General features: G+C 50.2%; 2 protein-coding genes and 3 non-coding genes across 5 annotated transcripts; all 5 read right to left on the bottom strand.

Annotated features, from left to right (window-relative positions):
* Positions 1-18,500: 18,500 nt before the first annotated feature.
* CSPG5 (chondroitin sulfate proteoglycan 5) lies at positions 18,501-71,772 on the bottom strand. The gene is made up of 8 exons (XM_060248244.1): positions 71,703-71,772; positions 59,487-59,859; positions 58,234-58,321; positions 55,068-55,623; positions 52,522-54,100; positions 41,283-41,471; positions 26,774-26,927; positions 18,501-18,948 (listed from the first exon to the last, which is right to left on the bottom strand). The coding sequence occupies exons 1-8, from the start codon at positions 71,770-71,772 to the stop codon at positions 18,787-18,789; spliced, it is 3,171 nt and encodes a 1,056-aa protein (XP_060104227.1). The 3' UTR covers positions 18,501-18,786.
* Positions 71,773-72,149: 377 nt separating this feature from the next.
* SMARCC1 (SWI/SNF related, matrix associated, actin dependent regulator of chromatin subfamily c member 1) lies at positions 72,150-237,583 on the bottom strand. The gene is made up of 29 exons (XM_060248243.1): positions 237,493-237,583; positions 236,891-237,084; positions 229,408-229,527; positions 222,631-222,716; positions 219,084-219,165; positions 217,980-218,072; positions 214,834-214,903; positions 206,597-206,666; positions 205,518-205,593; positions 200,944-201,069; positions 199,372-199,496; positions 193,056-193,180; positions 189,421-189,480; positions 185,965-186,002; positions 182,168-182,289; positions 172,933-173,004; positions 158,935-159,048; positions 157,422-157,575; positions 155,750-155,863; positions 154,036-154,095; positions 141,906-142,164; positions 139,125-139,286; positions 125,383-125,444; positions 122,699-122,810; positions 118,724-118,878; positions 112,952-113,086; positions 105,806-106,064; positions 73,094-73,264; positions 72,150-72,308 (listed from the first exon to the last, which is right to left on the bottom strand). The coding sequence occupies exons 1-29, from the start codon at positions 237,581-237,583 to the stop codon at positions 72,217-72,219; spliced, it is 3,399 nt and encodes a 1,132-aa protein (XP_060104226.1). The 3' UTR covers positions 72,150-72,216.
* Positions 77,415-77,485, bottom strand: TRNAP-AGG (transfer RNA proline (anticodon AGG)). The gene has a single exon. It is a non-coding gene; the product is annotated as a tRNA-Pro (tRNA).
* TRNAP-AGG (transfer RNA proline (anticodon AGG)) lies at positions 77,893-77,963 on the bottom strand. Its single transcript has one exon. It is a non-coding gene; the product is annotated as a tRNA-Pro (tRNA).
* Positions 143,200-143,274, bottom strand: TRNAS-GCU (transfer RNA serine (anticodon GCU)). The gene has a single exon. It is a non-coding gene; the product is annotated as a tRNA-Ser (tRNA).
* Positions 237,584-245,043: the final 7,460 nt, after the last annotated feature.

The raw sequence follows: 245,043 nt of genomic DNA, 5'->3' as shown, positions 1-245,043 counted from the left end.
AAGCCCTCCCACTGTGCCCCCCTCCCCAAACACCAAGAATACAGAGCATCACTTGCACCAGACAGAGAGTTCCAACAATATGCTGTGGCTAATAGCCACTGATGGACCTCTGCTCCATATGCTTATCCAATCCCCTCTTGAAGCTGGCTATGCTTGTAGCCGCCACCACCTCCTGTGGCAGAACACTGAGCTTCTATTCTGTGAAATGTACCAGCCGCAGTTTAGCAAAACAATTGCCACAATCGCAGATTGTATGACCACGGTACAATTTCTGCCAAGTCTATTTAGTGACCTATTCGAGTTCTAGAACAAGCAATTAGTGAATCCCGCCAGTCATTAACTTTTGTCCACTTCCTGTACTTCTGGGTTTGTGTAAAAATACTTGTGGTATTTCCTGGATGTACCCTTTACATTATGCTTAATTAACCCATGTAACTCAGTGCTACAATAAATAGTGAAAGCAGGTAGCTTAGATTAGACATATTAAGAACATAAGAGAAGCCATACTGGATCAAGCCAATAGTCCAACCAGTCCAACACTCTGTGTCACATAGTGACCAAAACCCAGGTGCCATCAGGAAGTCCACCAGCAAGGCCAGAACTCCAGAAGCCCCCCCTCTGTTGTCCTCCAAGCACCAAGAAGACAGAGCATCACTGCCCCAGACAAAGCGTTCCATCTATACCTTGTGGCTAGTAGCCACTGATAGATCTCTGAGCCATGTTTATCCAAGCCCCTCTTGAAGTGGTCTATGCTTGTAGCTGCCACCACCTCCTGTGGCAGTGAGTTCCACGTGTTAATGACTCTTTGGGTGAAAAAGTACTCCCTTTTATCTGTTCTAAGCCTCCTGCTTTTTCATTTCATGAAGTGCCCATGAGTTCTTGTATTGTGAGAAATGGAGAAAAGTACATAGACTCACAGAGCTGGAAGGACCAGGGTCGTCTAGTCCAGCCCCCTGTACAATACAGGAACTTCACAAATACACGCCCCCTTTCCTAATCAGACATGGTGACCCTTACACCACATTGGGCCTCAACCTTATCTTTGGTCCAGTAATAAGCAACCCAGTCTGGGACCAGAAACTGCCTTGATGTGGCACCCCCAAACCCCTCCCCACATACCTCTCCAACCACTAGAGGTGGGCTTGAGTCCCCTTTGTGTGACCACAGGACAGGTGAGCCAGAAAGAAGAAGGAAGAAGAAGATGATGATATTGGATTTATATCCCCTGTCCTCGGAATCAGAGTCTCAGAGTGGCTCACAATCTCCTTTATCTCCTCCCCCCACAACAGACACCCTGTGAGGTGGGTGGGGTTGAGAGAGCTCTCCCAGAAGCTGCCCTTTCAAGGACAACCTCTGCCAGAGCTATGGCTGACCCAAGGCCATTCCAGCAGCTGCAAGTGGAGGAGTGGGAAATCAAACCCGGTTCTCTCAGATAAGAGTCCGCACACTCAACCACTAGAGAAGATGACTGCAGATTTATACCCCGCCCTTCTCTCTGAATCAGACTCAGAGTGGCTCACGATCTCCTATATCTTCCTCCCCCACAACAGGCACCCTGTGAGGTGGGTGGGGCTGAGAGGGTTCTCACAGCAGCTGCTGTTTCAAGGACAACCTCTGTGAGAGCAATGGCTGACCAAAGGCCATTCCAGCAGCTGCAACTGGAGGAGTGGAGAATCAAACCCAGTTCTCCCAGATAAGAGTCCACACACTTCAGCACTAGAAGAAGATGACTGCAGATTTATACCCCGCCCTTCTCTCTGAATCAGAGACTCAGAGCAGCTCACAATCTCCTATATCTTCCTCCCCCACAACAGACACCCTGTGAGGTGGGTGGGGCTGAGAGGGCTCTCCCATAAGCTGCCTTTCAAGGACAACTCTGCGAGAGCAATGGCAGCCCCACGGCCATTCCAGCAGCTGTAAATGGCGGAATGGGGAATCAAATCCACTCAAATGTCAAATCAAACGTCGACTGTGGGGTGACATGATAGAGGTTTACAAGATTATGCATGGGATGGAGAAAGCAGAGAAAGAAGTACTTTTCTCCCTGTCTCACAATACAAGAACTCGTGGGCATTCGATGAAATTGCTGAGCAGACAGGTTAAAACAGATAAAAGGAAGTACTTCTTCACCCAAAGGGTGATTAACATGTGGAATTCACTGCCACAGGAGGTGGTGGCGGCCACAAGCATAGCCACCTTCAAAAGGGGTTTAGATAAAAATATGGAGCAGAGGTCCATCAGTGGCTATTAGCCACAATTTGTGTGTGTGTGTGTGTGTGTGTATATATATATATATATATATTTTTGCCACTGTGTGATACAGAGTGTTGGACTGGATGGGCCATTGACCTGATCTAACATGGCTTCTCTTATGTTCTTATGTTCTTAAACCCGGTTCTCCCAGATAAGATTCCGTGCACTTAACCACTACACCAGACAGGCTCTCTACACCAAAATGTAGGTAGTCAATGAACTGTTGCACTGCTATGAGAAATCTCTTGTCTTTCACCCCATGTCACAAGCCTGCTATTGCTTATGTGCATGGTGGGGGGTTAAACTCCAGCAATCCCCAGGAATCCCGTGGGAAGCCCCCTCTCAGATTGCCTGTCATAGAGATGGAAACCAGATTAACACCCCCTCGACTCTGCCCAGAAAGGAGGCTGCCGATCTGAAGGCTTTGAGAAAATGGGCAGGGGGGGGGCGCCGATTGTCTTTGTTCACACCCCCTCCGACCTGCACATCCCAGGGTTATTTGAGAGGAAATCCCTGCGAGTTAAACCAATTGCTTCCAATTTGCTGTCTAGAATGTGCCCTACATTCTATTTTTAAACTCCGTGCTCCCGCTTAACTGGCCACTGACTCTGGCTGGAAGATTTATTATTCTAATAATGGCTTCTATAAAGCAGCAAAAAGGACTCCTTTCTGGGGCTTCCTGGTGTCAGAACCACCAGCGAAGCAGTCAGAGGAAGCAGGTGCTGGAGATCTCAAGGGCAGATCTCCTTTCTCTGAACTGCAATCGATCCTGATCTCCCAGTTTTTATGGTGACTGCTCCCGATGTCCCTCTGGATTTCAAGAGAGCCAGTTTGGTGCAGTGGTTAAGTACGCAGACTCTTATCTGGGAGAACCGGGTTTGATCCCCCCCTCCTCCACTTGCAACTGCTGGAATTGCTTTGGGGCAGCCATCGCTCTCATAGGAGTTGTCCTTGAAAGGGCAGCTTCTGGGAGAGCTCTCTCAGCCCCGTTCGCCTCACAGGGTGTCTGTTGTGGGGGAGGAAGGGAAAGGAGACTGTGGCCGCTCTGAGACTCTGTCCTTGAAAGGGCAGCTTCTGGAAGAGCGCTCTCAGCCCCACCGGCCTCACAAGGTGTCTGTAGTGGGAGAGGAAGATATAGGAGATTGTGAGCTGCTATGAGTCTCCGAAGGGTGGGGTATAAATCTGCAGTCTTCCTCTTCACCCAGTCTGATTTGCCTTTCTGGTGCAAGGAAGCTGGTTCTCCCAGCAGAGGAGGAGGAGGAGGAGGAGGAGGAGGAGGAGGAGGAGGAGGAGAAGAAGAAGAAGGAGAAGGAGAAGAAGAAGAAGAAGAAGAAGAAGAAGAAGAAGAAGAAGAAGAAGAAGAAGAAGAAGAAGAAGAATGTAATGTAAAATTTTATTTGTATCCCACCCTCCCCCGCCGAAGCAGGCTCAGGGCGGCTAACAACATTTAAGGTGAACAACACAATAATAAAACAATAAATTCATATTAAATTCACATTAAAACCAATAAATTATTAAAACATTCCTAGATCTGATACTGGCGGTAAACATTATTAATCTGGCGGTAAACATTAATTTAGTAATTGGTGAACGCCTGTTTAAAGAGGACGGTCTTGCAGGCCCTGCGGAACTGGTCTAAGAAGAGATAGATAGATAGATGATAGATAGATAGATAGATAGATAGATAGATAGATAGATAGATAGATAGATAGATAGATAGATAGATAGATAGATAGATAGATAGATAGATAGATAGATGGATAGATAGATGGATGGATGGATGGATGGATGGATGGATGGATGGATGGATGGATGGATGGATGGATGGATGGATGGATGGATGGATGGATGGATGGATGGATGGATGGATGGATGGATGGATGGATGGATAGATGGATGGATAGATGGATAGATAGATGGATAGATAGATAGATGGATAGATAGATGGATGGATAGATGGATAGATGGATAGATAGATGGATAGATAGATGGATAGATAGATGGATAGATAGATGGATAGATAGATGGATGGATAGATGGATGGATGGAAAGATAGATAGATAGATAGATAGATAGATAGATAGATAGATAGATAGATAGATAGATAGATAGATAGATAGATAGATGATGGATGGATGGATAGATAGATGGATAGATGATGGATGGATAGATGGATGGATGGATAGATGGATGGATGGATGGATAGATAGATAGAGAGATAGATAGAGAGAGATAGATAGATAGAGAGATGGATGGATGGATGGATAGATAGATAGATAGATAGATAGATAGATAGATAGATAGATAGATAGATAGATAGATAGATAGATATTGGATTTGTATCCTGCCTTACACTCTGAATCTCAGAGTCTCAAAGTGGTCACAATCTCCTTTATCTCCCCCCCCACACACACACAACAGACACCCTGTGAGGTGGGTGAGGCTGAGAGGGCTCTCACAGCAGCTGCCCTTTCAAGGAACTCTGCAAGAGCTATGGCTGACCCAAGGCCATTCCAGCAGGTGCAAGTGGAGGAGCAGGGAATCAAACCCAGTTCTCTCAGATAAGAGTCTGAGCACTTAACCACTACACCAAACTGAAGATTAGAACAGGCGTCAAACTCATCTGCTATGAGGGCTGGATCTGACATAAATTGGACTTTGTGGGACCGAGCCAGTTGTATCATAAAATTTAATGCCAGGTAGTGGAGATATAAACTTTGTAAAGGATACAGAGAAACACAATTAAAGGTTATTTTTTACTTAAAATACAAATATGCTTAAAACTCTTGGGATGTTCTGTTTAAAACTGAAAGGTGTGGAGACAGTGGCATTTAGCAATGCAATTTTAAAAATGAAACATCAAGAAAAAGCACAAGGATCACAGCAGAAACTAAAAATATTGACCAAAAACATAAAATGCTCTGGGCTTAGGAAACATTGCAAGCTTTCCCCTCTGCCCCTAGGTCTACTCAAATGGGTAATAGCTCTTCAGTAGAATATCCCCCTTTGGCTGTGGGTTCCTAGGCTGGAATCCTCACTTGGCTTCAGTTCTAAGGTCTATTCAGCAGAGTCAGGCTGGCTCAAAGCATCAGCCCTTTATTTGCAAGGGCATGCAACTGCAGCAAGGAACAGCTTCTAACAGGCTATATAAACGCTGGAAAGCGAAACTGAAGGGGCATTCACACTACACTAGATAATGTGTTTTACATCCAGATTTTTGCGATTCTTACACCGTCAAAATCTGAATGTAAAACATGTTATTTTGCGTAGTGTGAACGCCCCGTGAGTGTCACTCTATTAAAATACATTGCAGCGCGGACAAAGCTGCAAGGAAAACACAGAATGGGTTTTCTATGAAGGCCCCTGTGCCCAGATAGGCTGCTTCCATATTAGACCTTAATTAATTCATTTATTGATTAGACTTATATCCCGCACTCCCTGCTGAAGCAGGCTCAGGGAATGTCCATTTCACATTTTCTTTGCAGCATTGGAAGCCCAGAATTGCTTCCTGCTTCAGCCTACGAAGACAAGTAAGGAGGAGCTGGAACAATGTCAGCTTCAGAGCTTCAAAGGGGGAGGACAGGAGGGGGAGGGAGAGAAAAGAACCCACTGGGCCTGTTTAAAACCCTGGCCGGAGAGCCAGTTTGGCGTAGTGGTTAAGTGCGCGGACTCTTATCTGGGAGAACTGGGTTTGATTCCCTTCTCCTCCTCTTGCACCTGCTGGATTGGCCTTGGGTCAGCCCTAGCTCTAATAGAGAGCCAGTTGGGTGTAGTGGTTAAGTGCACAGACTTTTATCTGGGAGAACCGGGTTTGATTCCCTACTCCTCCACTTGCAACTGCTGGATTGGCCTTGGGTCAGCCATAGCTCTAATAGAGAGCCAGTTGGGTGTAGTGGTTAAGCGCGTGGACTCTTATCTGGGAGAAACGGGTTTGATTCCCCACTCCTCCACTTGCAGCTGCCGTAATGACCTTGGGTCAGTCATAGCTCTAGTAGGAGTTGTCCTTGAAAGGGCAGCTACTGTGAGTGCCCTCTCAGCCCCACCCACCTCAAAGGGTGTCTGTTTTGGGGGGGAGAAGATATAGGCGATTGTAAGCCACTCTGAGTCTCTGATTCAGAGAGAAGGGTGGGGTATAAATCTATGGTCTTCTTATTCTACATCTGGTCCATCGGCTGGACATCTGACACCCCTGGATTCGAGAGTCAGACTCTTATTCTTTTTCTTCCTCTATGACCCAGGAAGACCCCTGGTCCAGCCCCGCACCCGGCCACAATGCTCGCCATGTGACATCTCTCCCTTGCTCCAACCTAACTTGCAGGGTGGTAGTGAAGATACATGTGGGATCAGCTATGTCAGGGTTCACCAGCTTGGTGTCTATGGACCCCCACAACTTTCTTGGTTCCTCCCAAGTATCTTTAGAAAGGGGGCAGGGCCAGGTGCCAGTTTCAAGAGGGGACTGGATAAACAACTGGAGCAGAGGTCCATCAGTGGTTAGTAGCCACAGTTTATTGTTAAAACTGTCTGGGGCAGTGACACTCTGTATTCTTGGCGCTTGGGGGGGGCACAGTGGGAGGGCTTCTAGAGTCCTGGCCCCACTGGTGGACCTCCTGATGGTACCTGGTTGGTTTGGCCACTGTGTGAAACAGAGTGTTGGACTGGATGGGCCATTGGCCTGATCCAACAGGGCTTCTCTTCTGTTCTTATGTGACACAGAGTGTTGGACTGGATGGGCCATTGGCCTGATCCAACAGGGCTTCTCTTATGTTCTTATGTGACACAGAGTGTTGGACTGGATGGGCCACTGGCCTGATCCAACATGGTTTCTCTTATGTTCTTCTGTGACACAGAGTGTTGGACTGGATGGGCCATAGGCCTGATCCAGCAGGGCTTCTCTTCTGTTCTTATGTGACACAGAGTGTTGGACTGGATGGGCCACTGGCCTGATCCAACATGGTTTCTCTTATGTTCTTCTGTGACACAGAGTGTTGGACTGGATGGGCCATAGGCCTGATGCAGCAGGGCTTCTCTTATGTTCTTATGTGACACAGAGTGTTGGACTGGATGGGCCATTGGCTTGATCCAACAGGGCTTCTCTTCTGTTCTTATGTGACACAGAGTGTTGGACTGGATGGACCACTGACCTGATCCAACATGGCTTCTCTTATGTTCTTATGTGACACAGAGTGTTGGACTGGATGGGCCATAGGCCTGATCCAGCAGGGCTTCTCTTCTGTTCTTATGTGACACAGAGTGTTGGACTGGATGGGCCACTAGCCTGATCCAACAGGGCTTCTCTTATGTTCTTATGTGACACAGAGTGTTGGACTGGATGGGCCACTGGCCTGATCCAGCAGGGCTTCTCTTATGTTCTTATGTGACACAGAGTGTTGGACTGGATGGGCCACTGGCCTGATCCAACAGGGCTTCTCTTATGTTCTTATGTGACACAGAGTGTTGGACTGGATGGGCCATAGGCCTGATCCAGCAGGGCTTCTCTTCTGTTCTTATGTGACACAGAGTGTTGGACTGGATGGGCCTTTGGCCTGATCCAACAGGGCTTCTCTTATGTTCTTATGTGACACAGAGTGTTGGACTGTAGGGGCCATTGGCCTAATCCTACATGGCTTCTCTTATGTTCTTAGGTGAGGGTTCTGCCTAGTAAAGGTTCTGATTTGCCATTGATGGTTTGATGGGCTGTGCAGGGTTTTTTTTTAAATGTTGCTTTGGTGGCTGCTGCCACACAGAACAATGACCTTAACTGTGCCAGCCATTTTGTGGCTGGCTCTGCCTCTTGCAGCAGCCATTTTGCCATGTCAGAATTCCAGAGGTGACCCAAAGGTTCAGAGGTTCACTCATAATAGGAAGGGTGGGATGATTTTCCTGGATTTAGGTGTCACGTTCTCCGGGTGCAGGCAAGCAGGAGTCCAAAGCCAGTCCAAGGTCAAAGTCCAGGAAGTCAAGCAGGAGCCAAGTCACCAATGCAGAATCACAAACCGGAATCAGAAGTCAATGTCCAAAAGCCAAAAGGTCAGGGTGCCAAGGAAATCAAGCAGGTCAGGATCAGGAAGGAGTGTGGATGCAAGCCAGAGAATAGACTTGTTGCTTCCACAAGGTTACCAAGTCCTGGATGGGAGCTATATGGGAGTCTCAATCAGCCTGCTCCCTGGGTGGCAGTGACTCTGCTAGAACTCAGGGCTGAGAGATCTGAAGCATCGGCGTGCCTCATGTCTTCACTCTGAAAGTTCTTTCCGGAGCCTGCTTTGAACTCTTGAGATGGGAGGAGGAGAGCTTGGCGATTGATCATCAACAGCTGACACTGGTGCCTGGAGAGTGATTGATGGGCCAGCTGCTGTTTGTTCAGCTGAGGAACTGGCTGGCAACTCTTCCAGGTCTGTTAACTCTTCCAGCTCCTCCTCATCAGGGCTCATGACACTATGTAGGAAAAATCCAATGCATGGTTATAGGATCGGGGAGACTTGTCTTAGCAGTAGTATGTGCGAAAAGGATCTAGGGGTCTTAGTGAATCATACTCTGAACATGAGTCAACAGTGTGATGCGATGCCTAAAAAGGCAAATGCAATTTTGGGCTGTATCAACAGAAGTCTAGTGTCCAAATCATGTGAAGTGATGGTATTGCTTTACTCGGCTCTGGTAAGACCTCACCTGGAGCATTGTGTTCAGTTTTGGGCACCACATTTTAAGAAGGATATAGACAAGCTGGAACAGGTCCAGAGGAGGGCAACGAAGATGGTGCGGGGTCTGGAGACCAAGTCCTATGAGGAAAGGCTGAAGGAGCTGGGGATGTTTAGCCTGGAGAGGAGGCGGCTGAGAGATGATATGATCACCATCTTCAAGTACTTGAAGGGCTGTCCTATAGAGGATGGTGTGGAATTGTTTTCTGTGGCCCTGGAAGGTAGGATCCGAACCAATGGATTGAAATTAAATCAAAAGAGTTTCCGGCTCAACATTAGGAAGAACTTCCTGACCTTTAGAGCGATTCCTCAGTGGAACAGGCTTCCTCCTCAGGAGGTGATGGGCTCTCCTTCCTCGGAGGTTTTTAAACAGAGGCAAGATGGCCATCGGACAGCGATGAAGATCCTGTGAATTTAGGGGGAGGGGTTTGTGAGCTTCCTACCTTGTGCAGGGGATTGGACTAGATGATCCTGGGGGTCCCTTCCAACTCTATGATTCTAAGATCCTGTGAATTTAGGGGGAGGTGTTTGTGAGTTTCCTGCATTGTGCAGAGGGTTGGACTAGATGACCCTGGTTTCCCTTCCAACTCTAGGATTCTATGATTCTATGAAACTTTCATGTCTAGATCTCTCCTCTTCTTTTTATTTAGAAAACTGTAACTGCTGCCTCTCCAGAGACCTGCGGCTCACAGAGCAAAAGCCATTCAGTAAAGCCTTAAAACCAACAACATACAAATGATCACGGAAAAAAGATGTAATTTTTTAAAAAGCCAGGGGCAGAAAAGCAACATCAAACAATGAATAGGGTACTTTAAATCCACTATCAATGCCATTTAGTGATGGTTCGCAAATGGATTTTGCTATTTCACACAGCAAGATCCTGCTGCAAAGTGGATAGAAAGCACATTATTGCGCGTGTGTGAAAGCATATTACTTTAATAGACTTCTGGATAGAAGAAAACCATCTGTCGCCCTTCAGGCCACCAACTCCTAAATTGCTGCAAAACAGGCATGTTGGAAGCCCAACCTGCTCAGGCGCTCTGGGCAACTCACCGCTGTATCCCAAAACCACACGTAGCTTGGCTTGTTTGCTCGAGTCACCTGCATTCTTTGTCTTAAGAGCTGACAGAGATAACTTTTTCTCCCGAAAATACTAGAACTCAAGGGCATACGACGAAGCCTATAGCAAGTAGATTCAGGACAAACAAAAGGAAATGACTTCTTTACACAGAGAGTGATTAAAATACGGGATTTGCTGCCAGAGGATTGTACGCTTTGCATGCAGAAGGTTCCAAGTTCAATCCCCTAAATCTGCAGTTGCAAACATTGGGTAGCAGGTGATGCGAAAGCGAAAGACCTCCACGTGGGGCCCTGGAGAGCTGCAGCCCATCAGAATAGAGAATACTGACCTTGACAGACCAAAGGTCTAATTCAAAATAAGGCAGTATCATGTGATCACCAGTTAGTGCAGCATTTCAGGCAGGGAAGAAGAAGAAGATATTAGATTTATAACCCACGCTATACTCTGAATCTCAGAGCAGTCACAATCTCCTTTACCTTCCCCCGTCCACAACAGACACCCTGTGAGGTAGGTGGGGCTGAAAGAGCTCTCTCAGGAAGCTGCCCTTTCAAGGACAACTCCTATGAGAGCTATGGCTGACCCAAGGCCATTCCAGCAGGTGCAAGTGGAGGAGTAGGGAATCAAACCTGGTTCTCCCAGATAAGAGTCTACGCACTTCATCACTACACCCAGCTGGCTCTCCATTAGAACTATGGCTGACCCAAGGCCATTCCAGCAGGTGCAAGTGGAGGAGCAGGGAATCAAACCCGGTTCTCCCAGATAAGAGTCCACACACTTAACCACTACACCAAACTGGCTCTCTATTAGAGCTGACCCAAGGCCATTCCAGCAGGTGAAAGTGGAGGAGGGGGGAGATCAAACCCGGTTCTCCCAGATAAGAGTCAGCACACGTAACCACTACACCAAACTGGCTCTGTGGCTCTGTGGTAGAGTACCTGCTTGGCACGCAGAAGGGCCCAGGTTCAAAGCCCAGCATCTCCACTTGGTGGCCGAGGATCTAAGTCACTAAAAGGCAGCTTCATTTAAGGAGGGGACCATGGTTTGCTGGCCACGCTTCTGCTTAGCATGCAAAAGATGCCAGGTTCAATCTCAGAGCCATCCCCAGCTAAAAGGACAAGGCAGTAGGAGGTGATGTAAAAGACTTCCTCTGCCTGAGCCCCGGGAGAGCTGGTGCCAGTCTGAGTAGACAATACCTTGATGGATCCAATGTCTGATTCAGTATAGGGCAGCGTCAGCTATTGCGTGAATGGCATAGTGGTTCTGCCTGGAAAGGTTGCAGTTTGTACTAGACAGGGCTCAGCTGGCCATGAAAGAGCAGGAGAAACGAATCTCCAGTGGTTCAGGGGAAGCTTGTTAAAAAAAAAAAAAGACCTTTGGGAGAGGGTCAACTCTGCTTAGCTTCCAAGATCTGAGGAGATCCAGCCTAGCTTGGGCTGTCCCACACTTGGAGCAGCAGAGGAATAACCTGGCAGAGAGAGCTGCACTGCAGCGAGATTGCCTTGTTTGCTAGAAAAGGAAACCCAAGTGCTGCAGGAGGAGGGAGCTGTCCGTTGTCCTGATCTGGCAGCTCCTTGGAGTCCTGGTTCTCCGCACAAAAGAATCCACACCAGGAGCCTGGCACGCTAGCTTCCTGTATCTGGAGATTTGGGGGGGTGGGGGCTGAGATGCATTTGGTCGCAGGAGCTCCCATCTGAGACTGCAAAGCCCTAAAGCAGACAAATGAGGCCTTCAGGCTCAAAAACGTTGACAGGGGGGCCTGGCTTGAGAGAATTTACTCCTCTCATCCCCTGTGCCATGGTGGCCATTTTGTGGCTGCATCCACCGCCATGTTAGAATTCCAACAGTGCCCACAGGCCCAAAAACATTGACAGGGGGGCCTGGCTTGAGAGAATTTACTCCTTTTGTCCCCTGTGCCATGGTGGCCATTTTGTGGCTGTACCCACCGCCATGTTAGAATTCCAACAGTGCCCACAGGCTCAAAAACGTTGACAGGGGGCCTGGCTTGAGAGAATTTACTCCTCTCGTTCCCTGTGACATGGTGGCCATTTTGTGCCTGCCCCCACCGCCATGTTAGAATTTCAACCATGCCCACAGGCCCAAAAAAGTTGGGGGTGGGCTGGCTTGAGAGAATTGCTGCATTCTGGGTAACAAGGTTTCCAGCACTCGATTCTGTGGGCTGAGCGGTTCATTAAGGAATCTGCTGTAGCTCAGTTTGCACCACTGGGTTACAATTAGGTGGGAAAAGCCTGTGGGAGAAAAAGATCCGGCCTTTGGAGGCAGGAGGGGTGCAGGAAGTCATTTGTCACCCTGTTAACATTTATTGTGGTTCGGTGCTGCACACACATTTTTCTTTTTTGGTGAAGTGGTGACAGGTGGACCTGGTGTGATTTGTAATGGAGGGAGGGGGCAGCCCTCGCCTGTCATCAACCCAGTGCCGGATTAAACCCTGCGGAGGCTCCTAGATAGTCAAAATCTTGGGGGCCCCCTCCCAAATTATATCAGAGTTGGAGCACCCACCCCGCCACCCACAGCCCCCACTGCAGCCTGCAGGCACCTTCTCAAAAGCCCTTTTGACAAAGCTGCGGGGGAGAAGCAGAGATAGGCAAACTTGGCAATGATGCCAGCAGCAAGCTGGGCAAACAGCAGCTCAGTTGCTGGCCGCACCTGCAGGCTGGGAGGGCTGCAAGCAGGGGGGGAAATGGGAGGGGGGAGCCAGCCCGGGGCCCCTAAAGGCATGGGGGCCTATAGGCGAGTGCTTACTTGGCCTAATTGTTAATCTGGCCCTGCATCAACCTCTGTTCCACTCAACTTCCCGTGGCCATTTTAGACAAGGCAGCAAAGGGAGGTGCAAACACCCATGATGGGTAATCAGAGGGGGAGGTGTTCAGCAACTGGGCTCTCCCCCTCCACGGTGCCTGGATCCACTCAGTTGAGCCGTTCCTCCCCAAGGAACTTTTTCACTACATTTCAGTGCCAGTAGTGGGTTTTTAAAAAGATTGCTGTGAGCTGTTTGGGATTTGGCTGAAGCGACAGCAGCTTTTTCACACAGGAGCCCTGCGTGCATTCCCTCTGGAAAACCCCCCACAAAGGAAACCAAATGAGGCACTAAATAAAATGCATCATCCCATGATCTGTATCATCTTTGCAAAGGAAGCTAAATTGATCTGCAAAATTCTACCTGTGTGAAATGAAAAGGAGCGAAGATCCGGGAAATTACAGGCCAATCAGCCTGACTTCAATACTGGGAAAGTTGGTAGAAACCGTTATCAAGGACAGAATGAGTAGGCACATTGATGAACACGGGTTATTGAGGAAGACTCAGCATGGGTTCTGCAAGGGAAGATCTTGCCTCACTAACCTGTTACATTTCTTTGAGGGGGTGAACAAACATGTGGACAAAGGAGACCCGATAGATATTGTGTACCTTGACTTCCAGAAAGCTTTTGATAAAGTTCCTCATCAAAGGCTCCTTAGTAAGCTTGAGAGTCATGGAGTAAAAGGACAGGTCCTCTTGTGGATCAAAAACTGGCTAATTAATAGGAAGCAGAGTGAGTATAAATGGGCAGTCTTCGCAGTGGAGGACGGTAAGCAGTGGGGTGCCGCAGGGCTCAGTACTGGGTCCCATGCTCTTTAACTTGTTCATTAATGATCTGGAGTTGGAAGTAAGCAGTGAAGTGGCCAAGTTTGCAGATGACACTAAATTGTTCAGGGTGGTGAGAACCAGAGAGGATTGTGAGGAACTCCAAAGGGATCTGTTGAGGCTGGGTGAGTAGGCGTCAACGTGGCAGATGTGGTTCAGTGTGGCCAAGTGCAAAGTAATGCACATTGGGGCCAAGAATCCCAGCTACAAATACAAGTTGATGGGTTGTGAACTGGCAGAGACTGACCAAGAGAGAGATCTTGGGGTCGTGGTAGATAACTCACTGAAAATGTCAAGACAGTGTGCGATTGCAATAAAAAAGGCCAACGCCATGCTGGGAATTATTAGGAAGGGAATTGAAAACAGATCAGCCAGTATCATAATGCCCCTGTATAAATCGATAGTGCGGTCTCATTTGGAGTACTGTGTGCAATTCTGGTCACCGCACCTCAAAAAGGATATTATAGCATTGGAGAAAGTCCAGAAAAGGGCAACTAGAAGGATTAAAGGTTTGGAACACTTTCCCTATGAAGAAAGGTTAAAACGCTTGGGGCTCTTTGGCTTGGAGAAACATCGACTGCGGGGTGACATGATAGAGGTTTACAAGATTATGCATGGGATGGAGAAAGTAAAGAAAGAAGTAATTTTCTCCCTTTCTCACAATACAAGAACTTGTGGGCATTCAATTAAATTGCTGAGCAGTCAGGTTAAAACGGATAAAAGAAGTCCTCCTTCACCCAAAGGGTAATTGACATGTGGAATTCACTGCCACAGGAGGTGGCGGCGGCCACAAGCATAGCCACCTTCAAGAGGGGATTGGATAAAAATATGGAGCAGAGGCCATCAGTGGCTATTAGCCACAGTGTGTTGGACTGGAGGGGCCATTGGCCTGATCCAACAGGGCTTCTCTTCTGTTCTTATGTAGAGCTCCACATGGGCCTAGGCTTGCCAATCCCCAGGTCCTGGAGGGGGGGGCAGGTTCTCCCGTTTTCCCAGACTCCTTCCTGCCTCCACTCAGCTGGCCAGCAGGGGAAGCTCCACCCCCACAGCTACCATGTGCCTTTCCCCTTCAGAATGCTCGGAGAAAGCTTGCAAAGGCTTCCTTCTGGGAGGGTGTGTCTGTGCCTTTAAGTCTGAATGGGGGTGGGGTGAGCAGGCAGAACAACGTGGCTGCTCCCAGGAGCTGTGAAAGCAGCCCAGACCCTCCATTGGTTGTACAAGCTTTTCATAGGTCGTTTGCATAGTAAAGGGTAAACTTGAACCTTTGGTATCCCTGCTTTTGGAAGTTCAGCAGCTCCTGTGTAAATTGCCCCAGTGAGACCACACGAGTGTGGGATTGCAAACTGTTGTGTATTTGCTTCTGTGTGTGTGAGAGAGAGAGAGAGAAGGAGAGGGAGAGAAATGATTTGCAATTGCTTGGGTGAGGAAATGAAGGCTGTATTGAGGGCAACTGCACTGCTGTGTTTTTATTCATTTATCTTAGCGAAAGTCTCCTGGCTCCACCCCCAAAATCCCCAGATATTCTCCGTGTTAGATTCGGCAACCCTACGTGGGCCTGAAGTCCCACTTCTTGGATTTCTGTTCTCAGGGCAGGTTCCCTTCTAGCGACAAAGATTCCAACAGCTGGTTGGGCCAGGCTCGCTCAGTCTCTTCAGGTCTCAGAATCGAAGCAGGTTTGGTCCTGGGAGACCACCGAGGAAGTCCAGGTTACTACAAAGAGACAGGGAATCACCAACCACCTTGAAAACCCTTCAAGGCCACCGAAAGTCATTTTCCACCAGCAAGCTGGTTCAAGCCCATGACTGTAGCCTTCAGGACGAGCACAGGAGGGGTTAAACTTGCTTAACGTAAGAGCCACACAGAATAAACATCAGATGTTTGAGAGCTGCAAGACACGAACGCCAGATGTTTGAGAGTTGGGAGGGAAGGAAGGAAGGAAAATAGTTGGGGAAGCAGGAAGAAGAAGATATTGGATTTATATCCCGCCCTCCACTCCGAAGAGTCTCAGAGCGGCTCACAATCTCCTTTACCTTCCTCCCCCACAACAGACACCCTGTGAGGTGGGTGGGGCTGGAGAGGGCTCTCACAGCAGCTGCCCTTTCAAGGACAACCTCTGCCAGAGCTATGGCTGACCCAAGGCCATTCCAGCAGCTGCAAGTGGAGGAGTGGGGAATCAAACCCGGTTCTCCCAGATAAGAGTCCGCACACTTAACCACTACACCAAACTGGTGGAAAGAGGTGGAAAGAAAGCAGCTTTAACTTTAAATGCATTCTCCAAACCGCTGGCTGGCTTGAGGTGGAGAAGTGATTTAAAGAGAGAAAAACCTTCTCTAAGCTGGGATGGTGGGAGCTTCAAGAGCCACGTAAGATGTGTAAAAGAGCCACAATATGTGATCCCGAGCCACAGTTCGGCCACACCTGGATTAGAACGTTGGGTGTTTTTTAAAAGAAAGGTTAAGCTGAGGAACACAGATGAACATGCTTTATACTGAATCAGACCCTTGGTCCATCAGTCAGTCTTGTCTAGTCTCCAGGGTCTCAGGTGGAGGACTTTCATATCATACGTACCAAATTCTTTTAACTGGAGTCACTGGGAATCGAATCCGGGACCCTCTGCACGCCAAGCGGATGCCCTGCCTGCCGCTGAGCCATGGCCCATGCATACCAACGAAGCCACTGTAGAACGTGGCTCTTTTCACAACCACTTGCTACCACGCAACTCAGAGACACCCTCTGCTGTTGATGAAGACAACAAATCGTCCATCACCCGTCAGTGACACTCCTAGTTTTTATGCTATCTGGGAACCTGATGGAAAGAGCAGGGGTCAGTCTTCAGTCCCAACGAAAGGAGGTCACCAAGCTGAATGACCTTTACCTGGATTAGGTTCCGGATCTTTAAAGAGGCAGGATCATAAGGAATCTACACTGCCGTGTAAAGCTCCATGTCTGGGGGTTTGACAATGGGTATTTTAGTGGCTAGGAGATGGAGCCGATGGCCTTTGATGTGTGGCATTTGAGCACTCCTGTTGTCACTGGCAGAGCACATGACGCTGCGTTCAACTGACTGATGGACTCTCAGGGCCCATTCAGGCCAGTCTTGTCTCCTCAGACTGGCAGCTGCTCTCCAGGGGCTCAGGCAGAGGCCTTTCCCATCCCCTCCTGCCTGGCCCTTTCAAGTGGAGGTGCTGCTGGGGATTGAACCGGGGACCTTTTGCATGCCAAGCAGAGGCTCTCCCACTGGGCCACAGTCCTCCCCCTTCCCCGAGGACAGCAAGGCCACTCCTGCTCATGACCCAGAGGGCTTTTGCTTCATCAGTCAAAGTCCCAACTCCAACATGATTCCTAAATCCGAGGAGGTTGTCCTTAGCATGAAGCTGTTTGGCGACAGCTTGTACCCGCTGGTCTGTGCCCCGTTTACTTGCCTGTTTGTTCTGGGCTGGGCTGGCACCTCTCTCCCCCCAACCCCTTGCTCGCTACCTTGCCCTGTGACAACTGGCTTCTTGCCTCTCCAGCTCCAGATGACTGTGCCTTCCAAGTAAAAGAGTTTTCGGCTCAACATTAGGAAGAACGTCTTGATCGTTAGGGCGCTTCTTCAGTGGAACAGGCTTCCTTCTTGGGAGGTGGTGGGCTCTCCTTCTTTGGAGGTTTTAAAGCAGAGGCTAGACAGCAATGAGGATCCTGTGAATTTAGGGGGAGGCGTTTGTGAGTTTCCTGCATTGTGCAGGGGGTTGGACTAGATGACCCTGGAGGTCCCTTCCAACTCTAGGATTCTATGATTCCTGACCGTTAGAGCGGTTCCTCAGTGGAAGATGCTTCCTCCTTGGGAGGTGGTGGGCTCTCCTTTCTTGGAGGCTTTTAAACAGAGGCTGGATGGCCATCTGACAGCAGTGAAGGTCCTGTGAATTTAGGGGGAGGCGTTTGTGAGTTTCCTGCATTGTGCAGGGGGTTGGACTAGATGACCCTGGAGGTCCCTTCCAACTCTACGATTCTATTAGGAAGAACTTCCTGACCATTAGAGCAGTTCCTCAGTGGAACAGGCTTCCTCCTCGGGAGATGGTGGGCTGTCCTTTGAAGGTTTTTAAAAAGAGGCTGGATGGCCATCCGACAGCAATGAGGATCCTGTGAATTTAGGGGGAGGTATCTGTGAGTTTCCTGCATTGTGCAGGGGCTGGACTAGATGACCCTTGGGGTCCCTTCCAATTCTATGATTCTCAGTACCATCCTAGGGTATCTTTCAGCACCTGTGTTCTTGGTCTTGCATTTGCCAAGTGCCGGCCCTGCCCCCACAGCAAGAGACACCAGGTCACAGCTTTTAACTTTTAAAAAAATGTGTTGTTTTTTATTTCAAGATCTTTTAATTTTTTTCACATTTTTAAACTCGTTTCTCAAAAAAAGGCTGGGTAAGAGTACAAAACAAAAGTGAGCTGAGTCACGGCAAAGGTTTAGAAATCACAGCGGGGGGCGGGGCAGGGGAAGGGGGGGAGGGGCAAACTGGGGGATTAGACACCCCAAGAAGCAAGAGGAACTGCGCGGCCTTTGAGGTGCCGGCAGCAACACGGAGGACGCTGGGCTGTGAGCAAGACGCAGGATCGTGGCCACTGTCTTCAGACAGCCCACCTCCCCCTCCTCCAGTCCCGCCGGCTGCGGGGGCCACAAGCAGAGGAAATGGGTTAGCCCATTTCTCCCACAGCTGGTCCGCCGGGGCGAGCCAAGTAGCCCCAACAATACTGCCAGTACCAGACAGGCTTGGCTTGATCCTGGTTGCTGTTAGCCCCCCAGGGACACAGCCCTCTGCGGACTTTCCTGGGAAGTTAAAGGGCCATGCGACCCTGGGGAGAGAGGGAGGGAGGGAGGAGCTAACCCAGGCAATATATAGACAGGGACATACCAAACAACCCACAATTCATTGAGGAAACACTCGGCGGCGTCTTCTCGCGTATTATTTCTTTCTTTCTTTTTTTTTTCTCTGTACAAAATACATCAAAGCATGCTATGAAGTCAGGGAAGGAAACAGAACAAACAGTTACAAGAAATGAGATTTGTACAATCGGAAATGGCTCTCGTGCTTTCCATCCCCCCCCCCCACCCTTTCGTTTGAGTTCTCTGGCCCCTTCCCGGCTTCATGTCAGGTTGTTCTGGAGACAATTCACCTCCGAGTCGCCCGGGTCCCCTTTCCCATTGTCAAGCTTGGGCGACACGGAGTTCTGGATGTTAAAGGACTCCTCTTCCTTGAGGCAGGATTTCAAGGGGTCCTGGAGCTTGAGGGGGGCATTGGGGTCATCCTAAATGTTGGGGGGAGGGGAGGGAGGGAGCAGGGAGGAGAGAAAAGGAGTCAGTGTCACAGCGTAAGGTATAGCACATGAAACCTCCTAATAAGCAGATCAGCAACAGCCAATGGGGGGCAAAACTGGAGATGCAAATTCCTGCCCAGCCAAAAGCTCATCCGCTGGCCTTGGGCAAGACTCCCATCTCTTAGCCTAACCTACCTCGCAGGGCCGTTGTGAGGTTAAAAGGCTGCCGGAAATAAAAGCCGTGCGAAAAGTCTATCCTAAAGGGAGGAAACTTTGAGCCTCAAAAGTGAATACACCCCCAGAACTACGCTGAACTATGGCTGGAGTTGGGGTCCTCTTTTAATCTGTATGTCTTATGTTTGTGAGATTTTAAATGTGTTGTGTTTAATTTGATATGTTTTATTTATTTCCCTTACGTTTGTATGCCGCTCACTCCATACGGACTCCGGGCGGCTCACGGTCACAATACCATAATAACAATGCCTTATGGTTATAAAATCAAAAACATAGAACAATTTATAATTTAAAAATTTGAAACGGTGCTATAAAATTTCTTACATAGGCGGTCCAGCTTCATTATAGTTCTTAATTCTCTGTAGTGGTCTATTACGTGTCTTACAGCTGTTTAATGTTGTAAGCTGCCCTGAGCCCGCTTTGTGGGATAGGGCGGGGGTCTAAGTTGCAAATTAAATTAAAAATTAAATTAACTTTGCTGGGGAAGTAGAAGAGTTGGTTTTTATACTCTGCCCTTCACTAGCTGAAGGAGTCTTGGAGCAGCAGACGATCTCCTTTCCCTTCCTCTCCCCACCACAGACACCTTATGAGGCAGGTGGGGCTGAGAGAGCTCTGAGAGAACTGCGGCTGGCTCAAGGTCACCCAGCGGCTGCATGTGGAGGAGTAGGGAATTGAACCTGGTTCTCCCAGATAGGAGTCCACACACTTAACACTGAACTGGCTCTCAAGAAGACGCTATCCAAATCTCAGGAGAAGCTTACAATCTCCTCTACTTCCCCCCCACCCCACAACAAACACCCTGTGAGGTGGGTAGGGCTGAGAGAGCTCTTACAGCAGCTTCCCTTTCAAGGACAACTCCTGCAAAAGCTCTGGCTGACCCAAGACCATTCCAGCAGTTGCAAGTGGAGGAGTGGAGAATCCAATCCGGGTCTCCAGATTAGAGTCCACTACTCTTCGGTGCCGCTGGGGAACAGCACGAATATCATCTCGCGAGATCTGATCAACGCCAACCCTTGCTCCCTGCTGCATCCAGAAATCTGCCAAAACAACCATGTCAGACTGTACAGCTAGAAAAGGACTTCAGAGCAGAGGAGCCACGTTCAAGGACAGCAACACCTCAGAAACCAACAAGATTCCCAGGGGCGGAGATTTCAAGAGTCAGAACTCTCTTGGTATGCGGCAAAGGGAGCTGTCACTCTCAGTTCACACCTTGCTGAAAACCTTGCTTGTCTCTCAGGTCCTACCAGGCTCAATTCTAAGAAAAATGGTATTGCCCCATCAATTATTGCTCCATGGGGCTCCAGAGGAAGGGCAGCGAGGGGGCAGGCAAGCAGTAAGCCCTGATCTCAGTGCTGTGGGGAGATCCCGCCGATAAGGGCTTTTATTTGTAGCAGGGACTCCTTTGCATATTAGGCCGCACACCCCTGACGTAGCCAACCTTCCTGGAGTTTACAGTAGGCCCTGTGCTAAGAGCCCTGTCAGCTCTTGGAGGATTGGCTGCATCAGGGAGGCGTGGCCTAATATGCAAAGGATTTCCCGCTGAGTTCCACAGGGGTTCCATACACCCCTGATGTAGCCAATCCTCCTGGAGCTTACAGTAGGCCCTGTGCTAAGAGCCCTGTCAGCTCTTGGAGAATTGGCTACATCAGTGGGGTGTGGCCTAATATGCAAAGGAGTCCCTACGACAAATAAAAGCCCTGCTGCGAAGCAAACGAACAGTGAGCCTCTTGTGGCCATTCTGCTCGATGCTGAGCAGAGGCTCGGCTTGCACCTCGTGCTGCCAGGGTTGCATAGCAACAGGGGGGCTGCATGCATGTGGACACCTGGGGGTCCCTTCTCCTTCAGGGAGGGAAGGAAGAATGTCCTGTGCTCTGCACACCTGAGGATTCTCCTGCTGCACGGAGACCTCGCTTTCTTTTCCTACTATTGCTCCAGGCATGGAGCCATCTCTCCCCACATTAGAGGGTGCGATGCTTCACTGACCAGCAGTTTGGGCCCAGCTGGAGACGGCAAGGACACTACTGTTATGCCTACTGCTATTGCCATAGTGGCATCAGCCAGGTTCAACAATGGCTTGTTCTCAGATATAAGACTGTTTTAATGTCCCAAATCACCTCTGCTGGGGAAGCAGAGTCAGACTACCTGAGCAACATCAGGGGAAGGCCTCAGCCTGTTGGCCCTCCAGAGGAACTGATCTGTCTCTGTGTGAGACATGAGGCTGGACCAGATGGACCCTCCCTGTTCTGTCCCAGCAGGGCTCTTCTGATGCTCTTCTCAGGGGAAGGCCTCAGCCTCTCTGCCCTGTTGCTGGCCCTCCAGAGGAACTGGCTGGCCACTGTGTGAGAGAGGAGGCTGGACTAGATGGACCCTCCCTGTTCTGTCCCAGCAGGGCTCTTCTGATGTTCTTCTCAGCCTCTCTGCCCTGTTGTTGGCCCTCCAGAGGAACTGGGTGGCCACTGTGGGAGACAGGAGGCTGGACTAGATGGACCCTCACTGGTCTGATCCATCAGGGCTCTTTTGATGTTCTTCTCAGGGGAAGGTCTCAGCCTCTCTGCCCTGTTGTTGGCCCTCCAGAGGAATTGGGTGGCCACTGTGTGAGACAGGAGGCTGGACTAGATGGACCCTCCCTGGTCTGACCCAGCAGGGCTCTTCTGATGTTCTTACTGGGGGATAAGCCTCAGCCTCTCTGCCCCATTGTTGGTCCTCCAGAGGAACTGGTTGGCCTTGTGTGAGATGGGATTCCGGACTCATGGGACGCTCACTGGTCTGATCGAGCAGGGCTCTTTTGAGATGTTCCTCTGAGGCTCAGATTCCAGAAGAGGTGCACCTCTGGAAGGAAGGATGGTCCATGCTAGGGTAGGGGTGGCAGGGCATATAAAATGGCGGAGCCTGGCAGTACCTGGCACAACAGGCTCAGATGACACCTGGCACTGCGAGAACTGAGATACAGTGTACCTTTTATCACCAACAGGTGAAAAACTACAAAGTCGGAGTCCAGTGGCACCTTTAAGACCAACAATATTTTAATTCTGTATACAAGCTTTTGTGTGCATGCACACTAGTGACTAGAAGCATACATGCACATGAAAGCTTATATCCCAAATTAAACTTCGTTGGTCTTAAAGGTGCCGCTGGCATGGGGAGTTCAGATTTACTCTGCTTTAGAGCTGCTGTATGCACTACTGGGGAAAGCAAACAGGTTGCTTTGGGTTGCAATTGGTAGCTATGGGAGGCTGTTTGAGGTTAGGGAAACAGTGGGGTTGTGATGGTGGTGAGCAGCGCCAGCAAGTTCAGTATCGTCTGCTCTGACTGGCAGCAGCTCTCCGGAGCTCTCGCTACCACCTGATCCCTGAGAGCCAGTTGGGTGTAGTGGTTAAATGTGTGGACTCTTATCTGGGAGAACCAGGTTTGATTCCCCACTCCTCCATTTGCAACTGCTGAGATGGCCTTGGGTCAGCCAGAGCTCTGATAGAGAGCCAGTTGGGTGTAGTGGTTAAGTGTGCGGACTCTTATCTGGGAGAACCGGGTTTGATTCCCCACTCCTCCACTTGCACCTGCTAGCATGGCCTTGGGTCAGCCATAGCTCTAATAGAGAGCCAGTTGGGTGTAGTGGTTAAGTGTGCAGACTCTTATCTGGGAGAACCGGGTTTGATTCCCCACTCCTCCACTTGCACCTGCTAGCATGGCCTTGGGTCAGCCATAGGTCTAATAGAGAGCCAGTTTGGTGTAGTGGTTAAGTGTGTGGACTCTTATCTGGGAGAACCGGGTTTGATTCCCCACTCCTCCACTTGCACCTGCTAGCATGGCCTTGGGTCAGCCATAGCTCTAATAGAGAGCCAGTTTGGTGTAGTGGTTAAGTGTGTGGACTCTTATCTGGGAGAACCGGGTTTGATTCCCCACTCCTCCACTTGCACCTGCTAGCATGGCCTTGGGTCAGCCATAGCTCTAATAGAGAGCCAGTTTGGTGTACTGGTTAAGTGTGCGGACTCTTATCTGGGAGAACCGGGTTTGATTCCCCACTCCTCCCCTTGCACCTGCTGGAATGGCCTTGCGTCAACCATAGCTTTTGCAGGAGTTGTCCTTGAAAGGGCAGCTTCAGTCAGAGCTCTCTCAGCCCCACCCACCTTACGGGGTGTGAAGGGAGAAGATATAAGAGATTGTGAGCCACTCTAAGTCTCTGATTCAGAGAGAAGGGCGGGGTATAAATCTGCAGTCTTCTTCTGACATCCTTAAACAATTGAGCCCAGGGACTTTCAGCCTGCCTCCGCTAAGACACAGTCTCTCTCTGGGCCCTCCCCTCCTCAATCCAAATCAGGGGTGCTCCAAGGGCCCCCAATTGACCGAGATGGAGGCGCAAAAACAAAGGAATCGTTGTACAGATAAATAGGAGTAACCCGCCCCCCCCCCCGCCTCCCCAGAAGTACTGGCTGGGTCACACAAAAGATCCTGGAGACCTGGCCTCATGCCCCACAAAGTTATTGATGCTCTGAACATGCGGTTGCATTCTGAAGCCCCTCCCTCCCTCTGCCCCAGGCAGCCACGGCAAATAGGGGCAACCCAAACAAAGCATTCCTTCCCTCACACAGTCCCACCTCGGCACTGCTTCCGGCCAAAATTATGTGGCTGAATCACATACAGACAGACAGACAGACAGTAAGACACAGGCTATGGCAGACAAGCGGAGATAAGCCCACATAGCAATGAACACAAAAGGGGGGGGGGGGCGGAATCAAACATGAAGGAGGGAAGCGTGTTGATCAGACAAGCTCAAAGCAAGAGCAATGGCTTCATGATGTCATCTGCAGCCCCAGCACACCCCACACCCCAGCTCCCTCAGAGGTGTGGCTGCCCGTCTGTGGTACTTCAGGCCTCTTGTAGTGACAGAAACCACACTTGGTGGGAACAGAGCAGGGAGTTCAGTGGTGTTTGCACAACTGAGCTGTTGTCTGAAGAGAAGGATTCTGTCTCAAAAGAAGCGGTTTGGCTAGATCCCCTTGTTAGCTCTCTGGGGCTGAGGCAAGGAACAGATCTGTGCATGAGAGTCACTAACAGGGTTGCCAATCCCCAGGTGAGAGCAGTTCACAGTTATGCTTGTCACAACCTTGCTCCCGGCTCCATCCCCCAAAGACCCCAGATATTTCTTGAATTGGACCTGACAATCCTAGTCACTAACACTGGGGCACAGACACTGGCAACATCTACGTGCCCCAGCAATGTCACTCGACTGGGGGTTTGTGCGTGGGACCAGAAGGCCATATAGCCTGCGGAACCGAAAGAAGCTCTCAGCACTCACTGCTGGGCCTAGTCAGACAGGATGAAGCCTCAGAGCCCTGGTGTTGCCTAGCAACCACTACTAACAGCATTCACTGCTGGGCCTAGTCAGAGGATGGAGCCTCGCAGGCCTAGTGTCACCTAGCAACCATTGCTAACAGCAGTGTATGGGAAAGAAGGATGCACCACACTTTCTTTGTGGCTCTCCACTACCACTGTTGTGTGGCATATGCAGCTGGAAGAAGAGGAGGGGGCACAGCAGCACTGGCGTTGCTTAGCAATCCTTGGACGGGGGGAAGGAAAAGGATCAGGATTCCTTTGGGGCCTGGAAATCTCATCTTTGTTCTAGAGCAGCGGTCCCCAACCTTTCTGGCACCAGGGACCGGTTTTATGGAAGACAGTTTTTCCAGGGACTGGGGGTGGGCGGGCAGTGGTTTCTGGAGGGTACAATTGTGCACCTTATTTCTATTAGTTTGGTGCGCAGGTTAAGTGTGCAGACTCTTATCTGGGAGAACCGGGTTTGATTCCCCACTCCTCCACTTGCATCTGCTGGTATGGCCTTGGGTCAGCCATGGCTCTAATAGAGAGACAGTCTGGTGTAGTGGTTAAGTCTGCAGACTCTTATCTGGAAGAACTGGGTTTGATTCCCCACTCCTCCACTTGCAGCTGCTGGAATGGCCTTGGGTCAGCCATAGCTCTAATAGAGAGCCAGTTTGATGTAGTGGTTAAGTGTGCAGACTCCTATCTGGGAGGACCAGGTTTGATTCCCCACTCCTCCACTTGCAGCTGCTGGAATGGCCTTGGGTCAGCCAGAGCTCTAATAGAGAGCCAGTTTGGTGTAGTGGTTAAGTGCATGGACTCTTATCTGGGACATCCGGGTTGGATTCCCCACTCCTCCACTTGCAGCAGCTGGAATGGCCTTGGGTCAGCCATAGCTCTAATAGAGAGCCAGTTTGGTGTAGTGGTTAAGTGCATGGACTCTTATCTGGGACATCCGGGTTGGATTCCCCACTCCTCCACTTGCAGCAGCTGGAATGGCCTTGGGTCAGCCATAGCTCTAATAGAGAGCCAGTTTGGTGTAGTGGTTAAGTGCATGGACTCTTATCTGGGACATCCGGGTTGGATTCCCCACTCCTCCACTTGCAGCAGCTGGAATGGCCTTGGGTCAGCCATAGCTCTAATAGAGAGCCAGTTTGGTGCAGTGGTTAAGTGCGTGGACTCTTATCTGGGATATCCGGGTTTGATTCCCCACTCCTCCACTTGCAGCTGCTGGAATGGCCTTGGGTCAGCCATAGCTCTAATAGAGAGCCAGTTTGGTGTAGTGGCGAAGTGTGCGGACTCTTATCTGGGATATCCGGGTTGGATTCCCCATTCCTCCACTTGCACCTGCTGGAATGGCCTTGGGTCAGCCATAGCTCTAATAGAGAGCCAGTTTGGTGTAGTGGTTAAGTGCATGGACTCTTATCTGGGAGAACCGGGTTTGATTCCCCTCTCCTCCACTTGCAGCTGCTGGAATGGCCTTGGGTCAGCCATAGCTCTTGCAGAGGTTGTCCTTGAAAGGGCAGCTGCTGGGAGAGCCCTCTCCAGCCCCACCCACCTCACAGGGTGTCTGTTGTGGGGGAGGAAGGGAAAGGAGATTGTAAGCCACTCTGATATTGAGATTCGGGGTGGAGGGAAGGATATAAATCCGATGTCTTGTTGTTGTTACTACATTGTAATATTTAATGATATAATTATACAACTCACGGCCCGGTTGCTAACAGGCCACGGACCAGTACCGGTCCATGGCCCGGGGAACCCTGTTCTAGAGGTGCACAGCAACAGCTCCCAACGATCTGGAGCATTAACAGGGAACAACCAGACACTAAGTGCAAAAGGAGATGTACTTTTTTTGAAAAAGTAGCAATCCCACATGGAGGCCTGCAAAGACCACTGGACATTTCGGAATCTCACGCGGATCCCTGTCTCCTGTAGCTACTTTTTTGGTGAACCCCAGACTTACAGAGGGAGTCCTTTAGGATGGATGCCACATGCCAAAGGAGGGGGACTAAGTGCCATCACCTCTGCCTTGCTGCCATGCACAAGCATGCAGAGGTACAACGGCACTCCTCCATCACAGGAAGGAGATCAGGAACTGCGACTGCCACAAGGCTGGGCCTCCCTCAGCACCCATTAGCGAGGCCTCTTGCCGGTGATGCTGCTGCGCTGAGCATTCTGGGAAGCGGGTGGGAGCGGGCAGGGAGAGTGCGGAAAGGCTGCCGCAAAGGGTCTGAAGCATGCAGAAGGGGGAGACGTGAAGAAGACAAGTTACCTGACAGATAATGTTATCATAGTAAGCCAATGCACGGGCATGAGGGGAGAGGTTACACGGGGTGTCGCAAAATTTCCTTACATTTGGGTGGGAGCCCTCGGCAATTGTGGACAGGGAGAAGTTGTCGTTGTGGAGTTCCGACGGAGTTCGGTATCTGCCGGCGGGGAAGAAGAGACAAAGCACGAAAGGGGAGGCGGGAAGAGAAAGATGGCAGTCAGACACTCCCACAAAGCACGACAAAAGCACTCCTATCACAAACTCAGGCAGAGAAGCGAAGGGTCACTCGGGGGGCCAAAGGGCAGTGGACATTTGGGGCTTCAGTCCCAGAACCTGTTTTCGATACTGGGGCATCAACGTTTGAGTGGGAGATGTCCTCATCAAGCAGAAAGCCCACCTGGGCATGTTCAGATGCCCTGTCTCACCCTGTTTCATACTAGACATGCCTGCTTTCTGAAGCTCATTGGATCTTCGCACCCTCCATCCAGGGACATGTGGAAGCAGCGAACGAAGACATGAGACTACGCAAGAAACCCAACTGCTCTCCTGCATACCCAGACCTAGGAGGAAGCCCCACTGAATACTGCAGGTCTTCCTTCTGAGTAGTAACGCAGAGGACTGTGCAAGCGCGATACTGAGCGTGGCCTTGAAGCCAATGGAATGGACTGGCCCAGACCTGTGAATGGGTTCATCTTGGCTGCTCACGCACCCAGGGCCCCACCTCCCACACCACGACCCCACAGTGCAGGGCGCATTTCATGGAAGTGGTTTCTCATTCAAATAGAAAAAAAGCAAGAGGGCAGTAGCAGCTGAAAGACTAACAAAATTGATGGCAGGGAAGGAGCCTTCATGAGTCACTGCTCACTCCTTCAGTACAGAATCATGGAGTTGGCGGGGACTTCCAGAGTCAACCCCCTGCACAATGCAGGAAACTCACAAGGACCTCCCCTGCCCGCCTCCTCACGATTTGCCTAAGTTCACAGAATCAGCACTGCTGTCAGATGGTCATCTAGCTTATGTTTAAAAAACTCCAAGGAAAGAGAGCCCATTACCCCCCAAGGAGGAAGCCTGTTCCACTGAGGACTGGCTCTAATTTGGAATACTGTGTACAATTCTGGTCACCGCACCTCAAAAAGGATATTATAGCATTGGAAAAAGTCCAGAAAAGGGCAACGAGAATGATTAAAGGGTTGGAACACTTTCCCTATGAAGAAAGGTTAAAACGCTTGGGGCTCTTTAGCTTGGAGAAATGTTGACTGTGGGGTGACATGATAGAGGTTGACAAGATTATGCATGGGATGGAGAAGGTAGAGAAAGAAGTCCTTTTCTCCCTTTCTCACAATACAAGAACTCACGGGCATTCAATGAAATTGCTGAGGTTAAAACGGATAAAAGGAAGTCTTTCTTCACCCAAAGGGTGATTAACACATGGAATTTACTGCCACAGGAGGTAATGGCGGCTACAAGCATAGAGAGCTTCAAGAGGGGATTAGATAAAAATATGGAGCAGAAGTCCATCAGTGGCTATTTGCCACAGTATGTATATATACTGTGTATACTATGTGTATGTATATATATATACATACACATATATATAATGTTGAGCCAAAAACTCTTCTGATTTAATTTCAACTTGTTGTTTCTGGTCCAGCCTTCCGGGGCCACAGAAAACAACTCTGAACCATCCTCTCTATGACGACAGCCCCAAGATGGGGATCACCTCTCAGCCGCCTCCTCTCCAGGCAAAACATGCGCAGCTCCTTCAGACTTTCCTCATAGAACTCAGTCTCCAGACCCCTCATAACACCTTAAATACTAACAAAATCTGGGCCTAGGGCAGGAGCTCTTGTGAGTCACTGCTGACTTCTTCTCCTGGATCTAATTAAAATCAACTGAAATCGAAATGGTGTTGGTGGGAAGTGCCGTAATGTCGCTGCTGTGCTGGGGAGCCTCTGAAGCCCCTCCCCTCTCGAGGCTCCACCCCCACATCTCCAGGAATGTCCCTCCCCCCCCAGAGCTGCCTCTCCCCACCCCCCTTCCAGGATGACCTGTGGCTCAGAAGACGCCAGTGATGGAATCTTTCCTCCCTGCCCCCCCAAGGGACAAAGCACCATCTGCCGGGCCAGACTCAGCCACCCCCATGCTGAGACGCAGCTGCTACAAAACTCCTGGACAGGCGAGGGGGGGGGAGAGCATTGTGCCTGTGAGCTCGGGTGGGTTGGCGGGGGGGGGGGGGGCAACTCATTTGCATTTGTTAGCTGCTTGGCAAAGAAAAGGGTGGGAGGGAGGAACACAAGCTAACGGGAGGCAGCTCCCATGACCTTCGGAGATGGGGCCTCCTCCACTCACTCGGGCGTCTTCCAGCCTGCCCGCAGCTGGCAACCTGCAAATTCACAGCCCAGCAGCGAATGCTGGACTGCTTCCCCATGGGAAAGAAAATCAAGCTTTCAACAAGAGAACCACATAACTCGAAAGACCGGGCTCAGTGCAGATGCCAGACTCCAGGCGGGCAAAAAAATCAAAGGTACATAACCCACCGTGAAAACCAGCTTCTATTATTAAATTATACAAAGTCAACAAAAATAAACACACTCATATACAAATTCCACCGTCATAAATTACAAAACAACCATAACTTTTAGTCCTTAATAACTTCTAAAAGTTATGGTTGTTTTGTAATTTACGGTGGAATTTGTATATGAGTGTGTTTATTTTTGAATAATTTAATAATAGAAGCTGGTTTTCACGGTGGGTTATGTACCTTTGATTTTTTTGTCCTACTGCCGTGTTACTCTCTGTGTGTTGTATAGACTCCAGGCGGGGCCTGGCCATCTCCCGGAATTACAGTTAAGATCCATCCAAGCAGGCAGCCATGTTGGTCTGAAGCAGAAGAACAAAGCAGGAGTCCAGTGGCACCTTTCAGACTAACGCATTTTTATTGAGAACGTCGCTTTCGTGTGCTCTTAAGCCCACTTTGTCAGATGAGGAATCCAGCACAGTGAGCAAAGCCCTACAGAGCTGAGCAGAGCCCTACAGAGCTGGCAGGCAGTGGCCCAGAATGCAACATGGCACAGATTTAAGAACCAATGACAGTGAAGTAAAATTATCTGGCAGGCGGTGATTTAGTATGTAAAGGTACAAATACAAGATTCAATGACAGAGCAGTAAAATTAACAAATTGAGCAAACCTTTGATGTGAGCTTGCTGTGGGGGAAAGTGGAGATGACTAGGGAAGGCAACGGCAAACCACCCCGTCAAAAGTCTGCCGTGAAAACGTTGTGAAAGCAACGTCACCCCAGAGTCGGAAACGACTGGTGCTTTCACAGGGCACCTTTCCTTTCCTTGATCTGAATAGCATGAGCATGCGCAAGCAAGAAAACAACAGTATGTCAAAATGTGAGAGTGTCTGTCAATGGTGCTATTGCTATGAACCTGGGCCAAAAGGAAGGGATTATTATGTTTTCCCATCCAACTAAGATCCAGACTCTGGAGATCAGTTCTCCAGACTCTGGAGAGCCAGTTTGGTGTAGTGCTTAAGGGTGCGGACTCTTATCTGGGAGAACCAGGTTCGATTCCCCACTCCTCCACTTGCACCTGCTGGAATGGCCTTGGGTCAGCCAGAGCTCTAATAGAGAGCCAGTTGGGTGTAGTGGTTAAGTGTGTGGACTCTTATCTGGGAGAACCGGGTTTGATTCCCCACTCCTCCACTTGCACCTCCTGGAATGGCCTTGGGTCAGCCTTAGCTCTAATAGAGAGCCAGTTTGGTGTAGTGGTTAAGTGCGTGGACTCTTATCTGAGAGAACCGAGTTTGATTCCCCACTCCTCCACTTGCACCTGCTGGAATGGCCTTGGGTCAGCCATAGCTCTAATAGAGAGCCAGTTTGGTGTAGTGGTTAAGTGCACGGACTCTTATCTGGGAGAACCGGGTTTGATTCCCCACTCCTCCACTTGCACCTGCTGGAATGGCCTTGGGTCAGCCATAGCTCTAATAGAGAGCCAGTTTGGTGTAGTGGTTAAGTGTGTGGACTCTTATCTGGGAGAACCGGGTTTGATTCCCCACTCCTCCACTTGCACCTCCTGGAATGGCCTTGGGTCAGCCATAGCTCTAATAGAGAGCCAGTTTGGTGTAGTGGTTAAGTGTGTGGACTCTTATCTGGGAGAACCAGGTTCGATTCCCCACTCCTCCACTTGCAGCTGCTGGAATGGCCTTGGGTCAGCCAGAGCTCTGGCAGAGGTTGTCCTTGAAAGGGCAGCTGCTGTGAGAGCCCACTCTATCCCCACTCACCTCACAGGTTGTCTGTTGTGGGGGAGGAAGGGAAAGGAGATTGTGAGCCGCTCTGAGACTCTCTAGAGGGCGGGATATAAATCCAATATCTTCATCTACCTCACAGGGGGTCTGTTGTGGGGGGGGGAGGAAGGTAAAGGAGATTGTGAGCCGCTCTGAGACTCTTCGGAGTGGAGGGCGAGATATAAATCCAATATCTTCATCTACCTCACAGGGGGTCTGTTGTGGGAGAGGAAGGTAAAGGAGATTGTGAGCCGCTCTGAGACTCTTCGGAGTGCAGGGCGGGATATAAATCCAAATCCAATATCTTCTTCTTCTTCCCCTGGACGAAATGGCTGCTTTGGAGGGTGGATTCGATGGCCTTGAAGCCTACAGAGGTTCCTGCTTCCCCCAGGCTCCCTTCCCGCATCTCCAGGAGTTTCCCAACCTGGAGCTGGCAAGCCTGTACCCTGGCTGGTGACGAGGGGAATGTAGTCACTAGTGGAGGGAATCTTATTTTCTGAGATAACCCCCAAACTTTAATTTGGGAGCTTCCTGGATATTTGGGGGTGGAACCCAGGGAAGGCGGGGCCTGAGGAGGGAAGGGAGTTCAGTGGCGTAGAATGCCATACAGCACACCTTCCGGAGTAGCCATTTTCTCTGGGGGGAACTGATCTGTATGGTCTGGGGATCAGCTGGAATTTCACAAAATCTCCAGGTGGGGCCTGGCAACCCTACAAGAGGACCAAGTTATTCCAGAGACCTGAATCAATAGAGTTGGAAGGGACCTCCAGGGTCATCTAGTCCAACCCCCTGCACAATGTAGGAAACTCACAAATAAAAAGGTCAAGGTGAGTCGTTTCCGACTCTGGGATGACGTTATTTCAAGGCAGACTTCTTATGGGGTGGTTTGTCATTGCCTCCCCCAGTCATCTACACTTCCCCTGCAGCAAGCTGGGTACTCATTTGACCGACCTCGGAAGGATGGAAGGCTGAGTCAACCTTGAGCTGGCAACCTGAAAACCCAGCTTCCATCAGGGATCGAACTCAGGTCATGAGCAGAGCTTAGGGCTGCGGTACTGCAGCTTTAACACTCTGCGCCACGGGGGTCTCTAACTCACGAATACCTCCCCTGGGATCCACATTGCTGTCAGATGGCCATCTAGCCTCTGTTTAAAAACCTCCAAGGAAGGAGAGCCCACCACCTCCTGAGAAGGAAGCCTGTTCCACTGAGGAACTGCTCTGACTGTCAGGAAGTTCTTCCTAATGTTGAGCCAGACATTCTTTTGATTTAATTTCAACTCATTGGTTCTGGTCCTACCTTCTGGGCCCACAGAAAACAATTCCACCCCATCCTCTATAGGACAGCCCTTATCTTATCACCTCTCAGCTCCCTCCTCTACATTGGCCTGATTCAATACGGCTTAAGTCCTTATGTCTGGGGCAGTGATGCTCTGTATTCTTGGTGCTTGGGAAGGGCAACAGTGGGAGGGCTTCTAGTGTCCTGGCCCCACTGATGGACCTCCTGATGGCACTTGGGGTTTTTTGGCCACTGTGTGACACAGAGTGTTGGACTGGATGGGCCACTGGCCTGATCCAGCATGACCTCTCTTATGTCCTTATGTCTGGGGCAGTGATGCTCTGTATTCTTGGTGCTTGGGGGCAACAGTGGGAGGGCTTCTAGTGCCCTGGCCTCACTGATGGACCTCCTGATGGCACCTGGGCTTTTTTGGCTACTGTGTGACACAGAGTGTTGGCCTGGATGAAGAAGAAGATATTGGATTTATATCCCGCCCTCCACTCCGAAGAGTCTCAGAGCGACTCACAATCTCCTTTCCCTTCCTCCCCCACAACAGACACCCTGTGAGGTGGGTGGGGCTGGAGAGGGCTCTCACAGCAGCTGCCCTTTCAAGGACAACTTCTGCCAGAGCGATGGCTGACCCAAGGCCATTCCAGCAGGTGCAAGTGGAGGAGTGGGAATCAAACCCGGTTCTCCCAGATAAGAGTCCACACACTTAACCACTACACCCAACTGGCTCTCTATTAGAGCTCTGGCTGACCCAAGGCCATTCCAGCAGGTGCAAGTGGAGGAGTGGGAATCAAACCCGGTTCTCCCAGATAAGAGTCCGCACACTTAACCACTACACCAAACTGGCTCTCCATTGGCCTGATCCAACAGGGCTTCTCTTATGCTCTTATGTCCACCAGTGGGGCCAGGACACTACAAGCCCTCCCATTGTTGCCTTAAGAGTCCAACAAAGAATTTCAGGGGATTAAGTTTCTTGAGAGTCAAGAAGACCCCTTCGTTAAGACAGAAGTGGAGTAGGAATTGAGATCTTTCTGCGGCGTAGATAAAATGGGACAGAAAGAACCAAGAATGCCACTTTTCTGAGTGCCTTGGAAGAAGGGCAGGATCAGCCGGCGATGGAGGGACAGACAAATTTAACTTCATCCTATGAGCCACAGAGTGTTCCCCCGACGAAGAGGATTTGTCTGCATATTCGAGGCATGCCAATAAAAGGGAAGAGAAGGGCAGGCCTGCCGGCTGTTGTGGGGGCTCTCTGGGGGTAGGCCTGGCCCTTGCTGCCGCCTGGAGAATGTTTGCAAGCAGACCCAGTGAAGCACTTCCAGGCAATTACCGAAGGCACTTTGCAAACCATAATTAACCGCTCATTAGGGACCTGGCCTGCCCCGGCCCTGACCGCCCAGGTCTGGGAGAGGGAGAAGAAAAGGGCCGGGAGTTGGAATCTTCCCTCGCCTCTCTGAGCCCCGGCCAGATGCTCGGAGGGGTTATGTGGGGTTAGCGAGCTGGAGATTGTGAGGGTGGGGGATGGCTGCCAGACGCTTTGCTCTCCGGCCCTCTTCGGTGGAGGCTTCCATGCAAAGTCATGTCTGCAGCGCACTGCCAAAGCTCAGCTGTGGCTTTCTCTTTTGAGGGGAGAAAGATATGCAGGGAGGCTCTGACTCTGCCACCACCCTCCTTCTGCCCAGTCCACCCTTCAGAGAGTGGAAGACACTGTACCTGACTCACGAGTAGGAAGACAGGGAATATGGGGAAGGCTGTAGGCTAAGCAGGCCATATTCTGGGGGTAGCAAATCCTGCACTTCGATCCCAGTTTTCTTAGCAAAGTTATATGGGAACATAAGAACATAAGAGAAGCCCTGTTGGATCAAGCCAATGGCTCAATCAATCCAACACTCTGTGTCACATAAGAACACAAGAGAAGCCCTGTTGGATCAGGCCAATGGCCCATCCAGTCCAACACTCTGTGCCACATAAGAACATAAGAGAAGCCATGTTGGATCAGGCCAATGGCCCATCCAGTCCAACACTCTGTATCACACAGTGGCCAATATGTGTGTGTGTGTGTGTGTATACACACACACACATCCATATACATACACACACACACACACACATATATATATACACACTGTGGCTAATAGCCACTGATGGACCTCTGCTCCATATTTTTATCCAATCCCCCCCTTGAAGCTGTCTATGCTTGTAGCTGCCACCACCTCCTGTGGCAGTGAATTCCACATGTTAATCACCCTTTGGGTGAAGAAGGACTTCCTTTTATCCGTTTTAACCTGACTGCTCAGCAATTTCATTGAATGCCCACAAGTTCTTATATTGTGAGAAAGGGAGAAAATGACTTCTTTCTCTGCTTTCTCCATTCCATGCATAATCTTGTAAACCTCTATCATGTCACCCTGCAGTTGACGTTTCTCCAAGCTAAAGAGCCCCAAGCGTTTTAACCTTTCTTCATAGGGAAAGTGTTCCAACCCTTTAATCATTCTAATTGCCCTTTTCTGCACTTTTTCCAATGCTATAATATCCTTTTTGAGGTGCGGTGACCAGAATTGTACACAGTATTCCAAATGGGACCACACCATCGATTTATACAGGGGCATTATGATACTGGCTGATTTGTTTTCAATTCCCTTCCTAATAATTCCCAGCATGGTGTTGGCCTTTTTTATTGCAATCGCACGCTGTCTTGACATTTTCAGTGAGTTATCTACCATGACCCCAAGATCTCTCTCTTGGTCAGTCTCTGCCAGTTCACAACCCATCAACTTGTATTTGTAGCTGGGATTCTTGGCCCCAATGTGCATTACTTTGCACTTGGCCACAGTGAACCTCATCTGCCATGTTGACGCTCACTCACCCAGCCTCGACAGATCCCTTTGGAGTGCCTCACAATCCTCTTTGGTTCTCACCACCCTGAACAATTTAGTGTCATCTGCAAACTTGGCCACTTCACTGGGAGAAGATGAAGGCTGCACATCTCCCCTTATAACTTCGCAACAAAAAGAGCTAGTGGGGTGTTGCTTTTTTTAAAAAAAAGAATGCTGGGAATTGGTACATCGGTGCTATAGATCATTATAATCTTATAATCAATAATGATTTGTCAACTACCTTTTTAAAAAAATTTAAGCTCTCTCCTGGCTCTTGCTGAGGCAACAAAAGCACTGGGAAAAGTGGTGTACAGCTGCTCCACATTCCCAGCAACATAGCAAGAACTATACAGAAAACTACCTCTGTGTGGAAAGAGCTTTTGCTGCTGGATTTCCTACTCTAAAAATCCACCTCACTGGCTCCCACCCATTATGCACCCGAGCGCACATGTACGGTGTGAGGTGGCACCAGGGTGGCCCTAGGCTGTCTGACATCCCAGGCAAGGAAAATTTCTGGCACACCCCCCCCCCACTGAGTCACATGGGGGGGGTGCCCAGTTTGGTGCCCCCAGAAGGCCAGCACCCTAGACGATTGTCTAGTTCGCCTAGCGGCAGGCCAGGCCCTGGGTGGCACAGAGGAGCCCTCCTCAGGATTCTGTTTCCCCAGGCGCCGTCACGTCCCTCAGTGCCTGCTTCCTTCACAGACGCAGACATGTGCAGAAACAAGTCAAAAGCTGGCTCAGTTGTCCCCCTCCCGCCCCCGCGGAACAGGCAGGAGGCCTGCGCTTCTTTCCTAATTACTGCTACATGAATGTTCAAGAATGTCTCCCCCTCCCCTCATCGTCTAATTAAACGAAATGAAAAAGGACTTCCTTTAAAAGAGCAAAGGAGCTTTGGGGAGTTGGTGGAGGAGGAGTTCTCTTGGTGACATCACAGAAGGCCAGCCAATCAGCACTGGGCCAGCTGAAGTAATAAAAATAACGGCTGAGATAGGCGAAGAAAAGTGGTTGTCATATAATCAGTTATTAAAAATACAAAGTGGCAAAATAGAACTGAAAACTGCTGAGGAGTTGAATCATAAATATGATTGGTTTCAAATGCAACAAATAAAGAGCTTGGTGGAGAATGACATTAAAACTGAAGGAATAAGGAAAGAGCAAACAATTGGAAAAAGTTCTGCTTGGAGACAATGATAAATTAATTTCAAAAGTATATATATTACTTCTGCAATGGTCAACAGAAGATGAAGTAGTGAAATCGCAAATGATTAAATGGACAATTAATGTAAATAAAGAAATACAGATGGAAACTTGGGAATATTTGTGGAAGAACTCTATGAAACTTTCAACATGTCAAAGTATTAAAGAAAACTGTTTTAAGATGATGTATAGATGGTATATGACTCCTAAAAAATTGGCAAAGATGAATAACAAGATGCCAGACAGATGTTGGAAATGCAAAAAGCATGAAGGTTCTTTCTACCATATGTGGTGGACTTGTGAAAGAGGTAAAATGCTTTGGCAGATGATTCAGCAAGAGATTTCTAAGATCTTGGGATATGAGTTTAACAAAGTTGCAGAGACTTTTCTATTGGGACTACAAATGGAAAAATTTCCAAAAGAAGATAGGACTTTAATCTGGTACTTGCTCTCAGCCGCTAGGACATTGTATGTGCAGTTGTGGAAGCAAGAAAAAATACCAGAGAAATGGGATTGGACTATAAAAGTTATGAGTGAAATGGACAAATTAACAAGAATATTAAGAGACTATGATTTAGAAGTTTTTAAGATGGAATGGAAAAAGTTTAGAAGATATGTAGAAAAAGAGTAGAAAATAAAAGGACATTGGACAATCTTTGATAATGATTAAGTTTTAAAAAGAAGAAGAATATAAATTTTTGTTTTAATAGTTAAGGGTACTTTTAAATATTTGCATTTTAAGTAAATAACACCGGTGGGAGTCAAGTAACGGGGGGAGGGGTGGGTAGAAAGTAATATATGGGGTAGATAAAAGCAGCTTTTTTTAAAAGATGTAAGTTATAGATTTATTACCATATGTTACCAATAAAATTGTTTTAAACAGCACTGTGCATGGCTGGTTTCTGCTTCAACCTTCCAGAAACATCTTTTCCTCTGCATCTGACCACAGAGAGGAAGGAATATGTTCAGAGCCAACACAGGGAAGGCTCTTCTAGAGGATCCCCACTGCTCAGAACATGTTACACCGCCCCTTTACAGTCAGCTGCTCTTTCTAACTAAGAGTTGGTGCAGGGTAGTGGTTAGAAAGCCAGGGCGGTGGAGCAATTAGAGTGTTGGACTAGGATCTGGGAAACCCAAGTTCGAATCCCCACTCTGCAACTAAAGCTTGCGGGGTGGCCTTGGGCTAGTCACAATCTCTCAGCCTGACCTCTGCCTCACAGTGGTGTTGTTGAGGACAAAAGAGAGGGCAGGAGAAGGCTGTAAGCCACTTTGAGTCCCCACTGGGGAGGAAGGCAGGGAAACAAGAAGGAAATAAACCATAATAAATAAGAATCACCCAGGCATTCAAAGGTCCCGGTTCCAAGCTTAGCTGGGCCAGGTACTCAAGTAGGAGGGGAGGACGCATCATCAATCCGGTAGGAGCAGTCCTAAGCAGGCCTCCTCAGAAGCAAGTCCCATTGCATTCAGTGGGGGCTTGCACTCAGGAAACGCTGTTGGGACTGCCTTGCTGGTCAGCCTGCCCCATGAGGATGACGGGCGGACAAAATTTCAGGTTGGCTCTATAGCCTGCAGAGGAGGCAGCTGAGAGGTGATAGGATCACCGTCTTCAAGTCCTTGAAGGGCTGTCCTAGAGAGGATGTGGAATTGTTTTCTGTGGTCCCAGAAGGCAGGACCAGAACCAACGGGTTGAAATTATATCAGAAGAGTTTCTGCCTCAACATGAGGAAGCACTTCCTGACTGTTACAGCGGTTCCTCAGTGGAACAGGCTTTCTCCTCGGGAGGTGGTGGGCTTGCCTTTCTTGGAGGTTTTTAAGCAGAGGCTAGATGGCCATCTGACAGCAGTGAAGATCCTGTGAATTTAGGGGGAGGTGTTTGTGGGTTTCCTGCATTGTGCAGGGGTTGGACTAGATGACCCTGGAGGTCCCTTCCAACTCTATGATTCTATGATATGATCACCATCTTCAAGTACTTGAAGGGCTGTCCTAGAGGGGATGTGGAATTGTTTTCTGTGGCCCCAGAAGGTAGGACCAGAACCAATGGGTTGAAATTATATCAGAAGAGTTTCTACCTCAACTTGAGGAAGAACTTCCTGACAGCTAGAGCATTTCCTCAGTGGAACAGGCTTCCTCCTTGTGAGGTGGTGGGCTCTCCTTCCTTGGAGGTTTTTAAACAGAGGCTAGATGGCCATCTGACAGCGATGAAGATCCTGTGAATTTGGGGTAGGTATTTGTGACTTTCCTGTATTGGACTAGATGACCCTGGAGGTCCCTTCCAACTCTATGATTCTATATGAAACACTGACTACAAGCCTCAGGATGGTTTGCAGAACACAGCTGCAGGGTGTGTGTATAAGTTAGGACATTACAGGTAGAATAAGGCCATTTAGATGGGAGGGGGACAGAAAGGGGCATCATTGGCATGGATATTGTTTAGAGTTACTAGACCTTGTGAATCAGTTTATCAAGATTTTCTTTATTTATTTTATCAGAAAGACGGGCTCTGAGTTGGTGTTGGGCCTTTAGGAAGTGCTCTGTGCTAAAGACTGTTCTGGCTGCTCCCAGATCGCTTTGGGATTGCCCTCAGAACCCGAGGGAGATCACAGAATCCTAGAGTTGGAAGGGACCTCCAGGGTCATCTAGTCCAACCCCCTACACAATGCCCGTGGCGGTGCGTGAACCAGCCCTTCGGTACTAAGGAGAACAGTGCTAATATTTGCGTAGTCCACCTGGCAGAGTGTCCCAAAGATTTAAGAGACGCCGACCCTTCTCTTTCACAGCTTCTCAAAAAGGTGGGTCTTCGGGATATCCAAAGAGCCCTGCTGGGACAGGCCCAGGATCTCACAAGAGCAGCATTCCAAGGTGGTCGAGACTTCCAAGAAGCCCACAAAGTCCCCCACAGCATCCCTTGAAGGGTGAGGTGTCTCCTCCCCAAGGGCAGACTGGGACGTTCACGCCTTGCAGGAGCAAATGGGGCTGATTCCCTGTGGGGCAGCAGCTAAGCTGGTTCATGGATTTCAGGGCCCCTTCCCCCCCCCAGCCCTCCCCCAACCCCGAACTTTCCTGGCCGCTTAAAGAGTTGGTCTGCCCAGATCCTTCACAGGGCTTTATGTACCAGTGTGGAGATCTCAACATCCCTTTCCCTGTTTCAGCACCTCCACTTCCACTAGTCTCCAACGGTACTCAGGAAATGACAACCTGGGAGAGGCCGATCCACAGGCAAAGGCATGCCAACACACGCCTGGCGTCTTTCCCAGCCAGGAGACTCTCCCGTAAATCACAAAGTTGGGCAGAGAGAGGGAATTCCCTCCAGAGTAGGCGGGGAAGCCCCTCAGACTAGCAGAGTTGGCATGTAGTTTGGGGACGCAAGCGTATCCAGAAAGCCCCTCCAGGATCTGGCATGCCTGAGGGAACTATTTAGCCTGGAGATCAGCTACAATTCCAGGAGATTGCCAGGCCATACCTGCAGGCTTGTGTAACCAAACAAGAGAATCACGGCAAAAAAGGCAGAGGAATAGAAAGCAATGCTCCTGTGAAAACCAGCCTCCCAAAAATTACAAAACGAATGTTATAATATGAACATATATGAAGCTGCCTTATACTGAATCAGACCCTTGGTCCATCAAAGTCAGTATTGTCTACTCAGACTGGCAGCAGCTCTCCAGGGTCTCAAGCGAAGGTTTTTCACGCCTACTTGCCTGGACCCTTTTTAGTTGGAGATGCCGGGGATTGAACCTGGGACCTTCTGCTTCCCAAGCAGGTGCTCTGCCACTGAGCCACCGTTCCTCCCCGTATGTATAATATATTCAAGTTCCATCAAAATAATACACTGAGTCTCTTATACAGTCCAAGGAACCAATACATCAGAACACCAGTCCCATTGTTTTTCAGCAAATTAATGCCCAGACTTCTTTAGGAAGGTTCTGATGAAAACAATCAATGTCCAAACAGTCCAATTCATAATAAGTGCAGTCAGCAATCCAAAGGCAACAGGTTTATACTATTACCCCTGTTTCATATTTAGCTTCTTCAAGCTTCTAAAAAAAGATTTTTATACACTGGGTAAGAACGCCACAGACTTCCATCAATGAATATACCTTCACGGGATTTATTTATTTATTTATTCCGCAACTTATATCCCACCCTTCCCAGAAGTGGCTCAGGGCGGCTCACAACAAACAATAAAACAACAAAATCGGAACAAAGTTATTACATTTAAAATCAAGCATTTAAAAACCTAAAAACCTTAAAATTTATACATTGAAGCTACACAGTATAATCACAAAAATCTAGGAAGCTACATTTATCCAGTCAGGCGTAGGCTAACCGGAAGAGGGTCGTCTTACAGGCCCTGCGGAACTGAGTAAGATCCCGCAGGGCCCTCACCTCTTCCGGTAGCTGGTTCCACCACATAGGGGCCATTGTGGAAAAGGCCCTGTCTCTGGTTGTCTTGAGACGGATTTCCTTGGGTCCGGGGATGGTGAGAAGGTTTTGAGTCCCAGACCTCAGTACTCTCTGGGGAACGTGTGGGGAGAGACGGTCCCTCAGGTAGGCAGGTCCCAGGCCATATAGGGCTTTAAAAAAACAATGAGACTGGTGTTCCGATGTATTGGTTCCTTGGACTATATGAGAGACTCAGTGTATTATTTTGATGGAACTTGAATATATTATACATTTGTATTTATTATAACGTTCGTTTTGTAATTTTTGGGAGGCTGGTTTTCACGGGAGAATTGCTTCCTATTCCCACACCTGGAGGCTGCTCAGCCCACCATCCTCCTGCTGATTTCTAAATATACATTTGCCCCTCCACTGCCCCACCCGCGCTCTTCTCTCCTGCCCAAATGTGCCCCCCCCCACCACTCACTTGGTCTTGCGCAGTTTGTTGTTCTCGGTTTTGAGCAGGTAGAGCTTCTTGGCAAAGAAGACGGTCATCATGAAGAGCAGCAGAACTACCAGGGCGGCGGAGCCCACGGCCACGCACATCACCTGGAAATCAGTGATGATGGACTCGCAGCGGGTGCCCTTGTGCCAGATGTAGTCCTGCGTGTTGCACCTACAAATGGAGACAGAACACAGGCCCCTCAGCAATGGCCTCCAGAGCCTTCTATTTATCGGAGTTTGAAGGTATTGGATTTATATTCCGCCCTATACTCTGAATCTCAGAGCGGTCACAATCGCCTTTCCCTTCCCCCTCCCCCTGCAACAAACACCCTGTGAAATGGGTGGGGCTGAGAGAGCTCCCCCAGAAGCTGCCCTTTCAAGGACAGAGTCTCAAAGCAGCTCACAATCTCCTATATCTCCTCCCCCCACGACAGAAACCCTGTGAGGTGGGTGAGGCTGAGAGAGCTCTCACAGCAGCTGCCCTTTCAAGAACAGAGTCTCAGAGGAACTTACAATCTCCTTTATCTTCTTCCCCCACAACAGACACCCTGTGAGGCAGGTGGGGCTGAGAGAGCTCTCCCAGAAGCTGCCCTTTCAAGGACAGCTCTGCCAGAGCTATGGCTGCCACAAGGCCATTCCAGCAGCTGCAAGTGGAGGAGTGGGGAATCAAACCCGGTTCTCCCAGATAAGAGTCCATACACTTAACCACTACACCAAACTGGCTCTCTATTAGAGCTATGGCTGCCCCAAGGCCATTCCAGCAGGTGCAAGGGGAGGAGTGGGGAATCAAACCCGGTTCTCCCAGATAAGAGTCCTCGCACTTAACCACTACACCAAACTGGCTCTCTATTAGAGCTATGGCTGCCTCAAGGCCATTCCAGCAGGTGCAAATGGAGGAGTGGGGAATCAAACCCGGTTCTCCCAGATAAGATTCCACGCACTTAAACACTACACCAAACTGGCTCTCTATTAGAGCTATGGCTGCCCCAAGGCCATTCCAGCAGGTGCAAGCGGAGGAGTGGGGAATCAAACCCGGTTCTCCCAGATAAGAGTCCACGCACTTAAACACTACACCCAACTGGCTCTCTATTAGAGCTCTGGCTGACCCAAGGCCATTCCAGCAGGTGCAAGTGCAGGAGTGGGGAATCAAACCCGGTCCTCCCAGATAAAGAGCCCATGCACTTAACCACTACACCAAACTGGCTCCCTATTAGAGCTATGGCTGACCCAAGGCCATTCCAGCAGGTGCAAGTGGAGGAGGGGGGAATCAAACCTGGTTCCCCCAGATAAGATTCCGGGCACTTAACCACTACACCCAACTGGCTCTCTATTAGAGCTATGGCTGACCCAAGGCCATTCCAGCAGGTGCAAGTGGAGGAGGGGGGAATCAAACCCGGTTCTCCCAGATAAGAGTCCTGCACTTAACCACTACACCCAACTGGTGTCTTACAGAGGAGTAGAGCTGTGCAGCCTGCAGGGGACAGACGAGCAGATCAGGGCCCAGGTGCCAATCCCCCCTTCTACCATGGAAGCTCGCTGAGTGCCCTTAGGCCTGTCACACGTTCTCAAGCTGGCCTGCCTCGCAGGGTTGGTGTTGGTAGAGGACAGAAAAGGGAAGAACAATGTTCTAAGCTGCTTGGAATCCCAACTGGTGAGAAAAATGGGATATAAATGAAGAAAAATGCAACATGCACCATATAGCCCAAGACCAGGAGGGATTTGAACTCATGGCTCACATGCCACAGTCTCTTCTCTGCCAGCCGGCCAGGCTCATGCCAGGTCCTTCCTGCAGGGAGTCCCACAGATGACTCGCAGAGTGCTGCCAGTTCAAGGCAAGCCCTGCCCCACTGCTGGCCGGTGCAGTTTCCCCTTTCCACTGCCTGTCAGAGCTGATTAGCGAATGGCGTAATGTCTTGTCAGGGCGGCTCTGACCTAATTCCAGCTTCGCTGAACAGCGACAGAGCTCGGGGGGGGGGGGGAGATACCCCTCCCTTTCCTCCTTGCCCGCCCAATTCTCAAGAACTGGGTCTCCCACTCCCAGGCTGTAGGTCAGGCTCTGGGCGTGAGCCCCCTACACAGGTGGCCAGAGGCAGAAGGGGGCTCATCTGCTAAGCCAGTTGGGTGTAGTTGTTAAGTGTGCGGACTCTTATCTGGGAGAACCGAGTTTGATTTCCCACTCCTCCACTTGCACCTGCTGGAATGGCCTTGGGTCAGCCATAGCTCTAATAGAGAGCCAGTTTGGTGTAGTGGTTAAGTGTGCGGACTCTTATCTGGGAGAACCGGGTTTGATTCCCCACTCCTACACTTGCAGCTGCTGGAATGGCCTTGGGTCAGCCATAGCTCTAATAGAGAGCCAGTTTGGTGTAGTGGTTAAGTGTGCGGACTCTTATCTGGGAGAACCGGGTTTGATTCCCCACTCCTCCACTTGCACCTGCTGGAATGGCCTTGGGTCAGCCATAGCTCTAATAGAGAGCCAGTTTGGTGAAGTGGTTAAGCGTGTGGACTCTTATCTGGGGGAACCGGGTTTGATTCCCCACTCCTCCCCTTGCAGCTGCTGGAATGGCCTTGGCTCAGCCAGAGCTCTAATAGAGAGCCATTTGTGTGTAATGGTTAAGTGCCCGGACTCTTATCTGGGGGAACCGAGTTTGATTCCCCACTCCTCCTCTTGCACCTGCTGGAATGGCCTTGGGTCAGCCATAGCTCTAATAGAGAGCCAGTTGGGTGTAGTGGTTAAGTGCCCGGACTCTTATCTGGGAGAACCGAGTTTGATTCCCCACTCCTCCACTTGCACCTGCTGGAATGGCCTTGGGTCAGCCATAGCTCTAATAGGGAGCCAGTTTGGTGTAGTGGTTAAGTGCGTGGACTCTTATCTGGAGGAACCGGGTTTGATTCCCCACTCCTCCACTTGCACCTGCTGGAATGGCCTTGGGGAAGCCAGAGCTCTAATAGAGAGCCAGTTTGGTGTAGTGGTTAAGTGCGCGGACTCTTATCTGGGGGAACCGGGTTTGATTCCCCACTCCTCCACTTGCACCTGCTGGAATGGCCTTGGGTCAGCCATAGCTCTAATAGAGAGCCAGTTTGGTGTAGTGGTGAAGTGTGCGGACTCTTATCTGGGAGAACCGGGTTTGATTCCCCACTCCTCCACTTGCACCTGCTGGAATGGCCTTGGGTCAGCCATAGCTCTAATAGAGAGCCAGTTTGGTGTAGTGGTGAAGTGTGCGGACTCTTATCTGGGAGAACCGGGTTTGATTCCCCACTCCTCCACTTGCACCTGCTGGAATGGCCTTGGGTCAGCCATAGCTCTAATAGAGAGCCAGTTTGGTGTAGTGGTTAAGTGTGCAGACTCTTATCTGGGAGAACCAGGTTTGATTCCCCCCTCCTCCACTTGCACCTGCTGGAATGGCCTTGGGTCAGCCATAGCTCTAATAGAGAGCCAGTTTGGTGTAGTGGTGAAGTGTGCGGACTCTTATCTGGGAGAACCGGGTTTGATTCCCCACTCCTCCACTTGCACCTGCTGGAATGGCCTTGGGTCAGCCATAGCTCTGGCAGAGATTGTCCTTGAAAGGGAAGGTGCTTTGAGAGCCCTCTCAGCCCCACCCACCTCACAGGGTATCTGTTGTGGGGGGAGGAGATATAGGAGATTGTGAGCCACTCTGTCTCTGATTCAGAGAGAAGGGCGGGGTATAAATCTGAAATTCTTCTTCTAAGCACGGATTTTGCCCCTCATGATGCTGCCTAATCCTGAATCAGACCCTGGTAAATCAAAATTCATACTGGCCACTCAGACTGAGAGCAGCTCTCCAGGGTCTCTGGCTGAGGTCTTCCCCATCCCCTCCTGCCTGGCCCTTTCAACTGGAGATGCAGCTGGGGATTGAACCGGGGACCTTCTGCAGGCCAAACAGAGGCTCTCCCACTGAGCCACGGCCCCTCCCCGAGGGAGGACGTGGCACCATGGATTAGCACGTGGCATGCAGAAGATGGCAGCAATGGACTTCCAGCTCACCCAAGGCCCAGTCAACCAGGGTTGCCAACTCCAGCAGGAAATTCCTGGAGATCTGGGGGGCAGGGAGAGAGATGAGTGTGGATGCGATGCCAGAAAGCCCTCCCTCTGAAGATGCCTTTGACTCCCTGGGGACTGAGCCCTGCGGTTGGGATGGGGGGAACTCCAGCCTGCACCTGGAGGCTGGCAGCCCTACTAGGGACAGAGGCGCAGCACCTCAACTGCCCCCGTTGCATGGCAGTGTTCCCCCAGCACAGGATGAAGCACCCTGCCTGCTGCTCCCCCAAAGGATCTCGTTCACAGGAGAGCGGAGAAAGCCAAGAGGGAGGCCAGATTCAAAACCGGCAGCAGGGATTTGTGAACGCCTGCGTTGATCCACGAATGAATTCCTTCTGCTGTGGCTCCAGTAAAAGCAGCACTGAGAGAAGACTGAGGAAGGGTCACTCCTATGAAACAGTAAATAATCTAGGAAATACGGTCTTTGTTCTCTCTAAGAGAAGTTGTACAGAACGACGCCCCCAATTCCATCCGCGCTCCGGACTGCAAAAAGCAGCAAAAGGCAACCACCTCTTAAGACCCTGACAAGGAAAACAGACTGGGGGAGCAATGAGAGAGGGTGCATTCTAATGTTTTGCTCATGCCCCAAGTGTTTTGCTCACGCCCCAAAAATCTTGCACGTATTGTTTCATATTGCACAAATGCTTATTTACATACGTTATGTGTGAGATACTGGCTCCACCCTTTCACCTTGAGGTCATCTGCCATGGCCCAGTAAGCCGGGACGCCGCAGCGAGTCCTCCAGGTGGTAGGTGTTACATTAACGAGCTCTATCTGCCCGGGTTTGATGTTAGAGTTTTCCTTCTCTTGGCTGGCGAGGTTGGTGAGCCCAGCCTGCCCATCCGGTTATACCGCCGGACATTCGGTCGCACCATGACGTGGCAATCTCTGTGAGAAACGGGGGGGGACCAGCGGGAAGGTGTTGCCACGGATGCAGTAATGCAGGAGAGGCCATTGCAGTGACCATCTGCCAGGCATAGCCGGACAGTGACCACGCGACGTTCACTACACCGGGAAAGAGAGGCTATGTATTGCGCATACACTTTCCGATGTGTGAGAGTTCAACCAGTGCACTTTTGAATTTTGCCATTGTTAATACACCGGTGCCTGTGTTATTGTATCACTTTTGTGTGCAGGTGTTATAAGATGGAGATCAGGGGCTGCAAAACAGGGAGAACAAAGGAAATGCCCGACTGCATCAGACCAAAGGCCCACTGATTCCAGACATCTGCGCCCAACAGTGCCATGGGCAGTGCCACCGGGAAGAGGGCATGAGAACAGCAGCACCCCTCCGCCTTAGACTGCACCCGAGAATCACAGGTACACTGCAGCTGCAGTAGTTGCTGTGTGGATGGCGTGGGATTGTTTTCTGTGGCCCCGAAAGGTAGGACCACGACCAACGGGCTGAAATTAAATCAAAAGAGTTTCCGGCTCAACATTAGGAGGAACGTCCTGACCATTAGAGCGATTCCTCAGTGGAACAGGCTTCCTGCTTGGGAGGTGGTGGGCTCTCTTTCCTTGGAGGTTTTGAAACAGAGGCTAGATGGCCACCTGACAGCAATGAGGATCCTGTGAATTTAGGGGGAGGTGTTTATGGGTTTCCTGCATTGTGCAGGGGGTTGGACTAGATGACCCTAGAGGTCCCTTCCAACTCTATGATTCTAGGATTCTATAGGTGTTTATGTGGCCCCTGAAGGTCGGACCAAAACCAGTGGGTTGAAATTCAGTCAAAAGAGTTTCCAGCTCAACATTAGGAAGAACTTCCTGCCCGTAAGAGCGGTTCCTCAGTGGAACAGGCTTCCTCCTTGGGAGGTGGTGGGCTCTCCTTTCTTGGAGTTTTTCAAACAGAGGCTAGATGGCCATCTGACAACAACGAAGATCCTGTGAATTTAGGGGGAGGCATTTGTGAGTTCCCTGCATTGTGCAGGGGTTGGACTAGAACTAGGTGAAGAAGAAATGCAGATTTATACCCTGCCCTTCTCTCTGAATCAGAGACTCAGAGTGGCTTACAATCTCCTTTATCTTCTCCCCCCACAACAGACACCCTGTGATGTGGGTGTCTCTCTCACAGCTCTCACAGCAGCTGCCCTTTCAAGGACAACTCTGCCAGAGTGATGGCTAACCCAAGCCCATTCCAGCAGGTGCAAGTGAAGGAGTGGGGAATCAAACCCAGTTCTCCCAGATAAGAGTCCGTGCACTTAACCACTACACCAAACTGGTTCTCTATTAGAGCTATGGCCAACCCAAGGCCATGCCAGCAGGTGCAAGTGAAGGAGCGGGGAATCAAACCCAGTTCTCCCAGATAGGAGTCCACGCACTTAACCACTACACCAAACTGGCTCTCTATTAGAGCTATGGCTGACCGAAGGCCATTCCAGCAGCTGCAAGTGGAGGAGTGGGGAATCCAACCCGGTTCTCCCAGATAAGAGAGCTCTGGCTGACCCAAGGCCATTCCAGCAGCTGCAAGTGGAGGAGTGGGGAATCAAACCCAGTTCTCCCAGATAAGAGTCCCTTCCAACTCTATGATTCTAACTGTACAGCAGGGTTCCTTTTGGCTACCCTAGTTAATAGCCCTTGATGGGTCTCCCACTCCATGAATTTGTCCAAGGCCCCTTCAGAGTCAACCAAGACAGCAACCAATCACCACATCCCTTGGCCAGGAGTTCCACAAACGAATTCTGCAGGGTGTGAAGGATGTCGCTTTGTTTGTCTTTTATCTCCTGCCCATAAAGGCCTTGACGGGGAAATCTGGGTTTGGGAAGGGTTTCCTGCCTAGCCTGAGGAACACGTGAACCTGCCTGATACTGAACCGGACCGCTGGTCAGAAGCTCCCGCCCCAAAAATCTTGCAGGCGTCTAGAGTCCACCTGGACTTGCAGCTGGCTGTTCTCCCGCCAATGAATATGGCCTTCGCCCTCCCTTTGTTGGTCTTAAATGTGCCACTGGGTTCTTAATTTTGTTCCAGGGCTCCCCTCCAGAAACTGTCTTCTTGGGAGATCCAATCTCTCAACTTTCTGGAGGAGAAAGACCACCAGGGGTCTTCCCCCTCTTCCCCTCCCCGGAGGCTGCCAAGCTAGCAAGGGCCACGAAAGACGTCCCCATCTCCTCCCACCTCCCAGCAAATCAGAAAAGAGCAGCCTCCCCTTCTTGCCCTTTAACCCCAAAGTGACCTGGGAGGGGCCTGTGCCCCCCCCCCCCCGCCAGAAGAGAAATCTGGAAGGACGGCATGCGTGCAGAGTGTGCCTGCACACGAAAGCGTACCTTCTGAATAAAACTAAGTTAGTCTTAAAGGTGCAATTGACTCCTATTTTGTTCTGCTGCTTCAGACCAACACGGCTGCCTATTTGGATCTGTGCATGCAGAGTGTTCCAGCTGGGAAAGTGACCATGAGGGAAGGAGGGAGAGGGGGAAAACAGAGAGGGGGAGAGGAAATTCACGAGGGGAAGAAAGGAAGATGGCAACGGGCCCCTTAGGTGCTGACACATCTCTTGTCTCTTCCCTCCTTTGCACTGATTTGGTGGGGGGTGGCAGTGGGGCACAGGCATGGAAAGACAGGCTGTAAGGCAAACAATCGAACCCAGGTCTGAATTTCAAGTAATCTGTAAGGAGCGCTTGCTGGCTCGCCCCCACACCCTGCCCAGATCCTCCCAGGCGCTGCATGCAGGAGAAAGGGAGGCAAAAATTCGCCACCCCCATCTTTCCGGCAGGCCCTCTTGCTGATGCTCGCCTCGCTGGCTGGAGGCTGCCGGCATTTGTGGGCTCTTCGGCCAACAGCCACAGGCCATTGCAGGAAATGCATCAGGCCTCCGTCTTTCACCTCAGGCAAAAGGATGCTTGTCGTTGGGACTCCGTTCCCGCTCTCAGATGCAATTCTGGAGCAGTGTGCTGCAGCAGTTAAGAGTTAAACTAGGACCCGAGAGATCTGGGCTCAGATCCCCCTCGTCTATGATGGTCACTGGTTGACCTTGGGCTAGCCACAGACAGAATGAGGTTCGAATCCCCGCTCTCAGCCACTGTACCACACTGGATCTCTGTGGCTAGCCCAAGGTCAACCGGCGACCATCATAGATGTGGGGAGTATAAAACTGAGGAGAGGGAAATGATGTAAGTGGCCTTTGGTCCCCACTGGGAAGAGAGACGGTGAAGAAATGAATAAATAAAATGTCAACATGTGGGAGGGAAATTATAAACCCTGCAACATTTTCCTGAATACCTCTTTTTCCTTTCCTGTTTCAGGTGCTTTATAAAGCTGGGGCATCACCCAGAGACATGAGATGTCAGTCACAAGCAGGGCTCCTTTTGTACCAGGAACTACTTTGCATATTAGGTCACACCTCTGTTATGTAGCCGATCCTCCAGGAGCTTACAGTAGGCCCTGTACAAAGAGCCCTGTAAGCTCTTGGAGGATTGGCTACATCAGGGGTGTGTGGCCTAAGATGCAAGAGTTCCTGCTACAGAAAAAGCCCTGAATAGAGAAATAGGCAGGGCTTTTGTAGCAGGAATGCCTTTGCATATTAGGCCACGCCCCACTGATGTAGCCAATCCTCCTGGAGATTGCAATAGGCCCTGTACTAAGAAGAAGAAGATGATGATATTGGATTTATATCCCGCCCTCCACTCCGAAGAGTCTCAGAGCGGCTCACAATCTCCTTTACCTTCCCCCCCCTCCCACAACAGACACCCTGAGAGGTAGATGAAGATATTGGATTTATATCCCGCCCTCCACTCCGAAGAGTCTAAGAGGGGCTCACAATCTCCTTTACCTCCCCCCCCTCCCACAACAGACACCCTGTGAGGTAGATGAAGATATTGGATTTATATCCTGCCCTCCACTCTGAAAAGTCTCAGAGCGGCTCACAATCTCCTTTCCCTTCCTCCCCCCACAACAGACACCCTGTGAGGTGGGTGGGGCTGAGAGGGCTCTCACAGCAGCTGCCCTTTCAAGGACAACCTCTGCCAGAGCTATGGCTGACCCAAGGCCATTTCAGCAGGTGCAAGTGAAGGAGTGGGGAATCAAACCCGGTTCTCCCAGATAAGAGTCTGCGCACTTAACCACTAGAAGAAGACGACTGCAGATTTATACCCCGCCCTTCTCTCTGAATCAGACTCAGAGCAGCTTATAATCTCCTATATCTTCTCCCCCCACAACAGACAGCCTGTGAGGTGGGTGGGGCTGGAGAGGACTCTCACAGCAGCTGCCCTTTCAAGGACAACCTCTGCCAGAGCTATGGCTGACCCAAGGCCATGCTAGCAGGTGCAAGTGGAGGAGTGGGGAATCAAACCCAGTTCTCCCAGATAAGAGTCAGCGCACTTGACCACTACACCCAACTGGCTCTCTTCCTCCCCCACTAGACACCCTGTGAGGTGGGTGGGGCTGAGAGGGCAAGGACAACCTCTGCCAGAGCTATAGCTGACCCAAGGCCATTCCAGCAGCTGCAGCTAGAGAAGTGGGGAATCAAACCCGGTTCTCCCAGATAAGAGTCTGCTCACTTAACCACTACACCAAACTAGCTAAGAGCCCTGTGCACTTCCTGGCCTTCGTGACACTCAATCGCCCTCCGCTGCTCTCCAGACAGAAATGTGATTTTAGCAGAGAGACGGCTGCAGAGGAAAGAGAAAAAGGCTTTCCCTCCTGCAGGGACCAGGGCACCCCTAGTCCCGCCCCTCCTCCTTTAGCCCCTCCTCTTCCCCCAGTCTGGCCACAGCTCTTCCTTCTTTGAAGAGACATGGAGTAATATGATGCAGCGATATAGAAAAGCGCCTCACCTAGAGAGCCGAGGCTCGCCTGATCTCAGAAGCTGAGCAAGGTCACCCTTGGCTAGAATTTGAAGAGGGTTGCTACGCAGAGGCAGGCAAGGGCCACCCACCTCTGGACTTCTCCTGCCTTGAAAACCCCACCAGGGGTCCCCATAAGGCAGTTGTGATCCGACAGCACTTTCTGCCACCATAGAAAAGCACACCCTGACCTAGACGTTGGACCCAGTTAGTCCAATCTCGTCAGACCTCAAAAGCCAGTTTGGTGTAGTGGTTAAGTGCATGGACTCTTATCTGGGAGAACCGGGTTTGATTCCCCACTCCTCCACTTGCAGCTGCTGGAATGGCCTTGGGTCAGCCCTAGCTCTAATAGAGAGCCAGTTTGGTGTAGTGGTTAAGTGCATGGAGAACTGGGGAGAACCGGGTTTGATTCCCCACTCCTCCACTTGCACCTGCTGGAATGGCCTTGGGTCAGTCATAGCTTTAATAGAGAGCCAATTAGGTGTAGTGGTTAAGTGCACCAACTCTTATCTGAGAGAACCGGGTTTGATTCCCTATTCCTCCACTTGCACCTGCTGGAATGGCCTTGGGTCAGCCATAGTTCTTGCAAGAGTTGTCCTTGAAAGGGCAGCTTCTGGGAGAGCTCTCTCAGCTTCACTTCCCATCCTTCTAGTCAGCTGTGAATGTATCAGTAGTGGTTAAGTGTTTGGTGTCGTGATTAAGTGTGCAGACTCTTATCTTGGAGAACATGGTTTGATTTCCCACTCCTCCACTTGCAGTTGCTGGAATGGCCTTGGGTCAGCCAGTGCTCTCTCAGGCCCACCCACCTCATAGGGTGTCTGTTGTGGGAGAGGAAGGGCAAGGAAATTGTGAGCTGCTCTGAGATTCAGTGTGGAGGGCAGAATATAAATCCAGCATCTTATTATTATTATTACTACATTGTAATATATAATGAAATAACTATACAACTCACGGCCCAGTTGCTAACAGGCCACGTACAGGTACCGGTCCACAGCCCGGAGGTTGGGAACCTGTCTTACAGGGTAGCCCTGAGCTGGCTGTGACTTGACAGCATTTTCCATTACCATAGAAAAGCACGCCTGACCATACACAGAGTGCATTTCTGTTCTCGGCATGGTTTTTTCTGTAGCAGGACCTCCTTTGCATATTAGGCCACACCTCCCTGATATAGCCAATCCTCCTGGTGCTTAAACTAGGCCTTGTAGGAAGAGCCCTGTAAGCTCTTGGAGGATTGGCTACATCATGGGGGTGTGGCCTACTATGCAAAGGAGTTCCTACTACAAAAAAACCCTGGTTATTGGTCAAGCGCTGCCACCTCTTCCCCCATGGGAAGAGCCACGGGGGTCCCACATCCTCCTCACCTGTCCCCCCCACGGCCTGCAGCAGCTCACCTGCAGAAGGCGCCCAAATTCTCCACCAGGTAGCACTGTCCCCCGTTGTGGCAGTAACTGGGGAAGATGTCGCACACGGATTTGCAGGAGTTGTTGTGCCGGACGTAGCCGGTTCGGCAGTCGGTGCCGTTCTCGCCACCGCCAGACAGGCTCTGGTCTCGGCCGCTTTCAGCTGGGCGGGGTTTGGGAGTGGCCACCCCGCTGCCCCCAGAGACAACGAAGGTCTGCAGTGGCGGGATGACGTAGCGCCGGCTGGTGGATTCGGCTTCCTGGACCACCGTCTGGATTTTGGGCATTGCGGGTGTGGGGATCCGGTAGTCGTTCTCATCTTCCAGATCCCGGGCTAGCCCGCCTCCCCCATCTTCCTCTTCCTCGTCGTCCTCCGGCTCGTCCAGTTCCTCCTCATCCCCATCGATGTAGAAGGAGGTGGTGGGGTAGAAGTCGGACTCGTCGAAGGGCGTGAAGTCGTCGTAGAGGTCGTGGAGGGACCACGACATCCCCTTGTCCTCTGAAGGTTTCCTCTTGGTCGAATCGGGTCCGGCGCCCCCCAGACTCTCCCCGTCGAAGAGGTCATAGTAATCGATATCGATGATCTCCGAGGCCGAGGGGTCGGAGGACGGTTTCGAGGTCTGGATGTCCAGCACCGAAGGGGTGGCAGCCAACCGGGTGGGCGCTTCGGTCTGGAGCCAGGCCAGGTTGGTGCGGCCTTGAGCACCCTCCGAAGGCGAGTTGCTCGACGAATCCACCCACAATTCCAGCGGCTCCTCCTTCTGGGCCGAGTCCTGCTCCACAACCCGCTCCGCCTCATCGGGGGTCTGGATGGGGCCGCTCAAAGTGGGAGACGGCAGCACGGCCACCCCAACGGTCCCAAGCAGAGGGTCTCTCTCGTCTGCATCGTAACCGAGGTCCTGGCCCATCGGCGAGCTCGTCTCTGTGGCGAACTCCAGGGCGGTGGGGACGGCAGTCCGCTCTGCCCCGTCTCCCTCGCTGGGGGAGGCCTTGGGGTGCTGGTCTCCGCTTCCGGCCTCTTCCCGGCTTTCGGGGAGGGGAGACGCACTCCCGGGCAGTTCTCTCCTCTCCGACAGCCTCCTGGTGCCATCGGATTCCTGGGCCGGCAGGGCAAAGCTGGTGATGCTGGCGAGGGCTTCCAGGGGGCCGTGGGGACCCCCCAAAGGGTCCTGCAGCTGATCCCCTCCGCCCAGGCAGCCAAAGCACAGGGTGGTCCCCATCTGGGGGTTCTCGGGGTCGCGCTCCCCAGAAAAGTACCTCACAGGGAGGCCTGCCCCAGGGTAGGGGCTGCTGGCAGCCAGGTCATCGGAAGGAGCGGCAGCATCTCTGCCCCTTGGGAGAGCAGCAGGTGGGGGTTGAGGGGTTTCCTTTGGTCCAGCGGCCTGGGAAGAGGCTCGGGCAGCTGAGCCATTTCCCGCTTCCCCGGCACTGCTCCTCCCAGACGCTGGCTGGTCCTGCCCAGAGGAGGAGGAGGCCTCTTCGCCCACAGTCACCTGCTGCCTGCCGCCCCCCTGCCACGGGGTTGCGTGGAGGTCAGTAGCATTGGGGGGGCCAGGAGGTGGCTCCGAAGCTGGAAAACAGAAAAGGAAGCCCTTAGTGCCACAATCCGGGCTATGGAGATGGGACACCTCTGGCCCCAAGCGTTTCCCCCCCCCTCACCCAGACAACCCTGGCCAAACCTGGGACCCAATGGGATTCCCCCCCCCGCCCCCCCACGTTTCCTGCACGCTTGCCACAGCACCCGTGGCAAAAATAGCGCCCGTGTTCATTCCCACACATTCTGCCTCTCTGATTCATCCTCCTCTTTTGCTTCCCCCTCATTTCGAGTGTAGTAGAGCAGAATTAATCACAGGCGGGCGGGGGGGGGGGGGGGAGGCAGCTGGTTGTAGCGGTGGGGGGGGGGCGATGGGGGGAAACTTCCCTTCCTGCAGGCGCCCAATCCTCTGGGCGGCTGAGTGCGCGGGGGAAAAGAGGGGGAGGTGGGGGGGCTCTCCTGCCCAGAGACAGAGGGGGCCTTTTCCGCGGCGGCCCCCCCTTCCCCACCGGCCATTCCAAGCAGACAAAGCCCAAGTCGCAGGCGGGGGGGGGCTTTTGGGGGAGGGGGAGGGGGTGGGGCTCTGCTCCAAGGTGCTGAAGGGGCAGCTGGCCGAGCCCCCCCTCGCCAGGGGAGACCCAGTCCCGGAACGCCCCGGAACGCCCCACCTGGAAGCTTCTGGGAGAGGGGGGGCAGCCGGGGCGGACTCAGGGGGGCCCCCCGCAGATCTTGCTTGACCCGCCTGGCGCCGAGGAAGGCGGCCGAGGAAGAGGAGACCGTGGCCTCTCCACCCCCCCCCGCCCCCCCCGCGGCTAGGCGTTCCCGGCGCCCTGCGGCAGCCCCCGGGCCCTGCGGCGGGGAGGGAGGAGAGGGGTCCCGGGGGGGGGGTCTGGCCGGCCTTTGGGGTCGCCGGGAGGCTCCCTTTGCCCGCGCAGGGGGGCGTGTGGACGGGGGGACACGTGTCTGGCACCATCCCCGGGGGAAGGAGGGAGGGCAGACCTACCTGCGGCCACCACGAGCAGGAGCAGGAGGGGCGGCCGGAGCAGGAGCCGCAGCGGCGGCGTCGGCGGGGCCGGGCGGGCGGCGGGAGCAGCCGGGCGCCCCATATTCCTGCAAGGCTCCTGCCGCCGCCGCCGCCGCCGCCGCCTCCGCCGAGTCCCGCCCTCCGCAGCCCGCCCAGGGAGGCCCGCAGACGCCCGCCCGCCGCCGCCGCCACGCCCCCGCGCCGCCCAGGCCCTTGCCACGCGCCCGGGGGCTCCGGCCGGGAGGGGAGGAGAGACGGAGACGCCCCCCCCACGACCCCCGCCCACGCAGCCCAACCCTTTGCACGTGCCCGGCTGGGAGGGAGGGGAGGCGCTCTCAGGCCCAGGGGGGAGGGAGGGAGAGAGACGCAGCCCAAGCGCTTTGCACGTGCCCAGAGGCTCCGGCCGGGAGGAACAGGCGGGAAGGGAGGCGCTGCCTGGGTCAGGGCGGGAAGGAGGGAGAGAGACGCAGCCCAAGCGCTTTGCACGTGCCCAGAGGCTCAGGCCGGGAGGAACAGGCGGGAAGGGAGGCGCTGCCTGGGTCAGGGCGGGAAGGAGGGAGAGAGACGCAGCCCAAGCGCTTTGCACATGCCCAGAGGCGCGGGCGCAGAGGAGCTGGCGGGCAGGGAGGTGCTGCCAGGCCCAGGGAGGGAAGGAGGGAGACGCTCCTCCTCCACCACCACGCCAACCCCCCCCCCCCCCGCCACTCCATCTGGCCAGGAGAGCTCAGGGGTAGAGCAAAAGCCCTCCCACTTGTGCCTCCCCCAAGCACCAAGAATGCAGAGCATCACTTGCCCCAGACATGAGAACATAAGAGAAGCCCTGTTGGATCAGGCCAATGGCCCATCCAGTCCAACACTCTGTGTCGCAAAGTGGCCAAAAAACCCAGGTGCCATCAGGAGGTCCATCAGAGGGGCCAGGACGCTAGAAGTCCTCCCACTGTGCCCCCCCCCCCCAAGCACCAAGAATACAGAGCATCACTGCCTCAGACATAAGAGAAGCCATGTTGGATCAGGCCAATGGCCCATCCAGTCCAACACTCTGTGCCACACAGTGGCCAAAAACCCCAGGTGCCATCAGGAGGTCCATCAGAGGAGCCAGGACGCTAGAAGTCCTCCCACTGTGCCCCCCCCCCCCAAGCACCAAGAATACAGAGCATCACTGCCTCAGACATAAGAACATAAGAGAAGCCCTGTTGGATCAGGCCAATGGCCCATCCAGTCCAGCACTCTGTGTCACACAGTGGCCAAAACCCAGAGGCCACCAGGGGGTCCATCAGTGGGGCCAGAACACTAGAAGTGCTCCCACTGTGCCCCCCCCCCCAAGCACCAAGAATACAGAGCATCACTGCCTCAGACATAAGAACATAAGAGAAGCCCTGTTGGATCAGGCCAATGGCCCATCCAGTCCAGCACTCTGTTTCACACAGTGGCCAAAACCCAGAAGCCATCAGGAGGTCCATCAGTGGGGCCAGGACACTAGGAGCCCTCCCACTGTGCCCGCCCCCAGTACCAAGAATACAGAGCATCACTGCCCCAGACAGAGAGTTCCATCAATATGCTGTGGCTAAGAGCCGCTGATGGACCTCTGCTCCATATGCTTATCCAGTCCCCTCTTGAAGCTGTCTATGCTTGTATCTGCCACCACCTCCTGTGGCAGTGATTTCCATGTTAATCACCCTTTGGGTGAAGGACTTTTTGAATGTGGCCACAATTGGAATTGCCACAGGGTGGCCCTCTGCGGGGTTGAAAAAGGCTACTGGGAGAAGTCTCCTGTAGGGCCTGAGGCTCTAGGGTGGAGCTGCCAACTTCTGTCTAGGAAGTTGGCAACTAGAGTCAAATCTCTAGGCAGACGTTGTCTTCAGAAGCGGTGAAATGCAGAATGGGACAGCAGGTGAGGTTGCCTCCACGTTAAAGTAGGGTAAACGTTAAAGGTAGTCCCCTGTGCAAGCACCAGTCGTTTTCAACTCTGGGGTGACGTCGTTTTCACGTTTTTTACGGGGTGGCTTGCCCTTGCCTTCCCCAGTCATTTCCACTTTCCCCCCAGCAAGCTGGGGACTCATTTTACTGACCTCAGAAGGATGGAATGCTGAGTCAACCTCGAGCCGGCTACCTGAACCAGCTTCTGCTGGGATCGAACTCAGGTTGTGTGCAGAGGGCTCCAACTGCAGTACTGCAGCTTTACCACTCTGTGCCAGGGGGCTCTTTCGGGAAGCATCCCCAAAGAAGAGATCAATACTCCCTCTAAACTCTGGAATCTTGTGAGCAAAAATTCTACTTCGTGAGCTGCTGGCATTAAAGTTGTGAGCTACTGCATATATTAGTTCACTCTAGGCCATCCTGAGCGGAGACAAAAATATGTGCTCCTGAGGCTAAAAAATGGTGAGCTAGCTCACACCAGCTCGGCGGAGAAGGAACACTGCACATGATACACACAGCCAGGAGTGACAGCTCAGCTTGGAGAAAGAAGCAGCGGAACGGAAGGAGCTGTTCAGAGTCCTGACAGAGCCCAGCAAACATTGCATGGCTGCTCTAGAATACCCCGCCTCATGCAGTCCAGGCACCTCTCCTCATTCCTCTGCTGCCTTTCCACAAGTTCAGAACTCTGCACCCACACCATGGGGCTGAATAGGGGCACAGGATTCAAATCTCACTGCAGATGCTCATTTTCTGCCCCTAAACACTTCTCTGCTTCAGTCAACCTGCCTTATACATGGTGCCTTTATATCTCCAATCCCTTCTTTGCAACACGCCCCCCCCCCCCCCCCGCAATCTTCTGACTGGGACCGAAGGACTGACTGCGCTCCAGTCCAGCTTCTATCTGATAAAGGGAGCTTTGACTCTCAAAGAACACGGAGCAGACTTCAGCAACTATCACTGTAGATGGAACGAGAACCCTAGCCTAACCCTAACGGTGCAACCCACCCCCAACAGCACTCTGGCTGCAGCATTCTTTGCCACCCGTAGCTTACAGACAGTCTTCAAGGGCGGCACCATGTCGAGCACGCTGCAAGACGCTAATCCTCTTATCCAACAGAAAGCCCAGGTCCAAGAGCACCCTCAAGCTATGAACCTGCTCCTTTAGGCGAAGTGCAACCCACATCTAGAAAAGAGGCTAGCCCATTTCACGGGTCATACTTTCCCCTACCAGTAGCATCTCTGTTTTGCTGGGATTCAGTTTCAGCTTGTAAGCCCTCATCCCTGCCAAAATCACCTGCCCAGTTTCTGCAGAGTCCCTGGGTAGAGCAAGATAGAGTTGAATTTCATCTCTGTATTGGTGGCAGCTCAGCCATTACCTCCGGCTGGCCTCTCCCAGCAGTTTTAGAAAGATGTTGAAAAGTGTGGCCGACAAGATGGAGCTTTGGGGAGCCCCCATAAGCCATGGGACAGAGCAGCAGTCCCCCAGCACCACACCCTGCAATCTGCCGTCGAGGTAGCAACAGAAAAAAGGAAAGGTCCCCTGTGCAAGCACCAGTCGTTTTGGACTCTGGGGTGACGTTGCTTTCACAACGTTTTCACGGCAGACCTTTTGACGGAGTGGTTTGCCATTGCCTTCCCCAGTCTTTTACACTTTCCCCCCAGCAAGCTGGGGACTCATTTGACCCACCTCGGAAGGATGGAAGGCTGAGTCAACCTCGAGCTGCCTACCTGAAAACCCAGCTCCCGCCGGGGATCAAACTCAGGTCGTGAGCAGAGCTTAGGACTGCAACAGAACTAGGGCATTTTCTGCAGCAGGAACTCTTTTGCATATTAGGCTACACCCCCCCCCCCCATGTAGCTAGTCCTCTGGGAGCTTACAGTAGGCACAGTAAGAAGAGCCCTATGAGCTCCGGGATTGGCTACATCAGGGGGTGTGGCCTAATATGCAAAAGAGTTCCTGCTACAAAAAAAGGGCCCTCACCAGAACCATTGCAGAACCATGCCTCCTAGTTCTGGAAGACGATTCCAAAGGATGCTGTGAGGGATTAGAATCAAAAGCCACCAAGAGGGCCAGGAGAAAAAACAGGGTGGCACTCCACCTCTCCATCTCCCAGTGCATGTCATCTACAAGGCCGGCCAAGGCTCTTCCAGTCCCGTAACCAGGCTTGAACCCAGACTGGGACGGATCTAAACGTTGTCATTAAGGAACCCCTGAAGTTGGCTAGTCACCTCTCAGCCCACCATGAATGGTGCCTTGGAGATGGGACCAGAGCTGTTGGACTCTTCTGGGTCCAGATTGGGTTTCTTTTGGAGCAGGTGCCTCACAGCCCTCCTCAAGGCAAGGGTGACCGCCTCATCCATCAGGGTGCCCAAACGCAGCTGCCAGCTGGATGCCATCTAACCTCTGGTTCCTGCATGCATTGCCAAAGCGGTTCTCTGCTGTGTGCACCGTCCGCCCAAACACAGAAAGCAGGTCCCAACCATGATTCCTTGAATCTGGGACAGCCGCCGCCCTCTGTGCCCTCCCCCATGGAGGCCCCCTGCTGCATTCCCGAGGGGGGGGCTCTCCCTGCCCCCTCGCCCAGCATTGATTTGGGCTTTGCTGCCTGGATGTGCCAACCAACTCCTAGCTCTGCCAGCCAGCATGGGGCTGGGTCGAAGGCGGAGGCATCGTGCTGATATGGGGCAAAAAAGGATGCACTGATCCACCCCTGCTGAAGCCTCTGAGCATGTGAGGAAGGCTCAAATGTGTGCAGCCACGTGGAGCGCACTCTTCCCTCGTGCTCCTCTGGGCTTCCCTCCCCTCCTGTGTGCTGAAATGTTCTTCCCGGGAGACAGTGCTGGGGTCTTGTTGCTGCAGGGGAAAAAGAGGGAGGAGGGCCCAGGTTTTGGAGCTCATTAAGGGAAGGGTGCTTAGAGCACATTAAGGGTGCTGCCCTTAACGTGCTGCCCCAGGGCCTCTGCCCCAGTGCCATTCGCCTCTTCCTCACCGCTCGACACCTCTGGAGTCTCCGGGCACCTTGCAGAGGTTGGCGTGCTCTATTATGGATGAGCTCCTGGAAACAGGATCCCTGCGGCACTTCAGGCTTCCGGCTGTCGGCCTTGCAGGGCGGCTCCAGCAGCCCCCTCCCCTTGCTAGGCAGGGCGGGAAGGCCAGACAGAGTGACTGGGGCTGTCCTGAGAGGGCTGCAGCCGGGGAGGCTTTCTTTGCAAATGCTGTGTGTGAGTGAACGACAGGGCTCTTGACCTTCCCCACGTCTGCCCATCAGGCCAAAGGTGACACCTAGTCTTGCGGGCTAGCCCTTGCAGCAATCACAAGCAGTGCCCGCCACTGTTCCCTCTAATTTGGGTCCCCACCATGCAGAGCTGCGGGGGTGGGGTGAGCAGCTTAGAGGCCGGGGGGCGGGGGCTGGGCACAGACCAGCTTCTCTGGTGAAAGATGGGGTTAGGCCTCTGCCTTGGGGCCTCAAGAGAGTCCTAGAGTTGGAAGGAACCTCCAGGCTCATCTAGTCCAACCCCTTGCAAAAATGCAGGAACTTCACAAATACCTGCCACCCCCAGTGGCAAAAACCTCCAGGATCCCTTGACAAACTGGCCTGCCCAAAGTAGCAATCAGCATTTCCCGGGGCGTTTAAGAAAGGGCCAGAGTGACTCTAATGACTGGCATTTTGAATGTAACTTTCAAGTAGTCAACGGAGATGAGACGGAAGCCCAAGAGGATTCTGTTGGACTTGTGAGCTACAGCCTGGGAAGAGAAGCAGGAAGGGGTGCAGAAGAGAGGAAGGGAGGGAGAGAACAACCTTCCTTAGCTTAGGAGAGTATTGATTTTACATGCCTGGGAGCTCTCTTTAGAGAGACGATTATGCGCACCACAAAGGGCCATGTAGAATGAGCTGAGCTCCCCCAATTGCCCTGCTGGATCAGACCAAAAAGCCAGTTTCCAGCTGTGGCCGGGCAGATGCCTCGGGGGTCCATAGAAGCCACTGATATGATCACCATTTTCAGGTACTTGAAAGGCTGTCATATAGAGGATGGGGTGGAATTGTTTTCTGTGGCTCCAGAAGGTAGGACCAGAACCAATGGGTTGAAATTAAATCAAAAGAGTTTCCGGCTCAACATTAGGAAGAACTTCCTGACCGTTAGAGCGGTTCATCAGTGGAACAGGCTGCCTCCTCGGGAGGTGGTGGGCTCTCCTTCCTTGGAGGTTTTTAAACAGAGGCTAGATGGCCATCTGACAGCAATGACGAGCCTGTGAATTTAAGGGGGAGGGGGTTGTGAATGCCCTGCATTGTGCAGTGTGCTGGACTAGTTGACCCTGGAGGTCCCTTCCAACTCTTGGATTCTATGATTAGGAAGAACTTCCTGACCGTTAGAGCAGTTCCTCAGTGGAACAGGCTTCCTTGGGAGGTGGTGGGCTCTCCTTCCTTGGAGGTTTTGAAACAGAGGCTAGATGGCCATCTGACAGCAGTGCTGATCCAGTGAATTTAGGGGGAGGTGTTTGTGAGTTTCCTGCATTGTGCAGGGGGTTGGACTAGATGACCCTGGAGGTCCCTTCCAGCTCTATGATTCTATGAAATTAAATCAAAAGAGTTTCCGGCTCAACATTAGGAAGAATTTCCTGACTGTTGAAGCTATTCCTCAGTGGAACAGGCTTCCTCCTCGGGAGGTGGGGGGCTCTCCTTCCTTGGAGGTTTTGAAACAGAGGCTAGATGGCCATCTGACAGCAATGAGGATCCTGTGAATTTAGGGGGAGGTGTTTATGGGTTTCCTGCATTGTGCAGGGGGTTGGACTAGATGACCCTGGAAGTCCCTCCCAACTCTATGATTCTATGAATTGAGCCAACAGTCCTTCCGTGTCACTTCATTCCAGCAAAGGTAGACCAGCTCTGCATTTAACTGTCAGTTATTGAGAATGTTCGACCACCTTTCTCTTTGGCGTTCTTGTGGCTTACAAACAGCTGGGGGAGGTGGGAGAGACATGCAGGAAGACCAGCATAAAACCTTTTGACACAGCGCATACAAGACGGCTGAACTGGAACCGGACAAAAACACGGGAAATTGGTAATTTGCAACTTAAGAGGAAGAAAAATATCTCAACACCTCCTAAGAGACAGTGGAACTGGCTCCGCTTGAGGGAGTCTGTCTCCCTCGGGAGGGAATTCCACATCTGGGGTGCTGTCACTAGCCCTGGCCCCCCTCACCATCTGGAGCTGCCAACTTGACTGGAAAGAGGGCATACCCGGTTTCATGGAGGTTGGAGCTGTCAGTGGCTACTAGCCATGGTGGGTATGTACTCTCCCCAGCACTAGAGGCAGAATGAGGCTTCTCCGTATTAGTTGCTGGGGGGCATAGGGGCTGCCTGGGTCTTCCTGGGTGCGGGTTGCCTAGGGGCAGTCGGTCAGCCCGAGTGAAAAGAATGCTGGACTTGATGGGCCTTGGGTCTGATCCAGTAGGGCTCTGCTTATATTTCTGTGCCCAGCCTCAGGAGACGGGCCCACAGGGAAGGGGACTTCAGAGAAGAGGCACGTTCAGGTGGGCCTTCAGTTATTCCAGTCCTGCCTTCAGCAGTTGAAATCATTCCTTTGAATTCCATCCAATGATCAGCTGGAAGGGTCTAACGAGGGAGGGAGATGGGTTAGTGCCCACCGCTGCATTCTGTGGCTGTAAACGTTGGGTTGCCAAGTCCAGGTTGGGAGATTTTGGGGGTGGAGCCTGAAGAGGAGAGCTTTTGGGATAGGGAGAGGCTTGAATTGGGTATAAATGCTGTGACGGAACCGGCCCGATTCTGCCTTCAGACCCGGTCCCGTCAACTCCCTTTTGAGTTGCCGACTCCTGAAGGGAACTGATCTTCTTCCCGCCCCCTAGGGCACGCTGCCACCACCTGCTCAATTTAGGGGTTCCTGATCGAGAGGAACAGGACTCCCAATCCCCCTTGCCAGTTCTGTGGCCTCAAGACCCTCTGCCAATCCAGCACCTGGTTATGGATAAAAATATGGAGCAGAGGTCCATCAGTGGCTATTAGCCACAGTATGTGTGTGTGTGTGTGTGTGTGTATAAATGTATACAGGCTGTGCCACTGTGTGACACAGAGTGTTGGACTGGAGGGGCCATTGGCCTGATCCAACATGGCTTCTCTTATGTGACACAGAGTGTTGGACTGGAGGGGCCATTGGCCTGATCCAACATGGCTTCTCTTATGTTCTTATGTGACGGAGAGTGTTGGACTGGAGGGGCCATTGGCCTGATCCAACAGGGCTTCTCTTCTTATGTGACACAGAGTGTTGGACTGGAGGGGCCACTGGCCTGATCCCACAGGGCTTCTCTTATGTTCTTATGTGACACAGAGTGTTGGACTGGAGGAGCCATTGGCCTGATCCAACATGGCTTCTCTTATGTGACACAGAGTGTTGGACTGAATGGGCCATTGGCCTGATCCCACAGGGCTTCTCTTATGTTCTTATGTGACACAGAGTGTTGGACTGGAGGGGCCTTTGGCCTGATCCAACATGGCTTCTCTTATGTGACACAGAGTGTTGGACTGGAGGAACCATTGGCCTGATCCAACAGGGCTTCTCTTATGTTCTTATGTGACACAGAGTGTTGGACTGGAGGGGCCACTGGCCTGATCCAACAGGGCTTCTCTTCTGTTCTTATGTGACACAGAGTGTTGGACTGGAGGGGCCTTTGGCCTGATTCAACATGGCTTCTCTTATGTGACACAGAGTGTTGGACTGGAGGAGCCGTTGGCCTGATCCAACATGGCTTCTCTTATGTTCTTATGTGACACAGAGTGTTGGACTGAATGGGCCATTGGCCTGATCCAACATGGCTTCTCTTATGTTCTTATGTGACACAGAGTGTTGGACTGGAGGGGCCTTTGGCCTGATCAAACAGGGCTTCTCTTATGTGACACAGAGTGTTGTACTGGAGGGGCCACTGGCCTGATCCCACAGGGCCTCTCTTATGTTCTTATGTGACACAGAGTGTTGGACTGGATGGGCCATTGACCTGATCCAACATGGCTTCTCTTATGTTCTTATGTGACACAGAGTGTTGGACTGGAGGGGCCATTGGCCTGATCCAACATGGCTTCTCTTATGTTCTTATGTGACGCAGAGGGTTAAGAACATAGGAGAAGCCATGTTAGATCAGGCCAATGGCCCATCCAGTCCAACACTCTGTGTCACACAGTGGCAAAAAAAATTATATATATACACACGCACACACAATGTGGCTAATAGCCACTGATGGACCTCTGCTCCATATTTTTATCTAAACCCCTCTTCAAGGTGGCTATGCTTGTGGCCGCCATCACCTCCTGTGGGAGTGAATTCCACATGTTAATCACACTTTGGGTGAAGAAGTACTTCCTTTTATCCGTTTTAACCTGTCTGCTCAGCAATTTCATCGAATGCCCACGAGTTCTTGTATTGTGAGAAAGGGAGAAAAGTACTTCTTTCTCTACTTTCTCCATCCCATGCATTATCTTGTAAACCTCTATCATGTCATCCCGCAGTCGACGTTTCTCCAAGCTAAAGAGTCCCAAGCGTTTCAACCTTTCTTCATAGGGAAAGTGCTCCAGCCCTTTAATCATTCTAGTTGCCCTTCTCTGGACTTTCTCCAATGCTATAATATCCTTTTTGAGGTGCGGCGACCAGAACTGCACACAGTACTCCAAATGAGACCGCACCATCGATTTATACAGGGGCATTATGATACTGGCTGATTTGTTTTCAATTCCCTTCCTAATAATTCCCAGCATGGCGTTGGCCTTTTTTATTGCAAACGCACACTGTCTTGACATTTTCAGTGAATTATCCACCACGACCCCAAGATCTCTCTCTTGGTCAGTCTCTGCCAGTTCACACCCCATCAGCTTGTATTTGTAGCTGGGATTCTTGGCCCCAATGTGCATTACTTTGCACTTGGCCACATTGAACCGCATCTGCCACGTTGACGCCCACTCACCCAGCCTCAACAGATCCCTTTGGAGTTCCTCACAATCCTCTCTGGTTCTCACCACCCTGAACAATTTAGTGTCATCCGCAAACTTGGCCACTTCACTGCTCACTCCCAACTCTAAATCATTTATGAACAAGTTAAAGAGGATGGGACCCAGTACCGAGCCCTGCGGCACCCCACTGCTTACCGTCCTCCACTGCGAAGACTGCCCATTTATACTCATTCTCTGCTTCCTATTAATTAGCCAGTTTTTGATCCACAAGAGGACCTGTCCTTTTACTCCATGACTCTCAAGCTTTCTAAGGAGCCTTTGATGAGGAACTTTATCAAAAGCTTTCTGGAAGTCAAGGTAAACAACATCTATCAGGTCTCCTTTGTCCACATGTTTATTCTGGGCTGGATGGGCCACTGGCCTGATCCAACATGGCTTCTCTTATGTTCTTATGACAGAGTCCAAAGGCCTTCTTTGGGAGACCCCTGGAGGATTGGCATCCTTGCCAACTGCATGCCTTCCCCCTTCCGTGGACTCCCTCTTGCAGTAGCGTGGTCTAAGGTGGTTGGGGAACCTATGTGATGGCACAGAGGGATTACCTTTTAAAAAGATAAAACATTTTTTTAAAATATACAGCTATATGCAGGCATTTTAAAATAGTGAACAGAAGAAATAAATCAAACTAGGGGAAAACGCTCCTTCTTTCCCTATTGCACAGCTTGCCCTCACTGGATGACCATACCAACTTACCAGTCTCCAAGACGCAAATGAAACTCTCCACTTTCCCGCCAAAAATTTGCCCCCTGCAGCCTTCTGGAGGGGAGGAGGAAGAGACTAGGCCGAAGCCTGGCTGCAGTTTGATGGCCTCTTCCGGCCAACTCCCAGATAACCATAGCCTAAAATGGCGTTTCTCCACAAATGCCATCGAGTCCACCTTCCAAAGAGACCATTTTCTCCACCTATTGCTTGGAGATCAGTTGTGACGCGAAGAGATCCCCAGCTGCCGCCTGTTGATTGGCAGCGCTACCGAAACAGCCCTGAACAGAATGCCAGTCTATTCAGCCGGCTGGTGCCAGTCTGACAATACTGACTTTGAAGGACCGATGGTCTGATTCAGCAGAAGACAGCTAGCGCCATGTGGGGCTCCCCAGAATGTGCAGATCCAGTCACCCAGTTGGCAGGCTTGAGCTTTGTCAAGTCTTCATGGGAAGAAGTTCCTCACATGGGGACTTCTTCCAGCAGCCCTCTGCACCACTCCACAATGGGACTGTTGAAAGCGCTGGGATTGGATGGCTTTCATAATGCTCTCAATGTCTTGAAATAAGGCATCCAAAGCACCCATTTCCAGGCTGGAGAGCCAGTTTGGTGTGGTGGTGAAGTGTGCAAGCTCTTATTTGGGAGAAGTGGGTTTGATTCCCCACTCCTCCACTTGCAGCTGCTGGAATGGCCTTGGGTCAGGCAGAGCTCTCGCAGGAGTTGTCCTTGAAAAGGCAGCTGTTGTGAGAGCTCTTTCAGCCCCCTCCCACAGAGTATCTGTTGTGGGGGGAGAAGATATAGGAGATTGTAAGCCACTCTGAGACACTGATTCAGAGAGAAGGGCAGGGTATAAATCTACAATTCTTCCAAGGAGAGCCACTTTGGTGCGGTGGTGAAGTGTGCAGGCTCTTATTTGGGAGAACTGGGTTTGATTCCCCACTCCTCCACTTACAGCTGCTGGAATGGCCTTGGGTCAGCCAGAGCTCTCGCAGGAGTTGTCCTTGAAAAGGCAGCTGTTGCGAGAGCTCTTTCAGCCCCCTCCCACAGAGTATCTGTTGTGGGGGGAGAAGATATAGGAGATTATAAGCCACTCTGAGGAATTGATTCAGAGAAGGGCGGGGTATAAATCTGCAATTCTTCTTCTAAGGAGAGCCAGTTTGGTGTGGTGGTGAAGTGTGCAGGCTCTTATTTGGGAGAAACAGGTCTGATTCCCCACTCCTCCACTTGCAGCTGCTGGAATGGCCTTGGGACAGTCATAGCTTTCGCAGTTGTCCTTGAAAGGGCAGCTGCTGTGAGAGCTCTCTCAGCCCCACCCACCTCATAGGGTGTCTGTTGTGGGGGGAGAAGATATAGAAGATTGTAAGCCACTCTGAGACACTGATTCAGAGAGAAGGGTGGGGTATAAATCTGCAGTCTTCTTCTTCAGGCTGAGGCCAGCATCTGGATGATGTGGTCAAGGGGCGGAAGGACAATTTAAGATGAATCCAGGCAAAACAGGAAACACTGGAGTAAAAAGGCAGACAATGTAGGGCGGATTATCCCAACTCCTTGGGATGAAGTTCGCCTTCAGAGTATGTCAAGTTTGGAAGTGTTGTTTAGACCCCGCTTTGAAGACCAAGAAAAAACGGTTGTGCTTGAGTGTACAGGCAAGAGGCACTCTCGACTGAGCAGAGACTACAGAATGGGATTAGATAAATTCATAGAGAACAAATCTACCAGTGGCTACAAACCATGGTGAGGGGAACCTCCACATTCAGAGGCACTAAACCTCTGCATCCCAGAGTCAGGGGGCAACATCAGCAGAAGGCCTCAGTCTCCAGGCCCTGTCAATGGCCTTCCAGAGAAACTGGATGTAAGACAGGATGCTTGACTAGATGGACCCTCACTGGTCTGACCCAGCAAGGCTCTTCTGATGTTCTTCTCAGGGGAAGGCTTTAGCCTCTCTGCCCTGTTGTTGGCCTTCCAGAGGGACTGGTTGGCCACTGTGTGAGACAGGAGGCTAGACTAGATGAACCTTCCCTGGTCTGATCCAGCAGGGCTCTTCTGATGTTCTTCTCAGGGGAAGGCCTCGGCCTCTCTGCCCTGTTGTTGGCCCTCCAGAGGAACTGGTTGGCCATTGTGTGAGACAGGAGGCTAGACTAGTTGGACCCTCCCTGACCTGACCCAACAGGGCTCTTCTGATGTTCTTCTCAGGGGAAGGCCTCGGCCTCTCTGCCCTGTTGTTGGCCCTCCAGAGGAACTGGTTGGCCACTGTGTGAGACAGGAGGCTGGACTAGATGGACCCTCACTGGTCTGACCCAGCAAGGCTCTTCTGATGTTCTACTCAGGGGAAGGCCTCGGCCTCTCTGCCCTGTTGTTGGCCCTCCAGAGGAACTCATTTGCCTCTGTGTGAGACATGAGGCTGGACTAGATGGACCCTCACTGGTCTGATCCAACAGAGCTCTTCTGATGCTCTTCTCAGGGGAAGGCCTTGGCCTCTTTGCCCTGTTGCTGACCCTCCAGAGGAACTGGCTGGCCACTGGGTGAGACAGGAGGCTGGACTAGGTGGACCCTCCCTGGTCTGACCCAGCAGGGTTCTTCTGATGTTCTTCTCAGGGGAAGGCCTCAGCCTCTCTGCCCTGTTGCTGACCCTCCAGAGGAACTCATTTGCCTCTGTGTGAGACATGAGGCTGGACTAGATGGACCCTCACTGGTCTGATCCAACAGAGCTCTTCTGATGCTCTTCTCAGGGGAAGGCCTTGGCCTCTCTGCCCTGTTGCTGACCCTCCAGAGGAACTGGCTGGCCACTGGGTGAGACAGGAGGCTGGACTAGATGGACCCTCACTGGTCTGACCCAGCAGGGCTCTTCTGAGGTTCTTATCAGGGGAAGGCCTCGGCCTCTCTGCCCTGTTGTTGGCCCTCCTGAGGAACTCATTTGCCTCTGTGTGAGACATGAGGCTGGACTAGATGGACCCTCACTGGTCTGATCCAGCAGAGCTCTTCTGATGCTCTTCTCAAGGGAAGGCCTCGGCCTCTCTGCCCTGTTGCTGACCCTCCAGAGGAACTGGCTGGCCACTTTGAGAGACAGGAGGCTGGACTACATGGAACCTCACTGGTCTGATCCAGCAGGGCTCTTCTGACGTTCTTCTCAGAGGAAGGCCTCAGCCTCTCTGCCCTGCTGTTGGCCCTCCAGAGGAACTGGCTGGCCCCTGTGTGAAACAGGAGGCTGGACTAGATGGACGCTCACTGGTCCGACCCAGCAGGGCTCTTCTGACGTTCTTACAGCCTCCCCTCTCCCTGCTAATCTTCACTTGGGGCCCCTTAACTGAGCCAGAACTAAGCCTACTTAAACCCAGCACTCAAGAATGCTTGTTTGAGGAAGACCTCAACTTGTGATAGGCTGTTTATTTCCTTAAAAGATGCTCCAAGGACTGATTCCTGCTGTTTTTGAGGGCATTTTGCCAGCCTCTCAACAAGAGAGGGATCCAGTCTTTAACACAGGGACAGACTGTGGCTCAGCCAAAGAGCCTCTGCTTGGCGTGCAAGTCCCGGGTTCGATCCCCGGCTTCTCCAGTTAAAGGATCCGGCAGGAGGTGATGGGAAAGACCTTTCCCGGCCTGAGACCCTAGCCAGCTGCTGCCAGTCTGAGACTGACTTTGAAGGCCCCGGAGCCTGATGCAGTAGAAAGCAGCTTCATGTGCCAACTCGACAAAACCCCTGAACCTGGGAGGGGTGGGAGGCTGACTGGGAACGAGGGTGGTCTGTTGCCCAGAGCAGGGAGTGCCCACAATGGGCAGCGCTGTTCCTAGAGAGCTGGGCCAGGCCTGAGCTTGTGGGAGCCAAGTCGCTGACAGGCTGCTGTGCATACTAAACTGAGGGAGGCCTCGGGCTGCTCCCCACCAGCCTTTCAAGGGCTCATTGTCTGCGGCAACAGGATTGGCTCTCGTAGCGCAAAGGGATTAGTTCCGTCCATCCGGGGGGCCCCCGAGGTGCTCGGCATCTCAATGAATGCCCAGCGAAGTTCCCAGCAGGAAGGGAAGAGGAAGGGTTGCAATGGCACTAAAAGCAAAGACGCTCGCCTGTGTGGAGGGGCTGTGGCTCAGTGGCAGAGCCTCTGCTTGGCGTGCAGAAGGTCCCAGGTTCGATCCCCCGCAGCATCTCCAGTGAATAAAGGGCCAGGCAGGAGAGGATGGGAAAGGCCTCTCTCTGCCTGAGACCCTAGAGAGCGGCTGCCAGTCTGAGGAGCCAAGACTGACTTTGATGGACCCTGAGGGGGGTCTGATTCAGTAGAAGGCAGCTTCCTGTGTGTTCATGGGTGGCTTTCCACTCAGACAGCATCCTACGCCAAGCATCTTTCTACTGAATCAGACCTCTGGTCCCGCAAGGTCAGTCTTGTCCATCCAGGGTCTCCGGGGGGTGGGAGGGGGCACTGAAATATCCACAGCCAGCCTTGGGCATAGGCTTAAACTGATTCACACTTAGCTCACCCCCCAATAAAAGTACCGGACACAGACCTCTTTTTCCTGTTTAAAAAAACCCGCATTTTTATTTCACAAAATTGGGTGGCTGTGCTGCAAGAACAAAGTTGGTTTCCCCTCCCCAACATACACACACAGGAGCCGATCGGAAGGAAAAAAGTCACCTCTTGTTCACTCGTACAGAAACGCTACCGTGTGTGAACCGTTCGCGGTACAGTGCAGGAGACAGTCAACAGTCGAGTAAAAAAACAAGGTCTCCGTCTAGAACCTTTACATTGGAAGTGGATCACGCTAAAAACAACCTGAGGATATTAAGTCTAAAAAGGACATTTTGTTTGGAATCTCAGTTCCATGCTGTTCCGAAGGTGTGGGGGGAGGGGGGGAAGGAGAAGGACGAGGGAGATGCTGGAAGGAAGTTTCCTCTCTGAGAAGGTTGGGGGGGGGAATGTGTGTGTGCTTTTGGGGGAGAAGAGAGGCAGAGTGCTCTCGCTAGTGATGGGTGAACACAAGGAAGGGATCCTCTTCCCCCACCACCCCAGGCAGCCCCACACCTGATTCTCAGAGGCCTCCCACGGGACAGCCCAGGAAGAGGGGGGACACCAGCCTGTCACTGGTTACAATGGAGCTCCAGGCAACACGACCATGACCTTTTTGGGTGCACAAGGCAAGTGAGGAGGGACTCTGGTGTCCCACTGGTGGCAGCTACCTGGCCACAGGAGGTCACGGTGTGGATGTGCGTGCTGGACCTCTCGGGTCTGGAGGGGTCCCTCTGTGGAGTTCATTACATGGTGCCCTCTGCCCACGGGGAAGACCCACAGCTGGGCCAGGTGCCATCTGGAATGGAGAAGCAGCAACAGGAGGGGCACCAGGAAAGAGAGAGAGGAGCCTCCAGAGAAAGGGGCAAAGAGCAGGAAGTGGGGCGTAATCCAGAATGTTCTTGGGGCAGTCAAGGACGCTCTCCCCCTCCCTTCCCCCATGATGCAGTGGCTGGATGTGCCTGCCCAGCCTGGGGAAGGGATGGAATGTTGTCGAAGGTAAGCAGTGGGGGTGGGATGTGCTTGTATGAGGGAAGGAGGCAAACAGAGTTCCTTGCTCAACTCCCACTGGGGGAATTCCAAAGAGGCATTGAGTACCGTTTCTTTTGCCACCCCGGGCAGCTGTCTGCAAGAGGTAGTTGGGACAGTGACCCCGCCCCCCCAGTAGCTCCAACAGAGTCTCGCATGCCAGCCCTTCCCAGCTACCTACAGGGATCTACTTGCTCGCTTGGGTTTTTTTTTAAAAAGAACACACAATGTACACTCCAAAGGAAGGGGGAAAAGGAGAACCTGAAGTGGATGCTAGCCTTCCCTGGTTTGTGGAGGGAGCAGCTGGGGAGGGGGCTACATCAACCACCTCCTCTTCCCCCTTCCATGCGTGCCACCACAGAGGGCCTCCGCCAATCAGTTCTGCTCCCCGATCAATATTTCCTCTTGCTGCCCTCAAAGGCAGGCCCAAAGGCTCAACAAGGGCTCTGAATTGGGGCCCACCTACAGAGCCTCTGGGCCTTGCGAACCAGGGGTGGTGATGGGAGAAGGGTGCCCATGCCCACCCGCTGCGACATCATCGTGCTTTGCCTCTTCCCCACCTGAAAGGGTGCCAGCTTAGCCGCGGCTTTAGCCTGGTGTGGTAGAGAGAGCCCTGAGGGGCCAAAAGGCAAAGCACCAGGAGGGAGGGAGGGAGGGAGGGAGGGAGGGAGGGAGGGAGGGAGGGAAGGAAGGAAGGAAGGAAGGAAGGAAGGAAGGAAGGAAGGAAGGAAGAAGGAAGGAAGGAAGGAAGGAAGGAAGGAAGGAAGGAAGGAAGGAAGGAAGGAAGGAAGGAAGGAAGGAAGGAAGCCTCGTGTGTGTTCCTGGCTGGGAAGGCGGGCCTGGGAGGCCACACCCACCATCTCCCCACAGCACCGGATGCAGGGAAGTCAGACCATGGAAGGGAGGAGTGAGAAAGGGAGAAAAAGGTGGTTTTGGTTGCTACTGGCACAGCATGAGCCATTCCTTGTGGCTGGACCCCGTCAGGGTGCTGTGGAGGCTGGTGGCGCTCCTGCAGGAGATGGAGGGACTCCCTCGGCCGGAGGAGGTGGCGGCTGCTGTGGCGGAGGCGGATCTGCAGAGAAAGAAAGGGGTTCAAAAGGATGGTCAAGACCCAGCTGGAGGCCCCCCAGGCCAGCACCCCCCCCAAATCCCCTGAAGGTAAATTGCCATTGATCTCAGCATCCAGGCAGCAGAATTCACTGTGTCATTTCTTGGCCTGCCCTCCCCAGCCCCAGAGAGACCTGCTGTGTGCAGGAGGCAAAAATGGTTCTGCTCGGCCTCCTCTTTTTTTCGGGAGGCTGCTGCTCTCTGGTGCAGCTTCGGTGGGCCTACCGGGTTCACTCAGTGGACTGCTGCCCTTTTGCGGCGAGCCCAGCTAGAAATGCTCTACAGATTGAACTGCTGACCACTAGGCAATGCTATCCCTGACGCAACGCCTGCCCCCTGCGTCACTAGGGGGGAAAGGAAAACGACACAAGGCCACAGAAGAGAATACCCCTCCAAGAAGCCCAGGCGGGTCAGGAATTTGAAGAAGTATGCCTCCTGTCACTGAGCAGGAAGGACTTCTGCGGAGGCAAAGCCTGCATTAATTCATCTCCCCCTTTTCTCCCCAGTTGCAGCTCAAAGGAACACGGAACATCCTTCTCCCCCCCTGTTTTCTCCCAAACCTTTGAGGCAGGGTGAGGGTCTGTGACATGCCCAAGGTCACCAAATGACTCCCCAAGGGAGAAACAGGGATTCGAACCCGGCTCCCCCAGGGTCTTCGTCCAACACGCTGGCTCTCAGAACAAAGGAAGCCTGCAGATTTCTAGGACCAGTTGAGCCCAACAGTATCCGGAAGATGTGAAGGCCACTCACACAAGCCGTTGGGAGACACCAAGGCCCCCCGGGGTCCAGCAATATTCCCTGCTGCTGGTGCTGGACCGGGCTGAGGGGTGCCGCCACCGCTGCTGTTAGCCGCTCCTGCCTGCATCATCCGGCCGGGCATGGGTTGCCCGGGAACCATGGAGCCGGACCCGAGGATCTGACCTGCAGAAGGGGAAGGGAAAACAGGCCCTGAAATGAATGTGGAAACGACTGGCCACAGAGCCAGCCACAGTGGAGACTCCAGAGAGGAAGCAGGTGGGGTGAGTCCCAGGGGCCCCAATTCAGCTTGCCTGGGAAGTCATAAGAACATAAGAACATAAGAGAAGCCATGTTAGATCAGGCCAATGGCCCATCCAGTCCAGCTGGCTTTCATTTGCCACACGAGTTCCAGGCACAAAGGGGCACCAATGGAAACCAGGGAGTAAGGCAGGCTTATGTATGTTTTCCATCAATCCATGAAACAACTGCCAGTCCTCTACATCCTCGTGGACAAGGAAGACTCATTTGACATTTCTGGACCAAGAAGAAGAAGAATTGCAGATTTATACCCCGCCCTTCTCTCTGAATCAGAGACTCAGAGCGGCTCACAATCTCCTATGGTCTTCTCCCCTCACGGGTGGGTGGGGCCGAGAGGGCTCTCCCAGCAGCTGCCCTTTCAAGAACAACTCCTCCAAGAGCTATGGCTGACCCAAGGCCATTCCAGCAGGTGAAAGTGGAGGAGTGGTGAATCAAACCCGGTTCTCCCAGATAAGAGTCCGCACACTTCATCACTACACCAAACTGGCTCTCTATTAGAGCTCTGGCTGACCCAAGGCCATTCCAGCAGGTGCAAGTGGAGGAGTGGGGAATCAAACCCGGTTCTCCCAGATAAGAGTCCGCGCACTTAAGCACTGCACCCAACTGGCTCTCTATTAGAGCTCTGGCTGACCCAAGGCCATTCCAACTGGGGGAGGCAGACACAAAAGGCAGGCCCTGAACCAAGAGCTTTGTTTTGAGGGCTGAGAACAGGCCAGGGGGGTTGGGGGGCTGCAGTTACGGAGTCTAGTTAAGCCTGGGATCCCCAACATGTTGAGCCAGCATCTGACACCGGGGATGGGTGCACAACCACAAAATGTCTGTTGCAGGAAGCGGGGCCAGTCACCAAGTTGTCAGGAAGTGAGGGGATGCCTAACTCCGACTGGAGCTCTTCAGCATTTCAAGCAAAAGCTCTCTATGTAGCAGCAGGATGCTTTTTTAAAATGGACACAACTGTTTTGAAATATTTTTTGGCATCCACCCAGATATGCCTCTCTCTCTCTCGCTAGCCAAGAAACACTCCTCTAGCATAATCTATATGATCTCCACTGGCCAATCAGAAGCTCTGCTGGCCTCACCTGGCCTCACCCACTTTCTAAAAAAAAACCTTGGGAGGCCCCAGGAAACATCTCTGCAGAGGCAACGTGGTGCACCCAAGGGACCCCCCTCTTTAAGCTAGGATCCTCCTAGCTAGCCCCAGGCCATGATGGGAAACACTGAGGGGGCAAGCCTGCTTTCAGCCCCCCTCCCCCCCTCGCTCTAAGCCAAGGAATCCCATGCAGCAGATGCAGGATGGCTGAAGTGAGAACAGACACCAAGGAATTCCCCAGCTGAGCAACAGCCTGCCAAGATACTGACTGCCAGCCCTAACACCCACTTACAGTCTGCTGCCTGTCGGTTTTATCACCAGCTCCTCAGCGTTTGCCTCCACGACTGCCTTCCTTCCTTCCTTCAAACGCCCGAACCTATCTACGGACCAGACCAGCAGCTCGACAGAGACCTCCTCCTACCTGGGGTGGAGCAAAGACGCCATCTTTCCAGCCAGTGACTCTCTCAGCTCCATTTATGAACATATACAAAGCTGCCTGATACTGAATCTGACCCTTGGTCCATCCAAGTCAGTTTTGTCTACTCAGACTGGCAGTGGCTCTCCAGAGACTCAAGCTGAGGTTTTTCACACCTATTTGCCTGGACCCCTTTTTAGTTGGAGATGCCACGGATTGAACCTGGGACCTTCTGCTTCCCAAGCAGATGCTCTTCCACTGAGCCACCGTCCCTCCCTCCAGAACTGTCTACTCAGATGGGCAGCGGCTCTCCAGGGTCTCAAGCTGAGGTTTTTCACACCTACTTGTCTGGACCCTTTTTGGTTGGAGATGCCAGGGATTGAACCTGGGACCTTCTGCTCCCCAAGCAGATGCTCTACCACCGAGCCACAGCCCCATTCATGGCTCTCCATGGTCTCAAGTGGAGGTTTTCCACACCTATTTGCCTGGACCCTTTTTAGTTGGAGATGCCGGGGATTGAACCTGGGACCTTCTGCTTACCAAGCAGATGCTCTACCACTGAGCCACCGTCCCTCCCTTAAAGTTGCCTTCGTTCCTTCTGAACATATGAAGCTGCCTTATACTGAATCAGACCCTCTTTGGTCCATCAAAGTCAGTCTTGTCTACTCAGACTGGGACCTTCTGCTTCCCAAGCAGATGCTCTGCCACTGAGCCACCATCCCTCCCCTAATCTGAGCTGGGCTGGTGGCCCCTGGAGCCAGAACCCAGGGTAGCATCTGCACGGAGCCCATAAAGAAAGCAGGGGGCAGAGGCAGAAAGGCCTCTTCCTAGTGGCAGGAGGCACCTTCATGCCCTGTGACCCTTAAGGAAAGGGTTTCCCAGGTGATCTCCCCCTGGCATGGAGCAAACGGACCGGCTTCACCTTTCTGGCTTCCGCTGCTTCTTCCAGACCAGGGGTGGCCAAACTGTGGCTCGGGAGCCACATGTGGCTCTTTCATACATATTGTGAGTCTCTTGAAGCTCCCACTACCCCATCTGCTGGCTTGAAGAAGGCACCTCTCTTTAAATCACTTCTCCAAGACAGCCAGCACGGGGAATGCATTTGAAGTTGCTTTCCTTCCATCTCCCCCCCCAAAAAAAATCTTTTTGTCTCCCTCCCTTCTGGCTCTCAAACATTTGACATTCATGTCTTGTGGCTCTCAAACAGCCGAAGTTTGTGGCTCTGATGTTAAGCAAGTTTGGCCACCCCTGCTCCAGACTAAGTCACGGGAGGCTTCAAAAGGGCTCTTGACCTTTCTGGGCTAGAAGAGTCCCCCCACTGCTCCACCAGCACCGTCTCCCTCATGCACTTAAATGGAATGGATACTTGGCACTTTCTAACCCAAGAGCCAGTCAACCCCTACCTGGGGGGTAGGGAGGGGTTTTTGTGCTGCAACAAGAGAGCAGATATCCTTCATGGCTGGCAGCCATCAATAGCTCCATGACTTCGTCTACTCCCCATTCAAAGCCTCCTAAGCTGGCAGCCATGGCCACATCCTGTACCAGAGAGTTCCACAAGCTAATCATGCACTGTGTGCAGCAGTGCTTCCTTCTCGATCTTCTGCGGTGCTCACTACTCCTCCCAATTTGGTGTCATCAGGAAATTTAATGAGGAGCCCCCTCTACCCTCCCTCTCATCCAGATCACTTATAAAAACACTGACGAGTAACAGGCCCAGAACTGAGCACCCCACTGGATACCTCACTCCAATCAGAAAGCCGGTTTGGTGTAGTGGTTAACGGTGCGGACTCTTATCTGGGAGAAGCGGGTTTGATTCCCCACTCCTCCACTTGCAGCTGCTGGAATAGCCTTGGGTCAGCCATAGCTCTGGCAGAGGTTGTCCTTGAAAGGGCAGCTGCTGTGAGAGCCCTCTCAGCCCCACCCATTTCACAGGGTGTCTGTTGTGGGGGGAGAAGATATGGGAGATTGTAAGCCGCTCTGAGTCTCTGATTCAGAGAGAAGGGCAGGGTATAAATCTGCAGTCAGTCATTGTCATTATCTGGGGGATGTATGGAAGGAGTAGAGGCAACTGATACCACCAACGGAAGAATTTGTTTTTAGACTGTTCTATTATTTTTAGATTGTTGTTTTGTTTTATTAGGTGGCTCTGATTTTAACCTTGTATTTAATTTAATTAAATTTTTAGATTTATATCCTGCCCTATCCCACAAGCAGGCTCAGGGCGGATCACAACAATAAAACAACAATTAAAAACAATACCATAAAAGCAGAGAATACGCAACATGAGCAGCACAGCAAACAGTCCTACAAACATAGGCAGTAAACAGCATGCGGCTGATGACTGATAGTATAACATAAAGGGAAGTGATGAACATACATATGAACATATGAAGCTGCCTTATACTGAATCAGACCCTTGGTCCATCAAAGTCAGTATTGTCTTCTCAGACTGGCAGCGGCTCTCCAGGGTCTCCAGCTGAGGTTTTTCATGCCTATTTGCCTGGACCCTTTTTTGGAGATGCCAGGGATTGAACCTGGGACCTTCTGCTTCCTAAGCAGATGCTCTACCACTGAGCCAGTTTCCCTCTCCTGCTCTCCAGGGTCTCAAGCTGAGGTTTTTCATGCCTACTTGCCTGGACCCGTTTTAGTTGGAGATGCCGGGGATTGAACCTGGGACCTTCTGCTTCCCAAACAGATGCTCTACCACTGAGCCACTGTCCCTCTCCTGCTCTCCAGGGTCTCAAGTTCAGGTTTTCCACACCTATTTGCCTGGATCCTTTTTATTTGAAGATGTTGGGGATTGAATTTGGAACCTTCTGCTTACCAAGCAGAGGCTCTATCACTGAGCCACCGTCCCTCCCACATATGAAGCTGCCTTCTACTGAACCAGACCCTCAGTCCATCAAAGTCAGTATTGCCTACTCAGACTGGCAGCGGCTCTCCAGGGTCTCAAGCTGAGGTTTTTCACATCTATTTGCCTGGACCCTTTTTTGGAGATGCCAGGGATTGAACCTGGGACCTTCTGCTTCCTAAGCAGATGCTCTACCACTGAGCCAGTTTCCCTCTCCTGCTCTCCAGGGTCTCAAGCTGAGGTTTTTCATGCCTACTTGCCTGGACCCTTTTTAGTTGAAGATGCCAGGGATTGAACCTGGGACCTTCTGCTTCCCAAACAGATGCTCTACCACTGAGCCACTGTCCCTCTCCTGCTCTCCAGGGTCTCAAGTTCAGGTTTTCCACACCTATTTGCCTGGATCCTTTTTATTTGAAGATGTTGGGGATTGAATTTGGAACCTTCTGCTTACCAAGCAGAGGCTCTATCACTGAGCCACCGTCCCTCCCACATATGAAGCTGCCTTTTACTGAACCAGACCCTCAGTCCATCAAAGTCAGTATTGCCTACTCAGACTGGCAGCGGCTCTCCAGGGTCTCAAGCTGAGGTTTTTCACATCTATTTGCCTGGACCCTTTTTAGTTGGAGATGCCGGGGATTGAACCTGGGACCTTCTGATTACCAAGCAGATGCTCCACCACTGAGCCACTGTCCCTCTGTAACGTCAGTATTGTCAGACTGGCAGTGGCTCTCCAGGGTCTCAAGCTGAGGTTTTTCACGCCTACTTGCCTGGACCCTTTTTAGTTGGAGATGCCAGTGGGGATTGAACCTGGGATCTTCTGCTTCCCAAGCAGATGCTCTACCACTGAGCCACTGTCCCTCCCTCCTTTGATGACTTTCAAAGGACACCCGCTGGCTCAATCAAAACCCTGGTGGAAGAGCTCCGTCTCACAGGCCCTGCGAAATCTTGCTAAGTCCTGCAGGGCCCTAATCTCCAGTGGGAACTCATTCCACCAGGTGGGGGCCTGGACCAAAAAGGCCCTGGCCCTCGTTGAAGCCAGCCCGACGTCCTTATTTATGATTGTTGTTACCTGGTCAGAGCCCGTTTGGGAAAGGGTGGGCTATAAACAGAATATAATAAATAAATAAATAATAAAATGCCACTGGCAACTACTCTTTGGGTGTGGTTCTCCAACCAGTTCCCGATCCACTAAACTACCCTAGAGTCCAGCTCACAGTCCTCCATGGCACCTCATGGCAAACCATGTCAAAAAGCTTTACTTTGAAATCCAGATAGACATCAAAAGCGTGCCTGTGATCCAGTAAGCTGGTCACTTGATCGAAGAAGAAGATGATATTGGATTTATATCCCGCCCTCCACACCGAGGAGTCTCAGAGTGGCTCACAATCTCCTTTCCTTTCCTCCCCCACAACAGACACCCTGTGAAGTAGATGAAGATATTGGATTTATATCCCGCCCTCCACTCCGAAGAGTCTCAGAGCGGCTCACAATCTCCTTTCTCTTCCTCCCCCACAGCAGACACCCTGTGAGGTAGATGAAGATATTGGATTTATATCCCGCCCTCCACTCCGAAGAGTCTCAGAGCGGCTCACAATCTCCTTTCCCTTCCTCCCCCACAACAGACACCCTGTGAGGTAGATGAAGATATTGGATTTATATCCCCCCCTCCACTCCGAAGAGTCTCAGAGCAGCTCACAATCTCCTTTCCCTTCCTCCCCCACAACAGACACCCTGTGAGGTAGATGAAGATATTGGATTTATATCCCGCCCTCCACTCCGAAGAGTCTCAGAGCGGCTCACAATCTCCTTTACCTTCCTCCCCCACAACAGACACCCTGTGAGGTAGATGAAGATATTGGATTTATATCCCGCCCTCCACTCCGAAGAGTCTCAGAGCGGCTCACAATCTCCTTTCCCTTCCTCCCCCACAACAGACACCCTGTGAGGTAGATGAAGATATTGGATTTATATCCCCCCCTCCACTCCGAAGAGTCTCAGAGCAGCTCACAATCTCCTTTCCCTTCCTCCCCCACAACAGACACCCTGTGAGGTAGATGAAGATATTGGATTTATATCCCGCCCTCCACTCCGAAGAGTCTCAGAGCGGCTCACAATCTCCTTTACCTTCCTCCCCCACAACAGACACCCTGTGAGGTAGATGAAGATATTGGATTTATATCCCGCCCTCCACTCCGAAGAGTCTCAGAGCGGCTCACAATCTCCTTTCCCTTCCTCCCCCACAACAGACACCCTGTGAGGTAGATGAAGATATTGGATTTATATCCCCCCCTCCACTCCGAAGAGTCTCAGAGCAGCTCACAATCTCCTTTCCCTTCCTCCCCCACAACAGACACCCTGTGAGGTAGATGAAGATATTGGATTTATATCCCGCCCTCCACTCCGAAGAGTCTCAGAGCGGCTCACAATCTCCTTTCCCTTCCTCCCCCACAACAGACACCCTGTGAGGTAGATGAAGATATTGGATTTATATCCCGCCCTCCACTCCGAAGAGTCTCAGAGCGGCTCACAATCTCCTTCCCCTTCCTCCCCCACAACAGACACCCTGTGAGGTGGGTGGGGCTGGAGAGGGCTTTCCCAGCAGCTGCCCTTTCAAGGACAACTTCTGCCAGAGCTATGCTGACCCAAGGCCATTCCAGCAGCTGCAAGTGGAGGAGCGGGGAATCAAACCCAGTTCTCCCAGATAAGAGTCTGCACACTTAACCACTACACCAAACTGGCTCTCCAAGAAAGAAACAAGGTTAGACTAGCCCAGGGGTAGGGAACTTTGTCTCTCCAGATGTTTTTTGCCTACAACTCCCATCATCTCCAGCCAGCATGGCCAATGGCTGGGGCTGATGGGAGTTGTAGGCAAAAAAAAAAAACATCTGGAGAGCCAACGTTCCCTACCCCTGGCCTAGCCGGACCTGCTGAGGACAAATCCACGCTGTCTTTCCCGTATCACCAAAATGTCCTTCAGATGCCCTTTAAGATCTGGTCCAGCGTCTTACCTGGGACAGAATGCTTGGCCTAAGGTCCCCACCACCTTCACCCCATCTACCAACTCTCGCCTCTTGGTCAATATTAAGTCGAGCGCAGCCAAACACCTCACAGCTTCCTCCACCATTTGAAAAAGGCAGATGTTGGCCAGGCAGGTCAAGCAGCTGTGTGACTCTGGATGCTTAGCAGAGGGAAGCTGAAGACACCCAGAACCAGTATTCCCTCTAAGCTGCGTGAGTGTGAGCTGGCTCACAGCTTTTTAGCCTCCGGCTCACACATTTTGGTCTTAGCTCAGGAAGGCTGGCCCCGGAGCAAACTAATGTATGTAGCAGCTCACAAAGTAAAATTTTTGCTCGCAAGACTCCAGGGAGGGAACACAGCATAATTACAAGATCTCTGTTGCTTGGATACCCTGTCACCTCCTCACCCTGCTCAGGCTGCCTGTAGCCGGCTCAAGCCACAACTTCTCACTGGGCTCTCTCTTACCGGTCTCCTCCTCCAGTAACCCTCTCCTCCTCACCTACAGTGCCACTCCACTTCCACTTCGATCCTGACCACCTTTTCAAACTGTTTCCAAAGAAACAACCGTGTCAAAAACAACTGATTGAACTCAGGTGGGCTCTCTTTCCTTGGAGGTTTTGAAACAGAGGCCAGATGGCCATCTGACAGCAATGAAGATCCTGTGGATTTAGGGGGAGGTGTTTGTGAGTTTAGAGCGGTTCCTCAGTGGAACAGGCTTCCTCCTTGGGAGGTGCTGGGCTCTCCTTCCTTGGAGGTTTTTAAACAGAGGCTAGATGGCCATCTGACAGCAATGCAGATCCTGTGAATTTAGGGGGAGGGGTTTGTGAGTTTCCTGCATTGTGCAGGGGGTTGGACTAGATGACCCTGGAGGTCCCTTCCAGCTCTATGTTTAGCCTGGAGAGGAGGCGGCTGAGAGGTGATATGATCACCATCTTCAAGTACTTACAGGCTTCCTCCTCAGGAGGTGGTGGGCTCTCCTTCCTTGGAGGTTTTTAAACAGAGGCTAGATGGCCCTCTGACAGCAGTGAGCATCCTGTGAATTTAGGGGGAGGGTTTGTGAGTTTCCTGCATGACTCTGGAGATCCCCTCTAACTCTATGATTCTGTGAACTAACAAAATAAAGCATGACGAAATTCCTTTAAAAAAAAAAAAGTACTTCCTGATGTGGTGTCCTGTCCCGAACCTACAACCCTTCAGCTTCAGTGGAGGAAGCTTGTGGCGGCTTCAGAGTTACCTTCTGCAGGCTTCATGGAGGGAGAAGGACACGGAAGCCTAGTGGGACCTTTAAGACTTAGAGGATTGATTGTACTGACTGGGGTATGTCATGAAAATGCCAGCCTTTCTGCTACCTGTTGCTGGCTCCCCTCCTGCAACCATCTCGGTTTGAGAAGGAAGGAGCGATGTCCCCCCCTCCCTTCTTCCTCCTCCTCCTCCTGCACAGCAGCGGCTGCTGCTGCTCCTGACGCAGGGATTGGAATTCTGCGAACACCTTCAGAGTGGCAGCCACTCCTCACGGCAGCTCCGTGGATGCTCAGCTCTCCAATTTGCATGATTTATTCCAAGTGCAAGTCATGGACTCTGGGCTTTGCCCTTCAATGCAGAAATCTTAGAAACCCTTCCTTTCTCTCATTTCCACACAAGACAAAAAACAGTGGTGCTTTTTTCAGCAAAGATGACCTAAAAATGTCCAAGCGCAGCCTGGGTAGATGTTCCGAGGAGGATTTTTGCAACGGGGAGGTGGGGGAGCGAAGCCCCCCCCCTTATCCCTCCGTGAGCACGCAACCCAGGCATTTCCATCACTCCCAGACAGTGCAGCTCTGCAAGGGGCCCAGCTGCATTTCCTCTCAAACGAGAGCTGCTTCCACTCCGGCAGCTGGGGAAGGGAGTGCAGCTCAGCTCGTTGCACCTCCAAGTCTAAGGGAGAAATGGGCCGCAAGAGACTGACCCAAATGTACTGAAAACAAGCAAATGTCCTCCAGGGCTTGAGTCTTTGTCTAGGGGAAGGCGAGGGCAGAAACAGAAACCTCAGTTCAGAAGAGCCCACCTGTCGAGTTCAGCTGGAAGTCACCCAGCCTGGGTCCCAACCCACAACAGGCAGCACAGGCAGCCAAGCGTCCCCTGAGCCAGAGCAGCAAAAACACAACTCCAGGCACTCCCTCTCACTTCTGTGATGTCTGGGGAGGAGACGTCAAAGGCCGGCTCCGTCAGGCCAACAGCAGCCCATCTGAACTCAAGTCACAGAGGGCAGTGTCGCCAGAAATCATGCGAGGAAGAAAAGGAAGCTCAGTATCCAAAAGATGCTTCCGTCACCATCTCGCGATCCGCTGAGTAGTATGTTGTAGTCATTTACGGAAGAAGAAGAACTGTAGATTTATACCCCGCCCTTCTCTCTGAATCAGAGACTCAGAGGCGCTTACAATCTCCCATATCTTCTCCCCCCCACAACAGAGACCCTGTGAGGTGGGTGAGGCTGAGAGAGCTCTCACAGCTGCTGCCCTTTCAAGGACAACTCCTATGAGAGCTATGGCTGACCCAAGGCCATTCCAGCAGCTGCAAGAGGAGGAGTGGGGAATCAAACCCCGTTCTCCCAGATTCCACACACTTAACCATTACACCAAACAGAAAACATTTCTATGCTGCCTTCCCAACCAATTAAGAGCCCTCAAGGCGGCAGACAAGCAGAAAGACACTGAACATCCCACATTAAAACAGTGCAGTCGCAAATGCACAAAACCAGCAATGAAAAACAAAGCAGGAGTGTTACTATATGAACCTATGAAGCTGCCTTCTACTGAATCAGACCACCCTCGGTCCATCAAAGTCAGTCTTGTCTACTCAGACTGGCAGCCTCCAGGGTCTCCAGCTGAGGTTTTTCACACCTACTTGTCTGGACCCTTTTTAGTTGGAGATGCTGGGGATTGAACCTGGGGCCTTCTGCTTGCCAAGCAGATGCTCTGCCACTGAGCCACAGCCCCATTCATGGCTCTCCAGGGTCTCAAGCTGAGGTTTTTCATGCCTACTTGCCTGGACCCTTTTGAATTGGAGATGCCAGGGATTGAACCTGGGACCTTCTGCTTACCAAGCAGATGCTCTGCCACAGAGCCACAGCCCCGTTTATGGCTCTCCAGGGTCTTAAGCTGAGGTTTTTCACGCCTACTTGTCTGGACCCTTTTTAGTTGGAGATGCCGGGGATTGAACCTGGGACCTTCTGCTTCCCAAGCAGATGCTCTGCCACTGAGCCACAGCCCCGTTTATGGCTCTCCAGGGTCTCAAGCTGAGGTTTTTCACGCCTACTTGCCGGAACCCTTTTTAGTTGGAGATATCAGGGATAGAACCTGGGACCTCCTGCTTACCAAGCAGATGCTCTACCACTGAGCCATAGCCCCATTCATGGCTCTCCAGGGTCTTAAGCTGAGGTTTTTCATGCCTATTTGCCCGGACCCTTTTTAGTTGGTGATGCCGGGGATTGAACCTGGGACCTCTTGCTTACCAAGCAGATGCTCTACCACTGAGCCACCGTCCCTCCCCAACATATATGAGCATATGAAGCTGCCTTCTACTGAACCAGACCCTTTTTGGTCCATCAAAATCAGTCTTGTCTACTCAGACTGGCAGCAGCTCTCCAGGGTCTCCAGCTGAGGTCTTTCACACCTACTTGCCTGGACCCCTTTTTAGTTGGTGATGCCGGGGATTGAACCTGGGACCTCTTGCTTACCAAGCAGATGCTCTACCACTGAGCCACCGTCCCTCCCCAACATATATGAGCATATGAAGCTGCCTTCTACTGAACCAGACCCTTTTTGGTCCATCAAAATCAGTCTTGTCTACTCAGACTGGCAGCAGCTCTCCAGGGTCTCCAGCTGAGGTCTTTCATGCCTATTTGCCTGGACCCTTTTGAGTTGGAGATGCCGGGGATTGAACCTGGCACCTTGCGCTTACCAAGCAGAGGCTCTACCACTGAGCCACCGTCCCTCCCACTGTCCTACTAGGGGAACAGTCTCCCCCTGAGGCCGAGGCCTTCCCCTGATGCTGCCTCCTGCCTCTGCATTTGGAGGTTCCCTTTAAGCACCAAGGGAACCTCAGCCGAAAGGGAAAAGGAAGCGGAGATCGAAGGGCGGGGGGAACGGGCTCTGAACGACAGCTTAGCCTGTGTGTAATTCCAGCTGCCGGCTCCAGGTGGGAGACTGCAAGCAGAAAGGATTCACCACCTCGTCCCTTCTGCAAAGCGGGCTGTGTGTGCTGCAGACCAATGAAGTGAGCACCTGTAGGCTTCCCTGAATCCTCCCTCTTGCACGGATGCAATTTGCAGAGCTGGAAATGCAGCTCAGCTCTCCCTTGAGAACACAAAGGGCACAGAATCAGTTTCCCTGCTCAGCTACAGGAGTGTCTTTGCTTTCCCTGTAGAAGTAATAAGCAGGCGCCTTTTGCATAAGCCTGAGATGCAGACTGTTGCTGTGTGTTAAGAACTGGAGGCGTGGCTGGACTAGACGGCTGGGGAAGATGCAACAGCAAAAGGCACAGGAATCTACGGGAAGCTCAGACTGCCAGCTTTGAAGCTCCAGATATCATCTGAAAGAAGGGCACCCAGAGCCAGTTTGGTGTAGTGGTTAAGTGTGCGGACTCTTATCTGGGAGAACCGGGTTTCCCTCTCTGTGTCACTTGGGCCTCTCCCTGGCAGTATGTTAGCAGCAGCCAGCTTCAGAAGTCATCTTTGGAAACCCACTGTCTGTTCCCTGAAACCCAGCACACTCCACAAGGCGGATTGGCCAGGAAATGTCCTTCTTTGTCCTGAAACTGATGAGATGGTTTCCCATCTTCCCTGGGAGATCTCACGTTTCTATTGAGCTGGAGGTTTTCTAAGCTGAATGGAGACACCCACGGCAGTAACAGAGGACTGCAAATGAGCCATCCACTGAATTTAGCTAAGCTGGGCTTTTGGGGAAAAGATGACGACGACGACTGCAGATTTATACCCCGCCCTTCTCTCTGAACCAGAGACTCAGAGCAGCTTACAATCTCCTATATCTTCTCCCCCCACAACAACCCTGTGAGGTGAAAGGGCTCTCACAGCAGCTGCCCTTTCAAGGACGACTCTGCCAGAGCTATGGCTAACCCGAGGCCATTCCAAGGAAGATGACTGCATAGTCCACCTAAGGTGTTCCGGTCACCAAGAGGTCCTTGCAGCTGGGACTCTGGCCAGAAGAACCACCTGGGCTCAAACCTGCTGAGCTGAACGTAAGACTGCCAATACTGGTTTTGGAGACTCCTGCAGTATTGGGGTTTTGATGGCGAGAGATGAACAGAAGTAGTTTGCTACTGCCTGCTCTCAGCAAAGGGACCCTCGGCTTCCTTGGTGGTCTCTCATCCAGAGCTTTCTTTTTTTGTGTGTTTTAACAATTTATTAATAACATATGGTTACAATATTTAATTGTCTCTTTTCTATACTAACCCATATGATATTTCAACCCCCCCTTCCTCCAATATTTGAGTTCCCCGAAGTTATAAATTTAAATTCAATTATAAAGGTACCGCTAACCAATCAAAGTTCAATATTTTTCTTTTCCCATTAATACTAAAAAATTGTCCAATGTCTTTTTACATTCCACTCTTTCTCCATATATCCTTTAAATTTCTTCCACTCCTTTTTGAATATATCTAAATCACAGTCTCTTAAAGTTTCAGTTAATTTGTCCATCTCACTCCAAGATAAAACTTTCACAATCCAATCCCATTTCTCTGGTATTTTTCCCTGTTTCCACAGCTGCGCATACAATGTCCTAGCAGCTGAGAGCAAGTACCAAATTAAAGTCCTGTCTTCCTTTGGAAATTTTTCTAATTGTAATCCAAGCAAAAAAGTCTCTGCATCTTTCTTTCTTTTTTTTAAGCAGGAACCCTTTGCATATTAGACCACAACCTTCTGATGTAGCCAATCCTCCTGGAGCTTCCAGTAGGACCTGTAAGAAGAGCCCTGGAAGCTTTTGGATGATTGGCTACATCAGTGGGATGTAACTTAACATGCATAGGAGTTCCTGCTACAAACTCCACCCCACCCTCTCATCCAAGTCCTAACCAAGACTGACCCTGCATAACTTCTAAGATCTAACGAGATCAGGCTCACCTGGGCCAGCGAGGTCTCCGCACCTTAGCACAGCATGCCTATAATCTGTTTGCTTGGGAGGTGTCAGGCTACTGCAAGAGAACGGCTTGCAAAGCACTCCTCCGCAAGGGGAAGGGGAGGCATAGCCAAACCCTGAAACTTGAAAACAGGAGAAGTGGAGGGGTGTGTGCAGAAGCGCTAATTGATAAACTAAATACACAGACATCCTTTCACTGAATTCATATATCGCTAATGGTGAGCTGATACCTTTAACTAGGTGGTTTTAAAAATACCCCGTGGCACAGAGTGTTAAAGCTGCAGTACTGCAGTCCTAAGCTCTGCTCACGACCTGAGTTCGATCCTTGGTGGAAACTGGGTTTTCAGGTAGCCGGCTCGAGGTTGACTCAGCCTTCCATCCTTCCGAGGTTGGTACAATGAGTCCCCAGCTTGCTGGGGGGAAAGCGTAGATGATTGGGGAAGGCAATGGCAAACCACCCCATAAAAAAGTCTGCCATGAAAACGTTGCGAAAGCGACGTCACCCCAGAGTCGGAAACGACTGGAGCTTGCACAGGGGACCTTTCCTTTCCTTTTTCCTTTAAAAATGCACTGAAACAAAGAAGCTTCATGGGGTTGACTAACTTTCTGCCATATGTTTAGGTAATGACAAAGTACTTTTGCTGAGAGATTTTACTTCATTGGAGCCTGAATTCTCTGTAGGCCCCTTCATTAAAATATCAAGTGAACAGAATAATGGAGTTAGTCAGTGAAAAATGGTTTGGCTTGGTAAATGCTCTTTTATTCAATTATTTTTATACTCATGTTATTAATTAAGATTATATTATGTTCGTATTTTTAGATTACTGAAAACGAGCTTTTACAGGAACATACATTGGGCATATTCAGACTGGATGTGCACAATTTACATTAGCAATGGTTTTAACTCTGGGTATATTATGTGCAAGGAGCCCCGTGGCGCAGAGTGGTAAAGCTGCAGTACTGCAGTTCAAGCTCTCTGCTCATGACCTGAGTTCGATCCCGGCGGAAGCTGGGCTCAGGTAGCTGGCTCAAGATTGACTGAGCCTTCCATCCTTCCGAGGTGGGTCAAAGGAGTCCCCAGCTTACTGGGGGGAAAGTGTAGATGACTGGGGAAGGCAATGGCAAACCACCCCGTAAAAAAGTCTGGTGCTTGCACAGGGGACTACCTTTACCTTTTTATATTATGTGCAACAGCTTGTATATTTCACACATATTTTGAACATAGGGATCAATGGCCTCTTTCGGGGGGATTTAGATGGCTGACCACCAATGAAGACAGCTTTGTCAAAATGCATTTAACCTTTTACCTTCTAACTGAACACAGGCATTTTATGTTATAATTACTCTGTTACACTTAAGGCAATTAAGGAGTTGATCTTTTAACACCATTTTATAGCATGTTTTTAGTCCGAACAGTTACATTAAGCTGCTTAATTTTAACTGTTCTTATGCTCTGGTTGGGTATTTTAAATTCTGGAGTTTGATTAACAATGTTAATGTTTTATGTTTATCACGCGTTGCTTTATAAGCTGCCTTGGGCAGGTTCCCTGGAGAGGGGCTGTAAAAACTTTCTAAATAAAATATTCGTTAAAGGATATGTATGTATTTAGATATAGAATTTATAATTCAGGACTCCAGCGTACATATACACACACACATTCACCCCCTGCTCAACTTCCTTGTTTTCAGGGGACAAACTGCATTCATTCCATTTTTATTATCATCTTTGGAAATAGAGATGAGCGTCAGCCCATGAAAAATATTTATACGTGGACTCTGAAGTTGTAAGTTAAAAAAGAAGTCAGGCTTCCTTTCCTCAGCCTAGCAGCTTTTCTGCAACACACCATTCTAAAAGTGATCAATATAATGACAGCTAGAAATATATGTGTGTGTGTGTTTAAAAGAGCTTGGGCGACTTGGGTCTCCACCTGCATGGAGCAGAGGAAAAGCCGAGGGTGGGGGTGGGGACTGGGGGCGAAAACAACACAGCTGTTTCTCCCAGGCTGGTAAAAGCCATGCAGATGGGGAAGCAGCTGCAATGCAGAGATCCAAGGAAGGGGTGTAAGCTGGGAAAAGTACGGAGGAGGACCACCAAGACGATTAGGGGGTTGAGGCACCTTCCCTAGGAGGAAAGGACGAAGAGTCTGGGACTTTTCAGTTTAAGAAAAGAGACAACTGGGGGAGGGGGGGGGGCACAGACGAGGTTTATAAAAACTATGCCTGGCTGGAGAAAGAGAACTTTTCCTCCCTCTCCCAATAGACTAGAACTCAGAACATCCGATGAATCTGATTGGCAGTAAGTTCAGGATGGACAACAGGAAATACTGCTTTGCACATAGTGATTAAAATGTGGAATTTGTATGTTGTGATGGCCAGAGGCATAGGTTGCTCTAAAAGGGGATTAGATAGGATAATGGAGAAGTCTATTAATGCGTACCAGCTGTGGTGACTAAGAGGAGTCTCTACATTTAGAGACACTAAGCCTCTGAATCCCAGAGCCAGGAGGCAACATCAGGGAATGGCAGGGCTCTTCTGATGCTCTTCTCAGTGGAAGGTCTCGGCCTCCGTGCCCTGTTGTTGGCCCTCCAGAGGAACTGGGTGGCCACTGTGTGAGGCAGGAGGCTGGACTAGATGGACCCTCCCTGGTCTGACCCAGCAGGACTCTTCTGAGGTTCTTCTCAGGGGAAGGCCTTAGCCTCTCTGCCCTGTTGTTGGCCCTCCAGAGGAACTGGCTGGCCACTGTGTGAGGCAGGAGGCTGGACTAGATGGACCCTCCCTGGTCTGACCCAGCAGGACTCTTCTGAGGTTCTTCTCAGGGGAAGGCCTTAGCCTCTCTGCCCTGTTGTTGGCCCTCCAGAGGAACTGGCTGGCCACTGTGTGAGGCAGGAGGCTGGACTAGATGGACCCTCCCTGGTCTGACCCAGCAGGACTCTTCTGAGGTTCTTCTCAGGGGAAGGCCTTAGCCTCTCTGCCCTGTTGTTGGCCCTCCAGAGGAACTGGCTGGCCACTGTGTGAGGCAGGAGGCTGGACTAGATGGACCCTCCCTGGTCTGACCCAGCAGGACTCTTCTGAGGTTCTTCTCAGGGGAAGGCCTTAGCCTCTCTGCCCTGTTGTTGGCCCCTCAGAGGAACTGGGTGGCTGGACTAGATCGACCTTCCTTGGTCTGCTCCAGCAGGGCTCTTCTGATGTTCCTCTCAGGGGAAGGCCTCGGCCTCTCTGCCCTGTTGTTGGCCCTCCAGAGGAACTGGGTGGCCACTGTGTGAGACAGGAGGCTGGACTAGATGGACCCTCCCTGGTCTGATCCAGCAGGGTTTTTCTGAGGTTCTTCTCAGGGGAAGGCCTCAGCCTCTCTGCCCTGTTGTTGGCCCTCCAGAGGAACTGGGTGGCCACTGTGTGAGACAGGAGGCTGGACTAGATGGACCCTCCCTGGTCTGACCCAGCAGGGCTCTTCTGAGATTCTCCTCAGGGGAAGGCCTCAGGCTCTCTGCCCTGTTGTTGGCCCTCCAGAGGAACTGGGTGGCCACTGTGTGAGACAGGAGGCTGGACTAGATGGACCCTTCACTGGTCTGACCCAGCAGGGCTCTTCTGAGGTTCTTCTCAGGGGAAGGCCTCGGCCTCTCTGCCCTGTTGTTGGCCTTCCAAGGAAACTGGTTGGCCACTGTGTGAGACAGATGCTGGACTAGGGGGCCTTTGTTGGTCTGATTCAACGGGGGTCTTATGTTCATTTTATAATGCTCACTTTGCCCTAAGGATAAAATTCCCAGACTTGAAATTTCTCTCCTAGACCTTTAAAAGTGTTGCAAGCTGAATGGAAAACTAACATGTAAAAAAAATTAAAACATGTATATCCTGTCTTTGCTCGTGGGTCAAGGAGCTGGCCAGTGGCCAACAGACACAAGAGTCTTGCGAAGAGAGATTTGTGAACTGTGTGTGCAGTGCAGTTGTCTTGTCTGGAGTTCCTCTTCAATGCCTTCATGTTGTAGTTGAGGAGTGAGGCCTGAAGATAACGGTGTGTACTTGCTTAACGGTAGTTTCAGAGCGTGGCCATGTTGGTTGGCAGTAAAAGAGCAAGATTCTAGTCTGGAGCACCTTGCAGACCAGGGGTGGGGAACTTCCATCTCGAGGGCTGTATATGGCCCTTGAGGTCACTTGGTGTGGCCCTCGGGGATTGCTGAACTGAACTGAGCTATGTGGCAGCCTCCCTGGGGCCTGGCTGGCCAGCGAGGATCGCAGGGCCCAGCCGCACTGTGCAGCAGCCTCCCCAGGACCAGGCAGGGATCACAGGGCCCAGATGTACTGTGCAGCAGCCTCCCTGGGGCCTGGCTGGCTGGCCAGAATTGCTGCAGGGCCTGGAAAAGTTACTGTCACCGTTCAGTTTGCACTTGATTATCCCAGAGGGTGTGGCCTAAGATGCTAATATGGTCTAATATGCTACTGAGTTCCTGCTGGGTTTTTTCTACAAAAAAGCTCTGGACCTATGCATTTGCCTAGGGTGGCGGGCCGGGTGTGTGTGTGCCAGATTAGGCTCTCCCCACCTGACTTCAAATAGAAAAACAATTATTTGCATTAATTTTGCTGGCCTGAATCATCCTCCCTCACCGGAGCACTGTTTATTAAGTTGATAATTTTTTATGGTCCGCGAATGATGTTATAAATATCCATATGGCCCTTGGCAGAAAAAAAGGTTCCCCGCCCCTGTTGTAGACCAATAAGGTGTTCGAGGTACACACTTTTGAGAGGAGAAAGCTCCTGTTCTCAGACACAAGGCTTAACAGCAGAGGATAACGGGTGAAAAACCACCATGTGTTAAAAGCATCACGGGGAGCAGGCACTCAGAGGACGAGCTGTAATTCAGGAGCTGCCAAGTCCAGATCGCATCTTTGCCCTCTTTGGGACCTGCAGCAGCTCACTTTCCTCCCCACCTGGCATTGGAGGTCCTAATCCTGGCCAATGACCCTCAACAGACTGCTGGAAGGATTCCTCCAATGTGTGCTTTGAAAGCCCCAGACAAAGGGCATCTTATTATTCTGCCCTCTCCCAAGAAGAAAGGCAGCTATGGAAAGAGGGCTGGGAAAGCAGCCCTGCCCCAGACTGACCCTCAGCTGAGGGGAAGGGGGGGGGGAGGAAATGGTTCTTTTATTTCACTGGCAACTTGGTGCTCGGCTTCCCGCCCGCCAATTCCCACCTCTGCATCGCTGAGCCCAGAAAATAGCTTCCCACCTCCCCGTTAATGTTTCCCCCCTAGCTGATTTCTGCAGCAGAGACAAGATTATCTGTTAAGGCCAGAGATGCGCCTTCCCTAGCCTCTCCCAGGCAGTTTTCAAAACTGACAGATCACACAGGAGAGCCCAGCCAGTGAAGGGGCGGGGGTAGGAAACCCCACCTCAAACCTGGTTTAAGCATTTGGACAGGACAGAACAGAAAAGGTGGCTCGTAGGGAGGAAGAGGAAAACACAGCTTGAGCCTCTCAGAAGCGAAACGCCAGGGAAAATGGTGAAACGTGACCTACATAAGGGAAAGGAGAGCTTAAAGGCAAACGGGCAGATGTTTCACGGGAGAGAAGGTAGAAAAGGTGCTAGGTGCCTGGCTCTCTCTCTGCTTAGCCCCCAAAGGCACACGGGGGAGAGCTGCTGTCGCAGGCACACAGGCACAAGGCACAACCTCACACACACACACACACACTCCCGGGGTTCAAAGGACACCTCTGCACAACAAACAGGGCTTCGGGGGCAGTCCTGACACATTTATCGACTGCATTTATCGACGGTTTCCTCTGCTAACAGCTGCAACGTGAACTGCTGGTGGTCAAGTGGAAGCTTTGGGAATCCTCTACGGCACGGGTTCCCAGCCTTTCGGAACCTGCAGGCAACTCTGGAATTCGGACACGCCGCGGCCAATACTCCCTCTAAGCTGTGGGGTCTTGTAAGCAAATATTCTACTTTGTCAGCTCCTGCATAAATTAGTTTGCTCTGGGGCCATTTTTCATGAGCTAAGACAAAAATGCGTGTGCCAGAGGCTGAAAAACTGTGAGCTAGCTCACACTAACTCAGCTTAGAGGGAACGCTGGCCACGGCCTGCTGCAGGAGGTGGAGCCAGCCGCAAACAGATTGCCACAGCTTAACTTCAATCACACGGTGAAGAACCCTGCGCTGTGGCGGCTGCTACTGCCAAAGCACAGTTCTTAAAAATCCACACAGCCAATCAAATCTCCAACAGCCAACCAGATTTACCGGGCAAAAGCCCCACCACTCCCTAAAAACACTTGGTGCTGGCAGATGCCATGGTGCCCACAGGCAGGATTCCAGAGTGGATTATGTTTTGTTAGTCAACAGGAAATCACAGGTGTTGACTGTAACCAACCTGTCATCAAGAGAGCAAGCCCCTGAATCCTGTAGGGGGGCAGCTCAGACTTTGTTAAATCAACCTGGAAATTAAGACCATAAGAGAATCCATGTTGAATCAGGCCAGTGGCCCCTCCAGTCCAACACTCTGTGTCACATAAGAACACAAGAGAAGCTATGTTGAATCAGGCCAGTGGCCCATCCAGTCCAACACTCTGTGTCACATAAGAACATAAGAGAAGCCCTGTTGGATCAGGCCAATGGCCCCTCCAGTCCAACACTCTGTGTCACATAAGAACACAAGAGAAGCTATGTTGAATCAGGCCAGTGGCCCATCCAGTCCAACACTCTGTGTCACATAAGAACATAAGAGAAGCCCTGTTGGATCAGGCCAATGGCCCCTCCAGTCCAACACTCTGTGTCACATAAGAACATCAGAGAAGCCCTGTTGGATCAGGCCAATGGCCCCTCCAGTCCAACACTCTGTGTCACATAAGAACATAAGAGAAGCCCTGTTGGATCAGGCCAATGGCCCCTCCAGTCCAACACTCTGTGTCACATAAGAACATAAGAGAAGCCCTGTTGGATCAGGCCAGTGGCCCCTCCAGTCCAACATTCTGTGTCACATAAGAGCATAAGAGAAGTCCTGTTGGATCAGGCCAATGGCCCATCCAGTCCAACACTCTGTGTCACATAAGAACATAAGAGAAGCCCTGTTGGATCAGGCCAGTGGCCCCTCCAGTCCAACATTCTGTGTCACATAAGAGCATAAGAGAAGTCCTGTTGGATCAGGCCAGTGGCCCCTCCAGTCCAACACTCTGTGTCACATAAGAACATAAGAGAAGCCCTGTTGGATGAGGCCAGTGGCCCCTCCAGTCCAACACTCTGTGTCACATAAGAACATAAGAGAAGCCCTGTTGGATCAGGCCAATGGCCCATCCAGTCCAACACTCTGTGTCACATAAGAACATAAGAGAAGCCATGTTGGATCAGGCCAGTGACCCATCCAGTCCAACACTCTGTGTCACACCGTGGTCAAAAAGCCCAAGTGGCATCAGGAGGTCCACCAGTGGGGCCAGAACGCTAGAAGCCCTCCCACTGTGCCCCCCCCCCACTCCAAGCACCAAGAATACAGAGCATCCCTGCCCCAGACAGAGAGTTCCAACAGCGTGCTCTGGCTAATAGCCACTGATGGACCTCTGCTCCATATGCTTACCCAATCCCCTCTATTTTGCATTTTGTGGCCTCTTTTCTGGTCTTTGCTTGCTTGAGGAAGATGCAGCACTCCTTGCATTAGCTTTCTAGCTATAAACACGCAGGATCTAGTCTTTGCTTGTTTTTTTTTAACCCATTGGAGCTTCCCCCATGATAGTTTAAGTAAAGCACCTCTCTTTTTAAGCACGCACTTGGACTCTGCAGTTCTTTATTAACCTGCTGATTTTAACCTCTGCTGTGTCATGTTTTTCTCTAACATCATCTAACGGTTTTCCCTAAGGGCTCAAAGCAATTCTCCCTGGTCCCTACAACTGCCCTTGCTGGGCGCTCCTCCTTTAATATTTCCCCGCTACAGACCAGAAGGTGGGTGGCTTAGGGAGTCATTGACTTGGGAGCACGCCGTGAGTTCAAGGTCAAACAAACTCCGATTTTCAGAGCCAAAATTCCGTGGCCAGGTGGAAAGAAGCGGGCATATGCGCAAGTGCTCACCCAAGAGCTCGACACCACTGTGGCTCAGTGGTAGCGCATCTGCTTGGCATGCAGAAGGTGCCAGGTTCAAGTCCCAGCATCTTTAGTTAGAAGAATCAGCTCACAGGTGATGAGAAAGTCCTCAGCCTGAGACCCTGGAGAGCTTGTGCCAGTCTGAACAGACAATTGATCTTTTTGGGCCAAGGAACTGATTCAGCAGAGAGCAGCTTTACGCGTTTTGTGTCTTGTGAAGCAGCGAACGCAGGCAAGTCTCTGAGGGACCCTCCCCCACAGGGAAACATGGAGCTGTCATAAATGCCTGGCTATAAATAGAAGACCGGAAAGCCCAGCTGAACCTGCCACCCTCCAGAATCTGCCCTTTCTGCAGCGCATCCTCTCCAGAAGATGCAGAGAACTGCCCCCACCGCCCAGGCATTGAATAATTAAGCACAGCGGCACGTTTTGCACTCAGCCTCCACCCTGAGCCTCTCTGCTGCAAACATCTCATTCCCCGCCAGTTACGGGGAGGCCAAACTACTCTCTGCCCCCCACCTCCACCCCCTGGGCTGCCGGCCCCTCGGGAGCCTCCTCTTCCAGACCTCCCGTGGCAGGGAGTGCTCTTTGGCACAGGAGAAGAGGAGGCTACATCCGGCAGGCGAAGTGACATGCCAAAGCGGCCTTGGCCACCTTCAAATATTTATGCCCCTTAAATAAAACATCACTGCCAGGAGTTATCTATCAAGTGCCGCAACTCGCTCGCTTGGTCTCAGGTGACAGGAAAAACCAGTACAGCTCACTGCTGGCAGACCACCTCTTGGCGCCTGCAGGAGAATCGATACCACCTGCCTGATGCCCTCCCCCTCTGCTGCTAGTTCTAGGAGAGAAGGGTCATTCCCCCTGCATGTTTTCAGCAGGTCATTGTTGGGTTAAGTGACCCCACCAGAGCAGGAGCCAGGGCTGGCCAAAAGGCTGCACCCCAGCTTGGAAGGAAGACGATGAAGAAGAAGACATTGGATTTATATCCTGCCCTCCGCTGCGAATTTCAGAGTCTCAGGGCAGCTCACAATCTCCTTAATCTTCCTCCCCCACAACAGATGCCCTGCGAGGTGGGAGGGGCTGAGAGAGTTCTCCCAGAAGCTGCCCTTTCAAGGAACTCCTGCCAGAGCTTTGGGTGACCCAAGGCCATTCCAGCAGCTGCAAGGGGAGGAGGAGTGGGGAATCAAACCTGGTTCTCCCAGATAAGAGTCCGCGCACTTAACCACTACACCCAACTTGCTCTCTATTAGAGCTCTGGCTGACCCAAGGCCATTCCAGCAGGTGCAAGTGGAGGAGTGGGGAATCAAACCCGGTTCTCCCAGATAGGAGTCTGCACACTTAACCACTACACTCAACTGGCTCTCTATTAGAGCTATGGCTGACCCAAGGCCATTCCAGCAGCTGCAAGGGGAGGAGGAGTGGGGAATCACACCCGGTTCTCCCAGATAGGAGTCCGCGCACTTAACCACTACACCCAACTGGCTCTCTATTAGAGCTCTGGCTGACCCAAGGCCATTCCAGCAGCTGCAAGTGGAGGAGTGGGGAATCAAACCCGGTTCTCCCAGATAAGAGTCCGCACACTTAACCACTACACCCAACTGGCTCTCTATTAGAGCTCTGGCTGACCCAAGGCCATTCCAGCAGGTGCAAGGGGAGGAGGAGTGGGGAATCAAACCCGGTTCTCCCAGATAAGAGTCCGCGCACTTAACCACTACACCCAACTGGCTCTCTATTAGAGCTCTGGCTGACCCAAGGCCATTCCAGCAGCTGCAAGTGGAGGAGTGGGGAATCAAACCCGGTTCTCCCAGATAAGAGTCCGCGCACTTAACCACTACACCCAACTGGCTCTCTATTAGAGCTCTGGCTGACCCAAGGCCATTCCAGCAGGTGCAAGTGGAGGAGTGGGGATTCAAACCCGGTTCTCCCAGATAGGAGTCTGCACACTTAACCACTACACTCAACTGGCTCTCTATTAGAGCTATGGCTGACCCAAGGCCATTCCAGCAGCTGCAAGGGGAGGAGGAGTGGGGAATCACACCCGGTTCTCCCAGATAAGAGTCCGCGCACTTCACCACTACACCCAACTGGCTCTCTATTAGAGCTCTGGCTGACCCAAGGCCATTCCAGCAGGTGCAAGGGGAGGAGGAGTGGGGAATCAAACCCGGTTCTCCCAGATAAAAGTCCGCGCACTTAACCACTACACCCAACTGGCTCTCTATTAGAGCTCTGGCTGACCCAAGGCCATTCCAGCAGGTGCAAGTGGAGGAGTGGGGATTCAAACCCGGTTCTCCCAGATAGGAGTCCGCACACTTAACCACTATACCAAACTGGCTCTCTATTAGAGCTCTGGCTGGCCCAAGGCCATTCCAGCAGGTGCAAGTGGAGGAGTGGGGATTCAAACCCGGTTCTCCCAGATAAGAGTCCGCGCACTTAAGCACTACACCAAACTGGCTCTCTATTAGAGCTCTGGCTGACCCAAGGCCATTCCAGCAACTGCAAGTGGAGGAGTGGGGAATCAAACCCGGTTCTCCCAGATAAGAGTCCGCGCACTTAACCACTACACCCAACTGGCTCTCTATTAGAGCTATGGCTGACCCAAGGCCATTCCAGCAGCTGCAAGTGGAGGAGTGGGGAATCAAACCCGGTTCTCCCAGATAGGAGTCTGCACACTTTACCACGACACCAAAGTGACTCTCAAGTAGAGCCCAGGATCACCTGCAACACTTTTGAGGCTGAAGGGCCACAACTTGGGAGCGCGCAGAGCCAATAGCTGCAAGGCTAGACTGCTTCACTGTGCTCCACGAGCCCAGAAGAAGGACCGCTTTCCTCACTGGGGCCAGTCTATACAGCCCCTGCTCATCTCTCAGAGGTCTGCCTGTCCTGCTGAGGGGACCGACCAGCCAGCTCCACAGCGATATGGGAGGGATCTCTCCACAGCCCCATCTCAGCTGCGATCTACAGCCAAGCACAGCCTGGGCCCCCCCCTTGGGCTTCTGCTGAGGCCTGCCCCACTTGGGAGACTAAAGGCCAAACGGCCCATTACGTTTTCCAGGATCCTGCACGCTGCAGCTGCAAGATCCAAGCGGGCAGCCGTGTCGGTCTGAAGTAGTCGAACGAAACAGGTGTCAAGTTGCACCTTTAAGTTCAACTTGGTTTTATTCAGAACGTCAGCTTTTGTGTGCTCTCTAAGCGCATCTCGTCTGATGAAGCGTGCTTAGAGCGCACGAAAGCTTACACTCTGAATAGAACTGCAGCTGTAAGTTACTGGTGGTGACTCCACACAAAATCACAGCAGGGCGCAGTTTGGATCAGGACACCGGTGCGGGGGGAGGACTGCAGAGCGCTGAGTGCTTGCATGTGCAGCCTCCTAATGGGAAAAGTAATCCCTCCTCCATGCCAGTGGCCGTAGCATAGGAAAATATCTGAATACAAATTGATCGATACAACATCGCCAGATGGATTGTAGAAACACCGAACGCTTTTCTCGCAGACAAAAGTGGGCACTGTGTGTCAAGCCCCTGGGGAAAAGGGCTTTGCTGCCAGAGGAAAAGGAGGGATACGACCTCCCACCTCACAGCCAGAGACTAAACCCTCATGATGGGGACGACTCAAGGCTGGGGACTCTGCTCTGATTCAGACCACCTTGAGGGGAATACTGGAACTGTGCCCCTCAAAGTCCAGGCCTGGCTGCTGGATTCCCCCCAGGGCTTGCAGAAAGTAGGCCAGGAGAAATGGCTTGGAGCCTGCAGCAGTATTTCCCAGCTGCGTGCAGGATTGAAGACGGCCATAAACCACGGCTCTTCTTTGCTTCCTTGGCCAATAAATGTTTTATGGGCCCCTTCGGTCCCCTTATTCTGAGTGGTTCCCAGCCCAGCCAGTCACTTAAACAACGCTCAGCTTCGTGCATCTCTTCGTGCTCGGCTACATTAACAGGGCAAGCAAAGTCTGCGGGACAATGGCTGCTGGGAAGCCAGGGAAGGGCTGGGCAACCCTCACAGGTCAAAGGTCAAGTGGAGCCCTCCCAAGCCCTCTTCCTTGGCACCTTCTTCTTCACTGCCCTCAACAGGCAGGCCCATTCAAAGACGACAACTGCGAGCTCACGTGGCCATACATGACCCTGCTTTCTTGCTGAATCAGAGCCCCTGGGTCCATCAAGGTGAGTCAAAGGAGTGGCTCTCCAGGGTCTCTGGCTGAGGTCTATCACATCACCTCCTGCCTGGTCTTTTCAACTGGAGATGCCGGGGATTGAACCTGGGTCTTCCTGCATGCCGAGCAGGTGCTCTGTCACTGAGCCAAGGCCTCTTTCTGTGGCTCTCCAGGATCTTAGACTGAGGTCTATCACATCACCTCCTGCCTGGTCTTTTCAACTGGAGATGCCGGGGATTGAACCTGGGTCTTCCTGCATGCCGAGCAGGTGCTCTGTCACTGAGCCAAGGCCTCTTTCTGTGGCTCTCCAGGATCTTAGACTGAGGTCTATCACATCACCTCCTGCCTGGTCTTTTCAACTGGAGATGCCGGGGATTGAACCTGGGTCTTCCTGCATGCCGAGCAGGTGCTCTGTCACTGAGCCAAGGCCTCTTTCTGTGGCTCTCCAGGATCTTAGACTGAGGTCTATCACATCACCTCCTGCCTGGTCTTTTCAACTGGAGATGCCGGGGATTGAACCTGGGTCTTCCTGCATGCCGAGCAGGTGCTCTGTCACTGAGCCAAGGCCTCTTTCTGTGGCTCTCCAGGATCTTAGACTGAGGTCTATCACATCACCTCCTGCCTGGGCTTTTCAACTGGAGATGCCGGGGATTGAACCTGGGTCTTCCTGCATGCCGAGCAGGTGCTCTGTCACTGAGCCAAGGCCTCTTTCTGTGGCTCTCCAGGATCTTAGACTGAGGTCTATCACATCACCTCCTGCCTGGTCTTTTCAACTGGAGATGCCGGGGATTGAACCTGGGTCTTCCTGCATGCCGAGCAGGTGCTCTGTCACTGAGCCAAGGCCTCTTTCTGTGGCTCTCCAGGATCTCAGACTGAGGTCTATCACATCACCTCCTGCCTGGTCTTTTCAACTGGAGATGCCGGGGATTGAACCTGGGTCTTCCTGCATGCCGAGCAGGTGCTCTGTCACTGAGCCAAGGCCTCTTTCTGTGGCTCTCCAGGATCTTAGACTGAAGTCTATCACATCACCTCCTGCCTGGTCTTTTCAACTGGAGATGCCGGGGATTGAACCTGGGTCTTCCTGCATGCCGAGCAGGTGCTCTGTCACTGAGCCAAGGCCTCTTTCTGTGGCTCTCCAGGATCTTAGACTGAGGTCTATCACATCACCTCCTGCCTGGTCTTTTCAACTGGAGATGCCGGGGATTGAACCTGGGTCTTCCTGCATGCCGAGCAGGTGCTCTGTCACTGAGCCAAGGCCTCTTTCTGTGGCTCTCCAGGATCTTAGACTGAGGTCTATCACATCACCTCCTGCCTGGGCTTTTCAACTGGAGATGCCGGGGATTGAACCTGGGACCTCCTGCATGCCGAGCAGGTGCTCTGCCACTGAGCCAAGGCCTCTTTCTGTGGCTCTCCAGGATCTTAGGCTGAAGTCTATCACATCACCTCCTGCCTGGTCTTTTCAACTGGAGATGCCGGGGATTGAACCTGGGCCCGCCTGCATGCCAAGCAGATGCTCTGCCACTGAGCCAAGGCCTCTTTCTGTGGCTTTCCAGGGCCTCTGGCTGAGGTCTTTCACATCACCTCCTGCCAGACTACTTAACTGGAGATGCTGCTGAGGAATTGAACCAGGGGCCTTTGGGATGCAAAGCAGAGGTTCATCCACTGAGCCACAACCCCTCAAAAGATGCAGCTAAGCTGCTTTGCCTGTGACTTGCCTACACCCCTGCAAGCTGCCTGGTTCCTTCTGGCAAAAATCCCGCCCCCCTCCAACTGCAGTTTTGTTGCTGCTCATGACACAAGGCAACCACAGATTCTCGAACACTTGCATGGAGGCGGCACCTCATAGGATCCAGTTCTGCCTAGGCTGGAGGGCTGCATGACCCTATCGTTAAGGGAGGCTGCGGGACAAAGCAGCTAACTGAGGAGCAGCAACTTGGACCAGGGTGGTGAGAAATGAACAGCCACTGCAAAGAACCCAGGGGACTTGGAAGATCGTAAGTACAGCACAAAGCGGACGAGGAACCACTGTGCTGTAAAGGGAACCTCCAGAGGCAGGCAACCTCCAAATCCCAAGCAGCAACATCAGAGGAAGGTCTCAGCCTTTATGTCCTGTGTGTTGGCTCTCCTGAGGAACTAGCTGGCCACTGTGGGAGACAGGAGGCTAGACTAGATGGACCCTCTCTGCTCTGATCCAGCAAGGCTCTTCTGAGGTTTTTCTCAGGGGAAGGCCTCGGCCTCTCTGCCCTGTTCTTGGCCCTCCAGAGGAACTGGCTGGCCACTGTGTGAGGCAGGAGGCTGGACTAGATGGACCCTCCCTGGTCTGATCCAGCAGGACTCTTCTGGTGTTCTTCTCAGAGGAAGGCCTCGGCCTCTCTGCCCTGTTCTTGGCCCTCCAGAGGAACTGGCTGGCCACTGTGTGAGGCAGGAGGCTGGACTAGATGGACCCTCCCTGGTCTGATCCAGCAGGACTCTTCTGATGTTCTTCTCAGAGGAAGGCCTCGGCCTCTCTGCCCTGTTGTGGGCCCTCCAGAGGAACTGGTTGGGCACTGTGTAGGACAGGAGGCTGGACTAGGTGGACCCTCACTAGTCTGACCCAGCCAGCCTCAGCCTCTATACCCAGTAGTTGTCCCTCCAGAAGAATTGGTTGGCCACTGTGTGAGACACGATGCTGGACTAGATGGACCCTCACTGGCCTGATCCAGCAGGGCTGTTGTGATGTTCTTCTCACGGGAAGGCCTTGGCCTCTCTGCCCTGTTGTTGGCCCTCCAGAGGAACTGGTTGGCCACTGTGTGAGACAGGAGGCTGGGCTGGATGGACCCTCACTGGTCTGATCTAGCAGAGCTCTTCTGATGTTCTCTAGTTAAGGCCTTGGCCTCCATGCCCTGTTGTTGGACCTCAGGAGGAACTGGTTGGCCACTGTCTGAGACAGGAGGCTGGACTTGATGGACCCTCACTGGTCTGATCCAGCAGGGCTCTTCTGTTCTTAAGGTAAACAGCCAGCAAGTTAAAACAAAGTCCAGTCTGCCTCTGATGAGAGCTTCCAACATGCAAACAACTCCCTGGCCTTCTATGCCCACCCCCTGCAAGAAAGATCACTTGGCCTTTGCGACATCCGTGGACTTTTCCTTGAAAGCTGTTAACAGGACCCTTCTCCTTACTGTGCCATCAGCTGAGGGCAAATTAGTTCTGCTAGCTGCTAAAACTGTAGCTAAAACTGCAGACCAGGGAAAATCGAAGGAAAGAACTTGAACAAAATTAAACCCACCTGACCCTCCTGGCTTTGTAACATCAGAAACTTGCAAGCCCTGCACAAGTGAAGAAAGCAAGAGACTGAACTTCCATCTCTTTCCTACAGTAATGTGCGCCGTGTTTGGCTCTCCAGCAGATCTGACGTCTATTACTGTCCCTTCTTGCGTTTAGAGCAGCCAACTGTCCCTCAGGCTTACTGCTCTCTGCTGCCTCCAGTCCACATTTCTCCTCCTTCCCTGCAGAGCTCCTGGGGTGTTGGCACCAAGCTTCCCTTTCATACTGACTGCTGTGAAACCCCACTTCTGCATTCCCTCCTTCCCCTGAAGCCCGCGGAGCAGTTCCGCCACCTCCTCCTCCTCTCATCACTTTGACATCTCATCTCTTGAGGTTTGCTGCAATGTCTTCCCAAACCAGACCAGCCAGATCCTGAGCTCTTAACAATCTAGATGTGCGGTTCTCAAATCTTTGGAAGTAGAGGGGGGGGGGGCTTCCTTCTTAATTGAGACCTGGCCCCTGCTACTTTCCCTCTCCCCAACGTAGAAAACAGGGGACTCGGATCAGTCAACAACAAAGAAGTTGATATGTTTATGTTTTCAATTTTTGCATAAAATAGGGTATTGGATTTATATCCCGCCCTCCACTCCGAAGAGTCTCAGAGCGGCTCACAATCTCCTTTCTCTTCCTCCCCCACAACAGACACCCTGGGAGGTGGGTGGGGCTGGAGAGGGCTCTCACAGCAGCTGCCCTTTCAAGGACAACCTGTGCCAGAACTATGGCTGACCCAAGGCCATACTAGCAGGTGCAAATGGAGGAGTGGGGAACCAAACCTGGTTCTCCCAGATAAGAGACTGCACACTTAACCAGTACACCCAACTGGCTCACCATCAGTGATAAAATAGCATCAGTGATCAAGAGGCCATTTTCTCACGTTAGACTGAAGACCAGCAGCACTGTCCATAAGAGAAGCCGTGCTGGATCAGGCCAATGGCCCATCCGGTTCAACACTCTGCATCACACAGTGGCCAAAAACAAGACAAAACCAGGTGCCATCAATAATAATAATAATAATAATAATAATAATAATAATAACAATAACATTTTATTTATATCCCACCCTCCCCGCCGAAGCAGGCTCAGGGCGGCTAACAAATTATACAACAAATTTTAAAATCAACATTCGACTTAAAACATCCCAATTTAACATTAACATTTCTGGTGCTATTCTATTAGATGCAAGTATGTATGATGGCGGGATCACTTTAGGCGAGTCCGTCAGTCATTCAGTCAGGTAAAGGCCGTCCTAAAGAGGAAGGTCTTGCAGGCCCTGCGGAGCTGTTCAAGGCTCCGCAGGGCCTGCACTTCTTCCGGGAGCTGGTTCCATAGGTGTGGAGCTGCAATGGAGAAGGCCCGTGTACGAGTATTCTTTCATTTTGCCTCCTTCTGCCTGGGGATAGTCAGTTGGTTCTTCCCCACTGACCTCAGTGCTCTCTGGGGTTCATATGGGGAGAGACGGTCCTTCAGGTAGGCAGGTCCTTGTCCATATAGGGCTTTAAAGGAAATAACCAGCACTTTGTAGCGAACCCGGTATACAACTGGCAGCCAGTGTAGTCCACGCAGCACCGGCTGTATGTGTTCCCACTTCGGGAGCCCTAATAAAAGCCTAGCCGCCGCGTTCTGCACCAGCTACAACCTCCGGGTTCGGCACAGAGGCAGCCCCATGTAGAGGGCATTACAGTAATCCAACCTTGAGGTGACCGTCGCATGGATCACTGTTGCCAGGTCCCGACGCTCTAGGAAGGGGGCCAACTGCCTTGCCCACTTCAGGTGAAAAAACGCCGACTTGGCAGTGGCTGCTATCTGGGCCTCCATCAGAAGGTCCATCAGAAGATGATGATGATTTATATCCCGCCTTATACTCTGAATCTCAGAGTCTCAGAGCGGTCACAATCTCCTCTACCTTCCCCCCACCCCCCACAACAAACACCCTGTGAGGTAGGTGGGGCTGAGAGTGCTTTTACAGAAGCTGCCCTTTCAAGGACAGCTTTGATGAAAGCTATGGCTGAGCCAAGGCCATCTCAGCAGGTGCAAGTGGAGGAGTGGGGAATCAAAACCGCTTCTCCCAGATAAGAGTCTGCGCACTTAACCACTACACCAAACTGGCCCATCAATGGGGCCAGGACACTAGAAGCCCTCCCACTGCTTCCCCCCCTCCCCAAGAATACAGAGTATCACTGCCCCAGACAGAGAGTTCCATCTACACCCTGTGGCTAATAGCCACTGATGGGCTTCTGCTCCAGATGTTGATCCAAACCCTTCTGGAAGCCATCTATTTTTGTAGCTACCACCACCTCCTGTGGCAGTGATTTCCATGTATTAATCACCCTTTGGGTGAAGAACTTCCTTTTATCTGTTCTAACCCGACTGTTCAGCAATTTCACTGAGTGTCCACGAGGGAGAAAAGAGCTCCTTTCTCTACCTTCTCTATCCCATACATACTCTTGTAAACCTCGATCATGTCACCCCTCAGTTGACATTTCTCCCAGCCAAAGAGCCCCAAGTGCTTCAATAACCTTTCTTCATAGGGGAAGTGTTCCAACCCTTGAATCATACCAGTTGCCCCTTTCTGGCCCTTTTCTGACCAACAAGGTTTTCAGGGCAGGCACTCTCAAGAATTAAGATTTCCTTTGCAAAGGGAGTGCTGACTCTTGAAAGAAGAAGATGAAGATATTGGATTTATATCCCGCCCTCCACTCTGAATCTCAGAGTGGATCACCATCTCCTTTCCCTTCCTCCCCCACAACAGACACCCTGTGAGGTGGGTGGGGCTGGAGAGGGCTCTCACAGCAGCTGCCCTTTCAAGGACAACCTCTGCCAGAGCTATGGCTGACCCAAGGCCATTCCAGCAGCTGCAAGTGGAGGAGTGGGGGGATCAAACCCGGTTCTCCCAGATAAGAGTCCGCACACTTAACCACTACACCCAGCTGGCTCTCTATTAGAGCTATGGCTGACCCAAGGCCATTCCAGCAGCTGCAAGTGGAGGAGGGGGAAATCAAACCCGGTTCTCCCAGATAAGAGTCCGCACACTTAACCACTACACCCAGCTGGCTCTCTATTAGAGCTATGGCTGAACCAAGGCCATTCCAGCAGCTGCAAGTGGAGGAGTGAGGAATCAAACCCAGTTCTCCCAGATAAGACTCTGTACACTTAACCACTACTCCAAACTGGCCCAAGGACAACCAGTGAGCTTCCAAGGCATGAGAGGGGATTTGAACCTGGCTCTCTGACACTCTTAACCACCACAGTGGCTCTTGTTCTAACTCCATGCACAGCAGCACTGGATCCAAGCTAACGCGATTACATGTCTCGGTCCCAACTTCTGGATTTCAGTGTTTTGACTTGAATGCAGCCCGACCTCCCTTGAACCACGCCTGATTCCCAGCCCTTACCTGGCTGCGGGGGGTGAGGTGGGGGCATCTGGTGGTGCATCATGGGATACGGAGGAGGTTGCTGGGGTGGCATCAGGCCGGAATGCCCCGGCGTCCCCAGAGGGTTCATGCCGGGGCCGCTGGAATGCTGGTGAGACTGCTGGGCGTTCTGGCTGTGCTGCTGCTCCAGCTGCTGGCGGGCACGCAACTCCGCGTACTTCAGCTGCTCCATGTGGAAGTTCTGGCGCTCCGTCAGCAGCTGCTGCCTCTGCTGCTCCAGCTACAGGGGAAGGGAGAGAACGTGGTCATGCCATAATGTACACACTGGAACCAAGCCCCCCCACCCCCATGCCTTCCTTCCAACCGATGCACCAAGCCTTTAGGACATTTCCAGAGTCTGATACCAAAGTCACTCCTCTCCGTTCTCCAGCCCACAACTGCTTTCTATCATGCTGCAAACTAGACAATGGGCTCCATTTTCAGAAGAAGACGACTGCAGATTTATACCCCGCCCATCTCTCTGAATCAGAGATTCAGAGGCGCTTACAATTTCCCATGTCTTCTTCCCCCACAACAGACACCCTGTGAGGTGGGTGGGGCTGAGAGAGCTCTCCCAGAAGCTGCCCTTTCAAGGACAACTCCTGCAAGAGCTATGGCTGGCCCAAGGCCATTCCAGCAGCTGCAAGGGGAGGAGTGGAGAATCAAACCTGGTTCTCCTGGATAAGAGTCCGTGCACTGAACCTCTACACCAAACTGGCTCTCTATTAGAGCTATGGCTGACCCAAGGCCATTCCAGCAGCTGCAAGTGGAGGGGCAGGGAATCAAACCTGGTTCTCTTGGATAAGAGTCCGTGCACTGAACCTCTACACCAAACTGGCTCTCTATTAGAGCTATGGCTGACCCAAGGCCATTCCAGGAGGTGCAAGTGGAGGAGAGGGGAATCAAACCCAATTCTCCCAGATAAAGAGTGTGTGCACTGAACCAAAACAAATTCAATCAGAGCTGGTCTTAGCCACCAAGGGCATGCTGGCTCTGGGACTCCCTGGATAGATGGAGTGAACAACCTTCACACGGTGCTTTTGAGGGCTCCTTCAGCACACAGTCAGTTGTCTCATCTAGTCCTTTTCTTCTGTAAGCATAAGAGTGGTGTCCAATCTGAAAGGCCTTGTAATAAAATAGGTATATCGGATAGAATATATCAGGGCTTTTTTGGTAGAAAAAGTCCAGCAGGAACTAATTTGCATATTAGGCTGCACCGCAGACACCAAGCCAGCCAGAACTGCATTCCTGTGCATTGCTCATCAGACAAAATAAATCAGTGAAAGGTTAGTTCTCAGTGCTGCTTCTTTAACTGACTATTAAGGACGAAGGGTACAAAAGGGACCTACAATGTTCACAGATAAGGAGGATTTTCGGAACAAGTGGATGGCCATTCTTAGGACTTCTGTGATATATTCTGGAGGGCTTCCTTTGATATATAATGGACTCTGGACCTTGTTGATGTTTTTGTGATTGCAATGGATCGTTTAAAGTATTGCTTGTTCATGATTTCCCTCTTAAGTTGCAAATGTTATGAATGAGAAATTCTATTGTATGGGAGTTGTGCTATTTCACTAATTTCACTAATTTGTAATGCAAAATTACACAGACGTTTTTCATAAAATATTTGAATCTTTATTAAGGTTTCTGAAAGACTGCTGTAATTAGATATTGGATGTCTTTTACTCATCTTTCTACTTGTTGGATTCTACCACTTTTTTGTCAACCCAAATATATTTATTTATGCATTTATAACTTAGCACAGAAAACCACAATATTTGACCTATTTAAGAAAGTTGTAAATCTGTTACGTTTCTATAAGCGTAATTGTAAGTACAACCAGTACTGGAGAGAAAACTGCAAAATGATGCATTCTGATATACCTTGTCTGCAGCTAGGTGCTGTCTTCTCCCTTCTATGGCTACTGCTTAGAGCTCAATTCACAGAGAAACATTCAGAGATACTCCGCCCCACCCTCCAGCAAGCTGAGGCAATGAGCTAGTTTCCCCCCAGTCTGTGGGTATACCTGCCCCAGTGTTTTGAAGGAGAGGTGAAAACGAGAGAAGAGTCGTGTCAGAAGGATAACAGAAAGCGCACAACAGCGGAGAAGCAATGAAAGCTCTGCATGATTATGCATCCTTCTGAGATGCTTCTGCCTACAGCACACCCAGCTTGTCTTTAAAAGCATCTTACTCATCTGAAAAGGGAAAATATTTCATAGTGGGGGGTTTTTTGCACTCCACAAAATTTCTGATTATGCCATTGGGAAAATGGAAAGAAAGGCCTCAAGGAAAAAAAAAGGGAGGGGGAACATCCCTCCCCCCAATTTCTCAGGACTTCTGCATCTCTAGGTACATGTCAAAACGCCACCCATCATCCAAAACCCAAACCTTCCCCTGTCACCGTCAACCCCACTCGAGATCAGCACAGATTCTATTTGGACAGTCTTTACTGGAACACAATTAGGGCTGACAGCTCTAAAATGGCTTCCATTTACATGTTCAGCGTGAACCTGTCAGCTCCCCTCCTTTGCCCCCCCTTCCCCAGCACGGAGCGGCCACCCTCCAGAGGAACTGGGGCAGCGGCAAAAGACAAAGGCTATATTTCTGAGCTGTCAGAAGCTTTCTGGAGAGACACGTGCACTTTTTCTGTAACGAGGAAGTGCCCAGTGCCTAGAAAGCTGGGTGAAAGAGGTATTCTGCAACGCTGCTAAGGAAACGTACGGAGAACCTACCCCTTAGCAACAAGCTCTTCCTCCTCTGCCAATCAGCAACAGGGAATGCCTGCACATGGCGGCGGCAGGGGGGGGGGGCACAGAGAGGGCTGGCAGAATCTCTGAGGAGGAAAAGCTGCTGCTGCTGCCGCCGTTGGGCGTGCAGCCGACCAAGAGCTCCCCCCTTTCACTGTTTTACTCCTCTGGAAAGCGCAGCAAGGCACTTAAGGCAGCTCTGGCTGCAGACGGCTGGGGGGCTATGCTGCTCATCAGATGGTGTTTCAGTACGCTGCCCTTCCACAGAACTGGGGAGGGGCTTCTCAATACCAAGGCTGCATTCTGCCCCTCAACAGAGACAGCTACTATTCAAGCTGCCCCTCGGCCACATCTGTCTCCCGCGATGCCACAGATTGCTGTAGAAAAGGCAGCTCCATACCAAGGGGCACACTTGGCTTTATTGTTATTTATTTACTGACTCCAATTATACCCTGCCTTCCTCCCCAGTGGAGAACCCAAAGCCGCTTATATTGTTCTCTTCAGGCCTCCTGGAGAGCCAGTTTGGTGCAGTGGTTAAATGCGCAGACTCTTATCTGGGAGAACCGGGTTTCATTCCCCACTCCTCTACATGCACCTGCCAGAGTGACCTTGGGTCAACCACAAGTTCTCTCAGAGCTGTTCTTCTCAAGAGCCGTTTCTGTCAGAGCTCTCTCAGCCCCACCTACTGGCATTAAAGTTGTGAGCTACTGCATACATTATTCTGCTCTTGTTTTAATTATGTAAATTATTATTGTATTGTAATTATTGAATTTTATTGGTAGAATTTTTATGTTGTGAGCCGCCCTGAGCCCGCTTTGGTGGGGTAGGGCGGGATATAAATCAAATAAAATGCAAATGTAAATGCTCTGAGGCCGTTTTTCCTGAGCTAAGACAAAAAATGTATGCGCTGGAGGCTAAAAATCTGTGAGCTAGCTCACATTAACTTAGAGGGAACACTGGTCTCAATCCAATCTCCTCTTCTCTCCTCTGTTTTATCCTCACAACAACCCTGTGAGGTAGATTCTGGTGGGTCACTGTGGTGGGGTGAAGCAGCAAAACAAAGGTGGAGTCCAGTCGCACCTCTTAAGACCAGCCAAGTTTCATTCTGGATAGAAGCTTTCATGTGCTTCCATTGGACTCTGGGTAGAAGCTTTTACTGTACTCAAAAGCACTCTCTTAAAGGTGCCACTGCACTCAAACTTTGTTCCCGTGAGACAGGTCAAACCAACAGTGCGACTGGCCCAAGGTCAACCAGCCAGCTTCTATGGTACAAGGAGGGATTTGAACCTGGGATCCTAGCCTAACACTCCAATTGCTACACCATGACAGCTCCCATTTTCACAAGCCACTTTCTGCCAAAGAAGAAGAAGACTGCAGATTTATACCCCGCCCTTCTCTCTGAATCAGAGTCTCAGAGTGGCTTACAAACTCCTTTGTCTCCTTCCCCCACAACAGACACCTTGTGAGGTGGGTGGGACTGAGAGAGATCTCCCAGAAGCTGCCCCCCTTTCAAGGACAACTCCTGCGAGAGCTATGGCTGACCCAAGGCCATTCCAGCAGCTGCAAGTGGAGGAGTGGGGAATCAAACCCGGTTGTTCCGGATAAGAGTCCGTGCACTTAACCACCGCACCAAACTGGCTCTCTATTAGAGCTATGGCTGACCCAAGGCCATTCCAGCAGGTGCAAGTGGAGGAGTGGGGAATCAAACCCGGTTCTCCCAGATAAGCGTCCACACACTCAACCACTACACCAAACTGGCTCTCTATTAGAGCTCTGGCTGACCCAAGGCCATTCCAGCAGCTGCAAGTGGAGGAGTGGGGAATCAAACCCGGCTGTTCCGGATAAGAGTCCGCGCACTTAACCACCGCACCAAACTGGCTTTCTACTACTGGCTCCAAACCGTACACTTAACCACTACACCAAACTGGATACACCTCCAGTATTCCAGGCTCCAAGAATATTCAAACTGTGCCTTTTGGGTGTTCAAAACTGGTTGAGCAGTTGTGTAGCTTTTAGGTGCAATGGGTGAGACAACACCCATCCCCCCCCCCCTGCCCCAAAATATCCTGCTTTCCCTGACCGCTGTCCTCCCTCCACAAGTCACTGTGGCTTCCTTGACTGAGCCAACGGATCTCATGCTGAGTCTTCCTCTTTCCTGGAGCCTTCAACCTCCCCCAGCATTACCGTCTTTCCCTTCCCAGCAACTCTCCCCTCCTCCTGATGTAACCAAAGTACGACAGACTCGCATAAAGTCATTTTAGCTTCTAGGGAAATTTCAGGCTTGCTTTGACCTAGAACCCAGTGATTGGTCTTTTTTGGGAATCCACAGTATCTACAAAACTCTCCACCAACACCACGTTTCAAAAGAATCAACTTTCTTCCTGTCACCTTTCTTCATTCCTACAGGTTACAACTGAATAATGCCCCCCACGAAAGCTGTTCACTCTCCTTCAAAAATCCTGCAAACATGCACCTCCCACAGATCACAATGAGCGGGGGGGGGGGGGATCCCCATAGCTTCAGGAAGCCCATTCCACAGTGTAGGAGCCATGGATGGAGGCCACGCTGAGTGGGGAGAGAAGCCAGCAAGCCACAACCTGATGGCCAGTTTGGTGCACAGCAGCATACGAGAGGAAACAGCCTTTCAGATATGTGAGGGTTCAGGTCATGAAGGTCTTCCACGGTCTTGCAACTGTGAAAACAAACTCCCATCCGATGCAGCCGTGTCCAAAGGGGCAAGATACGGCCCCACTGGCCAGCCTCAGACAACAACTGGGCAGCTGCATTGTGGACCAGCTACAGTTTCTGGGCAGTTTTCAAGTGGAGCCCAATGTAGAGTGAATCACAGTAGTCTAACTGCACAGTTATGAAAGCATAGATAAAGTGCGGAAAGATAAGCTGAGCTTAAGGAACAAGAGAGTTGATGAACCAGATGTGGGTGACAGAAGGCGCTCCTGGCCGCTGCACCACCCTGCCTTTCAATGACCGCCCAGCTTTCCCCTGCTCTGTGAAAACCAACCCCACTCCATCCAAAAACAAGTGGAGTCAATCTGCCCAAAGTATCAGGCTTCATCCCCGCTAACATTGCCTCTTGTCTGGGCTCAGTTTTTCTACCTTAGACACCTGAACACAGCCTCAAAGCACTTTCAGAATCAAGACTGACCCATCTGGAGGGCATAACCCCAAACAGCTCCAGACGACCTCATTCAGCAGCCCCATATGCATATATAGGAGTATGGGTTTGGGGACGCAACCTGGGGTCCTTCACGGGACAAATCCCAGCTAGAAGTCCGTGGGACCCCGATGACATCAATGGGTGTGTTATGGTATCCCCCAAGCACTCAAGAGTTTTGTTTCCATTTCAAATCAAAAAACCCCTTTTTATAACAATCCTCGGAAAGCCTGGTTTGTCCATCTGGAATTCAAAGCAGCTGGAGGGAGTTCATCCATAACCAGCCATGGTAGAAAGGGCAGAACACACACATATATATTTCAATAAAATAAGTAAACCTAATAGTTTTCTTCTGCCAGCCAAAGGAGAGAGCAGCAGGTGGCCACGGACCTTCCGCCCCCATTCCAAAGGGGTGTGCCGCTTAGCCTCTGGGACGTGCCAAGACATGAGAAGAGCAAAAGGGTGGTCCAGAGAATGGATGGACCCAGCTGGTGTCTAACCACACAACCCATCTGGCTGCTGCCTCTACTTACATTGACTTGTAGTCTCAATAAAATCCAAGCCTTGTCATCTTTTTGAAACTGTGGTATTCTGGCTTGCTTTTGAAAATTATTGTTTTATGAGAGCGGCTAGAAATCTCTACTAGATACGTCCTGGAACACACCAAACTGTAATTGCTTAAGTGCTCCTTGTGGGAACGACTGGTGAAACCAATTCAGGATTGGCTTAAGGTTGTCTGTTGATACGCCCAGGGTGTTCAGAATGTGTGTCAAGGAGGAACTGGACCACGGGGAAGCCAAAACACAAACTCTATTCTGGGACAACGGAAGTGGTGCCTTTGTCCAAAATCCTCCACACAAGCATGTTAATTTGCTGTGTGTCCCAAGCAGAGAACACAAAACACACATGCAGGGCTGGTTTAAGAAACTATTCCCTAAACACACCAGAAGAGGAAGCATTAATGCGTGTGACCTAAACACAAGAAGTTACCACTCGCTCTGAACAAAGGGGACAAATGGGTGGCTTTACACATAAACACCTCACTAACATTTGTGTTTGAAGAAAAGCCAAATCTTAGACACTGAGGAACAGCTGAAATGTACAGAGCCAACAAAAGCCAGTGCATGCAGAGACAGGCTGCCATGTTCCCCAGAGTTTCCTTGAGAGCAGAGCAGGTATTCAGAGAACTGCAGCTTCCCAGTCTTACCGCCTCTTTTTCCCGGTCCATGATCGTTTCCAGCTCCTCAAAATGACGGAGTTTGATCTCTAGTTTCTTCATTTGTGTTTCCACCAAGAGGGCAACCAAGGACTTGATCTTCCTCTCCTCAACTGCTGCCAGATGCTGAAGAAAACACAAGATATTTTACCTACAAACAGACTAGACTACTGGAAGTTTCACAGCACAAGCAGAATGCCAGGTGGCCTTGGCTGGTTTGTTTGTTTGTACCAAGCATTTTCTCTTCCCCTTTAGCCTGGCAACAGCAACCCTTCTAGGTTTTATACAGGCTTACTCAATACATCTGACGATGCTTTGAGGTCCTTTGAAAACCTGAAGTGGCTGCAGCATTAGGGTGCAAGAGCTCAGATGCAGCAGAAAGCTTGTGCTGATCTCATTTATGCTATTTGCAGCCCTTGAGTGGAACAAAGAAGAAGGGGGACACCAGCGTTATGTACACAAAAAAGAGAAAAAATACAGCGCTATGGTGTTTTCCACTATTTTGTGCCCTTGCACAGAAGGCTAATTCATCCACAGACTTCCGAGGGCCGAAGTAGCCAATGACGGAGACCCCCCTCCCGCTGCTGATCTAGAGTACCGATCCATCAGCAACCAGGTAAACGAATTTGGAAGAACAGAAAGAGTTTGAGATGAAGCTTATTACAACAGTCTGCAACAAGAAAGAAGACTGGATTTCCACTTATGTAATAACTTCGTTTATTCTACTGCTTCTGCAAACTGAACCACTTCTGTTAGCAGACAGTTAATTCCGTTCAGATCGTTGGGACCTTTGAAAACCTCCCCCCTCTTGATCTGATGTTACTGGGATGCAAAAAAAAAAATACACATGGTACTTGTATCACGGGGACCCACAACATGGCTTGCCGAAGGACAATATCACTTAACGTTATTTTGGGCACCCTTCTGTTCTGCTTTACAGCCTGCAAGACCCAATTGGCAGAAAATGACACTTTCTTCTGTGTTACGAGCATCTGAGACATTATGGAAGGCTAAACGACTGTATTAGCTAGACCCCTTCTAGCTTTGCCTGGGGGAAAGGGGGGCTTAGGTGACTCCCCTCTTCCTCAAGATTGCAAGAGCCAGTGTGATGTAAAGGGGGGGGGAAGGAGGAGACTGGATTTATAGCTTTATAGAGGTTGACAAGATTATGCCTGGGATGGAGAAAGTAGAGAAAGAAGTCCTTTTCTCCCTTTCTCACAATACAAGAACTCGTGGGCATTCGATGAAATTGCTGAGCAGACAGGTTAAAACGGATAAAAGGAAGTACTTCTTCACCCAAAGGGTGATTAACACATAGAATTCACTGCCACAGGAGGTGGTGGTGGCTACAAGCATGGCCACCTTCAAGAGGGGGTTAGATAAAAATATGGAACACAGGTCCGTCAGTGCCTATTAGCCACAGTGTGTGTGTGTGTGTATATATATGTGTATGTGTGTGTACACACACACAAATATTGGCCACTGTGTGACACAGAGTGTTGGACTGGAGGGGCCACTGGCCTGATCCAACAGGGCTTCTCTTATGTTCTTATGTGACACAGAGTGTTGCACTGGAGGGGCCATTGGCCTGATCCAACAGGGCTTCTCTTATGTTCTTCTGTGACACAGAGTGTTGGACTGGATGGGCCATTGGCCTGATCCAACAGGGCTTCTCTTATGTTCTTCTGTGACACAGAGTGTTGCACTGGAGGGGCCACTGGCCTGATCCAACAGGGCTTCTCTTATGTTCTTATGTGACACAGAGTGTTGCACTGGAGGGGCCATTGGCCTGATCCAACAGGGCTTCTCTTCTGTTCTTATGTGACACAGAGTGTTGGACTGGAGGGGCCAATGGCCTGATCCAACAGGGCTTCTCTTATGTTCTTATGTGACACAGAGACTCCGACTGGAGGGGCCATTGGCCTGATCCAACAGGGCTTCTCTTATGTTCTTATGTGACACAGAGAGTTGGACTGGAGGGGCCATTGGCCTGATCCAACAGGGCTTCTCTTATGTGACACAGAGAGTTGCACTGGAGGGGCCATTGGCCTGATCCAACATGGCTTCTCTTATGTTCTTATGTGACACAGAGAGTTGCACTGGATGGGCCACTGGCCTGATCCAACAGGGCTTCTCTTATGTTCTTATGTGACACAGAGTGTTGGACTGGATGGGCCATTGGCCTGATCCAACAGGGCTTCTCTTATGTTCTTATGTGACACAGAGAGTTGCACTGGAGGGGCCATTGGCCTGATCCAACATGGCTTCTCTTATGTTCTTATGTGACACAGAGTGTTGGACTGGAGGGGCCACTGGCCTGATCCTACATGGCTTCTCTTATGTTCTTATGTGACACAGAGTGTTGGGCTGGATGGGCCACTGGCCTGATCCAGCAGGGCTTCTCTTATGTTCTTATGTGACACAGAGTGTTGGACTGGAGGGGCCATTGGCCTGATCCAACAGGGCTTCTCTTATGTTCTTATGTGACACAGAGAGTTGCACTGGAGGGGCCATAGGCCTGATCCAACAGGGCTTCTCTTATGTTCTTCTGTGACACAGAGTGTTGGACTGGATGGGCCATTGGCCTGCTCCAACATGGCTTCTCTCATGTTCTTATGTGACACAGAGTGTTGGACCTAATGGGCCACTGGCCTGACCCAACAGGGCTTCTCTTATGTTCTTATGCGACACAGAGTGTTGGACTGGATGGGCCATTGGCCTGATCCATCATGGCTTCTCTTATGTTCTTATGTGACACAGAATGTTGGACTGGATGGGCCATTGGCCTGCTCCAACATGGCTTCTCTTATGTTCCTATGTGACACAGAGTGTTGGACCTAATGGGCTACTGGCCTGACCCAACAGGGCTTCTCTTATGTTCTTATGCGACACAGAGTGTTGGACTGGATGGGCCATTGGCCTGATCCATCATGGCTTCTCTTATGTTCTTATGTGACACAGAATGTTGGACTGGATGGGCCATTGGCCTGCTCCAACATGGCTTCTCTTATGTTCCTATGTGACACAGAGTGTTGGACCTAATGGGCTACTGGCCTGACCCAACAGGGCTTCTCTTATGTTCTTATGCGACACAGAGTGTTGCACTGGATGGGCCATCGGCCTGATCCAACATGGCTTCTCTTAGGTTCTCACCTTTCACTACACCCAAAAGAGTCTCAGAGTGGCCTACAATCTCCTTTCCCCACAGCAGAAACCCTGTGAAGTAGGTGGGGCTGAGAGAGCTCTTTCGAGAGCTGCTCTCGAGCAGAACACCTCTTGAGAGCTATGACTGACCCAAGGTCACACCAGCAGCTGTGAGAGAGCTGCCCACTCCAAAGGGTGCCAGGGCAACAACAGTCTTTCTGCCGCTCCAAAGCCAGCCTTGGTGGAGCTGGAAGGGACACGGCAATACGTGAGCAGAAGGGGCAGGCCAGCCGCTCCCTGGAGGGTACAAAGAAGGCCTCCCGGATCAAGCGGAGAGCAGCATCAAGTAGGGAGCTGTTGGGAAGGAGCTCTTCCACAGCACCTACAAGAAGGCACCTGTCTTCTCAACCCGAGGGAAGGAGACGAGCTGGGCAGGATAGGGAGAGCGGCTTGCTATCTATCCCCCAGGGCTCCTCAGACAGGGCCCTGATGTGAAGCAACAGGGTAGGAGATGGACTATCAGGCACTCTACCACTGAGTGTGCCAAGAGGAAAGCCAGCAATGAGAAATATCAGTAGGCAGCAGCAGAAGAGTAGGTTTTTCTACCCCATTTTCCTTTACCTTAAGGAGTCTCAAAATGGCTTCCCTTCCCCTCCCTATAACAGTCACCTTGTGAGGCAAGTGGGCCTGAGAGAGTCCTGAGAGAACTGGGACCAGCAGCAAGGTCACTCAGCAGGCTCCATGTGGAGGAGGAGGGTGGGAATCAAACCTGGTGCTCTGGATTAGAGTCCATTGCTTTTAGAATCATAGAGCCGAGAGGGACCTCCAGGGTCATCTAGTCCAACCCCCTGCACAATGCAGGAAAGAGTCACAACCACCTCCCTCCTACTCCCAGTGACCCCTGCTGCATGCTAAGGAGACGGCAAAAAACCCTCTCCAGGATCCCTGGCCAAAGTGGCCTAGAGAAAAATGGCTGCCTTGCTCTTAGTCATGACACCACACTGGCTCAATGGGCCGGCTGGTAGCTGGGTTGGCCTACAGCAGCAGAACTGGACTGAAATCCAGGAGCGCCTTAGAGACCAACACGATTGGCTGCAAGCTTTCAAGAACCAAAGCTCCCTTTGTGAGACGGAGGCATCTGACAAAGGGAGCTTGGACTTCCACATCTGGACCATGAACATCTTGCCAGTCTCCAAGATGCCTGAAACTAGCTGTGCAATGAGGTAAGACTCCCGTGCTACACCTGGTTGCCCCGCAGGGAGGTTCCTGCCCCAGCTCTAGGCCTGCAGTGCTTAAGTGCGCGGACTCTTATCTGGGAGAACTGGGTTTGAATCCCCCACTCCTCCACTTGCAGCTGCTGGAATGGCCTTGGGTCAGCCACAGCTCTAATAGAGAGCCAGTTTGGTGTAGTGGTTAAGTGCGTGGACTCTTATCTGGGAGAACTGGGTTTGATTCCCCACTCCTCCACTTGCAGCTGCTGGAATGGCCTTGGGTCAGCCATAGCTCTAATAGGGAGCCAGTTTGGTGTAGTGGTTAAGTGTGTGGACTCTTATCTGGGAGAACCGGGTTTGGTTCCCCACTCCTCCACTTGCAGCTGCTGGAATGGCCTTGGGTCAGCCACAGCTCTAATAGAGAGCCAGTTTGGTGTAGTGGTTAAGTGTGTGGACTCTTATCTGGGAGAACCGGGTTTGATTCCCCACTCCTCCACTTGCAGCTGCTGGAATGGCCTTGGGTCAGCCATAGCTCTAATAGAGAGCCAGTTGAGTGTAGTGGTGAAGTATGCGAACTCTTATCTGAAAGAACCGGGTTTGATTCCCCACTCCTCCACTTGCAGCTGCTGGTATGGCCTTGGGTCAGTCATAGCTATCGCAGGTGTTGTCCTTGAAAGGGCAGCTTTTGGGAGAGCTCTCTCAACCCCACCCACAACACAGGGTGTCTGTTGTGGGAGGAGAAGATATAGGAGATTGTAAGCCGCTCTGAGTGTCTGATTCAGCAAGAGGAGTGGGGTATAAATCTGCAGTCTTCTTCTTCTGGGCCTTCCGATTCCAAGGCAAACATCAGACAGAGGGCGAATGAGGATGCTGGTATTTAGCGAGGGAGGTCTCTGAATGAGCTTCAGAACCATTTGGAAGGGAAATGAGAAAAGGGCTGAAAGGGCATGGCTATCTTGTAGACAGTGATGAAGTGCAGAAATCAGGAAAACGTCTCCCTCCCATCTAGGATGCTCCGCACAGGGTTTTGTCGGCTACTGCTGAGGCCCCACTAGAATGCAAAAACCCCGTGAATGGACCTTGTGAGGAAGAAATGCTTGGCTGGGGTCCCGAGATTCAATCATCAAAAGCAGCAGCGTGTCACCCTGTGAAAGAAGCTGACAAACTTTCTGGAAGGGGCCTCTTAGTGAGCCCACAATGGCTGCTTTAAATCATTCCCCAGGAAACAAAATTCCATTTAACGAGGAGCCTCGTCCAGCTGAGGCCGAGGAGCACAAGCCGTGCATTTTGAGGCCCGGGAAAAGAGAAAGGAGGCCCGGTGCTCTGAAACAACGGGGTCGTTTGACAGACGTTCCCTGAACAGCACCGGAAATCAGATGCAGGGGAAAGAAATCCGCACACGACAAACCTTGGCTTTGGTGGCTGCTGAGGCAAGGGCAGCAGCTGCGGCCGTCGCAACGTTCCCTTCGGAGATTTCGTGCTCGGCTCTCTTCTTCCCAGCATCGCTGTCCTTGTCTTTGCACACATCAAGGTTCTCCTTGTTCTCTTCTGCTTCCCTCTCATCTAAACGAAATGTGCCTCATTAGCCTCATGGGTCCCCTGTTGCCATTGCGCTCATCGCGACACCGGCCTCATGAGTCGGGCAGCACTTTCCTTGCCCAAAAGACGGTGAGAAACAAAGGAAACCACTTTCAAACAGCCGAGAAAACGAGCACCTTGTGAGCTGCTCTGCCTTGACTCTAAAATGGAATGTAGTACCCTGCGTCTGTTGAAAGCGAGCCCTATCAATTGAGAAAACAAAAGACCTTGATTTCCTAATGCCTGTCCTTCTTAGTAACTTCCAGAGGCATTTCTGCATGCCAGCTCACAGGACACCTTTGTTGCTTATGCTCTCTCTTCCTGTTTTCGTGAATTTGTCACCTGACCATCTCCCTGGTCTTCATACTAGTGGTAACAGCTGCAGTCTATTTTCGGCAAGGGATGGGCAATTTCACTTTCTTCTCATTTCTCTACCTCACTACTAAAAGCACCCCCCAAATCCAATGGGATGTACCTTACCCCTCTGCTCAGCTAAGTGTGGGGTCTCCCTCCAAAGTACAACCTATTACATACCCAACATTAATTATTCAAACCCCCTGAAACCCCCTGGGTGCTTTCAAACTATCACTCATTATAATATGATCAAGCAATGCTAGGGACTTTGATCATTTTAGCACGTATCTTCACAGTTAATTTTCACATGCCTGTACTTATTAACGCTTTGCATAATAAAGTTTAAGTTTATTATCCCGCCTTCCTAGCCGGAGCAGGCTCAAGGCGGTTCACAAACAGTAAAATCAGAACAGTTCACATAGATTGCGTTATAATTTTAAAATAAACAATTAAAACAGTCTGGCGCTCATGTCAGTTGACAATATTACATTTCAGACGGTGTTCAGTATATAAGATGTCATTCCCTACTCCCATATCCGTCATTCCAGACTAAAGAAAACTATTTCTTTTTTTCACTAAGAATTTCGACAGGTATTCAGTTTGGTTTGCCAGGGTGACATTGGTATGCAACTGACATTAATTCTGGCCCTCATAAGGGGGATTTTACTCTTAGGACCCAAACTGGAAAGTGCATCTTGGGAATATGATTATTATTTGCTGTATATGTGATTGCTGCAGATGTAAGGCCAGATGCATTTGTGGCCTTCCAAAAATTGCGTCATTCATGTCCATATTGGAACATTCCATTTTGGATCCTACAGTACATATGAACATATGAAGCCGCCTTATGCTGAATCAGACCCTCGGTCCATCAAAGTCAGTCTTGTCTACTCAGACTGGCAGCGGCTCTCCAGGGTCTCCAGCTGAGGTTTTTCACACCTATTTGCCTGGACCCTTTTTAGTTGGAGATGCCGGGGATTGAACCTGGGACCTTCTGCTTCCCAAACAGATGCTCTGCCACTGAGCCAACATCCCACCCCTTGGACATATGAGCATATATGAACATCTGAAGCTGCCTTCTACTGAATCAGACCCTGGGTCCATCAAGGTCAGTCTTGTCTACTCAAGACTGGCAACGGCTCTCCAGGGTCTCAAGCGGAGGTTTTTCACATCTACTTGCCTGGACCCTTTTCAGTTGGAGATGCCGGGGATTGAACCTGGGACCTTCTGCTTACCAAGCAAATGCTCTACCACTGAGCCACAGCCCCATTCATGGCTCTCCAGGGTCTCAAGCTGAGGTTTTTCACACCTATTTGCCTGGACCCTTTTCAGTTGGAGATATCAGGGATTGAATGCCTGGACCCTTTTCAGTTGGAGATATCAGGGATTGAACCTGGGACCTTCTGCTTACCAAGCAGATGCTCTACCACTGAGCCACCGTCCCTCCCCAATACAGTAATTGTTTATGGGTTCACAAATGTAACTGGGACTGTTGTAGTTGACCTCTGAAGAAGGCCTCAGTAGGACGAAACGCATCAGGTCATATATGTATCCTTCATGTGCATTTGTCACTTCGATGATTTCATGAGGCCTCATTTGGGCCCTTACAAGATTTGTGTATGTTTTTGTAATAAACACATGTTCTTTTGTCTACAACTACTGCTGTTTTTAACCTTTGGCTCCTCAGTATTCTAATCCCTTGGAGGTTTTTACAATCCCACACCATGATGGAATGCCACACCTAAAAGAAACAGAGCTTGGGACAGTCAAAAAGCTACACAACGATTTTCTCCTTCTGGAACAGGAAAATGAAGACTAACCCCAGAGAGGGGGGTGGGCTCTGAAAAGGGGTGTTCTAAATTCCCAGGAGATGAGGGACTCCCACTTTCACCAGGTGTCAAGGGACAATGGGAGAACTCCTAACTCTAAGAACTAAAGTAACGATGGACTTTTAAATGCTGCATCTTCAAGGGTTATTGGCCTCTCCTAATTCAGCACTTAGTTCAGGGATTAGAGGATCGTGGGTGTGTGTTTGCACCTTTTCTTCTTGTGCTTGCTCAGCCTCATGCCTGAACAAACCATGTGTACTTATTAAACCCTCTTATATTTTGAAAGCCAGAGGCCTGATCTCTAAAACACACCAAACCTCCTCGATCTTGCTATCCAAACAGCAGTAAAGGGGAAGAAGGAGAAGAGATTGGATTTATACCCTGCTCTTCACTACCTAAAGGAGTCTCAGAGCAGCTTACAATCTCCTTCCCCTCCCCAAATAGGCACCCTGTGAGGTAGGTGGAGCTGAGAGAGCTCTGCCAGAAGTCGCTCTTGAGCAGAACAACTCTGCAAGAACTTGTGACTGACCCAAGGTCGCTCCAGCAGGTGCATGTGGAGGAGTGGGGAATCAAACCTGATTCTCTCAGATAAGAGTCTGTGCACTTAACCACTACACCGAACTGGCTCTCTGGAGGGGCAGCAGGTAAGTTTGTCAAGCCATGAGCGCGGCAGCTCAAAACTGGGAATGTGACTGATCGTTCCCATGTTAGCTAGTACAAGTGGCAGAGCACCTGCTTGGCATACAGAAGGCCCCAGGTTCAATCCCTGGCCTCTGCAGTTAAAAAGATCAGGTGATGGGAAAGACCTCAGCCTCATACCTTGGAGAGCCACTGCTAATCTGAGCAGAGAATACTGACTATGGTGGACCAATGGTCAGGTCAGTAGAAGGCAGCTTCATATGTTCAAGTGGAGCTTCTAAGCAGCAATGCAGATACAGAGTGCTAAATGTACAAATCTGGCAGGGGATTTGGTGGCGGTGGCAGTTCCTTCCAGTAAGCAAGAGAGAGAAATTCACCTCCTCGTGAGTAAGGGGAACAGGTGATGCTGCTGGGCACAGTCCTGGGATAGTCATATAGAATCAGAGAGTTGGAAGAGATCTCCAAGGTCATCTAACCCAACCCCGTGCACAATGCAGTGTGCAAGTCATGCCTTTTCCCAAGCTCCCAGGACCCACGGGAACAAGGCTTGCAAGCCTGTGCCTTCACAAATCTAAATTGCAAACAGCTGTGAGACAGATACGTTGTCCCTTTACCCTGGAAGCATGGAAAGCGACGAAAGGACACCCTGCACACCTCTTCTTTTGGAGTAGGCCTGAACCAATGGTTTAGCGACACAGCAGAACACGCTCAATTTACACAAACCTGAGCCGCTTTAGCTCATCTTCCATCAACCGGAGGACACAACCAAGACGAAAAGAGTATCCAAACGAAGCATGAAAGGGTATCAAATCAAGATTTAGTGCCTGAGCCAGGTTGCCAGAGGAAGCCTGAATATTCAGAGCTGTACTCTGAAGCAGGCCGAGTTCCAAGAAGGGAAATGTGCCCCTGACAGCTAAATTTAGGAGCCAGTCCTAGGCCTGTGAGGCAGCTCTCTGCGAGGAGGGTGAAGCTGCATTCTCTACCTGGTTTAGGATCCAGAGGGGCGTCACCATCTTGTTCCTTTTCTGCGTGTCTCTCCTCTTCTCCTTCCAGGACCTTGCTTCCGTCTATTTCACTCTCCCCTTTGTTTTCAACCTATAATGCACGAAAGACGAAGCAGAAACGAAGCTTCAGATGCTGGCAAGCGTCTCCATGGCACCCCAAAGAGATACATCAAAGATAATCGAAAGATACTGGTGGACAAGAAATGCAAATGACAGCTAATTTCAGCCAAAAAAAAATCCCCAGGGGTGATGGCAACCGTGCCCCTCTTTAGGCAGACCCCGGTCTCTTTGAAAAGCCCAGCTGGGTGGCTTTCACTGGGCAGACCGAAAGAGAAAGGCCTCACCTTAGAGTGAACGCCATTGTTCAGTTCGGATGTTCAACTGGGGGAGCCACTGACCAAAACACTACACGAGAACACAACAGATTCATACAATACACACCGCCTTACTCATCCAAAGGTGCGAGCTAACCTTGAAGCAGAATGAGCAAACCAAGGTGGAATTAAATGAGCAAAGGTCTACCCACCCAGCCATCCTTGTGGCTTCCATACTATGGACTGTGGATGACCAGAAAATGACTTGCAACCCTCCTATGGAAGAATCAGTGGCCCAAGTCAGGGTGTGGCCCAGAATGGCCAGAAACTTTGGAACAGTCATTTCCGCACTCACGGCACTGCCTTCTCTTTTTTGGTGCTGGGGCGGGGGCAAGAGTGGGAGGGCTTCTACTGTCCTGGCTGCACAGATGGCACCTGATTTTTTTGGCCACTGGGTGACACAGAGTGTTGGACCGGATGGGCCATTGGCCTGATCCAACATGGCTTCTCTTATGCTCTCTGTATTCTTGGAGCTTGGGGGGGGGTGGGGAACAGTGGGAGGGCTTCTAGTGTCCTGGCCCCACTGATGGCAACTGGCTTTTTTGGCCACTGTGTGACACAGAGTGTTGGACTGGATGGGCCATTGGCCTGATCCAACAGGGCTTCTCTTATGTTCTTCTGTGACACAGAGTGTTGGACTGGATGGGCCATTGGCCTGATCAAACATGGCTTCTCTTATGCTCTCTGTATTCTTGGAGCTTAGGGGGGGAGGGGCAACAGTGGGAGGGCTTCTAGTGTCCTGGCCCCACTGATGGCACCTGGCTTTTTTGGCCACTGTGTGACACAGAGTGTTGGACTGGATGGGCCATTGGCCTGATCCAACAGGGCTTCTCTTATGTCCTTATGTCTGGGGCAGTGATGCTCTGTACTCTTGGTGCTTGCGGGGGGGGGGGGAGGGGCAACAGTGGGAGGACTTCTAGACCCACTTGTGAACCTTCTGATGGCACTTGGTTTTTTTGGCTGCTGTGTGACACAGAGTGTTGTAGTGGATGGGCCACTCTCTTATGTGCTTACGTTCCCTTGAAAATTTTTTAAATCTTGCCTCGTTTTTCAAAACAACTGAAAGGGGCCAGTAATAAAGTAAGGGTATAAAATCTGCAGAAGTTGCCATTTAAATCCCGGGGGCTGATGTTGGTCAGAAGACTGATTTGCACTCTCTCCTGGCATGGGGCACCGTAGCGGGGGACTTCCCACCCTTTGCGACGCCAAAGACAAATGGCGGGTGAGCAGAGGGCGCTGGTCACGACATCTTAGGACAACAGGAAGACCAGATCAAGGATGGCCGTCAGGATCCAGCCCAGGTCTCCAGGGCTCCTAGGTCAGCACAGCTACCTGGCCATCAAACGGACAGGCTTGTTGCACTGCTGTAACCAAAACTGATTAGGATCCTGATGGGACAAGTCTTCAGGACTGGGGTGGGGGGGAGCTCTTGCCCCTCTCTATTAGGTGGGCTCTGCAATCTGCAAGACAGGGCAGCTGTGACAGAGCAGTCTAAGCCACTCGGGCTTCTTCGCTGGAAGCAGAAGCCAAGGAAGGAAATTTATAATGCTCATTTCCCAGCGTGGCCAACCTGAAATCCATAACTGAAAGGACCGTGCCCATTCATTACCATTAGGCAAGACAGAGCCTCTTTCTCAGAGAGCTTGAGGAAACCCTAGGCGCAGGGGTAGGGAACGTTGGCTCTCCAGATTTTTTTTTTTGCCTACAACTCCCATCAGCCCCAGCCAGCATGGCCAATGGCTGGGGCTGATGGGGAGCTGTAGGCAAAAAACATCCGGAAAACCAACATTCCCTACCCCTGCGGCCTAGGGGGACATTTCCTCTCCCCCGATTTGCTTCCTCCAGAGGAATGGGAGCAAGTGGAACACGGACCCTTGCTTCACTCCACTTGTGCCAGAACATACCAGGCTCTCTCCACACTTCTTGGGCCCTGCAAAGTATGCACGACTGTGCCCTGTCTTTCCCCAGCCATGTCATCTGTAGTCCAGAGAACTACCCTATTGCCCCACATCGGGAAGCTCAGAAGCAGTGATGAAGGAGGTTTTGTCACACCCCATGCTGTGGCTTTCCATGACACATAGGCAGGAGAAAGGGAGCCTTCAGCCTCAATTCAGGGGGAAACAAACATCTCTCCAGTATGATCCTGTAAAGAGTAAACATGCTAGAGGGCTTCGTTTTCATCCAGATGTCTCCAGAGCCTCCCAGACTAAAGAACAGTAGCAAAGTATCAACTCAGATTCAGGAAATTCTTGACATGCAGAATAAAAACCGTATGTGAAGTTACCAGACCTTAACTTTTTCTGCCTGCGTTCCGTCTGCCTCCGTTTCCATTTTCTCTTCTTCGGACCCATCTGCAAGGCAGAACACCAAACACTGAAGGCAAAGCAGACCCCACTGCAAACGGAGCAAGAAGCCATTGCAGAACCGATGGGCTTTCTACCCCAATTTTTTCAGTCCTTGCAACCCAACATTGCTACGTCATATCTTGACTCGCCATCACCTCGGATTAAGGAGATCAGCCCTCCAAATCAAAAACCAAGCAAATTTATATCCCCCAACGTGTCCAGCAGCCTTCTCAAGAGCACGGTGGTGACAGCTGAATTTGGTTGCAAGGCCGCTGCAAGGACCCCCTGGGTTCCTCTTAGAAGCAGGCCACGTATGCTTCGCCTACAGATGGCCTTATGCACTCAGTTAAGTTGGGGGGGGGGCGGGAGAGGAAAGGGAAAGGCTGTTCAGGAGAATTTGGAAGATGGCACCTGATACTCCCAAGCTGCTCCCCTCACTGGGGACACAGAACCTCCCCTGCTCACAGTTGTCACATCTAGCTGTCCACCGTCTGACACCCCCTCCCCATATCGAAGGCAGCTGTTGAGAAGGACAACACCTTCTATCGACTCCTTCCCCAGTACAACCCCAGATTTATACCCCGCCCTGCTCCCTGAATCAGAGACTCAGAGCGGCTCACCATCTCCCATATCTTCTCCCCCCACAACAGACAGCCTGTGAGGTGGGTGGGGCTGGAGAGGACTCTCACAGCAGCTGCCCTTTCAAGGACAACCTCTGCCAGAGCTATGGCTGACCCAAGGCCATGCTAGCAGGTGCAAGTGGAGGAGTGGGGAATCAAACCCGGTTCTCCCAGATAAGAGTCCACACACTTAAGCACTACACCAAACTGGCTCTCTATTAGAGCTATGGCTGACCCAAGACCATTCCAGCTGCTGCAAGTGGAGGAGTGGGGAATCAAACCTGGTTCTCCCAGATAAGAGTCCACACACTTAACCACTACACCAAACTGGCTCCCTATTAGAGCTATGGCTGACCCAAGGCCATTCCAGCAGGTGCAAGTGGAGGAGTGCGGAATCAAACCCGGTTCTCCCAGATAAGAGTCCATGCACTTAACCACTACACCAAACTGGCTCTCTATTAGAGCTATGGCTGACCCCAGACCATTCCAGCAGGTGCAAGTGGAGGAGTGCGGAATCAAACCCGGTTCTCCCAGATAAGAGTCTGCACATTTAACCACTACACCAAACTGGCTCTCTATTAGGGCTATGGCTGACCCAAGGCCATTCCAGCAGCTGCAAGTGGAGGAGTGGGGAATCAAACCCGGTTCTCCCAGATAAGAGTCCGCACATTTAACCACTATACCAAACTGGCTCTCTATTAGAGCTATGGCTGACCCAAGGCCAATCCAGCAGCTGCAAGTGGAGGAGTGGGGAATCAAACCCGGTTCTCCCAGATAAGAGTCCATCACTTAACCACTAAACCAAACTGGCTCTCTATTAGAGCTATGGCTGACCCAAGGCCATTCCAGCAGGTGCAAGAGGAGGAGTGCGGAATCAAACCCGGTTCTCCCAGATAAGAGTCCATCACTTAACCACTACACCAAACTGGCTCTCTATTAGAGCTATGGCTGACCCAAGGCCATTCCAGCAGGTGCAAGTGGAGGAGTGCGGAATCAAACCCGGTTCTCCCAGATAAGAGTCTGTGCACTTAACCACTACACTCAACTGGCTCTCTATTAGAGCTATGGCTGACCCAAGGCCATTCCAGCTGCTGCAAGGGGAGGAGTGGAGAATCAAACCCGGTTCTCCCAGATAAGGGTCTGTGCACTTAACCACTACACCCAACTGGCTCTCTATTAGAGCTATGGCTGACCCAAGGCCATTCCAGCAGGTGCAAGTGGAGGAGTGGGGAATCAAACTCAGTTCTCCCAGATAAGAGTCCGCGTACTTAACCACTACACCAAACTACTGCAATATGATCGTATTCTGAGAAGCCATCGCCTCCCACATACGTGACTCTCTCCAGATACCGACTTCCCCCTCTAGTTGGCCGATCTACTGGGCGCTCCATGCTGGTTTCCAAGGGGCTTTCAAAGGAGTCCCCAATGGATTGTTCCAATTATCTTAGGCGGAGCACAGCAACACCATCCTACAACGCTGGGAAGCATCTTTCCAGTAGTCCCTAAACGTTAGCTTCTTGGAAGCTGCAGCGTAACCTTCAGGGATGTGTAATTATTCTCCTGAAGCATCAGATTTCTGCTTCTTTTGGAAGGCAGACTTCAGAGGCTTGGATGCAAAACTCCCCCAAATCTGGCAATGAGAATAGTTTAAGCAAATTAAGCGCATTTATGCACATTTCCTTAATTGCCCTAATTTATAGGCCCAGGATCGAACATCTTGGCACACAGTAAACAGTCCTAAGTAATTGCTACTCAACACCTCCACGCAGCCTGTAAAACAAGTTAATTAGGTATATAAAACCCTCACAGTGATCAATTAGAAGAACAACTTGCAGCAGAGACTAGTTTTGTGGGTAACTCAAGGAAGCCTTCCTGAGTCAGAGCCCCTCTGTGCTCCCATTCACAAAAAGGTCTCATATTATGCTTAACAGAGAGTGCAAGCATGATCAGAGAGGAAGCCCATGATGTGCTGCAGCGGTGAAAAAGGCGAACCTGTGCTAGGGATTGAGAATAAAACGGCTGATATTGCAATGCCCCAGTGTAGATCTACAGTGTAGCCTCATGTGGAATCCTGCGTACAGTTCTCTGGTCACTATAACTCCAAAAGGACATCACAGAGCTGGGAAAAGTACAGAGGAGGGCAACCAAGACAATTTGGGCGGGGGTTAGAGCACCTGAAGAGCCCCGCGGCGCAGAGTGTTAAAGCTGCAGTACTGCAGTTCTAAGCTCTGTTCACAACTTGAGTTCAACCCCGGCGGAAGCTGGGTTTTCAGGCAGCCGGCTCGAGACTGACTCAGCCTTTCATCCTTCCGAGGTCGGTCAAATGAGTCCCCAGCTTGCTGGGGGGAAAGTGTAGATGACTGGGGAAGGCAATGGCAAACCACCCCGTAAAAATCTGCTGTGAAAACTTGCACAGGGGACCTTTCCTTCCCTTTGAGAAAAGGCTGAAGAGGCTGGTGCTTTTCAGTTTTGAAAAGACACGTCTAAGGGGGAATATGATAGGGGTTTATAAAATTATGCACGAGGTAGAGAGAGTGGAGAGAGAACTTTTTCTCCCTCTCCCAAAAGACTAGAGCTTGGCATCCAATGAAGCTGGTTGAGGAGGGACACAAAGAAATACTACTTTACACAGAGAGTGATCAAAACGCAGAATTTGCAGCCAGAGGATGCAGCGATGGCCACAGATCAGAGCTTTCAAAGCAGATCAGACAGATTCGTGGAGGATAAACTCTGTTAGCCCTGGTGACTGAAGGGAACCTCCATTTTCAAAGGCAGTCAACCTCTGGATCCCAGAGCCAGGAGGCAACATCAGGGGAAGGCTACTGTGTAAGGCAGGATGCTGGGCTAAGATGGACCACTTCTATGATCCACTAGAGCTCTTCTTATGTTCTTATGACACATTGGAGCCCTAAGCAGAATACCAAAAGGGGAAGGAATCCCACCTTTCAAGGATGCCGCAGTACTCAAGCAGTCCTCCTGGACTTCACGTGCAGAGATGCCCATGTGCCCATAAATGCTATGCAGAACCCAAAGTTGCCCCATGGCACATAGCTCAGCAACCTGTATCCATATGTATCCAGAGCTCTTTCGCCAGGCTTTCAGCTGAGGCAGCAGCCGTCACTTGTTATCGGCCTCCCCTCTTCTTTCAATCCCAGGGCTATAAGACCTGCTGGACCTGGACTATACGCCATGGCTGTGAGGCAGAATTTGCCATTTTTGTACCTTTTGTTACTCTGTAATTTTAGATTTTATATATTTTAAATTGGTTTTTTAAATTGTTGATTGCTTTTATGACGTAACCTGCCCTGGGTCTGTTCCACGGGAAGGATGGGCTAAATCTGCCATTCTGTAGTACCATCTTGCTATATTATTCTGTTATCATCCTGCTGGACCATCCTGTTGCACTTTACTAAATGTTGAAATTGGTTTTATTATGAAGTTATTGTGATTTTATTGTGATTTTATTATTATTTTGATGGTGCTCCGCTCTGAGCCCCCAAATGGGGGGATATAAATAAACAAATAAGAATAAGAATTGAATTAAATAAATAACTAAAATCGCTCTCTTTCAAGCCTTCTAGTCATCAGGCTGGGAGACACAGAGGCAGTCTGAAGCTAGAAGAAGAATGAGGGCTTCCAACAGTGTCAAGACAGTGTGCGATTGCAATAAAAAAAGGCCAACGCCATGCTGGGAATTATTAGGAAGGGAACTGAAAACAAATCAGCCAGTATCATAATGCCCCTGAATAAATCGATGGTGCGGTCTCATTTGGAGTACTGTGTACAATTCTGGTCACCACACCTCAAAAAGCATATTATAGCATTGGAAAAAGTGCAGGAAAGGGCAATTAGAATGATTAAAGGGTTAGAACACTTTCCCTATGAAGAAAGGTTAAAACGCTTGGGGCTCTTTAGCTTGGAGAAACGTCGACTGCGGGGTGACACATTAGAGGTTTAAAAGATTATGCACGGGATTGAGAAAGTAGAGAAGGAAGTACTTTTCTCCCTTTCCCACAATACAAGAACTCATGGGCATTCAATGAAATTGCTGAGCAGTCAGGTCAAAACAGATAAAAGGAAGTACTTCATCATCCAAAGGGTGATTAACATGTGGAATTCACTGCCATAGGAGGTGGTGGCAGCTACAAGCATAGCCAGCTTTAAGAGGGGATTGGATAAGAATATGGAGCAGGGGTTATTAGACACAGTATATATATATGTGTGTGTGTGTGTATGTATGTGTGTACATGTATGTATGTATATGTGTGTGTGTGTATATCTATACACACACACACACACACTTGTATTTTTCACACCATAAGGCGCTCCGGACGATAGGACGCACCTTCCTCCTGGGGGGCGATCTGCTGCCTCCGCTTCCGATCCCGGCGCTTCCCCCGCGCCTGCCTGCCTGGCTCCAGCTTCTTCCAGCAAGCGCTGGGATCGCTCCACGCTGCCCCCACCGCAAACCCAGCGCTTCGCGAGCGCCAGCTGCAGAGGGGGCAGCATGCTTCCTCCGTGCCTGTCTGCCTGGCTCCAGCTCTGACGCTTACAGCAAGCGCCAGGATCGCTCCCTCTGCCCTCCGATCCCGGCGCTTGCTGTAAGCATCAGAGCTGGAGCCAGGCAGACAGGCACGGAGGAAGCACCCGCCCCCACCGCAAACCCAGTGCTTTGCGAGCGCCGGCTGTGGAGAGGGCAGCGTGCTTCCTCCGTGCCTGTCTGCCTGGCTCCAGCTCTGATGCTTACAGCAAGCGCCAGGATCGCTCCCTCTGCCCTCCGATCCCGGCGCTTGCTGTAAGCGTCAGAGCTGGAGCCAGGCAGACAGGCACGGAGGAAGCACACTGCCCCCTCCGCAGCTGGCGCTCACGAAGCGCTGGGTTTGCGGTGGGGGCAGCGGGGAGCGATCCCAGTGCTTGCTGGAAGAAGCTGGAGCCAGGCAGGCAGGCGCGGGGGAAGCGCTGGGATCGGAGGCGGAGGCAGCGGATCACCCCTCCCCCCCCCCGGTAGGTACCTTCGCTCCATAAGACACACACACTTTCCCCCCCACTTTTTTTGGAAGGAAAAATACGGTATATTGGCCATTGTGTGACACAGAGTGTTGGACTGGATGGGCCACTGGCCTGATCCAACACGGCTTCTCTTATGTTCTTATGTAATAGAAGGACTGGGTGAAAAGATTTCACTCCTTTGCATAATTCTTTGCCTCACTGCTTGAATAGACAATACCAAATTATGGATTACTTTATGTGATGCGAACTGATATCACAGAACGAAGGATATGAACATCCTGGGCACTGGATACAGGAAGCCCCCCGCCCCAAGCTGCACCTGTGTCTTGCTTTTCACGTCTACACTCAAGAACAAAAACAGAAAGTGCTTGAACAGCTCCATTTTTACCAGAGGTCCATATATTTTCAAGAAGCATAACAGGAAAAGGAAAGGAAAGGTCCCTTGAGAAAGCACCAGTCGTTTCTGACTCTGGGGTTACGTTGCTTTCACAACGTTTTCACAGTAGACTTTTTACAGGGTGGTTTGCCATTGCCTTCCCCAGTCGTCTGCACTTTCCCCCCAGCAAGCTGGGGACTCCTTTGACCGACCTCAGAAGGATGGAAGGCTGAGTCAACCTCGAGCCGGCGACCGGAAAACCCAGCTTCCACCAGGGATCGAACTCAGGTCGTGAGCAGAGCTTAGGACTGCAGTTCTGCAGCTTTACCACTCTGCGCCACGGAGCTCTTTTAAGGATAACAGGACAGAAGAACAAATGTTCAAAGCCGAAGCCAATCCTCCCTTGCTGCTGATCACACCAAAGGCAACCACTGCTTGGCACAGGAAACAACCCACCTTGTACTAAGCGGTGCTCCTGACCTCGCCACATGCCCTTTTGCTATCACTAAACAGAGTCTGAGATGGTGAGATGGCTGCAGAGCGTCCAGCATCCCAAGGCCTGCCAATCCTGCCTGCTTGGACACTTAAGACTTGACTCCTGCTTATTGTGTGCACACATTTTATTTGCACCTGCACACATAAAACGCCAAAAAGCGTGACCTGATGAAACGCGACCCTTGGTTCATGCTGTCCCTCCCTGTTCTGCTACACGGTTCAGAAGCAGGCACTCGGCCAGCCAGCTCAGCAAACAGAGGGGCTCTGTTGGAGGTCAGGAGTCACAAACGATCCATAGGCAGCCCCAGGGCTCACTTCCTGGCACACATCGCGAATAACCTGCAATTCGATATTGCAGCGCCACTTCTGCCTGCTCTAGGTGATTTACAGCAGTGTCCCCTCTAAGCTGAGTGAGTGTGAGTTAGTTCATAATTTTTTTTAGCCTCCAGCTCACACATTCACAAAATGGCCCCAGAGCAAACTAATTTATGCAGCAGCTCACAACTTGAATGCCAGGAGCTCACATAGTAGAATTTTTGCTCACAAGATTCTGCAGCTTAGAGGGAAACATTGGTCAACAGTGTGGATCTTTCCACAATGGGCGCTACAAAAATCAGAGCCAGTTGGGTGTAGTGGTTAAGTGCGTGGACTCTTATCTGGGAGAACCGGGTTTGATTCCCCACTCCTCCACTTGCACCTGCTGGAATGGCCTTGGGTCAGCCATAGCTCTAATAGAGAGCCAGTTTGGTGTAGTGGTTAAGTGCGCAGACTCTTATCTGGGAGAACCGGGTTTGATTCCCCACTCCTCCACTTGCACCTGCTGGAATGGCCTTGGGTCAGCCATAGCTCTAATAGAGAGCCAGTTTGGTGTAGTGGTGAAGTGATGGACTCTTATCTGGGAGAACTGGGTTTGATTCCCCACTCCTCCACTTGCACCTGCTGGAATGGCCTTGGGTCAGCCAGAGCTCTAATAGAGAGCCAGTTTGGTGTAGTGGTTAAGTGCGCAGACTCTTATCTGGGAGAACCGGGTTTGATTCCCCACTCCTCCACTTGCACCTGCTAGCATGGCCTTGGGTGAGCCATAGCTCTGGCAGAGGTTGTCCTTGAAAGGGCAGCTGCTGTGAGAGCCCTCTCCAGCCCCACCCACCTCACAGGGTGTCTGTTGTGGGGGGAGGAAGGGAAAGGAGATTGTGAGCTGCTCTGAGACTCTTCAGAGTGGAGGGCGGGATATAAATCCAATATCTTCTTCTTCTTCTTCCCAGTATTATTAGATCTGCAGAAGCAGCATGTTTTGCTCTACATAGCCAGAAAGCCGTTCTGGACATACAGATGCTGAAAGCGGGAGAGGAGCTTAGTATGTTCGTGGCATCGCTGCACACCTCCCCAAACAAACACAGGCTCCCTGTCTCAGCTGGCAGCAAAGATCCAAAGAGCAGACTCTGCAGGCTGCGGAGTGACCCAGTTCAATTGCTCCAAGCCCCTTCCTCTACTGTTGCACTAATTTATTCCATCAAATCACAGATCAATACAAACTGCACCAACAAGCAAGCAAACCATATACCTAATTCTGAACCTGCCCCCAGGTCACAAATAAAGAACCCCCCGCAATGCTGCCATGTAATAAAGAGGGAGATATTTCTACAAACCCAGGGCAACTCCAAGCTATGCAGACTCCCCCCTCCTTAAAACAGAGCTGACAAAACATGAATGTTTTAAAAGGGCTGGGATCTTGGAGGCCATTTTGGATCGCGTCACCAACCTCAGACAATGTCCTTTGTGGTTGCCTAGGTAACCCAAAATGGCTGCCGATTTCATTGGGAAGCTAGAGGGGAATTGGAGGGGGATGGCTCAAAAGGAGGGGGGCAGGCAGGCTCAAAAGGAAGTTTGGGGTGAGGGTGGGAGTGAAGCCATAGTTGATGGGAAGGTTTTTTTTAAAAAGTGGTGTTGAAGAGGAGAGATGGAGCCTGAAGAGAGGGAAGGAAGCAGGGAAATGGGTGGAGTTGCAGGGGCTGCCTGGGGGAAAAGCAGGAAGTAAGGTCAGGAGTAAGAACAACAGGTGGGGACACAGAACGAGAGGAGGGAGGGAAGGACGGGAAGCAGAGACAGCTCCCAACTTCACCCCATGGCGAGTTCTGTGGGTTACCTGCTTGTTTTAATTATAAAATCAATTTGCTGTCTCTCATCCGTATTAGTCCGGTCAGGTAAAGCTTTGCAGTCTGTTTCTGTGGGCAAAAGGGATCAGCATCCAGCACGAATCAGGTTAAGCTCATTTGCTTGACTGCTCTGTGCACGACCCCCTTCCTGCGGCCTCCGGCTAATCGAGCAGTTGTGAGAGACTGGATCTTTGGAGCCCACTTCATCCAAAAGCCCTGGCCAGGCCAGAGGGCCCAGCTTCACCCTCCTGACACCTCCGGTTAAAAACAGAAGCGGGAAAGACCTCTTGCCTGCACTCCCGGTGGGCTGCAACTGCTCAGAGTACAGAATACTGGCCAGGACAGAACAAGGGCCTCACTCCGCACATGCCTGCCCCAACCGATATGACGCTGTGAGTTTAACTCCAGCAAAATACAGCCATTCACTTAAAATTCACAGGCATGACCCCACTGCACATAGTTTAAGGACCCTTAATCATCACCCATGAGCAAAGGTTCTATTCACAACCTCAGGCGCTCACCTGCCACTCAAAACAGTAATGGAGAAGTACCATTAACTACAATGAGAAGCCCCGAGACCGAAGTTCGAGAGTCGATGTTTGACACTACTGCAGTGTGACCAATGTGCCTGCCTGCTAAGACCGGGACGGTGGGTAGGAGAAGCGCATTTGTTATGATTGATGCAACGGGTGTTTGAAAGCCGCAGCTAGTGCAGAATGCTGCATTTGACTGCTGACCTGGGCCGGCTATCGGAAGGACGTGATCCTGATACTACAGGGACTACCCCAGCTACCGATCCACTTCCAAGCCTGATCCAAGGGGCTGGTTTCGGTGACCTTTAAAGCCCTACATGGCTTGGAAATAGAGTATCCAAAGGACCATCTTCTCCTGCCTGGGAAGTCAGATCACAAGGAGAGGGCCTCTTGACTGCTCCATCAATTCAGGGATTTCATCTGGTGGGCACACAAGAGAGGGCCTTTTTACCTGCAGCCCCAACATTTTGGAACAACCTCCCCAGGGAGGTGTGCCTCCTCCCCTCTTGTTTCAGTTTTTAGGGGGCAACTGAAGAGGCTGTGATTTTAAATTTCGGGTTTATGTGTTTCAATGTACATCATTCTACAGAAGGCTAAGGGGAGATGAAGAGTCCCTTGGACTGCAAGAAGATCAAATCAGTCAGTCCTAAGGGAAATCAACCTTGACTGTTCCCTGGAAGGTCAGATGCTGAAGCTCCAGTACTTTGGCCACCAAATGAGAAGGGAGCACTCCCTGGAGAAGATCCTGATGTGGGAAAGACAGAAGGCAAAAGAAGAAGGGGAGGGCAAAAGATGAGATGGCTGGGCAACGTTACTGATGTAACTAACACAAATTTGAGCAGACTTTGGAAGATGGTGGAAGACAGGAGGGCCTGGCGTGACTTGGTCCATGGGGTGGCAAAGAGTCGGACTTGACTGTGCGACTGAACAACAACACAACTAGAGTCCCTTGGACTGCAAGAAGAACAAATCAGTCAGTCCGAAGGGAAATCAACCCAGACTGTTCCCTGGAAGGTCAGATGCTGAAGCTGAAGCTCCAATACTTTGGCCACCCAATGAGAAGGGAGCACTCCCTGGAGAAGATCCTGATGCTGGGAAAGACAAAAGGCAAAAGAAGAAGGGGAGGGCAAAAGAGGAGATGGCTGGACAGCGTTACTGATGTAACAAACACGAATTTGAGCAGACTTTGGAGGATGATGGAAGACAGGAGGGCCTGGTGTGACTCTGTCCATGGGGTCGCAAACAGTTGGACTCGACTGTGCGACTAAACAACAACGTTCTACACGGCTTGCTTATATCGTAAGCTGCCTTGAGCTCCATGAGGAAGAAAGGGGGCTAATAAAAGTTTCAAATAACTAAACTGGGTTGGGGGAAGGAAGAGGCAGAGGACTGCTGTGCCCATTGTCAATGGCTGATGGATACTGCAAGAAAAAGGGGCCCCAGCCTGCCAGCTCCAGAGGAGGAAGGAGCCTGTCTGGTCTGCAGCAGCAGAAACGAAAAAAGGCTGGGGAGTTCAGGGCTTTTCAGTTGCGGACAGACTACTTTTGGCCAATTTCAATGCTCGTTCCCTCTGGGGTGTCCAGCGTCTATTATACTGGAAGACGACTCCCAAGTATTTAAAATATTTAACTTGTCATTAATGTACCAATGGAGTTGCCTCCAAGACCTCAAAACCACCAGGACTTTTAAGTTTCCAAAGTTACCAGACAGGCTGGTCTCACAATAAGATGTAAAAGTTTTGCTTCGATGTGAATTTTACGTCCAAATACGGGATGTTCTAATTAGCCCTATTTTGCTTAACGGGCACAGCCTCCCAGGAGTGAGGCTTCTCTCCTTTCTTTTATCAGATCGGTTTCCCCATATCGCTCTCTCAGTGGCGAGGTGCCTTCTGATTGCTATGAGAATCAGGGAATATGAGATTAAAGGTCTGGAGAGATGACTGATTGTTGATTGTACTCTGTGTATTTAAATACTGGTTTTGTTTGACTTTAATTTATGCCAATAAAGATACTGACTGACTGGTTTTTCAGTCTAGAAAAAAGATGGCTAAGGGGAGATGAAGAAAAGAAGATAAGGTGATTGGATTTATACTCTGCCCTTCACTCTGAGTCTCAGAGCAGCTTACTATCTCCTTTCCCTTTCCCTCCCCGTAACAAACACCTTGTGAGGTAGGTGAGGCTGAGAGAACTCTCCAAGAACTGCTCTTGAGCAGAACAGCTCTGAGAGAACTGTGGCGGTCCAAGGTCACTCAGCAGTTGCATGTGGAGGAGTGGGGAATCAAACCTGGTTTTCCCAGACCAGAACCTGTGCTCTTAACCACTACATCAAATTGGCAAACTGTGGTACAATAGCCGACCTGAGCCTGCTTCAGTGAGAAGAGTGGGATATAAATCAAATCAAATCAAAATAAAATAAACAAATAGTTATAAAATTAGGCATGGGGCGAAGGCAGTAGATGCTGAAGCTCAAATACTTTGGCCACCAAATGAGAAGGGAGCATGCACTGGAGAAGACCCTGATGCTGGGAAAGACAGAAGGCAAAAGAAGAAGGGGACGGCAAAAGAGGAGATGGCTGGACAGCGTTACTGATGTAGCAAACACGAATTTGAGCAGTGTTTTTCTCCCTATCCCATAATACTGTACGTCAGGTATGCAATGAAATTGTTGGTAAATAGGTTGGTAAATGGTAAATCTGTTCACAACCTAGGGATTGTTGTGAACAGATTTACCATTTACCAACCAAGCTGGGTTCAAGTAGCTGGCTTGAGGTTGACTCAGCCTTCCATCCTTCTGAGGTCGGTCAAATGAGTGCCCAGCTTGCTGGGGGGAAAGCGTAGATGACTGGGGAAGGCAATGGCAAACCACCCCATCAAAAGTCTGCCGTGAAAACATTGTGAAAGCAATGTCACCCCAGAGTCGGAAATGGCTGGTGCTTGCACAGGGGGACTACCTTTACCTTTAATTAAAATGTGGAGACCACTGCTAGTGGAGATTCTGATGGCCATATGAGCGTCTCGAAGAAGAACTTAATAGTGGGGCACCATCCAGGGTTTTGAGAATTTTATTCATTTAATCTGTTGAAATGTTTTAACTTGAATTTTAAATGTTGTATTGTTTTATCTGTTGTACGCTGCCCAGAGCCTGGCCTAGGCCAGGATGGGGTGATTCTTGGTGCAGAGCTCCACTCCGGACTAACAGCCACAGAGACTGAAAGAAGCCTCCAAGCAGAGAGGCAACAAAGCTCAGCATTCCAGAGGTGGGAGGCACCCTCAGGACCTTGGCCTCTGCGCTGTTTGTCCGGCCCTCTGCAGCGGCTGGCTGGCTGGCTGCTGTGTGAAACGGCATCTTGGACTAGACGGACCACTCACTTGATCCAGCAATGCTCTGCTGAAATTCCTTAAAACTTTAATACTGGATATTCATGGTAGTGCTTTGCAGTGATGTTTGGACAAAGGTTTAACATCCAACCTGGTGTATTATCTGAGCACAGAAGGAAGATGAAGAAGATAGAAGATATTGGATTTATATCCCGCCCTCCACTCCGAAGAGTCTCAGAGGGGCTCACAATCTCCTATAACTTCTCCCCCCACAATACACACCCTGTGAGGTAGGTGGGGCTGAGAGGGCTCTCACAGCAGCTGCCCTTTCAAGGACAGCCCTGTGAGAGCTCTGGCTGACCCAAGGCCATTCCAGCAGGTGCAAGTGGAGAAGTGGGGAATCAAACCTGAAGTGGGGAGGGACGGTGGCTCAGTGGTAGAGCATCTGCTTGGGAAGCAGAAGGTCCCAGGTTCAATCCCTGGCATCTCCAAAAAAGGGTCCAGGCAAATAGGTGTGAAAAACCTCAGCTTGAGACCCTGGAAAGCCGCTGCCAGTCTGAGAAGACAATACTGACTTTGATGGACTCAGGGTCTGATTCAGTATAAGGCAGCTTCATATGTTCAAACCCGGTTCTCCCAGATAAGAGTCCGCACATTAACCACTACACCAAACTGGCTCTACTGGCTCTAGAGCTACTGCTCTAGCTGTTTTCAAGGGGTACGCTATAATGCAATAGTTCTTCTCAAGGTTTGCTCGGTAGGACCGTGTGCATCATTTCCAACCTTAACTTGTGCCTAAGTTCCATCGATGAACCCGTTTCTCTAAGCTGAACTAGAGCAGTACTTGGGCCACCACACTGAACAGAAAACAAACAAAAACGCAACCCCAAATTTAATACCTTTCTTCAAGCCCACAGAGAAAATAGAAAGACTCATAGTATGACTATGATAGGACATATTTTCCAAGGGGATGCCCAGAACCCATAACTGTGGCCTTTGCCTTTTTATCTGCCTAGGACCAAACAACAGATATAGCAACGGGTGGTGGTCCAGTCTCCCCCACCCCCATTTTGCCACATTATAAATGGACATCAGTGGTTCTTCGCTTGTAACCAGGAGGGGGGGGGGCAGGAAGACATGCACAATCAGCAGAACCCTTCAGCATCACCCGCTGGGACTTACCTAGCTTCTCAGGCTCCTCCGGGGCTGTGCCAGCAATGCAGCTGCTTTCTAGCCCATAGGTGGGGTCCAGCTTCCCAGAGACTCTGGCTGCCTCCTGCACTTTCTTGACATGGGCCTCCACCAGTTCCAGGGGCACCTCCTCTCGAACCCGGGAAAATTCCTCTGTTAAAGAAGCAAAAGGGATTTCAGACTGCATTGAGCAGCAAGGGTTTTCAGAGCGATGCGACAGAATTTTAGGTCATGTCTCTGCTGGGTGATCAAACTGCACATTTTAGAAACCAAGAGTGAGGAGACAAAACGGTAGACTGGGGGAAGGGGACACCAGGAGACGGGGGAAGAGGTGCAGACAGGGCATGCGGAGGGGCCCGCACTGAAGGGCCAGAACCTCGTCAAAGGAAGCAACAGGGAAACCTGGCAGAGAGACAAATCGCAAATAAGGAAACTTCGAAGTGACTGATCAGGAGAGACGACAGGTGGAGCAGCCTGCAGGGGAGGCTGTGGACTGCCAGACGCTGGGAAAAGTTCCGCAGTCAATGCCAGAGAGGCAGGACCAGATCCACATTCTCCTTCCCTCATAGCCCTGCAGTTCACTAAACCAAAATGTAATAGTTCCTCTCACATCTTCCCTCCGACGCACACCTTGCAGCGCAATTCGTAATACGAGGGCTGTTCCATTCGCCTCTGAAGGAAAGCCGCGTGGAAGTCTAACTGGGAGCCGACTGCGGAAGGAAGTCGCATTGAGAGGCGTGTGAGGCCCTCCTGAAATTACGGGCGGAGCTTCCGCAATGGTAAATTAATTCATAGCGTTCATGTGGCTTTCGACTTAGGCAATTCTTTATGAGCATTAACCAATTGAGAGTAAGTGACGGGAGGCGAGGGACGGAAGGAAGCACGAAAGCAGGTTTCCAGCGCAGCGAGCAGCTCGGCAAGTCCGGCGGCACCGTTCACCACGCTTGCCCCCCACGTCTTTCTGGGCAACGCCTCTCCCTGACGCCTCAATTAACGAGATGGCTGCAGACTGTTTTCAAGCCTGAGCCCAAAGGATACCATCAAGACCTTCTCAGACAAGACTGTAAGGAAAGAAGACGGCGACGCCGTGAGCTGCGGAGGCTGATCTCAGGGGCAAAGCACGGTCAGCCAGGTTAACACTTGGATGGGGGGACACCAGGGAAGCCCAGGGTTGCTGTGCAGAAGAAGAAGACTGCAGATGTACACCCTGCCCTTCTCTCTGAATCAGAGACTCCGAGCGGCTCACAATCTCCTGTCTTCTCCCCCCACAGCAGACACCCTGTGAGGTGGGTGGGACTGAGAGGGCTCTCACAGCAGCTGCCCTTTCAAGGACAGAGTCTCAGAGTGGCCACAATCTCCTTTCCCTTCCTCTCCCACAACAGACACTCTGTGAGGTGGGTGGGGCTGAGAGGGCTCTCCCAGGAGCTGCCATTTCAAGAACAACCTCTGCCAGAGCTCTGGCTGACCCAAGGCCATTCCAGCAGCTGGAAGAAGAAGAAGAAGACAACGACATTGGGTTTATATTCTGCCCTCCACTCAAGATTCTCAGAGCGGTTCACAATCTATCTTCCTCCCCCACAACAGACACCCTGAGAGGCGGGTGGGGCTGAGAGCGCTCTCACGGCAGCTGCCCTTTCAAGGAAAGAGTCTCAGAGCGGCCTACAATCTCCTTTCCCTTCCTCTCCCACAACAGACACCCTGAGAGGTGGGTGGGGCTGAGAGCGCTCTCACGGCAGCTGCCCTTTCAAGGACAGAGTCTCAGAGCGGCCTACAATCTCCTTTCCCTTCCTCCCCCACAACAGACACCCTGTGAGGTAGGTGGGGCTGGAGAGGGCTCTCACCGCAGCTGCCCTTTCAAGGACAACCTCTGCCAGAGCTATGGCTGACCCAAGGCCATTCCAGCAGATGCAAGCGGAGGAGTGGGGAATAAAACCCGGTTCTCCCAGATAAGAGTCCGTGCACTTAACCACTACACCCAACCGGCTCTCTATTAGAGCTATGGCTGACCCAAGGCCATTCCAGCAGCTGCAAGGGGAGGAGTGGGGAATCAAACCCAGTTCTCCCAGTTAAGAGTCCGCACACTTCACCACTACACCCAACTGGCTCTCTATTACAGCTATGGCTGACCCAAGGCCATTCCAGCATGTGCAAGTGGAGGAGTGGGGAATCAAACCCGGTTCTCCCAGATAAGAGTCCATGCACTTAACCACTACACCAAACTGGCTCTCTATTAGAGCTATGGCTGACCCAAGGCCATTCCAGCAGCTGCAAGTGGAGGAGTGGGGAATCAAACCCAGTTCTCCCAGATAAGAGTCTGCACACTTAATCACTACACCCAACTGGCTCTCTATTAGAGCTCTGGCTGCCCCAAGGCCATTCCAGCAGGTGCAAGTGGAGGAGTGGGGAATCAAACCCGGTTCTCCCAGATAAGAGTCCTGCACTTAACCACTACACCAAACTGGCTCTCTATTAGAGCTATGGCTGGCCCAAGGCCATTCTAGCAGCTGCAAGTGGAGGAGTGGGGAATCAAACCTGGTTCTCCCAGATAAGAGTCCACACACTTAACCACTACACCCAACTGGCTCTCTATTAGAGCTATGGCTGACCCAAGGCCATTCCAGCAGGTGCAAGTGGAGGAGTGGGGAATCAAACCCGGTTCTTCCACACGCTTAACCACGACACCAAACCAGGTAATGGCAAAACTCCTCTGAATGTCTCTTACAAATCCAGCGGGGCCACCCTAAGTGGGCTGTGCTTGACAGCACATCATACCTAAAGCTGCTTTAGCCGCTGCAGACGCCACCCGGGGGTCCACGACAGACGCCAGGAAGGCGACCGTGCTCATCACCGGGTTTCCAGACTGGCTGAAGGGCACCGGCTGGTAAGCCAAAGGGCCCAGGGAGGCATCGGAGTTCTCCAGGTAAGGATCCTCAATGGGAAGCCGCAGGAAGTGGAGGATGCACTCGTCTTGAGTGCGGCTTCCGACATGCTCGGATACTTTATTCCAATCATCTTTGTACATTTCCAAAGCCTGGGAAGAAAAAGCAAATTTCAAGAGAGGCACAACGCTGATGCAACTGGTCTGACTGTGGATATCACATTACCCAGTTTTGCAATTTATGGAAGAGAAACTAAACACTTATTCAGATAAAACAGCAGAATGGTATCTCAACCTGCTGGGGTGAACAGCGGGTGTTAGAAGTTTAAGTGCCCTCCTGTCTGTGCCTGGGGTTAGAACAAACCATCCGGAGGTCCACCAGTTCCAAAAACAGCTGTTCCTTCTTAATCCTTGGCCTTCAGAAACATGTCTACAGCTGGCCATAGAGTTTAAAGACAGAGGAGATGTGACCGTGGTCTCTATATGTTGCCCCCCTACCAATTCTAATCTCATGCCCACCTGCAGAGCCACAGCTTTTTCCACTTCTCCCAAAATACTAGAGGGCATCCCATAAAGCTGATTCAGGAGGGACAAAGGAAAGGAAAGGTCACCTGTGCAAGCACCAGTCGTTTCCAACTCTGGGGTGACGTTGCTTTCACAGCAGACTTTTTTACAGGGTGGTTTGCCATTGCCTTCCCCAGTCCTCTACGCTTTCCCCCCAGCAAGCTGGGGACTCCTTTGACCCACCTCGGAAGGATGGAAGGCTGAGTCAACCTCGAGCCGGCTACCTGAAAACCCAGCTTCCGTCGGGGATCGAACTCAGGTCGATCTTAGGACTTAGGATCTTAGAGCTTAGGACTGCAGTACTGCTGCTTTAACACTCTGTGCCACGGGGCTCATATATATATATATATATATATATATATCTTATAAATATACTTATACTTATTTATGCAATGAGTGATTAAAATGTGAGGTTTGCTGCCAGAGGATATAGTGATCGCCACAGCCACAGACAGCTTCAAGAAGGGATGAGATAGATTCCATATGAATCCATATGAAGCTGCCTTATACTGAATCAGACCCTCGGTCCATCAAAGTCAATATTGTCTTCACAGACTGGCAGCAGCTCTCCATGGTCTCAAGCTGAGGTTTTTCACATCTATTTGCCTGGACCCTTTTTTTTTTTGGAGATGCCAGGGATTGAACTTGGGACCTTCTGCTTAGCAAGCAGATGCTCGACCACTGAGCTACCATCCCTCCCTTAAAGTCACCTTCATTCCTTGTGAACATATGAAGCTGCCTTATACTGAATCAGACTCTCAGTCCACCAAAGTCAGTCTTGTCTACTCAGACTGGCAGCGGCTCTCCAGTGTCTCAAGCTGAGGTTTTTCACGCCTACTGCCTGGACCCTTTTTAGTTGGAGATGCCGGGGATTGAACCTGGGACCTTCTGCTTACCAAGCAGATGCTCCACCACTGAGCCACTGTCCCTTCCCATTCCTGGAGGATAACTCTTATCAGCAGCTACTAGCCAGGGGGACTACAGGGAACTCCATGATCAGGGACAGTCATCTTCTGAATCCCAGTATCAGGAGGAGGGAAAACCTCGGCCTGTATGCCCTGTTCTTAGCCCCCTGGGGCAACCGGTTGGACTTGGACCAATGGCTGCCACGGTAGGCAGAGCCAGCCACAAAATGGCCACCACAGCTTCCCCTCGGTCCCATTGGAAAGAGGGTTGCACTGTGGAGGCAGGTGCTGCCAAATAAATATTTCTTTTTAAATCTGCACAGTCAATCAAATCTCCAATAGCTAATCAGAAGCCTTGCTTGGCAAAAGTCCTATCTAGCCCCACCCGCTTTCTAAAAGGACTTGGCAGGCACTAGGAAAACACCGAGAACCCCCATGTCAATTCATTCCTTCCCCTGCTTCCTAATGCTTAGCAGGACGATGCAAATGCCCCTTCAAAGCTGGGTTCTCCATCGCCCACCACCACCACCTGCTTCTGAGCCTTTCACTCTTCACATTTCTGTGCTCATGATCTCTCCCCTTCTTCTTATGCTCTCTCACACTCATCTGCTATTGGCTTTTCACTGTGCTTTTTGGAGAGCACTTGATTTGGCTGCCGGTTCTTTTTCGGGGGTTTTTTGCATGCTGGTTCTTATTTTCTGTGTTTATATTTAAGATTGCTTTTAATCACACAACCTGCCTTGGAGACATGTCTCCAGGACAAACGCAGAACAAAAAATATTTTGAGTAATGCACATCTCCTTTAAAGGCACCAAAACAATACAGAAAGAAAATCTAGGCTTCTACGTCTATATGAAAGAAGCAAAAAATTGCAACTGAACACAAGGAGCTAGCTGCATTATACTGAATCAGACCACTGGCCCACCCAAGTCAGCACTGTCCACTCAGGTCTCTGGGATCTCAGGCAGAGGAAGTCTTTCCCATCACCCACCACCTGATCCTTTTACCTGGAGATGCCTGGGATTGAACCTAGGACCTTCATAAGAACATAACAGAAGCCATATTGGATCAGGCCAATGGCCCATCCAGTCCAACACTCTGTGTCACATAAGAGAAGCCCTGTTGGATCAGGTCAGTGGCCCATCCAGTCCAACACTCTGTGTCACACAGTGGCCAAAATACACACACACACTGTGGCTAATAGCCACTGATGGACCTCTGCTCCATATTTTTATCCAATCCCCTCCTGAAGCTGGCTATGCTTGTAGCTGCCACCACCTCCTGTGGCAGTGAATCCCATGTGTTAATCACCCTTTGGGTGAAGGACTTCCTTTTATCCGTTTTAACCTGACTGCTCAGCAATTTCATTGAATGCTCACAAATTCTTGTATTGTGAGAAAGGGAGAAAAGGACTTCTTTCTCTACTTTCTCCATCCCATGCATAATTTTGTAAACCTCTATCATGTCACTCCACAGTCGACGTTTCTCCAAGCTAAAGAGCCCCAAGCGTTTTAACCTTTCTTCATAGGGAAAGTGTTCCAACCCTTTAATCATTCTAGTTGCCCTTTTCTGCACTTTTTCCAATGCTATAATATCCTTTTTGAGGTGCGGTGATCAGAATTGCACACAGTACTCCAAATGAGACCGCACCATCGATTTATACAGGGGCATTATGATACTGGCTGATTTGTTTTCAATTCCCTTCCTAATAATTCCCAGCATGGCGTTGGCTTTTTTTATTGCAATCGCACACTGTCTTGACATTTTCAGTGAGTTATCTACCACGACCCCAAGATCTCTCTCTTGGTCAGTCTCTGCCAGTTCACAACCCATCAACTTGTATTTGAAGCTGGGATTCTTGGCCCCAATGTGCATTGCTTTGCACTTGGCCACACTGAACCTCATCTGCCACGCTGACGCCCACTCACCCAGCCTCAACAGATTTCTTTGGAGTGCAAATAGATATGCCACGCAGATGTTCAGTTAACTGGAACAAGTTAAGCACATCTGCTCCACACCTCTATTTCCATAATTCTGCAGAAGATTTATTTTCTGAACTTGAATATGGTTTTGAGGGGTCAGATGGCCTTTTGGCACACGACAGAATGGAAAATCTGGATTTTCCATCATAGAATCACAGAGTTGGAAGGGACCTCCAGGGTGATCTAGTCCAACCCCCTGCACAATGCAGGAAACTCACAAACACCTCCCCCTAAATTCACAGCACTGCTGTCAGATGTTTAACCTGTTTAATCAAATGTATATTTAATAGGCAGTCGCCACAAATCCCAGTTCACCAAAAGGCCCATTAACTAACATATTTATTACAGTTATACTTTGAACAATACAATGTCTGTTCTTGTCTTCTTTATCAACATTAACTGTTCCACTGTGCACTTAGGCTGGCCGTATTTTAACATGCTACCATCTGCCTGATGACAGGAGGACAGAAAGACATCTCATTTAATTGTAGATCTTATTTTTGCTCTGATACCTTGATTGAATCATGGGTCTGTGGGTAATTTCACTGTACATTTTATGTAGAGGCACACCTGGATTTATTGGAACTCGTGTTACCTGATTTAAGGAAGAAACTCTTATCACAGAGCAGAAGACTCTATGGCTAAGTTTCTGTTCTCTGCAATGGAAATTATGAGCCAAGATAATAAGATTATGAGCCAAGATAATGAGCCTGTGTATAATTTTCTCAGTTTCTAACTCTGGGGTGGCCAAACTGTGGCTTGGGAGTCACATGTGGCTCTTTCACACATATTGTGTGGCTCCTGAAGCCCCCACCACTGCGTGGAGAAGGCGTTTGTTCTTTAAATCACTTCTCTAAGCCAAGCCAGCCAGCAGCTTGGAGAACGCATTTAAAGTTGCTTTCTTCCCACCTCTCTGTCCCCTTCCTTCCTTGTGGCTCTCAAACATCTGACACTCATGTCTTGTAGATAGATCCAAGCGGGCAGCCGTGTTGGTCTGAAGCAGCTGAACAAAGCAGGAGTAAAGCTGCACCTTTAAGACCAACCAATGTTTTATTTAGAACGTAAGCTTAATGTAAGAGCACACGAAAGCGTACGTTCTAAATAAAAATTGGTTGGTCTTAAAGATGAAACTTGACTCCTACTTTGTTCAACTCATGTCTTGTGGCTCTCAGACATCTGATGTTTATTCTATGTGGCTCTTACATGAAGCAAGTTTGGCCACCCCTGTCTTAAATTGTTAAAACACACTAGGATGAATGACAAGATTCAAGCCCAAAAGCACCCTGAAGACCAACAATCTTTGAAGTAAGAGCTTTCATGAGTCAAAGCACCCTCAGTTAGGTGCCCTGCAGAAGCCCAAAATTATCCCTCTCTCTCTCTAATCTGTCTCTATCCCATCCATCCATCTCTCTATCTAACATCTCTCTCTCTCTCTCTCCCCATCTCTCTCTCTCTCTCTCCCCATCTCTCTCCCTATCTCTCTCTCTCTCTCCCTATCTCTCTCTCTCTCCCCCTATCTCTCTCTCTCTCTCTCTCCCCCTATCTATCTATCTATCTATCTATCTATCTATCTATCTATCTATCTATCTATCTATCTATCTATCTATCTATCTATCTCTCTCTATCTATCTATCTATCTATCTATCTATCTATCTATCTATCTATCTATCTATCTATCTATCTATCTATCTATCTATCTATCTATCTCTCTACCTACCTGCCCACCCACCCACCCATCCATCCGATTTATATCCCGCCCTCCCCCGACAGGCTCAGGGCGGCTAACAACAGTTTAAAAACATTAGCAAACATATTAAAAATAGATCTATAAAAACATTTACATATATATTAAAAATCCGAGATGGCAAGCTTCTGTTTTCCATTATATTAATGCAGTGAGATGGTCGATGTTGAAGGTAATGGCCACCTCCCCCTAATCATTAAAGGCGAGTTTGAAAAGTTCGGTCCTACAGGCCCTGTGGAACTGTGGCAGGTCCCTGATGTTTTCGGGGAGGGCACTCCACAAAGTGGGGGCTGTTACCGAGAACGCTCTGGCTCTAGAGCTGGTCAACTTCTTTCGGTCCAGGGATCTTAAGATTTTGAGACCCTGAACATAGTGCTCTCTGGGGTACGTATGGGGAAAGGTGGTCTCGAAGGTAGACAGGTCCCAGGCCATATAGGGGTTTAAAGGTTATAACCAGCACCTTGAAGCGAATCCGGACTGCCACAGGCAACCAATGTAACGCTTTCAGCACAGGTAGCTCCATTAACAGCCTGGCTGCTGCGTTTTGCACCAGTTGCAGCCTCCGAAGTTGGGTCAAGGGCAGCCCCATGTAGAGGGCGTTACAGTAGTCTATTCTCGAGGTGACCGTTTTGTTGGTCTCAAAGGACTTGAATTGAGGTCTGCTACTGCAGCCCAACATAGCTGCCAAGAAGCCTGAGACCAGGGGCACCTTTAAGGCTAACAAACGTTTTATTCAAGGTGTAAGCTTTCATGTGTGGGCACATGTCTTCAGCAGCGTTCCCTCTAGGATGAGTCACTGTGAGCTAGCTTACAATTTTTTAGCCTCTAGCTCACACAGTTTTGTCTTAGCTTAGGAAGGACGACCCCAGAGCACACTAATTGATGCAGTCGCTGACAACTTTAATGCCAGTAGCTCACAAAGTAGAATTTTTGCTCACTAGACTCCACAGCTTAGAGGGAACACTGGTCTTCAGCTACAAAAGCTTATACCTTGAGGAAAGCTCCTTTGGTCTTCAAGGTGCCCCTGGACTCCGACTTGGTCCTGCTGCTTCACGGCCACTCCCCTGAATTCTGTTTGTTGAGAAGCAACCGATTCACCTTGGGCAGGAGTGTAATTCTGCTGCCTGCCGTTCAGTCCAAAGGCAGGAAAGAGACACATTTGTTTAAGCTCTGTGTCATACATAGGACTTCTGAAGGGCTTCTTTTATATATGGAAAGATGAAACGCTAACGGAGGATGTTTCAGGATGTGACTGAAGGGGGAAAGCAAGTCATGTACAACAGCTCTGAATTCCAGCAGAGACAGACCCAGGGCTCACTCCTTGTCAGAGGAAGAAGCAGAAGGGTGTTGATATGAATTAGCAGCTTGGAAGCTTCCTTGTCGTTCTGCATAGACCCAGACAATCCACCCCCGTCAATGACTCCTGTCAGATATGGAAGCCTAACATCAACTCAAACCCTCTAGCTGGCAAACAAAGCACAATACCGCATCTCCCTGGAAATAAAACATTACTCCATGCTAGTCGCGCTATTAACGGAATTAAAAGGGTGAACATGCCAATAAACAGACCCCATTAGGTACATCAAATATAATTATTCCAGACATGACATTCCTGTGTGCAGAACATCCGCGTTAGCCTGAGGCACGATAGTCTGGTCTAGAGGCAAATGAGGACATCGAAGTTGCTCAGGCCTAAGCCAGGCCTAGCCCCTGCCACGCTGGCAGTGGCGCAGGGGTTGCTCAGCTCTGCCTCACAGCTGGGTTTAAGCGGAGCAGCCAACACAACAACATCAGAAGAGTCCTATGGGATCAGACCAGTGGCCCACCCATTGCAGCATCCCATCTCACACAGGAGCCAACCAGTTCCTCGGGAGGGGCAACAAAAGGGCAGAGAGGTCAAGGCTTGCCCAATGTTGCCTCCTGGCTCCGGGATTCAGATGTTTACTAATATCTTTGAACATGGAGGTGTGCTTTAGTCACCATGGCTAATAGGCATGGACAGACCCCTCCTCCATGAGAAAGCTCGCTCTCATGCTACGCGATGGAGAGGATGACCTGGGATGACCTCACATTCTAAACCCTGACTGTCCTTCTCCAGTCCTTCCAGAGATTGCCATCTGTCAGCTAATGACAAATGTTACCCTGAGAATTGCCAAATACACATTCGTGGCCCTAAGGCTTCAAGACATTTCTTTCAACCCAGGCTGATTATTACTCATAAGAACGTAAGGGAAGCCATGTTGGATCAGGCCACTGGCCCATCCAGTCCAACACTCTGTGTCACATAAGAACATAAGAGAAGCCATGTTGGATCAGGCCAATGGCCCCTCCAGTCCAACACTCTGTGTCACATAAGAACATAAGAGAAGCCCTGTTGGATCAGGCCTATGGCCCATCCAGTCCAACACTTTGTGTCACACAGTGGCCAAAAAAACCAGGTGCCATCAGGAGGTCCATCAGTGAGTCCAGGACACTAGAAGCCCTCCCACTGCCCCTCCCCGCAAGCACCAAGAATACAGAGCATCACTGCCCCAGACATAAGAACATGAGAGAAGTCATGTTGGATCAGGCCAATGGCCCATCCAGTCCAACACTTTGTGTCACACAGTGGCCAAAAACCCCCAGGTACCATCAGGAGGTCCATCAGTGGGGCCAGAACACTAGAAGCCCTCCCACTGTGCCCCGCCCCCAGCACCAAGAATACCCCAGAAAGAGAGTTCCAACAATATGCTGTGGCTAATAGCCACTGATGGACCTCTGCTCCAGATGTTTATCCAATCCCCTCTTGAAGCTGGCTATGCTTGTAGCTGCCACCACCTCCTGTTGCAGTGAATTCCACATGTTAATCATCCTTTGGTGAAGAAGTACTTCCTTCTATCCATTTTAACCTGACTGATCAGCAATTTCATTGAATGCCCATGAGTTCTTATATTGTGAGAAAGGGAGAAAGGTACTTCTTTCTCTGCCTTCTCTATCCCATGCATAATCTTGTCAACCTCTATCATGTCACCCCACAGTCGACGTTTCTCCAAGTTAAAGAGCCCCAAGTGTTTTAACCTTTCTTCATAGGGAAAGGGTTCCAACCTTTAATAATTCTAGTTGCCCTTTTCTGGACTTTTTCCAATGCTATAATATCCTTTTTGAGGTGCGGTGACCAGAATTGTACACAGTACTCCAAATGAGGCCACACCATCAATTTATACAGGGGCATTATGATACTGGCTGATTTGTTAATCTGCTAGTTAGTGCAATTTTGGAGACTACAGGGATGTTTAGTTTGGGGATTTGGTTTTGCATTTTATTTTTAAACCCTATATTTTATATGATTTTACATTTTATATAACTAATCACTCTGAAAGCTTATGAACTGTACAGCTGCTCCTATTAATACATGGAAATGGCTAAATAAATGCACCTAAGAAGACCTCTTTTGCCAGAATACAGCAAATACAGATCTTCTGCTAGATCAAAGCAAATACAGATTTCTGCAGATAACAGACTCATCCTCACTGAACTCATGCCCTGCCACCGTGCATCTATTCCTTTTAGGTTTATCCATAAGTCTACAGGGGGACATCAAAAACAATTCTGTGATCCAACAGTGACAGTTACACACTCAGCTATCCTTGTCAATCTGTCGGGGCCCACAAATTTTAGCTTGGTTCAGTAGGAAGTCATTACTTATTTTATTTACATTATTTATAGTCTGCCTTTCTCTCAGGGAAAAGAGCCCCGTGGCGCAGAGTGGTAAAGCTGCAGTACTGCAGCTGGAGCCCTCTGTTCACGACCTGAGTTTGATTCCAGCGGAAGCTGGTTCAGGTAGCCAGCTCCATCCTTCTGAGGTCGGTAAAATGAGTACCCAGCTTGCTGGGGGAGGGGGAGTGTAATGACAGGGGAAGGCAATGGCATACCACCCCATAAAAAGTCTGCCGTGAAAACGTTGTGAAAGCAGTATCACCCCAGAGTCAGAAATGACTGGTGCTTGCACAGGGGACCTTTCCTTCCCTTCCCTACCCTTTCTCTTAGGGACTCAAGGTGGATGGCAGAGAGAGAGTCAGGACAGTCAACAAAACGGGACATTCAATGACCAAACCCATGAGGATTTTAGAAGTCTGTCAGCACCAGAAAGGCCTGAAGCGTAGCATAAATATTAACATGACAGCATCTACTCTCCTTCCTTACTGATTCTTCCAGCAGATGCAGGCAGCTGGTGTGTCGGTTGCTGCTTCTACCTGCTCCAAAACTGACGGCAACACAAGGCACTTCCCCTTGAGTCCTGTGCAATTCAGAGCTTTTACGGGAGGGGATCTGGGGGTGCTAGTGGACACCCAGACCAGGACTGCTTGCCAGAAACCAAAGGCAGCAAAGAGCAGGAGAACAGGTGGGGGGGAGGGCAAATACTGACACACGAACTTGCTCCTCTACAATGAAGTAAAAAATCCGGTGACTGCACAATCGGTGCTTCATTCATTCACAATGCTGACAATTCGTGCCTCCCTCTAAGAACATAAGAGAAGCCCTGTTGGATCAGGCCAACGGCCCATCAAGTCCAACACTCTGTGTCACATAAGAACATAAGAGAAGCCCTGTTGGATCAGGCCAATGGCCCCTCCAGTCCAACACTCTGTGTCACACAGTGGCAAAAATTTTTATATACACACATACACTGTGGCTAATAGCCACTGATGGACCTGTGCTCCATATATTTATCTAAACCCTTCTTGAAGGTGGCTATACTTGTGGCCGCCACCACCTCCTGTGGCAGTGAATTCCACATGTTAATCACCCTTTGGGTGAAGAAGGACTTCCTTTTATCCGTTTTAACCTTTCTGCTCAGCAATTTCATCGAATGCCCACGAGTTCTTGTATTGTGAGAAAGGGAGAAAAGTACTTCTTTCTCTACTTTCTCCATCCCATGCATTATCTTGTAAACTTCTATCATGTCACCCCGCAGTCGACGTTTCTCCAAGCTAAAGAGTCCCAAGCGTTTCAACCTTTCTTCATAGGGAAAGTGCTCCAGCCCTTTAATCATTCTAGTTGCCCTTCTCTGGACTTTCTCCAATGCTATAATATCCTTTTTGAGGTGCGGCGACCAGAACTGCACACAGTACTCCAAATGAGACCGCACCATCGATTTATACAGGGGCATTATGATACTGGCTGATTTGTTTTCAATTCCCTTCCTAATAATTCCCAGCATGGCGTTGGCCTTTTTTATTGCAGACGCAAACTGTCTTGACATTTTCAGTGAGTTATCTACCACGACCCCAAGATCTCTCTCTTGGTCAGTCTCTGCCAGTTCACACCCCATCAACTTGTATTTGTAGCTGGGATTCTTGGCCCCAATGTGCATTACTTTGCACTTGGCCACATTGAACCGCATCTGCCACGTTGACGCCCACTCACCCAGCCTCAACAGATCTCTTTAGAGTTCCTCACAATCCTCTCTGGTTCTCACCACCCTGAACAATTTAGTGTCATCCGCAAACTTGGCCACTTCACTGCTCACTCCCAACTCTAAATCATTTATGAACAAGTTAAAGAGCATGGGACCCAGTACCGAGCCCTGCGGCACCCCACTGCTTATCATCCTCCACTGTGAAGACTGCCCATTTATACTGACTCTCTGCAAAAACTAAGCCAGTTTTTGATCCACAAGAGGACTTGTCCTTTTACTCCATGACTCTCAAGTTTTCTAAGGAGCCTTTGATGAGGAACTTTATCAAAAGCTTTCTGGATGTCAAGGTCAACAACATCTATCGGGTCGCCTTTGTCCACATGTTTGTTCACCCCCTCAAAGAAATGTAACAGGTTAGTGAGGCAAGATATTCCCTTGCAGAACCCATGCTGAGTCTTCCTCAATAACCCGTGTTCATCAATGTGCCTACTCATTCTGTCCTTGATAATGGTTTCTACCAACTTTCCCGGTATTGAAGTCAGACTGACTGGCCTGTAATTTCCCGGATCTCCTCTGGAACCCTTTTTAAAGATGGGGGTGACATTTGCTACCTTCCAGTGCTCAGGAACGGAGGCAGATTTCAATGAAAGATTACAGATTTTTGTTAGAAGATCCACAAGTTCAACTTTGAGCTCTAACAGCTTCTGGTGTTATTGGGAAGCCGTGAGCATTGTCAGAAGCTCAGAAAAGGGTCACCTGGCAAGTGCTATTTCCTCTTCTAGAGTAACACCGTATCAGCAAGACCGTTTGCCTCGTGACCCAAGATGAGCGCAGACATTTACGCATTCCGCCACACATAGCAGACACTGAGGATTCTGCAGCTGCAAGTGTGCATGACGTCACTCTGGAAATGACATCTGATTAAAGAGAGCTTCTTTACTTGGAGACACCGTTACCATCAGCTGCATTCCTAGGAGGGTATCCCTTCCACAGAGACTCTGACCCAGCTGATGTCAAAGACTAGAGTGTCATGAGCCCTGATGAGGAGGAGCTGGAAGGGTTAACAGACCTGGACGAGTTGCCAACCAGTTCCTCAGCTGAACAAATAGCAGCTGGCCCATCAATCACTCTCCAGGCACCAGTGTCAGCTGTTGACGATCAATCTCCTCCAAGCTCTCATCCTCCCATCTCAAGAGTTCAAAGCATGCTCCGGAAAGAACTTTCAGAGCGAAGACATGAGGCACACCGATGCTTCAGATCTCTCAGCCCTGAGTCCTAGCAGAGTCACTGCCACCCAGGGAGCAGGCTGATTGAGACACCCATATAGCTCCCACCTGGTAACCTTGTGGAAGCAACACGTCTATTCTCTGGACTGGCTTTGGACTCCTGCCTGCCTGCACCCTGAGAACGTGACATAGAGGTTTTCCTTACCTCGAGCAGCAGCAGAGTCTCTTGTTCTGTCCACTCTCGCCCAGCGCTGGCACTTTTGCTCTGCGGAAAGAAAGAGGAGGCCATTCACTTCTGCACCCCAAAGCACAGCCGCTCCTGTCACCAGGTACAGATGTCACAGGCCTGGCCCAGCACACCAGCTGAAGGGACACCTACGACTGGCTGATTTAAACATTTACTTCCCACCTTTCCTCATGTTTCAAGGCAGCTTAGAATAATAGCTGACTTTTTAGATAAATGAAATGGCAAATGCCGAAATCTCTTCCCCCTGCCGATGCAAACCCCCCAAAAGCCCTGGCAAACAGGCAGATTTCGCAGCACTTCCTGAAGATCTCCCAGGAGGGGGCTCCCTCACGTCTTCAGGAAGTCCCTCCCATGGAGCTGGAGCCATGATGGAAAAGGCCTGGGGGCTCCAGTTAATGCCAGGTGGGACACCCTAAGTAGTGGTAGAGCTGGCAAGTGGACTGCCTGACAATCATGATCAGTCTACACAGGGGAAAGCAGAAACAGAGAAACGTGTAGCTGGAAGGGATCCTAAGGGTCATCTAGTCCAACCCCCTACACAATGCAGCAAATGCACAGCTACTGCCTCCCCTCCAGGATCCCTGAGCCAATTTGGCCTGGGGAAAATTCCTTCCTGACTCTGAAGCGGCTATCAGCACTACCCTGGGCACATAAAAAAGGACCTTCCTGCTCTCCCTCTCGCCATCTGCCTAGAGCTTCTGTGAGTCATCAGGGAAGGAGCTGGTCCTTCAGAATGAAGCCAAGCGCCCCTGGATCTCTTGTGGGGCTGCCAGTGTGGGCAGCTGTTGGGGCCAGAACAATGTTTTGGGCTGTCCTGCTTGGAGCAAAGGGAGGGAACTCCCGGGGGAATCCAGACTCGCTTAGCAGACAAGTTGACTGGAGCTCCAAAATAAGAAGCTGGTGCAGGGAACTGCTCTTGGCATACATATTTCTTTTCTGCCAGCTCAAAGCGCCAGCTACTGCCAGACGACTGGCACCTGGGACCCAAAGGAGAGGCCACGGCATTGAGGGGCAGGAAAGGCCACGAAAGGAACCTCTAGCGACGTGACACATGAGGCGAGATGGCCTTGATACAGCCGCCGCAGATTGACCAGGATCTCATTCTCTCTCACCAAGTGGTGACGTGACGGGCATGAGCAGGTTGCCCCAGCCCTCCCCAAGAACGCAACAAAGGGATCCAGACCAAGCCGGCCAAGTCACTGTGTCACAGCTTGGTGGTGGAGAAAAGGCAAACAAACCCAGCCAGCTGCCAGCCCTCCTGTTCTAACGCAGGAATATTCCAAATGGTGCCAAATGTCCCAGAGTTCTTGGCGGGCGTTTCTGAAATAACCTAATAATCATCCCAAGCCTTGAAACTAGGAGCTAGACACAAAGCCAGATGCCAAAGCCGGCTTTCTCTGCGGGAGTTATTTTCCACCTTACTCAGCATTTTCAGCTCCCACCTACACCCAGGCACTGGGTAACAGCTGTGCCGAACCAAATAAAGGAGCTTTCAGAATTTGAATACGCAGATACTCAAAACAGCGTCCAGCGCGCAGCCCTCCGGGAAAGGATGGGCCTAAATGTTTCCCAACACACAACAAGCAGCAGCCTTCGCTCAAGAAAATCTTGTTCAAATGTAAATTTTTTTTCCGGGGTGGGGGGGGGGGGGGAAGGAAACCACCTGTCTTACCTTTGCTAATGTTTTCTTTGAGTATATATCTGTGCGAAGCCCAAAGTTTTGCATATCTGTAGGCTTTTCCTTGTTTTTCTCAGGGAAATTCAACATCTGCTGAGCAGCTGGGATCTATATAACAAAAGGCAAAGTGAATAGAGCAGGAAAGGACCTATGAAAGTACTATCACAATCTGTCCCCCCACCCTGCCCCCATGTACCAGAGATGCCACAGCATGGCTGCCAAGTCCACTGATCCACCCTGTCCAATCTATCCTGGTGGGTATTGGCTCTCCAGAGACACTGGAAGGGCTCTTCCCTAGCTCGGCTACTTCAGATCCTCTCAACTGGAAATACCAGAGATCGACCCTGGAACCTTTCTGCACTCAGCTATGACACTTCCACATATGCCTACATGTGCCTGGAACCATGAATGGTACAAGCACCCCAAAGTGTAGAGAGGTAAGTTTCTTCTTGAAAGCTTCCAGTTGCTCCCACACAGAGCTGGCTGGACCTACAGGAACTTCTTACACAACAAGCCGCACGAAAGCAGGTAGGATTGGGACTTCTGAGCTGCAATAGTTTGCTTTTCTTCTGAGCCGTCAGAAGAAAAGCAAACCAGGCTCAAATACTCAAAGAGAGCCAGTTTGGTGTAGTGGTTAAGTGCGCGGGCTCTTATCTGGGAGAACCGGGTTTGATTCCCCACTCCTCCACTTGCACCTGCTGGAATGGCCTTGGGTCAGTTATAGCTCAAATAGAGAGCCAGTTTGGTGTAGTGGTGAAGTGATGGACTCTTATCTGGGAGAACCGGGTTTGATTCCCCACTCCTCCACTTGCAGCTGCTGGAATGGCCTTGGGTCAACCATAGCTCTAATGGAGAGCCAGTTGGGTGTAGTGGTTAAGTGCGTGGACTCTTATCTGGGAGAACCGGGTTTGATTCCCCACTCCTCCACTTGCACCTGCTGGAATGGCCTTGGGTCAGCCATAGCTCTAATAGAGAGCCAGTTGGGTGTAGTGGTTAAGTGCGTGGACTCTTACCTGGGAGAACCGGGTTTGATTCCCCACTCCTCCACTTGCACCTGCTGGAATGGCCTTGGGTCAGCCATAGCTCTAATAGAGAGCCAGTTGGGTGTAGTGGTTAAGTGCTTGGACTCTTAATATGGGAGAACCGGGTTTGATTCCCCACTCCTCCACTTGCACCTGCTGGAATGACCTTGGGTCAGCCATAGCTCTGGCAGAAGTTGTCCTTGAAAGGGCAGCTATGTGAGAGCTCTCTCAGCCCCACCCACCTCACAGGGTGTCTGTTGTGGGGGAAGATTGTGAGCCGCTCTGAGTCTCTGATTCAGAGAGAAGGGCGGGGATTAAATCTGCAGTCCTCTTCTTCTTCAAATAGGATGCTGCACAGATTAGGCAGTTACAAACTATGACTTGGGAATTTTGGCCCCTCTGCTTCTTGCCAATTGTTGTAATGAAACCACTTCCAAAGTAGCAAGGCTTTGTGCTTTGGCACGTTTAACGAGGCAGCAGAACCTGTCCTTGTTTTCATGTACTTATTCTAACTAATGCATTTGATTTACATTTGTTGTATGTATTCTATTTCGCTCCAATTTTAATCCCAATGCATTTTAGCTCAGAACTTCTGACATGCGACTGATCTTTGCAATAAACGATGAGAGCGCGGGGACCTTTACCTGAGGTACACGAAGATGAAGTGGCATGAGCCCAGAAGGGGTGTCGGCAAGCACATTGAAATGCGGGGTGGGAGGGGGGCCCATGGCCATGGGCCGACTTTCGGGGTCCACTTGGTAATTAATGAGCCCCCATTGCTCCAGGAAGGCATGGACTCTGGAAGGCAACAGCACAAGAAAGAAAAAAGAGCTGAAGAATGGCAACAAAAACAGACCAGCAAGCGGGAATGTTGAAAAAGGCAAGGAAGCTGGCCAACGGGTTCTGCAGAAAACCCTGCAGTTTTATATGCAAGAGGAAACAAGAGATTTCCCACAAAAATCAGGAAACCCCGATTTCTCTACATTTCAACGAAACAGACTAATACATTTTTACAACAATACACATCTGCAGGTGAACAATTAATGATATATTCTTGGTGCTTGGGGGTGGGGCAACAGTGGGAAGGCTTCTAGGATTCTGGCCCTGCTGGGCTAACGGCTAAGCGTACAAGCCCACCAGAACTCACCACTCTGCACACAGAACGAACTAGGAGTCCAGCAGCACCTTTAAGACCGACCAAGTTTTATTCAGAATGGAAGCTTTCGTATGCATTCAGACTTCTTCAGACAATGGAATGAGGACTGTGCCTCATTGCATTGTCTGAAGAAGTCTGCATGCATACGAAAGCTTCCGTTCTGAATAGAACTTGGTCGGTCTTAAAAGTGCCACTGGACTCCTACTTTGTTTTGTTGCTTCAGACCAACACGGCTGCTCACCTGGATCATTTTTTACACACACACCGGTCACGTACTCTTGGTGAGGTCCACCTTTTAAGGCCATACAGTATCCCTCCACCCAGTTTTCCCAGGCAAAAAGATTCAAGAAGGAGACCACGTCATCCACTTTGAAAGAACTGAAGTCCTTTCTACAGTCTCACATTATCATACCCGCCTGAACAGAGAAGCTATTGAGATTTACAAACACCAGCACAATTTTAACAGAAAGGAAGAAGGCATTTTCATCCACCAATCTTGGTACCCAGCTCTGCAAAACACCCTACAGACTATAAATTGCAGAAAGTCTCAGAACAACCAGCAAATTCCACAGAACAATCAGCACAGTCAACATCCATCTTCCTTATCTTCACACCCCTTCCAACCCTCCCAGCAATTAACACGGAACAATGGTCACATTCAACAGCCAGTTTCCTTATCACTACCCTTCCAGGAAGCCCCACCAAACAATGGGCACATCCACAAACCAATTGCCCTTTCACCACACCCCCTCCAGCCTAGAAATAGCAGCTCTCCAACAGCCCTGGCCTCACTCAATGCACAGCAGCCAAGAAGGTCTGAGCGCCTGCTCCGGCTGCAACGCCACTGAGGATGTTCTCCGTAGCTGAGAACGAAACGTCTGGAAGGAAAACTTTCTCCAGTAGAACACGGCACCTGAGCCTGAAAGATTCTACAAACCCTAATAAAAAGATTCTTGTCTTGAATGATGACTGCTCCGGAAATGCATTTCTAGCAGGCTTACCTCATGACTGCACAAACATCCCCCGTCAAGTTCCTTCTGCAGGCCGTGCTCGTCAGGTACTCTTGAGGATTCAAGCGATAGGTATCGATCATGAAATTGCGGTAAGCTAAGAATCTGGAAAGAAATCCACAGACATGTTATGGATGCGCTTCCCTGTCATGCCCTATTTGAGAAACAAACTCGGAATGGGTTCTCTAAGTCCTCCATCCTTCCATGCAACCAATCCACATGTTCCTCCTTCCCACTCAGGACCAACTCCAGCTTGCCTTTGCCACAGTGGCCTTCTTCCAATTCAAGCAGCGGGCACACTGGATTTGCCTCTCTGGCTCCCCACAGCACAGTACCGAAGCCCAGTTGCACATCTCAGATACCAAAGCAGAACCATGTCGCAACGAGAGAATCAGGAGAAGAATAAGAAGACTGCAGATTTATACTCCACCCATCTCTCGGAAGCAGAGACTCAGAGCGGCTTACAATCTCCCGTATCTTCTCCCCCCACAACAGACGCCCTCTGAGATGGGTGGGGCTGAGAGGGCTCTCACAGCAGCTGCCCTTTCAAGGACAGTTCTGCGAGAGCTATGGCTGACCCAAGGCCATTCCAGCAGCTGCAAGTGGAGGAGTGGGGGAATTAAACCCGGTTCTCCCAGATAAGAGTCCACGCACTTAACCACTACACCAAACTGGCTCTCTAAACTGGCATCCTGAGTTAACATAATATGGCATTTCCAAAACACCTGGAGAGACTTAAAGCATCACATGCCCAAGCCCCTCTCTCATGGTTACCTGGCAGAATATTTTCTCATCAAAATCATGCCAGTTGAGCCAGGATGCTAGGAAAGAGGGGTGCCAAACACCAGCCAGCATAATCCACAACTGAGCTTCATGCACCCAAGCCAGGCCTTAATGGAAGATGAGTCCCTTAAAGGGGTTTCTCCCTCCCTTTCTTTTTCCAGCCATTCCTCTGTAAGTTAATGCCTTTTATCACATCACAACTGGGAATCCAGACAAGACACCAGGAAATACAGGATTTGAAAGCTGGTGTTCTACTGGAAGAGGATCCATTTATGGTGGATGGAGCAGAGTTGTTTAAGACTTAAAAGCAAGGGCCAAAAGCACTTATTTCAAGGTTGAAAGTAAAAATATCACAGAATACGTCTCAGTGCTTACTGTTTACACCCTTGGCTCATCCAGCTGCCAGAAAATGAACCGATTTATCAGTAAAATAGGAAGAAAGTACTGAAAACCCTCCAGTAATGTAAACTGTTAAAAGAGTTGGCAGAAGTTATATTGCGTGTACATCGTTAAATACAGACTAAGGTGAAAATTAATGAATGACCACTGGAGAATTACACAGCTTTAAGGTTGATGATGAAGAAATTGAAATTGTTCGAGATTTTCTATTCCTTAGTTCCCTCATCAGCCAAAAGGGAGACTGCAGCTAAGAATTCAGATCGAGACTGGAGTGAGCAGCTAGAGCTAGAGAAGACCCGTAAGGATGTGTTTCTGGTGAGCTAGATAATTCATGCCATAGTGTTCCGCATTACTAAGTGTGGGCGTAAAGGCTGGATAATAAAGAACAATGAGAAGAAGAAAGCAGAGTCCTTTGAAATGCGGTGTTGGAGGAGAGTTTTATTGATACTCATGGACCACCAAAAAGTCAAATAAGAGGGCTCTAGTTCATAAGAACATAAGAGAAGCCATGTTGGATCAGGCCAATGGCCCATCCAGTCCAACACTCTGTGTCACACAGTGGCAAAAAATTTTATATATACACACACACTGTGGCTAATAGCCACTGATGGACCTGTGCTCCATATTTTTATCTAAACCCCTCTTGAAGGTGGCTATGCTTGTGGCCGCCACCACCTCCTGTGGCAGTGAATTCCATGTGTTAATCACCCTTTGGGTGAAGAAGTACCTCCTTTTATCCGTTCTTTTTTTTTTTTACATTTCAAATGATTTTATTAATGAAAATTCTGAAAATGAACATATCATAGATAAGTATAAAAGTTACATACATTAATAAAAATAACCAATACAATAACACACATTAAACATAGAAAATAAAAGGGAAAAACCAATAGTAGGCTTACATAGTTAAATATATTAAAGTAAATTATAGCCACAAAAAATCTTTATATAATTTAGATTTGTTGTAAGAATTAATATAACATGGATCACTATCGATTTTTCCTAAGGTAGGGAACCAGGTCGCTATGTACTTGGAATAAGCCTGGTAGGGGTCGATAGTGTCTAATGTTGCCTGGATTTTGTCCATTGCTATATGGTCCCAAATTTTCAGGAGCCAGGTATCAAGGGACAAGTTGTTAGCGTTTTTCCAAGACTGGGCTACCGTTGTTTTTGCAGCTGTTAAAAGTTTGGCAATTAGAGATCTTTTCGAAGGTGACAATTTAGAACCGGGCCAATGATTAAGAAGTATCACAGTGGGGTCTTCAGGAATTATGGTATCCAATGAAGTTGAAAGGCTTTTATCCATTCTAACCTGTCTGCTCAGCAATTTCATCGAATGCCCACGAGTTCTTGTATTGTGAGAAAGGGAGAAAAGGACTTCTTTCTCTACTTCCTCCATCCCATGCATTATCTTGTAAAGTTCAAATCAAGCCTGACCTTTCCCTAGAAGCTAAAAGGACTGAAGTGAGGCTACCATACTTCTTTCACATTATGAGAAGGCAAGAAAGAGTCAGTGGAAAAGACCATCACGCGAGGAAAAGCTGAAGGCGGCAGGGAAAGAGATCAAGGAAGCCACAAGAGCCTCCGTCTGCAAGGCCAAAGCGAGGCTCTTAATGATATGAAGCTCCAGAGGCCATTCATCGTTCACAGGGTCGTCCTAAGCTGGAACTGGTTTGACGGCACTTAACACGCGCACACACACACACAAGTTAAAACTAATCGTGCATATGCTGAACATCTCTGCCAGTAAAGGAAATATTACCTGCTTCTTTAACACGAGGCTGTTGCTGATCATAAGCTCAGGAAGAACGAAGTTTTGAGTCCGGTGACACCTTGAAGACTGGCAAAGTTTTAACTCTGAGCATGCATATGGAATAAATGAATCAGAATAAAAGGTGGTTGATCTTCAAGGTGCCCCTGGATGCAAACTTTGTTCTGCTGCTTCAGACAACACCTGAATCCAACTCAGGAAGGTCTGCAGCAGCCAGCAAAAGCAACACAGTTTGGGACAGGGTTACAGAAGGCAAACGGGTCCACCTTTGAGGATTCTTTTCTGGACGGGACAGATGTGCTTGTCTGCGTTCGAAACTGAACGAAGAGCCATTATGCATCAGTTAGCAAACACCAAGGCTTTGGTCCACTGATCGTGGGGAAAAGGAAATTAAGGATTAGTTCCTTTCAATGTTCCCTCTCAGCTGTGGAATCTTGTGAGCGAAAATTCTACTTTGTGAGCTCCTGGCATTAAAGTGGTGAGCTGCTGCGTAAATTATTGTGCTCTGGGGGGGGGGGGGGGAACACCCTTTCCTTTTCTCTGTTCTGAGTTATCATGGGTTGAAGGAGAAATCTAGGCCTTAGACTTACGCTACCTGGGTAAATTGCATAAACGGGGTGGTGCTATTTTAATCGGAATCCGTATGTGTGTTCAGCTCTTGTAAAATTAGCCTTCTTAACGCTACTCAGATTACTGTAAAATCTGCCTCGAATACTGCAATTGTAAACCAATACATGAATGTCTTGAATCTGTTCTCACGTCCTTTTGATAAAATAATGGAACAATATGAAAGTGAACGTCACATGCCCATTTATTTTACATAACTCTGCTTGCATGTACATATGATTTTACTTGTTAATTCTTGTGTTATTCACATGGATAATGTTTGGGAATAAACTCAGATGTTTACTAAAAAAAAAAATTGTGCTCTGGGGTCATTTTTCCTGAGCTAAGATAAAAATGTGTGAGTTGGAGGCTAAAAATCTGTGAGCTAGCTCATCCTAACTCAGATGAGAGGGAACACTGGTTCCTTTATGCACAAGCTAGCTGCTGGGCGCCATCTCCTTGGGTGTCCTTCCTTATCAGGAAGGGCCATATCTTTGGTCACGGCCCTGCCGTGTGAACAAGCAAGGGTGTCTGTTCAGGGGTGCCTGGCATACAGACTTCTCAGGAGAACCCCCTTTGACTTGGAAAAGAGCTAGCCAACTTCCCTATGCAAGGAAGCAAAAAAAGATTCTGCACACGAAGAGCTGTGGACCGCTGGGACAGCAGCCTTATTCCATATGCAGGTTTTTCTTGGTTCACAAAAAGCAAAAGCAGAAAGACAAATGAAAGGGAGAGGTCTGCGTAAATCTGAGAACGAGAAAAGCTGCAAGACACAGATGAGAAGCTTCCAGAAGCCAAGAAGAAAGGAAAATGCTGACTTGCTTCCTGAAGTCGTTGACAGCTATTTCCCTTGCAAGGGTTGGAAAGTATAAACCTCAAAGGGGAAAATCTGATACGCTTCTGTGTCTTGTAGTCACAATCAAGGATTCCTCTCCTGAACACTTAGTAGGCAAAACATGCCAACATAAAGTCATGGCTCAGTGACCTCTGTCCTCCTCCCACCTTCTTCAATTGGTCTGCTGCCTCCAAAGAATTGTCCCGGAGGGCAACAGATATCTTATGTTGTAGGGAAGGCAGCAAAACCTGCAGCACTAACTCCTCTGACAGTAGCTTTTCTTCTAAATTACTGGATTAAACAAAGCTAATACTGAGACTCCACTGCCTAAGGCACAGCGTCCTTTACTTGTTGCTCCAGTCCTCCCCTGAACAGGCAAAAGCAACCCAAAGCCACTGGAGTATGGTCTTTGAGGAGGGAGGGACCTTGGCTCAGTGGTAGAGCATCTGCTTGGTATGCAGATGGCTCAAGGTTCAATCCCCAGCAGCATCTCCAGTTAAAAGGATCTGGCAGTAGGTGGTATGAAAGACCTGAGACCCTGGGGAGCTGCTGCCAGTCTGAGTAGACAATACTGACCTTGATGGACTGAGGATATGATTCAGTATAACACAGCATCATGCGTCCTCATGAGTGAAGAGCAGAAAAGCGGCATTGAAAGAGAATGCTTAGAGCATACGAACATCAGAAGAGCCCTGCTGATCAGACCAGTGAGGGTCCCTCCAGTCCAGCCTCCTGTCTCAGTAGCCAGCCAGTCCCTCTGGAGGGACAACAACAGGGCAGAGAGGCTGAGGCCTTCCCCTGAGAAGAACATCAGAAGAGCCCTACTGGATCAGACCAATGAGGGTCCATCTAGTCCAGCCTCCTGTCTCACACAGCAGCCAGCCAGTTCCTCTGGAGGGCCAACAATAGGGCAGGGAGGCCGAGGCCTTCCCCTGAGGAGAACATCAGAAGAGCCCTGCTGGATCAGACCACTGAGGGTTCATCCAGTCCAGCCTCCTTTCTCACACAGTGGCCAGCCAGTTCCTCTGGAGGGCCAACAACAGGGCAGAGAGGCCGAGGCCTTCCCCCGAGAAGAACATCAGAAGAGTCCTCCTAGATCAGACCAGTGAGGGTCCCTCTAGTCCAGCCTCCTATCCCACACAGTGGCCAACCAGTTCCTCTGGAGGGCCAACAACAGGGCAGAGAGGCTGAGGCCTTCCCCTGATGAGAATATCAGAAGAACCCTGATGGATCAGACCAGAGAGGGTCCATCTAGTCCAGCCTCCTGTCCCACACAGTGGCCAGCCAGTTCCTCTGGAGGGCCAACAACAGGGCAGAGAAGCCGAGGCCTTCCCCTGAGAAGAGCATCAGAAGAGCCCTACTGGATCAGACCAGTGAGGGTCCATCTACTCCAGCCTCCTGTCTCACACAATGGCCAGCCAGTTCCTCTGGAGGGCCAACAACAGGGCAGAGAGGCCGAGGCCTTCCCTTGAGAAGAACATCAGAAGAGCCCTCCTGGATCAGACTAGTGAGGGCCCCTCTAGTCCAGCCTCCTATCCCACACAGTGGCCAACCAGTTCCTCTGGAGGGCCAACAACAGGGCAGAGAGGCTGAGGCCTTCCCCTGATGAGAATATCAGAAGAACTCTGCTGGGTCAGACCAAAGAGGGTTCATCTAGTCCAGCCTCCTGTCCCACACAATGGCCAGCCAGTTCCTCTGGAGAGCCAACAACAGGGCAGAGAGGTTGAGGCCTTCCAATGAGAAGAACCTCAGAAGAGCCCTGCTGGGTCAGACCAGGGAGGGTCCGTCTAGCCCAGCCTCCTGTCTCTCACAGCAGGCAACCAGTTCCTCAACAGGGCACAGAGGCTGAAGTCTTCCCTGATGTTGCCTCCTAGCACCGGTATTCAGAAGTTCCCTTTAGTACCACCAAAGTACCCCTAAGCCAAGACTGCTCAGGCCCTGTAAGAAATCTCAGTTCTGGAGACTACAGTCATGAGACAACCAGCCGTCAGGAATCTAACAGCCTACAAGAAAAGGGAGCCAGCAGCCGCTTCCTCTTCTCGACTCCTGAAAAAGGCTCTACATCTGATAGCTTCTGCTGCTGTCAAGAGATATGATGTTTATCTGGCAACAGTGAAGGGAGGCACTCTCAAATTAAAACCCCGCAACTTTAGGGCTATGTGCGGAGAAATCTTAACCTATGCTAGGGATTACAGTTGAGCTTTTTAGACCACTGGGTATGCAGAAACTCTTCAAAACAGGAGTCCAGTTCTGTGGCAGCCCAAGATTCTAAGTCATCTGTCTCTTTGCTAGACTTGAGCTCCCTGCTTGGCTTATTCGGGCACCAACGGGTCTGACACACCAGAGGGAGAAAGCGCCTCCTTGTCGCTGCCCAGAAACAATTCCCCAAACAGCAGACCATCAGAATATCAATGTGGACAGTGTTAAATCATGTAAACGCTTGGGGTTCTTTAGCTTGGAGAAACGTCGACTGCGCAGTGACATGAGAGAGGTTGACAAGATTATGCATGGGATGGAGAAAGCAGAGGAAGAAGAACTTTTCTCCCTTTCCCACAATACAAGGACTGGTGGGCATTCGATGAAATTGCTGAGCATAAGAACATAAGAGAAGCCATGTTGGATCAGGCCAAGGGTCCCTCCAGTCCAACACTCTGTGTCACATAAGAACATAAGAGAAGCCCTGTTGGATCAAGCCAATGGCCCATCCAGTCCAACACTCTGTGTCACATAAGAACATAAGAGAGGCCCTGTTGGATCAGGCCAGTGGCCCCTCCAGTTCAACACTCTGTGTCACATAAGAACATAAGAGAAGCCATGTTGGATCAGGCCAATGGCCCATCCAGTCCGTGTCACATAAGAGAAGCCATGTTGGATCAGGCCAATGGCCCATCCAGTCCAACACTCTGTGTCACATAAGAACATAAGAGAAGCCCTGTTGGATCGGGCCAATGGCCCCTCCAGCCCAACACTCTGTGTCACATAAGAACATAAGAGAAGCCCTGTTGGATCAGGCCAAGGGCCCCTCCAGTCCAACACTCTGTGTCACATAAGAACATAAGAGAAGCCCTGTTGGATGAAGCCAATGGCCCATCCAGTCCAACACTCTGTGTCATAAGAGCATAAGAGAAGCCATGTTGGATCAGGCCAATGGCCCATCCAGTCCAACACTCTGTGTCACATAAGAACATAAGAGAAGCCCTGTTGGATGAAGCCAATGGCCCATCCAGTCCAACACTCTGTGTCATAAGAGCATAAGAGAAGCCATGTTGGATCAGGCCAATGGCCTCTCCAGTCCAACACTCTGTGTCACACAGTGGCCAGGGAATGTCAGGCTAGCCAGCTTCTTGCTATAATCTCACTGTTCAGCTGCCCCTTTTGTCCTATTCTGCACAACCACATCTGGAGTTCCCCTCCCCGGGCTCATCTGGGTGCTCCCACCCAAAATTCAAACTCCCCAATGTACGTATGTATTTGTGTCTGTCTGCCTGTCTGTCTATCTCCATGTACTCGATTTTCTCAGCCATTTCCAACTTAGTAACCGGTTCTGCACCAAAGCATCCTTCCCCAAGTCTGCAGTGGGTGTGCTGTATCATTGAACCCCTCCTTGAGCTCCCAGGCATTCGCCCTTCCCCAGGATCTCCCAAGTCATAGTCAGTTTCAGCTCCTGATTTCCCCTCTGCCCTGGGAATTCCCTGCCCCAGACTGTCCTCTCTTTCTCTGTCCTGGGCCACAAGGGGTCATTCTCTTCTCTTGACAACAGGCCATGTTGGATTATCTTTTCTCTCTGTGATTTCCCCTTCAAACTCTACATGTGCACTCTGCTAGGAAACAACCATTAGGGGAATAAAGATTTTCTTCTTTGAGATTCCCTCTCCCTTTTATAGATCAAGATGAACAACCATGTTCATAACAGCAAGGGTCCAGTAGCAGTGACTCACGAAAGCTCCTACCCTACCCCAAGTTTTCTTAAGTCTCTAAGGCGCTCCCGGATTCTTGTTCTTTTCTACTGCTACAAACAAACACGGCTACCCATCTTGATCTATACATCAGGACAGAAACAGTCCCAAATAATTCTGTGTGGTTCAACGTGAGTGCAGAGTCCTCTGCATGCGACAGGCCCAATGCAAAGTCTGGCTCGGGTAACAAGACATCCTCACACAGATAACACACATCTTGGTGTTCAGAGCTGCGAAAATGAGCAAGGCAACTGGATGGGGCCTTCCGCACTGTCACCTGCATCCAGTCCAGCAGCACTGTCCTTCAAGATCCAGCTCAAAGGAAGTAGCGTTTCCAGGATATTTCCATGGAAAATTCGAGGAGAATGCAAGCCAGACACGAACAGTTTTTAAAAACAGAACTCTACAGAGCGAGACCTCAATATACCCTACACTCCACCACCCCTTTAAAATCTGAGACCAGCAGGTTCCGACGTGACAACTGCTGTTGTGTGTGTGTGTTTTTGCTGTAGGACAAACACACAAAAATCTACCAAATTCCTCAAATCAGCAGAGCTTGGCTGACTGCTCCACCCCAATCTACAATAGCAATGACAGGGATGAGCAGCTCCCCGCTGCATTTCAGCAACTGCAGTAACAGACTGTGCAGTTGGCATGAAGCATGTAGACCTGGGGCTTGTTTGTGCGACCGTAAGCAATTCCTGGGCAACCAGTTAACAAGCTGTTGTGATGCACCCAGTGCCCAGACAAGGTCCCAAGATGAACACAAAGGGCCATGTGTTTCTGCGAATATGGAAGGTGATGGTCACAGCCAACATCCCCCACGTACACAGAGCTGCTTTTCTGTGTTTAATTTGCAGCGGGAGAGAGGAGAATCTGGTTTGCAATGGCAAACAAGGCGGACGGCAGCTCAGGCCCTTCCACAACAGGCAGCAAACTGAAAGCCAAAGAGCACTCCGATTCAGAAGCAGAACATTTAGGTGCCTTTACTTTCAGACCCTCACATAATCCTAACCGTTCCGATTTTTCTAACCTTTCGTATTTTCCTGACCTCAAGACTCGACCACAGCAATCTGCTGTATGTGGCACTGCGCTTAAGGGCGAGTTAGAAACTTGTTATTGAAGAGTGGAATGGAAAGGTGGGATGAAGAAAGGTTGAAACGCTTGGGGCTCTTTAGCTTGGAGAAACGTCGACTGCGGGGTGACATGAGAGAGGTTTACGAGGTTATGAATGGGATGGAGAAAGTAGAGAAAGGTCTTTTTCTCCCTTTCTCACAATACAAGAACTCGTGGGCATGCGATGAAATTGCTGAGCAGTCAGGTTAAAATGGATAAAAGGAAGTCCTTCTACACCCAAAGGGTGATTAACATGTGGAATTCACTGCCACAGGAGGTGGTAGCGGCTACAAGCATTGCCAGCTTCAAGAGGGGGTTAGATAAAAATATGGAACAGAGGTCCAACAGTGGTTGTTAGCCACAGTGTGTATATATATGCATATATATGTATATATATATATAATTTTTTTGGCCACTGTGTGACACAGAGTGTTGGACTGGAGGGGCCATTGGCGTGATCCAACATGGCTTCTCTTATGTTCTTATGTGACACAGAGTATTGGACTGGATGGGGATGGGCCATTGGCCTGATCCAAAAGGGCTTCTCTTATGTTCTTATGTGACACAGAGTGTTGGACTGGAGGGGCCATTGGCCTGATCCAACAGGGCTTCTCTTATGTTCTTATGTGACACAGAGTGTTGGACTGGCTGGGCCATTGGCCTGATCCAACAGGGCTTCTCTTATGTTCTTATGTAACACGGACTGGATGGGCCATTGGCCTGATCCAACATGGCTTCTCTTATGTTCTTATGTGACACAGAGTGTTGGATTCGAGGGGCCATTGGCCTGATCCAACAGGGCTTCTCTTATGTTCTTATGTGACACAGAGTGTTGGACTGGAGGGGCCATTGGCCTGATCCAACATGGCTTCTCTTATGTTCTTATGTGACACAGAGTGTTGGACTGCAGGGGCCATTGGCCTTATCCAACAGGGCTTCTCTTATGTTCTTATGTGACACAGAGTGTTGGACTGGAAGGGCCATTGGCCTGATCCAACAGGGCTTCTCTTTTGTTCTTATGTGACACAGAGTGTTGGACTGGATGGGCCATTGGCCTGATCCAACAGGGCTTCTCTTCTGTTCTTTTGGGACACAGAGTGTTAGACTGGAGGGGCCATTGGCCTGATCCAACAGGGCTTCTCTTATGTTCTTATGTGACACAGAGTGTTGGATTGGAGGGGCCATTGGCCTGATCCAACATGGCTCCTCTTATGTTTTTATGTGACACAGAGTGTTGGATTGGAGGGGCCATTGGCCTGATCCAACATGGCTTCTCTTATGTTCTTATGTGACACCGAGTGTTGGATTGGAGGGGCCATTGGCCTGATCCAACAGGTCTTCTCTTATGTTTTTATGTGACACAAAGTGTTGGATTGGATGGGCCATTGGCCTGATCCAACAGGGCTTCTCTTATGTTCTTATGTGACACAGAGTGTTGGATTCGAGGGGCCATTGGCCTGATCCAACAGGGCTTCTCTTATGTTCTTATGTGACACAGAGTGTTGCACTGGATGGGCCATTCGCCTGATCCAACATGGCTTCTCTTATGTTCTTATGTGACACAGAGTGTTGCACTGGATGGGCCATTCGCCTGATCCAACATGGCTTCTCTTATGTTCTTATGTGACACAGAGTGTTGGATTGGATGGGCCATTCGCCTGATCCAACAGGGCTTCTCTTATGTTCTTATGTGACACAGAGTGTTGGACTGGAGGGGCCATTGGCTTGATCCAACATGGCTTCTCTTATGTTCTTATGTGACATAGAGTGTTGGACTGGAGGGGCCATTGGCCTGATCCCACAGGGCTTCTCTTATGTTCTTATGTGACACAGAGTGTTGGACTGGAGGGGCCATTGGCCTGATCCAACAGGGCTTCTCTTATGTTCTTATGTGACACAGAGTGTTGGACTGGATGGGCCATTGGCCTGATCCAACAGGGCTTCTCTTATGTTGTTATGTGACACAGAGTGTTGGACTGGAGGGGTCATTGGCCTGATCCAACAGGGCTTCTCTTATGTTCTTATGTGACACAGAGTGTTGGACTGGAGGGGCCACTGGCCTGATCCAACAGGGCTTCTCTTATGTTCTTATGTGACACAGTGTGTTGGACTGGATGGGCCACTGGCCTGATCCAACAGGGCTTCTCTTATGTTCTTATGTGACACAAAGTGTTGGATTGGATGGGCCATTGGCCTGATCCAACATGGCTTCTCTTATGTTCTTATGTGACACAAAGTGTTGGACTGGAGGGGCCATTGGCCTGATCCAACATGGCTTCTCTTATGTTCTTATGTGACATAGAGTGTTGGACTGGAGGGGCCATTGGCCTGATCCAACAGAGCTTCTCTTATGTTCTTATGTGACATAGAGTGTTGGACTGGAGGGGCCACTGGCCTGATCCAACAGGGCTTCTCTTATGTTCTTATGTGACACAGAGTGTTGGACTGGAGGGGCCATTGGCCTGATCCAACAGGGCTTCTCTTATGTTCTTATGTGACACAGAGTGTTGGACTGGATGGGCCATTGGCCTGATCCAACAGGGCTTCTCTTATGTTCTTATGTGACACAGAGTGTTGGACTGGAGGGGTCATTGGCCTGATCCAACAGGGCTTCTCTTATGTTCTTATGTGACACAGAGTGTTGGACTGGAGGGGCCACTGGCCTGATCCAACAGGGCTTCTCTTATGTTCTTATGTGACACAGAGTGTTGGACTGGATGGGCCACTGGCCTGATCCAACAGGGCTTCTCTTATGTTCTTATGTGACACAAAGTGTTGGATTGGATGGGCCATTGGCCTGATCCAACATGGCTTCTCTTATGTTCTTATGTGACACAGAGTGTTGGATTGGATGGGCCATTGGCCTGATCCAACAGGGCTTCTCTTATGTTCTTAAAGGTTTGTGGGAACCAGCAGCACAAGAGAGTTCCAGTGCCTTCACACAGTGGTGGTGGGCACAACTCTAAGAGCTGACTGTGACTTTTAGACTACCTTGGGCCCCATGTGCTAAGCAACAAAATATGGAAATGTGTAGAGCATTAGCAAAGCTGGTTTTTTGCTTCATGGATGCAAGAAGAACTGCACCAGAGCAGATTTTTTTTTGCAAGGGTTGCATTAGTCACAGAAATGGTAATTTATACTCCTGCATATGGCCTTGATCTCAGTGATCTTTTGGGTTATACCCTGCAGAATTACACTGCGGCCCTTAATTATCCCTTGGACTGCAAGAAGAACAAATCAGTCAGTCCTAAGGGAAATCAACCCAGACTGTTCCCTGGAAGGTCAGATGCTGAAGCTCCAATACTTTGGCCACCAAATGAGAAGGGAGCACTCCCTGGAGAAGAGCCTGATGCTGGAAAAGACAGAAGGCCAAAGAAGAAGGAGACGGCAAAAGATGAGGTGGCTGGACAGCGTTACTGATGTAACAAACACGAATTTGAGCAGACTTCGGAGGATAGTGGAAGACAGGAGGGCCTGGCGCGACTTTGTCCATGGGGTCGCAAAGAGTCAGACTCGACTGCGCGACTGAACAACAACAACCTTCATTATGCTAGAGGCAGGATGCAGACTTCCCTAAGCCTGAGCGATTCCCTTCTACAGCAGACCTTGGGACTGACTCAAAGACGAGTGAGGTCAATGCACCTTTCCACTTTCTTTTATGGGCAGTCATACTCTCACCAGAAATCGTTGAGAAGGAACACATATGTAGGAAATGCGGCTTCCGCTGTGGTAGCGGGGAACTGTGTTCTGAAGCTATAAGCCCTGCTGTGTGCACAAGACTTTTGGAACACCACCAAGACGACATAAGGGGATGTGCTCCACTAGAGGTAGAATTAGAACTTGAATGAAAGCCACGAAACAGTAACTTTTAGCATACATAAAGCTTTCTTTGAAAACTAGGTGCAAAACTCAAAATGACCTAGCACTGCAGACAGACTGCAGAAGTTCTGTCCAAAGCTTAAGACGGAAACACGTGTAAAAACAGAAAACTCAAGAGTGAGGGAAAAACTGGCAACTGACCCGCTGGCTGTACGCACACCCATATTTGATGCAGATCTCGCGCTGCTGGATCTAGCCACACTGAGAGACCATGAAGCAAGCAGACTATGGGCTAACCTGCCCCATCCTTCTCCCTGCAGGCATTTCCCCTTTCCTTTGAGTTTTGGACTGAACTACGTTAATGTCTGTGTTGAAAATTTTGTTATCCATAATGTGTAAACCCACCTTTTGTAGCCATGACTAGAAGGAACTTTGCACGCCACAACTGAGGCTAGCTATGGGTAGCAAAACCACCAGGGCCGATCAATATGAAGCAGAGTTAAGCTTACAGAAGGGAGGGGAAATACCAAAGAGAGGGGGGAAGATGGGAGAAATGCACAAAGACCTGCAAAGTGCTCCTGATCCCCTAAATAAGATTACAAGATCAGCAGAGGTATCTCTGCGCCAGACAATAATGGCCTCATGCCAACCAGCGGCCCTGAAACTCAACCCGTGGAAAACAATGAGACAAGTGCATTACTTACATTTCGGGGGTCTTTGATTTGTTTTTCCCATTGAAGAATTCTGGAAGAGCACGGCGCTCGATCACGTGAATACTATTGAAAAGCAAGCAGAACATGGTCAGCCCAAAGCAGACTACAAATTGCAAACACATTATGACTGCATATACTGTAAACAAATATACGTGCTGATTAGATACCTAGCCCGCCTCTTAGTCCAGGGGCGTCGAACCCATTTGTTAGGAGGGGCCGGATCTGACACAAACGGGACTTTGCAGGGTCATAAAATGCAAAGTGAGGTAGCTGAGATATAAACTTTATAAAGGACACAAACACAAAGATGTTATGTTTTAATTTAAAATACAAACATGCCTAAAACTCTCGCAATATTTTGTTTAAAGTGGAAAGGTGGCGGAACAGTGGGATTTGGCAATGCAACCTTTTAAAATAAAACATCAAGAAAAAGCACAAGGATCACAGCAGAAACTAAAAAAAATAAAGTGCTCTGAGCCTGGGAAAACAATGAAAAGGCACTGCGAGTTTCTCCCTTCCCCAGGCGGTCTATTCAGATTGGCAATGGCTCTCCAGCTTAATATCCCCCTTTGGCTGTGGGTTCCCAGGTTAGAGCACTCACTAGGGTAAGCTGCATTCGGCAGAGATGAGCTAGCTCAAAGCATCGTTGGGAGGTTAGTTTGGGAGTTGATTGGAATAGGCAAAGATAACCTATATCTGAGAGCCAGTTTGGTGTAGTGGTTAAGTGTGCAGACTCTTATCTGGGAGAACCGGGTTTGATTCCCCTCTCCTCCACTTGCACCTGCTGGAATGGCCTTGGATCAGCCAGAGCTCTAATAGAGAGCCTGTTGGGTGTAGTGGTTAAGTGTGCGGACTGTTATCTGGGAGAACCGGGCTTGATTCCCCACTCCTCCACTTGCAGCTGCTGGAATGGCCTTGGGTCAGCCATAGCTCTAATAGAGAGCCATTTGTGTGTAATGGTTAAGTGCGAGGACTCTTATCTGGGAGAACCGGGCTTGATTCCCCACTCCTCCACTTGCACCTGCTGGAATGGCCTTGGGTCAGCCAGAGCTCTAATAGAGGGCCAGTTGGGTGTAGTGGTTAAGTGTGCGGACTCTTATCTGGGAGAACCGGGTTTGATTCCCCACTCCTCCACTTGCAGCTGCTGGAATGGCCTTGGGTCAGCCAGAGCTCTAATAGAGGGCCAGTTGGGTGTAGTGGTGAAGTGCACGGACTCTTATCTGGGAGAACTGGGTTTGATTCCCCACCCCTCCACTTGCACCTGCTGGAATGGCCTTGGGTCAGCCAGAGCTCTAATAGAGAGCCTGTTGGGTGTAGTGGTTAAGTGCGAGGACTCTTATCTGGGAGAACCGGGCTTGATTCCCCACTCCTCCACTTGCACCTGCTGGAATGGCCTTGGGTCAGCCAGAGCTCTAATAGAGGGCCAGTTGGGTGTAGTGGTTAAGTGTGCGGACTCTTATCTGGGAGAACCGGGTTTGATTCCCCACTCCTCCACTTGCAGCTGCTGGAATGGCCTTGGGTCAGCCAGAGCTCTAATAGAGGGCCAGTTGGGTGTAGTGGTGAAGTGCACGGACTCTTATCTGGGAGAACTGGGTTTGATTCCCCACCCCTCCAGTTACACCTGCTGGAATGGCCTTGGGCCAGCCATAGCTCTCGCAGGTGTTGTCCTTGAAAGGGCAACTGCTGGGAGAGCCCTCTTAGCCCCGCCCACCTCACAGGGGGGGAGGAGATTGTAAGCCGCTCTGAGTCTCTGATTCAGAGAGAAGGGTGGGGTATAAATCTGCATTCTTCTTCTATATTTCAAGCCAGAGATATTCCTTGATCAAAGAGAGAGAACTTGGCACTGCTCAGTCTGAACGCCCAGCAGATGAGGAGGACGAATCCTGCACCGGCAGAGACAGTGGCTTCATACAGACCCCACAAGCCTGACACAGGCCCAAACCTGGGCAGCCGGCAGTTTTTACATCTCCTCCCTGTCTTGCGTCATATACAGAGAATGATGACAGATGTGTTCCTCTAAATCCAATTAGCTGTACAAACGGAATGTGGACACCTTAAACTGAGATTAGTTTCTTACACAGCAACCAGAATTAAGCTATGATTGGGAACATAAGAGTTGGAAGGGACCTCCAGGGTCATCTAGCCCAGCCTCCTGCACAATGCAAGAAACTCACAGATATCTCCCCCCCTCCACAAACCCGCAGCGACACCTGCTCCATGTCCAGAAAGAAAACGCTGCAGGGAAATCCACATGCAGAAAGAGAAGATTAAGAATCCTGGTTACTGCAGGGTGGAGGGAGAGGGAAAGCTAACCTGAGTTTGCGAAATTCAGGCGGGCAGCCATGTGGATGTGAAGCGGCAAAATGAAGCCAGAGTCCAGTGAAACCTTTAAGACCAACAAAGTTCCACCCTGGCATCTTGAATAGAACTTTGCTGGTCTTAAAGATGCCGCTGGACTCAAACTTTGCTCTTAGTTTGCTAGAGCATCTGCTTTTGGATAGTGTGGTTTTGCTGAATACTTCCATGTACAATTTCTGCATGCCACATAACGGAAGAGGACTGCAGATTTATACCCTGCCTTTCTCTCTGAATCAGAGAGCAACTTATGATCTCCTACAGCTTTTCCCCCCACAACAGACACCCTGTGAGGTGGGTGGGGCTGACAGGGCTCTCACAGCAGCTGCCCTTTCGAGGACAACCTCTGCCAGAGCTCTGGCTGACCCAAGGCCATTCCAGCAGCTGCAAGTGAAGGAGAAGAAGACTGCAGATTTACACCCTGCCCTTCTCTCTGAATTAGAGACTCAGAGCGGCTTACAATCTCCCATATCTTCTCCCCCCACAACAGACATCCTGTAATGTGGGTGGGGCTGACAAGGCTCTCACAGCAGCTGCCTTTTCAAAGACAACCTCTACCAGAGCTATGGCTGACCCAAGGCCATTCCAGCAGCTGCAAGTGGAGGAGTGGAGGATCAAACCCAGTTCTCCCAGAAAAGAGTCCACACACTTAACCACTACACCAAATTGGAAGAAGACTGTCAATTTATACCCCACCCTTCTCTCTGAATCACAGTCTCAGAGAGGCCTACAATCTCCTATATCTTCTTTCCCCACAACATACACTCTGTGAGGTGGGTGGAGCTGAGAGGGCTCTCCCAGAAGCGGCCCTTTCAAGGATAACCTCTGCCAGAGCTATGGCAAACCCAAGGCCATTCTAGCAGCTGTAAGTGGAGGAGAGGGGAATCAAACCTGGCTCTCCAAGAGTCCACACACTTAACCACTACACCAAACTGGAAGAAGAAGACGATGACGACTACAGATTTATACCCCACCCTTCTCTCTGAATCAGAGTATCAGAGTGGCTCACAATCTCCTAAGTCTTCTCCCCCCACAACAGACACCCTGTGAGGTGGGTGGGGCTGAGAGGGCTCTCACAGCAGCTGCCCTTTCAAGGACAACCTCTGCCAGAGCTATGGCTGACCCAAGCCCATTTCAGCAGGTGCAAGTGGAGGAGTGGGGAATCAAACCCGGTTCTCCCAGACGAGAGTCTGCACACTTAACCACTACACCAAACTGGCTCTCTATTAGACCTATGGTTGACCCAAGGCCATTCCAGGAGGTGCAAGTGGAGGAGTGGGGAATCAAACCCGGTTCTCCCAGACGAGAGTCCACACACTTAACCACTACACCAAACTGGGTCTATATTAGAGCTATGGCTGACCCAAGGCCCCTCTAACAGTTGCAAGTGCAGGAGTGGAGAATCAAACCCGGTTCTCCCAGATAAGAGTCCGCACACTTAACCACTACACCAAACTGGCTCTCTATTAGAGCTCTGGCTGACCCAATGCCATTCCAGCAACTGCAAGGGGAGGTGTGTGGAATCAAACCTGGTTCTCCCAGATAAGAGTCCGCGTACTTAATCACTACACCAAACTGGCTCCAGTGAATTGAACATGTTCATACATGTCATGAACAAACTCCATTTTGTTTGCCTGATCTGATGCAATGGATGGTTGACAGTATCTCAGTCAGTATCTCTTCCCATGACACCTACTCTCGGCAGTATTTCTCCTACAGATATTGAATTTTAGATGCGTGTGGGAGGATATTTCTCTTGCAGTGACTGTGTTTCTAGTATCTCTGGAATCAGTAGGAGCATATACTTTCGTTGTGGCTTGTATCGTTATTGCAAACTTTCTACATTAGACTTGGTTTCTATTTCATAACAGTTTATTTACTTGTTCACAGTTTTGTTCGTGATTGGTTGTTCAAACGCTGTGAGCCCTTTACTAGTTTCCTGAACTTGCATCTGTCTGCAGTCAGAAGCCACGGCTGACGCTCCTGCTGGTGTGGGTGTAATGTCTAAATTACAGCCTAGTGATTTGGCACGAGGCTCAACCAATTCAATATGGAACCAGAGGAAAAGCAGTTGAGCCCCTCCCATTGGGGATCCTAGACTCGGTATCAGAAAAGGCCTAATTTAATTGGGCACTGGCCCCACAACCAACACTTGGCATCAAAAGCTGCAAACAGAGACACAGAACGAATTGGTAGCTAGAAACGGCTAGTCCAGAAGCACCTTAGAGACCGACAACGCTTTCAGGGTACGAGCTTTCGAGAGTCAAAGTTCCCCTGGTGTCTGATAAAAACTCATCCCCTCCACCCCTTCAAAAAAACCCTTGTTGGTCTCCAAGGTGCTGCTAGACTCAAATTGAGGTGTTCTACAGCAGATCAGCACAGCTGCCCTCTGGAACTAGCTTCATGCAAAGCAATTAATGCACTGAAATTGCAGGCTAAATTGCAAAGAATATCTACACTTTGGGAAGGAATGGAATGTTCAGCCAGGCACGTTGAGTCTGACTTCCTGAAAGAGCGTTTCGCATTTAGGAGCCGCACACCTCTGAAGCGAGGACAAACAGGCAGACAGGAATCCAAAAATCCCTCCCGCTTTAAAGCAGCCAAATGACGCAAGTCTCCGAACAGCAATTATATCAGACCAATTTGCATTCCATTCGAGGACACTGTCTGGTCTGCTCCCGACGCCTCCTCAACATGCTTTGGATTTGAAAACGGTTTCCCCAGACAGCTATTAGATGAGCTGTGTCTACAGACGTTACAGAAGCCCACTTCAGACCACGACAGTCAATTTTATTCACATTTTCAAACTGCATGAGGAAGAAAAGTCCTGGAGAACATGCCCCCAAGCAGATATGCCAAGGAACCTTTTTGAGTCAGGAACTGAGTGTGCCCCGAACAGCTCAGCGCTCCAGATGCGAATCAATACCCAGAGGAGGAATGCCACTTTCCACAGCCCACATCCTGCAATGGGGGAGCTGCTGCTATTGTCAAAAGGTTATTTCAGTCTCAGTCCGTCTTTACACAATTTAAACCACTATTTGGAGACTACACTAATGAAAAGGGTGCTGGAAAACTAATATCCTTTAGCTAGAAGGGTACATCAAAGATTCAGAATTTAATTGTGGGTGTAAGCTTTTGTGTGCTTTGACGTGTGCCAGCACATGCAAACTTATACCCACAATTAAACTTTGCTGGTCTTAAAGGTGTCACTGAACTGTGTTCTGCTTCTTCAGACCAACACGGTTACCCACCTGTATCTATTAAAGCTTCAATCACAGTTTGCGCTGGAAAAAGAAAATGGAACAAACCCATGACCCAGTTTCTGATGAGTCAAAATGGGTATTCCAGTTGCAAAACAGGATACAACTTCAATGTATAAACTTGGGTGCCAGCTCAGAGAAGGCCCTATACCTGTCACCACCCGCCCAATTTCAGAAAGCTGAAGCAACTACACCAATGCCTCCGAAGACGAATGGAGAAAGTGGATTGCCAAATACTCTTATCAGTCACATTTTTATTCTGCCGTTCCCTCCAAGGAACCCTGAAAAATACACTCTACTTCTCCCCATCCCTGTTTTTTCCACAACAGCTCTCTGAGGTAGGTTAGGGTGTGAGAGACTGCCTGGCCTGAGGAATACTGTGTGCAATTCTGGTCACCGCACCTCAAAAAGAATATTATAGCACTGGAAAAAGTGCAGAAAAGGGCAACTAGAATGATTACAGGTTTGGAACACTTTCCCTATGAAGAAAGGTTAAAACGCTAGGGGCTTTTTATCTTGGAGAAACGTCGACTGTGGGGTGACATGATAGAGGTTTACAAGATTATGCATGGGATGGAGGAGGTAGAGAAAGAAGTACTTTTCTCCCTTTCTCACAATACAAGAACTCTTGGGCATTCAATGAAATTGCTGAGCAGTCGGGTTAGAACGGATAAAAGGAAGTACTTCTTCACCCAAAGGGTGATTAACATGTGGAATTCACTGCCACAGGAGGTGGCGGCGGCTACAAGCATAGCCAGCTTCAAGAGGGGGTTAGATAAAAATATGGAGCAGAGGTCCATCAGTGGCTATTAGCCACAGTGTGTGTATATATAATTTTTTGGCCACTGTGAGACACAGAGTGTTGGACTGCATGGGCCATTGGCCTGATCTAACAGTGCTTCTCTTATGTTCTTATGTGACTCAAAGTGTTGGACTGGATGGGCCACTGGCCTGATCCAACAGGGCTTCTCTTCTGTTCTTATGTGACACAGTGTTGGACTGGATGGGCCATTGGCCTGATCCAACAGGGCCTCTCTTATGTTCTTCTGTGACATAGAGTGTTAGACTGGAGGGGCCACTGGCCTTATCCAACAGGGCCTCTCTTATGTTCTTCTGTGACACAGAGTGTTGGAATGGAGGGGCCATTGGCCTGATCCAACAGGGCTTCTCTTCTGTTCTTTTGTGACACAGAGTGTTGGACTGGATGGGCCATTGGCCTGACCCAGCAGGGCCTCTCTTATGTTCTTCTGTGACAGAGAGTGTTGGACTGGAGGGGCTACTGACCTGATCCAACAGGGCTTCTCTTATGTTCTTATGTGACACAGAGTATTGGACTGGAGGGGCCATTGGCCTGATCCAACATGGCTTCTCTTATGTTCTCTTTATCACATTGACCAGATAGATATTCTGGTCCTGAGCCATGCAGAGCACAGCTGATGAGTACCAGGGCTCTCAACTCTGCTCAGAAATAGCACAGACATCAGTGGGAAAGGTTTTAATGCCAGCGAGAGACGTGCAGCAAGGCTAACCCCAAACAGCAGGCTGCCTAACTTATCCTGAACAGAAAAAATGTGCAAATGTTCTTCAAAGGCAGCCCAGTACCAAATCCAGTCCTAGATGTTACAAAAACGGTAGCAAAAGTTCTCTATCCAAGCAAGAAGGCAGATGGCATGACAACTGAAACAGGTGGAAGGTCCTTTGCGTCACATATCTGTTGGCCACTCGTGGTCAAGACTGGATGCAAATGGTGGGCCTCAAGGGATTGTGAAGCTCCTCCAGAGCAGGCTGAACACCTGAAATAGTTGACCTTCGATGTGAAGGATGTCTCCCTTCTAAATTATGTGTAATTCTGTGCAAAACAAAATACTCCCAGCATTTGCTTAGCCAGGCCACCAACGAAGGAATTGAATTCTGTCTCCAGTGCAATGCAACAGCATACTTAGCCGCATTGGGCGACAAAGAAATCAACGCCTCCTTTAATTTAGGAAGTCTAAAATCATCCCAAATGTTTAGGAGACAAATTTTAGGGGATAATGGAATCCTTACTCCTGTAATAAAAATTTCCATAATTACTTGTGACCAAAATGAAGAAATTATATTCTTTCTGTTGTGGAATTCAAACTGTCAAACCAGAGTCTCTGCAGCAGAAACGGAAGGTGAGGGGCATTTCTGCAAGCCAAGCAAACCCCTTCCCATTGAAAACAACGGAGGATAAGGGCACCATCTTTTGGAGACCTGTAGAACTGGCCCAATCTTTTTGAAATTTGGGTGGTCTTTTGAGGAGAAGCGCCAGCAGCTACACTGAATGTTTGGTGGCTCAAAAAATAACCCCCTCCCCAATCAATTCCCAAATGCATTCAAAGGTGCTGCAATTGTTGGGTGGGCACCTGCGGTGATGAGAGCTTAGCAAAAACCCTGCACAAAAACTACAGGGAAGGCTGTTCAATGGAGGGACCTTGCTGATGAGTCATCGGCTGCTCAGAAGTTCTTACCCAATGGAGGATAAGGGCACCACCTTTTGGAGACCTGTAGAAATAGCCCAATCTTTTTGAAATTTGGGTGGTCTTTTGACGACAGGCACCAGCAGCTACATTGAACATTTGGTGCCTCTACCTCAAAAAACAACCCCTCCCCCCAATCAATTCCCAAATGCATTCAAAGGTGCTGCAATTGTCAAGAGTCACTCCATCTTGTTCCTCTTGTCATGTGTGTTCAGTTGTCCAATGCTATGCTGTGCTTCACTGCTATGCTGCGCTCGCTATGCCTTTGATATAACTGTAACTTGTTGCTTATCTGGAGGGAGGATGGCATGTCTGGGAATTGGCTAGTTGCTAGGTAACCAAGGCCAAAGAGCTGGAGGAGATGAGAACCATGAACTGATAGTGAGCACTTGCACTGGTGAGAGCTTAGCAAAAACCACGCACAAAACCCCCGCTTTTGCTTGGCGCGCTTTGGCTTGAATCAGGGCAAAGGTTTATAAGTTGGGGGAACTGACAGAGAGGTCAGTTCCAACAACACGTGTGTATGCCCATGAAGCTGGAATAAAGATCTTAAACTTCAACTTTCTTTTCCTTGACTCTGGGTCTGACAGCAATGTCTTTAAAGGCATTCCTGAAGCTGTAGCTTCACGTAGAAAGCCATTTAAAGGGACTGCAGTCTCTTTAAAATGCTGCTTAACTGTAACTATCCTGTTTTCACAGACAATCCCGATTTTTCCTGGGATTATCTAGGACGGTTTATGGTGGGTAGCTGAAAATACACCCCCCCTCTGTATCCAGCTGAAAGAACAGTCAGCTATTTTTCCAGCTTGGATGCAGCTGGATGCAGACTCCTAGCCAGAAGTCACTCCTGAGTAGTTCTGAAGAAAGCAACTGCCGGCTGCCTCCTATGGCTCCACTCAAGCAAGAGCAGTTTGTTCCACTTGCTCCAGGAAACGTGCAGCCAGGCCGGAGCTCTCAGCATCAGCAGAAGGCACCTTGGACTGGGGAAATGCATGAACCTTAGCTGAGCAGAACGGTAGGCCCTACAATCCGAAATGTAATCCGAAATGACCTCACAGAGGAGCACCAGCTGGACCCACGCACTCCTCTTCCCCAAGAATGCTTTCTTACCAGTTATAGTCAAACCAGGATGCATAGCTGGGGATAATGATGTGATTCGTCTGCTCGGTGACGTTGTCTTCTCCCGGATCTATCGAGCGGCTCTGATCACCTTTGTTGGGATCTTCATCTTCCTGCAAGAGGAACGGAGCATGTGAGTTAAGAAGACGCAATAAAGGAAGGAAAACTAATGCACGAGGGAGATGACATTATGTTCGGATGACAACCAGGTGGAATTAGTATTCTAGCGGGATAAATTAACTTCCACGAGACACAAAAGAATAGATAGCGAAGGCAGAAGTCTCAAAATCTTGAGCTGTGCGTTCCCATCCATCCCCCCATTTTTATTGTTTCCTCTCAAAGGCTAATCTGACTTGTTACTGGCAGCTACAGGGAAAGCTGTTCAATGGAGGGACCTTGCTGATGAGTAATCGGCTGCTCAGAAGTTCTTACCCAATCAAGCTGCTTTCCTCTGCATACAAGCTAAATGATTGCAGGGTGCCAAATATAAGACACCGCAATAACGTGAACTAGCAAAGAGCTCTCTCGTAGTTTCTTTGATAAAGACTGTGATTACGCTTTCTTTACAATTCCGTCTTCCCGGTAAGGTGCTTAAAGTTGTTTTCCACAGAACTCTTTGCCTTGACTGAAGGACTAGCGACTGTTGGCAGCACAGGGGTGACAGACAGACAGACACAAATGCTTAAAAGCCAAGAGGTTAAAGCTGAGTAATCAAGGCACAATGTCACCTCAGGCTTCTCGTGCACTCAGGCAGATCACGAGAAGGAGGACAGGAAGGGCTGCATCAGTGCTTTCTTACATGCCCAGGGAAATGCTGGTCACCACTTTGGGGTCAGGCAGTCGTTTTTCTCCAGGCCAGGGATCCTGGAGGGGTTTTTTTTGCCACCTTCTGGGCATGGAGCAGGTGTCACTAGGGGTATATGTGAGGGGAGGTATTTGTGAGTTTCCTGCATTGTGCAGGGGGTTGGACTAAATGACCCTGGAGGTCCCTTCCAACTCTAGGATTCTAAGTTCCCACAGGCTTCCTTGGGAGGTGGTGGGCTCTCCTCCCTTGGAGGTGTTTAAACAGAGGCTAGATGGCCATCTGACAGCGATGAGGATCCAGTGAATTTAGGGGGAGGTGTTTGTGAGTTTTTTGCATTGTGCAGGGGTTAGACTAGATGGACCTGGAGGTCCCTTCCAACTCTAGGATTCTATGATTCCTGACCGTTAGAGCGGTTCCTCAGTGGAAGAGGCTTCCTACTCGGGAGGTGGTGGGCTCTTCTTCCTTGGAGGTTTCTAAACAGAGGCTAGATGGCCATCTGACAGCGATGAGGATCCTGTGAGTTTAGGGGGAAGTATTTGTGCGTTTCCTGCATTGTGCAGGGGGTTGGACTAGATGACCCCAGAGGTCCCTTCCAACTCTAGGATTCTAAGTTCCCACAGGCTTCCTTGGAGGTTTTGAAACAGAGGCTAGATGGCCATCTGACAGCAATGAAGATCCTGTGAATTTAGGGGGAAGTGCTTGTGAGTTTCCTGCCTTGTGCAGGGGGTTGGACTCGATGACCCTGGAGGTCCCTTCCAGCTCTAGGATTCTATGTTTCTTCAGGAGGTGGTGGGCTCTCCTTCCTTCGAGGTTTTGAAACAGAGGCTAGATGGCCATCTGACAGCAATGAAGATCCTGTGAATTTAGGGGGAGGTGTTTGTGAGTTTCCTGCATTGTGCAGGGCGTTGGACTAGATGACCCTGGAGGTCCCTTCCAACTCTATGATTCTATGAAGTAAAGAAAGTAGGTGGCAGCACGCCCAGGGACTAGGCCACTTTAACAGTAACAGGATAAAAAGGGTTAGTTAATCCTTTATAGCAGGGGTGACCAATGGTAGCTCTCCAGATGTTTTTTGCCTACAACTCCCATCAGCCCCAGCCATTGGCCATACTGTTGGCCACCCCTGCTTTACAGGGGTGCTGAACACATTTGTTATGAAGACCAGATCTGAAATAAATGAGACCTTGTCTGGCTGGGCTATTTGTGTCATAAAATGTAATGTCAGGCAGCAAAGATATTAAACTTTAAAAAGGACACAGATAAACACAAAGATTTCTTAAAACTTGAAATAAAATATGCTTAAAAGAGTAGCAGTCTTGCAATATTTTGTTTACTTAATAGTTTCTGATAATGGACACCTCTTCCTCTGAATTATTGCATCAAAATCTGGAGACAATGTCTATGCTGTACCAATCCTGAGTATGCTATTCAGGTGTGTGTCCAAGTCACAAACCTACTTTTGATCTATTGACATTCATTACGGCAATCTCATGGTTGAGCCTAAGACTCAGGGAAAAACATGAAATGGCTGGGCATTGTGAGCTCTTGGACATAAGTTGGTTCATGTGCTGGGCAGCCAGTGGAGAAAATACAGGCTTTGCTCTGTAGCTCTTGTGCGATTGAGCAAGCCTGGCAAAGCAAGCTGTGATGCAGAAGGAAGCTAGAAAGAGAGAAGGAAGCAGATGACAACAGAGCTGTTCACGGGCCTGATCTGGCCCTCAGGCCACACTTTGGCATCCCTGATTTAAAAACTCTAGAGTGTAGCAAAGAAGGAAGCAGTACAGTGCGAGGTGTAGTGATGTGACTAAATCACTAACTCCTTTCCAGACCACCCACCCACGATGCAAGTGGGCTTCTGGAGAGGACATGTGGCCTTTGCAACTGACAGCAGTGCCAAAAAAGCTTTGCCAGTAAATATGCGCCCCTCTTCCCCGGGCTTAGGATGAGATCATCACTCTCTAGAGCATGAGTGTCAAACATGCAGCCTGGGGGCTGAATCAGGCCCCCAGAGGGCTCCTATCAGGCCCGCAAGCAAGTTGCTTCCTTCTTCCTCTCTCTTGCTTCTTTCAGTTAAAGCTTTAAAAAACCCTTTAATGGTGTTTGTCTGTGTCCTTTATAAAGTTTATATCTCCACAACGTGGCCTTACATTTTATGACACACATGGTCTAGCCTGATAAGAAGAAGATGATGATTTTGGATTTAAATCCCACCCTCCACTCCGAAGAGTCTCAGAGCGGCTCACAATCTCCTTTCCTTCCTCCCCCACAACAGACACCCTGTGAGGTGGGTGGGGCTGGAGAGGGCTCTCACAGCAGCTGCCCTTTCAAGGACAACCTCTGCCAGAGCTATGGCTGACCCAAGGCCATTCCAGCAGCTGCAAGTGGAGGAGTGGGGAATCAAACCCGGTTCTCCCAGATAAGAGTCCACACATTTAACCACTACACCAAACTGGCTCTCTATTAGAGCTATGGCTGACCCAAGGCCCTTCCAGCAGCTGCAAGTGGAGGAGTGGGGAATCAAACCCGGTTCTCCCAGATAAGAGTCCACACATTTAACCACTACACCAAACTGGCTCTCTATTAGAGCTATGGCTGACCCAAGGCCATTCCAGCAGCTGCAAGTGGAGGAGTGGGGAATCAAACCCGGTTCTGCCAGATAAGAATCCGTGCACTTAACCACTACACCAAACTGGCTCTCTATTAGAGCTCTGGCTGACCCAAGGCCATTCCAGCAGCTGCAAGTGGAGGGGTGGGGAATCAAACCCGGTTCTCCCAGATAAGAGTCCACCACTACACCAAACTGGCCCTCAAGGTCTCATTTATGTCAGATCCGGCCCTCATAACAAATGAGTGTGTTTTCAGTGTGCTACCAAACCCCTGGAAGAGAACATTAAAACCCAATACATTGATTCAAATGACTGATTTCTCTCACTGAAAAACTGAACTGACATCGTCACGTTTAAAAGCAAACGGCTGCAGTTACCTTTCCTCCTGTAGCCACCGTCTCTTCATCCTGCTCATCTGCAAGGCAAAGGGCAGAAAGGGAATGAAATTCCAATGGACAACCAGCAGTCTCTGATAATCATGGAATCACTGAACATGAGCAGGGCAGCCTCCCAAGAATGGAAGTACCATCATGTGACTGGAAACTCAGGGGCTGCTCAACTCCCCTTACAGAATACCTCACTGTTACCTATAGCTTGGAGTGTTGTCTGCTCTGAGACACGCCTCCCTCTGGAGGAACCTTACTGCCAGTTCAGATCTGGAGGGCGGGGGGGCCCTGGGCAGCATTCCCTCCTCCCACGGGGGAAAGATGTGCCCTTGCACAAAGAAGAAGATGATTATGATATTGGATTTATATCCCGCCCTCCACTCCGAAGAGTCTCAGAGGGGCTCACAATCTCCTTTCCCTTCCTCCCCCACAACAGACACCCTGTGAGGTGGGTGGGGCTGGAGAGGGCTCTCACAGCAGCTGCCCTTTCAAGGACAACCTCTGCCAGAGCTATGGCTGACCCAAGGCCATTCCAGCAGGTGCAAGTGGAGGAGTGGGGACTCAAACCTGGTTCTCCCAGATAAGAGTCCGCGCACTTAACCACCACACCAAACTGGCTCTCTATTAGAGCTATGGCTGACCCAAGGCCATTCCAGCAGGTGCAAGTGGAGGAGTGGGGACTCAAACCCGGTTCTCCCAGATAAGAGTCCGCGCACTTAACCACCACACCAAACTGGCTCTCCAAAGGCAGGGTCTTGGCAGCAAAGGCTGCGCTTCTATGCCTGGAGAAACTGAACTGCCCAGAGATGTTTGCCTCCATTCGAAGACTTTGCCCAAGGCCTGTCTGTCTGTATGAGCCACTCAAGGCTCGACCAGTCTGTCTATTTTGCGTAACTGCGATACGTAACTGTTATGCCAGGTTAGTTCTCATTCTGGCCCACAGGCCATTCAGAAGCAAGAAAAAGACCTTTTAATAAAATTAATTACCTATGCAAAATCTCAAGCGTACATCATTCATCTGAAATGAACTCACAGTTTAAGGTTCAGCCCTTGAGTAGATTATACACAGGATGCTAATTCGGCCTGTCTTTTCATGCCAGAGGACAGAAACTGAGCCAAAGATACAGTGGGCTTTCTCCCACAATGCTGCCCTGCCCCTATCCCCCTGAGCTTTGGGGGTGAAGTGTTGGCAGGCTTTACATGTGAGAGTGTTGTGTCCTTCGCCCAACAAAACAAAACATAGGTCATGTTCATCATTTTGGGTCATCTTCGCTCTACAATGAGTGCATTTTTAAAAAAAATGCTTTCTGAGCCATGGTACAAACTCAGAAGCCAGAACCACCTCAGTGAAGTGGGGAAGCAATTCCTCACCAACTCAAAAAAGATGACCTTCTCCTTCGGCGGTTGTGAAGAAATGCATTTTTCCTTCGGAGGTTTTAGAAGGAACGCTCTGAGTTGTAGAAGTTTTTCCCCCCCTCTGGGCAGAGAGGAGGAAGACACTCAATGGCTGGCTTTCCAGGCGTACCTCAGCCCACCTTAGAATCACAGAGTTGGAAAGGACCTCCAGGGTCATCTAGTCCAACCCCCTGAACAATGCAGGAAACTCACAAATCAAAACTGCTGTCAGATGTCCATCTAGCCTCTGTTTAAAAACCTCCAAAGACGGTTATTGCCAGTGTTCCCTCTAAGCTGAGTTAGTGTAAGCTAGCTCACAGTTTTTTAACCTCTGGCTCACACATTTTTGTCTTAGCTCAGGAAAAAAATGGCCCCTGAGCAAGTTAATTTATGCAGGAGCTCACAACTTTAATGCCACAAACTCACAAAGAATAATTTTTGCTCACAAGACTCTGCAGCTTTAGAGGGAGTATTGGCTAATTGAGATAGCAGGAGATAATGGGTGGATCAAGCTCTCCCAATTTCCCAAGCAGGGAACAGAGATGTGGAGGAATCAAAGACTAAAGAGGCTTCAGGAAGGAGAATTCTTTAAAAGGGAGGATAAGAGGGGGAAGAAAGGAAGGAAAATTTTAGAGACTTCGGGAAGAGCTTTGCTGACATGGCCAGCGAGTGGGGAAAAGAATGCTGATAAAAACTCTTTGCAACAATGAGGCTCTTTTATGCTGGGTTCAACAGAGCAGACGGAACTCTTAGTTGAGGTCTGGAGGAGCTGGCCACTGACCATGTGCTGATGACCCAGAGAGCTACAGGAAGCTTCAATGAAACGGTAACTCTATAAAGATCTATAACTTACTAGGCTTTAGGAGTCTGTCCTATATTTTATCATCTGATAGGGCATGGAGAGAGAGGGACAGAGAGTTTACACTTTCCCCGTTGTTTTTGAATCACTTGCTCAACCTGGTGTTGTGCTAAAAGTCTGCTTGTGAACATTTTCTTTTTAATAAACACTTCATAACTTTGGATGCTGGTAGTGGTTCTCTGTACCACACAGACCTCCACCACCTTGGACGCACTGTCTTAAAAGGAGAACATAAGAGAAGCCATGCTGGATCACGGCAATGGCCCGTCCAGTCCAACACTCTGGGTCACACAGTGGCCCAAAAACAGGTGCCATCAGGAGGTCCATCAGTGGGGCCAGGACACTAGAAGCCCTCCCACTGTGGCCCCCCACAAGCACCAAGAATACAGAGCATCACTGCCCCAGAGCTGAGGGTAGGGCAGCAGTTGGCAAGTGGCTATTCCTCCAGGGGTGCAGAAGGCAGTAAACTATGCATGTTGTGACCAGGTGCTGAGCAGTGGGTGACACAGATCTTGGAAGGGGTGCCAGGAGTCCTGACCCTCCCTGTGGGTAATTGTAATGTAATGTAATGTAAAATTTTATTTGTATCCCGCCCTCCCCCGCCGGAGCAGGCTCAGGGCGGCTAACAACATTTAAAAGTGAAACAGTACAATAATAAAACATTAAGTTCACATTAAAACCAATCAATCAATAATCAAAACATTCCTAAAACTAACATTGGCGGTAAACATTATTAATTTAGCAGTAAACATTAGCTCAGTCATTGGTGAACGCCTGTTTGAAGAGGGCGGTCTTGCAGGCCCTGCGGAACTGGTCTAATTCTGCACAACCGTCAGGTGGTGGCAGCAGCGGGTTACCAGGGAGAGAGTAAAGCCTCTTCAGGTGTTGCCACAGTGGCAAAAGAGGAACTGAGGGTGGGGGCACTGCTGCATGGGAGCACGTGGTCCCTGGGCAGGAACAAGCTTCTCGCTCAAGAGCACGTGCCCCCTGGAGGCTCTTACTGTAAGAACCTCTCCGATGGCAAGCCTGCTCCTGCACAGTCCCATGTGGGACTGCACAGAAGATCAATGATGAACTACAAGACGTGGCTGTCCTACACCTTTAGGTCAGGGAGAATGGCAAGCTCAGGTAAAAGAACTACAAAAAAGAAGAGTGTGTGTGACTAAAAGAGCAAAATAAAGCATGTTATTTACCTAGGTCTGCTACCGTTCCTCCTTTCACCGGAGTGTTCTCACTGTCTTTCTTTGGGTTGACTGTAATAAAAGAAGTCAAGGTGAGCGTCCTCTGCTATCATACTCCATCGGGCTGAGTGGAGGGAACCCCACCATATTCCACCTCCCCCTCGCTGATCAGCCCAAGCAGACCAGCGCACCCAGATGTGGGATGAACCACAAACTCCCAACCATCAGGACTGGGACGGAATAAACAACATCGCAGCCCCATGGAACTTCTTCACCAGTTGGTCGTACTCGGGAAGGAGGACAGCAGGTTGGCATGCTTCCGCATGTCACCCTTGTGACGTCGGTCAGGTTGAGAGGCTCCAACTGGTCCCCTTGGGTAAGCACCTGGCTGGTACCCAAATCCGACACAGTCCACCCTGGAACCAAGCTGCAGGTCGGACTCCACGTATGTCCATTCCACCAGGCCTCAGCCTAAACCCAACTTGCTCGCTACGACTCAACACAGTTTGCAATTTGCAGGGAGGCTGATCCACCACAGTAGAATTTTACATCCAGAAGCATTTTCTGGAAGGACCATCAAAGCCTTTCTGTTCAGGTTTGCTTTCAGTTGGCAACTTCTGACACTGACCAGGTTAGCTTCTGTTCTGAGACTACAGCCATTTCTACCAGCAACCATCGTTCCCCAAAGCAGAGCCTTCGGAACAGAGGCAACTAAGGGTCTTAGCCGCTGATGGACCGGGACTTGCACAGACAGCTGACGGAAGACCAAAGTGGCAACTTCTGATCTTTTCTGTTTTGTTCTTTGTGACTGAAATGGCACACAATGGACGTGAGCAGGCTGTGTGCTGCAAAAACCTTTGTGCCCCACTCCTCCTTTACTACTAGGCACCTGAACCACTTTAATATCCTCCCATCCCCATTTTCAGGGATACAAGATGTAGGTTTTTCCTCTGCTGCTACAGACATCCAACTATTTCTCATGCTAATCCAGGAGCTGTTTTTGGACTGGGGGGAGCGGGGGGGAGAGGAAGGTCTGTTCTGCTCACAGAACTCTACGCCTACGTCTTTTAAGGCTGGGAAACCACAACGTGCCCTGGCCCAGGGTTGGTATTGAATAGTTTTAAGAGGAGGAGGAGAAGAAAGCAGAGCTGTTTCCACCGTCTGTTCTCGTTCTGAGGCTTCCAAAAGAGTGCTCTGCAACCATTTACAGGGAAGTGAGGTTCATGCATCTAGAATTTCTGCATCTGCAACAGGCTAAATTAACTGTTTGGTTTGAGGATCTCATGACAGCGGGGTCAGGAGGGGGTCAACTGCTGCCGTGCCCTCTCGGCACAGAAGAGGACCTTGACGTCAGCCAGCGGCCTAAGCTGATTTGCCTTCCCACTGCAAGGCTCCATTCTAAATGTCGGCAGCCTTTCTCCTTCTTGAACCGTGGGGGCTATTCTTCTGCCTACTTCGACAGGCACGGCTGACAGTTGTCCGAACGCAGCACAAGGCATCTCCACTCCGTCTGATGCCAAGCGCAAGAGCAGCAAAGACGAGCTGCTCGTTTCAAGGCCGTGCAGGAGTCTACAGGTGTGGGAGAAGGCAGGTCTCGTGAGGAACAGGCGTAGTTCATTTTACTCTCCTGTTCCACGCAAGGCTGCGACGCACACTCGTCGGATCTCACGCTCTGAAACAACGGAAGCCAAAATGCAGTTCCCCCCGAGACACTCGAGGAAGAACAAGCAGGAAAAAAGACCTTAGGCAGTGGGCTCATCACACAACTCTGAGGCTGGAATGCAGCAAGGCGGATTTCAAAACTGCAGGTAGATGTAGCATAGAGGTGTGTGCGTGTGTGTGGGGGGGTGTCTCACATGCCATGAAGGGCATCTGGGAAGAGCACAGCTGGAGCAAAGCCTAGGAAGCAGCCTGGCTGCAAGAGTCTAAGGGAGCAAAGGAAATACTGGCCTTTAAGAAGAAGACGACTGCGGATGTATACCCCGCCCTTCTCTCTGAATCAGAGACTCTGAGCGGCTCACAATCTCTATATCTTCTCTCCCCACAACAGTCACCCTGTAAGGTGGGTGGGGCTGAGAGGGCTCTCCCAGCAGCTGCACTTTCAAGGACAACCTCTGCCAGAGCTATGGCTGACCCAAGGCCATTCCAGGAGATGCAAGGGGAGGAGTAGGGAATCAAACCCGGTTCTCCCAGATAAGAGTCCACGCACTTAACCACTACACCCAACTGGCTCTCTATTAGAGCTCTGGCTGACCCAAGGCCATTCCAGCAGCTGCAAGTGAAGGAGTGGGGAATCAAACCTGGTTCTCCCAGATAAGAGTCCACACACTTAACCACTAGAAGAGGATGACTGCAGATTTATACCCCGCCCTTCTCTCTGAATCAGAGACTCAGAGTGGCTCACAATCTCCTATATCTTCTCCCCCCACAACAGACACCCTGTGAGGTGGGTGGGGCTGAGAGGGCTCTCCCAGCAGCTGCACTTTCAAGGACAACCTCTGCCAGAGCTATGGCTGACCCAAGGCCATGCTAGCAGCTGCAAGTGGAGGAGTGGGGAATCAAACCCCATTCTCCCAGATAAGAGTCCGCTCACTTAACCACTATGGCTGACCCAAGGCCATTCCAACAGCTGTAAGTGGAGGAGTGGGGAATCAAACCCGGTTCTCCCAGATAAGAGCCCATGCACTTAACCACGACACCAAACTGGCTCTCTATTAGAGCTATGGCTGACCCAAGGCCATTCCAGCAGGTGCAAGTGGAGGAGCGAGGAATCAAACCCGGTTCTCCCAGATAAGAGCCCATGCACTTAACCACGACACCAAACTGGCTCTCTATTAGAGCTATGGCTGACCCAAGGCCATTCCAGCAGCTGCAAGGGGAGGAGTGGGGAATCAAACCCGGTTCTCCCAGATAAGAGTCCGTGCACTTAACCACTACACCCAACTGGCTCTCTATCAGAGCTATGGCTGACCCAAGGCCATTCCAGCAGGTGCAAGTGGAGGAGAGGGGAATCAAACCCCGTTCTCCCAGATAAGAGTCTGCACACTTAACCACACCAAACTGGCTCTCTGAACTCTTAACTCTGAAACATGTATGAAGATGCGGCCTCAAGTGAGGAATACCTCATGGGGTTGACCCAGTGCTACGGCAGGCCCTGCTCTAGCTGTCCAGTGCGTGTGTGTTGTGGGGAGAGGCCAGGAAACCACTGTGGATCTGCTGAGCCAGAGGAGGGGCTTCCCTCCAACACAGACAGACCTCACCAGCTGAAAGATGCTCCAATCTGCTGAGCTACAGCAAGTATACCAAGAAGCCTCACCTATGTAAGATTCCGACCAATGCAAAGGCCTGGTTAAAACCAGCTTTTATTATTTAATTCATTTATACCTTGCTTTTCACACCAGTGCGGGCCCAACGCAGCTGACATTGTTCTCCTTTCCTCTGTTTTATCCTCAATACAACCCTGTGAGGTAGATTTGGCTAAGAGCTTGTGACTGGCCCAAGGTCACCCAGCGAGCCTCCATGGGGCACAAGCGGGGATTCGAATCTGGGTCTCCCAGATCCTAGTTCGGCCCTCTTAACGGCTATGCCACACTGGCATGCATGTCACACATGGCTCAAGAGGAGGTCCAGCATTTGGATCCCCATACCATTCTTAGGAAGGACCACTTCTTCGATGTTCGGCACCGGGGTTGGATCCTCCATGTCCTTCGTAAGATCTTCTTGGTCATCGTCTTCCTTCTGCCCTCGCCTCTTCCCATAAAGACCTGCTTGTCTGAAACAAATTTAAGCACAAGTTACCCGCTGTCCTTCACCACCTATGAACACATTGGGCATGAACACTAGCATGGGGATGGCGCATGCCCCCATGGGATGCCTCCAGGATGCCAGCAGCAATCCTGCCAGTGATCCATGCCTCAGTCGCCTCAAGAATCAATTACTGCAACGCTCTCGACATGGGGCTGCCCTTGCCTCGGATTCGGAAGCTGCAGCTGGTGCAGAATGCTAAAGCCACACTACTAATGGGGCTTCCCCAGTAGGAGCACATTCACCCTGTGCTGAGAGCGCTGCGTCGGCTGCCTGTTGCGTACCGAATCCGTTTCAAGGTCCTGGTATTTAACCTTCAAAGCCCTATATGGCCTAGGACCTACCTATCTGCGGGACCGCCTTGTCCCACGTGTTCCCCAGAGAGCCCTGCGATCAAGCTCTCAAAATCTTTTGGCTGTCCCTGGTCTAAAGGAGGCTAGGCTCAACTCCACCAGAACAAGAGCCTTCTCGGTTGCGGCCCCAATACTTTGGAACACCCACCCAGAAGCCATCAGGGCCCTGCGGGATTGATCACAGTTCCGCAGGGCCTGCAAGACTGAACTCTTTCGGATGGCATGGGACATCTAACGGGAGAGGGCTGCCACCGCATCTGGATCCACAGAGCTTTTATTACTAACTGCCTAGGATCTGTGCGCGTGAGAAAGAAAACATGACATGATCTGCCTCAAGTAGCACCATTGTCATTTATCTGATTGCTTTATTGTTTTAATGTGGTTTTTGTTTACTGTCTATTTTATGCCGTTAGCCGCCTTGAGGAGGTACAGAATGGGCGGGATAGAAATGTAATGTAAAAAAAAAATTTAAAAAAAAAATTCAAGAGGCAGAACAGGAGCTGTGTCAGCTGTCCACCCGACTGTCTGTTATGTGATGCCACCGTTCTCACCTTGGAGGCTGCTCCCAATCTCTTCACGCCTGCTTTAAAAAGCCATCTGCACGAACCTGCCCTTGGTGTGAGCTGGAAATGTAATCTATAGCTTGCTCCTCTGATGGGAGTACAGGATGTAATATATCTCATGCAGCTCAATCATCATGGGTACATAACACAGACTAAGAGCCTCGTGGCGCAGAGTGTTAAAGCTGCAGTACCGCAGTCCAAGCTCTGCTTACGACCTGAGTTTGATCCCGGTGGAAGCTGAGTTCAGGTAGCCGGCTCAAGGTTGACTCAGCCTTCCATCCTTCCGAGGTTGGTAAAATTAGGACCCAGCTTGCTGGGGGTAAAGTGTAAATGACTGGGGAAGGCAAAGAAAAGCACCCCATAGAAAGTCTGCCATGAAAACCTTGTGAAAGCAACGTCCCCCCAGAGTCGGAAGTGACTGGTGCTTGCACAGGGGATTACGTCTACTCAGGGCTTTTCTTGTAGCGGGAACTCCTTTACATATTACACTACACCTCCCTAATGTAGCCAGTCCTCCAAGAGCTTACAGTAGGTCCTGAAAAACTGGTTACATCAGGGAGGTTCAATGTGGCCAAGTGTAAAGTAATGCACATTGGGGCCAAGAATCCCAGCTACAAATACAAGCTGATGGGGTGTGAACTGGCAGAGACTGAGGTCGTGGTAGATAACTCACTGAAAATGTCACGACAGTGTGCGATTGCAATAAAAAAGGCCAATGCCATGCTGGAAATTATTAGGAAGGGAACTGAAAACAAATCAGCCAGTATCATAATGCCCCTGTATAAATCGATGGTGCGGCCTCATTTGGAGTACTGTGTACAATTCTGGTCACCGCACCTCAAAAAGGATATTATAGCACTGGAAAAAGTGCAGAAAAGAGCAACTAGAATGATTAAAGGTTTGGAACACCTTCCCTATGAGAAAGGTTAAAACGCTTGGAGAAACGTCGACTGCAGGGTGAAATAATAGAGGTTTACAAGATTATGCATGGGATGGAGAAAGTAGAGAAAGAAGTCCTTTTCTCCCTTTCTCACAATACAAGAACTTGTGGGCATTCAATGAAATTGCTGAGCAGTCAGGTTAGAACGGATAAAAGGAAGTACTTCTTCACCCAAAGAGTGATTAACATGTGGAATTCACTGTCACAGGAGGTGGTGGCGGCTACAAGCATAGCCAGCTTCAAGAGGGGATTGGATCAGCATCTGAAGCAGAGGTCCATCAGTGGCTATTAGCCACAGCGTATTGTTGGAACTCTCCGTCTGGGGCAATGACACTCTGTATTCTTGGTGCTTGGGGGGGGGCAACAGTAGGAGGGCTTCTAGCCCCACTTGTGAACCTCCTGATGGCACTTGGGGGGGGGGTTTGTTTGTTTTTGGCCCCTGTGTGACACAGAGTGTTGGACTGGATGGGCCACTGGCCTGATCCAACATGGCTTCTCTTATGTTATGTCCTGAGGGCACTGGGGTTTTTTGGCCACTGTGTGACACAAAGTGTTGGACTGGGTGGGCCATAGGCCTGATCCAACATGGCTTCTCCTATGTTCTTATCACAAAGAAACTTCAGCTGGTTTAGAATATGGCAGATTTTGTCTGGGAGGATGGAAACATAACATCTGGTTGCCACTGTGTTTCCAAGCCTCTTGTTGAGGAGTCTGGAGACAGAATCTGCACTGAACTGGTTCAAATCGCTCCTCATGGACCAGACTCAAAGGGTTGCTATTGGAAACCAGTCGTCACCTATCCTGTGGGGCTCCACAGGGTGTCATTCTCTCTCCCATGCTTTTTAATTGGTATGAAAAACCCTTGCGATAAACCAGTTGAAGTTTTGGGGTAGGTTATCAATATGATGCTGATACTCAGCTCTATGTATCGTTATCTAAATCCCCTCCTGGTGGTGCAGCAGAGGCCCAGAATTGCTGTCTGGCTGCAGCAGTTCACTGGTGAACAAATTAAAAATAAAACCTGAAAAGACAGAGGTAATACTAGTTCGGAAGATGAAGGCCTTGAAGGACCCTTCCCCACTTTTGATGCTGCTCAGCTACCCTCACTCACTCAGCAAATAACATAAGGGAAGCCCTGCTGGATCAGGCCAATGGCCCACCCGGTCCAACACTCTGTGTCTGATAAGGACATAAGAGAAGCCCTGTTGGATCAGGCCAATGGCCCACCCAGTCCAACACTCTGTGTCACATAACATAAGAGAAGCCATGTTGGATCAGGCCAGTGGCCCCTCCATTCCAACACTCTGTGTCACACAGCAGCCGAAACCAAGGAGCCATCAGGAGGCCCACCAGCAGGGCCAGAACTCCAGAAGCCCCTCTACCTCCTGTGGCCAATGAAGCACTAAGAACTCACAGTTAAAAGCCTTGGGGGTCATACTGGATCCAGCTTCATTACTGGAGAAACAAGTTAATGCAGCTGCAAAAAAAGGCTTCCTTATAAGTCAGCTGCACATGCAAAACAGCCCCACACCTTGGTACATCTGACCTGGATACCTTGATCAATATCACAGTAATACTGAAACGACACACTGTAATGCACTGTGCGTTGGTTTCCCTCAAAATCAGTTTGGAAACCGGTCCAGTATGCTGTGACTTCACTTTTAGCTAGAGCCAGACAGAGCATGCCATCCAACCTGTCCTGCAAACCCTCCAACGGCTGACCATTTGTTACCAAGCTTCGTTTAAGGTATTGGCTATCACCTGTAAGGCTCTTCATGATCTTAGTCCCTCTTATTTATGAGACTGCCCCATCCCTCTCCCTCTGCTTTCTTCCCCCAAAGAGCACCCAGGGGCTTCTGCAGGCCCAACCTGCAAAAGGTCAAAACCAACAACTCCCCCCCCCCCTCCGGCCACCTGCCCTCTCCTCTGTGACTCCCCGCTTGTGGAATGGTGCCTGAGGGGGTCAAGAAAGCTCCCGCTCTCCCGGCTGCACAGCACAAAACGATTTCACAAACTGACTTTTCATTGTAGAAAGCATATTGGAAACAGGATCCTATTATGCCATTCCAGTAATGCTTAACGTGTCACATTAACACTTATGCTATGGTTTCCAGTCCTTTCTATCCTAATGCATTAGCTATTGAAGACCCCGTTTGGAGTGTAGATGACTGGGGAAGGCAATGGCAAACCACCCCGTAAAAAGTCTGCCGTGAAAACGTTTTGAGAGCAACATAAGAACATAAGAACATAAGAGAAGCCATGTTAGATCAGGCCAATGGCCCATCCAGTCCAACATTCTGTGTCACACAGCGGCCAAATATATATATATATATATATATATATATATATATATATATATATATATACACACACACACACACACACACACACACACACACACACACACTGTGGCTAATAGCCACTGATGGACCTCTGCTCCATATTTTTATCTAACCCCTTCTTGAAGGTGGCTATGCTTGTGGACGCCACCACCTCCTGTGGCAGTGAATTCCACATGTTAATCACCCTTTGGGTGAAAAAGTACTTCCTTTTATCCGTTTTAACCTGTCTGCTCAGCAATTTCATCGAATGCCCACGAGTTCTTGTATTGTGAGAAAGGGAGAAAAGTACTTCTTTCTCTACTTTCTCCATCCCATGCATTATCTTGTAAACTTCTATCATGTCACCCCTCAGTCGACGTTTCTCCAAGCTAAAGAGCCCTAAGCGTTTCAACCTTTCTTCATAGGGAAGGTGTTCCAGCCCTTTAATCATTTTAGTTGCCCTTTTCTGAACTTTCTCCAATGCTATAATATCCTTTTTGAGGTGCGGCGACCAGAACTGCACACAGTACTCCAAATGAGACCGCACCATCAATTTATACATTATGATACTGGCTGATTTGTTTTCAATTCCCTTCCCATTATGATACTGGCTGATTTGTTTTCAATTCCCTTCCTGATAATTCCCAGCATGGCGTTGGCCTTTTTTATTGCAAACGCACACTGCCTTGACATTTTCAGTGAATTATCTACCACGACCCCAAGATCTCTCTCTTGGTCAGTCTCTGCCAGTTCACACCCCATCAACTTGTATTTGTAGCTGGGATTCTTGGCCCCAATGTGCATTACTTTGCACTTGGCCACATTGAACCGCATCTGCCACGTTGACGCCCACTCACCCAGCCTCAACAGATCCCTTTGGAGTTCCTCACAATCCTCTCTGGTTCTCACCACCCTGAACAATTTAGTGACATCCGCAAACTTGGCCACTTCACTGCTCACTCCCAACTCTAAATCATTTATGAACAAGTTAAAGAGCATGGGACCCAGTACCGAGCCCTGCGGCACCCCGCTGCTTACCGCCCTGCGGCACCCCACTGCTTACCGTCCACCCCAGAGATGGAAACGACTGGTGCTTGCGCAGGGGACTACCTTTACCTTTTTACTAAGATGTTTTGCTGCAGCCTTAGGAATATGCACGATACTCTGGTTTAAACAGCCTGGGGGTTCCGGTGTTTATTGCTGAGAGGCAAGGGAGTGGCTTCCACGTTTGGAGGCCCACAGGGATGCTGAACTTGCAAGCAGGGAAACAGCCACCTGGAGCTGAGCAAACTGGACAGGTTTATTAAAGTCAGCAGAGCGCCAGCGGGATCACTTTTTGCCACACAGAGGAGTGACTCTGCCGCTCCGAGCAAAGCATTCGTTAGGCCGAGGAATGGCTGAGCCAAGCTGCCTTCTGCAGGCGGGAGGGGCCTTCCCCTCGGAAGATCAAGCAGCCTGGCTCAACGGGCAGCAGCAGCAGCAGCATCAAACACTCATGTCAGCTGCTCAAGGAGACGGTGCATCAAGGTGAGCGGGCTCATGCCTCCCCCGCCCACTATTTCAAAGACTCCCCTTTCTGTTTGTCTTTAGATATTTGCATCCACCCCAAAGCAGCTCACGCAACCATTCTCCCCTTCCTCCATTTCCCCCTCCCAACAACTGCCCAGTGAGGTGGATCAGGCTGAGAGATAGTGATCGGCACAAGGTCAACCTGGCAGGCCTCTAGGGCAGAGCGGGGATTTGAACCTGAGTCTCTCAGGCTCCGGTCGGACACTATCTCAAAGTTGCATATCACTCAGATTTGCATCCAGGAGCACCTTAAGACCAACAAAATTCCTGGGGCACGAGCTTTCGAGAGCCAAAGCGCCCTTTATACCCTGAAGATCTTGTCTGGACTCCAAGATGCTGCTGGACTCAAATCCAGCTCTTCTACCGAAGACCAATGTGGCTAACCTCACCAACGATGCCTTCTAATGACTCACCCTTTCTTTCCAGCCTTCTTTCTTGATTCAACTGGAGTGGAAGGAGGCGGTGGGGAAGGAGAGTGCCTTCTTTTCCTCGCACCGGCAGTCGCCTTCCTGTCTCTGCGTTCCGGGCTGCGGACTGGCTGCGGCAGAACAGAACTTTCATCAGGGTTCTGGACTCGTCACTCTCTGCCCCAACCAAAGAAGCACCCTCCTAGCCACCCAGACTCCTACTGCCCAACAAACAGCTACTAATGGGACCTTGCTCATAAACTTTTGCCTACACAATGAGAATTAGTTCACACAAACAGCAGCCGTTCCAGACGTGCCCCACTTCCAGCTGGAAGTGGGGGATTGAAGGAATAGCCGCTCTTTGTGAAACAACTCTCTCTGTGCATAGGGGGGGGAACACACTGGGGAGAAGACTAGGCGGGAATGTTTTCTCTGGCATGCAAACTGCCAGCTATGAAATCTATTCCAACAGGATCTGTCAAGGCTGGGCAAGCCCGCACCAACGTGGCAAATGAGGTTCAACACAAGCGAGTGCAAAGTAATGTGCACTGGACTCCAAAAATCCTAACTATGAATACAGGTCAATGGGATCCAAACTGGTGAAGACTGAGCAAAAGAGATATCTTGGAATCGTTGCTGATAACTCAGTGAAAATATGTTGATTCAGTGTGAGATGGCGATAAAAAAGGAAAATGCTATGCTGGGGATTATTAGGAAGGGAATTGAAAACATATCAAGGGACCTGAAATAGCCAGTATCATAATGCCCCGGTATACATCTTATTATGCAGCCTCTTTTGGAATACTGAGTACGGATCTGGCCACTACACCTGGAAGAAGGTATCACAGCACTGGAAAAAGTGCAGAAAAGGGCAACTAGACTGAGGGGATGGAACACCTTCCCTATGAAGAAAGGTTAAAGAAGTTAAGGCTATTTATCCTGGAGAAACAATGACTGAAAGGTGATAGGGATGGTAGGGAAAGCAGTACTTTTCTCCTTCTCTCACAATAGAAGAACTTGTGGGCATTCAATTAAATTAATAAGCAGTAGGTTTCGAACAGATAAAAGGAAGTTCTTCACCCAAAGAGTAATTTGCAGGTGGAACTCACTGCTGTAGGAAGTGATAATCAAGAGGGGATTAGATAAACCTATGGAGCAGAGGTCCATCAGTGACTCTTAGCCACAGGAAATAGATGGAACACTCTGTCTGGGCAGTGATGCTCTGTTCTTGGTGCTTGGGGGGGGGGGCACAGTGGGAGGGCTTCTGGAGATCTGGTCCCACAGGTGGACCTCCTGATGGCCCCTGTGTTTTGGCCACTGCAGGACACAGAGTGTTGGACTGGATGGGCCATTGGCCCGATCCAACAGGGCTTCTCTTATTTTCTTATGTGACACAGTGTTGGACTGGATGGGCTGTTGGCCTGATCCCACATGGCTTCTTTTATGGTCTCTCTAGAACAACGTTGCTAGGCTCTGAGCAACCACCAGCTAGCTTAGCATCTTTAAGTCACACACAGAAGAGAAGGCTGCTAATGCTGTTGCTCGAGACTACGGCCACAGGAAACAGAGACATCTTACTTCTTCATTCTTCATATAGATCCGCTGGCGAAAGCTAACTGCCTTCTTGTTCTCGTCCACCTCATAGTCTTCTTCGTTCATCCATTCATTGAATATGTCTGTGTCCAGAATCCATTTGGCGTGAACCTACAGAAACAACCAAAAACCAAATGTTCAGAATAACTTCTCCCCCTGCTGCCATTTCTGCACACGGAGAGAATTTTGGAGGGGGAATCTCCTCAGAGCGTGAACCACCAGCTGGCCACCGTGTGAGGGTGGATGCTGGATTAGATGTACCCCCCGGTCTGACCCAGTAAGGCTCTTCTTATGCTCTTAAAACACATGCCTAAAAACCAGACATCACCTAAGCAGTGCCTGAATTCATGCTGCTTGGAAAGTCCCCTGCTTTCACCTGGATCCCTCCCAATTCTGACTGCACCTCCTGCCTTCCTTCTTCTGAAACAGAGCCCAACCCCACACAGCAAGCACCCTCTCTGCTCCCTTCTCCTCTAAACACTCAGAGGCGTCTTTCTTTGGAAAAGCTTTTTCATGAATGGTCCTTGCTTCACCGTGCCTGGCTTTGCACCCTACCTCTTGGTTCTCATTTGATCACCACATACTACCTATTCTTAGCCTAATTCCGTTACTGCATTTACATGCCTGCTATAATTAGCATTTACAGCACTCTTCGGTACCTCAAGCACACAATGCTTACAACACCCCTGTGGCATCAGGCAGGCTGTTGCTCTCATCTCCACATTGCAGATGGGGAGGCAGAGGGGGAAACGGCTCCCTTCAGGCCCACCTGAGAAGCCCAGAGCAAACACTGGATTCAAGCCAAAGCCTTCCTGGCAACAGTCGCACACTTTGCTGCTACGCAGCATCGGCTCAACACATGAGGTCCCTGGATTCTAGATCTAGCAGCACCTCAGAGACCAATGAAATTTCCAGGGCGTGAGCTTTTGAAAGTCAAAGCTCCCTTGTGACAAACAGTGTCCTCTTGCCTTGAGGCAAGACTAAAGGCACTGCAGAATAAATGTGCACTGAGAAGTGCTCAGCTGCAACTGTTCTGTGTAGCAAAGGGCTTTTACATTTCACAAAGGGACTTTATAGACCGACGAGGATGCCGGCACATTTCCATCACGACATAAGAACATAAGAGAAGCTCTGTTGGACCACTATCTATCTATCTATCTATCTATCTATCTATCTATCTATCTATCTATCTATCTATCTATCTATCTATCTATCTATCTATCTATCTATCTATCTATCTATCTATCCATCCATCCATCCACCCACCCACCCACCCACACTATGGCTAATAGCCACTGATGGACCTCTGCTCCATATTTTTATCTAACCCCCTCTTGAAGCTGGCTATGCTTGTAGCCGCCGCCACCTCCTGTGGCAGTGAATTCCGCATGTTAAATCACCCTTTGGGTGAAGAAGTACTTCCTTTTATCTGTTCTAACCTGACGGCTCAGCAATTTCATTGAATGCCCACGAGTTCTCGTATTGTGAGAAAGAGAGAAAAGGACTTCTTTCTCTACTTTCTCCATCCCATGCATTATCTTGTCAACTTCTATAATGTCACGCCACAGTCAACATTTCTCCAAGCTAAAGAGCCCCAAGCGTTTCAACCCTTCTTCATAGGAAAAGTGTTCCAACTCTTTAATCATTCTAGTTGCCCTTTTCTGGACTTTCTCCAATGCTGGACAATTATGAACTTGGCCACAATGAATAGGACCGTTAATCAAGCCAGCTTCCTCCAGCAAACAGCCAACAACCTGGCTTCAAAAAGGTGAGCAGTCTTTATGCAACCAGCCTTGGTGGTGGTAGAATCATCATCATGATCACCATCGAAGCTTTTTTGGGTAGCAGGAACCCCTTTGCATACTCGACCACACCCGCCCAATGTAGCCAATCCTCCAAGAGCTCACAGTAGGCCTGTAAGAAGAGCCCTGTGAGCTCTGGGAGGATCGGATACCTCAGGGGTGTGGCTTAATATGCAAAGGAGTTCCTGCTAAAAAAAAAAAACCCTGACGACGACGACGATGATTAAATAAAAACATTTTCATTCCACCTTTGCCCCCAGTCCGGTCTACGAGGTGGCAAATAGAAAAACCTCAGCAACTAAAATACAGCTAAAATTATTTAAAAATAAATTAAAACGAATAAACCACACTAGGAGGAAGACCACGCACGTCACTATTGTAACCCTCAGCTTGAAGATCTCAACAGAACGGGACTTTTTCAAAATAAAGCACCGTTTCAACATGGCAGTGAGGCAGCGACCTGCACATCTGAACTGGAACTCAGTCATGAGCATAAAGTCCAGACTCCAGACAGCTGTCTCAGGCTCCCGTTTGACTCAGCTCCCCACCCGCAGGAGAAAAGAGCATCTCTTGCCTTCCCTTGCCCCAGACCTGCCCCACAGCCCAGTAGAAGGCAGCTGTACAGACCTGCCCGTCCAATAGCTTAGGGCTGGAAGAAGAACATAAGAGAAGCCCTGCTGGATCAGGCCAGTGGCCCATCCAGTCCAACGCTCTGTGTCACTCAGTGGCCAAAACCCAGAGGCCATCAGGAGGTCCATCAGTGGGGCCAGGACACTAGAAGCCCTCCCACTGTGTCCCCCGACAAGCACCAAGAATACAGAGCATCACTTGCCTCAGACATGAGAACATAAGAGAAGCCATGTTGGATCAGGCCAATGGTGCATCCAGTCCAACAATCTGTGTCACACAGTGGCCAAAAAAACCCAGGTGCCATCAGGAGGCCAATCAGTGGGGCCAGGACACTACAAGCCCCTCCACTGTTTCCCTCTGCAAAATCTCAACAGGAGTACACTGCCATGGAGAAGAGGTCCATCACTGGCTTCTAAAGGGAGCCTCCATAGAGAGGGGCAAGTAAACCCCTGAATCTCGGGCCAAGAGACAGCATCAGGGGAAGGTCTTGGCCTCTGTGCCCTGTTGTTGGCCCTCCACAGGAACTGGTTGGCTACTGTGAGAGATGGGATAGTAGAAGGACCACTGGGGTGATCTTCTTCTGATGTTCTTAGGAGGAAGCTTCGGCTTCTGTGCCCTATTGTTGGATCTCCTGAGGAACTGGTTGGCCACTCAGTGAGACAGGAGGCTGGATGAGATGGACCCTCATTGGTTTCATCCAGCAGGCCTCTTCCTAATGCTCTTAATATAAGGACAATATTGAATCAGACCTGCTTCAGAGTGCAGTAAAGTGGCAGCAAGAGAAAGTCGCTCTCTCTTTCTCAGGAGATGCAGCCCAAAGAAGAAGAAATTCCCGCCCGCGGTCTTCAGATGGCATTAATTATAGACATGATAATCTCCCCACAAATAATTCCACTGGGCGGAACAAGCGTGGCCTAGTAGACAATGCTGGACTTGGGCAACAGGTTGTTTTCTCAGAGTTTCCCCGAAGGCCGCTCAGCTGGATCCTCCCCCAGCAGCAATGGATTAATTGCGAGAATATACTAATGAGCTGCTTCAGGGCTGTGGCATCAACCCTGGGGGCAAAACTCCACCGCTCGCCCATGATGGGGGGGGGGGGGGGTGTCTGCAGAAATAACAGCCACGCCAAGATCGGCTGCATCACTCTGGCTGCCGAGACACTTCTGGGCTCAGTGGCTCCTGCCCTTGAGGCAGAGCACCTTCTTCTGTACATGAGACTTCCAAACACATCTACTAAATGCAGATGGGAGGAGGAGGAGAAATTGGATTTATATCCCGCCCTCCACTCTAAATTTCAGTCTCAGAGAGGCTCACCATCTCCTTTACCTTCCTCCCCACAACAGACACCTTGTGAGGTGGGTGGGGCTGAGAGGGCTCTCGCAGCAGCTGCCCTTTCAAGGAAAACTCCTACAAGAGCTATGGCTGACCCAAGGCCATGCTAGCAGGTGCAAGTGGAGGAGTGGGGAATCAAACCCGGTTCTCTCAGATAAGAGTCTGTGCACTTCACCACTACACCCAACTGGCTCTCTATTAGAGCTCTGGCTGACCCAAGGCCATTCCAGCAGCTGCAAGTGGAGGAGTGGGGAATCAAACCTGGTTCTTCCAGATAAGAGTCCGTGCACTTAACCACGACACCAAACTGCCTGTGAGATAGGTGGGGCTGAGAGAGCTCTCCCAGAAGCTGCCCTTTCTTGGACAACTCCTCCGAGAGCTATGGCTGACCCAAGGCCATTCCAGCAGGTGCAAGTGGAGGAGTGGGGAATCAAACCCGGTTCTCCCAGATAAGAGTCCGCATACCTAACCACTACACAAAACTGGTACGCAACAGGGCTGTCTCATCTTGCTGCTGACACCTTCAGGGAAGCTTGACCAAACCGTGTCCTAGTTTCTACCAATGGTATACTTTTGAAAAATAATTCTCAAAGGCTGTTCCAACAAATTCAAGTGGTCCAATTTTTAAACCCTGGATTTTAATTTTTAAACTGTGAATTAAGCGTCCTATCCCACACACTCCCCTTCCCCCCCGGCATGTCTGAAGCAACATCCTGTTATTTTACGCGAAGAGATGGCAGCTTCTGAAATGGCTGTTGCTTCAGAGCTCTTTGGAGAGCAACATGCTGGTCTCACCTTCCATGGCTTCTCCGGAATGGGAGGCTCTTCAGCTTCTGCATCTATATCACCAGCATGAACCCAAGTGTCGTAGCTGGGAGGAAAATACAAAACCAAGATGTGAATGGATCCCTCGGGCCTGTTCACCTGAGACACATCTGGCACGACATAACAACCAATCATTTTGCATCCCACTCTGAACAGTTAAAAGAGCCCTGTGGCGCAGAATGTTAAAGCTGCACTACTGCAGTCAGAGCCCTCTGCTCACGACTTGAGTTTGATCCCTGTGGAAGCTGGTTCAGGTAGTTGAAGCCTTCCATCCTTCCGAGGTCGGTCAAATGAGTCCCCAGCTTGCTGAGGGGAAAGCGTAGATGACTGGGGAAGGCAATGGCAAACCACCCTGTAAAGTCTGCCATGAAAATGTTGTGAAAGCAACATCACCCCAGAGTCGGAAACGACTGGTGCTTGCACAGGCGACCTTTCCTTTTAAGAGCCCCGCGGCGCAGAGTGTTAAAGCTGCAGTACTGCAGGCCTAAGCTCTGCTCATGACCTGAGTTTTATCCCCAGCGGAAGCTGGTTCAGGTCGCCAGCTCGAGGTTGACTCAGCCTTTCATCCTTCCGAGGTCGGTCAAAGGAGTCCCCAGCTTGCTGGAGGGAAAGTGTAGATGACTGGGGAAGGCAATGCCAAACCACCCCATAAAAAGTCTGCCGTGAAAACGTTGTGAAAGCAACGTCACCCCAGAGTTGGAAACAACTGGTGCTTGCACAGGGGACCTTCCCTTTTTCCTTTTCCTAAACAGTTAATAACATCTCAACCAGGAAAAAAAACCCACCCAGTATCATAGAACAGGAGACTGGATTCACATCGTGCCCTTCACTTAAGAGTCTCAGAGCAGCTTACAATCTCATTTCCTTTCCCCTCCCCACAACAGACCCCCTGTTAGGCAGGTGGGGCTAAGAGAGCTCTTCTGAGAACTGCTCTTTCAAGAGCTGTGGCTGACCCAAGACCATTCAGCAGGTGCGTGTGGAGGAGTGGGGAATCAAACCCAGTTCTCCCCGATCAGAGTCCGCATTGGCCATCCATTCCTTTTCCTTACCTGTCTGGGTAACAGCCCCAGTGCACAAGAACCTGCTTGTCCTTTTTCATCACAGGTCTCAGCCACTCTTCTGCAACAGAAAAATAAATTGCTGCAAAGAACATAAGAGAAGCTATGTTGGATCAGGCCAATGGCCCATCCAGTCCAACACTCTGTGTCACAGTGGCCAAAAAAACCCAAGTGCCATCAGGAGGTTCACAAGTGGAGCTTCCACTTTGCCGCCCCCCCCCCCAAGCACCAAGAATACAGAGCATCACTGCCCCAGACAGTTCCAATAAAATGCTGTGGCTAATAGCCACTGATGGACCTCTGCTCCATATGCTTATCCAATCCCCTCTTGAAACTGATTATGCTTGTAGCTGCCACCACCTCCTGTGGCAGTGAACTAAATATTCAACTGTCAGGACCCCAACCCGACTGATTACTGGAAGACCACTCGTTTTAAGCTCCTAACCTTTTTGGAGTGACGACACACATCCATATTTAAGTGACCCATTCATGTCTGCCCCAAAGGTTTTGAGCACCTTAAGGAAATTATTCCCATGGCATCCATCTAGTTCAGAATTCCACAGCGGCTAACCAGGAGCTTTTGAGAAAGCCACAAACGTTGCACAAAGGGCACACTGCCACCATTATGAACCCCAAGCAAACGGCATACGCAATTTCTAAATAAAGTTACAACAGTGTTTCCAGGTCAAAATCATTTTTCCATTAAATGGGACCCTAGAAACTTCTCCCAGGTAAGAGTCTGCACACTTTACCACAACACCAAACTGGCTCTCTATTAGAGCTATGGCTGACCCAAGGCCATTCCAGCAGCTGCAAGTGGAGGAGGAGTGGGGAATGAAACCCAGTTCTCCCAGATAAGAGTCTGCGCACTTCACCACTACACCAAACTGGCTCTGAGACTGGCTCCCACTTGTCAGGGCTAGTGGCTCTTGGAGTGGAGCAGGGGAACACAGTTGCCCCTGAGTTAATGAGATTGGTGCAGGAGAGGGGGGGTGAGGGAAGAGGGAATAAAAGAAAAGCGGCTAGGGAGCTGAGGGGGAAATGCTCGGAGGAGAGACCAAGACTGGATGGGCGAGAGGGAGAGAGATTCTGGTCTGAGAAGCTGGAAGATTGGTTCTTCCTGAGACCTGAGAAGAGGGCACAGATGGTGTGTTAACCGCCTCCGTCAGGTGGCCTGAGGCTCCATGAGCAGATTGTCGAATTCCCTCACCCTGGAGGCCAGCTCTTCTGACAAAAGGAGCCCCAGCAGATGAGAGGCTGACAACAACTTAGTAGCAGCTGCAAACTTAGCCACTCCACTGCTTACTCCCGACTCCAAATCATAAAGGAAGAAGTTTAAATGCACTGGACCTCCTACCGAGCCTTGCGGTACCCCACTGGTTACGACTCTCCACTGTGAAAATTGCCTATTTATACTCAGTGTCTGTTTCCTAAGAAGAACATAGAACATAAGAGATCAGGCCAGTGGCCCATCCAGTCCAACACTCTGTGTCACATAAGAACATAAGAGAAGCCCTGTTGGATCAGGCCAATGGCCCCTCCAGTCCAACACTCTGTGTCACATAAGAACATCAGAGAAGCCATGTTGGATCAGGCCAATGGCCCCTCCAGTCCAACACTCTGTGTCGCATAAGAGGAGCCATGTTGGATCAGGCCAGTGGCCCATCCAGTCCAACACTCTGTGTCACATAAGAACATAAGAGGAGCCCTGTTGGATCAGGCCAATGGCCCCTCCAGTCCAACACTGGGTCACACAGAGGCCAAAAAACCCCAAGTGCCATCAGGAGGTCCACCGGTGGGGCTAGAAGCCCTCCCAATGTGCGCCCCCCTCCCCCAGCAACGTTATATTTTCAGGACTCGCTTCCTGTTAACGAACCAGTTTTTAATCCACAAGAGGACTGCTGAGTTGACTCAGGAGCCTTGGATGAGGAACTTTACTGAAGCTTTCTAGAAGCCCAGGTACCCAACCTCAACTGGGGCACCCTTGTCCACTCGCTTAGAATCACAGAGTTGGAAGGGACCTCTAGGGTCATCTAGTCCAACCCCCTGCACGATGCAGGAAACTCACAAACGCCTCCCCCTAAATTCACAGGATCCTCATTGCTGTCAGATGGCCATCTAGCCTCTGTTTAAAAACTGCCAAGGAAGGAGAGCCCACCACCTCCCGAGGAGGAAGCCTGTTCCACTGAGGAACTACTCTAAACTCACAAACCCCTCCCCTTAAATTCACAGGATCTGCATTGCTGTCAGATGGCCATCCAGCCTCTGTTTAAAAACCTCCACGGAAGGAGAGCCCACCACCTCCCGAGGAGGAAGCCTGTTCCACTGAGGAACTACTCTAAACTCACAAACGCCTCCCCCTAAATTCACAGGATCCTCATTGCTGTCAGAGGGCCATCCAGCCTCTGTTTAAAAACCTCCACGGAAGGAGAGCCCACCACCTCCCGAGGACGAAGCCTGTTCCACTGAGGAACCGCTTGTTCACCCACTCGCTCTAAAAGGCTAGTGAGACAAGATCTTCCCTTACAGAATCCATGCTGAGCCTTCCTCAACAGCTCCTGTTGATCAATGCCCCCTACGAATTCTACCTTTAATGATGGATTCCACCAAAATCCTCACAATCTCTCAGTGTAACCTATTTAACACAAATGTATGCAACTCTGTGTAGCTTCAGGTGCAGCTGCTTGTGTCCGTAGCCATCTCACAGCTAGTATGCCGAATGGGGCAAATGACTGAGGCTGCACAGGGGAGGGACGGTGGCTCAGTGGTAGAGCATCTGCTTGGTAAGCAGAAGGTCCCAGGTTCAATCCCTGGCATCTCCAAAAAAGGGTCCAGGCAAATAGGGGTGAATAGGAGTGAAAAACCTCAGCTTGAGACCCTAGAGAGCCGCTGCCAGTCTGAGTAGACAAGATTGACTTTGATGGACCAGTATAAGGCAGCTTCATATGTCCATATATATGTCCACATGGTCATGGAGGGGAGCAACTGTTCCAGGAGAGGAAAGGGTGTCACCCGAGCTGCTGCTCTGGCTTCCTGCCAGCTCCCAGGCTTGCCTTCTCCTCAGGGGCCCTTGTGCCTGCATCACGCTTCCTCTCCGTACTCCGTACTACGGTTCACTCCCCCCACCCCCAAGCTGAGAACCAGGCCAGAAATAGCATCAGTCCTCAGTCTCCGCTTCTGCTCCCTTCGGAGCTCAGGAAGAAAGCACGGCCACGTGACGCTCTCGTTCGTCGCCTGAACTCCCCAGGCTCTCTTTGAGATAAAGGAAAGAGGATGCCGCTTCCCTGAGATGCTTCATGCCCAGAAAGCGGAAGCACTATTTTTGAACTGAGAAATCCTACCCTGCTTTGAGAGAGGAGCGAGCTGCCAGCGTAAGCAGAGCCAAGACTGCTGCAAGAAGGGGGCTCACCGTCACCAAGATTCAGCGGCATCGAAAGGTTCCTAGAATGACTCCGGCGGACAATAGTTCTTACAGGCAATTCTGATGGGAGGGGAATAGTTTAATAGTGTCCAGAAAGATCCAAATGATGTATTAGTGCAACAGCTCTTAAGGACAGAGGTTCCCTCTACGTAATCTTTGGAGGCCCTGCTCTTGGAGTTCTCGGGGCTTCTGAGCTCAGGTGGCAACCTGGGAGAGGACATCCGTGGTCTGGAACACTCTCCTCAGGGAGACCCGCCTGTCCCCGCCTGCCCCCCAATGGGCAGAGGCTTTCTCCTTCATCTGGCATTCCTTCTGGGATCCCTCCTCCCCATCAAACACTTGTACTGTTGCTTTAAAGTCTTTTATGTATTTTAGCTCTGGCATTAATGGTTTTAATGATTTGCTATTGTTGGTTTTAAGGGTCTTTAAGAATGGGATTTTATTACACATGTTTTAATTTGGAAGCTGCCCTGGTGGTTCTGAGGAGGGCAGAAAGGGCAGGGTATAGAATCATAGAATTGGAAGGGACCTCCAGGGTCATCTAGTCCAACCCCCTGCACAATGCAGGAAACTCACAAACACCTCCCCCTAAATTCACAGGATCTTCATTGCTGTCAGAGGGCCATCTAGCCTCTGTTTAAAAACCTCCAAGGAAAGAGAGCCCACCACCTCCCGAGGAAGCCTGATCCACTGAGGAATCATAGAGTTCGAAGGGACCTCCAGGGTCATCTAGTCCAACCCCCTGCACAATGCAGGAAACTCACAAACACCTCCCCCTAAATGCACAGGATCTTCATTGCTGTCAGATGGCCATCTAGCCTCTGTTTAAAAACCTCCAAGGAAAGAGAGCCCACCACCTCCTGAGGATGAAGCCTGTTCCACTGAAGAACTGCTCTAACGGTCAGGAAGTTCTTTCTAATGTTGAGCCGGAAACTCTTTTGATTTAATTTCATAGAATCCTAGAGTTGGAAGGGACCTCCAGGGTCATCTAGTCCAACCCCCTGCACAATGCTGGAAACTCACAAACCCCTCCCCCTAAATTCACCTTTTGAGGGGGTTGAAAGGAGCCATGGGGGAGAGCAGAAGGTCAGTAAAATCTGTGGCCATCTTCTTTTGCTTGTGTTTCATGAGGGCCAGCCCAATGTTTTCTTCTTGCCAAAGGAAAAAAGACGTGTTTTAAAATAAAGAACTGACAGGGAGGAGGCTGCCTAGGTGTGTTCACAGCACCTGCATAGTTTATGCTGGGGGGGAGAGAAGTGGAAATAAAGCGTTCCCCCCCCCCCGCCACCCACATGGAGAACAAGCTCAGCTGGATGGGCTCTGAGCGAGAACTACCTGCTTGAACAGACTCCAGAGTCCTACCAAACTGTAGGGGGTCTGCATACCCTTCTCTCTACTGCTGTTCCTGTGGCTGCGCTTTTGTTCCTTCTGCTTAAGGAAAAGGTAGATGGGTACCCAATTTACAAGACCAGGAAGCCAGCAGAGTTTCCATTTGTTCAGGCTACATAAAATTAGTGGGTTTTTTTTTTTAAAGCAATTAGCCTCAGTTTCAAGCACATGAAGACCCTGACCACAAAGAATCCAATGTCAAGGAATGCAAACACAATCATCTCCCCATCCACGGAGAGGGGCGAGGAAGGACACAGCAAAGACGCTCAGATGTTTACAAAGATGAATACTGCCATCTAGTGGAAGCCAAGTGTCAGAACACAACCTGAAGAAGCGAGCAAGCGACCCACAAAACACCCTGCCACAAATTTTGTTGGACTTTAAGGCGCTCCTGGACTCTTCCTCTTTTCTACCAAGAACGCAACCCCGAAATAGTTGCTCATGGCAACCAAGTCACGGCTGCTTCTCATACGTGCAAACATTTCTTTAACACATTTACATCCCATCCTCTCAGATAAAGCTTCCGGAACAGCTACGTGATTAAAAAAAACTGTTATTAGTGATAACTACAATAAAGCATCAAACAAAACAGACGGGAATACTGACATTTGAACCCAGCAGCATCACCTTAGAGAGCTTTGAGTCTTGAAAGGTCGTAACAACCAAACACTGAGACAACAAAACTGCCCCCCCCGCCCACACACACACGTGATTGTCATAATTATACACGCATCACAGGTCAGCAGTTCCCATATGAGAGAAGGCAGGAGGAGGGCTTGTGAACAGGCTTGATTCTCCAGGCTTCCAGCGCTACCCCCTCGCAGATTTTCAAAAGCCAACTTCACTAGACTGATTCCCACAATCGTCCTTTTTTAAAAGTACCCAGTACCAAATTTAGAGCTCCTTTTCCTCCTGCTCTTTAAGCACCAGGACACAGTCCAGCCTGGATTCCAGAACTGAAGTGCAGAGTGCCAGATGCGTTAACTCAGGGGTGTCGAACACACAGCCTGAGGGCCGAATTAGGCCCCCGAAGGGCTCCTATCAGGGCCCTGAGCAACTGGCTCTTGTCTGCTTCCTTCTCCCTCTCTCTTGCTTCCTTCTGCATCTCAACTCATTTTACAAGGCGTGCTCATTCGCACAGGAGCTACAAAGCAAAACCTCTGTTTTCTCCATTGGTTGAGGCTCCTCTGCCTCTTGGTCCCCTGGGGAGGGAGGGAAAGAGCTAGAGCTTCCTTCGCCCAGTTCCCTGGATCCCAAAGAAAGCACCTTTAAGACCAACAAGTGCTAATGTTTTAAGCATGTTTTATTTTAAGTTAAAAAACAGCAATCTTTAATCGTGTTTGTGTGTCCTTTAAAAGTTTATATCTGCTACCTAATTTTAAATAGGTACACACATGGCCCGGCCCAACACGGCCTCACCTAACATGCTCTCGTTTATATCAGATCTGGCCCTTATGAGTTTCACACCCTTGCGTTAACTGTTTTCTGCAGCTAATCAACCCTAAGGGGCTGGCCGGGTTGAGTTCACAGCACTAGCAAGTTATCTTCGGCCACAAACTTGCACCCTGTAATCCATTAAATAGGGCAACAACAAGGAGGAGTAGTTGTAATTATAATACCATGTAGATCAAAAGAAACATTATTGTGCAAGACCAAAAGAACCGTTCCTGGGAAGATGCTGAGCTCCATCTTTGCATTGGGATGGAAGCCAGATTTCTGAAATGCATGGAGTTATGAGCAAGAAATAAAGACAGCAGATTTAAAATACTGTGTTGGTTCCTAATTCTGGCATCCTTTGGGTTAATTTCAGATTGCAGATGGCGACAGTCTGTATGTGGAAGACAGCTGTCGAAATGAAGCTTAAATCTCCGGATTCTTTGTCTGGACTTCATGAATCTTGTTGGACTTTATTAAGGGCTTCATTGTAATCGGAATATTGAATGGATGTTTAATAACTGGAATCCTTCCTTTCTGCAGATTTGATAATTACATTGTATTATTGATAATATATCGTACGTAAAAACGTTTATGATAGAATTACATAAAATGTGTTTTTGAATAAATAATTAGGACTGGTTCTTTTAGTCTACATGATATCATCCATTAGACGGGGCCACATCTGAAAGTTCCTGCTCCTTCACATACTTGATTTGTTCTTAGATTCAGGTGGGCTGCTGTGTCGGACTGAATCGGCAGGACAAATACCTGACCCCCTCGTCTGATGAAATGTGCTTAGAGAGCACACAAAAGCGTTCGTTCTGAATAAAACTTGGTTGGTCTTAAAGGTGCCACTTGACTCCTGCTTTGTTCAACCGCTTCAGACCGACACGGCTGCCCGCTTGGATCTATCAGCAGGACAACGTTTGAGTCCAGCGGTACCTTTAAGACCAACGAAGTTTAAGTCTGAGCTTCATTCTACCCAGAATTCAACTTTGTTGGTCTTAACGATGCCGCTGGACTCCAACTAGTTTGTTTTTAATAGAGTTCTCAGACACCATTTTTCTCTGGCAGTCCTGAAGTCAGGGTCAGAGGGGGGAAGCCACCACCAAGCCCCAGCATTTCAATGGGGCCCACTGCTGTGGCCCTGCCCACACGAGTTCTCTACCGCCTGCCCGCCCTTCCCCCACCTGTGCGCATATCCTCCAGCCACTTCCTCTCCCAGCCACAGGCCCTGCCCTACCCCACCCCGCTAGGGGACGAACACGTTGCTGGTCCATATGAGTGTGAGCACAGGCGGGGGAAGGGCTCCCAGATGCGTGAAGCAGGCGCAGCAGCAAAGAGGCACCCTCCGGTCCTGCTCTCCAGACTCAAAGCTACTCTGGGGAGCTACGCTCAATCCGGGTTTTGCACAACCTTGTGATGTTGCGGGGTGGCGCTTGACACAGCACATGCCGTTGCAAACAAAGCCTGTTCCACCCCATGCCACCATTTGAGCTGTGTGCTCTTGAGCTTCGATGTGGCAGTGCGCAACCTCTGCACAAATTCACTCGCTTTCAGGCTATCAGCGATTCTGACAAGTACAAACAAACATTCCAATCGCTACTGTGAAAAGACACTGCTCTTCAAAGAGGTGCGCGCTAAATTCCTCCCCCCCCCAGCCTCTTGTGCCTACAGCTCTGCACGATTGCTGACGCAGTGCTACTGTGTGCATCCTTCATCCCAAAACTCCTCCAGATCCATCAAAGCAAAGCGGCCTTTATTCACGTTCTTCTTGCTATTCGTCTGCACAGGCACACGCTGCCCCTCCCAGTACCCCAGGGAGCTCTCAAACTTTCCGGAGGAGGACGCACTTCTAAAGTTATTGCACTATTTGGGGTCCCGTTGCAAACGCGCTACATTCTGCTTTCCCTCCCCACGATAAATACAAAGCACGAGTCTCACATCAGCTAACTCTGAGCAAGTTTATACGCGTGTTTACCTTCATCCAGTGAGGTAGGAATGGGATAAACATGGTGGGTGGCTTTCGACTTGTCATCTGTGACTGTGCCCTGGGAGGGGGAAGCAAAAGAGACGCAGAGTCGGCAATACATAGTGGAACTCGTTTCGTTTCAGCGAACGTATCACTACCATAGCCCAGGCTGAAACCAGGGATACAACCCAAGCTGGGTAGCATCTCGCTGAAGGTGACACTGCTGTCTATGGGAGGAAGCCCCCACCACCACACACACACACAAACAACCAAGTGATGAGATCCAACCCATCACTCAGAATTCTCAGTTTTCTACAACTGCCAGGCTTGGAGAATTTTATATCCATACCCAGAACCTTTTCTATCCATACTGTCATTTCAGACTGGACCAAAATTGCAGTAAATTCTTCCCTTGGGTCCTGCTGCACCTTTCACCATCCACGCTTAGTGACTGCACAAGCTATGTAGGTGTTAGCTCTTTCCAATATGAGCACAGCACACCAGCAGTCTTGCTTTGAAGGGCTCAGTAAAGGGCTGACCACGATAAAAACTGCAGCAGGACAACTCAAGCAATTCTGTTGTGTGTTCCATGCATCTAGTTGCTTCTGACTTATAGCGACCCCGTGAACCAACAGCCTCTCAAATGTCCTGCCGTTAACAGCCTGGCTCAGGTTTTGCAAACAGGGTGTGTGTGTGTGTGTGTGTGTGCGTGTGGCTTTTTTGACTGAGTCCTGTTTCCTGCTGCCTTCACTTTTTCCTAGCATTATTGTCTTTTCCAGTGACAACAGTGCCCACAAATTAACTATAATTAACTAATTAACTGCCCATAAATTATTCTGGTTTTGCTGGGGGCTGTGCGACTCTATGTATTTGTGCACCTGCAAGAGGCCAAGACAAAGCACTGCCTGACACACACAGCAGGGAGAGGAGAGGGGCAGGTGACCAGGGGCCTTCAGAGGTTCTCCTTCTGTTAAGTGGCGAAGTGTGCGGACTCTTATCTGGGAGAACCGGGTTTGACTCCCCACTCCTCCACTTGCAGCTGCTGGAATGGCCTTGGGTCAGCCATAGCTCTAATATAGACCCAGTTTGGTGTAGTGGTTAAGTGTGTGGACTCTCGTCTGGGAGAACCGGGTTTGATTCCCCACTCCTCCACTTGCACCGGCTGGAATGGCCTTGGGTCAGCAATAGCTCTAATAGAGAGCCAGTTTGGTGTAGTGGTTAAGTGCGAGGACTCTTATCTGGGAGAACTGGATTTGATTCCCCACTCCTCCACTTGGAGCTGCTGGAATGGCCTTGGATCAGCCAGAGCTCTAATAGAGAGCCTGTTGGGTGTAGTGCTTAAGTGTGCGGACTCTTATCTGGGAGAACAGGGTTTGATTCTCCACTCCTCCCCTTGCACCGGCTGGAATGGCCTTGGGTCATCAATAGCTCTAATAGAGAGCCAGTTGGGTGTAGTGGTTAAGTGCATGGACTCTTATCTGGGAGAACAGGGTTTGATTCCCCACTCCTCCACTTGCACCGGCTGGAATGGCCTTGGGTCAGCAATAGCTCTAATAGAGAGCCTGTTGGGTGTAGTGGTTAAGTGCAGGACTCTTATCTGGGAGAACCGGGTTTGATTCTCCACTTCTCCCCTTGCACCGGCTGGAATGGCCTTGGGTCAGCAATAGCTCTAATAGAGAGCCAGTTTGGTGTAGTGGTTAAGTGCGAGGACTCTTATCTGGGAGAACTGGATTTGATTCCCCACTCCTCCACTTGGAGCTGCTGGAATGGCCTTGGATCAGCCAGAGCTCTAATAGAGAGCCTGTTGGGTATAGTGGTTAAGTGCAGGACTCTTATCTGGGAGAACCGGGTTTGATTCCCCAGTCCTCCACTTGCACCTGCTGGAATGGCCTTGGGTCAGCCAGAGCTCTAATAGAGAGACAGTTGGGTGTAGTGGTTAAGTGCATGGACTCTTATCTGGGAGAACCGGGTTTGATTCCCCACTCCTCCACTTGCACCTGCTGGAATGGCCTTGGGTCAGCCAGAGCTGTAATAGAGAGCCAGTTGGGTGTCATCATTAAGTGCGTGGACTCTTATCTGGGAGAACCGGGTGATTCCCCACTCCTCCACTTGCACCTGCTGGAATGACCTTGGGTCAGCCAGAGCTCTAATAGAGAGCCAGTTGGGTGTAGTGGTTAAGTGTGTGGACTCTTATCTGGGAGAACCGGGTTTGATTCCTCACTCCTCCACTTGCAGCTGCTGGAATGGCCTTGGGTCAGCCATAGCTCTAATAGAGAGCCAGTTGGGTGTAGTGGTTAAGTGTGTGGACTCTTATCTGGGAGAACCGGGTTTGATTCCCCACTCCTCTACTTGCACCTGCTGGAATGGCCTTGGGTCAGCCATAGCTCTAATAGAGAGACAGTTTGGTGTAGTGGCTAAGTGTGCAGACTCTTATCTGGGAGAACTGGGTTTGATTCCCCGCTCCTCCCATTGCACCTGCAGGAATGGCCTTGGGTCAGCCATAGCTCTAATAGAGAGCCAGTTGGGTGTAGTGGTTAAGTGTGCGGACTCTGATCTGGGAGAACCGGGTTCGATTCTCCACTCCTCCACTTGCACCTGCTAGCATGGCCTTGGGTCAGCCATAGCTCTGGCAGAGGTTGTCCTTGAAAGGGCAGCTGCTGTGAGAGCCCTCTCAGCCCCACCCACCTCACAGGGTGTCTGTTGTGGGGGAGGAAGGGAAAGGAGATTGTGAGCCGCTCTGAGACTCTGAGTAGGTGGGATATAAATCCAATGTCATCGTCGTCTTCTTTCTCAGTGCCGCTGGCCACTCTGAGTTGGTGCCAAGAGGAGCCACAACGGCCACTGTTTCTCCTAGCCAAGAATCCCCCCCCCCCCAGTCCTCCTGGAGAGAGACAAGCATGCTGGTGAGGACAATGAATGGAAGAAACAGAAATGCCTCCTTGTGCAGGTGGGATAACTGAGGAAAGTGGCTGAAGGCCTTGGTAAATGGCACACAGCAAGTCTAACAGAACCTCCGTTGGCCTTTTCCTGTTGCTTAAGTCTACCCCCATCCAACACTAATTGTTTTTAGAATTCCTATTCCCTCCCCCAGAAAGACCAGCCTTTGGTTGACTGTACCACACCCAATCCACAAGTGGACCTTTTCTGCCTTTTACCTGGTGTCGTTTGACAATGTCCTTTAGTTTATTGGCCAGCTTCAGCTCAATATCTGGAACGAGGTAGATGATTGGTCTGCTCAGACAGTTATTCTGGAAGGGGAAAATCAGAAAGAAGCAAATCAAATTTATGCGCCTGGAAAGCACCGCACAGCCCACCTCTGGCAAACCGGGTTTGATTCCCCTCTCCTCCATTTGCACCTGCTGGAATGGCCTTGGGTCAGCCGTAGCTCTAATAGAGAGCCAGTTTGGTGTAGTGCTTAAGTGTGCGGACTCTTATCTGGGAGAACAGGGTTTGATTCTCCACTCCTCCCCTTGCACCGGCTGGAATGGCCTTGGGTCAGTCAGAGCTCTAATAGAGAGCCAGTTTGGTGTAGTGGTTAAGTGCCTGGACTCTTATCTGGGAGGACTGGGTTTGATTCCTCTCTCCTCCACTTCCACCTGCTGGAATGGCCTTGGGTCAGCCGTAGCTCTAATAGAGCGCCAGTTTGGTGTAGTGGTTAAGTCCGTGGAGTCTTATCTGGGAGAACCAGGTTTGATTCCCCCCCGCCTCCACTTGCAGCAGCTGGAATGGCCTTGGGTCAGCCATAGCTCTAATAGAGAGCCAGTTTAGTGTAGTGGTTGTGTCTGGACTCTTATCAGGAAGAACCAGGTTTGACTCCCCACTCCTCCACTTGCAGCTGCTGGAATGGGCTTGAGTTAGCCATAGCTCTCGCAGAGAGTTGTCCGTGAAAGGGCAGCTGCTTTGAGAGCCCTCTCAGCCGCACCCACCTCACAAGGTATCTGTTGTGGGGGAGGAAGATAAAGGAGATTGTGAGTCACTCTGAGATTCAGAGTGGAGGGCAGCATATAAATCCAGTTTCTTCTTCTTCTTCCTTTCAGGAACTCTTAACTACAAGCTTTTTATCCCTGCATGTCCCTCCTCCTGCTTCCAACTGGTTCTCCCCATCCTTAATGGGATAACTAGGCAGGTTACAAACACACATGCAATTCAACAGATCTTCTCAGCAACATCTGCAATTGCCAAGCTGGCCAGACTCAGAACAAGCCTTGAAGTTAGAAAGCTATTTCAAAGTTATAGATTGGCATTTGTAGAATACTTGCCTGCACTAATGTTTTTTCAATGTTCATAAACATTTCTACGTTGCGATCCATGCGGGAAGGATTCTGCAAGTCAAACCGTCGCCTGCAAAGGAAAGAAAAAACACACAGAGCACTTGGAATAGCAGGATTCAATTTATAGCATTAGATACTGATTAACTCCAGTGGATACTGAAGACAAACTATGTAATATTTATGCCAATACCCCACTGGACAGCTTAATATCAGTGTGTAACTGTATCTCAATAGGCTTCTAATGTTATAGCAGCAGTAGGAAAGACTAAGAGTCCCGGAGCACCTTAAAGACTAACAAAATTTGTGGCAGGGGAGGAGCATTTGTGAGCCCCTGCTCACTTCTTCAGATTCAGCTAGAATGTGACTCCATCGGTCCTTTATATTGGAAAGCGGAGTGATTTCAGATGCCAAAAAATATTAGCAGGCAAATGACAAAAGAAGGTGTGATTAGATTTACGTGTGACATGCATAGAGGAAATAGGTGTAGAGAAATGAGCACTGGTAACGAAACAGGAAACCTACATCTCGATTCAGCCCAGGTGGATGCACTGTCGTGAGTTTTATTATCAGTCGCAATTCAGCAGTCTCTCTGTTTCTAATCTCCCTTTGAAATTCCTTTGTAGCTGTGTAAGACCCTTTCTATTCAAATACTTTCTCTTTTCTCCGGATATTTTCTATTTTCAGCTTTGTTTCCTCCTACCCTTCAGATGGCAAAACGCAAAGGGAGCAAACAATGCAGCAGTCTGCAGCTCTCTCTCTCAAATACTTCACATATTCACAATATTTCTGGAACAAATCTAAAAGTTTCTGAAACTTTTAGATCTTTTAAGTAGCTGCAGTGTAAATATTTTAACCTCCGAAGCCATGAAAGTGTTGGCTCTCTAAAGGTGTATTTCTTGCAGCCACGGCAACGGAGGGGCTTTTGCCCATGAGGAAAAGCAAGAAGCAACCTGCTCAAAGATCACAGCCACAAACACTATCTAGAATGGCATGCTGATCTGGGTAGGGATGGAAAAGAAGAAGAGCTGGTTTTATACCCCACCCTTCACCACCCAAAGAAGTCTTGGAAGGGCTTCCAATCGCCTTTCCTTCCTCTCCCCACAACAGACACCCTGGGAGGTAGGTGGGGCTGAGAGAGCTCTTGGAGAGCTGTGACAGCCTAAGGCCACCCAGCTGGCTGCATGTGGAGGAGGAGTGTGGCATCAAACCACTTCACCACACTGGCTCTCTAGCCTCGCTGGTCTGCAGTTAGAACAGCTAGATTTGAGTCCAGGAGCATAAAGAGCAACAAGATTTTCCAAGGCAGATGCTTTTGAGAATCAAAGTACTCTTCATCAGAAATCTGGCATAGGAATGTTGGCTCTCAAAAGCTTATGCCAACAAAGCCTTAATTATCTCTAAGATGCTCCCGGACTCAAATGTAACTATTAAAATGTTACTAAATCTAGTGACTTATCCACTTAAGATGTGGAATTCACTGCCAGAGGTTGTAGTGATGGCCACAGGAATCGACCACCTTAAAACGGAATTAGATAGATTAACAGAGGATAGGTCTGTCACTGGCTACTAGTCATGGTGACTAAGGGGAATCTCCACATTCAGAGGCACTAAATCTCTGAATCCCAAAGCCAGGAGGCAGCAATAGGGGAAGGCCTCAGCCTCTGTTGTTAACCCTCCAGGGGAACTGGTTGGCCATGGTGTGAGGCAGGATGCTGAACTAGTTGGACCCTCCCTGGTCTGATCCAGGAGGGCTCTTCTGGTGTTCTTCTCAGGGGAAGGCCTCAGCCTCTCTGCCCTGTTGTTGGCCCTCCAGAGGAACTGGTTGGCCACCGTGTGAGACAGGAGGCTGGACTAGATGGACCCTCCCTGGTCTGACCCAGCAGGGCTCTTCTGGTGTTCTTCTCAGGGGAAGACCTCAGCCTCTCTGCCCTGTTGTTGACCCTCCAGAGGAACTGGTTGGCCACCGTGTGAGACAGGAGGCTGGACTACATGGACCCTCACTGGTCTGACCCAGCAGGGCTCTTCTGGTGTTCTTCTCAGGGGAAGGCCTCGACCTCTCTGCCCTGTTGTAGGCCCTCCGGAAGAACTGGCTGGCTACTGTGTGAGACAGGAGGCTGGACTAGAGGGACCCTCACTGGTCTGATCCAGCAGGGCTCTTCTGATGTTCTCCTCAGGGGAAGGCCTCAGCCTCTCTGCCCTGTTGTGGGCCCTCCAGAGGAACTGGCTGGCCTCTGTGTGAGACAGGAGGCTGGACTAGAGGGACCCTCACTGGTCTGATCCACCAGGGCTCTTTTGATGTTCTTCTCAGGTGAAGGTCTCAGCCTCTCCGCCCTGTTGTTGGCCCTCCAGAGGAACTGGCTGGCCACTGTGTGAGACAGGAGGCTGGACTAGATGGACCCTCACTGGTCTGACCCAGCAGGGCTCTTCTGGTGTTCTTCTCAGGGGAAGGCCTCGGCCTCTCTGCCCTGTTGTAGGCCCTCCAGAGGAACTGGCTGGCTACTGTGTGAGACAGGAGGCTGGACTAGAGGGACCCTCACTGGTCTGATCCAGCAGGGCTCTTCTGATGTTCTTCTCAGGGGAAGGCCTCAGCCTCTCTGCCCTGTTGTTGGCCCTCCAGAGGAACTGGCTGGCCACTGTGTGAGACAGGAGGCTGGACTAGATGGACCCTCACTGGTCTGATCCAGCAGGGCTCCTCTGATGCTCTTCTCAGGGGAAGGCCTCTGCCTCTCTGCCCTGTTGTTGGCCCTCCAGAGGAACTGGTTGGCCACTGTGTGAGGAAGGAGGCTGGACTAGATGGACCCTCACTGGTCTGACCCAGCAGGGCTCTTCTGGTGTTCTTCTCAGGGGAAGGCCTCGGCCTCTCTGCCCTGTTGTAGGCCCTCCAGAGGAACTGGCTGGCTACTGTGTGAGACAGGAGGCTGGACTAGAGGGACCCTCACTGGTCTGATCCAGCAGGGCTCTTCTGATGTTCTTCTCAGGGGAAGGCCTCAGCCTCTCTGCCCTGTTGTTGGCCCTCCAGAGGAACTGGCTGGCCACTGTGTGAGACAGGAGGCTGGACTAGATGGACCCTCCCTGGTCTGATCCACAGGGCTCTTCTGATGTTCTTCTCAGGGGAAGGCCTCGGCCTCTCTGCCCTGTTGTTGGCCCTCCAGAGGAACTGGTTGGCCACTGTGTGAGGAAGGAGGCTGGACTAGATGGACCCTCACTGGTCTGATCCAGCAGGGCTCCTCTGATGCTCTTCTCAGGGGAAGGCCTCTGCCTCTCTGCCCTGTTGTTGGCCCTCCAGAGGAACTGCCTGACCACTGGTCTGATCCAGCAGGGCTCTTATTATTCATTTAAAACATTTTATATCCTTCCACATTAGAAGTTCTCTGACCAGGTTATAATAAATTAAGATAATAAATTAAGGCAAATCAATAAAATCACAACACAATACCGTATCATAAAGAAACGTGAGCACACAGAACTACAACGCCAGTTCAAGTCAAACAAAAACCTCTTGAAGAGGAAGAGGAAACGATAAAAAAAGGCTCACCATCCTTGCTCGTTTTTATACTTATAAGCAGCACCAAGAATGTGACACAGTGTTCCTCCAGCTTTGAAATCCATGAAGCACTTTGCCTAGAAGAGAAAGAAGTCCCAGTGTGACGCCCAGACTCTCCAATCAGATGCAAACACCACAGAACAACCACGCACAAGGCTGCCTGTCACCCAAGCAACGGCTTATAATAATCACCATGGCTCCAGCTTCAAAATCAGTTCTTCTCCCATTCCCCAAATGTATAATTTATTCCCTTGGTTTATATTCCTGTTTTCCCCCAATGAGCACCTGACGCAGTTGACACCATTTTCCTCTCTTCCGTTTGATTTTCACAGTCTGTGTGACTGGCAGACTTCAATGGCAAAGTGGGGCTTTTTCTAACCAAGGTGTCCCAGATCCTTGCCTGATGCTCTAACCCAAAAGTGTCAAATTCATTTGTTATGAGGGCCGGATCTGACATAAATATCACTTTGTAGGGTACGGCCATGCATGTCATAAAATGTAATATGAGGTACCAGAGATATAAATATTACAAAGGTGATATTTAGGGCATGTCCTTTTATGCTACTACTACTTCTTCTTCTTCTTCTTTTTTTTACAAAGACATACGTGAAAATTCTATCTTACTGTACTCCTTATAGATAAATCGCACCAGACTACAGAGAAAGTTGCTAAGTATTGTACTAAAACTGTATCTTTCTGAGCCTCACTGGAGAAACAGAATGCACACTGCCCTTTTAAATGTTAACAGTAGAACTAAGATTCTTAGTATACAGATTCGTAGTATTGCAGTCTCAAGCTTAATGTTTAGAAGAAGATATTGGATTTATATCCTGCCCTCCACTCCAAAGAGTCTCAGAGCAGCTCACAATCTCCTTTACCTTCCTTCCCCCTCACAACAGACACCCTGTGAGGTAGACGAAGATATTGGATTTATATCCCGCCCTCCACTCCAAAGAGTCTCAGAGTGACTCATAATCTCCTTTACCTTCCTCCCCCACAACAGACACTCTGTGAGGTAGATGAAGATATTGGATTTATATCCCGCCCTCCACTCCGAAGAGTCTCAGAGCGGCTCACAATCTCCTTTACCTCCCCCCCCCCCCACAACAGACACCCTGTGAGGTAGATGAAAATATTGGATTTATATCCTGCCCTCCACTCCGAAGAGTCTCAGAGTGGCTCACAATCTCCTTTCCCTTCCTCCCCCACAACAGACACCCTGTGAGGTAGATGAAGATATTGGATTTATATCCCGCCCTCCACTCCGAAGAGTCTCAGAGGGGCTCACTATCTCCTTTACCTTCCTCCCCCACAACAGACACCCTGTGAGGTAGATGAAGATATTGGATTTATATCCCGCCCTCCACTCCAAAGAGTCTCAGAGCGGCTCACAATCTCCTTTCCCTTCCTCCCCCATAACAGACACCCTGTGAGGTAGATGAAGATATTGGATTTATATCCTGCCCTCCACTCCGAAGAGTCTCAGAGCGGCTCACAATCTCCTTTCCCTTCCTCCCCCACAACAGACACCCTGTGAGGTGGGTGGGGCTGAGAGGGCTTTCCCAGCAGCTGCCCTTTCAAGGACAACTCCTGCCAGAGCTCTGGCTGACCCAAGGCCATTCCAGCAGCTGCAAGTGGGGGAGGAGTGGGGAATCAAACCCGGTTCTCCCAGATAAGAGTCCACACACTTAACCACTACACTAAACTGGCTCTCTATTAGAGCTACGGCTGACCCAAGGCCATTCCAGCAGGTGCAAGTGGAGGAGTGGGGAATCAAACTTGGTTCTCCCAGATAAGAGTCCATGCACTTAACCACTACACCAAACTGGCTCTCTATTAGAGCTACGGCTGACCCAAGGCCATTCCAGCAGCTGCAAGTGGAGGAGGGGGGAATCAAACCCGGCTCTCCCAGATAAGAGTCCACACACTTAACCACTACACCAAACTGCCTGGAATGGAATTCCTCTATGAAGAGGAATGTTCTAGGCAATTTATTACACTGGAATGAAAGGACGCATTCAGAATTTTCATTGTATTTGATGGGCTTTCATTCTTGTCTTTTAGAGAAACATCAATGTTGTTCGTTTGTAACAAGAAACTTCAGAGGTAGTGAAACCGGATCCTGCCTCCATTCTCCTGGCCCCCTCACAAGTTACATAAACGGGCTAGCGACACAAAGCGACACAGAGTCCCTCAGTGCCCAGTCACTCAGGCTAGCTCCTTCAACTTGTCCCCAAGTTTTGAGATTGTACAGGCTCTGTAACAAGAGGGAGTATCATGCTGTGCCTTCAGAGAGTTAAATTACAAATCACTGAGTGATTTTAATTAGCTGAGATTTAAATTACCAAAGGGGGGAAAAAAGTCTGATCAAGATCATTCACTTCACATTTCTCAGTATGGCACCGGTCAATTTCTATGAATGAGCGTACATGCTAACTAGCTGCTAATCACTGATGAGCAATTAAATCATTCAGCCCTGATCTGGAGAGCCCAGACTGGCCCAATCTCATCAGATATCGGAAGCTCTAAGCAGGGTCAGTCCTGGTGAGTATTTGGATTAGAGACTTCCAAGGAATACCAAGGCTGGGATGCAGGGGCAGGCAATGGCAAACCACCTCAGAATGTTTCTTGTCTTGAAAAACCTACAGGGACACCATAAGTCAGCTGTGACTTGATGGCAAAAAAAATAAATAAAATAAAAACCAAACCACAGCATTTCCACTTAAACGGAACATAATGTATGTACTATGAGCATTCCCACTTTGATTCCATATTGAGAACAGCACACCCATTGTTAAGTATCAGCAATAGCGTTATCACACTGAGACATTCAGGTGGGGGGAGCTGTGTTGGTCTGAAGCAGCAGATCAAAATTTGAGTCCAGGGGCACCTCTCGGACCACCAACATTCAATTCTGGGTATGAGCAAACAAACTTCTTCAGATACAAAACAGACTTCTTTTAGCTCTCTGGAAGCATTCCAGAATACTAAGCAAGTTTGCTTAGAATCACAGAGTTGAAAGGGACCTCCAGGGTCATCGAGTCCAACCCCCTGCACAACGCAGGAAACCCACAAACACCTCCCCCTAAATTCACAGGATCTTCATTGCTGTCAGATGGCCATCTAGCCTCTGTTGAAAAACCTCCAAGGAAGGAGAGCCCACCACCTCCCGAGGAAGCCTGTTCCACTGAGGAATTGCTCTAAACTCACAAACACCTCCCCCTAAATTCACAGGATCTTCATTGCTGTCAGATGGCCATACAGCCTCTGTTGAAAAACCTCCAAGGAAGGAGAGCCCACCACCTCCCGAGGAAGCCTGTTCCACTGAGGAATTGCTCTAAACTCACAAACACCTCCCCCTAAATTCACAGGATCTTCATCGCTGTCAGATGGCCATACAGCCTCTGTTGAAAAACCTCCAAGGAAGGAGAGCCCACCACCTCCCGAGGAAGCCTGTTCCACTGAGGAATTGCTCTAAACTCACAAACACCTCCCCCTAAATTCACAGGATCTTCATCGCTGTCAGGTGGCCATCTAGCCTCTGTTGAAAAATCTCCAAGGAAGGAGAGCCCACCACCTCCCAAGGAGGAAGCCTGTTCCACTGAGGAATTGCTCTAAACTCACAAACACCTCCCCCTAAATTCACAGGATCTTCATCACTGTCAGGTGGCCATCTAGCCTCTGTTGAAAAACCTCCAAGGAAGGAGAGCCCACCACCTCCTGAGGAAGCCTGTTCCACTGAGGAATTGCTCTAAACTCACAAACACCTCCCCCTAAATTCACAGGATCTTCATCGCTGTCAGATGGCCATCTAGTTTCTGTTTGAAAACCTCCAAGGAAGGAGAGCCCACCACCTCCCAAGGAGGAAGCCTCTTCCACTGAGGAATCGCTCTAACAGTCAGGAAGTTCTTCCTAATGTTGAGCCGGAAACTCTTTTGATTTAATTTCAACCCACTGGTCCTGGTCCTACCTTCCGAAGCCACAGAAAACAATTCCGCACTATCCTCCATATGACAGCTTTTCAAGTACTTTAAGATGGGGATCCTATCACCTCTCAGCCGCCTCCTCTCCAGGCTAAACATCCCCAGCTCCTTCAACCTTTCCTCATGGGACTTGGTCTCCAGACCCCTCACCATCTTCGTCGCCCTCCTCTGGACCCGTTCCAGCTTGTCTATATACTTCTTAAAATGTGGTGCCCAAAACTGAACACAAGACTCCAGGTGCTTGTTTGAAGGCTAAGGGTTCAATCCTAAGCAGGCTAGCTGTCTGGAAGCAAATCCCATTTAGAAAAATGCAAAATTGTGATTTAAGGATTCCACAAGAGCCCATGTGTGGTGGTGGTGGGGGGGGGACATTTACACTGTTTGCCTGGGAGAGTACAACATAAAGTAGGTGTACAAAAATCTCCCATGCTTGAAGAGATTGCAGTGGGCACTAAACGTAGATTTAAAACCAGACTGATTACTACAAAGGCTAGTAGTAGACTCCATCTTTAAAAAAAAAATTACCTTCACCTTCCCTTCCGGGCACATTGTTCGCACACTATATTTAACAGACTCTTTCCCCACTTGAAAAATGGGAAGCTGATGTGCTGGAGCTGGACGCATGCACATGGAGACAAAACGGATGTCTGCTTACATCCGTTGTGTTCTCCAGAACTGTTCCTCAAGCCTGATGTTAAGCCAAAAAGGGGAGGGTATATTGCCTGTGAAAGAAAAGCCTCTCCAGTTCATAGATTGCTACAGCCTTCAGATGACATAACGCTTCCTGTGTGCGAAGTTCCCTTAAGCCATTCACACGCAAAAAAGATCAAGTACAATCAAAGAGCCCGGACTCGGATGACCTGATCTTGTCAGATCTCAGAAGCTAAGCAGGGTCAGCCCCGGATGGGAGACCACCAAGGAAGTTCAAGAGGTGGGCATTGGCAAACCACTTCTACGCTCCCAAGCAAGGCTTTTTAATTCTCACTCCCACAGTTGCCATGCAATGGCAGCCAGTAATTAGATATCCAAGCAGAGAGCCAGTTTGGTGTAGTGGTTAAGTGTGCGGACTCTTATCTGGGAGAACCAGGTTTGATTCCCCACTCCTCCGCTTGGACCTGCTGGAATGGCCTTGGGTCAGCCAGAGCTCTAATAGAGAGCCAGTTTGGTGTAGTGGTTAAGTGCATGGACTCTTTTCTGGGGGAACTGGGTTTGATTCCCCACTCCTCCACTTGCACCTCCTGGAATGGCCTTGGGTCAGCCAGAGCTCTAATAGAGAGCCAGTTGGGTGTAGAGGTTGAGTGCACAGACTCTTATCTGGGAGAACCGGGTTTGATTCCCCACTCCTCCACTTGCACCTGCTAGAATGGCCTTGGGTCAGCCATAGCTCTAACAGAGAGCCAGTTTGGTGTAGTGATTAAGTGCACGGACTCTTATCTGGGAGAGCCGGGTTTGATTCCGCACTCCTCCACTTGCACCTGCTGGCATGGCCTTGGGTCAGCCAGAGCTCTAATAGAGAGCCAGTTGGGTGTAGAGGTTAAGTGCATGGACTCTTATCTGGGAGAACCGGGTTTGATTCCCCACTCCTCCACTTGCACCTGCTAGAATGGCCTTGGGTCAGCCATAGCTCTAACAGAGAGCCAGTTTGGTGTAGTGGTTAAGTGTGCGGACTCTTATCTGGGAGAACCAGGTTTGATTCCCCACTCCTCCACTGGCACCTGCTGGAATGGCCTTGGGTCAGCCATAGCTCTAATAGAGAGCCAGTTTGGTGTAGTGCTTAAGTGCAGGACTCTTATCTGGGAGAACCGTGTTTTATTCCCCACTCCTCTACTTGCAGCTGCTGGAATGGCCTTGGGTCAGCCATAGCTCTGGCAGAGGTTGTCCTTGAAAGGGAAGCTGCTGTGAGAGCCCTCTCCAGCCCCACCCACCTCACAGGGTGTCTTGTTGTGGTGGAGGAAGGTAAAGGAGATTGTGAGCCGCTCTGAGACTCTTGAGTGGAGGGCGGAATATAAATCCAATGTCTACTTCCATTTATCTCTTGCTTTAACAACTCTGTGGGGTTGCTGTGACACAGCCACAACAATCATAGGACTCCGAGATGAAAAAGCAACGGCTCCTCCTCTCACTTTGAAAACATAAAAGCTCTTTCATGCCATTTGTCCTTATGATGAACAAATAAATATGATACTTATAATTTTCACCTTCCTTCTTTCTTTCCTGTCCTTCATTTCAATTTATTATTATTATTATAATTTTTTTTAAAATCAAGACGCTAAAAAAAGAAGAAAATACAAAAACCAGGCATAATCTGGATGCCTCTCTAATGCTAATCAGAACGCACGGCTCCCTCGCATCCCACCAGAAGAACCTGAAAGCACGCTTGTTAATTTGTGCCCTTTTGGGTTGGTTCTGATTCAGCCTCCCACTCAGCAGAAAGACAGCACCCAGAGGACCTCACCATTTTGGGAACACCTCCTCCCAGCTTCTGAGCTCTTAAAATCTTCAAAATCCTGCGCTGAGGACCACCTTCCTAATCTGTCCTGCAGCATTCACAGATCCCTGCTCCACATGGATTTCTGTCTAGACTGACAGCCAAATTCTTCCAGGTGTGCTTCTGAACACGCCTGAAAGAGCAGACATGCCTTTATTTCCTGGCAATGGCGGGATTAAAGCGCAGCTGTCCACACTGGATAGGGGCAGGAAACAGCTGCAGCAGCCTCTCTTTTGGACAGAGTGGGCTGCAAACGCATCAGCAGAAGAATCATCACAAGAGCACATCGATACTCACAGGGAATTTTGTGAAGGCAGGATTGGCAACATGTTTCCCAAAGGCATCTTCCTGGAACTGTAGCAGCTGCACCACGAGCCCAGCCAGCGTTTTATTGGTCGGAGCATCTGCTTGAACATACTGGAAAGCAAACAAAGCCATTCCCCCATCAATCACGCTCATCTGGCAAGGCATCAAGCAACTTCTACGCTCCCAAGCAAGGCTTTTTAATTCTCACTCCCGCAGTTGCCGTGCAATGGCAGCCGGTAACCAGATATCCAAGCAGCCGCTCTCACGTCCCCGGTTTTGAACTGACCAAGTTCACTTACAGCTGGTTCTACTGACTCGCCATTCACTCACACCCAGCATATGAAGCCCTGTTGCTAATGGCATTACTTCTGCGCTCCACTGAAAACAAAGCACACGCTGCCAGAAGCATGAAGGACAGCCCCATTTATATCTTGGGGAGGGACGGTGGCTCAGTGGCAGAGCATCTGCTTGGGAAGCAGAAGGTCCCAGGTTCAGTCCTTGGCATCTCCAACTCAAAAGGGCCCAGGCAAGTAGGCGTGAAAAACCTCCGCTTGAGACCCTGGAGAGCCGCCGCCCGTCTGAGTAGACAAAGCTGACTGATAGACTGAGGGTCTGATTCAGTAGAAGGCAGCTTCATATGTTCAGAAGAAATGAAGGTAACTTTAAGGGAGGGATGGTAGCTCAGTGGTAGAGCATCTGCTTGGTAAGCAGAAGGTCCCAGGTTCAATCCCCGACATCTCCAACTAAAAAGGGTCCAGGCAAATAGGCATGAAAAACCTCAGCTTGAGACCTTGGAGAGCGGCTGCCAGTCTGAGGAGACAAGACTGACTTTGATCACCGGCTTAAATCGCGTCCCGCTGCATTTGCAGCTTCTTCACAAGCCAACTGACAAGGTCTAATATGGGCGTTTGAGAGAGGCTGGTCTGAGGACCTTGTCAGTTGGCTTGTGAAGAAACTGCAAATGCAGCGGAACGCAAGTTAAGCCAGTGATTGCGTGAAGGCAAGACTTTCTCCTTCGGAAGCCGATATCAGTGGAAGGACTCCGTTTGGAACTTACTCCTGAGTAGTAGTACTCCTTATAGACTTCTTGAAAAGAATTCTTCAGAGTCATCCTTAGGAACAGTGTTTCTGTTTGGGACTTTATGCTCTCTATGTGACTTATGCTTTTGGAATGAAATTTGGATGTTTTTGCCCAATATATAGATTTTTGTAAATTTGTCAAATTGTATTCTTGACATAAAAGTTTATTCAAGGCATGAGCTCCTGCTTGCACACAAATAAACCTTTGACTGTCTTAAAGCGCCATGGGACCCAAAATTTGTTCTACAAAAAAAGAAAAATCTGACATTCACTGTCTGCTCTTAAAAAAGTAAAAATGTACTTTACAAATGCACATCCTGTGCTTTTCAGAAAACCAACACTGAAACAGCTGGGGAGTCATATGGAAGTGACTGGGTTCTTTGGGTACTGTGGAAGTTGGACAGTATGGAAGTTGTTGGGTTCTTTGGGTACTGTGGTCCAATTGAGGTAATAGCCAACACTTTGAACTGGGTCCAGAACAAAACGGCAGCCTGGTCAGCTGCATTAAGATGGACATGATATGACCGCTATAATTAAAATTAGTCAGCAATCTGGCGACTGCAATCTAGTCAAACTTAACATTCTGGAGAGTTTTTATATGTTATGATAAGCTTAACACGTAAGGGAGAAGAACATGGATAACCAGCAAGCTGGCAGACCAAGCAAATTTATTTTATTTTACTTATTTTAGCATATTTCTATTCCGCCCATTCCCCGTGGAACTCAGGGTGGAGCACAACATAGAACAAAACAATAAAATACATTTTTTTTTTTAATGAACAGACAATTCAACAGTACTCAGAAAATTCCCACATCATCACCGTATCGCCCAGCCTGGCCATCTCACATCCTGACAGGATGTTATCCCAAAAAGATGGCAGACGTTATTCCGTTTTATAGCACAGGTGACAGTGCCGACAGGGGAGGCCAACCGGATCAAGAAATAGACGCCCGCAGCCTCAACTAAAAGCCTGGTGCAACAGCTCCGTTTTATAGACCCTACGGAAGGCTACTAAGCCAGGTAGGGCCCGGATCTCTGTAGGGAGCTGATTCCACCAGGTTGGGGCAGGACTGACAAAACCCTGGCCCTAGTTGAGGCAAGGCAGGTGTCTCTTGGGCTGAGGATGGCCAGCAGATGTTGGGAGGCAGAATGTAACGACCTCCTGGGCATATATGGGAAGACTGCAAAGCAGGCAAAAGGTGCTACATACCAAGAGGTTGCATTTCCAACTGCAGAATTAGATCGAACAATGCTCATTTGGGGGGGGGGGGTTGCGGGTGCCATCCTGCCAGGATAAGCTGACTCCTCAGCCCCCAACTGGGGACACCACCAACTTATAGCAAGCAGCTCGGTCTAATGTGGAATGGGTACCGCACCCTCTTCAAGAGACTGGGCTGAAAGCGCCTGGACTGTATCGTTAACCAAGTTCACACAATACGGGGGGGGGGGGGGAGGGGGAACAACTTGAGAAGTGGGTTTTTATTCCTACCACACTGGAACCTGAACAGACGCAATGAACTGCGTGCGGCTGTATTCTGTAATGATGCAACTGGGCTTCCTTTTCTAAAAAAAATACCACCAGTGGGTGCAACGTAGGAGAAATGTCCCGTCGGCCTGCAGCTCCAAAGTAGCTCATCCTTTTAAGCCTGCCCCTTCCACAAAGACCCTTGGCTTTACCCCCTCATTCTTCATCCTGCTGGCGGGTGAGCACGTGTCACCGCATCTGCTGACACTCACCCTCGCCCTGCTGCTGCCGCTTTCAAGGGCCTCCAAAGCCCAGGATGAGGTCAGATATGACTCCCCAGCTGTCTCTCACTTTGTGCTGGGGCGGGCAGTCCCCAGAGTAAAAGGTACGGTTACCAAGGGCGACTGCATTCGGAGACGCCTGCCTCCTATTCAACGTGTTTAAGATTCTATTCTTCAACCGGGGATCTGGTAATCGCTATTTCTGGACCAAAAGTAACAGAGCACATTAAGCAAACAATGCTAATTAATGAGCACACATCGCACCCCCCGCCCCCGGCCAAGAGCGCTCTTGAAACTCAAACTGAGGATCTTTTCAACCCAGCACAATCAGAGACCTGCAGGGCAGCTTCTCCTCCTCCCCTTCCTTTGTTCGAGGCTCACCTGCCAGTTCAAACCGTGATCCAGAAATGAAACCTCCTGAGTACCTTACGCAATAATCATTTCTCCCAGCTTAGTGCCTCCTCCCACAAAACTCCTGCAGCCGCCGCGCAAAACGGAGCTGGCTTTGCCACAAGAAACCAAGGAAGGAGAAAACAAAACCAGCAACAGTACCAGAGGACCAACATCCCAGGCCCCACTGAAAACACAGTTGCCTGTACAGTCCTGAAGCCATGAAGCAGATTTATAAGACAATCAAAATGTAGTGCAAAGTTCTTTCATTCTGAAAGAAAGAAAAATTAAAATCCTGCCTAAAAGCAAAAGAAAGGGGCTTCCAAAGCCTGGCTTATACTAATCAAATACAGCTAGTTAAAAAACATGAAACTCTATAACCGAGGTGGCCAAACTGTGGCTCAGGAGCCACAAGTGGCTCTTTCATACATATTGTGTGACTCTTAAAGCCCCCACAACCCCATTGACTGGGTTGGAGAAGACGTTTGTCTCTTTAAATCACTTCTCCAAGCCAAGCCAGCCTGCTTTTGGAGATCACATTTAAAATTAAAGTTGTTTTATTTCCACTTCTCCCTCTACTCATCTATTTTCCTTCCTTCCTTCTCTCAAATATCTGACATTCATGTCTTGTGGCTCTCAAATATCTGAGGTTTATTCTATGCGGCTCTTGCGTTAAGCAAGTTTGGCCACTCCTGTTCTATAAGGATTGTAAAGAGGACAGAATTTTGAGAAGACTCTCCCTCCCAAGGGATCTCACCCCTCCGGCCCTCTGAACCAACAATGCCTCACTCTTTCAGCTTCCTCCAGACAAGTCAGGAGTGAAGGAGAAACTCACACTCCTTCACAAATGGGTTATTTGCCTTTTATTTCTCTGGCCAGGCCAGACTGTGGCCAAGACATCTAGAAATTTGATCACTCACAGAAGTCTTTCAACAAATTACTTTATAATTCATCACAACTACCTATGACTCCCTGTTTGCCATCAACTGACACTGAGATACCAAGTAAAAAGTAGCCCAACAAGAAAAGCTCAGATACAGCATTTTTAAAGTGGGAAATGCCAGCAATTGCCAAAAAGTCCTGACCATCACCTTCCTCAGATCCTGTCTTCTACGGGATCCTTGTTCATACCTACAAAAGTTGAATATGGGTCTGCTTTTCTCCCTTCCAAGGAATCACAAATTCTGTGCTCATGGGAATGATGAACTGCAAAGAGGTTCCTAGGGTTTTGCAGAGGTTTCATTTTCCTTGAAGATTACCCACTTCACAGAGCCATTAGGAGGGTCTGTTGCACTCCCTCCCTCTCACAGCTCTTTCCTGCCTTTTCCTTTAATAGCTGAAGAAGTTCACTAGGACCTAACCTCAGATGGAAAGGAAAGGCCCCCTGTGCAAGCACCAGTCATTTCCAACTCTGGGGTGACGTTGCTTTCACGTTTTCACGGTAGACTTTTGACGGGGTGGTTTGCCATTGCCTTCCCCAGTCATCTACGCTTTTCCCCCAGCAAGCTGGGGACTCATTTTACCAACCTCGGAAGGATGGAAGGCTGAGTCAACCTCGAGCTGGCTACCTGAAAACCCAGCTTCCACCGGGGATCGAACTCAGGTCGTGAGCAGAGCTTAGGCCTGCAGTACTGCAGCTTTAACACTCTGCGCCACGGGGCTCTTCTCAGAAACCTCAGAACACAACAGACTAATAGCTATGTATGGCTAACAGCTGGACAATCTTACAAAAACAAGGTTAGAGCTACAGAAACAAGACACTCCTCACACTCCAAGATCACCATGCACCTTTAAGACCAACAAAGTTTAATACTAGATATAAACTTTTGTGGGAAGTGTGCGTGCACGTGAAAGCTTATACCCAGAATTAAGACTGTGTTGGTCTTAAAGGTGCCCCTGGGCTCTTCAAGTACTGTTGCACATTTCCCCTTTCAAAGAAAATTAAATACAAGCTCTATCCCACAGTAAGGATTCAAGTGCCAACAGAACCCTAACTTGCTACAATGACAACACCCAGTTTCTACCTCCACTGTGTAAAGCGAAAGTTTAAAGGCTTTTTCCAATGTTTTGGTGAAGAAATGCTGCACTAGAAACAAGAATAGGAAATGCAAAAGGAGGAAAAACGCAGCCCCCTGGTATTTTAAAACTTAAGTTCCCTTTGTTGTTCTCCTCAAGGAGAATGAGATCAAAGATGTGGGACTTCAGCAGTTCCCTAGGTGATGTGGTATTTCAGCCGGATCCAAGAGGCTCCTAAAACAGTTTTGGATCCGTGCACGCCTGGTGTTTCGCAGCATGGCTCCCAACTGCCACTGCTGGATTTGCTCGATTCAGCCCATCCCTCCCAAGCATGGGGCCTTGCATAACCACCGCCACGGGCGAGCCCCTTTCAGCAACATACCAGGCACCTGGTCCCTCTGCTACGAGGACTTTAAAGGTTGGGATTCTGTTTAAAGAACACTGCCTTTAGTTGTAAGATTTCCTAATATTTTGCACTGATTCTTGCACTGATAATAACGACAGCCTGTTCCCTGACTGTCTTCCTTCACAACTTCCATGCACACCTGTAACACTTCCTTTTTGACTCATGTGCTTCTCCAGCGGCAGCGATGTTTTGGTACTATGGACTTCACTGGCTCCTGCCCCTCTCTTTTACATGCTTGTGCTTCCGGGTCTGCCCTGGGCAGTCTTGGGGGGGGGGGAGTCCACAGGGGTTTAATGCCTTGCATTAAGAAAGACCCAGAGCTGTCTGGAGCTGCCCACAAAGGTCAATCTTCCTGACAGAGCCATCTCCTGCGCTGGCAGACAGCCCCCTTGGCCAGCCCAGGCCCAGCCTGTCTCCTCCAGCTGCCTGAGGGCTTTGTTTTGCAAATCAGGCGCTTCACACATGCGCTTTCAAGCCTGTCCACTTTCAAGGCAGTTTAGCAATCCTTCCCAAGGGATTTTGCCATTTCAGGCAGTCCAATCCAGCTGCAGAGTGCCCTGAAAGTGGACAGAAAGCACCTTATTCAGGGCGTGTGTGTGACCCAGGCCCACAGCTACAGTGTGGGGTCCAGCCCCACCTATCAAACCCCCAAGTAACCTTTCTGGCCCCATGAATCGCTTGCTGCTGCTCTGTTCAAGAGGCCTTAACCCCTTTCTTTCTCCTCCCCACGGCCCCTACCACCCAGCCTGATAAGGAGAAGATGAAAGCTGGGGCATAACTTTGCATTAATAAAAAGGATAATGCGGCATTTTTAGAGGCACTCACAAGATATTTTGAGAGAAGACGCTCAACAAAAAATCCTGCCTGTGGCCCCATCAAGTTTAAACTCCGACTACGGCCCTGTGCCCTTGGCCAGCCCGCACAGGGCACCTCCAGCCCACACTCAGGGCACGCGAGGGATCCCCTGCAAGCCGCCTCTGCCATTCCATTGGGCCTGTGGGAATGGTCTCCCCGGGATTAGCCTGTGTGCAAGCCAGGAAGCCCAACGGGCACGTCCCCTTCTGCTTGAACAAAGCAGGAGTCAAGGCTCACCTTTAAGACCAACAAAGTTTTATTCCGAACGGAAGCTTTCGTGCGCTAAACACACACTTCTTCCGAGGAGGGGATCAGGGGTGCAGACTGGCTGAAGAAGCGTGTTTCTAGCCCACGAAAGCTTCCCTTCCGAATAAAACTTTGTTGGTCTTAAAGGTGCGCTTGACTCCTGCTCCGTTCAGCCGCCCTCTGGGTCGGGGACATCCAGGCGGGGACAACGCGGAGGAGGCCATGAGGAAGGAGGGCGGACAGGGGCCGAGGCGAGGCGGCAGCGGCGGCTTCTTCTTCTTCCCTCCTCACCTTCTTGCATCCAGCTGGAGACCAGGAGGAGGAGCCACGGGGAAGGAGGGGGGACGCGCGGGGCCAGCAGATCCCACTCCCATCCCGGGAGCCCTCCCGCCGCACCCGGGAGCCCCCCCACCCTCCCTCCCGGCGGCCGCCCCAGAGCAGCCTTTCCCCCTTCTTCTTGCAGCGCCTGCAAAGGAGACGAGGGCGGGCCGCCCACAAGGAAGGGGACCGCGCGAGGCCAGTGGCTCCCTCCCCTCCCGGCGTCCCCTCCCCCTCCCCTCCCGCCGCCACCGGGAGCCCCCCCGCCCTCCCTCCCGGCGGCCGCCCCAGAGCAGCCTTTCCCCCTTCTGACCTTCTTGCAGCGCCTGCAAAGGAGACGAGGGCAGGGGACCGCGCGGGGCCAGTGGCTCCCGCCCTCCCTCCCGCCGCCCCCGGGAGCCCTCCCGCCCGCTCACCTTCTTGCAGTGCTTGTGGAGCCAGGCGCGGGCGGCGTCGATGTGGGCGACGGTGTCGGGGCTCTCCCAGAACTTGGCGGCGGGGCCCCCGTCCTTGCGGCGCGACAGCGACAGGGGGCTGGCGGCGGCCGAGGAGGAGGCGGCCGAGCCCACCGACCCGGGGCCTCCCGCCACGCCGCCGCCGCCTCCTCCTCCCGCCGCAGGCGCCGCCGGGCCGCCTCCCGCTCCGGCCACCGCCGCCGCCGCCATGGTGCCTGCGCCGCCTCCCCCCGCGGGCCTCCCGCGCCGGCCTCTGCGCCGCCTCCCCCTCCGCCAGCGCCGCCGGGGCCCTACGCCGCCCACGCTCCTGCCCCCGCGCATGCGCAGAGCCCGCGGGAGGCCGCGGCGGCTGCCACACCGCCGCCAATCGCCGCGCGCACGCGCAGGGACGACGCTCCCCTCCAGGCAGGCGCTCGCTCGCTCCCTCCCTCGCCGCCTTCCCCGCCCGCGCGCGCGGCCCGCCGGCTCCTCTCGCTGGCTCGCGGGCGGCAGGGCGGTGCGGCGCATGCGCGCCACGGCCCTCGCCGGCCCCGCCCACTCCGCCTCCTGCGCATGAGCCGCACTTCCAGGCCGGGCCCGTTTGCGCCTGCGCCGCTCTCCTCGGACAATTGCCCCCTCTCTCGCGCGCGCCGCGGACCCTTCTCGGCCGCGCATGCGTCTTGGGCCCGGCCGGCTGCAGCTTGGCTTCGTGCAGCTGCGAAGGAAGAAGCCTCAGTAAAAGCCCCCCCCCCCCTCCCCTGCAGGCTGGTCTCCGGGGGGAGTCGGAAATCAGCCAGCAGAAGGAATGCACACCCAGCAAGAGGAGGAGGTGGTGGTGGTCTGGATGCTCCTTTGCGTTGAAACAAAGGACGGGCGAACTTCGACTTTGCATTGAAACAAAAAGCAGCCAGCTCAAGGTGGCTTGCAGGAAGAAAGAAAGAAAAGGCAGTACTGCCCAACACAAGACCATGGAACTCCATTTTGGAAGATCTAACTTTGTGTCCTTTTGAGGCCCCTCTCCCCTGACCTGACGCAAGAGAAGGGAACACTGCATGGGACAGCGGAGCTCATGAGCCCCCTCATCTCTAGATTATTACGAGCCTTCAGGAAAGGGCAGAATAGAACGCTAATAAGTAATAAATCCGAGGCCCTAAATGTAAGAATAAGAATCATAAAGTTGGAAGGGACTTCCAGGGTCATCTAGTCTCAACTCCCTCGGCTATGCAGTAAATTCACAAATACCACCCCCTAAATTCACAGGATCTTCATTCATTGCTGTCAGATGGCCATCTAGCCTTTGTTGGAAAACCTCCCAAGAAAGGAGAGCCCACCACCTCCCGAGAAAGCCTGTTCCACTGAGGAAGCGCTCTAACGGTCAGGAAATTCTTAATGTTGAGCCAGAAACTGTTCTGATTTAATTTCAACCCATTGGTTCTGGTCCTACCTTCTGGGGCCAAGAAAACAATTCTACACCATCCTTTACAGGACAGCCCTTCAAGTACTTGAAGAGAGCCGCCTCCTCTCTAGGCTAAACACGCCCAGCTTCTTCAACCTTTCTTCATAGGACTTGGTCTCCAGACCCCTCACCCTCCTCTGGACCCGTTCTAGCTTGTCTATATCCTTCTTAAAATGCGGTGCCCAAAACTGAACACAATACTCCAGGTGAGGTCTTACCAGAGCAGAGTAAAGCGATACCATCTCTTCAGGGGATCTGGACACTATACTTCTGTTGATACAGCCCAGAATAGGGTTGCCAAGTCCAATTCAAGAAATATCTGGGGACTTTGGGGGTGGAGCCAGGAGACATTAGGGGTGGAGCCAAGATCAAGGCTGTGACAAGCATAATTGAACTCCAAAGGGAGTTCTGGCCATCACATTTAAAGGGACGGCACACCTTTTCAATGCCTTCCTTCCATAGGAAATGAAGAATGGGGGCATCTTCTTTTGGGGCTCATAGAATTGGACCCCCTGGTACAATCATTTTGAAACTTGGGGGGTATTTTGGGGAGAGGCACTAGATGCTATACTGAAAATTTGGTGCCTCTACCCCAAAAAACAGCCCCCCCAGAGCCCCAGATACCCACGGATCAATTTTCCATGATTTTCTATGGGAATAAATCTCCATAGCGAATAACAGAGTTCCCAGCAGTCATTTCCCTCCCCTCCCCCCGCTTTCTGACGACCCTGAAGCGGGGGGAGGGCCTCCAAACCGGGGGATCCCCTGCCCCCACCTGGGGATTGGCAACCCTAGCCCAGAATTACATTTGCCTTTTTAGCCACCGCATCACTGTTGACTCATGTTCAGCGTATGGTCCACTAAGACCCCTAGAACCAGCCAGTTGAGTTGAGTTAGAAGCTAAATGGTAAGAAAAACAACCACCGCAGAACAGTTTAAGAACATAAGAGAAGCCATGTTAGATCAGGCCAATGGCCCCTCCAGTCCAACACTCTGCGTCACATAAGAACATGAGAAGCCATGTTGGATCAGGCCAATGGCCCATCCAGTCCAACACTCTGTGTCACACAGTGGCCAAAAAAAAAATTATATATACACACACACACACACACACTGTGGCTAATAGCCACTGATGGACCTCTGCTCCATATTTTTATCTAAACCCCTCTTAAAGGTGGCCATGCTTGTGGCCGCCACCACCTCCTGTGGCAGTGAATTCCACAAGTTAATCACCCTTTGGTGATTACAGAAGTACTTTCTTTTATCCGTTTTAACCTGTCTGCTCAGCAATTTCATCGAATGCCCACGAGTTCTTGTATTGTGAGAAAGGTAGAAAAGTACCTCTTTCTCTACTTTCTCCATCCCATGCATTATCTTGTCAACCTCTATCATGTCACCCCATAGTCGCCGTTTCTCCAAGCTAAAGAGCCCCAAGCGTTTCAACCTTTCTTCATAGGGAAAGAAAGTGTTCCAGCCCTTTAATCATTCTAGTTGCCCTTTTCTGGACTTTCTCCAATGCTATAATATCCTTTTTGAGGTGCCGCGACCAGAACTGCACACAGTTTGAAGTTTAAGCTAGGAGGACCTTAACAACTGTAAGCATTCTTTGGGTCTAACCAGGAAAGTGAGGACTAGTGTGGTGCAGTTACACCTTACCTAGGTTCGAATCTCCATTCTGTCTGGAAGCTCACAGGGCCAGTCACTCTCCTAACCTACTTCACAAGTTTGTTGTGGGGATAAAGGGCGAAGACAAGAAATTCATGTAAACAACCTGAGCTTGGAGAAAAATGTCAACTGCAATTCCACAAAACCTGAATTGAAGATTCCCGCTTTCCCTTGCTGGCACATGAGTAACTAAATGTACTACATAAATCTGCTTTCCTAGTAAACGTGTTAAGCAAGGATGTTAACCAATTTACCCAAAATCAAGGGATCGTGACTCACTCATCCTCCTTTATCGGTTAGCTCTCATGCTGTATGATCAGCTGTGGTGGGGTGGGAGTTTTTAGTTCAACGTTGGGGTTTGCAAACATCACTCCCTTCAGCCATGAAAGAATTAACCTGTTTGTGTGAGCTAATGGTTAGGTAGCTAGCTTTAGAACCAATTATGTGTTAGGCACGTTCTTCCTGCCAGCTATTACTCCTAATTAGATGGTCTTAAGATCAGCTATTGATTAATTAATATATATTGGGAGATGCTATTGTCAAGTCTGTATGTAACTCTGGCGGTGCGACTCTCGCACTGCTACAGGACCAACCCTAAATCAGACTTTTCCCTGCAGCCGCTGTGGCCGGACCTGCCTGTCCCACATTGGTCTTGTCAGCCACCAGCGAGCCTGCAGCAAACGTGGACTATTGCACCCTTCTTAAAGCTTCGTTCGCGAAGCCAAGCCGAGAGAGAGATGTAACTCTGGCTCAGTCAAAGAGCATTCTGGGTAGAACCAAAGTATATTCAAATGCTGCTAGCTCATGTCTTCCCTACCCCTCCCTTCCTGTAGTGAGTGTCCTTGCTTTGAAATGGAAAGATGTGAAAGTCTTATCTGTGCCTTCTCAGGCCTAGTCAGGAGCCCACTACGATCAAGGCCATGCAAGCCTGAGAACGAATTGGTAACATCAATGTGTGAATGTTCCCTGCATAATCCTCCCCCCTTAGGAATCCCTTTGAAGTGTCCCTTATATGCAATGTATCTACAGGTTATTCTTTAGTCTTTTCAATGCTGGCCTAGCCTCAAGTATCAGTATCAATAAAGTAGTTTCTTTGTATCAACAACGACTCGTTATTGAATCTGCCGACTTGACAGCCATATGCAGTTTCATACGGAAGGGGTGGGGTCTTTGGGGGAAATCTCTCTCCTTTGTTCTTACTCTCGGACTCTGTGAGAGACCAGTGAGAGATTTAGGAATCTAGTTAAAACATTATGGTTTTTTTCCCCAGTAACTATTTTCTAGAACACTTTTCTTAAAGCTAATTACACATGTGCTGCACTGCTTTTGTTCTGCTAAATATATGACACCCAAGCTATTTCCTTGGGGTTCTTACAAGCAGGCCCAGCTCTGTGAGGCAGAAGGCCCTGAGCCAGCGCTGAAGTGTCTCAGCTCCAGTGACAAAGTGTCTGGGATGAGGGAACAAGCAGGCAAGTTTAGTAGCTGTGCGAGTTCAGCAGCACAGTGAGGAAGCCACGGCACTAGCCTCTCCACATCCCTAGAAGGGGAAGTGTGCTTCCCATCAATCTACATAAGCAGGAAACTTTATTTTAATGGGATAAGAAACAAATAATAAAAAGGCAGTTATGAAGATTGCCGGCAGGGGTTGGGAGCTCTCCCGTGTATTGCACTGAGTGCAATATGTATGACTATCTGCCTGTTGGACAGAAGACACGGGGATGTGCTCGGTGAAAGGAGCTCCTGGTTCTCAGGGAATGAGTGCACCCTTGAGACCAAGGTGACTGACCTGGGAAAGCAGCAGCATATGAAGAAGACTCTCAGGGACTTGTTAGATGTGTCTCACTGCTGCTGTCTGGGAGCATGAGGCTCAAGGGGCCTGGCTCTTAGTAGTTGGCGATTTGATCCTTAGGCATGGGTGACAAACTCGCATACAGACTTGCCTGTCTGGTGCAAGGGTAGCAGACATTACACATGGTTGAGATAGGCTGGTACACAGTGCTGGGGAGGAGACAGTGGTTGTGGCACATGCTGGCAGCAACGATATGGGGAAATGTAGTTATGTGGAGGAAACATTTGGGCGGCTGCTGCTAGGCAGGGGACTCAAGGCCAGGGCCTCCACGGTAGCCTTCTCAGAAGTGCTGCCTGTTCTACATGCAGGGTGTTGGACAGGCACAGATGAGGAGTCTCAGTGCAAGGATAAGACGATGGTGTAGGGAGGAAGGGATTCAGTTTGCTGGGCACTGGGATGCTTTTTGGAACAAACAGGAGCTGTAGAAGAGACGGCCTCCAGTTGTCCCGAGAAAGAATCAGGCTGCTGGCGCTTAAAACCAAAAAGGCAGCAGAACAGTTTTAAAATGAAATGTTAGGAGAATATTAGTTTGGGAGGGCTCATCTCAAAGAGACGAAGGGGTAACTGTAACTGTTCTACAGAGGAATGGATTAGGGCAGGTCACTGAGAGGGTGACAAATTATATTGACTGCCTGGCAAGATCTAAAGGCCGCAGGTGGAAGGTTACAGGCCTAACATGCCTGGGAAATTATAGATGCTTATATTGAAATGCTAGAGGTAAAACGTGGGTGCTAGAATGCTTAAGTGTCAAAGGAGAGCATTGTGGCTTTCAGAAGATTGGTGGGATGAGGAAAATCAGCGGGATACAGTGGTCCCTGGATATAAATTATATTGGGATAGAGAGGGAAGAGTTGGAGGTGGAGTGGCTCTGTATGACAAAGCAGGTATACAAGTCTAGGAAGGTTGAGAATGTAAGAGAAACAGATTCACTTACAGAAATGCTATGAATGGAAACAGTGCGCCCCTAAGGAAGCTTAAGAAACAAACAGCTGCCCCTTTTGCATGACTAAGAGCACTTGTAACCAAAGGTGAACTTTTTGCTTAAATCTGAGAGCGCCAGTTTGGTGTAGTGGTTACTGTGCGGACTCTTATCTGGGAGAACCGGGTTTGATTCCCCACTCCTCCACTTGCACCTGCTGGAATGGCCTTGGGTCAGCCATAGCTCTAATAGAGAGCCAGTTTGGTGTAGTGGTGAAGTGTGTAGACTTTCTGGGAGAACCGGGTTGGATTCCCCACTCCTCACTTGCACCTGCTGGAATGGCCTTGGGTCAGCCATAGCTCTAATAGAGAGCCAGTTTGGTGTAGTGGTTAAGTGCGCAGACTCTTATCTGGGAGAACCGGGTTTGATTCCCCACTCCTCCACTTGCAGCTGCTGGAATGGCCTTGGGTCAGCCATAGCTCTAATAGAGTGCCAGTTTGGTGTAGTGGTTAAGTGTGTGGACTCTTCTCTGGGAGAACCGGGTTTGCTTCCCCACTCCTCCACTTGCAGCTGCTGGAATGGCCTTGGGTCAGCCATAGCTCTAATAGAGAGCCAGTTTGGTGTAGTGGTTAAGTGCGCGGACTCTTATCTGGGAGAACCGGGTTTGCTTCCCCACTCCTCCACTTGCAGCTGCTGGAATGGCTTTGGGTCAGCCATAGCTCTAATAGAGAGCCAGTTGGGTGTAGTGGTTAAGTGCGCGGACTCTTATCTGGGAGAACCGGGTTTGATTCCCCACTCCTCCACTTGCAGCTGCTGGAATGGCCTTGGGTCAGCCATAGCTCTAATAGAGAGCCAGTTTGGTGTAGTGGTTAAGTGTGCGGACTCTTATCTGGGAGAACCGGGTTTGATTCCTCGCTCCTCCACTTGCACCTGCTGGAATGGCCTTGGGTCAGCCATAGCTCTAATAGAGAGCCAGTTTGGTGTAGTGGTTAAGTGCGCGGACTCTTCTCTGGGAGAACCGGATTTGCTTCCCCACTCCTCCACTTGCACCTGCTGGAATGGCCTTGGGTCAGCCAGAGCTCTAATAGAGAGCCAGTTTGGTGTAGTGGTTAAGTGTCCGGACTCTTATCTGGCAGAACTGGGTTTGATTCCTCGCTCCTCCACTTGCACCTGCTGGAATGGCCTTGGGTCAGCCATAGCTCTAATAGAGAGCCAGTTTGGTGTAGTGGTTAAGTGCGCTGACTCTAATCTGGGAGGCCAGGGTTTGATTCCCCACTTCTCTACATGCACCTGCTGAGTGACCTTGGATCAGTCCCAAGTTCTGTCAGCTGTTCTCACAAAGCAATTCTTGGAGAGCTCTTTCAGCCTCACCTACCTCACAGGGTGTCTGTTGTGGGGAGGGGAAAGGAAATTGTAAACTGCCCTGACACTCCAAGTGAAGGGCAGGGGATAAACTCTTTTTCTTCTTGTAAAATGGGGATAAGGGGAGAACCCAGTTCTTACCCCTCAGCCTTTCCGCAGTCCCTCCCCCACAGTTGGTTCCATTTCCCAAATCGTTCCACATGAAGGTTCTGTTCAGAGCAGCCCTGTTGCAAAGGCACTCTTCCCCTAAATGAGAGCTCCACTGCCTTCCCTCAGAGGAGGAATCTAGCTGCTGCTTGTCTGGCTGAATCGAGACATCTTCCCAGCAAGAGAGATGTGGACACCGTACAATACACGAAGGCGCTCAAGAACGGCTTCCAAAAAGAACAATTCTGTTTCAGCCAAGACAGACAACCGGATGTTTCTTCCCAGTCAGAAGCACCTTCTTTGGCTCACTGACTTGGCATATCACTCCCATTCTAAAATCCTTCCTCTGGCTGCCCCTCAGTGGCCAGGCTCAATTTAAAAGTAGGGGCTATCACATAGGAAGCCCTTTACAGCCCTGCACCCTCAGGTCTTGCCCCTCTTGCTCTGCCACAACAGCTTAATGCGTCCAAACAAGCCCTTCCAGAGGTGCCAATCTGCAAATGGGCAAAGCCAACTACTGCCCGCCTATGTGCCCTGTGGCTCCCTCCTTGTGGAACGGCCTGCCTGAGGGGCTCAAGAAAGCTCCTGCTCTCCTTGGCAAAACTGAATTATAAAGAGGGCTTCTCTACACAAGGAATAGGATAGCTCTGTCACAAAAGGCATCACAATGTTAATTGGATAAATGACTGGGAACTGTGGTCTGTTCTACTGTATTGTTTGCTGCGTAACTTTGCCAT

Source organism: Heteronotia binoei, chromosome 10 (assembly GCF_032191835.1).
Source record: "Heteronotia binoei isolate CCM8104 ecotype False Entrance Well chromosome 10, APGP_CSIRO_Hbin_v1, whole genome shotgun sequence".
NCBI classification, from domain to species: Eukaryota; Metazoa; Chordata; class Lepidosauria; order Squamata; family Gekkonidae; genus Heteronotia; species Heteronotia binoei.
Note: the sequence above shows the minus strand (reverse complement) of the source record. Positions and strands in the feature narration are given on the sequence as shown.

Excerpts from the sequence above, each read along its gene's own strand:
- CSPG5 (XM_060248244.1), bottom strand. The coding sequence starts at position 71,772 with ATGTCGCAGCGGGTGGGCATGGGCACCCTTCTCCCATCACCACCCCTG. Across the intron at positions 54,101-55,067 it reads CCTGCTCGTGGTGGCCGCAG|CTTCGGAGCCACCTCCTGGC; the intron begins GTAGGTCTGCCC and ends TCTGTTTTCCAG. Across the intron at positions 18,949-26,773 it reads ATGATAACATTATCTGTCAG|GATGACCCCAATGCCCCCCT; the intron begins GTAACTTGTCTT and ends CCCAACATTTAG.
- SMARCC1 (XM_060248243.1), bottom strand. The coding sequence starts at position 237,583 with ATGCGCGGCCGAGAAGGGTCCGCGGCGCGCGCGAGAGAGGGGGCAATT. Across the intron at positions 218,073-219,083 it reads TTGAAAAAACATTAGTGCAG|AATAACTGTCTGAGCAGACC; the intron begins GCAAGTATTCTA and ends TTCCCCTTCCAG. Across the intron at positions 186,003-189,420 it reads AGGAACGGTAGCAGACCTAG|ATGAGCAGGATGAAGAGACG; the intron begins GTAAATAACATG and ends TTTGCCTTGCAG.